Genomic DNA, 254,137 nt, shown 5'->3' on the forward strand with positions numbered 1-254,137 from the left:
TGCTTTGGGCTTTTTGTAATCATTGAAGATGGGTCCTTTCAGAGTAAGAGGGCCTAAAGGCCTTATGGAAGGTCTTTTAATGGGCCATTACGGTTTAGCTTAGGTGGCGTTTGTTTTAGGCCACATTAATTATTATTATTATTATTATTATTATTATTATTATTATTATTATTATTATTATTATTATATGTTTATATCATTGTTATTATATTTAATATTTTATTACTATTATTGCTTTAACAAAAAAAGTGTTGTTGTCGGTGCAATTAAAATCTACTTCCTCTGTTCATAAATACTCGCAGCGTTTGATATTTTTATACTATTCACATATTCCACTTTGACTATTGTTGGTGATTTATATGGCAAATAAAGCATAGTCATGTGGGATCTTGTTAGATTCGTCTTAATACGTATTTTCAAAAATCAACTTTTTATAATTTTGCTTGGAGAGAATTTAAGATATTGACGATCTAAATTGTGCATTGGCATGCGTGAAAGTGATAAATGTTGCGAGTATTTATGAACGGAGGAAGTATTATTTAAGGCATAAAAAAACATTAACAAAACATTCAAATTCATCATGTCCAAATCAGAACTGATATGTACAGATCATGAACAGATCAGAATTGATCAATACAGATCATGTCCAAGTCAGAACTAATCTGTACAGATCGAAACTGATTAGTACAGATCATGTCCAGATCAGAACTGATATGTACAGATCATGTCCAAATCAGAACTGAACTGTACAGATCATGTCCGGATCTAAACAGATCTGTACAGATCATGTCCAGATCAGAACTGATCTGTACAAATCATGTCCAAATCAGAACTGATCATGTCCAGTTCAGAACTGATCTGTACAAATCATGTCCAGATCAGAACTAATATGTACAAATCATGTCTAGATCAGAACCGTTATGTACAAATCATATACAGATCAGAACTTATATGTCTAGATTATAACCGATCTATCTAGATCATGTATAGGTCTATCTAATATAAAGAATAGTTAAATCATGAGCAAAGTCAAATAAATAATAATTACCAATATTATAAATTTGTGTGACATTTATTTTACACGTAAGTCGTTTAATATTAATAAATGTAGATTTTTGTTTAAACTTAATTTGAAGAATCAGATCAGATCAGATCAGAAAAAATAAGTTCAGATTAGATCAGATCAGAAAAAATAAGTTCAGTTCAGATCAGATCAGATCAGACCAGACCAGATCAGATCAGACCAGACCAAATCAGATCAGATCAGATCAGGAGAAATAAGGTGAACTAAACAGGGCCTTAATTTGTTACTGTCGTTAAAAGATTGTTCCATTTTTTTTCGAAAATGATAAAGGGTATAACATATGACCTTTAAGGCATGTCACAATAATGACATGACATGTTTATGTGTCATGATTTAAATTGAAAAAACTAAAATATTTAACTTATATAATCTATTATACTACTTTAGATAGGAAAATCCAACTATTTGCACAAGTTAATAGGAAAAAAAATCCAACTTAAAAACTTTTCAGAATTTGCACAAGTTAAAATTAGTAATTGAGTACTCTATGTTTTCTCTGAAAAGTTGAAGTCTATCTTTCGTTCCTTAAATTTGTTGGAGTAAAAAATATAAATATAAATATAAATGTAAATATAAAATGAGTATTAATTAAGTTTTCTTTTTAATTATTCGGAGTTATTCAAGCCCCCTCAACTATCAAGTCTGACTTCACCCCTGTATGTTGGTACCCAATATTCTTTGACTCCATATAAGCCTTTTGCATATTTATTTTCCTGTAAATTGAACTTGGAAATAACAACAGGCATTTCATGTTCGAAATCATCAGCGTTGTCAAGCTTGTAATTAAAGAGCATAAAAATCTATACACCAAACAAATATAAGTCTTGGAAAATTGACGTAAACTAACCACTAAATTTTGCAGTAATGTGTCATATGCGTAGACATGTTTTGTGAGGCATCTCAATTGTTGTTGCTTGCGCCATCCATGGATCTTGGTCGGCGATAATTGTCTTCGTGTCTTTTTCACAAGAGTAGCAAAACTCTATGGAAAAATAGTACTTCCTCCGTGCTTTATTAGATGACACAATTTTGTCACGTTTTCAATGTAATGTTTCGACCATTAATATCTTTAATTATTAGTGGGTAAAAGTTAGAAGAAAAAAAATGAATTTATAAAACTATACGATGAGACGATTATAACAAGACTACCACGTGACTATACTTTTCCTTAAGTATAGATCAAAATTGATAGTCAAAATATATTATATGAATAATGACACACTACAAGAAAACATTGAATTTCCGAACGCAAATTGTAGTCGCTAAAAGGGTAAAAATAGTCGCTAAAAGGGTAAAAATTAAAAAAATTAAAACCACTAATTGGTACCGAATATTTAAATAAAAAAGATTAATTTAATTGTCTTACATTGAAATTCTCCGTTTCAAGTTTCAATAAGAAAGATTAACATCAGATTTAACATCTATCATTTCTTTATTTGCTTTCAAACATATAATTTCATTCACAAAATACGTTGAAACAAAACTAAAAAATAATCAAATTTTTATACCCAATAACAAGTTAATACAAGTACAGATGATGAATCAAAGAATACAAAATGTCCAACAATTTAGATTTGTGTCTCTTTCAATTTCTTGATCTTATATCTTCACATCAGTTCGTGTTCTTCACCCTACACTCCACATAAGACCTAATAAAATACCGATCGTATTTTCGATATCCTCATCAGAATTCGCTCAAATTTTAACAAAAAATAACCAAATGAACCAACCGGATCTAAAAGAAACAAAAAAAAACCAATCAAATACCCGAAAAAAATAGGAACTGGATTTTTTCTCTTAGATCTTGTGTACGGAGGAGGAAATTTTCTTGACAATTGCTGTGAAATTACTCAATTCCACTCGTTGTGTGGAAGCTAACATGGGATTTCATAAACGCAAATGCCATTGCTTCCGAAGAGAAAGTCTGCTCCTCATGTAAAGAGTTTCATTTTTAGAACAAGAGATTGAATAAGAGAGAGAAGGAAGAAGGAGGTGAGAGAAGGAAGAAGGGGTTGAGAAGGAAGGAGGTGAGAGAAGAAGGGTTTGACTTTTAGAACGGCTGGGAGAAGAGAAGGGGGGTTAAGGTTTTCTCCTTATATATGGGCTAGGTTTAATGGGGAGAAAGCCAAAAGTGATTGAATTTCTTTTAATTTTCGAAAATAAAAATCCCCAAACAGTCGGTAAATGTATAAAAGTAGTCGGTAAATTACCGACTACCCTAAAAATTGTCGGTAATTTACTGACTACCCTTAAAATAGTCGGTAATTTACCAACTACTCTTAAAACAGTCGTTAAATTTATAAAAGTAGTCGGTAATTTTCCGACTACCCTAAAAATAGTCGGTAATTTACCGACTACTCTTAAACCAGTCGGTAATTACCGACTACCTTAAAAATGGTCGGTAAATAATTTTTTTACGACTATTTTTATATTAATCGGTAATTCCAGTCGGTAATTAACCGAATTCTTGTAGTGACAACAGTACAGTTATGTCATATAGAAAAGAACGGAGGAAATATGTATATACACAATTGAAATTAAATGTTTATTATACTCGAGACAAAAAAAAATCTAATTAGTAACCTTCATTAACCAACAAAATGTTGCCACAACCTCATTATATGTGAAAGAGGGCGCAATCATATAATATAGTCCTTCCATGATTGTATGTTCCTACGAAAATGCAAAAGGCATATCATAAGAATTCATCCTATATATAAGTAGGATCAAAGGCAATAGCATCTTATACTCTTGATATTAGGGGTGTGCAAAAAATAATCGATCCGTTTGATCTGATCCGAAAATTCTATGATCCATTCCGGTTTTAAGGTTTCGGATATTCGAAAAAATGGGTTTTATGATCGGATTCAGATCAACTTTTTGTCCATTATGGATAACCGAAATATCCGAAGTATTAAAATAAATAGAAAAGTCTGATATCCCGATTCGATTTCAAGGTTTCAGATCGGATATTCAAATTTCAGATCGAATCGGATCAGAACGGATATCCAAAATTGAACACCTCACGTGATACTGGTGTTGGTAATTATAATGCAATACGGACTCCTTTAACATGATAATGCTTGTGGGCCCGTTTCAGTGTTTTTCGTGGGTATTGTTTTGGAGTATTGTTACGGAGTTGCGGTTTACACCAGCACTACAACAAAACAAGCTTTTAATAGCGCTTTTTTCATTTAAACATTGCGCTTATTAAGCGCTGTGAATCACTAGCGCTGTTAAAAAAATAATAGCGCTTTTAATAAGCGCTGTTGATGTTGCCACATTTAGCAGCATTCAATATATAAGCGCTGTCAAATCCCTTGTAATGACGAAAACTTTAGTGCACTGAACGTCCAATGTAGTATGAATTAAAATTAGTAGCATTTAACTAAAAAACTATTGTATTTTTGAACCAATTCTATATTTTTTTGTCGGCTCTTTTTTCTGAAGGTTTTTTTATTTGATAAAATACCTGTAATAGAAAATAAAAGCAACCATTATGCTAATTTAACAATTGAAATAATTAATATATACAATCAAATTCCATTCCTATCATAGTAAATAAGCGTCTCACTGTCTCATAACTTAAAAAATAATATACAATAATTTATTATCCTCGAAAAAAAGAAAGAACTACAGAGTATAAATATTACATACATCTCTTAACTTCATATTAACACACTAAAATTACAAAATGGCAACGGTTTATGTTCACATATCTTCGCAACGTCGCTCTTACGTAACTTTTTAAAACTTGTAATTGTACCAGTAGCACCATTCACCAACATGCCCTTCACACTTACTTTAATGGCATCAACCTTGCACCTACATAAAGCTGAAGTTTAGTGGGTGCTATCCCACGATTCAATTGATCAATCCAAGGTTTCTCCCCTTTATCAAAGTTGTAATCCCCCGTAAATTTAGAAACATTATTTATATATTTTAACGTATAGTTAATTATATTTAAATAAAAATTTACGAATTATAGTAATAAATATATAATTAACGTATATTTATTTTTATACGTTTTAAATATTTCAACGATTTATGAAATTAAAATAATTTTAGAATTTGATGTTGAAAATAATTTGAATTACGAAAACACGATTGAATTTAGAAAACAATCCTAAGCGGTGTTGAATTCAAATACCAAACTTAATTCTAATCCTAGCCCAATTTGATATAGCCCAATTTGATAAAGCCCAAAACAAATAACCCATAAACCCAAATCCTTGTTTCAATACTCACGTGAAACTCAACTCCCCTTCTCTTCTCCCCATTCACGTGTTCACGTAAAAATCACCAAAATCTCAAACCCTCCTCCTTTCTCTCAGCCGTCGGACCTCTGCTGCGCCGCCACTCCTCCGTCGTCGGTACTCCTCCATCTCCTCCTGCTTCTTCTCTTTCGTTTTCCTTTCTCCTTTACTTTGCTTTATTGTCTTCTCTCATCCTCACTTTGTGCATCTGTTTCTAGCGACAGCCACCACTGCACGCTACCACCAGCCACCTTCGTCGTTCCTCCACGCGACACCGCCCACCTGCAGCGTCGTTGCTGCGCTGCCGGCCATCAATTCTCCCCTTCCTCTCCGTCGCAAGCTACCACCACAAGCGCACACAACATCACCACCGTTGCCCGACCACCTATAGCCACCAGCCGTGTCGCCCAGCGCCGACGACCACCCACCTGCCGCGCCGCCCTGCCGCCGGCAACACTCCCTTTATTCCCTCTCTTTTTGGTTAATTTCTTTAACCCTAAAACTATTTAATATTTTGATTTTGTTTATGAAATTTAATTAATGTTTTCATGCTTTAAATTATGGTTTAATTACGTAAATATAGAAACTAAATTATATGCTTTGCACAATGAAATTTCTAATTTTCAGATTATATATTTTGATTAAAATAGGGTTTTAATTATTAAAGCATGAATTTTTAAGGTTTAATAGTTTTGAAATTATTGTTTTTTATGATTTCAAACATGTTAATTATGTTTTGGAGTAGTTTGAAATTAGTTTATATTGCTGAAAATTAAAGTATGATGTTTGCGAAGAGTTTTCAACGAATTTCAATCATTGATTCAATAATTATTATGATAGGAAATCAAATACTCAAGTTTTGATGTTGGGGAATGTTCTAAGTATGTTTAGGATGTATTTGGAATGCTTTATTATGGTTGCGAATGATTAGAAATTGATTGGGATTATTTGTTGGTTGTTTTAGGCGGAGAATTTTCTTTAGGCGATATTTGAAAGTGTTAAAGTGGCCTATTAGTTGTTTATACAAGGTACGTACATACCTGTGTGCTTGGAATGTGTGCTAATTGTTGAAACTATGTTGATAGTATTGTTGAACTTGGTGATGTTGATATTATTGACGAACTTAGTCAGGTTGAAATTGCATGTTTAATACTGTTGCATGGACCTATTGATCCTATATTGCATAATGAGAATTATAACATGTTAGTATGGATGATTGATGCAAACATGTTTGATTGGGGACACTAGATTACTTTGTATATATTGATTCAGATCAGTTGATTGTTGTTCCCTTTTAGTTTTTCACTACTTTATGAGGGCCGAGGACCTTGTTTAGTAAGTTGAAACCTTGTACCCATATAGAGGGTTAATCAGTATTAAAGGAAAGGTTGGATTTAATTGGAATGAGTCTTGTTTGATCCCTTTATGATCACTTACTTAATTCCAAGATAAAAACAGTTGTGAATACATGTGGTTTGTATGCCTTATGTGATTGTTGAGTCATAACAGGGTCTTAATTTGTAAATCATGTAAAGTGAAACTGAGTAGCAATAGCTTTAGACTGTGCACGTCTAAAGTGACGGACAAACAGGAGTTGGGGTTCATGGTGGTAGCCCATGGCCTTTAATTCGGACCGGATTGATCACCGTGTCCTATTTTATTCAAACGTTCCTCGATATCGCAGGTCACTGAGGTTACGGAGTCGCGCCCGTACCTCGTCTTCCTTAGTGAAGCCTCTAGCTAGAAAACTCGGTCCATTGTCTATTTCAACTAAAATAATATTATTGTTATAAGTCTAGCCTAGTCTAGTCAAGTATGGTCGTCAAATTATCATGTTTTGTCTGCCCTTAATTATGTTCATTAGTATCATGTTAGGGTTGTTCGTTTAATAGAATCATGTTAGGATTATTATTGATTTAGTATGTAGTACTCAGCTTTGCTGATTACGTGCTTTTGCTTGTGCATGTTGATCATGGCTATGCCTTATTGATCCTGTGATGACCCAATCTTTGGTGAGCAGTCTCTAAGGATCAATAAGCATTGTCCATCTGCAGGTTTGAAGATGATGCATCATTGGGATCGGGATTAGAGAGCTCGTAGTTATATTTGTTTTATTAAGTGATTTGGTTTGTTAACTTAGATTTGAAAGTTGTCGTACTATTCGTATTTCCTTATTTCCGTTAATTGGTTTTGGACTTAATATTAATATGTAATCGATTATTTATGAACCTAAAAGTTAGTTTTATGTTTTCCGCTGCAAAATTCTGAATAAGCCGTTACGTTTTCACACGGGCGATAATGCCTTGATAATTCTCTATAGTTATATTTATAAAAGGGTTGTTTTAGAAAAAGGGAATTGTCGGGGTGTTACAAAAGTCTTCATAAACAATAGTTTCTTCTCCCAACCCTTTCAATCTCATATCATTCACTCGGTTAACATCTGCTATTCTTGGAAATAATATCACAACCGTCTCATCAGGCTCTTTGAAACAACGACATTGCTAAAGCAGGTCAAGACCTTCAGCATTTAACTCCCATGTTCTTATACCCTGAAGCAGTTTAATAAGTTCTGAGTCAGATTGCCTGAAGAATGTTTTCAGATCCACTTCTAACTGAAACGAACTATCCCAAGGATATGCTCAAACGCAAATTCCTTTCGATTATCAAAACTCTTACCAACACTCACTGGTGGAAGCTGCAAGATATCGCCACTAACTACAAGCTGGATACCGCCCCACAGGTCATCTAACTCTCTAATACTTCTAGAAATGTATTCAAGCTAATAAAAAAGCTCCCCTAGCTTCTACCATACCAATCTCATCAATGACCAATGATTTAACCGTCTTCCACCTTTTAATTAATAACCGTACGGTTATCCAAAACCCTAGACAACAAAGTCCCAGCATCAGCCTAAGCAAGGCCAACACCAGTAAATGAGTGCAGGGTCTGACCCCCAAGTGCACAGGCCACAACCCCTGTTGGGGCAGTCACACAAACATTTCTTTTCCTATAAATTTTCCTAAGCAACTTAACCAATTTCTGAACTAACATGGTTTTGCCAGTGCCAGCAGACTAAAAACAGGTTTGGATCTTTGTAATTTCACTTACTGCCTCAACCTTCTAAAAACGCTGAGTAAATTATGCGTCTTCCTTGAAATTAATTTCCCCATATTCACCAAATTAACTGTATACGTATCTACCTGAAAGTGGATGCAAAATGAAACAAAGCAACCTGCCCAAATGAAATTTATAAGAGATTGGCATTGTTTAATATATCCAAATATATACCTGTTTTCTCTCTTCTCTGCACCAAGGATATCATCAAGTTTAGAACTAGCAAGTTCCAAAAAAAATTGTCTGAGTTGTTCTTGCTTTGATTTTTCACGAACTACCCATGCGAAAGCAGAACCTTCGCGGGATATAATAGCCATAGCTGATGTTAGATTTTCAAAGGAATTACAGAATCTGCCTGCTCGGTATCAAACATCAGATAGTATTCTTGAATTTTTCTCTGCTGAAAAGGCTACTCAGTGTATCCCTCACCTACCATAATATGAAATCCCCAAACTGGTCAGCATAGATAGTACTGCTAGTGCTAATTTCCCTTTGATCCATAATCGTTAAGAACTTGGGTAGCAGAGAAACAAGTAGAAGTTGCGAGTTGTGACTACAAAACAATGCAAACACATCAACAACATCAACTAATAACAACAAACGCAACAACTGCAACAATAACAAAGCTGCATCAAAACTGATAAACCTAGAAGTGCAGACAGTACAATGCTTCTCTGCTCAGTTAATTCTCAAGAGTTTGTAAGCGGGTTAGCAACAATTCTAACTACTCTTCCTGGGTACATATATTGACTAGAAAAATGGTTTAGCACCTGGATGTTTCTTACAGGATGAATCTCCCTTGTATAATGTGACCAAGCACACAAGCATACATTTTCTATCTACCAATTCTGACTAAACCTTCAGGTGGAAAACACCATAAACGTACATAGAACACCAACTACATATTATAATTTTAGTCACTATACATCACAAAATCCTCAGCAATACAGGAAATTAACTATTCAAAAACCGAACCACACATATATTTAAATAAAATCATAATCTAATTCACAAAATAAATAATAACATAATTCATCAAGATTTTAATCAAAATATATCGACATTCAGGAAGTAGGAGGATATTTTGGTTTATCCTTGAGATTCTTCAAAATCTTCTTGGAATCAATCCCCTTATAACCTAAAAAATCGATAAAAGTTCACTAGATCAAGTCTTATTCAACCAAATTATCGGAAAAAACTTGTCAGAATAACTAAATTAAGGGGGAAAACATCAATTTCAATAGAAATAAACCATCATACCTTATATAAACGTCAATTCACACATGTGAACTCGCAAATTCACAATTGATAAACCTCCAGTAAAACGGAATTAAATTGAAAATTCAAAAGATATGCATACTCACGAATCAAAATTGATAATTAATAGGAGATTTCATCACAACTTAAGAGGAAGAAGTAGGCCAATCCAACAACTGAATTCCACCGTCGATAAGGGTTTGTCGAAGAAGAGGCCAACCAACAAATTGATCTAAACAAATTTCGGATTGTACGAAACCCGCTAGAAAATGTTTGGATTGATTAAAATTTTGGTTTCGGTAGAATTGGGATTGAGGGAAGTGCGAATGAAAAATTTTAGTTGATCTTTTAAGGAAATGGGAAGGAAAACTGCAGTATCGTGGGTAAGTGGGAAGATTATAAGTGTAAGGTTTTTTTTTTTGGTTGTAAAATTTGGCCGATTTACTTTGTTATCTAAAAGAATTTGGGGATCTTTGACAGCAATTTAATAATAAACGTTGTATTATCTAAATGCATTTACAACATTAACAAATAATGCACTATTATTTGATTAGAATGACAGCGGTTTTTTATAAACGCTACCAATTAGGCTTTTTTGATAATAATGACAGCGTTTTTTCATAAATGCTATCAATGAGGTGCTGTTAATTGCACCTTTTGGTGTAGTGCAGATTCCTTGTAAATACTCTTTTATTTATTCCAATAAAATAACCTAGAGACATAGAGAAACAAAAAAAACCTAAACAAACATTATCTCTGTCATGGTTGTCCCATAAGAGATCTGAGCAGTTCTTGAAGTAATTCCAACCTTCCAATCGGGGTACAGAGTTGGAAGGTAGTTGTGTTACCCTTGGGAAGCAATCGTCACTGAGAACCTTGTACCGGTGGTGGCGAAATACGCTTCTAGGGCAGGCGTAAAACCCGTCACAGCTTTTGAGATCAATTATTGAGTATTGTATTTCTTTCCTATTATTTTATTGTTAATTTTCATGGTTACAACGCATTATTTCCAACAATCTAGAAGCGTATTTGTAACTGTTGATTTTTTGAATTGTGCCGATACGCAATTTATTTCGGGGGATGAAGATATTTGTTACGTGCATGTTGATCCAATTGAATTAGGATTATTAATTAAAAATTTGGGTTGTGGCTAATTTTTTTATCGGCTACGATTGAACCCGGCCTAATAAATTGGGTAATCCTCCGCAGTGATTAATTTGTTGCATTGAGTATTTGAGTGGATGAAGTTTAATATATTTCGTTTGTCAACCGATTGCTCCCGGTTCGAGTGTTAATATTAAGTTATGCAAACAATATGATTATTGACAGTTACGGAGTACATGTGCCGAGCATGCATCATTGAAAAGGAATAAGAGGAATAATTTGATTTTCTTGGGATTGGTTAAGGTTTCCTACTAGACCAATGATAATTGTTGTGCATGACTATTTTGTTTGGAATCCTTAATATTGGAAGCAATAACTGACATAAGAGGAATTACTTTCTCCTGGAGAGTTTGATGTGCACTCAAACTAAATGAATTCAATGTCCGATATTTGGTATTGCGAGCCAGCTGACATGGTGAGAGTAGGACATAAATCCTACTGGTACAAAGCAATTATTCTTTAAGGTTTCATGCTAAAGGTTAAAAATAACCACAACCCACCAGCGGCAAAGAAGACAAGCCACACCCAGGCTGTGGAGTAGGCTTCCCCATGACACATTTGTATGACAATACAAGCAAAATCCGCTTTACAAACATGAGATAAAGTCATTAGTTGAGGAGGGTCAAGTTCGTATATCCTGCCTTTGCATTCCAACAAGTTTGTGCGGTAAAAGGGGAGTTCCTTCCTTTAATTTACCTTTGTAAAACTTTAACTTATTCGCATAATTTATTTTATGTGCCCTCTCTAATGCAAAAATGGGAAATGTGAGGATTAAATCTAAAGTTCGAAGACTAACAAGTGTGTTAGTTGTGATTTTGTGCGTTGGACACTAACAAGGTTGTGCAGGTTCATTATACTTGGACGCATAGCTAATGTGAATACATGTTTGCAAAGGTAGCAATAAAAATGAGGATGCTCGTCTAATACTTTGGAAAGCACGAGCATTAATGATAGTATATCCATCACGCGTGCTTGATGTCAGGGAAGTTTATTCTCTAAATTTTATTTTGGCAAACTCTAACTTACTTACATATTATGTAGATATGTCCCCTTTTTTGATGTGTGGTACATTGTTATCTGATACTTTTGTTGATCAATGGGGGATGTGAGTTAATGTTTGAGGCCAATGAGCTAATTTTACTAGCTAGAAATGGGGAGTATGTTGGAAAACGAACACTTATGCATTGATATGAGTAGTTTTATTAAAATAATTTCATGCTTTTGGTTTTATTATGAGCATACTTGATGCATATGCGTGTTCCTATATGTGGTTGGCTTTGATAATGTTCATATGCCTTGTGTGAATCATATGTTGTTGCATGGTACACACGTTAGTGCTTTAAATGAAGCTAAAGTTTCTTTTTACTCAATTTAAGATAAAAAGACAAACTTAGACAAATGAATCGGTAATGGTACGTCGTCCTAACTACATTTGAGTTTGTAGAGACTTTTTGGTAATTACCAATTTTTAATTGAGTGGCAATTATACTATTGTATAATCCTAGCATATTGTGGAAATTTATCTAGAAATAATTTCGCAATTATACTATTGAATATGCTAACATGCTTGAAGTTCTAATATTGTATGACTAATTCATGACTTGATGATGCTTGTGATGTAAGCATACTTTGTAGGTAATCCTGCATTGCACAGGTAGAGAGCGTGAAAGTAATCTCCATAATTCACCGAAAGGTACAATGGGAAGAGGATCAAACGAACAGGTTTGAGATGCCCATTGAGTAACAATGATGAGCCTAATATGAAGTTTATGGTCAATATCATTGGATCCTACAAGTCAAGATGCATACAATTAATTAGAAAAAGGCTATTGGATGATGGCTAATTGTGGGGGTAAGTAATTTTATCGCATTTTTTTATACTGTCATTCACTAGTTACTGTATGTGTGAGTTGCCAGACACAATGAATTAATTGGCAAAGTGAGACACATTCGCGCAATTTAGACACGGAAAAATACACTTATTTGTGAATGTGATACCTTCCTTGAGTATGTAAGATTAAAGAGAAAATATTCTTTAAGTAAGGTCTTGGCACGAGTTGGTGTCAAACTAGTTAAGGGGAAGGGTTTCTAATCTATGTTGTGTTCAATTTCTACGGAAAACACTTATTAGGATGAGCTTATGCTCTTAATGAATCTATATCCCGAATTTGGGTGGTTCTATGAGAGAACTTGATGTATTCACCATTTTGTGTGAGGTTGAGTATTTTACTCTTAATGTATCTAGCCTTATGGTCCCCTAGAATGGGTGGTACTATAAGAAGCCTTGATAGATACACTGCTTTATGATTGGGAAGGTTAATCCTTGTTGCTCTTATGAGTCCATAGTCCTATTGTGTGGATGGTTCTTAGTATTGAACTTGATGGATTTAAGATTAAAGTATCTAGCCTCATTGACTTCACTTACTAAGTGATTTCATGAGAAGACGTGATAGATACATTGTGCAATGTGCGAGGATGAACAATATGGTCTTAATATATCCATAGCTCCTTTGAGTGGTCCTAATAGAACGGACTTGATGGATATACCGATGGGTAAGGTTGGACGTTTAAAGTTCTTAATGTCTTCATATCCCTTTTAGGTGGTTTATGTGGAAAAATAGACTTGATCAGACACCTATGTGAGTAAGAGGGGATGGCATCCTTCTATGAAAAATATGTTTGTTGTTTTTCTAATAATACTCACTAGAATACAAGGGAATGTTGGCCTCGTATGACGTTTCATGCGGTCGCGGAATTTTTTAAGCTTCTAAAGGTGAAGCGTGTGGTGTTGGGTTTCTTCAATAGTCGTAGAGTTCAATCTTCGGATACTTTATTGGTTGTTGAATACCTCGCTCCACTAATGTGTTAGTTCAAGTCTTTAGACACTAACATTTATGCGCTAAACCTTTCATTTACTGCTCAGGTTTTAAGATCTCTTGTCCGTATGCATTAGTGGGGGATTGTTGGTAATTATAATGCAATACGGACTCCTTTAACATGATAATGCTTATGGGCCCGTTTCAGTGTTTGTCGTGGGTATTGTTTTGGAGTATTGTTACGGAGTTGCGGTTTACACCAGATTCCTTGTAAATACTCCTTTATTTATTCCAATAAAATAACCCAGAGACATAGAGAAACAAAAAAACCCTAAACAAATATTATCTCTGTCATGGTTGTCCCATAAGAGATCTGAGCAGTTCTTGAAGTAATTCCAGCCTTTCAATCGGGGTACAGAGTTGGAAGGTAGCTGTGTTACCCTTGGGAAGCAATCGTCACTGAGAACCTTGTACCGGTGGTGGCGAAATACGCTTCTAGGGCAGGCGTAAACCCGTCACAACTTTTGAGATCAATTATTGAGTATTGTATTTCTTCCCTATTATTTTATTGTTAATTTTCATGGTTACAACGCATTATTTCCAACAACTGGTGTACCTAATTTGTATATAGTTCTTACCCCCTCTCATTTATTATTGATTTTAGTTGCGCTTTTCGAAGCCTTCTGTTTGTAGTTTCATGTTTATTATTGTAAGAATTAGCATATAAGTGGCTGCATTTCCTACTCATTTGGACCACTACAAGATTTGAGAGCACGAGCATTGAGTTGGAAGATTTTTAAGTAAAGTGAATAGTGAAAGAAGTAGAAGATTGATTGTCTTCCACTCTTTAAATCATAAATCGTGTTCATTTTAAGATTTTTAGTGCGGCTTTTACATGTGCAGCACATGACCTGCCCGCACTTGATGTTTCTCAAGTGCTGCCAATTTGGAAAATGATCCCGCACTTGACATATTTTGTGCTGCCAATTTTAGAAAATGAGCCCGCACTTGACATATTTGGTGCTGCCAATATTGAAAATGAGCCCGCACTTGACATATTTGGTGCTGCCAAATTTGAAAATGAGCCCGCACTTGACATAGAAATGGGCAGCACAAGCATAAAAATGAGTCGCACTTGATATATAAATGAGCCGCACTTGGCTTATAAATGACCCGCACTTGGCCTATAAATGACCGCACTTGATCTAGATTTGTTATATAACCAATTTCCCTGCTACATATTACAATTGGACCACGCCACTGATTAACCTCCATACGACATATAAAAAGTATCCAATTATATAGATAATTAAATTAAATATTATATAATTGTAAATATAAAAATCGATTATATTACAGTCATGAAAAACTAGCTAGAATCCATAATTTAAGATTCGGTCCAAGAAAATATCAAAGACAATCACTGGTAAATGGTAATGAAGTTTGCCAACATTTCTCGAACTTCATCTATCTCCTCAAAGGTGAAAGGTCGCTCCCTCGGATTATTGAATACCTTAAAAAGATCGACCATCAAAAAATAAATAAACACTTTAGTTATATTATAAGTATTGAATCGTATAATAAATTAAAACTTAAATTGTTCAAAACAAAGAAATAATGAACCGTATAATAATAAAATTGATTAATTTCGGTCCCAACTTTCATCTAATGAACTTAAATTAATATTTTAAAGTCCTTCCATGTTTAATAAACTTAGTTTTATGTTTCAAAGACTCCTTCTCACCCATTTTGGTGAAGTTATGCACATTTAAGCCTCGTTAGTTCATTATCGGTCACATTTTGACTAAAATGGCTAATTTCGGTCCCAACTTTCAACTAATGAACTTAAATGAGTATTTTAAAGTCTTTCCATGTTTAATAAACTTAATTTTATGTTTCAAAGACTCATTCTCACCCATTTTGGTGAAGTTATGCACATTTAAGCCTCGTTAGTTCATTATCGGTCACATTTTGACTAAAATGGTTAATTTCGGTCCCAATTTTCAACTAATGAACTTAAATAAGTAATTAAAAGTCTTTACATGTTTAATACACTTAATTTTATATTTCAAATACTAATTCTCACCCATTTTGTTGAAGTTATGCACATTTAAGCCTCGTTAGTTCATTATCGGCCACATTTTGACTAAACTGGCTAATTTCGGTCCCAACTTTCAACTAATGAACTTATATGAGTATTTTAAAGTTTTTCCATGTTTGAAACACTTAATTTTATGTTTCAAAGACTAATTCTCACCCATTTTGGTGAAGTTATGCACATTTAAGTCTCGTAAGTTTATTATCGGTCACATTTTGACTAAAATGGCTAATTTCGGTCCCAACTTTCATCTAATGAACTTAAATGATATTTTAAAGTCTTTCCATATTTAATACACTTAGTTTTATGTTTTAAAGACTCACTCTCACCCATTTGGTGAATTTATGCACATTTAAGTCTCGTTAGTTCATTATCAGTCACATTTTGACTAAAATGACTAATTTCGGTCCCAACTTTCAACTAATGAACTTAAATGAGTATTTTAAAGTCTTTCCATATTTAATAAACTTATTTTTAGTTTCAAAGACTCATTTTCACCCATTTTGGTGAAGTTATGCACATTTAAGACTCGTTTGATCATTATCGGCCACATTTTGACTAAAATGGCTAATTTCGGTCCCAACTTTCAAATAATGAACTTAAATGAGTATTTTAAATTCTTTACATTTTGATAAACTTAGTTTTATATTTCAAATACTAATTCTCACCAATTTTGGTGAAGTTATGCCATTTAAGACCCGTTTGATCATTATCGGCCACATTTTGACTAAAATGGCTAATTTCGGTGCTAACTTTCAACTAATGAACTTATATGAGTATTGTAAAGATTTCCCATGTTTGATACACTTATTTTTATGTTTCAAAGACTTATTCTCACCCATTTTGGTGAAGTTATGCACATTTAAGTCTCGCTAGTTCATTATCGGTCACATTTTGACTAAAATGGCTAATTTTAGTCTCAACTTTCAACTAATGAACTTAAGTGAGTATTTTAAATTCTTTCCATGTTTAATACACTTAGTTTTATGTTTCAAATACTCATCTCAACCATTTGGTGAAGTTATGCACATTTAAGCCTCGTTAGTTCATTATCGGTCACATTTTGACTAAAATGGCTAATTTCGGTCCCAACTTTCAACTAATGAACTTAAATGAAAATTTTAAAGTCTTTCCATGTTTAAAAAACTTAGGTTTATGTTTCAAAGACTCATTCTCACCCATTTTGGTAAAGTTATGCACATTTAAGCCTCATTAGTTCATTATTGGTCACATTTTGATTAAAATGGCTAATTTCGGTCCCAACTTTCAACTAATGAACTTAAATAGTATTTTAAAGTCTTTACATGTTTGATACACTTAGTTTTATATTTCAAATACTAATTCTCACCCATTTTGGTGAAGTTATGCACATTTAAGACTCATTTGATCATTATCGGCCACATTTTGACTAAAATGGGTAATTTTCGTCCCAACTTTCAACTAATGAACTTATATGAGTATTTTAAAGTTTTTCCATGTTTGATACACTTAATTTATGTTTTAAAGACTCATTCTCTCCAATTTTGGTGAAGTTATGCACATTTAAGCCTCGTTAATTAATTATCGGTCCCATTTTGACTAAAATGGCTTATTTCGGTCCCAACTTTCAACTAATGAACTTCAATAAATATTTTAAACCCTTTACAAGTTTAATACACTTAGATTTATGTTTAAAAGATAATTTTCACCTACTTTGGTCAATTTATGCACATATGAGACTCGTTTGATCATTATAGATCAAATTTTGACTAAAATGGCTTATTTCGATCCCAACTTTCAACTAATGAACTTAAATGAGTATTTTTAAGTCTTTCTATGTTTAATAAACTTAGTTTTATGTTTCAAATACTCATTCTCACCATTTTGGTGATGTTATGCACATTTAAGCTTCGTTAGTTCATTATCGGTCAATTTTGAGTAAAATGGCTAATTTCGGTCCCAACTTTCAAGTAATGAACTTAAATTAGTATTTTAAAGTTTTCCATGTTTAATACACTTAGTTTTATGTTTCAAAGACTCATTCTCACCATTTTGGTGAAGTTATGCACATTTAATCTTCGTTAGTTCATTATCGGTCACGTTTTGACTAAAATGGCTAATTTCGGTCCTAAGTTTCAACTAATGAACTTAAATGAGTATTTTAAAGTCTTTTCATGTTTAATACACTTAGTTTCACGTTTCAAAGACTCATTCTCACCCATGTTATGCACATTTAAGCCTTGTTAGTTTATTATCGGTCACATTTTGACTAAAATGGCTTATTTCGGTCCCAACTTTCAACTAATGAACTTATATGAGTATTTTAAAGTTTTTCCATGTTTGATACACTTATTTTTATGTTTTTAAGAATCATTCTCACCCATTTTTGGGAAGTTATGCACATTTAAGCCTCGTTAGTTCATTATCGGTCACATTTTGCCTAAAACCTAGTAACTTGCACTCATTCTGTCGAGAAAAAGATGGGAAAAACATATAATTACTTCAAAAAAGAGAGTAGAAATACCTTATAGGTGACTCAAGAATTCAACCGTAATGAAACTCTTCCCTCTCTTTATCTTCATAGGCCTGTGTATCCAAAAGTAGGATTTGCATAGAGAAGAAAATATATTACTACCAGATTGAGCTAGGATTTCGAAAAACCATAACAACTCAACAGTAGACGAGAAAAGAAGAGGCACATATATAAACAAAAAGTTCAGTCCAAGTTGCAATACTTTAAAGCATAACACACACTAATATGAAATGTTTAGAAAACAAAATACTTGGAACAGTTAATTCCAAAGGTGCACCTCAGTAGCTTATGCGCTTCTGAATGTGCTTGCAATAACCCCACTTTGTTAGCCAGTTCCTACTAAAATGAGTAACTTAAGCAGAGAGAAAATCATGTAAATCATTAATCAATTTAACAACCACCACTATTACCTCATTAGTATGACTACTGCAAGAGGAAAAATAACATTGGAGGTTTCCAAGTTTTTCTATACCCTGCATCAAGAATAACTATGTTAAGAAACCCACCAGGTGCTTTAAAACTATAAATTACTTCATCTAATTAAATTTTTTTCTTTAAAAAAAGGCATGATTCAAGTATGAAGCAGGAATGAGATGCACTTTTACATTGAACTTTTACAAGTTCGAAACTTTAATGGCCTATAACCTGCATATATTCTGGTTTGGATTGCTTTTAATCGAAACACCTAAATCATTAACCTAACTCCAAATCAGAATATCAACAATTATTTTCCAATTATCCACATATAAAATCAGAAGTTAATCGAGAATTGAAGAACCCATGGGCGAAATCGGTCAAATTCAAAGAAAACAGTAAACAAAATTAATTAAGAAGAGTACTTAGGTTATAATTGATTAAGAAGGGTATTAAGAAGAATACAAGGTGGAGGAGGAGCAGCTGGGACGCCGTGGAGGAGCAGCTGCGATGCCGTGTAGGAGAAGCTGCGACGCGGTGGAGGAGGGGAACAACGCCGGCGATGGGTGAGGGAACAGCACCGGCGACGCGTGGGGGGGCAGCAGTGAGGTGTGTGCAGTGAGTGTTGTGGTTTCACAGTCTTGCCTAGAGAACAAGAAAGGAAGAGAAGAACCAGAGAGGGGAAGAGAGGGGAAGAGAGATGAAAATTGGTGAAGAAGAGAAGAGGCTAAGGACAGAGAAGCGGGAAACCCAAAAAAAATTAGGAATTATTTTTTGCGGGTGTGAGGGGGTCGAAAAAGCACGAGACTAATGCGTGACCTCGTCCCTCGTGGGTGTGACGCTTCTTTTTGTCAAATCAAGTGTAATTGGATTTTCTGTGAGTTTACACCCAATTGACTAGTAATATAGGAGTCGCCATTCAGTTTTTAACGACAATGAGAAAAAATGACAAAACCCTGTTATCGTGACATAAAGGGAGTGCAATTATGTTTGACCACGACGGCCGTAGGTTCCCTTGTGATCCCTGGTGTGGGGATCTCTCAACATACACCCGCAAGGTAGAGATTGAGGGTTCGGGGGACTGTAACTACCGAGAGGAGTACTCGCTCTTCGATAACTCCAGAGGCAGGATATCCTTACTAGCTCAGCATAAATAATTGAAGGGACATATGTTAACTATTAAACTAAGTTGAGTTGATTTTAACAATATGCAACATATAGTACTAGATCGAGCGCGATTATCTGATTTAGATTGTATTAAGGGACCTAGCATGATGATCCAATTTCCCAAAAATATCATATTTATTAGGCGTGATAGAACAATCAGATTTAGTTAGTTTAACAGTTCATAAAAAGGGCGAGGAAAGCAATTAAATCATAGAAAAGGGACACATTACGACGCACCCTTGAGAGGTGCGTCACGGTTCTCAGAAAACTAACCACTTTGACTTTGCTATTTCTCCTTTTATTTAACGAATCTCAAGTTATGGGACAGGATACGTTCTGTTCGATTTATGGATCGTTTGCAACAGAACGCGTGATCAGTTTTTGCAGCGTGAGGCTTAGGCTTAGGGGTTTAGAGTCAATACTCAGAATAATAATTGTGTGTTGTTGTTTTCACGTCGAACTTAGGGCCCTATTTATAGAAAAGAGTTCGTGGAAAGATAGAATTGTAGAACTCTAATCCACGAGGAATTAGGAAAGAACACGTCCCAGGTATTTTCAGCGCCCAGGCCTGGGCGCCGAAGATTTCGGCGCCCGGAACCAGGCGTTGAAAATAGGGTCTGGGCTGTTTACTTAGTCTGATTCGGATTCCTAAAATCCGGAGTGTTTGAGACTTAATTGAGTCTTTTAGTGCGTATTAACCTTATGACGGAATGCGTCTAGGCCCGTTACGAACTCTAGGCTCGTTAGGATTTTAATTAATACGTAACTCTTACTTTCGAATCATATTAGGAATAGGATTCTCTCGCAATTTCCATCTCATTTAGGATTTATGTTGGAGTGCAACACCTAATTCTGATAGGTTTTTATCTTTTATGACTTGCCACTTTTAACAACTACCAATTACGACAGTTACTATTTTAGCAGGTTTCTATAAATAGCAGGTTTCGGGTGAAATGAAAAGGGGTGATCGAGATTCGTTATTTTATAGGAGATGCGTTGTCAAGTGGAGATTTATGTTTTCATCATCGAACCTTCCCTTTCGGGAATGGGGACAAAAGTAGGTGTCTACATCGGGTCTTTTGTAAATGAGCCCTGATATATGCGTTTTATATAGAGTTTTTAACCCCGTCCCTTAGTACTTTTTGATCTCAAATGAGCTCTTCGGAGCGATTTTTAGTACTAATGTGCTCCTTGTAGTGTGTTTGTAGTTTCAGGTTCATCATTGTAGGAATTAGCATATTTTTGTGCATTTCCTACTCATTTGAATCAATACAAGAGATTATGTACTTTCGAGTGCACAAACATTAAGTTGGAAGAGTTTTGAAGCAAAACGAATAACGAAAGAAGTAGAAAAATGACTATAGTCCACTATTTTAATCATAACTCAAGTTCTACAACTTCAAATGAACTAATTCCAATTGGGTTGGATTCTAGACTTCAATAGCTTTCCAACAAGTGGTCACTCGCCTAATTCCGACGAATAACGAAGGAGATATGATGTTTTTAAGATACGAGATCGTGCAGTTTGACGAGCAGATCGCCCGATCGGGCGGCCCATTGCCCGATCGGGCGACGACAACCCCTGGGTGCGGATTTTTGCTTTGTTTCCGGTTTTTTCTTCTACTTTTGGGCAAGACTATAAATATAGCCCTTAGACATATTATTTGGGATCTTATTTTTCTAGTACCTTAGTTTATTGCTTAGTTTTTATTCTTTCTCTAAACTTTTGTTAATTACTTTTATTATTGCTTTCAAGTTTCAAACTTTAAATTTCATCCTTTGTTCTTCAATTTGGTATTTATTATTTCTTTCCTTCTTTATTCAATTTTAACTATGTTTTCATTAATCATGTTTGCTTTGTTTAAATTAAATACTTGTGAGTAGTTTATATTCTAGGGTTTTGGGAATCCATGAATTAATATGAAGGGATGATTGAATGTTGTTGATTGTTGGTATTGTGGTTAATTCCTTTTGATTGATTTCATTTACTATGCGATTAGATTTGCGCAGGTCTAATTGTATTAGTCTAGCAATATCAAGTTAAGATTCGAGAGATGCAATTTGATGTTTAGGCTTGTGTCAATAGGTAGAACTGGGATTAATACGTAGCGAGAGCCCGTTAATTCTAAGTCTATGATTAGTATCGATTCGAGAGAGCATGCTAATCTAATTAACTGTTCTATTGATTATTAATATTGTTTATCATCCCGGATTGTTGTTCATTGGTGAACTTATGCCCTAGACCTCTTAATATCTTATTTATTCCTCTTTTATTATTGTCTTAGTTTTAATATACAAATCAACCAACTTTCTTGTTTCCCAATAGTTGAGACCTTAGTTTTAATAGTAGAAAGAACGCTTGTTTCCCTGTGGATACGATCCTGATTTCCCTTGCTACCTTATTAGTGGAATTAGGTTTATTTTTGACTAGGTGATACGACTTTAGCCTGTCAAGCCCGCACTTGAGTTTAAAGCCCGCACTTGAACTCAAGTGCTGCCAATTTTCTAAAATGTGCCCGCACTTGTGAAAATGTTTTTTTTTTGTGTGCTCTCAAGTGCTGCTAATTTATTAAATGACCCGCACTTGAAGAGAAGCACATGACGATTTTTCCTCTAGTGACTCCTTTATTTATTCCAATAAAATAACCCAGAGACATAGAGAAACAAAAAAACCCTAAACAAATATTATCTCTGTCATGGTTGTCCCATAAGAGATCTGAGCAGTTCTTTAAGTAATTCCAGCCTTTCAATCGGGGTATAGAGTTGGAAGGTAGCTGTGTTACCCTTGGGAAGCAATCGTCACTGAGAACCTTGTACCGGTGGTGGCGAAATACGCTTCTAGGGCAGGCGTAAAACCCGTCACAGCTTTTGAGATCAATTATTGAGTATTGTATTTCTTCCCTATTATTTTATTTTTAATTTTCATGGTTACAACGCATTATTTCCAACAACTGGTGTACCTAATTTGTATATAGTTCTTACCCCCTCTCATTTATTATTGATTTTAGTTGCGCTTTTCGAAGCCTTCTGTTTGTAGTTTCATGTTTATTATTGCAAGAATTAGCATATAAGTGGCTGCATTTCCTACTCATTTGGACCACTACAAGATTTGAGAGCACGAGCATTGAGTTGGAAGATTTTTAAGTAAAGTGAATAGTGAAAGAAGTAGAAGATTGATTGTCTTCCACTCTTTAAATCATAAATCGTGTTCTTAAAATCCAAAATGCAGTGATTCCAAATGGTTTGATTATAGGCTTCATGAGCTTTCCAACGAGTGGTCACTTGCCTAATTTCGACGAATTGAATAACGAAGGAGTATGGAATTTTGAAGATAAAAAAATTGTCTAGCTTTGCATGCGCGGCTGATCGGGCGGTGGTGGCCCGTTAGGACGGAGTTATTTTTATCACCTATAGTGTCAACTGCCAGTGTAACACCTCGATAATTCTCTCTTTTCTAAAATACCTTTTAATATAAAATGTAGAGAATTATCAACGTATTATTGCCGTGTGAAAACGTATTGTCTTATTTAAAATTTTGCAGCGGAAAACATAAAAATTAACTTTAGGAATAAGTAGTCAACACGAAAGTCAACTACAACCAACCAACAAACCAAAAGTCAACGTAAACCAAACTAGCAAACTAAAGTCAACTTAAAACCAAATTATCAAACCAAAGTCAATTTAGAAGTATTGAAATTAAGCTACACAAGCTCTCCAGTCCTGAACCCAATGATGCATCATCTTCAAACCTCTAGATGGACAATGCGCTATTGATCCTTAGAGAATTCTCACCAAAATGGGTCATCACATGATCAATAAGACATAGCCATGATCAACATACACAAACAAAAGCACATAATCAACAAGGTTGAGTACTACATACTAAATACATAAAAACCCTAACATGCTACTAATAATTAATAAATAAGAATAAATAATAGTAACTTGCAGACAACTTTCACTAGACTAAACTTTAATAACATTCTTATTACTTTAAATGGATTAGTCAATGGATTGAGTTGTCTAACTAAAAATAGCCTTCACTTTGGAAGACGAAATATGGGCGCGACTCTGTATTCTCATGACCTACGATATTGAGGAACCTTTTAAATAAAAATAGGACGTGGTGATAAATCCAGTCCTAGAAAAAGTCACGGGCAACCACCATGTAGGGGTGTACCTACCTATACCCCATAGGGGCCCTTTGGACCCCCATTTTTTAATAGAAAAATTAAACACATTAGAACACGTGGAAGGAAGGAGAAAGAAATGCTGAAATTAGGAACCCCATTTTATTAAAATAGAAAAAGAAACAAGCAACAACATAAGAAAGAATGCACATGTTCATGTTGCAACAAACCTGCCACTCCGCAAGTTGGATGCTAGGGCCTATCCACTATGATAGATATTTCTTTTTTGTAATTTTTACGGAGTATAATGCCAATTCATACGTACAATTCACGCTTTGAATTTAAAATGCTAGGGGCCTATCCCCTATGAGTGTTCATGAATTGAAAATGAAAATGGTACAATTCACATATTGACCATACTACCCAATTTCCCCATTACTCCAAACTACAAATAATTTGAAAAAGCTAACTAACCAAATTAACATTAAAAATTTCGTATTGAAGTCATTTTTCTCTCCTCAATTTAAATAGAGGCCTCTCATATCCAATTACCTTGTAGGCACTAGGGCTGTGCAAAAAATCCGGAAAACCGAAACCGAATCCGAAAACCGGAAAAACCGAACCGAAAAAGCGGGTAACCGAACCGAAATAATAGGGTAAGGGTCAGTCTTTTTGAATTTTTAAAAAAACCGACCCGAACATGCGGGCAACCGACTCGAAAAGCGGGTAACCGAACCGCCCGAAATTACAATTTTTTTTACTTTTACCCATTTTTCCAGTAATACTTTTTAACAATATTTAATTTTTCTATTTTCTCCGAAATTTCCCTCTCAATTTTTCACTTCCCTCATTTTTCCAGTAATACTGTTGTTTTTGCTGTTTTGCTAATATTGTGATTGATGTTGGATTTTGCTCGATCTATTACTGTTGGATGATGTATTATTGTTGTTTGCTAGTGGTGTATGATTTTGTTCTTCCATTTTTTTAGTCAGACTATTTTAGTAGATATTTAGATTTTTGTACTTACTTTATTTGCAACTTTTATAGAAAATATTTCATATTAATTTGAACTATTACCCGACCGAACCGACCGAAAAAAACCCGAAACTCGAAAAAGTGGGTACCGGTAGTTATGGATACGGTTTAGGGTCGACATTCTTGTAACCCGAAACTAGCGGTTACCCAAAATAAATTCATAACGGGTAACCGAACCCGATTTTGCACACTCCTAGTAGGCACACATCACCTCTGGCCTAGAGCGTTGGTAAGTGGTAACCCAGTTAGCCTCCAAATTATTAGGCGAGACTTTATGATATTAGTTAGTTAGTTATGATATCATGAAATGATTCAAAAAAGCTACAAAATTGCCGAGGATAATTTTGTAATTTTATTTTACATTTAAATGAGTACAAAGTATTTTTTTATATTTTTACTTTATGAATGAATTGTTGTTTTAGTTTTTTCGAATGTGTATGCGACTTTTTTTTTGTGCGTAACAAAGTTCATTTAATTTTTGGACCCCCAAATTATAAATCCTGGGTCCGCCCCTGCACCATAAACTCCAACTCCTGATTGTCCGCCACTTCAAACGTGCATCAGTCTAAAGTAATTTCTATCCAGTTTCACTTTACATGGTTTACCAATTATTAATTGGTATGAGTCATCAACAACATATGTAACACAAAAAACAATCACTACCTTCTTTTATATTAGGATTTAATAAATGATCACACAACTTTTAATTTAGGATTAATTCCACCTTTAATTCAACCTTAGGTGTAAAATATCATCTTACCAAATAAGGCCCACGGTCCTAATGAAGTAGTGAAATACTAAAAAGAGAATAATGATCAATCCTGATCCATATGAATTAATAATATAAAGTTCCCCATCAACATTATTGCATCAATCTTCCATACAAACATAATATAAATCTCAATAATATGAATCTCAATAATATAAATTTCCTGCTCAACATGTTAACACCTCGGCATCAATCATGCAAAATCCAACATATATAATAGAATTCATATATACTCAACATGGTTCCTATACATGATACTACTTGCATCAATCACATGGGTATGTGTGTACCTTGTGTAAACAAACCGAGATGAATCTTAAAAGTCGCCTATAGAGAATTCTCCGCCTAAAACAACCAATATAAATTCACAATCAACTTCCATGAATTTACCACGATAATAAAGTACTTTAAATACTTCATAAACATGCTTAGAACCTTTCCCAATATTAAATTTTGAATATTTAACCCCCGAGCATAATACCTACTACACTGGTGATTAAAATTCATCATAAACTCCATAAAATACTATCTTTTAAATTTCCAGCAATATAATAATATTTAAAACTTCCTGAAAACATATTCAATATGCATAAAATCACAAAAATAAAATAAAAAATTCATAATTTATAATAACCTACTATGATTTTATAACTACCAAAACCCTAAAAATTCATGCTTTGATAATTAAAATCCTAATTTAAACAAAGTTAATGAATCTGAAAATTAATTAATTTATTATACAAATATATAATCTGAATTCTATATTTAATTTATTAAAACTACAACTTTAAATCATGAAAAAATTAATTAAATTACTAAAACATAAACAATACATAAAATAATTTAAAGGGTGAAGAAATAACCAAAGAGAGAAGAGGGAGGAGGCCGACGACCAAGGAAGGGCGGCGCGACTAGGCGATGATGGGTGGTCGACGGCGGTGACTGGTGGTCGGCGTTAGGGGGAAGCACCGAGAGGAAAGAGAAAAAAGAGATAAAGAAAAGAGAGAAGGAGAGAATGTCGTGTGTAATCCCCCGTAATTTTATAAATTTTATTAATATATTTTAACGTATAGTTAATTATATTTAAATAGAATTTTACGAATTTTAGAAATAAATATGCAATTAACGAATATTTATTTTTATAATGTTTTAAATATTTCAACGATTTATGAAATTAAAATAATTTTAGAATTTTACGTTGAAAAGAATTCGAATTACGAAAACACGTTCGTTTGGAATTGGAAAACAATCCTAGTCGGTGTCAGATTCAAATACTAAAACTAAATCCTAATCCTAGCCCAATTTGGTAAAGCCCAAAATAACAAACCCACAACTCTCCTCTCCTTTCCTCTCTTTCAATTTCACGTGAAAAAACAAAACACCCAAACCCTCCTTATTTTTGCTCCTTCACGTGAACCAACAAAACCCAAAAACCTTGCTTCTCTCTTTGCTTCAGCCACCACCGTACTCCTCCGCCCAGCGCCGCCCTAACCGTCGACCGTCCAGCGTGCCGCCGCTGCCCAACTCCTCCGTCAGTCTCGTATCTTTTCTCTTTCACGTGTTCTGTTTCTCCTTCCCTTTTGGTTGTTGTTTTCTCACGCTACCACCGTACTCCTCGGTTGTTTCGGCGCCGCCAGACCACCGTCGTTGTGCCACCAGCCCTCCTCAGTCATGTAACTACTCCATTATCTTCTCCTTCGTCCTTCTTTCCCTTCCATTTTATCACTCCTTCCCACTTATGTTTGTTGCATCATCCACCACCATAGGCGCACACAACCACCACCCAGCAAGCCACCTGTGCCACCAGCCTTGGCGCCGACCACCCGCGCCTGCTGCCGCGCCGCCATTGCCGCCGACCAGCAGTCCTTCACTTCTTCTTTTGGTTATTTCTTCCCCCTTCAATTTATTTAAATTAATATTTATGTTTTAATAATTTAATTAAGGTTTTCATAATTTAAATTATTAGTTTTGATAATTTATACTTCTATTTAGAATTCAGATTTATATGTTGATATTATAAACTAATTAGTTTCAGATTTGTTAATTATGTTTAAGTTAAGGTTTCAATTATGTTTTATTAAATTTAATTTATGTTTTCTTAAATTAAATTTATAGTTTTATGATTTAATTATGAATTCCATATTTATATGTTTTGCATAATTAAATTATTAATTTTCAGATTATATAATTTGATTGAAATAAGATTTTGAATTATTTAAAGTATGAATTTTAAGGTTTTAATGGTTTTAAATCATGGTAGGATGGTTGTGGATTATTAAAATTATTGTTTCAACATGCTAGGCATATTAATTGGCCTTGGCAAAGTTTTAAACGAGTTTATGTTGCTGGAAATTTAAAGTATGATGCTTTGAAGAGTTTTCAACGAATTTCAATAATTAATTCAATAATTATGATGCTAGGAAATCAAATATCCAAGTTTTGATATTGGGGAATGTTCTAAATATGTTTAGGATGTATTTAGAATGCTTTGTTATTGTTGTGAATGATTAGAAGTTGATTGGGAATCCTTGTTGGTTGTTTTAGGCGGAGAATTCTCTTTAGGCGACTTTTGAAAGTGTTAAAGTGGCCCATCAGTTTGTTTACACAAGGTACGTACATACCTGTTTGCTTGGGGATGTGTGCTTATGTTGAAACCATGTTGTTATGTCTCTGAACTTGGTTATGTTGAGATTTACATGTTTAATGTTGTTGGATGAACATGTTGAACATGGATTTTATTATGAGAATTATAACATGTTAGTATGGGTGATTGATGCAAAAATGTTGGTTGGGAACATTAGATTATTTTATATATATATATTGGTTTAGATCGATTGATCGTTGTTCCCTTTTAGCTTCTCACTACTTTATGAGGGTCGAGGACCTTGTTTAGTAAGTTGAAACTTTATACCCATATAGAGGGGTTGATCATTGTTAAAGGAAAGGTTGAATTAATTGGAATGAGTTCTTGATACCTTTGTGATCACTTACTTAATTGCAAGACAAAAACAGTTGTGAATAATTGTCGATTGTATGACTTATGTGATTGTTGAGTCATAATAGAGTATTAATCTGTAAATCATGTAAAGTGAAACTGAGTAGCAATAGCTTTAGATTGTGCACGTCTGAAGTGACGGACAATCAGGAGTTCGGGTCATGGGTCGCCTATGGCTTTTTCTGGGGCCGGATTGATCACCGGTTCTATTTTATTCAAAAGTTCCTCAATATCGCAGGTCATTGGGGTTACGGAGTCGCGCCCGTACCTCATCTTCTTTAGTGAAGGCTTCTAGTAGACAACTCGGTCCATTGACTATTTCAATTAAAATAATGTTAATGATACAAAGGTCTAGTTCAGTCAAATATAATCTTCAAGTTAATATGTTTTGGTTATCCTTACTTATGTTTTATTAGTATCATGTTAGGGTTGTTCGTTTAATAGAATCATGTTAGGATTATTATTGTTTTAGTATGTAGTACTCAGCTTTGCTGATTACGTGCTTTGTTTGTGTGTGTTGATCATGGCTATGCCTTATTGATCCTGTGATGAACCATTTTGGTGAGCAGTCTCTAAGGATCAATAAGCGTTTCCCACCTACAGGTTTAAAGATGATGCATCATTGGGATCGGGATTAAAGAGCTTGTATTTATTTTGATTTGCTAAGTGACTTGGGTTTGTTAAATTGGACTTTAAACTTGTCGTACTATTTACATTTTCTTATTTTCGTTGATTGGTGTTTGGGATTAATTCTGTAATTGATTATTTATAGACCTGAAGTTAGTTTTATGTTTTCCGCTGCAAAATTCTGAATAAGCCGTTACGTTTTCACACGGGTGATAATACTTTGATAATTCTCTATAGTGATATTTATAAAAAAGGGTTATTTTAGAAAAAGGAGAATTGTCGAGGTGTTACAAAGTGGTATCTAGAAGCTTATGGTTTTACTTCAATAATTTTTAGGCGCCTAAACTAGATAGTTACCTAAAACAAATTTCCTAGAATTGAGCTCCTACTCATTATATCATTAAAAAATGCGTACATTTTTTTGGGGGACCAAATTCATTTTATTTTGTTTGAAAGTATATTAATATTTCTTACTTAAGTTCGAAATTAACTTATTTATTGGAAACTTTTCGTTTATGTGCATTAAGTACGTTTTTTTTTCTTTTCGAATTTAAATATATTCGAAATTAAAATTTAAAAAAAAAATAAAAAAATCTTATTCCATTTATTCGTTCATTATTTATTCGTTTAATAAAAATTTCTTTCTTGTAAATCGTTCTTGTTTTATTCCTTAAGTGTTTCAATGTTTTACTTATTTTGATTTATTACGAGAGATGGGTAATATAGGAAATGACATATAGAATAGAATTATATGTGCATTAGTAGTTAATTGCTATCATAAGAAGTTAATTGCTATGTTCATGTGTTAAATGTTTAAGTGTTGCATTTAAATGTGCATAGAAATTGTTTGATTCCACCAAACTTATTGTTTTATTGAATTATGATTATGCTTTGGTTGGGAAATCGTTAGTAAGACCTTAAGTTGTCTCTTTCAGGAATAAAATGTTTATTTCCAAGTACACCATCATAGGATCCCTTGAGAAGATCGACGAAGAGACACCTTGCCTATTTATAAAGAAAGTTGTGTTTGGATGTGAATAGTTTGCTAGGATACAAGACCAACCCATCTTAATGAGAGAAGATACCATAGCATCCACCATTGTGCATTGCTTACCTAACAAAATGCCATACCTAGAGCTCAAGGATAGGTTTAAAGACATGCATTTTGAGGATGAACACCAAATTTGGCCTAGTATGGGACTAGGAATGGTAGGTGGAGATGCAACTCAGAGATTATGACCACCATTATTGAGGCAGTAGAAAGTGGTTTCAAGGAGGATAAAGACATAGAGAGTCATGCTTGGGACTCATTTATTGAGGAGCCTATGGGAGTGGGTGTAAATAATGATCTAGAGGGAAATGATGTAGCCGTTGAAGATGAGAATGTAGGGGTTGAGGCAGAAAACCCTAACCCAGGGGTCCATGAGCCTACCATTTAGATCTCTAGTGATTCAGATGTGGAGCTAGAGGAAGAGTTCGACGAATCTTGAAGATCTAGATTTCACTCCGCAAGTTTCCAAGGAAAGAACAGATAGGCAAGATGCCACAAATATTTGAAGATGTAATAGTTATGTAATTCTTTTATGTTTTAAAGAACAAGTAGAAAAGATACAACAGTTTAAAGTTAAAGCAATAGGAGTTTGAGTTATTCTTTATTCTTTTCAAGGATGTAATATACGTTTATAGGATTAGCAATAAAAGTTAAAGTATTCATTTCCAATTTGAGAATTCCATAATTCGCCCAATAGTAGTTTAAATTTATGTCATAGAACCTTTATTTTATTTTAGGACAAACAAGTGTTATAGGAATTGTTATCAACATTTTCTTTCGAGGAATAAAAGTTAGATTATTAATAATCCAAATGATCAAGAGTTTATTTTGGGCACGCGAATGAGAATATTATTACTTCTTTATTGTGATTGAACTTCCATCCATTGATTTTCAAATTGTATGTCTTTGATGGAGATATTTTTCATGAATGAGTGACGAGGATTACTCTAATATTGTTGTACTTTCTTGAATAAGTGTTTGTTGATGCGATCTCTATGATAAAATCAAATATTTCCTTCGTAGAGAATGACCTATAAGTTACGTAATGAACCTAAGGTAGAATCATTAATTTCAGGCCGCGTACTAGAATGGAAAACAACCACAGTGAGTTAGGTGCTACTTTTCGCCTCTTGTTGGAAAAATTGACCCGGGAAAGAACTAAGCGTCCCGATTCTACTGGGGACATGTTTGAAAGGTTAGTCAAAGTTAAGTCACCATACTTTAAGGGGCAAGCTGACCCTACCTTCCTAGAGAATTGGGTTAGAGAGTTTGAGAAATTGTTTGGGTTTGTGAACTGTCCTGAGAACATGAGAGTGGGTCAAGCTTGTGTCGTACTTGAAAGATGAAGCTGATTTATGGTGGAGAGAAAATGGGGTCTAGACTTAGCACTACTGAGGAATTCAATTGCGATTCATTTGTTACTGCCTTAAGGGGAAAGTTTGACCCTGATTTTATGAGAAAACAAAAAGCCTAGGAATTCATAAACCTTTGGATGGGGAGTATGACCATCGCTGAATACTATAGCAAATTTATAGCACTGTCGAGGTTTGCACCTGAGGTTGTAGCCATAGAGGAGTTAAAGGCTCAGAGGTTTGAGCAAGGGTTGACCGGTGAGATCCAGTTGGGATTAGGTGGAGAAACCTTTACATCTTTAGATAATGTGTATGGGAGAACCGCCCATATTTATGGTTTGCAGTCCAGAAGGGACAAGAAGAATGTTGTTGGGTAGAAAAGAAAAGAGTTTAATGCAAGGAAAAACCAAGGGAATTTCAAGAAGAATATGAATGTGAATAGGAATAGGAATGAGAGTGGAGATGGAAATTTTCAAGGAAGGAACAATCAGGGGCACAACAATAGGAACCAATATGAGAGAATGCATCATTGTAAGATGTGCAGTAACAACCATCCTGGTAGAAACTGCAAGGGAGAATTAGTGACCTGCAACTATTGTCAGAAAAGGGGACATAAGGAGTATGAGTGCTTCACTAAGCAGAAAAAGGAACAAAATAACAATGGGAGTGGTAACCAAGGGAAGTCAGGGTATAACCAATCCGAAAATCAGAGTTTGAAGCCCGTAGAGTCGCAAAACAGCCAGGGAAACCACAATAAGTCTGTCGATGAGAACAACAACCATAATAAGGCTCCGGGTAAACTGTTCGCGATGAGTCAAAATGAAGCTGAGCGATCTGTTGACGTAGTTTCTGGTACTTTTCTATAACTTCGTGCTAGTTAGAAAGTTATTTGATTCGGGGAAACTCATTATTTTGTTTCGTCATCTGTTGTTAAGAGTCTGAATTTAGTAGATTTTGAGGTGATTGATTTACCTATTAGTATACCTACCGGTGCAACCATGAGATGTACCAAGTTGCTTAAGAACTTGCCTTTGAAGATAAAAGATTGCGTGTTCCTTCTGATTTGATAGATTTTAATCTCGAAAACCTAGTTGTAATTATGGCAATGGATTGGCTAAGTTTGTACAAGGCTAAGATAGACTATGAAATTCAGAAAGTAAGTTTAAGGAACCCTATTCGAAGGTTGACCTCATGTAGATGTTTTGAGAAGTCCAAGAACCTTTAGTTATTTCTGTAATGCAAGTGAGGAAATTGATGAATAGGGAGTGTGAACTATTTTTCTATAGTGTTTTAGAGGTGAGTAAAGAAGTTGGAGTGAAAATCGAGGATGTTCCCATTGTGAATGGATTCATTGATGTGAATTTCGAGTATGTCACCTGCTAGAGCCCTTGAGTTCATTATAGAGTTAAATCCTGGAATGACACCTATATCCAAGGCACCTTATAGAATGGCACCTCCATAAATGAGTGAGTTGAAGACCCAGTTGCAAGACTTGTTCGATAAGGGGTATATTAGGCCTAGTGCATCACCGTGGGGAGCTCATGTGTTGTTTGTTAAGGAGAAAGATAAGAGAATGGAATTGTTCATCGATTTTAGGGAGCTAACCAATGTTACCATCAAGATACCAATAAGAGAATGGAATTCTGCATTGATAAAAGGGTTATTCTAGAAAAGGGAGAATTGTCGGGGTGTTACATAAACTCTGTAATCCCAAGTACTTCATTTGCTTGTTTAAATCCAAGAACAATAAAACAACAACAACCTACAACAATTAAAATCAAAATAGATGCCCATTGACACGTATCTTGATGGTAACATTGGTTAGCTCCCTAAAATCGATGCACAATTTCATACTCTTATCTTTCTCCTTAACAAACAACACAGGAGCTCCCCACGGTGATGCACCAGGCCTAATATACCCCTTAACGAAACAACTCTTGCAACTGTGTCTTAATTCAGTCATTTCAGGAGGTGCCATGCTATACGGTGCTTTAGATATAGGTGTCGTTTCAGGATTTAACTCTATAGTGAACTCAAAGGCTCTGGCTGGTGACATACTCGCAATTTCACCCGGAAACACATCAATGAATCCACTCACAATGGCAACATCCTCGATTTTCACTCTAACTTCTTTACTCACCTCTAACACACTACAGAAAAATAGTTCACAGTCCTTATTCATCAATTTCCTCACTTGCATTATAGAAATAACTAAAGGTTCTTGGACATCTCAAAACATCTACACGAGGTCAACCTTCCAATAGGGTTCCTTAAACTTACTTTATGAATTCACAATCTACCTTAGCCTTGTACAAACTTAGCTAATTCATCCCCAGAGTTACATCTAGGTCCCCAAACTAAATTCTATCAAATTAGAAGGAAATACGCAATCTTTTATCTTAAAGGCAAGTTCTTAAACAACTTGGTACACCTTACCAGTGGTATATTGACAGGTAAATCAATCACCTCAAAATCTACTAAATTTAGACTCTTAACAACAGATGACGAAACAAAAGAATGATTTACCCTGAATCAAACAACGTTTTAACTAGCACGGGGTTAATAGAAAAAGTACCATGAACTACGTCTGCAGAACGTTCAGCTTCATTCCTAGTCATCACGAACAGTTTACCCGGAGCCTTATTATGGTTGTTGTTCTCATTGGCAGACTTATTGTGGTTCCCATGGTTATTCTGCGACCCTACGGGCTTCAAACTCTGATTTTCGGATTGGTTATACCCTGACTTCCCTTGGTTACTCGACAATTCTCTCTTTTCTGAAATAACCTTTTAATATAAAACGTAGAGAATTATCAAGACATTATTGCCCGTGTGAAAACGTAACGGCTTATTCAGAATTTTGCAGCGGAAAACATAAAACTAACTTTAGGTTTATAAATAATCAATTACAGAGTAAAATCCAAAACCAATCAACGAAAATAAAGTGATGTAGCTAGTACGACAAGTTTAAAGTTCAATTTAACAAACCCAAGTCAACTAAGCGAATCAAAACTAAATACAAGCTCTCTAATCCCGATCCCAATGATGCATCATCTTCAAACCTGTAGATGGACAATGCTTATTGATCCTTAGAGACTTCTCACCAAAATGAGTCATCACAGGATCAATAAGGCATAGCCATGATCAACACACACAAACAAAGCACGTAATCAGCAAAGTTGAGTACTACATACTAAATCAATAATAATCCTAACATATTCTATTAAACGAACAATCCTAACATGATACTAATAAAACATGAGTAAGGGAAAACAAAACATATTAATTTGAAGACCACACTTGACTAGACTAGGCTAGACTGGACTAGACTTTTATAACAATAATATTATTTTAATTGAAATAGTAAATGGATCGAGTTGTCTAACTAGAAGCTTCACTAAGGAAGACGAGGTACGGGAGCTACTTCGTAACCTCAGTGACCTGCGATATCGAGGAACTTTTGAATAAAATATAACACGGTGATCAATCCGGTCCCAGAAAAGGCCATGGGCTACCACCATGAACCCCAACTCCTGTTTCTCCGTCACTTCAGACGTGCACAGTCTAAAGCTATTGCTACTCAGTTTCACTTACATGATTTACAGATTAATACTCTGTTATGACTCGACAATCACATAAGTCATACGATCGACAATTATTCACAACTGTTTTTATCTTGGAATTAAGTAGGTGATCACAAAGGTATCAATCAAGAATTCATTCCGATTAATTCAACCTTTCCTTTAACAATGATTAACCTTTATATAGGTGTAAATGATCAACTTACTAAACAAGGTCCTCGGCCCTCATAAAGTAGTGAAATGCTAAAAGGGAACAACGATCAATCGATCTAAACCAATATGTATAAAATAATATAAAGTTCCCAACTGACATGCTTGCATCCAACATCTGTGCTAACATGTTATAATTCTTATAATAAAATATATGCTCAACGCATTCATCCAACGACATTGAACATGAAATTCCAACATAAACAAGTTCATAAATACATTTCAACATGATTTCAACAATAACACACATCCATAAACACACAAGTATGTACGTACCTTGTGTAAACAAACTGCGAGACCACTTTAACAATCTAAAAGTCGCCTACGGAGAATTCTCCACCTAACAACAACCAACAAGGATTCCCAATCAACTTCTAATCATTCAAAACTATAATAAAGCATTCTAAATACATCTTAAACATATTTAGAACCTTCCCCAATATCAAAACTTGAATATTTGATTTCCTAGCATCATAATTATTGAATCTATACTAATATATTAAAAGGCGTTTATAAGAACGTATATGTGCCACGTAGATCACTCCTTATTACGCCACATCAGCACTACTCTGTATCATGACATGTAGTTGACAACCAAAAAGCATGTAGCAAGGATTGAACACTAGACCTCTTGAATTAAAAGTTACCATTCTTACCATCTTAGCTAGCCACAATGATGTTATATCTTTCTATTTAAATAATAAATACAACCTTTTTAAAATGAATAATAATGAATTAAAGGGGGAAAAAACAAAAGGGAATTAATTACTTAACTTATAAATGTACAACTCTTCTCTTCTCAACTTAAGCTTAAAAAATAGAAAACTTAGGTTAATGGAGTGTAATTATGAGTGCGGAAGAGGGAAACATTGACAAGAGTATAACAATCAACTAATCACGAAGAAGAGAATTTGACTTTGTTTTGATTTTCGGATATGAGAAGGAAGTTTGTTGATCGGCCACTGATCTTGTATGGAAATCAGATAATAGCACCACATACACATATTTAAAATAAGTAAATCCCACTAAAAGTAAAACCCGGAGCAATGCCCGGGCCACAAACTAGTTAATGATTGAAATTCGTTGAAAACTCTTCAAAAACATCATACTTTAAATTTTCAGCAACATAAACTAATTTCAAACTACTCCAAAACATAATTAACATGTTTGAAATCATAAAAACAATAACTTTAATAACTTATAATCATCCTACCATGATTTCAAAACTATTAAAACCTTAAAATTCATGCTTTAAATAATTAAAATCATTATTTCAATGCAATTACATAATCTGAAAATTAAATTTATTATTTAAACATAATATATAATCCGAAAATTCTACCTAAATCATAAAAACGTAAAATTTAAATTCAAGAACATAATTTAAATTATTAAAACTTAATTAAATTCATTAATTAGTTTAGGGTTTAAGAAATAACCAAAAAGGGGAGGGAATGAGTGCTGGCCGGCGGCAGGGCGGCGCGGTAGCGCGACGGTCGGTCGCGGAGGTTGGATGACGCTGGTGGCGCAGGGTGGTGGTTGCGCTATGGTGGTGGGTGCGACCTTGAAGCATGAAGCAAAGAAGAGGGGAGGTTGTTTGTGTGCGTGGAGGAGAAAGGAGAAGGAAGATGGCGTCGGCTGAGCAGGGGCAGCAGCGACGGCGGTGACGCAGGTGGTGGTTGCACTCGGCGGTGATGCGGTGGCAGCACGATGGCTGTGAGAAAGGAGCAAAACAAAACAGAATCACGATTAGAGAGAGCAAAACGAAAGAGAAAAAGAAAGGAAACACGAGGGGAGAGAAGAGAGGTTATCGACGTGCTGCGGTGAGGGTGGTCGCGCGGTGGGTGGTGGCAGCCATGAACAGTAACAAGCAAGGAGGCTTGAGTATTTTGCAATTCACGTGAATCTTGAGGAGAAGGAAAGGTTTTGTTTTCTTGTTTAGTTTTTTACGTGAAATTCAAAGAGAAGGGAGGAGAGAGTTTTGGGTTAATACTTTGGGCTTCACCCAATTGGGCTATAATTAGAATTTAGTTTTAGAACTTAAATCCAAATCCGATAAGGATTATTTTTCAATTTCGAACGTGTTTTCGTAATTCAAATTCTTTTCAACATAAAATTCTAAAATTATTTTAATTTCATAAATCGTTGAAATATTTAGGATTTTTTGGATAAAACCACCTTTTAAAGTTCAACTTTTTGAAATAACCACCTTATATGTTTTTTAAAAAAAATACCACCTTAAACTTCCAAAGTTTAAGAAATCACCACCTTCTGTTAACTTCCGTCAAAGGTTCCGTTAACTTCTGAATGTTTGGCCGTTGGATGTGGGCCCCACTGACGGAACATTTGACGGAAGTTAACAGAAGGTGGTGATTTCTTAAACTTTGGAAGTTTAAGGTGGGTTTTTTGAAAAAAAAACATATAAGGTGGTTATTTCAAAAAGTTGAACTTTAAAAGGTGGTTTTATCCAAAAAATCCAAATATTTATAACGTAAAAAAATAAATATTCGTTAATTACATATTTATTTCTAAATTTCATAAATTCTATTTAAATATAATTAACTATACGTTGAAATATATAAATAATGTTTCTAAATTTACGGGGGATTACACTATCTCCTACTTCAGTATTGGTTTTATCCCAATTAAATTGTCTCCTTATCGCATGTTTCTTAGATAGAGGATGAAGATGGCTAAGAATCACGGTGGTCTGGATTTTGTTCGACATGGTTTCTTCAATGGTAGAAGCTTTGTCGAGAAGGAGAGAAAAAGAGAAAGAAATTTGATGTTACTGATTGAAATCAAGTGAAAACAACTTCTTTTTAATAACGGAGTTATAGAGTGAGAGACAAAGTTGAGAGAAACATTTAGAAATGAAATAGAGGAAAGGTTTGCGATTGTACGTGTGCTAAAGAATTAACCAAACCCTAACCATTCTACCAAGAATATTTAAGCGGGCATCCACGTACCCGCATACTAAAACTAATGGCCCATGACCTGACTCGGTTAATCTAAATTCAATAATTTACTACACGGATTATTTATACGTGGTCAACGGGTTAATGGGTGGGGTATTTTTTAACACCCGTATTGTGAGGCATTAAAATCACACATAATTTTTATTAGAAGTGGTTGTTTTTTCGGCATTCACATTCACTTCATCTTCCCCATAAATTCAATAAATTTCAACTCCTCTCCTTGTATTCTTCACCAATCAATAATTATTCAGTGTTTCCAATAGTATCTCAATTCCAATAATCTTCAATCCTTCCCTATTCAAACTTTCCAAAACTCTTTTCTTCAATCTTCATCAGCTTACAACGCCATTTTTTTTTGTCATCAATATGAAAGAATTCATCGATCTGATCTTTTCACAATTATTTTTCTACCTAAAAAACTAGATTATTTAACCTTTAAATAATTTTACTCCTTCTTCTCTACTAATTCATCAAATTCATTTCAAGAAGGAAAAAAAAAAAAATCACATTGGTGATTTTTTCTCTTCAATTAAAAATTGCAATTCAAAATTTTGGTATTTACTACCTTAAAAATACACCACATTTGTATTTGCTAATTTATGAAAAATTTATTTTTAATTTACTACCTTAAAGCATGTGTTTGTTTTGAATCTACCACTTTACAATTTTCTCATTTTAAAATTAAGATATCTCTTTCATTTCTTAATTTTTAAAAGTTATTTAAGGTTCATTATAATCCTTTTTCTATAGGGATTTCATTGCGAACGACATTTAAAAATAATTCATTTGATAGTTCATAAATATTTTAAAATTTTACAAATTTTATTTAATTTGTTTTACCTTTTATAAAATTCTAAAAGCAAGATCTCTATGCAATCCTTACATGTAAATCAAAAGAATGGATTTTGAATCACTTTAAACGATTAAGAAACGAAAGAAATATCTTAATTTTAAAATGAGAAAACTATAAACTTGTAGTAATTACAAACAAAAACATACTTTTAAGGTAGTAAATTAAAATACAATTTTCATAAGTTAGTAAATACAAAAGTGGTGTATTTTTAAGGTAGTAAATACCAAAGCTCCTAATTTTTAATCGGTCATTTGTAGTGCTCTATTTTATGGGAATTGGGAGTTAAGGAGTGGAATTTGGGGATATGAAGGTTGAAGAATAATCAATCATCAAACTTGATAAGGTAATTTATTCACGAGATTACAATTTATGTTCTTATTTTCGTTTTATCAGAATGAATTATTGATGTAGTTTTGTATTTTTTATTGTTGTAATTTTGAAGCAAAGCTTTTGGATTTGGCTGGAGCAGACCTATCACTCAATTAGTATCATTGGAGGTCCGACTTCTGATTGTAATTAGTGATGCAATTTCTGGTATTTGGTTTGGTTGTAATTAGTGGTGCAATTTCGTAATGCTCTGTAAAGTAGTAGTTTTATTATCGCACATTTGTTTGTATTGGGCACCATTTTTAAGATTAGTGCTACCTCTTCTCATAAAAATCTTAACGGTTACTATTTGCAAATATTAAGACAAAAATGGAAAGTTGGTTAAATATAATAAAAAAAATGGATAAAGTAAGAGAAATGTGTAATAATGTGGGTGTGTGTAATACCTCGTATTTTTTAGAATTTATAAATATATTTTATTATATTTATAAAGTTTTTTTAGAATTTTTTAGAATTTAAATTGCATTTAAATATTATTTAAATGTATTTTTATTTACCTAAAATAATTACTATTTGAAGTCGGGATATTTGATTGGGTTTTGATTTTTAAAAAGGTTTGAATTAAGTTTTAAAGTCCAACTCGTTTAATGATTTTAAGCCCAATCAATCAAGCCAACACGCTTTTAATTTAAGCCATCTATTTTGCAAAGCCCAATATTTAATTCCTAAGTCTAGCCTATTAGGGATTGGGGAAGCCTATAAATATACCCCCTACATTCATTAATTACTCTCTGTTTCTTCCTCACACCCGACCCTCTTTCTCTCCCTTGCTCTCGTCTCTCTTTCCCGCACAACCCTGTGGACACCTACTTTTGTCCCCATTCCCGAAAGGGAAGGTTCGATGATGAGAACATAAATCTCCACTTGACAACGCATCTCCTATAAAATAACGAATCTCAATCACCCTTTTCATTTCACCCGAAACCTGCCATTTATAGAAACCTGCTATTTATGGAAACCTGCCAAAAATAGTAACTGCCGTAATGGGTAGTTGTTAAAAGTGGCAAGTCATAAAAGATAGAAACCTGTCAGAATTAGGTGTTGCACTCCAACATAAATCCTAAATGAGATAGAAATTGCGAGAGAATCATGTTCCTAATACGATTCGAAAATAAGAGTTACGTATTAATTAAAATCCTAACGAGCCTAGAGTTCGTAACGGGCCCAGATGCATTCCATCATAAAATTAATACGCACTAAAAGACTCGATTAAGTCTCATACACTCCGGATTCTAAGAGTCCGAATCTGACAAAGAAACGGCCCAGACCCTATTTTCAACGCCTGGCTCTGGGCGCCGAAATCTTCGGCGCCCAGCCCTGGGCGCTGAAATTACCTGGGACGTGTTCTTTCCTAATTCTTCGTGGATTATAGTTCTACAATTCTATCTTTCCACGAACTCTTTTCTATAAATATAGCCCCAAGTTCGACGTGAAAATAACACAACACACAATTCATATTCTGAGTATTGACTCTAAACCCCTAAGCCTAAGCCTCACGCTGCGAAATTGATCACGCGTTCTGTCGCAATCGATCCAAAAATCGAACAGAACGTATCCTGTCCCGTAATTTGAGATTCGTCAAATAAAAGGAGAAATAGCAAAGTCAAAGCGGTTAGTTTTCTGAGAACCGTGACGCACCTCTCAAGGGTGCGTCGTAATGTGTCCCTTTTCCATGGTTTAATTGCTTTCCTCGCCCTTTTTATAAACTGTTAAACTAATCAAATCTGATTGTTCTATCACGCCTAATAAAGATAATATGTTGGGAAATTGGATTATCATGCTAGGTCCCTTAATACAATCTAAATCAGATAATCGTGCTCGATCTAGTATTATATGTTGCATATTGTTAAAATCAACTCAGATTAGTTTAATAGTTAACGCATGTCCCTTCAATTATTTATGCTGAGCTAGTAAGGATATCCTGCCTCTGGAGTTATCGAAGAGCGAGTACTCCTCTCGGTAGTCACAGTTCCCCGAACCCTCAATCTCTACCTTGCGGGTGTATGTTGAGAGATCTCCACACCAGGGATCACAAGGGAACCTACGGCCGTCGTGGTCAAACATAATTGCACTCCCTTTATGTCACGATAACCGGGTTTTGTCAGTTTTTCTCATTGTCGTTAAAAACTGAATGGCAACTCCTATATTACTAGTCAATTGGGTGTAAACTCACAGGAAATCCAATTACACTTGATTTGACAAAAAGAAGCGTCACACCCACGAGGGACGAGGTCACGCATTAGCCTCGTGCTTTTTCGATCCCCTCACAGTGGCGACTCCGCTAGGGATAGTGAAGGAAATACTCGTGCTTGTAGGTAATCAAAATAGCCGAAGGGTGAAACGATCCTACCCCGCATTTATTTCCCCATCAAGTTGGGACGACCTGAAAATCAACATATTAATGTGAACGGGCAGAACCGCATAACGAATCTTGGCTCCCTCATGGAGTTAGGACTAAGGATACCCATCGCCAACCGGGGGGTGCATACGCTTCGGATGTTGTCCACTCGGCACTTTCGCTAGTAGTACACCCGTCCCAAACCCAATCGCTCGCCCATTAGGTCCCTCTCATTGGTGCATGCCCCCTTGGCTTACATCGTGATTGGCCTCTTGGGCGAAATTCGTCTGTTGAAGGCACTACCTTGACCGGGGCATGTGTTGGATCTGCGATAGAAGCGGTACCAAGCCAGGCGCAAATACTACCCATAGAAGCCTATCATAAACTACATGACATATTATTATTGCCTCATGATGTAATGTTAGTTATGTGTAGCGAAATGTATGATTGTGTGTGATAAACAATCCTAGAAAACCAACGACCTTAAAAATTGCCCAAACATTCATAAACCAATTGGCCAAAGAGTTATACCAAAGTACGTGTTCCGCAAACCCGAACGATCGCCACAAAAATAAGCGACGCTCGGGATGGCCTGTAACGAATCCCACAAACGCTGCACAATCCCATAAGGCAAGCACGCAAAATTAAAGTCGCAAAAACAAAAGTAAACGAAAATTAAAAATGAGAACCAGCCAGGGACGCATTTTCAACGCCCCTGGCTGGGCGCCATAATTTCTCACGCCCTACGCTGGGCGCTGAAGTTGCTGCCTGGCCTTTTTGTCAGGCGCAGCAACCTCGGTGCCCGCGCAAAAAATATGTAGCAAAAAAAAACCATTCGTAAAAATTGCTGCAAGGGCATATGAAAAGCACTCGATTCTTAAAGCGACTAAAAAATATATAAACAACTCTTTGTGTCGTTGTTAGGCCTCCTACGACGACAATGGTCGCACCAAAACCGAACATGCCAATAACTATGAATGTCACAATGGGCAAGTGTTTCGAAAATCCAAAGAATGACCAAAAGAAAGAGCCAAGAAGTGTACCAACAAAAGAAAGAGCGAAAAACCAATAGAGAGAGTCAAAGTCTAGACTAAGTAATGCTTGAAACATTGGGGCCTAAACTTTAGCTTATCTGATGCATAGGACTGGTCCTGCCACTTGGTGCCGATCGGGAAATCAAAGGTTAGTGCGTCTCGAAGATACATCGCCAACACCAAGTTTAGTGACTCCAAGCTCCGTCCGTCATCCCTCATTTCAAGGATCTCCGCTTCCCCAACCTCGATTCGCACCCTCAAACATGTCCATCGAAGAATTGCGAGACCAGATGGCCCAAATGACCCAACTCATGGGCCAACTGAAAATGGAAAACGAAGCCTTAGCGGCTGCACAAGCCAAAAATGACCTCGATAACGAGAAGAGAATTGAAAAAATGGTCCTACAGCAAACCATGGGGAGCAAGTACTTATCCCTCGATCCTGAACCTTTTCCTGGCAAACTACCAGAAAAGTTTAGTTTATCTGACTTACCAAAGTTTAAAGCCACGGACAATCCCCGTGATCATCTATTGAGCTTTGTGAATGCCATGAACTTGAAAGGCGTGGACAAGTCCATGTATTTACCTGCCTTTCCTTTGTCCTTGGAACCTGTGCCGCTCAAATGGTACTACCACCAGGACCCTAAGCTCTTCCCCACTTGGGAAGACTTTGTCAATGTCTTCATCAAGCAATACTCGTCGAACATGGATTTTCAAGTCACCATGCGCGAGCTGGAAGTTCTCTTCCAAAAGAAAAATGAAGGTTTCACAACCTACTTTGCTAGATGGAGGGACCAGGCGGCCCAACTAATCAATAGGCCTCCCGAAACAGAATTGGTCCAAAAATTCATTGACAACCTGGACCCGGCTTACAGACAACACCTTAGGTACCTGGGACTTGACACTTTCAAAAGAGTTTATGATGTGGGAATAAAGATCGAGGATGACCTCGCAAAAACAATACAAAGTAAACCCGCATACAAAAGCAACACCTACAACAGGGGCAACGCATCCCAAGCCCAAGAAGTCCATGCCGTAGAGGAGACACCCGGCCGAAGGAGCCCTGGAAGATGGGTCCGAGACAAAAAGTTTGCCCCACTCGGGTCGACTCTGGTACAAGCCTTTGAAAGACTAACCAATCAAGGAAAGTTGAGACCTATAGGCCCCACCCGTGACCCTCCTGTCAAGGGCAAATATTGGGTCGAAGGTACTTACTGCAAACTCCATCAAGGAAATGGGCATGACACTGAAAACTGTTGGAATCTAAAACATACGATCCAGGACATGATAGAGGATGAAGTGATACCTCTCCCTAACGTTGACAAACCCAACAACAACAAAAGCCCACTCGGCTCTTGTCACGTCTCTCTCGACCAACCAGAAAATGAGAACTTCGACCCTACGGTGTATATTAAACCTCAAGGAGCACCACTCGCTATGGTCCCTATGGATCGAATCGAGAGAGAAGTGTGCGGTGTGTGGGATGATGATGCTGAAGAAATCTACCTGTCTCAAGTCTCGGGCCAGGACCTCTTTACTGTGCTCTCATTGACACCACCCCTCAGGAACCCGAAGTCGACAATCTCACCCGATCCGGAAGGATATATCAATCGGATATTCGCCCACCTCCTATGGACGATATCCCAGTCAGACAAACTCCTGAGAATGGACGGCACACCACCATCGCGGAAGTCATTGAAAATCCTCTCTTGAAGCAGCTAAAAAGAACCAAGGCTGAGATTACCATCTGGGATCTCATGTGTACTTCAAAGGAACATCGCGAAAAGCTTATCCGCTCACTTGACCTCATCTCGGTGCCTACAGATATCACACCTGACTCATTGGTTAGCCATGTCACGAGAGATGCTGGAGAAAAGGCCATAGTTTTCACTGACAAAGACTTGCCCAAGGAGGGGGGTGTGAAGGAAATAATGCCCTTGGTCCAAGTATGCATTCAATGTTAAGTCTAATAAATGCGGTTCAGTATTAATTAACAAGTTAATAATTCAGTGAGATCAAGTGAGCTGAATGCCTAGCTAGAGGCCGCTTCAGTTCAAGTGGAATTAATGATATTAATCCACAGCTTACTCTTGACTGAACCCGTAGGGTCACACAAATAGTACGTAAACGGATCAAGTATTTAATGGCATTAAATACTCCATCTATGGATATTCGGAATCGACGGATCTTGGTTCCAGTGGGAGCTGAGATCGTCAAAGGCAAGCAAATGAATACTCCGGAAACGATGATATTGCCGGAAACGGAAATATGGATCGTATCGGAAATATAAATATTATCCAAGTCGTAGATGTTTCCGGAAACGGAAACATGGTACGTATCGGAAAATATTATCGGAAATAGAAATATTGCCGGAATCGGAAATATTGCCGGAAACGGAAATATTGTCTGAATCGGAAATATTATCGGAATCGGAAAATAATTCCGGAAACGGAAATATTAAATATTTGTTCGAAACGGAAATTAATTTCGGAATCGGAAATATTAAATATTGTTCGTATCGGAAATGAATTCCGGAATCGAGAATTTAATCGGAAGCGCATCGTACGAATTAGCATCGGACGAGGCCTGCCAGCCGAAGGCCCAGCACAAAGCCGGGGCCATCGCCCAGCAGGCCAAGCGCAACAACCACACGCCAAGCATGCGACCAGGCCCAGCGCAAAAGCCAGGCCCAGCCGAAGCTTGGGCGCGCGCGGGGGGCTGCGACGAGTGGGCTGGCGCTGTGCGTGGGCCGCAAGGCCTGCGTGCGGTGTTAGCGTATTACTCGAAGTGTGTTACTCGAATCCTAAAGCGTATAGAATTCGTTTAATGATTAAATTCCTAATCCTAAAAGATAAATTAATTAAATAAGAGTTCCACTAGGATTCTAATTTAATTAATTCGTATCCTAGTAGGATTCCAATTCTCTTTCCATACCCCTATAAATATGTGGCCTGGGTTCACAATTTATAACGAGTTTTCAAGTATTCAAAGTGAGTTTTTGAGAGAAAAATTCAGTCACATACCTTGCCTAAAAGTGCCGAAATTATTAGTACCTTAAGGGCGATTCTAGTTGGTCAATATTAAGGCGGATCCGGACGTGCTGTGGACTATCTACGGAGGGACGACACTTGGAGTCCTAAAGACTTGTTCTTGTTCGGTTCGGGCGCAGCTAGGGAAGACACGCAACAAAGAGTATGCTTCTAAACTATGCTATATGATTATGTGTAAATAATATGTATTCCTGGCTTAATGGTTGTTTCGGCATGATTTATGAATTGTCATATGTATCATAACCTAACAGTGGTATCAGAGCCTCTTATTATTTTCATAATCTAAATTGCATGAACATGGTTAAATATTACAAATTTGCAAGAATTAAAAGGGGTGATTAATTTTCGTAATTGTTAATTAATTGCAAATTGCGTTTATTTAATTATACGTACGCAGTTTTTCGGCAGTTTCTTCGTTACTCATCCAAATCGAGTGATTTTTGTGTCAATTCCGCATGTAAAAGGCATTCTAAAATTTTGACAAAAATAGTTTTTTTCTGCCGAACCCAGAATTCTCAAATTCGAAGCCTAACTATGACTTTTCGAAGGTTTTAGTTTTTCGAATGCAAAATTTCGTAAATTTAAGATGTTAAATTAAATATTTGCGATTCTTGTTGATAAATCTTGAATTTTTGATTGACCTACTGTATATGTTTAACAAGTTTGAATGCCTAGCCTTGTTAATTATGCAATCTAATTTGTAATTATGATTAATTTGTTGAAAATTAGAATAATTTAGAATTAATTTGATTTTCATAATTAATTATAATTTAATTAGATACCTATGATTAAAAACCACCATAAAAATTGTAAATTTATGATAAATTTTAAATTTTTATGACCTAGACTTGAATCCATGTGAATAATAAATTTTCGATTTTTCGCCCTAAAATTATGATATTAATATTATTTATTAATTTGTCATTAATTTTAAATATAAAATTTTAAAATTTATGCGATTCGTTCATATAACTTGCACGCACAAAGCAATGGATGCTACGTGTTACCCTTAAGGGGTGTTGTATAGTGCGGACATGTGACGACGAGCAAGGGAGCTCGTCGCCCATGCGGCACGTATGCAATGAGCAAGGGCATGGTGCACGAGCACAGGGCAGCAGCCCTGCCTTGTGTCGTGGGCTATGAGCTATGGACGAATGGGCATGGGCGAAGGCAAGGCACGGCAGTCGCGTGTGGGCAGCAAGCGAGCTGCGCAACAACGCGCACTGCCTCGCGCGCAGCGAGCGCAAGCTCGCGTGCCACGAGTGCTGCGCCCAGCGTCGATGCCGCGCGCAGCGAGCGCTGGCTCGCACGAAGCGAGCGCTAGCGAGCGCGCACAACATGCGCTGGCGAGTGCACGAAGCGAGCGCTGGCCCGCGTGCAGCGAGCGCTAGCGAGCGAACGCAGCGAGCGATGGCTCGCGTGCATCGAGCGCTGGCGCGCGCGCAGCGAGCACATGCTCGCGTGCATCGAGCGCTGGCGCGCGCGCAGCGAGCACCAGCTCGCGCGATTGCTTGCGAAGGGTAGAAGCAGCAGCTATGCGACGCAGCGCATGGGCTGCGCGCACATGGCCAGCGATGGCTGTGTGCGTGTGGCCCATGGGTGTGTGATGCGTGAGGTGTTTGCGTTGCGATTAGATCGTTTTGAAATTTTAATTTGAAATTTTCAGTTTACGTAATTTTAATTAATTTTAAAATTAATAATTTAAATTATTTTCTTGGATTTTAATTTTGAATATTATAATTATAATAAATTTTATTTATTCTAATTATTTTACTAAAATTAAAATCATGAATTAATTTAAATACGACTGAAATTAAATTAATTTTTTTTTTTTTTTTTTTTGGATTCAATTATAAATTTATATGAGCTTTAAATTTTAATTAAATTTGTATGTTTCCGGTTAGACTAGAAATACATTTTTATGTTTAAAATTAGTAAAGCATATGAATTTATTGGTTTAAGTGGGATCCCTTTTAGTCATAAACTCTTGATTAGGTCTACAAATCCTTAAGGTTAAAACAACTTGATTAGAATTAATAAGGACTGAATAATTGGTAGATTATTGGTGCCCTTGATTAATTGCTGCAAATGTTTACGTGATGCATAATGTGTTTTACTAACCAGCTATGTGGGCCATTCATGATAATGAATGGGTGAATGGTATATATTGTATATGTACTGTTTTGCAGGTTATGAAGTGACTAGTATGGCCCAAATAGGATAGAAAATATGGTCTGCGTACCATTAATTTGAATGTAATTGGTCTAAAGTACCAAAGTTGTTTTTCAATTCAAATATGGTCTGCGTACCATCAAATAGTTGTAATTAGTTTTAATTATAGCTTATCCTATTTGAAGAAAATGGTGCCTCCCACGGAGATTTTCAAGACGGACTTTGAAGTTAAAGCTTCAAGATGAAGTCGGGCCATACTAGATCACATTTATCTTATGCATGCTTTAAGTTATTTATTTCTTTTAAATATGTCTTAAAATGCATGAGATCAAAAGCTTGATTATGTTGCATGATTAAGGATTTTAGTTCACTTAAAATCTAACCAACATAGTAAGAGCCTTAAGTTCCAAACTTAAAAATTGAGTTAAAAGGTGCCATGCCAAAATATACACTTGCTTGGATATCCTTTACATCAATCTAGTAATAGTTTTCGCTCAGCGAGGTGTTACTTATTGGTCCTAAAGGGGCAAGGTACACAAATAATTGTGAGTACATGTTAGTTTTGGTGAAACTCAACGATATAAGTAAGGAGTCCTTTTATGTCGTGGCAAAATCGATAGGTTTACCTAATAAGTTCTTAGACGTACCTATCAACCAAGAGTAGTTTCTAGACTATTAGCAAAAGGCTTTTGCTTACCTAAGATGTTTTAGGATTAAGTCGACAAACTGTGCTTAGTTCTTCAATGATTTTAGGATCTTGGAATCATTTTATTCACACCTGCCGGAACAATAAATTCGAATAAAATGCCAATAACTTGTTTAAATTGCATGATTGCTTTTATTTTCAAGTTATTATTCATGATAAATGTTTAGACTTTGCATGCTTCAATGTATGTTTTAATTATCGTTTATAATTAAATATCTTGCACTGCAATAAATCCTTTTAGAAAGGTAACAGTAAATTTCCTCGATTGATAGTGAATCCAAGAACGATTCACGGAAATGAGAGAAAGTGAGCAATTTAAAATGTACGTTTCTTATAGCGACTTTTATGGTTGTTTTCGAACATCAAAGTCGAATGACAAACCAATTGGTGCTTGTGAATTCAAAATACACTGTAGTTTTGAGATCATAAAGCATTGAGTTTAATACGCTCAGCTTTACCAATGGTTAACAACCTAATATCTTTGTCCATTTAATTCTCGAATGAGTCTAGTCCCTAGACATTCGAATAGATCGATGCTTAGAGAACTTTAGAAGCTTCTGGTAAGATCATCTAGTTGAAACTTAATATTCAACATAAATTAAATGGTAAGAACCTTGTTGGGGTGACATTGGACATGTCTAACAAAGTATAAAAGTCAACACTAAAGAATTCAATTCTTAAGACTATAAGAAAGGGTACAAGAAATAGGAAAACGAGGAACAAATGAAAGGAATTTACGATTCCATTTCTACCTATAAGGTTATGTTTAAAGAGAAGTGACCTAGCAATCAAACTTCCTTGGTATCATATACCGCTTGAGGTTCTTACTTCGGTAATAACTCAAACAATGGAAGCTAGGATACACTAATGACCTACAAGTGGGAAATGAAGCATGACATTGCTACATTAATTGTAGGGTCATCTAAGTTTGTTTTAAGTCCTTTCAAAGGCTGGAACTTAATGGCTATTTTGTTCCATAATCAGCATACCTAAATTTCTGCTTCAAACACAGAAAGACTCACATTCAGAAGAACAAAAACAATGCTTGTTTGTTTTTTTATTTGAATGAAATGGTCATTTACGGGATGAGTCAATATGCTTGATTAAAACAAACAACTCTTTAAAGAGCTTTACTAGGTTCAAATCAACCCCTTGATTTGAGTTCCACTAATCTTTGGCATTATTGCTTAGACCATATCAACAAGTTAACATTCAAAAGCTCTATTTTAATGGACTTTTGAAAGTTGGTTGATTTCTAGATCAACTTAAGACAAGCTAGTCTTACTTGTTGAAAGTAACAAAAGATATGAACTATTGTTAGAACGCCTAGACGATAGAGTTCAAAGCTAAAGAAAGATTTTATGACTTTATTATTTCACATGGATTTGAGTGAATATAGGTTTATTGACTCAAATGTGATATAAGTTGAATCTGTTTGGGTAGTTCCAAGATTCAGAAGTATAAAATCCACTTGGCAAGAAATCATAAAGATCTAGGTTAGATCATGTTGATGATTACTTGAGACCAAATATGATCATCAATGATTGTGTGTTGTAATTTCACAATCTAGGTCCATAAGATATGGCATATCGTAGTTGGAATAATCGAAGTCAATTAGTACTTGATTCGATCAATGATGAATCATAAAGACTTTTCCTATAATTTCTAAAACAAAATGCTCAACTACCACCAAACTAAACCAAATTCGTCAAAGCTATTGAAAAGTAATTTCAGGATATCTTTTCAATTATATATATCTAAAGAGTTGCTAAACTCAGTGGGAGCTTAGTGTTTGTTATTCAACAAACTAAGGCCCAAGTCTAGATATATGTTTCATTGTGATTTATTCAAATGAGACACAAGGGTATTGTTTCTACCACGAATTTTTGAGAACATAATGTTTGTTTGCTCGAAATAATGTCCTTTTGGAGATTCGTTTCCAAAATGACAAGTGGGAGAAAATAGACCTCGAAAGTCTTCGAGGCGAACAACAAACATAAACGGACATTCCGGAGGCTTTTCGAAGTGCTTCAGAAAAACCGAACTTATTCTTTAAGGACTTTAGAAGTGGCTTTAAAGAATAGACATCTTTTAGAAGACTTTACAAGTGCTTCAAGGAGAACAGAATATTCAAAGGACTTTCAAGTGGCTATTGATATTCTATTGTTTGATGTTCTATACCCTAGTAGGCATAGAGTTCAAGTCACTGGAACTATGAGATTCTTCTATTAGATAGTGAAGAAACATGGAGTTCAGGTCATTGAAGCTATGCGATTCTTCCATTAGATAGTGAAGAAACCTACAACTTGCAGTCAAACTATTATCATGTAGATTAATGAGTTTGTGACTTGTAAGAAAGCTATGACGAAACCCAGATTCCCTAAAATGGTTAGAGGCCATATATAGACTCAAATGTTTTAGATGGTTAAAGGCCATAAAACATACTCAATGTTTTGATGACAAAATTGAAATTTTGTTGATTTGCAAGAATAGTTTCACACCTATTGGTTGCAAGTTTGTTTTAAGGATAAAAACCATCAAACATGGAATTGTGTTCACACACAAAGCTAGATTAGTTGCTAAAGGTTACAAGCAAATTCATGGTGTGAATTGTGTTGAAACCTCATGCATAATCGTAATGCTCAAGTCTATAATTCAAGCAATGATTGCATATTGGTACATATAGCAATTGGATGACAAAACGTATTCCTCAATCAAATGTTGGAATAAACTATGTACATGGTATGTCATAGGATTTGTGGATCCAAATAAATGCTTGAAAGAGAAAGCTAGCTTATAAAATCTAAGTACAGATTTAAGCAAGCAATTGGGAATTGGACTTATATTTTAATGAAGCTAATAAGTATTTTAGTTTCATAAAATATACATGATTCTTATAGATATATAAGAAGTTTAGTGGGAGTACTTAAAACTTAATTGGTCCTATGTGTATTACACACATATCTCTCTATTGTGAAATAACATTCAAATGCTAATGACTTAGATTTGAAATTATTCATCAATGATGGACCATGGCGAAACTTAGTACATACTGGGTATTAAGATCTATTTACAAAGATCTTATGATATTGTTTTGGATTAAGTAATGGCATTTACTAAATCAAACACGAAAGTCTCCATTGGAGATATTTGACCCATGTGAATAAATCTAAGTAAAGGATGTTTGAACTATGTATAAGCATTTACTAAGTTAAACATCAAAGAGTCTAAATGAGATTCTTAACCTATATTATATGTCAAAGAATTTAGCTGAATTTAGTATCTACTGAAACTAGATAAGCTAAAGTTACATGAATAGAATTCGATTGGGAATTATTCTGCAAAAGAATTTATCATGTATGATATAATATGAGGATCGCCAAAAACGTATCGTATGACTTTAGGCATGACGAACATATACCAATCTCTATTGATCTAAGTAAAGATCAACTAGATTGAGATCAAGAAAAACTTATGGTACTTAAAAAGGTACATAGGAATAGTTCTTGATTCAAGGAAATAAAGATATGCTAAATATTGATGCTACACGCATAAACACTGGCAAAGGATCAAGCAAGATTCCCTTGGAGTTAACCATTGATAAGGACGAGCTATAGAGCATCGTGTTTTGAAATGGCAACATGGATTGGAGACCATGAGTTGTTGCGTGGGATATTAAAATATTAATTTCTATGTTCTAAGATACAGCTGGAAAGTATTCCACATATCTGTGAACTGCTTGGATAAGTAATTCCAAACAAAGCATCACTAGCAACCTATAAAGTTGAAGTAAAAGTAATTATTGCCTACAAAGCAATAAAACAGAGTTGTTTAAAGTTCTTCACTGAACTTGGGTAGATCACCTATCTGCTGGCTTGATGGTTCTTCATTGAAAAATGCGCAGAACCACTCTTGAAGCAAGAAAAACGTCTGCTAACTTGATGGTCCTTCATTGCAAAATGCGTAGAACCACTAATGTAGCAAGAAAGACTAGATCACAAAATAAACATACTCAAAAGATCTTATCATCATATCTCGAAGAACATTCGATGAAAAAGGATATTAAGATTGGCAAATCATGATAACTAAATCTATGCAACAAGTGAGAAGCAACACTCACATTGTCGCACTGGAAATCAAGCATAGCTTTGAATTCCATGAATTGTTTTAGAAGATGGGTTTGAGGCCCATGGTTATAAAACATTGGGGTTGAACATTTATCATATATGAAATGTATTTTCATATTCCATTTAATCTTGGTTTAGTATTAAATGATGAGTCCCTTCAAATTTGACGATATATTCAAGATAGACTGTCAGGACCAGTCCTGTGACTAAGAAATGTCTATCAAGTGAACTTGAATGTCAAAGGTTGAAAATGGTCCCTAGTCGGAGTTTTCTATAAAATTGGACGCATAGAAAACGTTAGACGATTAGAATGCAAGATGACTAGTAGTTCTGTTTCTTGAACTATGTGGACATGGCAATGTCATAATCATTTGCATAGATACTTACTTTGGGAAGACTAGTATCGGACAAGACCTATGAAACTTTACTGTAAGAGATGAAAATCTGTCATAAGTAAATTTCATTAAAATTATTAGACACTAAATCCTCAATACCTGAGTGATTTGAGATTACTTGTTTGAGAACTGGTTGCTTTGACGTTGACCAACCGTCGCACCGTAAAAGGAGGCCATAAAGGCAACGCTCAGGTTATCACCTATCAAACGAAGTCTAATCTCAAGATCGCAAGATTGGGATTGTCCTCCCATAAATCGGGATGAGATGCTTAAAAGTTGTACAAGGCCACTCGGAGAGCTAGAAACTGTGAAATGCATGGCCGTGCTCGGATGAATCATAGGCTATGATTATCTGTTTATTTGATCAGTTGAACTCTGAAACCGAGGAACACCTCTGGACATAATAAGGATGACAACTCTTACCTTATGTTCAAGAGCAAGCTTCGAGCGACAAAGGAATTAGGAAATGCACACTTGTCCCTAAGGACAAGTGGGAGACTGAAGGAAATAATGCCCTTGGTCCAAGTATGCATTCAATGTTAAGTCTAATAAATGCGGTTCAGTATTAATTAACAAGTTAATAATTCAGTGAGATCAAGTGAGCTGAATGCCTAGCTAGAGGCCGCTTCAGTTCAAGTGGAATTAATGATATTAATCCACAGCTTACTCTTGACTGAACCCGTAGGGTCACACAAATAGTACGTAAACGGATCAAGTATTTAATGGCATTAAATACTCCATCTATGGATATTCGGAATCGACGGATCTTGGTTCCAGTGGGAGCTGAGATCGTCAAAGGCAAGCAAATGAATACTCCGGAAACGATGATATTGCCGGAAACGGAAATATGGATCGTATCGGAAATATAAATATTATCCAAGTCGTAGATGTTGCCGGAAACGGAAACATGGTACGTATCGGAAACTATTATCGGAAATAGAAATATTGCCGGAATCGGAAATATTGCCGGAAACGCAAATATTGTCTGAATCGGAAATATTATCGGAATCGGAAAATAATTCCGGAAACGGAAATATTAAATATTTGTTCGAAACGGAAATTAATTTCGGAATCGGAAATATTAAATATTGTTCGTATCGGAAATGAATTCCGGAATCGAGAATTTAATCGGAAGCGCATCGTACGAATTAGCATCGGACGAGACCTGCCAGACGAAGGCCCAGCACAAAGCCGGGGCCATCGCCCAGCAAGCCAAGCGCAACAACCACACGCCAAGCATGCGACCAGGCCCAACGCAAAAGCCAGGCCCAGCCGAAGCTTGGGCGCGCGCGCGGGGCTGCGACGAGTGGGCTGGCGCTGTGCGTGGGCCGCAAGGCCTGCGTGCGGTGCTAGCGTATTACTCGAAGTGTGTTACTCGAATCCTAAAGCGTATAGAATTCGTTTAATGATTAAATTCCTAATCCTAAAAGATAAATTAATTAAATAAGAGTTCCACTAGGATTCTAATTTAATTAATTCGTATCCTAGTAGGATTCCAATTCTCTTTCCATACCCCTATAAATATGTGGCCTGGGTTCACAATTTATAACGAGTTTTCAAGTATTCAAAGTGAGTTTTTGAGAGAAAAATTCAGTCACATACCTTGCCTAAAAGTGCCGAAATTATTAGTACCTTAAGGGCGATTCTAGTTGGTCAATCTTAAGGCGGATCCGGACGTGCTGTGGATTATCTACGGAGGGACGACACTTGGAGTCCTAAAGACTTGTTCTTGTTCGGTTCGGGCGCAGCTAGGGAAGGCACGCAACAAAGAGTATGCTTCTAAACTATGCTATATGATTATGTGTAAATAATATGTATTCCTGGCTTAATGGTTGTTTCGGCATGATTTATGAATTGTCATATGTATCATAACCTAACATGATGCTCATAATAAAGCCCTCTATCTAGTGGTTGGATGCAAAGGACAAGACATCCCCCTAGCGCTCGTAGATAACGGTTCAGCGGTTAACGTTTACCCATTGCGAACCGCCCATTGCTTGGGGCTAGGAAACGATGACTTCCAAACCTCCACGCAAGGGGTACGAGCCTATGATAACTCTCGAAGGCCTGTGTTGGGAAAAATCAACCTTACCATACAAACCGGGCCTGTGGCACGCACCACGGAGTTTCAAATAATCGACATCAAGCCCACTTTCAACCTCCTCTTAGGGAGACCTTGGCTCCATGACTTAGGAGGTGTGGCTTCTACCTTGCACCAAATGGTCAAACTTAACCATAATGGGGTAATACTAGAAATCCGCGCCCCTCCTCTCGACGTCAGTTGTACTATGGTTGGAACGGCCGAAACTGCAGACGACCTTTATGGGTTTCAAAAGGATGAAGCAATCCAGTTCATCGAAGATTATGATCCAGCATTCCTAGACCCGCGCGCATCCCGAGTCGTCCCTAGAATGCTGTTAGCTCAAGGTTATTTCCCAGGAACCCCATTGGGCATAAGGAAGAAGGAATGCACATTCCATCCTTTACCCAACAAATCTACTCCCTTTGGCTTAGGCTATGAACCAACGGAGGAAAATATTGCTGACCGCTTATCTGGGCTACGCCTCAACAAGGCCAAACAAACCACCCTCCTTCCCCCGTATCAAATAACCCTTAACGGGATGTTCGTTCGGGAAGGAGAAGAACACCCATGCTGTGATTTCCCTAAACCCTTCGTTCAGGATGGCTTGCTAAAACCCCGATTTGAAATTTTCCATGACTGCCACACCTTGGATGAGGCACCCCACCTCACCAAGACCAAAACAGCTGAAATATTGGACAACCAGGCTCTATGGACATTGTTTAACGAATCGAGGCCTATGGAGGACGAGACTGTGATGACTACCCTAGCTTTACAAGATGAAGGTTTCGATCCAACCCGGTTAATATCTCCTGCATCAACACTAGAAGAGATTGAGAACGGATGGGTGAAGACATATAAGTGGGTCAACGCAAAAGGAATAGAATTCAAGATGAGTACCGGTGAAGGACCAAAGTTTTACGAGACTAAACCCAAGGCTGGAGCCATATAGAGCACCATAGTAAAAAGTGTAGGGGAATACAGTTAAACATAATAACATGTGCGGAACAATCCCCAAAGCCAGGAAACATGTATAAAGCACAGATTAAGCAAATTTACATTCGAAGCGTGTTTTCCACAATAATATGTCAACGAACACGAACAAAGAACTCCACTTGTCGTTCCTCTACTTGGTTCACCGACACGATCAGATCCGTCTTGATTATCGTAGCTTAGACAATCGATCAAGAGATTTGCTTTTTGGGATGAACACACTATGGAGGCACAGAGAGAATTAGGGTTCTCTGTTTTCTCCTAGGGTTGTGTGTAATCTGAATTGTGATTGCCATAGTTGGAAAATAGGTCATAAGGTTATTTACATAACCTTACTAACTGACCAAGCCATAAGGCAAGGCCGGCTAGCAAGCCCGCGCAGCATCACACGGACACGCGCAGCGAGCTGGGCCGTGGGCCGCGCTGCTGCTGCTGTGTCGTGGTCTTGGCCCGCGCGCGCACACAGCTGCTCGGCCATGGGCCAGCGCTGTTGTGTCGCCTTGCTTGCTTGCCTAGCGCGCGCGCCCATGGGCCTTGAGTGCTTCGTGCACTCGGCTCGTGGGCCGCTCCTCGTATCCGCGTTTAATATATTTCCGATATATTATTTATCGTTTCGTATACGACGAATCACCGTCGTACGATACGATTTATTCGTTTCGCCTAGGTTACGAATATTCGCGATACGATATACGATTCCGATGCAAGGTCGTATCGTATAATGCGTTTCCAACTTAAATCCCGAAAAGCTATTAAATGAATTTCCGATTCATTTAATCCGGTGATCTGTTACGTGTCATTGGTGTGACCTTGTAGGTTCAGTCAAGAGTAAGTTGTGATTTCAATATCCATTAGAACTCACTGATCGGAAGCATTGCTCCAGCTAGCTGTTCCGATCACTTGATCTCACTGAATTAATTGTTCGCAATTAATCTGAACCTTGGTATTAGACTTAATGCACCTTGGGTGAAGGACATATTTCCTTCAATCTCCCACTTGTCATTCAGACAAGTGTGCATCCACATTCCTTTGTCGCTTAGTGTTACTTACTGAACATAAGGTAAGATCCAAGCCATCCTTATTAGGTCCAGAAGTGTTTCTCGGATTACAGAGTTCAACTATCAAACTTTTGCAGAAGGTTAAGCCTAACCATTCTGAGCACAGCCATGCATTTTACAGTATCTAACTCTCCGAGAGGCCTTGTTACACAACAACACCATATCCTATCAAAGATAGGAGGACAATCCATTCTTGCAATCTATGAATACTCACTTTGATTCATAGTACGCCCAATAACTGCTTTTATAGCCTCCTTTTAATGTGCGACGTTTAGCTAGTATCAAAGCGAACTAATTCTCAAACGAGCAGACATAATCGCTCATGTTCTGAGGAACGGTTTCTAATCACCATTAATGAGAACTACTTATGACATGACTTTAATCTCTTAAAGCGTTCTCATGGTCAATCCGATACAAGATCCAATAAGTATCTATGCAAAAGATTCTGACATCCAGTCACTCTAGTTCAAGAAACAGAACTAAGTAATCTACTTGCAATCTAATCTTCATTAGTCATTGGTCGTCCACCTTTCAATGACCTAGATTAGGGATCCTTTGTGACTTCAATATTCAAGTTCACTTATGGGTGTTTCTTTGCCAAAGAATCCATCTTGACATCCCATTTGAATGATTTGAATCACATGGACTTATCATTTAATTCTAAACCACAATTAAATGAATATGAAATAATAAATTTCATAAATGTGAAATGGTTAAACCAATTGTTTTAAACATAGATCTAACAAATGTTCTAAAACAATACTTAGAAAATCAAAGCCATTCTCCAACATGCTTGATTCCCATGGTTGCTACATGTGCGTTGTGTTTCACTTGTGGCAACGGTTTAGTCAATGGATCCGCGACGTTATCGTCAGTTCCAACCTTGCAAATCTCGATTTCCTTTCTTTCAATGATCTCTCGAAGTATATGAAATCGCCGCAGTACGTGCTTGGACTTCTGGTGGCTCCTAGGCTCCTTTGCCTGGGCAATGGCTCCGCTATTGTCACAATACAAAGCCACTGGTCCTTTAATGGAGGGGACAACACCAAGTTCTTCGATGAACTTCCGAATCCAAACAGCGTCCTTTGCTGCTTCTGAGGCAGCAATGTACTCGGCTTCAGTTGTAGAATCCGCAATAGTGCTTTGCTTAGCACTTTTCCAGCTTACTGCTCCGCCGTTGAGGCAGAACACAAACCCAGACTGTGATCTGAAATCATCTCTGTCGGTTTGAAAGCTTGCGTCCGTATAGCCCTTAACAATCAACTCATCTGTACCACCATAAACCAGAAACTGATCCTTAGTCCTTTTCAGGTACTTTAGGATGTTCTTGGCAGCAGTCCAATGCGCCTCACCTGGTTCTGACTGGTACCTGCTCGTTGCACTGAGTGCGAACGAAACATCCGGCCTTGTACAAATTATAGCATACATGATGGATCCAATAGCCGAAGCATATGGAATTCCACTCATCTTTCTACGCTCATCAGATGTTTTGGGACACTGATTCTTGCTTAGATATACGCCATGTGACATGGGTAGATGGCCTCTCTTGGCTTCCATCATATTGAACCTAGCTAGCACTTTGTCAATGTAAGTGCTTTGGCTTAGTCCAATCATCCTTTTAGATCTATCCCTATAGATCTTGATGCCCAATATGTACTGTGCCTCTCCTAAGTCCTCATTGAGAAACACTTCCCGAGCCAAGTCTTTACAGACTCCAACATAGGAATGTCGTTTCCAATAAGCAGTATGTCGTCAACATACAAGACTAGGAATGAAATTTTACTCCCACTGACCTTCTTGTATACACAAGATTCGTCCTGATTCTTGATGAAGCCAAACTTATTGACTGCTTCATCAAATCGTTTATTCCAACTCCTTGATGCCTGCTTTAGTCCGTAGATGGACTTCTTAAGCTTGCATACCTTTTCTTGGTTCTTTTGATCGACAAAACCCTCCAGCTGTGTCATGAACACAGTCTCTTCAAGAACACCGTTCAAGAAGGCAGTTTTGACATCCATTTGCCATATTTCATAGTCATGAAAAGCGGCAATCGCAAGGATTATCCGAATAGACTTAAGCATCGCGACTGGAGAAAAGGTTTCATCGTAGTCAACGCCGTGAACTTGCCTGTAACCTTTTGCTACCAATCTAGCCTTATATATGTATACAATTCCATCTTTGTCTTTCTTCAACTTGAAGACCCATTTGCATCCGATAGGTGTGAACCCATCCGGTAAATCAACCAAATCCCAGACTTGATTTTCTGACATGGAGTCTATTTCAGATTGCATGGCCTCTAACCATTTAATGGAGCTTGGGCTCGTCATAGCTTGCTTGTAAGTCAAAGGTTCATCACTATCCAATATGAGAACATCTAAGTTTTCAGTCAAGAGGACGCCTGTCCATCTGTCCGGCTGAAAAATAGTTCTATTTGACCTACGAGGGGCAACAACGTTTTGAGGAACTACTCCCACTGGCTCTTCTAAAGACCTTGGAGGTTCATCAACTTGAACTGCTTCTAAAGAGTTCTGAGTTTGTTGTTCGTCTCGAATCTCTTCGAGGTCTATTATTCTCCCACTTGTCAATTTGGAAATATGATTTCTTTCCAAAAAGACACCGTCACGAGCAACGAATACCTTGTTGTCTGACTTGTTGTAGAAGTAATACCCCATAGTTTCCTTTGGATACCCAACGAAGAAACATTTGTCAAATTTAGGTTGTAGCTTGTCCGAAATTAATCGCTTGACATATACTTCACAACCCCAAATCTTCAGAAAAGACAACTTTAGAAGTTTCCCAGTCCATAATTCGTATGGAGTCTTTTCAACAGCTTTTGACGGAGCACGATTCAGTGTGAGTGCTGCAGTTTGCAACGCATGTCCCCAGAACTGTAAAGGAAGTTCAGCTTGACCCATCATTGACCTGACCATATCGAGTAAGGTCCTGTTTCTCCGTTCCGACACTCCATTCCATTGAGGTGTCCCCGGAGCAGTCAATTCAGAAAGAATACCGCATTCTTTTAGATGGTCATCAAACTCGTGGCTAAGATATTCACCTCCTCGATCCGATCTTAGATCTTTGATTTTCTTGCCATGTTGATTCTCTACTTCATTTTGAAATTCTCGGAATTTCTCAAACGATTCAGACTTATGCTTCATTAAGTAAATATAGCCATATCTACTGAAGTCGTCCGTAAACGTTATGAAATAGCTGAACTCACCTCTAGCTTTCGTACTCATAGGCCCACATACGTCCGTATGTATTAGCCCTAGTAGTTCGCTTGCTCTTTCTCCCACCTTTGAGAAAGGTTGCTTTGTCATTTTGCCAAGTAAACAAGATTCGCATTGATCAATCTTCTCTAAGTCGAATGATTCTAGAATTCCTTTCCGTTGAAGTAATTCCATGCGCTTTATGTTTATATGGCCTAATCGACAATGCCACAGAAATGTGAGATTCGAATCACCAGTTTTAGCCTTTTTGGTATTTATGTTATAAATGTGTTTGCTCGTATCTAGCACGTAAAGACCGTTTTCTTGTTGTGCTGAACCATAAAACATTCCATTCAAAGCAAAAGAACAACTATTGTCTTTAAATTGAAAACTAAAACCTTTAGAATCCAAACTTGAAACGGAAATGATGTTTCTGGTGATACTAGGAACATAGTAACAGTTTTCTAGTTCCAAAACAAACCCACTAGGCAAAGAAATAAAATAAGATCCTACGGCTAATGCAGCAATCCGTGCTCCATTTCCCACGCGTAGATCCATCTCGCCTTTATCCAGCTTTCTACTTCTCCTTAGTCCCTGTGGATTGGAACATAAGTGTGAGCCACAACCAGTATCTAATACCCAAGAAGTAGAATTAGCTAGATTACAATGTATAACATACATACCTGAAGGAGAAGCAACGTTTCCGTCCTTCTTCTCTTCCTTTGGTTTGGGGCAATCTCGCTTGTAATGACCAATTTCATTACAATTGAAGCATTGCGATGTAGATGGAGAACGATCCTTCTTCATCTTCTTCTTGGATGACGCCACTTGCCTTCCTGAAGTAGATGGAGATGCACCCTTGCTTTGGATCTTCCCCGTAACCTTTTTCTTGATTTTCTTACTCTTTACTTTTAGTGATGTTTGCTTATCACTTACAAAGTCCAATTCGTACTGATGAAGCAAGTAAATTAGTTCACTAAGAGTGTTCTCCCTTTTCTTGGGAAAATAGAGTAGTTTGAATTTCTTATAACCAGGGTGAAGAGAATTCAAAAGTATTCCCGCAGCTGCAGAATCTGGGAATGGATCACCAAGTAACTCAAGCCGGTTGAGAAGTCCAACCATTTTCTTTGTATGAGTTCTGATTGGTGTCCGTTCTGTCATTTCAAGATCAATGACCCTTTCCCTTGCCTTTTGTCTTTCGACGTCAAAGCAACAACCCAGTGGTGCGTTAAGCTTTAGATCCTCAAATGAATTTACCAATTCAAAAACATTTTGGTCGACATGTTGACCACTATGTTGGAATCTACCACGACATATATCCCTAAGATGCCTTAGGAGTTCCCATGGCTCGTATGCAACGAACCTTGCACTCCAATCATTGGGGATAGAGCCAAGAACAAGATCCATCACTAGCGATACGTGGCTTGCCCACGTATAGTGCTTTTCCGGAGTCATATCCTTTGAGTAATAGCTGGGGATGGGATGGTCAACTACATATTCAATGTTGTTCCACCTGAGGACTTGCCGAAGCTTCCTCTCCCAATCAAGAAAGTTTGATAGGTTCAATTTTACATCCAGAATTTCAGTTACTTTGAGTTGTGTTTTGATTGCGGCCATTTTGATTACTACAATCGAAAAGAATTTGCAATAAATAACCATTCATACAATTCAATAACTTTGAAATAAAAGCAAAAACATGCAATCATTAAAGCTATTAAAACATTTCATTCATGCAAAAAGCAAAAACATGGTCCGAAATGAATGAAACGATTCCAAGACCCCAAAAGTCCTAAATTCTTAAGCAGCTTTAGCATGTCTTAAGTATTTTAAGATTTTAGGTAAGCAAAACCTATTCCTAGTAATCTCCAAATTACTCTTGGTTAATAAATTAATGCCATAATTTATCCCATTGCCACAACTTAATCCCATTGTTGTTTGAGTTATAACCACAATCAACGTGCTCCTTTAGGATGCCTTACCATCTAAGTCAACTAAAATAGCACCTCGCTTTAGCGTAAACCTACTATCTTAGATCCCTAGATTTTTGTAAGTGTTGATTTGGAAGGCAATTTTTAAAACTCAATATTACTTGGACCTAGTTGTTTCTATGTTGGTTCGATTATTTAGTGAACTTAAAACTAATTGATTCATAGGAAACAACCTGTTCATGCAAAGCATACATACATTCATACATTCACGCATAATATATATTAAATTGCATAAATAATTGGTGATCTAGTATGGCCCAAAACTTCTTGTCTTGAAGAATCCAATCTTCATCACCTCCTTGTTAGCTTGGCATCGTCTTGAATCTTCGTTCAAATGCTAACTTAAAGTTCTAAACTTAGAAATATTTGAAAATAATAAATTACATCAAAATTTCCATGGTACGCAGACCATATTTAAAACTTTACATTCAAAGATAGAACGGTGCGCAGACCGTATTTAACTATCCTAAATTTGGCCATACTAGTCACTTGGAGTACCTGCATTGCATAAAATATATATTCTACGCATTCACCCATTCGTATGCTAAAACGAATGGCCCATGTTAATATGCAAGTATTTACGTGAATTAATTAAAATTCACGTTCACATAAACGCGTCCTAAAAGATTAATCAATTTCCAAATTATTAATCCTTAGACTTTATTCTAATTAAAATTGAATTTAATTAAAATAATGCGACCTACGAAATAATTAAAATAATTATTTCATTTTAATTTCATTTAGTGGCTCCCACGCAAACCAATAATTATTCCGGATAATTAATTATAAAATATTAAATTAAAACTCGCGGCCCGGCCCAAGAAAATAAAATATAAAATTAAATATCTCGTTAGCCCAAATTACGGCAAATACATGAAGCACAACTAATTAAACGATTAAAAAAAAGTTCAATCAAACGGCCTAGGCTTGCGCCCAGCCCGTCGTGCGAGAGGCCCAAGAGCACACGAGCATAGCCCGCGCGCGCCCAGCCCATCGCATCGCATAGCATGCCATCGCTCGCCCATCGCTCGCGCGCCATGCCTCGCCCACACGCGTCGCGCACCATGCCTTGCGCATGCGCATCGCGTACCCGCAGCATAGCTGCCCTGCGTTGCGTGTGTGTTGTGCATCGTGGGCGCTCGACGTCGCAAGCATCGCGCTTTGCTTCGTCGCAGCCCCGCAGGCATCGCCCGCCCTTGCCTTGCCTAGCGCGCACGAGGCACGCAGCTCCTGCTGCTTCCCGTGTCGCATGACACGGCTCGCATAACGGCTTCGTATGGCTCGACGAGCCATACTTCCATCATGCCCATGTTCATGTTTTTGGTTCGTAAAACGGACCAACCTATTAAAATTAAATTTTAATTCACGAACTTGCATTAATTTTATTTTTCAAAAAAGTTACGATTTAATTTTTCGAAAAACAACGATTTTTAACGATTTAATAAACTTTAACGACAATCCAATTTCGTAAAATTAATAAATCAAGGGCTAACAATATTCAAACTTTTGAGAACGATCGAATCAACTTTAAAATTTGAACCTTTAATTAATAAAATCCGAAATTTTACATCGTTCATAAACAATTAAATTTCAGATTATTAATAAATTGGTTTAAGAGTGATTAAAATTAACGAAACCATTCAAAATTTTAATCCAATAATTTTTAAAATTAGCCACTGACCCATGAAATTATACCCCCTTTCCCAATTAACCGAATTATTAATCCATAATTAATTAAAAATCAATTAGGGTTGTAAATTTTACGAATTGGGGAAAGGAAAAATTAGGGTTTATACTTATCGGAAAAATCTGAAATTTTTATCATAGATCAAGCATGTATCCAGAAACATTGTGTCAAAATTTCAAGCAATTCCGAGTAGATTAGGTCGACCTTTTAATTGAATTACTGTCCGACACATTTAATTTTTAATGAAAAATTAACAAAAACGCCCAAAAACTGATGCTTCGAGGCTTGTTTTCGCAATTCTATTCGCATGAGTTGATCTTAGAAAATCGTTTTCCATCAGATTAGGGTTTTAAAAATCGAAAAAGTGAATATTTTTGATTTCGGAACTGCCAATTTCGCAATTAATCCCATAATTCGAAAAAATTCCGAAAAATCAACAAAAATTCCTAAAATTTCGACAATGCAAAAACAATAATAATCATGCTAATTCATGCTTTGAATACATAAGGCTCATGATACCACTGTAGGGGAATACAGTTAAACATAATAACATGTGCGGAACAATCCCCAAAGCCAGGAAACATGTATAAAGCACAGATTAAGCAAACTTACATTCGAAGCGTGTTTTCCACAATAATCTGTCAACGAACAAGAACAAAGAACTCCACTTGTCGTTCCTCTACTTGGTTCACCGACACGATCAGATCCGTCTTGATTATCGTAGCTTAGACAATCGATCAAGAGATTTGCTTTTTGGGATGAACACACTATGGAGGCACAGAGAGAATTAGGGTTCTCTGTTTTCTCCTAGGGTTGTGTGTAATCTGAATTGTGATTGCCATAGTTGGAAAATAGGTCATAAGGTTATTTACATAACCTTACTAACTGACCAAGCCATAAGGCAAGGGCGGCTAGCAAGCCCGCGCAGCATCACACGGACACGCGCAGCGAGCTGGGCCGTGGGCCGCGCTGCTGCTGTTGTGTCGTGGTCCTGGCCCGCGCGCGCACACAGCTGCTCGGCCATGGGCCAGCGTTGTTGTGTCGCCTTGCTTGCTTGCCTAGCGCGCGCGCCCATGGGCCTTGAGTGCTTCGTGCACTCGGCTCGTGGGCCGCTCCTCGTATCCGCGTTTAATATATTTCCGATATATTATTTATCGTTTCGTATACGACGAATCACCGTCGTACGATGCGATTTATTCGTTTCCCCTAGCTTACCAATATTCGCGATACGATATACGATTCCGATGCAAGGTCGTATCGTATAATGCGTTTCCAACTTAAATCCCGAAAAGCTATTAAATGAATTTCCGATTCATTTAATCCGGTGATCTGTTACGTGTCATTGGTGTGACCTTGTAGGTTCAGTCAAGAGTAAGTTGTGAGTTCAATATCCATTAGAACTCACTGATCGGAAGCATTGCTCCAGCTAGCTGTTCCGATCACTTGATCTCACTGAATTAATTGTTCGCAATTAATCTGAACCTTGGTATTAGACTTAATGCACCTTGGGTGAAGGACATATTTCCTTCAAAAAGCGCCTAGTAGTTCTTTAGATTGGTAGAAAAAATAAAGGCTTTAGATGGTCCTAAGACCCCTTAGAATATAGGTTAATTTTATTTCAGTGTGTTTTCCTTACTTTCCAAATTAATAAAGGCTTAATATTCCTCCTAAAAACTTTATTTCTAACGCTAAATGAGCACCAAACGTACTTGCAAAGAGGCGGCCCACTCTAGGCCCAATAAACAAGGCCCACTCGGTCTTGAATCGTAACATCGAAATTCATCAAACCCCAAAAGAGAACCACATTATCATATTACCAAAACATAAGGGTCTAACCCATGCAACCCAAAGAAAGCAAAAGAAACCATGCAAATGTTGCTCAAAAAAAAACTCATAAAAATAAACGTCGCCCCCGGCATCAACACGCACCTCAGCCCACTCAAAATCCTACGCAAAGATCTGCATATCTTCCACACACTAACCCAATTCTCAAAACCGTTTCGAGTCACGAATAGGAAAAATTAATCCGGTCAAAAATGCGTCTCACATTAACAGTCAAAAAGTCCCCGAAATAGCCTCAAAAATGATTTTAATACGAGTAAAAAAGCAAAGCACAAAACAAAGAGAAAAGAAATAAGTGCAAGAACATGTGAAGCAAAGCGTCAAAAAAAACGACCGCCCAGAAATCACTTTCAGCGCCCAGGGCTGGGCGCCGAAATCTTTGACGCCCCAGCCTGGGCGTTGAAACTCTCTGCTGCCTAACTTTTTTGCAGAAAGTGCTCGTCATTTTATCCTCACATAACGGAAAATAACGAATACTTGGGGGGTACAGCACGTATCCAGATATGCGTACCAAAAAAATAGCCGTACAAAAAACACATGGAATTTCATTTTTACACACGGCTTACGGCAAAAAAAACAGCAGACGAAAATAATGATGATACTTCACTCATTTGACCGATTAAATAATATGTTTCCACCTCAGGGCATATCTATTAAAATCCGGCATCCTAGAATTTATTCTAGCTAGAACTACGCGCGACCTGATTCTAACAAAGATACGTAGGCAATCCTATTTATGGATTCGGTCCAATTAAATAGCAAATTATATATACATTGTGCAAAAGTGTTAGACATATATAAAATATAAAAAAAAGGGAGAAGCAAAAACGAAAGTAAAAAAAAAATATACGCCTTTATTAAAAAATAATAAGAAGGAAAACAAAAGTGCTAAGAAGGAAAAACAAACACAACTGGAATAAACAAAGGGCACCTACACCCTAGCAGGAACTACACTACTCTAGTTCTTCCAGATCATCAAATAAAGTCTTGTAGAGGGCAATGTTCACAGGATCCACCCCCACAGTCTTCTGCGCTGCCCCCATATCAATCTCCATAAGAACCGGCTCCTGGACACTAACTTCCAAAGATGACAAGACTTCAGAAACATTCTCAGTTATAGCCTGCTCAGCCTCAAGGGCACAGACAATGGTGGAAGAAGGATTATCAACATCAACTAGATTAGTCACTGTTTCTACAGGCGGCTGAGCCTTCCTAACCCATACATTGTTCCGGCGACGATCTCCGCGAGAGCCTGCATTTCTTTTAGCATGGCAGGCCCCTTCATGTTAGGCATCTTCTTAGGCCTAGAACCGGAACGGGGAGGAACTTCCTTTCGCTTTCGATCAGGACGAGCTTTCACAGTCTTAATACCATGGGTGCGAGGATTGGCAGAATCACGGCCCTCATATCTAACTCGAATACGAGGTATCAAAAGCTCAGCCGGCTCCCCATTTCGAGCCTCGGTCCACATAGCTTTATCATCGGAGCTCATCCACAACTTATAGTTTTCAGAAAGACCCACAAAGCCATTTGTAGTTACGGCCCAACGCGGGAGACCATCATAATACTTAGCCCATGCTTGAACCCGTGCTGGTGAAAAGGCCGCTACTTTAGGTGGTACCGTATCAGAAAAGGGGATGGTCTGCCTTAAGCCGTATTGACGCATGACTCGGTAAGGAAAGATATAAATGGGCCGGGATAGCCCCAACAAAGAAACATAAACCGATACATCAGAACCCCCCCCCCCCCCGTCATAGTAGTCAAACCCCACCACGGTACCACCCACTTAATAGAACAGATACCATGAGTAAAAAAGAAGGCCCACTCGGCCTCGTCCTGGCCTCGGTGCAAACACTTCCGGTTACACAAGGCTATAGGGCGATAGTGTTTAGGATCGGCAGGAATTTCTAAGAGCCTAAGTCGTTCCATGAGCCAAATCTGCAAAAAACGGGTACGATCAGATCAAAAAATAATAAATAAACAAACGAAGCCTGGGGCGCAGTTTCATCGTCCAGGACCAGGCGCCGAAAATTCTAACGCCCAGCCCTGGGCGCTGAAACTCAGCTCCAGGCAGGACGAGTAAAAAAGAATGCGAAAAAAAAACATGCGGAAGGAAAAGATCGATTACCTGCAGCAATAGGGGGCTCCCCTTAAAATATTCATATTTGGCATCCTTCTTCAGTTCATCCGCACTCAGCAAAGTCTCGGCAACAACCAACGGCATAATAGAATAGCAGCTTTCCATCTGGCTAATCAAGGGGATCAATCTTATGTCACCGAACTCACCATTGTTATTCGACAGCAAATAATGATTCAACAAGCAAAATACAAGGGCTCGAATGTTCAATTTTTGTTCGGTCATATTTTTACTAGGTCTAAAGTGATGTTTTACAAGCTTCGCCAAATTAACCTCATCACCTACAACAATCTCAACAAGCATGTTAGCATCTAGTCCTAGGAAAGCCCCTATGGTTGTTTTACCCTCTTCAATAGTGCCAGGGGTGGCAGGAGTAGCATTAGTAGGATAACCAAGGATCGCAGCGAATTCATCTGGCAAAGGACATATTTCGTTGCCCCGAAAGACAAAAACATGATGATCGGAATCCCAAAAGCTTAGGGCTGCATGCAGAAAGTTATAATCAATATTAATTTGTTGTAAGCCTAAAAGTGCATCTAAGTGGTATTCTTTCAACAAAGCCTTTTCTGTAGGAGTAAGGGCTCGTAGCCAACGCCTAACAGCTCGTTGGAGTGAGAAGGGAGGAATCGACATGACAAAAGCAAGGAGGAATTAAAGCTAAGCAACTACAAGAGAGAAGAAAATTGAGAGTGATAGAAAATAGGGACGTATCTAGCCCCTATATATAGCTGAAGACATCAAGTGACATCCTGATCCCATTCGGAAACGCGTTAAGAAATCTGAAAACCAAAAATCGCCAGGAGAGGACTTTCAGCGCCCACGGCTGGGCGCCGAAATAATTAACGCCCTGCCTTGGGCGCTGAATATGCAGCCCAAGGCCCAGATTTCACAAAACGCGGAACAGGAAAGGACGTAAAACCGTATCGCTAGACACGAGACCCTATTGCAATTAAGATCAAGCCCAAAAGCACCTTTAGCACCCAAATGTCAAAAATGAATGTTAAAACTTGGTCAAAACTTAGACTCGTCTCAAGGAATATATGTGTGCACTTTTCAAAACAAATATGAGCGAAATAAATATCAAGGTCATTCTTCGAAACACCAAAAAAATATTGTTAAGTCGTTGGTTTCTCAAAATAAAAAATATTTGTTTGTCAAAAGATTAAATCCGGGCCAAGCTAAACCGGATATTATTGGAAAATAAACTTTGTCGCCCGGAAACTGAAGTCGCACTCCACGACCTCACCAAAATAGCACACCACTATAAAGTCCGCTCGCACATACGAGCACGACCCCAAACATGATTAAAAGACGTTATTAAATACGTACCTCTCTTGGCAAAAAATGACCGATGAGCCCAAGTGCTTGGGGGCTCGCGAAAAAATATATACTCCAACAAAGAGTGTGCGGAGTCAAAATCATATTCCCGGGCTACACAACACGCAGTCCCGTGTTTGGATAAACTCAAAAGAACCGGTTTCGACCTCAGAGAAAGGTCGCCGTTGACACTTGTACATGGTCCTCCGATCAAAGACCAAGTAGTGGCGAAAACCGAGCCGTAAAGACTAGCTCGAAACCATGAAAAAAGATGACCACAAGACAAAGGTCCGTCTAAACCCGTTGTCAACCCACATTCAGGTTACAACTAAGTCCGAGCATCCCTCGAAAGAATTCGCTCTTGCAAGAATGAATAAAAGAAATTCTCAAAAGAAATCACGATGAACAAAAAAGGGAACTTGCCCATTTTCAGTTGGCAAGATCGAGTCACGAACCACGCGAGTTCCCAAATTGAAAAAAAAAAACGAATTCAGGGACGTCCACCCTCAGCGGACAGGGCTCGCCCACCCTCAGCGGGCAGGCACTAGTGGAAAAAGGGTCATTTGCATCGCACTTTTAAGCACATTTGCGTCGCACATCGTGCGTGGCAAAAGCTCTCGACGCAAATGACTAAAAGTCATTTGCGTCGCACATTTGTGCGACGCAAATGAACCTTATTTGCGTCGCACATTTAGGGTCTGCGTCACTAACCGCGCAGGTCCTCAGTTTTCGAAAAATAAAGTCTTCAAATTTAAAATGGCTCGCCATCTTCAGCCGGCGGGTTCTACGTCACAAACCACGTAGGTCCTTATTTTCAAAAGCACAAACAAATTTCAAAATAGATTCGTCCACTTCTATCGGAGGGGGTGTCCACCCTTAGCGGACAGGTTCGCCATCTTTAGCCGGCGGGGTCTACGTCACAAACCGCGTAGGTCCTTATTTTCAAATTTCAAAAACAGATTCGTCCATTTCTATCGGACGGGGTGTCCACCCTTAGCGGACAAGCTCGCCATCTTTAGCCGGCGGGGTCTGCGTCACTAACCGCGCAGGTCTTTAGTCGCTGCATCGATAACTTTTTTCGGTTTTCCCTTTTTCCAAAAATTAAAAGGTTTGGTTTTCCGTTTTTCCAAAAAAGAACGATGTGCTGGATTTTCCTTCGTTTTACGTCCCATAAAAACAAGGGGGTTTTCTCGTTTAGCTAGCCCTGAAAATGAGAATCTTTAAAAACATTTTTACCTCGTGATTGGGCTTGGCCAGGCCCAATTACACTTTATAGCTTTGATTTCTAAAACATCTGTAGCTACTCCCAATGACAAAGTGAGGGAGTTTCTACGCCTCTTTAGATACTTCCAATGACAAAGTGAGGGAGTTTCTATACTATCCGTTGACAAATCCCAATGACACGTGAGGGATATGTCGACACTTCAAGTGATGACCCTTAAGTCAAATGTTATCACTCGGGGGCTCGTGAGACCCTCGCAAAAGCAGGTCACCATGGCTTGTGTGACGCACTCCGTCTAATACTTTGACCATCGTCTTACTCCAAGACTCAGTCAAAGTGGGGGCTAACTGTAGACACCTACTTTTGTCCCCATTCTCGAAAGGGAAGGTTCGATGATGAGAACATAAATCTCCACTTGACAACGCATCTCCTATAAGATAACGAATCTCAATCACCCTTTTCATTTCACCCGAAACCTGCCATTTATAGAAACCTGCTATTTATGGAAACCTGCCAAAAATAGTAGCTGCCGTAATGGGTAGTTGTTAAAAGTGGAAAGTCATAAAAGATAGAAACCTGTCAGAATTAGGTGTTGCACTCCAACATAAATCCTAAATGAGATAGAAATTGCGAGAGAATCATGTTCCTAATACGATTCGAAAATAAGAGTTACGTATTAATTAAAATCCTAACGAGCCTAGAGTTCGTAACGGGCCCAGATGCATTCCATCATAAAATTAATACGCACTAAAAGACTCGATTAAGTCTCATACACTCCGGATTCTAAGAGTCCGAATCTGACAAAGAAACGGCCCAGACCCTATTTTCAACGCATGGCTCTGGGCGCTAAAATTACCTGGGACGTGTTCTTTCCTAATTCTTCGTGGATTAGAGTTCTACGATTTTATCTTTCCACGAACTCTTTTCTATAAATATAGCCCCAAGTTAGACGTGACAAGAACACAACACACAATTCATATTCTGAGTATTGACTCTAAACCCCTAAGCCTAAGCCTCACGCTGCGAAATTGATCACGCGTTCTGTCGCAATCGATCCAAAAATCGAACAGAACGTATCCTGTCCCGTAATTTGAGATTCGTTAAATAAAAGGAGAAATAGCAAAGTCAAAGCGGTTAGTTTTCTGAGAACCGTGACGCACCTCTCAAGGGTGCGTCGTAATGTGTCCCTTTTCCATGGTTTAATTGCTTTCCTCGCCCTTTTTATAAACTGTTAAACTAATCAAATCTGATTGTTCTATCACGCCTAATAAAGATAATATGTTGGGAAATTGGATTATCATGCTAGGTCCCTTAATACAATCTAAATCAGATAATCGCGCTCGATCTAGTATTATATGTTGCATATTGTTAAAATCAACTCAGATTAGTTTAATAGTTAACGCATGTCCCTTCATTTATTTATGCTGAGCTAGTAAGGGTATCATGCCTCTGGAGTTATCGAAGAGCGAGTACTCCTCTCGGTAGTCACAGTCCCCGAACCCTCAATCTCTACCTTGCGGGTGTATGTTGAGAGATCCCCACACCAGGGATCACAAGGGAACCTACGGCCGTCGTGGTCAAACATAATTGCACTCCCTTTATGTCACGATAACCGGGTTTTGTCAGTTTTTCTCATTGTCGTTAAAAACTGAATGGCGACTCCTATATTACTAGTCAATTGGGTGTAAACTCACAGGAAATCCAATTACACTTGATTTGACAAAAAGAAGCGTCACACCCACGAGGGACGAGGTCACGCATTAGCCTCGTGCTTTTTCAACCCCCTCACAAGCCCCAACACCCACGAGCACCCTTGGTCGTGCCCTCGCCTGCCCAGTCGAGCACCTTACTTGTTTACTCTCTCCTCTCGTCGCTTGCTCCTGCACACTCGTTCACCCTCACTCTCTCGCTCACTCGGTCGACGCACCGCACACCCTTGCTGAGTGCTGCTGTCCCTGTTGTTCGTTGCTCCTTCGAGCCTTGATTCGTCGCTGCACTCGACGCCCAACCACACGCGATCCTCGCTCGCTGTGACTCTCTCGCACACTCTCGTGCTCCCACTTGCTCACGCCCCTGCCGAGCCCCAGCCCCTGCCCCTGTTGGTGTTGCTCGCGCCGCACCCGCCATACACAAGCATTGTGTGTTTTTCCGTGTGGTATACTCTGTATTCTTTCGATTTTTTTGCTCCCAATCACATCCAATTCGTGATTGTACCGTGCTATAGGCCGGTTTGGTATAATTGTCTTCTTCCTTACCTATTCTATTTCAATTTCGTATTTTAAATTATATTATTATTATTGGTTTTGGTTAATTAAAATGCTGGGATCGGTTATGAACACCGAATTTTAAGGATTTATGTGTTTAAATGATTGAGGAATATTCTAATATGAAGTACTATACTTTTCAGATTCGTTTATTTAATAAAGTGTAGATTTTTAAAAGTTTAAAGTGATTTTTATGTTGAATTAGGGTTAGGGTTTTAATCCCAACTTAATGGTTTATTTATTTGCATAATTTAATGTTAATTTCAATTATGGAAATCAATTATATTTTTCAGAATTATTTCAAGGCTTAAAGTGTCAATTTTTTATGATTTTAAGGGTGAAAAATTAATGTTTTCATAATAGGGTTTTAGTTTTTCAATTGAGACTATTAATTTATTAATGGGAAATTAATTTCTAACTAATTCAAAGGTTTTAGAATTTATAAAAGTTGCTGAAAATTTAGTGAACACGAAAAGTAATTAAGTTTCATCATTTTTAATATAGGAGGAGATTTCTAGTAAAGAGCTTAATTCACAAAGTGACCCCTATTCTTAGATATTCAAGGTACGTACATGTCTAGGGTGACCACCTTTTACATGAGAATACTTGTGATACTTTATTATTGTCAGTGGCGGATCTTCAACAATTTTCTTTCGGGGGCCAATAAAGTTCAAATATGTAAACGATCTAATATAAATACTAGTATTTAACTAGAATAAAAATAAAATTTCGTTAATATCATAAGAACATTATTTCTTTCATTATATGTACATTGTAATTATAAAATACCAGCAATTTGAAAAAAAATATAGTGTCATAATATTACAGTTAAGAAAAACTAGTAACAACACTAACAACAATACCGCATAAAACAATTTTAAAAGTAAAAAATTATTAAAATATAAGAAGAAAAACAAGAATTTCGTCAATCGCAGTGGCATATCCCAAGTAAATAAGAAAAGATATTGGATTAGAAGTGGGACCGCTTGAATTCAGATTTGTCAGCTTTAATTCACAACTCACGGTTAGAAACGGAAAGTAGAAGGGCAGTAAAAAGTAAAAACTGTACTTTTATATTATAAATTTTTGGGCAGATTTGGGCTTTTATTAACTTAACTTTTTGGGCTTATGGGGGGCCAGGCCCCATATGGCCCCCCTGGAAAATCCGCCTCTGATTATTGTGAATCATGTGATTTTGGATTATTATGGATTCATGTTTGATGTTGTGAACAAACATGTTATGAATTATTATTGAATTTATGAATTCTATGTGAACAAGCATGTTGTGATTATTTATAATCGTTGAATTTAATATCAAGCATGTTGTTCAAGTATTTTTATGCATGTATGGTTGTTTCACATGCAAGGAGCATTATTATGCTATTGTACTTAATGTCTAGCATATTTTGAGCCAAGTATTCATGCCTCATTGCACTATTTATTTTACCCCGTCTATAGGGTATGTTTGGGAAGTCTATGTGAATTGAACTAAGGATTTTTCGTGTTTTGTACACATACCGCTTGTTAATGGGCATGTCGGGTTATCTCTTGCACACATCACTTGAGTCCTGCATGTTTGATCACAAGTCCTAATGAATTAAAAAGGAGTGTTGTTTAGTTGCTTTTATTGTATGCCTTGTGTTGTGTCTTGAGTCCACTGGGCTAGAAAATATTAATTAACGTAAAGTGCAACCAAAACAAGCTTCAAAACTCTTGGAACGTATATACCTTGAGTATGAACAATGGAGGGAGTCTTGCCGGAAAACTTGTACTCCTACGAATGATACAAGACGTTGTTTCATTCTTTTTTTTTTTTTGCGCTGAAATTCCGTCGATATGGTCCGACAAGTGGTTAATTTTATTATATTTTTAGTGTTTGGTGGGCTCCCAACACCCTTCCTTTTATGGATATTTCTTTTGGCCTGTTCGAAGCTTATTCTTAATTAATCTATGAGTCAAGAGTCGTGTCAAATGTCGAGTCTTGTCTCCATGATTAATTGTTTATTAAATGGCTTTTGCATGTGGATTATTTATATCGTTGAGTGAAGCATGTTAGACTAGGATTTCATTCTAGCTTGTTTCGTACTCAGCTTCCGCTAACTTCATGCTTCATGTTTCTTTTGGTCATGGCCTTTGCCTTAATGACACTATGATGATCCACCATTGCATTTGCTGCAATCCCCGTAAGTTTTTAAAATTTATTAATATATTCTAACGTATAGTTATTTATATTTAAATAGAATTTACAAATTTTAGTAATAAATATATATAAGAAATGTATATTTATTTTATTTAATTACATTCTAAATATTTTAATGATTTATGCAATCAAACATAATTTTTAGAATCACACTTTAAAAAGAATTTGAATTACGAAAACGTACACGTTTAAATTTGGAAAGCACTTCAAATCGGTTTTGGATTCAAACACTAAAATAAATTCTAATCCTAGCCCAATTAGTAAAGCCCACAAGGAAATAAACCCAAACCCCAAAAGTTACTCACAATTATTCTCTTTCCTCTCAACTCACAAACCCATAAACAAATCACGTAACTCTCTTCCTCTCTTTGACGTGAAACACTGTTGACCCACAGGGTTTTGATGATGACAGGCAAACTTAACTAATAAATGTTTAAGTTTCTATGCTAAGAAAACCAGGAGTTCCAGAGCAGGAACAAGAGAAGGCCAAAGCATGTAGACTTGGACAATCAGAGAAACTGATCAAGCAGGCATAAATAAGTTCCTGATGGGAACATGGTTCGAGAAGTTCCAGAGGTGGAACAACCAACATGCGGAGCAGCATGGAACATGAAGACAGGAAATAAGAGTTTATTTTCTAGGATTCATGTAAGTATGTAGTAGCGTGAAAGGTAATGGAACAAGGTGTCAAAAGGAACTCGTGGAACTTAGAGTCAAAAGCATCTAAGAGTCAGTGAATATGTTGCATATTATTATCGTAATCTGTAGGGATTTATTTAGAGTTTTGTTTCTTAATAAATCTCTACTTGGTTAAGAGTTTTAGATAATATGCACTAGTTATTTTAGGATAAGATTTAGTTTTAAATAAAAGATAAGTTTTAAATTAAATCAACTTTAATTAGGATTCTGATTTTAATTTCATCTTTTATTTATTTTTATCTTACCTGCTTTTGGAAAATAAAGAGTCAAAATTTAAAATACGTATAATGAGTTTGTGAGTGTTGGAACTTGTAATGCAAGTTCCTGCACGAACGAAATCTCATGTATTTATTTCACGTTTATGAAAAGGTTTTCAGTAAAATATTTTTGCATAAGAAAATAAATAAAAAGTAAGTTTTGGAAAAATATCTCCTGGATTATGTTTTGATAAAACGTTGCTTTTTCTCCAAGTATTTATTTTCTTTTTATTTCCTATTTTTACTCTAACTGTTTTACTGTAAACGTGGTATAAGTTGTGCCCAAGACTTTGACTGCTTTCTCCCCAAGTTTCTCCCCAACTAACTGATCATGGGTAAGTGCCTAGAAGTTAGGAAACTTACTGTTAGTGGAGGAATTAGTGGGATTATGGTTAAGTCTTGTACACGCTATAAATAGAGGCTTATATCTTCATTCCAAAGAGTCTGACTTATGTCATTCCATAAGGGTTGGCTGTGGAATAATGTTATAGAAGAATATGTTTTTCATTCCACATTTTTGAGTCAGTTCCTACGAGTTCCAAGTTCCTACGAGTGACATGTTCCCCATTGGTTTTTCACGTGCTACATTCTAGAGGGATACTAATCAATTATCAATCATCAATATTTTGAGAGTTGGTCAAGGGTTGAGTGAACTCTTGTAATGGGGAATTGGTCAAGGGTTTGAGTGAATTCTTGTATCAAGTTTTGGGCTGGAACTTGAGTGAGTTCCTGATGTGTATGGGGCAGGAACGTGAGTGAGTTCCTGATATGTATTTGGGTAGGCTTTGAGTGAAGTCTATGAGAGAGAAGCAGAGAGGCTTTGAGTGAAGTCTAAGAGTCAAGAGAGACTTCTAGGGAAGTCAGTGAGAGCGTAGTTGTTTGAGGGAACAACTATTGGGAACTTGAGTTCGTAGAGGAACTCAAGTAATGGCCAAGTTTCTTATAGGATTGTAACTGAGTTGTTGCCCTATAGTGAAAAGAGTTTGAGTTGAAATCCCTAGTGGGTCGAGGTTTTCTTTCCAGTTGGGCCCTGGAAAGTTTCCTCGTAAAATCTCTCTTGCATTGTTTCTCTACTTGCTTATGTTCTTTATAATTCCGCAAAAATTGGCTAGCAAGTTCCATATTACAATTCACCCCCCCTCTTGAAGTGTTCCATCCAAATAACAATTGGTATCAGAGCCGGAACTCGCTGATAAGCAGGCAACCCTGCCGAGTTAAGTTCCTGGAAGGAGGAACAATTACAAGAAACTTGATGAAAGGAACTCGATCCTACCCATTCAAAGGAACAAGGCAGATCTGACTTTTATTGTTGAATAAAAGTCAGTCAAGGTGTAACAGGCGATCTTCTAAGGTAAATATCTATTCCTTTAGACCTTCTTTGTGTGCATGCATTAATTTATTGTGTGTTCCTTGCATTGTTTCTAATGGAACTTCTGTTTTGTTTTGATTTAAAATTAAATTTGAAAAATCTAAAATCTATATTTAATAAATGATTTTTCAATTTATTTTTTCAAACTTCAGTACATTAAAATTATGTCAAGGAAACGTATTTTGAAAAATGCATATATGTGGAACTCGGAGTTTTTAATTTTTAGGCAACAAAATATTCTTCTTATTTTTTCTCTGCCTAAGAACTATTATTTTATATGCTTCATGAATATATTGAATATCATTTATATGAAGGCTTATTGTATCTTGGTAGTAGTTGTTGTGTTGATTATTTTCTTAACAGTTACTACTAACAAGAAGGGACCCAAATCTGTTGGGTTCCCTTGACAAAGAAATTGGTACAGGAACAAACAAAGATGCACATTAATATGTCAGAGTTCCTATGAATATAAGTTCCACATTGAGGAACTCACTGGATCACTGTTGACCCACGAGTTACACTTAGTAACTCATGAGGGTGTGACATTATTAAAGATACATTACATCAGCACCCCACTTCGGAACAAGGATCAAAATCCGAAGAGGAACTTCTAGATAAAGGAACTCATTCCAGCACCATTCCAAGGAACAGATAAAGGCTGCAACTAAAAGATCCTTAATGATATATTTAAGGTAAACATCTAATGTTTGAGATCTTTATATGCATACGCTATTTATTTAACTCAAGTTCCTGACAACGTTTTATGAAAATTATTCAAATGTATTTTGAATTTGTTTAATCGATTTTGGATCTTCTCAAATATGTTTTTGTGAGACAAATTTCAGATTCTAAAATTGATTTTACATTTATGCATTATTTGTTTAATAAGAATGGTTCAATGAACAAGACAAAGGAACAATGCATATAGCCACTCTTGGAACTTGGTTTCCCTGCGAAGGGAACTTTATTCTTTGGGCTACATAATCTAATGTTATATCATTTATTGTCCAAAGAACGATTTTTCCATGTATTATGAGTATATTGAATATTTATTACATGTATGCATGTTGAATCTTAGATCCAGCAGTTTAAAATAATCATTTTCTAAGATGCTAATGCTAAAAACAAAGGAACTGAAATCATGTCAAGTTCCCAAGACCATTAATTGTTTACAGGTCTGTTAGTTTACAATTTTTGTATACTTTAATCTTCTAAATTATGCTACTTAAATATATTTACTACTAATGCATGATTATGGAACGTAGTAGAAGAGAAATGATTTTTACAGGTTTATAACTCATGATTGAGTGTGTGTATGAAGTAAAGGAACAACATCAGAATTACACCAAGGAAAAATGAGTTGGAAATCCATTAGATTCGTTGGAATAGTGAAGAGGAACTCAGGCTCGGAACTTGGAACTTCAGATGTAAACTAGTTCCAGTTCCACCAGCATGTAAGTTCCTTCCAAATATGATGGGTCATATCAACGAATCAACTCACATGCACTATATAATTGGAAGTCACTTTGAACATCTCAAAGGAACTCAATCATGTGAAATGCTAGTAAGGTTGTTCCCTCATTTTACTTGTGTTAATTAATGTTGAATTTTTTATAAACCTGTTTCTCTTAAATTATTGTGCAAACTAACCTTATTTGTGTTATAGGTTTTGTTTTGGAATTTAATATGTATAAAATGCATAATAATAAGTTTCATTGATCAAAGGAACTCTTTCTAAGTTCTGGTGAAACAATCAGCGAACTCAAGGTTACAGTAACTTGATAAATGGTGCATAAACTATTTGATAGCAAATTTTTAGTGTCAAAGTTTTTCATGTACAAGTTCTTGGTTCTTGTTAACCTAAGTTCCATGGAATATATGTTTCATGTTTCTTTCGTGAAGTAACTTTTCAGGAACATCATATTTTGTTATTATGTTTGAGTATATATATATATTTATTTTAGACTAACCTGCTAATCATAACTTTGCACAAAAGTACTACACTTGAGTGTTATTTTTTCCCAGATTACTCATATTAAAATAACTCAAGATGGAGAATGGTCATGAAGACCATAGGAACATGTTCTAGCTTACTTGTAACATGAAAAATGAGGTGGCTACAACTAAGGGGGAACAACTCGTTATATCTCGACAATGATTGTTCTATGAAAGAAAATTCACTATTATCGTTTGGTTGCTACCTACAGTGGAAACTTATAACTTTTGACAGTTAAGGTAAGATTGGTTCCAAATGAAAAGTTGGTAAGTCAAGTTCCTGTTCCATTGTGAATTTTTATTGTCGAGTAATTAATGCACATTTGTTTAGAGTTTCCAAAATTATGTTTTCTCTGGTAATTTTAAAAACAAATTACATCATCAGTAATAAATGTCATAGTTGAAGGGAATCAAAGAGGGAACACATACTTTGTGGATCACAATTTGGTTCCTAACAATAATTTGATATTTCTAGGGGTTATTGAAGATGATCCAGAGTTTACAACAAATATAAAAATGTGCGTTGAAATAAGTGAATATATTACTTGTGATTGAAACTAACATGACTATTCCCAGCAACAGGTTAAAGTTTATTTCAATATTGAACTCGCAAGTTCCTGTAGAACTAATCGAGTTTCTAATGATAAAATATGTCACTATTAAAAGCAACAGTAGCCAGCTACATAAGCTCATGTCGAGGAACCTCAAACTAAGGTTCAAGTTCCAGTTCATGAAGCTGAAGATCAACTCGATCAATCAATATCATGCAACAAGTTCCACGACTGCTCTAGTAGTAGAGGAATTGCCAGATTCATTTATCGAGTTCCTGTGTGCACTACAACATTCATTCAATCAATTTATCAATGACATCGACAAAGGAACTCAGAGAAGGTTGGTTCTTGAAAGGAACAACCAGTCAGAAAGCATGTCAAGGAACTTCTGAAGAATGATTGACAATATTCGATTACACATGAATGTTTCCATAAGATGTGAGGGCATCAAGATGGTGGAACTAGCACTCTAGGAACTCGAACATAAAGTCATCAAAATCAGTCCAGCACTTCAAAGAAATCATATACATGGTGAAAATTTATATAAGGTAAATTTTTCTTATTCATATCATAGCATGTTTTAATGCGTTATATTGTTAACTTATTAATACAAGTGTACAAGTTTTGCAATGCATTATGTGAATATGCTTTCTTTATGATTTCATCTACTCATGGACTGTTTGGAGGATCAAGACTTAGTGAAGCATGACATGAGCATAACATAGTCTTTAACAAGAGTTTTGTTGATTTGGAACGCATACACATATTTAAATAAGGCACTTATGTATGCTTAAAGTAAATGTGTCACACTTATATTTTGTGCTGTAAAAGGAAAACGCATTATAGCTTATTTTTCCAAAGAATTATTCTTCATGCATCATGAATTTTCTTTAAAAATCCTTCATATGAATGCATGTTATAATTTGGTTGTTGTACGTATTTATCACTGATTATATATTCTTTGGTACAACTAACAAATCTTTGTGTAAGTACTTTACTAAACTCATAAAGTAACATGAGCGTAAGAATGCAGAGACGCATCACACTCCCACAGGAACACGAGCAAGACTAGATGAAGGTTCCTAAGGGATGATTGTGAGCCATACACAAAGCTTCAGAGGTATGATTGTTAAATTGTCCAATATTTAACCGCTAATAGACCAAATATTGCCATATCCATAGGTCTAAGCGAGAGGTTCCAATCAAATCTCCGAAAGTCGCATTTTACCATCCTATAACTCTTGATCAGAAGCACGAGAAAATGTGACTGGAACTCAGTATATTCAAGCTGGATATATTTTCCTTGAAGTTCCCCAAATATGGCAAAACTGTAAGTATTTAGCTTTTGGTAAAATTAATCCCACGCAATTCTTGTGTGTGAACATAGATCAGAATTGTACATTGTGAAGGACTCTCCTAATTTCTCGTTTTTTGGTTCATAATTACTTGTGCTAACTGATGAAAAGGTAAAAAGAAGAGTCATAAGCCATGTTGTTTTGTGTGTTCCTATTACTAGTACGACAAGCAATTTTTTATATTTTTTCTTTTGATTCAATCTTCGTTTATTCTTTTTCCTTTACAATTTTTCGTATTTGCTTAATGAAAGGACTCCTTGCCGATCTCAATTTTCCTCAAGGATGTTCCATCTTCTGTTAAGTTACACCCAATAAAATAAAATTTTATCTTTTAAATGTTTCAATCTATCATAAACACCTAAAACACTTAAAATCTCTTTCACCTATATCCTAAAAGACTTATGCACCAATTAAGTTTTGTTCCTCACAAAAATGTTTCCCAATATTCTCTTACCATATCAACCTATTAGAAACCACAAAAGTCAAATCAATACCACACGTTGATTTATTTGTTCTCTTCAAAAACATTCTCAAAAATTCATCACTATACAAAACCCTCTACAAAATATTCCTCCTTTGTCACTAAATCGATGCAGCAACAACTGAGGGGGAACTAATGAGGAAGGTGATTAATAGAGCGTTAATGTACATTTTGAAAAAAAAAAAAGGGAGATGAAAAAAAAAAAAAAAAAAAGGAGACAAAAGAAATCGAAAAAAAAGGGGAATAAAAGGAGAGATATGTGAAAATAGAAAGAGAAGGGATCATAAGTTCCTACAAGCATTTCAAGTTTCCAAGTTGAAATGCAAATGAAGCTGTCTATACCTTAAAGAATTATCTCAAAAATTATGTAGTTCCTTCAAGATTCACATGGGAACTTACACCATAAATGTAAGTTCCTACAAAAATTGAATCAAGGAACTATCAAAAAGCTTCAAAGAATTTATACGTACTGCTAAAGAAGAATAGAAGAAAGAAAGGAACAACGGTGTATTTTATGGCGAGGATCTTCAGTTGAAAATCCGTAAAGAAGGAGACATGCAGAGAAACAAGTGACAAAGGAATACATTCATTAAAATCATGAGCCATGCCTAACCTTTACCTCATAAATTGCCTATCCCTGCAAAATACAAATTGATGGTGTTTATGTATTTTGAAATAATTTTTCATTATTTTTATTTTGCTTTTCTGTTTTTTTTTTTGGGTGAACTTATTTCTTTCTTTTCTGCTTGTTGCTAAGGAACATTGGCTTATGATAATTTCTTTTCACTTTGAATTCTATTCGCTTGAGTATGATTGTCTAAACAGTACAACATTGAGGGAGATATTTTGCTTTGTCTCTGATTCTGACTAACCATTCTCGTTAGTATGGTGCTGTGATGGGATTAAATTAATACAATTAGCTAAACCTTTTTGATGATGCCAAAAGGGGGAAAAGAAAGGCAAACATTGAAGGCAAAATATTTTGAGTTCCTAGTCTCAAATATCTGCTTTTCTCAAGTATGTTACAACTATGTATATTCTTTTAACTCTTGTAAATATTTTGTTTTAAGATTTCTATGCATGTTGGATTTATTTTCTCTATTAAGTTTGCTTGGTTTGTCATCACCAAAAAGGGGGAATTTGTTGACCCACAGGGTTTTGATGATGACAGGCAAACTTAACTAATAAATGTTTAAGTTTCTATGCTAAGAAAACCAGGAGTTCCAGAGCAGGAACAAGAGAAGGCCAAAGCATGTAGACTTGGACAATCAGAGAAACTGATCAAGCAGGCATAAATAAGTTCCTGATGGGAACATGGTTCGAGAAGTTCCAGAGGTGGAACAACCAACATGCGGAGCAGCATGGAACATGAAGACAGGAAATAAGAGTTTATTTTCTAGGATTCATGTAAGTATGTAGTAGCGTGAAAGGTAATGGAACAAGGTGTCAAAAGGAACTCGTGGAACTTAGAGTCAAAAGCATCTAAGAGTCAGTGAATATGTTGCATATTATTATCGTAATCTGTAGGGATTTATTTAGAGTTTTGTTTCTTAATAAATCTCTACTTGGTTAAGAGTTTTAGATAATATGCACTAGTTATTTTAGGATAAGATTTAGTTTTAAATAAAAGATAAGTTTTAAATTAAATCAACTTTAATTAGGATTCTGATTTTAATTTCATCTTTTATTTATTTTTATCTTACCTGCTTTTGGAAAATAAAGAGTCAAAATTTAAAATACGTATAATGAGTTTGTGAGTGTTGGAACTTGTAATGCAAGTTCCTGCACGAACGAAATCTCATGTATTTATTTCACGTTTATGAAAAGGTTTTCAGTAAAATATTTTTGCATAAGAAAATAAATAAAAAGTAAGTTTTGGAAAAATATCTCCTGGATTATGTTTTGATAAAACGTTGCTTTTTCTCCAAGTATTTATTTTCTTTTTATTTCCTATTTTTACTCTAACTGTTTTACTGTAAACGTGGTATAAGTTGTGCCCAAGACTTTGACTGCTTTCTCCCCAAGTTTCTCCCCAACTAACTGATCATGGGTAAGTGCCTAGAAGTTAGGAAACTTACTGTTAGTGGAGGAATTAGTGGGATTATGGTTAAGTCTTGTACACGCTATAAATAGAGGCTTATATCTTCATTCCAAAGAGTCTGACTTGTGTCATTCCATAAGGGTTGGCTGTGGAATAATGTTATAGAAGAATATGTTTTTCATTCCACATTTTTGAGTCAGTTCCTACGAGTTCCAAGTTCCTACGAGTGACATGTTCCCCATTGGTTTTTCACGTGCTACATTCTAGAGGGATACTAATCAATTATCAATCATCAATATTTTGAGAGTTGGTCAAGGGTTGAGTGAACTCTTGTAATGGGGAATTGGTCAAGGGTTTGAGTGAATTCTTGTATCAAGTTTTGGGCTGGAACTTGAGTGAGTTCCTGATGTGTATGGGGCAGGAACGTGAGTGAGTTCCTGATATGTATTTGGGTAGGCTTTGAGTGAAGTCTATGAGAGAGAAGCAGAGAGGCTTTGAGTGAAGTCTAAGAGTCAAGAGAGACTTCTAGGGAAGTCAGTGAGAGCGTAGTTGTTTGAGGGAACAACTATTGGGAACTTGAGTTCGTAGAGGAACTCAAGTAATGGCCAAGTTTCTTATAGGATTGTAACTGAGTTGTTGCCCTATAGTGAAAAGAGTTTGAGTTGAAATCCCTAGTGGGTCGAGGTTTTCTTTCCAGTTGGGCCCTGGAAAGTTTCCTCGTAAAATCTCTCTTGCATTGTTTCTCTACTTGCTTATGTTCTTTATAATTCCGCAAAAATTGGCTAGCAAGTTCCATATTACAATTCACCCCCCCTCTTGTAGTGTTCCATCCAAATAACAAACACATTGAGCCTCCCTCTTCACTGCCTGCACAAGTCAGCAGCCACCACCGTACTCCTTGCTTTAGCGCCGCCGTCGACCACCGTCGTCGTGCTCCACCCCCTCCGCCGGTACTCGCTTTCTTCCTTCTTCTTCTCTTTCGTTTTTCTTTTTCTTTCTTTATTTTTCGCTCCTCCTCACCTTGTTTCTGCTTGGCCGTCGAACCAACACTACCGTGCGCGACCCCTCGCTGCACGCCTGCACCACCTGCACAACCGTTGTTGCCCTGCCCAGTCGGCCTCCCTCCTTTCTCCTCCACGCACGCAAGCAGCCTTCCCATCTCTTATTTGCTTCTTGCTCCAACACACAACCACCAATGCCGACCACCTGCGACCACCAGCCGCGTTGCCCGACGCACCGACCTCCCGTGCTTGCTGCCGGCCAGTGTAACACCCCGATAATTCTCCCTTTTCTAGAATAACCTTTTTAATAAATATAACTATAGATAATTATAAAAGTATTATCACAGTGGAAAACGTAACGGCTTATTCAGAATTTTGCAGCGGAAAACATAAAACTAACTTTAAATTTATAAATAGCCAACTATGGTTTTTTTGTCTTGATAGTTAATCTTCTCATTTATTACTTGGGAATGAGATTACAATTGTATTTCCCCTAGCTAAACCATACCATTCAAGTTATTGGCGGCATAGGAGGTTGAGGATGGGAAATAAATTACAACCAGACTATAAACTTTGAATTACGATGGATGCCTTGTTTTTGCTAAAGAGTCTGCCATTGTATTTGACGATCTTCCTTTGTGTATGATTAAGAGGAATTAATTCCAAAACCAACCAACGAAAGTAAAGTCAACGTAACTAATTCAACAAGTTTAAGGTCCAATTAAACAAACCAAAGTTACTTAACAAATCAAAACTAAACTACAAACTCTCCAATCCGAACCCAATGATGCATCATCTTCAAACCTGTAGATGGACAATGCTTATTGATCCTTAGAGATTGCTCACCAAAATGGGTCATCACAGGATAAATAAGGCATAGCCATGATCAACACACACAAACAAAGCACGTAATCAGCAAAGCTGAGTACTACATACTAAATCAATGAATAAATATTCCTAACATGATGCTAATAAACATAAGTAAGGACAACCAAAACATATTAACTTGAAGACCACACTTGACTAGACTAGACTAGACTTTTAAATCATTAATATTATTTTAATTCGAATAGTCAATGGACCGAGTTGTCTAACTAGAAGCCTTCACTAAGGAAGACGGGGTACGGGTGCGACTCCGTAACCCCAATGACTTGGGATATCGAAGAACCTTTTAAATAAAATAGATAACGGTGATCAATCCGGTCCCAGAAAAAGTCATGGGCTACCACCATGAACCCCAACTCCTGATTGTCTGTCATTTCAGACGTACACAGTCTAAAGCTATTGCTATTCAATTTCAATTTACATGATTTACCAATTAATACCTTGTTATGACTCGTCAATCACATAAATCATATAATCAACAAGTATTCACAACTGTTTTTATCTTGGAATTAAGTAAGCGGTCACAAAGTTATCAATCAAGAGTTCATTCCAATTAATTCAACCTTTCCTTTAACAATGGTTAACCACCTTTATATAGGTATAAAGTATCAACTTACTAAACAAGGTCCTCAGCCCTCATAAAGTAGTGAAATGCTAAAAGGGAACAACGATCAATCGATCTAAACCAATATATATATATATAAAATAACATAAAGTTCCAAACTGACATGCTTACACCAATCATCCATGCTAACATGTTATAATAAAGTTCTATGCTCAACGCATTCATTCAACAACATGGAACATGAAATTTCAACATAAACCATTTCATAAATACATTCAACATAGTTTCAACAATAGCACACATCCACAAACACACAAGTATGTACGTACCTTGTGTAGACAAATTGATAGGCCACTTAATTTGAAGATTTCAAAATTCGCCTACAGAGAATTCTCCGCCTAAAACAACCAATAAAGATTCCCAATCAACTTCCAATAATTCACAGCAATAATAAAGTATTCTAAATACATCCTAAACAATGTTACAACCTTCCCCAATATCAAAACTTGGATAATTAATCTCCTAGCATGACAATTATTGAATTAATGATTGAAATTCATTAAAAACTCTTCAAAAACATCATCCTTTAAATTTCCAGCAATATAAACTTGTTTAAAACTAATACCAAATTAACATTCTTAATTAGAACATCGAAACAATAATTTTAATAATTCACAATCATCCTACATGATTTAAAACCATTAAAACCTTAAAATTAATGCTTTAAATAATTAAAAATTCTTATTTCAATGCAATTACATAATCTGAAAATTAAATTATTATCTAAGCATAATATATATTCTGAAAATTCTAACTTAATCATAAAACGTATAATTTAAATTCAAGAAACATAATTTAAATTATTAAAACGTAATTAAAACATTAATTAGTTTTAAGGATTTAAGAAATAACCAAATAAAGAAGAAAGAAGAGCTGGATGGCGGACAAGGGGTGGCGGCAGCAGGCAGGGAGGCACGACAGCGGAGGCTGGACACCGCAACTGGTGGTGCAGGTGGGTGGTGGTTGCGCTGGTTGCTTGCGAAAGGAGAAAGGCAAGCAGCAAGAAAAGGGAGAAAAGATAAGGGAAGAACGAGAGGGAGAAAGAAGGGTGAGGCTCGCCGACGGCAGGGAAGCGCGGCGGAGGAACCGGGCGGCAGTGCTGCAGTGGCTATGCGAGAAAACAGAACCAATTATTAAGGAGGAGAGAAAAACGAAAGGGAGAAAGAAAGAACAAGAGAAGGAGGAGGGAGGAGTTACCGGACGACGGAGGGCGGCAGAAACGTCAGCGGTCGTGTGGGGGTCGCTCGACGGAGGTGGCGGTTGAAGCAAGCAAGGAGAGAAAGCCCAACAATGTTTTGACGTGAAGGAGGAGAGTAGTTTGGAGTACGTGAATTCTGAGTTTGAGAGGAGAGAGAAATTATGTGGGTAACCTTTTGGGTTTGTGGTTTATTTGGGCTTAGGTATTTTAATTAGGCTAGGATTAGGATTCCTTTTCTAATTTTAATCTCATGGTGGTTCAATAATCTCATAGCAATCATGAACCGCCCAAATAGTGGTCCAAAAATACGGAGCATAAGTTTAGAAATCCCCAAATAAAACCCACCTATCTTTTCTCTCTCCTCCATATTTCACCCAAATAAAACCTCACTTATTCTTTATCTCTCTTCCATTTTCTATCAAGCTAACATTGAAGAAAAAGCATCGTAATTACAAAATTGAAGTTTATACCATGAGAACACTTAATTAATTGGTGTTTGAAGTTTGTGGAGAGATAAAGGAAATAATTAATCTATCATGTTGGTTTGTTTTCGATTCATTCTCCAATTTTTTTTATTAATCAATATTAAGTTTAATTAGTTTGTCAAAGCAAAGCATTTAGAGCAAATTCATTTTCGTAAGTTACTGTATACTTACCTCCATTAATGGCGCATTATTGTTTTTCAGTTTTTTTTATTTGCAAACCTTTGTTTCACATTATGCATTCTCTCCCCTCTTTTTCTTTGTGTTATTTTGCTGGAAGATGTTACTAGATTCGACGCTAACACAGAGTGCTCTAATTGAATCTTAATGAAGGATATAATCGATGAACAAATCTGGAAATTTTGTTAGTTTTGTAAATGAGAAAACCAATTTGCTCATTTTGTGTAAATGAGCAGAACAATTTGCTCATTTTGTGTAAATGAGTAGAACAATTTGCTCATTTTGTTCAAATGAGCAAAAAAATAATTAAATGAGCAAATTTTCCGTCGATTTGGATGAATGTTTCCGTCTCCACCATGTTTCACTTCCAATCGGATCTTTCACTTCATATAAGCAAATTATGTGTTCAATTGAATTAAGCTTCTTAATTCAATTAATTTTGTAGGAAGTTTGACAATTTGATGAGTGACATTTATGTCACTCTTAGGTAGTAATTTGGACATCATTTGAGTCGGTTTTGTTATATTTTAACATTTTTAACCTTTATTTTACTTGATTTCTAATTTAATTATTTATAGCTTAGTTTAGCGTTTTTAGCTATTTTTTGTTAGTTTTTAAATCTTAATTTCGTAATTTATTTATTTTATAATTTTATAGTTTAATTATGTTAGTTTTTGTTATTCTTTTTCTATTTTATTTTAGTTATTATTATTTATTTATTTATTTATTTATTTCTTTATTACTATTATTATTATTATTATTATTATTATTATTATTATTATATTTTTCTTTTTCTCGTTTCTTCACTCGTACTTTTTATTTTTGTGTGTAGGTGGTGTACGGAGTGTCGTGGTACGAGTTTCAAAGGCCGATTAATTGCAATCCTTGGTTAAGGTCAAGCCTTATCCTACACCACATAACTACTCTAACCTTCACCACATCACAAGCCAGCCCAAGTGCCCAACACCATCTTCTCCCTCCTGCTCCAACTCTTTTCCTCACCACTGCAACACCACACCACGCAGCAACCACCAGGCCAGCCTCCCTCACAGCCACCACCAACACCTTCCCCCGCCTTCAACCACCGTCAACCACCAGCCACGCCCATCTCAACACTACCGCATCAACAATCGTCAACTCCAATCCACGCTGCAAGTCAACAACACCATAACAAGACCAAAATCGCAGCCAAAACAGAGCAAAAAAACAGAGTAATTGGGTTCGACCGAACCCGTAAATTGGTTCGGCCGAACCGAAAATTTAGAGTTCCTGATTGTATGAGGTTCGGTCGAACCTGAATGAAGTTTGCCCAAACCGACAAAAGTTCGCCCGAACATCACAAGTGTTCGTCCGAACCTATTTAGCACTCAAATTGGTACGGAATTAATGTAAGTCACGTGCCGGCTTGCTTTGGTGTTTGTTGGTGGCCTTGATTTACCGCCGTACTGCTCGAATTTGACGGCTGCGATTAATTATGTTGAGCGCTGATGATGACGATTAACCGTTGATGGTGGACGACGGTGACGATGAAAGTTGATGGAGGGCTGAGATTGTCGCTTGATGAGGATTGACGATGATGATGGACGATGAAGGGGGCTTGGAACGGAGGATGCAGCGAAGAGGAAAACGAAGGAATGGAGAGGGGTCTGATTGTTTAGAAAATTGGGGGCTGAATTTTGGTTGGAAATCACGTGGGATTATTGGGTAGACAGGGGATTTAGTTTTGTTTTGTTTTTATCTTCCTTTTTTCTTTTTCTTCTTTCTTTTTCTTTTTCCTTTTCTTTTCTTCTTTTCATTTCCTGATTTCTTTTGAATTGTTTTCAGATTTTCGTTTTTATTTTTTTTATTTTCCTTTTTTATTTAGTTTTATTTTAGGCTTTAGTATAAATATCAAATTTTGGGTCAAGACTCAGAACCATGTACATATTTTAGTTTTGTTTTCTTATTTTAGGGTTTGTTCCTAGTTTTTGAAGAGAGAAAAAGTGAGAAAAATTAATGGAAAGCTTGGATTTTGGATGATTAAAGGAGCAATCTAGAGATTTGAACAACTCTTTAGCTTCACTCAATGAAAATTTCTTACTCTCTCTTCTCTTTTATTTCCTTATTTATTGTTTTATTTATCTTTTTAATTAGTCTAATTATTTTTGTTTAGTTTAATGATTCATGTTTAGATTAGTTGTTATTAATGTTTAGAACCGTGTTTTTAGTTGTTAATTTCTATAAATTTTGTGTTTTTATGTTGATTAAGTAGTTTATTGATTAGGGTTTGGTGAAAACTCAACATTGATTGGTTTGGTTGTTTGTGATTGGAAATTAGGGATTTTTGTGATTAAATTATTACATGTTTAGGCATTTCCAATACATGTTGCATTTAACTTAATCAATTAAGTGTTTCATGATTGCTTGGAGTAGTCTAGTTGGGTTGGAAAGGGATTAAAGACCTAAACTTGACTATTTGGTTGAATTGGGACTTTGATTTACCTCGGGTATGATAGGGTAGAACGGGAGTTCATCCTTGATACTTAGGGAAATTGCTCGCATGTCGGGAGATAGTTGGAGATATTTGTGAATTCAACGCTTATTCATGTAGTGCTTGTGAATATTCCCCATTTTCAATTCTTTTATGTCCATTACATGATTTGTTGTTGTTTGACCCATTCCCTAATCTCGTTTACTTTTGATTTCTTAGTTTAGTTGATTTAGTTTTAGTTGGTTAGTTGACTTTCCAACTCGTTTCGACCTAGCTTATCGATTAATTAGCATAAATTAACGCACCTTAGTCCTTGTGGATTCCGACCCTTGCTTACCGTTTTACTTGTGTTTAGTGGTTAGGTTAGGTAATTTGTTTGATTAGGAGAGACTAGTAACGACCTAGTTTTTCCCTAGATCAAAATGGCGCCGTTGCCGGGGACTATGGTTTGCATTAGTTTGTGTTAGTTAGATGAGTCTAGGTCTTTGTGTATAATTTTTGTTTTGGTTTGTTCCTTTTCTTTTGAAAATTTCTTAAAATCATGGCAACTATTCATATCTCTCAAAATGATGAACCGAGTACACTTGATGATTTCACGTCTCTCCATCATGAGCTTCTTCATAATGAGTTCATAAATGCTTTGCAATCCGAGTCGGTCATTTCATTGTCCGAGTTTCGCCTTTTTATAACTCATTTGGATTCTCAAGAAGATCTTAAAAGGGATTCGTTTATTAAGGAATTTGAGATTGCTTCCCAAACTTTTGCAAAAGGCATGGGAGATGTTTCTAGCCTTCTAAATGAATCCATTCGAGATGCTTCATGGAGAAGAGATGAATTTGAGGCTAAATTACCACCTATGATGCATGACATTGAGGAATTGAGTATTGGGGATTATATTCCTAATTATTCCTCCTTGAATGAGTGCCTCGATGATGGTGGTGATGAGCTCTTTGCTCCATTTTGTTTTCAATTGCTCAACTCGATTCTAATTGAGGGTGAAAGTAATTTTGCCAACCAAAAAGAGTTTCTTGAGGAGAGGTTGCCTATTTCTTTTTCACTTCCTTATTTTGATTCTTCTTTTTCTTATTTTCTTGTTTTTTCTTTTGATCCTTCTTCTTTTAGGCATCCTTCTCCTCATTGGCATAGAGTTCTAATGCACTTTATGCACACATTGCATCTTGTCATTGCATATGTTTTATCTAATGAAGTGTGTGCTAGTGCATATGATAAACTCTTGAGATCAATGACATGGTATTTACTAGAAAGGTCATGCTTGAGACCTTAAACAAGACTTTCTCGAGAAGTAACCCGTGTTTTATTGCTTTCATTTTCTTATTTCTTTTGAATTTTACTTATTTTTCTTTTCAATTCTTGATTTTGTTTTAGGTTCTTAAGCGGAATAAACGTTCATTCTCGATAGCATATGGAAACAAAGCACGATTTTGGAGAAAGTTGATTACAAATAGAGAAATTGGGTCATTTGTGAGTATTTACACCCACCCACTATCCGGTAGTGTCCTTCCTCTCCCTCTTTTCATTATTCCATGGGTTGATTGGCATATGACTTGTTGGGGCATGGGGTTGGATGGTTGAAAATATTGATTTGGTTTCCTCCACTTCTCTTTCTCTAATGTGTTGTGATTTGCGGAACTATGTATATTGGATGAATGCGTGGTTTGTTTCCCCCCCTCCCTTCCCTTGAGTATTTGTTTCAAGCATTGAGGACAATGCTTAATTCTAGTTTGGGGGGATAGCTTTTCGCTAGCTTGGGGGAAGCTTCATTCTTTTCATTTCTTTTTTGTTCTTTTCTTTAACAAAATTCAAAATCCAAAAATATTTTCTTTATTTATTTATTTGTTTTTATTTATCTTTTCTTTCAAACTTTTGAAAAAAAAATTGAAAAAAGTTTAGAAAATCCAAAAAAAGTCCCAAGTGATTGAATAAAAGCACTAAAAATGGTTTGCTTGTCCAAAGAAATAATCTCGATGATTTTTAAATTGGATTCCCTTGCTTGTCATTTGGATAATTGAGTAGATGTATTTCCGTTGGATATTTGCATGTGTGAGTCAAGGCGATTTGGGATAGCTTAATCTTTGTTGCTTGTGTCTCTACTTGAAAAAGTTTTTGATAATTCTAAATGGTGAGCTTTGGGTTGAAAAGAGTTTATTTTGTTCTCTTTTGGATGTTCTTTGCGACCTTAATTCCCTTTGGTGCACTTCATTCCCTTGAATAAGCTATGCTAAGAGTTAATTGGGTTGTAGAACAAAAAAATATTGTGATTAATGTTTCGAGCCCAATAAGTGGAGCCAATGAGTCCACAAGGCGAAAGCCTAAGTGTCAAGTCCGAGTCAATAAGTGGTGCCAATGAGCCCGCGAGACATAATAAGCCTATTAGAGTTTGCAAAAAGAAAAAAAGAGTCAATAAGTGGTAAATGGTAAATACCACAAGTCCTTGAGAAAGTGGGTTAGTTTAGATGATTGAGTGGGAGCTTGAAGATTTATTAAGTAATGTTTTCCCTAGTGATGATGAATGTCATTGCGGCTCAAGAATTGAGACTCTAGACACATTACTCAAGTTCCTTAATCTTACAATCCAAGATTCTCTTAGCAAAAGTCAAGTTTGGGGGAGTGAATGTGCATTTTAGGTGGTCGTGATCATATTTATCCATTTGAGAACAATTTTTGACTTTTGGATGCCTTAGTGAGCCTAATTGATGATTCGATGCTTTGATTGTGATTCTATTGCACCTTAGATTAGTCTATCCCTTATATTCCTAACTTGTGGATGCATATTGATGATGGTCATGCTTTGAAAGTTTGTTCGAATCGACTATGTTTGGTGAACCATGCTTGATGAGATGACTTTGGGCGGATTGTCTTAATTGTGCTTAATAAGAGTTATGGGTTAATCTTGTTGAAAACCCTTGCGAGATCTCACTCGCCCTCTAGAGCGATTTAGGGGTTTAAAGAGCTTATTGTATGTGCTTAAATGCAATCGTGATTCCTACGACAGTGAGTTAGTGTATATTCTTCCTTGATTTCTATTTTCTATGTTTCTTTAGATTAGTTTCTCAACAACTCATTTTGCTCAAAATTCCTATCCCATTTCCCTTTGTGTTTCATTGTTTTGCTCGTGGACGAGCAAAAGCTCAAGTTTGGGGGCATCTGATGAGTGACATTTATGTCACTCTTAGGTAGTAATTTGGACATCATTTGAGTCGGTTTTGTTATATTTTAACATTTTTAGCCTTTATTTTACTTGATTTCTAATTTAATTATTTATAGCTTAGTTTAGCGTTTTTAGCTATTTTTTGTTAGTTTTTAAATCTTAATTTCGTAATTTATTTATTTTATAATTTTAAAGTTTAATTATGTTAGTTTTTGTTATTCTTTTTCTATTTTATTTTAGTTATTATTATTTATTTATTTATTTATTTATTTATTACTATTATTATTATTATTATTATACTTTTCTTTTTCTCGTTTCTTCACTCGTGCTTTTTATTTTTGTGTGTAGGTGGTGTACGGAGTGTCGTGGTACAAGTTTCAAAGGCCGATTAATTGCAATCCTTGGTCAAGGCCAAGCCTTATCCTACACCACATAACTACTCTAACCTTCACCACATCACAAGCCAGCCCAAGTGCCCAACACCATCTTCTACCTCCTGCTCCAACTCTCTTCCTCACCACTGCAACACCACACCACGCAGCAACCACCAGGCCAGCCTCCCTCACAGCCACCACCAACACCTTCCCCCGCCTTCAACCATCGTCAACCACCAGCCACGCCCATCTCAACACTACCGCATCAACAATCGTCAACTCCAATCCACGCTGCAAGTCAACAACACCATAACAAGACCAAAATCGCAGCAAAAACAGAGCAAAAAAACAGAGTAATTGGGTTCGACCGAACCCGTAAATTGGTTCGGCCGAACCGAAAATTTAGAGTTCCTGATTGTATGAGGTTCGGTCGAACCTGAATGAAGTTCGCCCAAACCGACAAAAGTTCGCCCGAACATCACAAGTGTTCGTCCGAACCTATTTAGCACTCAAATTGGTACGGAATTAATGAAAGTCACGTGCCGGCTTGCTTTGGTGTTTGTTGGTGGCCTTGATTTACCGCCGTACTGCTCAAATTTGACGGCTGCGATTAATTATGTTGAGCGCTGATGATGACGATTAACCGTTGATGGTGGACGACGGTGACGATGAAAGTTGATGGAGGGCTGAGATTGTCGCTTGATGAGGATTGACGATGATGATGGACGATGAAGGGGGCTTGGAACGGAGGATGCAGCGAAGAGGAAGAGGAAGGAATGGAGAGGGGTCTGATTGTTTTGAAAATTGGGGGCTGAATTTTGGTTGGAAATCACGTGGGATTATTGGATAGAAAGGGGATTTAGTTTTGTTTTGTTTTTATCTTCCTTTTTTCTTTTTCTTCTTTCTTTTTCTTTTTCCTTTTCTTTTCTTCTTTTCATTTCCTGATTTCTTTTGAATTGTTTTCAGATTTTCGTTTTTATTTTTTTTATTTTCCTTTTTTATTTAGTTTTATTTTAGGCTTTAGTATAAATATCAAATTTTGGGTCAAGACTCAGAACCATGTACATATTTTAGTTTAGTTTTCTTATTTTAGGGTTTAGTCCTAGTTTTTGAAGAGAGAAAAAGTGAGAAAAATTAATGGAAAGCTTGAATTTTGGATGATTAAAGGAGCAATCTAGAGATTTGAACAACTCTTTAGCTTCACTCAATGAGAATTTCTTACTTTCTCTTCTCTTTTATTTCCTTATTTATTGTTTTATTTATCTTTTTAATTAGTCTAATTATTTTTGTTTAGTTTAATGATTCATGTTTAGATTAGCTGTTATTAATGTTTAGAACCGTGTTTTTAGTTATTAGTTTCTATAAATTTTGTGTTTTTATGTTGATTGAGTAGTTTATTGATTAGGGTTTGGTGAAAACTCAACATTGATTGGTTTGGTTGTTTGTGATTGGAAATTAGGGATTTTCGTGATTAAATTTTTACATGTTTAGGCATTTCCAATACATGTTGCATTTAACTTGATCAATTAAGTGTTTCATGATTGCTTGGAGTAGTCTAGTTGGGTTGGAAAGGGATTAAAGACCTAAACTTGACTATTTGGTTGAATTGGGACTTTGATTTACCTCGGGTATGATAGGGTAGAACGGGAGTTCATCCTTGATACTTAGGGAAATTGCTCGCATGTCGGGAGATAGTTGGAGCTATTTGTGAATTCAACGCTTATTCATGTAGTGCTTGTGAATATTCCCCATTTTCAATTCTTTTATGTCCATTACATGATTTTTTTTTTGTTTGACCCATTCCCTAATCTCGTTTACTTTTGATTTCTTAGTTTAGTTGATTTAGTTTTAGTTGGTTAGTTGACTTTCCAACTCGTTTCGACCTAGCTTATCGATTGATTAGCATAAATTAACGCACCTTAGTCCTTGTGGATTCCGACCCTTGCTTACCGATTTACTTGTGTTTAGTGGTTAGTTTAGGTAATTTGTTTGATTAGGAGAGACTAGTAACGACCTAGTTTTTCCCTAGATCACAATTTCATATTTTTGATGTTGAATTTTATTAAATTCAAATAAATTTGCTCATTTACCAAAATGAGTAATTCTTTTTTTTTTTTGCTCATTTATTGTAAATGAACAAATTTGTTTAAATCTCGATTCTATGAAGAACAAAACCTAGATATCCATGGCAACTTCAAACTTCAAGCTCTTTGGAACCATCAAGCTGGCCTTAAAACCACTAGTCTTTAATTCCAGAAATGTAATCATTGATTACCGATCAATTAATTTACCGCCGATTTAATTACCCATAGTTTTGCAAATAATGCTTTTAATTTTTAATTTGGTGGAGGAGCAGTGTCTGGTTGGGAGGACAAGAGGATAGACAAAAATGTGGAGGGTGGGGTAATTGCAAAGGCTTCCATGGTTTAATGCTTGAGCAGGAGGAGAAGCAGCTCAACCATGGAATTTTAGAAGTCAAAGGAAGAAGATCAAATATGGAGAAACATTTAAAATAACCACAAATGTTGGAATTCAATTTGGACCGCTGATTTGGATGCATGAGATTCCTTCTCTTTCTTCCCATTATAAGGTGTTTTCTCATTTGTGAATTCATGTTGGAATTCACAAATGTTGGAGTGTGTATATATATATATATATATATATATATATATGGTTGGGATCCGGTGATAAGGGGTATTATGGTGAGAAGCGTGAGAAGGGATCTCAACCGAACGATCAACAAGATCAATGGCGCAAATTACCTCCGTGTTACTAATGGTACTTTGGTAATTTCAAAAAACAAAATGCAACCTCAGCTTTAATTCTTCTACATGGACGCATTTGGTCAACTACTCAACTGAGATTTCTTTCTCTCCCCCCTCTGTTCAATGAAAGTGTAGCTTGCAATTTCATTTTGTCTCTGCCATTACTCTCGCTTCACATATAATATTCCTTCTGATTTCTTTCGTTTAGTGAATTAGTGTTGGAATATTAGGCTTTAACTACAATAGAGAAATACAGATACATCAATAGAGAAGTAGAGATACATCAATTATAAACTACAACTACATCAGATTTAAACTATAGATACATCAAAATCATATCAATTTCGCATACGAAGTATTACTTTTGTTCCTCCATTTTTCTATAAGATTGCATTGTTTACTTTGTCAGAAGATGAATAAACCATGGATACATCATATACGGAATGCAAGTACATCGAACATACATCAATGGAGTACTTAATTCTTGGGCATGGCTGGGCTGCTCAGGACCATTTTCGAATTTCGATAGCGACATGGCATGAAGTTTCAGGGGAAAAGGAGAGAGAAGGAAGGAGGAGCGAAGGAAGGAGGAGGTAGAGAAGTTAGTCACGTGGGAGTAGGGTAAAGGACGGACGAGAATTAGGCTATACTCTGTATTTTTCTCACTAGTACGTACAAGTGTACAACGCAGCCATTATTTTAATGATAGACGTATTTTCATCCGTTAGATTAGTGGATCAGACGGTTACATTTATTTCTCACGCTTCTCACGTAAGATGTATTTCTCAGGATCTGGTGAGAACCACCCCTTAAGATGAGAACTGAGAACTAATCTCAGACGTTGATCAATTGAATCTAATGGTTGTAAAGCTACCCGAAATTTCGAAATTAGTAAGGGTAAAATGGTAATTTACCAACATTGAATGACCTCCCCCAACTCCTCAATTTTTATAATTTCTTTCTCTCTCTTCCTCCCTCCTCCCTCCTCCCCTGCGAATTCTCTCACTCTCTCTCTCTTTCAATATCTTCCTCCTTCTTTCTCATATTTTCTTCTTCTAAATTCATATTCTAGGATTTGTTTTTCGTTTCTTCCGTTGCCCAGGTAATCCCCTTTTCAATTTTTATTTACGAACAAGTGAAATTAGGGTTTTTAGTTCTTATTCGTTTGTTGATGTTGTGTTTGCTTTATCTGATGTTGTGTTTACTTTTTGTCGATGTTGTGTTTACTTTTCATTAATTTTTGTTTACTTTTATCCGATATTGTGTTTACTTTTTCTAATCTTGTGTTTACTTTTTCTGATCTTGTGTTTACTTTATGTCTATATTGTGTTTACTTTTGATTATATTGTGTTTACTTCTACTCGATGTTGTGTTTACTTTTTTGATCTTGTGTTTACTTTCTGTCGATGTTGCGTTTACTTTTGATTATATTGTGTTTACTTTTACTCGATGTTGTGTTTACTTTTTCCGATCTTGTGTTTACTTTCTGTCGAAATTGTGTTTACTTTTCTTGATCTTATGTTTTTCTCATTATAAGGGAGGTTCTCACTAGAATATATATATATATATATATATACTTATTACTAAAATTCACAAATTTCATTTTAATATAATTAATTATACGTTAAAATATATTAATAATTTTATAAATTTACGGGGGATTACAGTCAGCCTTCCTCCTCTCTTCTTTTTGGTTAATTCTTAAACCCTTAAACTAATTTATGTTTTATTAATTTAAATTATGTTTTCTTGAATTAAATTTATAGTTTTTATGATTTAATTATGAATTTCAGATTATATGTTTTGCATAATTAAATTATTAATTTTTAGATTATATAATTGAATTGAAATAAGGGTTTAATTAGTAAATCATGAATTTTTAAGGTTTTAATAGTTTTAAAATCATAGTATAATGATTATAGATTATTAAAGTTATTGTTTTTATGATTCTAAGCATGTTAATTACGTTTTGGTGAAGTTTTAAATTATTTCATATTGTTGGAATTTTAAAAAGGAATGTTGTTAAAGTTTATGATAATTTGCGGTCATTAGTGAAGTAATCATTATGATAGGAGATTAAATAGTCAAGTTTTGATATTGGGGACGGTTCTAATTATGTTTAGGAAGGGTTTGAAGCACCCTAATGTTGCTGAAAATTCAATGTGAATTGATATGAATCTATATTGGTCGTTTTTAGGTGGAGAATTATCTATAGGTGACTTTTGAGATTGTTAAAGTGGGCTATCAATTTGTTTACACAAGGTACGTACATACCCGTGTGTTTTTGGACAGCGGCGGATCCAGGAACGTATTATAGGGTGGGTCGTATAATAATACTGAGAGATTCAAATAAAAATATAACAAAAAAAAATATGAAAATAGTTTATTTCCTTATTGCATCTAAAATTTTCAATTAAACTTGGCGAATAAAAAATACAATTGCACTAGTACTGTACGGAGTATAAACAATCACATAAACGAAAATATGGAATACATAGAAATTAGGAAATAGAGATCGAAAGTGTTTCTTATAGTATGTTTACACAAAAGAATATCAATATATAAACATACAAGTTTTTAAATAATGCTAAATATTTCAGTACATTATTATAATACAAATTACTTCTTAACAAGATACTTTGTACTTCTTCCGTTCAGTTTTACTCGCAACGTTTGTCTCTTTCACGCATGCCAATGCACAACTTTAATCATTAATATCTTTAATTCTATTTAAGCAAAAATTATAAAAGGTTTATATTTTGAAAATACATATTAAGACGAATCTAACAAGATCCCGCATGACTATGTTTTAACTTACGTATAAATCACCAACAATAGTCAAAGTATAATATGTGAATAGTGGAGAAATCACAAATGTTGCGAGTATTAAAAATCGGAGGAAGTATATGAAAAGTAGTCAAAATTTAGCTATACCACTCCTAAACATACAAGTGTTTGAGTAACAATGGTTATTTTTTTTAATATTGAATTAAGAAAAAAACCAAAATTTTACAATGTCTGTATGAGTATTATATCGCATACCAGTTTCAAATTTTTAATGATGTGTTGTATCTATAAAGGGAAGAAAAGATAAGTCAACACGTACAAATAAAACAAAAAAACTAGTTGGCAAAAAATAAAGGATCGAACCTTGCACCAATATGTTCCACTGTGTTTTTCCACGTGCGCTACCAACTCTGCTATACTGATTTTACATCACATATTGGCAAAACATTTATATATCTTTGTATCCATGGGGCGGGCCAAGGCCCAGGTAGGCCCCCCCTTGGATCCGTCGGTGTTTGTGGATGTGGTGCTATTATTGAAACCATGTTGAATATGTTTGTGAACTTGTTTGTGTTAAAATTTCATGTTCAATGTCGTTGGATGAATGCGTTGAGCATAGAGTTTTTTTATGAGAATTATAACATGTTAGCATGGATGATTGGTGCAAGCATGTCAGTTTGGGAACTTTATATTTTTTTTATATATTGGCATGGATCACGATTGATCGTTGTTTCCTTTTTAGTATTTCACTACTTTATGAGGACCGTGGGCCTTGTTTAGTATGTTGATATTGTACACCTATGAAAGGTTGTTGACCATTGGTAAAGGAAGGATTGTATTAATTGGATTTAATTCTAGATTGAAAGTGTGTGATCACTTATTTAAATCCAAGATAAAAAGGAGTTGTGATTTTGTGTTGATTATATTATTTATGTTGTTGATGAGTCATAACAACATAAGTTGATAAGTCATGTAAAGTGAAACTGAATAGCAATAGCTTTAGACTGTGCACCTCTGAAGTGATGGACAATCAGGAGTTGGGGTTCATGGTGGTAGCCCATGTCTTTTTCTGGGACCGGATTGATCAACATGTTCTATTTTATTTAAAAGGTTCCTCAATATCGCAGGTCATTGGGGTTACGGAGTCGCGCCCGTACCTCGTCTTCCTTAGTGAAGGCTTCTAGTTAGGCAACTCGGTCCATTGACTATTTCAATTAAAATAATATTAATGCTATAAAAGTCTAGTCTAGTCAAATGTAGTTTTCAAGTTAATATTTTTTGGTTGACCTTACTTATGTTTAATAGAATCATGTTATAATTGTTCGTTTAATAGAATCATGTTAGGATTGTTCGTCTAATAGAATCATGTTAGGATTGTTCATTTAATATAATCATATTAGGATTATTATTGATTTAGTATGTAGTACTCAGCTTTGCTGATTACGTGCTTTGTTTGTGTATGTTGATCATGGCTATGCCTTATTGATCATGTGATGACCCATTTTGGTGAGTAGTCTATAAGGATCAATAAGCATTGTCCATCTACAAATTTGAAGATGATGCATCATTGGGTTCAGGAATGGAGAGCTTGTAGTTTAATTTAATTTTCTAAGTTGGATATGGTTTGTTTAAGTGGACTTAAAACTTGTTGTATTAGTTTCGTTGACTTTGTTTCGTGGTTTGGTTTTGGGAGTTAATTCCGTAGTTGACCAATTATAAACTTAAAGTTATTTATTATGTTTTCCAATGCAAAATTCTGAATAAGCCGTTACGTTTTCACACGGGCGTTAATTCCTTTATAATTCTCTACGTTTTATATTAAAAGGTTATTTTAGAAAAGAGAGAATTGTCGGGTTGTTACGTTTGCGTTGTTGGGGAGTAGATTTTCAATAACAAGTTTGTAGAGATAACTTGCGGGAGAAGTTATCTATCTAGCATTGGATTGTGTTGAGCGATGTTTTTCTCCTGCATTCTATACTCTATATTTTTTACTAGTTTAGACTACTTAAACTATTTAATTTGTTAGATAATGAATTTTGGATTATTAAATGTTTTGGTTTTGGGCCGTTATGGTTCCGATTTGTATGAAGGCCAATAACTATTAATTATGTTTTAAAAGTTAGTTACTTCCGCTGCGTAATTCTGGTAATAGCCTTAACCGTTATCACGGTGGCAGTAATATCTTTGTAATTCCTTTATTTTAAGTTGGAAAATGGTTTTGTAAAGGCAACAAATTATCAGGGTGTTGTAGTGAGTGTAAGAAAAGAAAAATAAAGTAAGAAAAAATGGGTGGAAAATTGTAAATATTATGGGGTAAGAACTAGTAAATTTTCATGTCAAAAAATAGAATAAAACAAAGTGTAAAGAACATTATGAAACGAACTAAAACAGAAAGTGTAAAGACCATTTTGAAACGGAGGCAGTACAAGATTAGAAAATGGCCTTCGATATGTTTAAGACGACCCTGTATTTGGTATGATGGAGCCTTCGGCTGCCCCTCCGACTCATTTAGAGGGGGAATTCAGGCCGAATCAGCTATCTTGAAGCTTTAGAAATTAAAGATGGCGCGAATTCCTTTTTTTTTCCTTTTAGAAGGAATTCGACTATCACAAACATTTGCTGACAGAGGGCAACCAACACCATTCTAAAAAAAAATCACTGTCAACCTTCACTTGACAGGACCATCCTGTCAACAATGCAGTTGCTCTGAGCAATTTTTTTTTATTTTGTTTTTTTTATAAAAAAAATTTCAAAAAATCTAAACGATACACACACTCACACCAATTAGTGAGATTAAAATTTATTTCTCACAAAACTATTATATTTTCAATTCATCTAAACATTTTAATATTTCATTGCTTATACGGAGTATCAGTTTACAATTGTTAATAATATCACATTACCTGCAAGGACTTGGGCATCACCCGCGCCAATACATAGTTCTTCTTAAAATAGTCACTACTTTCTTATTTATCATTTAAAATGAGCTTGTGATTAGATATTGTAAATTTATTGAGAGAATCTTTCATTTCCAACTTGAATTACCTCAAAATCATTTGTAAATTGAGAGATATGTCCATTTGCAGTCATCTCTTTGCCATTTTTCGTATATCTCAAGGCACAATGGACATAAATACACAGTTTCTAAACGCAACATGATTTTACTTGACGCAACCTTTTTACTTTCATGTTTTTCATTCTAAAAAGAAAAATTCTAACCTTCCTGTTTTTTTCCCCCTCAACCTTTTTGATATTATTTTGGTTCAAACAAATTTGAATTTTATTAGCGTCACCTATCTAATCAAATTAGAATACATATTTTGATGGCAATTGACAATTTTTTTTTTTGCTTGGAAGACTTTGAGATTGAGGTAATTTTTGTTTTTTATTTCCTGTTTTTTCGAGCCTTTTCATGCAATTTGTATGAAATAAATACTTATATTTTAGACAGATTGAACAAAATATGATTAGCTACTTCTTATAGATTGAACAAAATATAATTAATCGGACTCAAAGTTGACATTGAATGAGTTTCAAATCAAATACTTCCTCCGTTCCCGAAATATTGCACCATTTGTTTTTTACATTATTCACAACTACGACTTTGGCCATTTTTTTTATTCGTACGTAAGTAAATTTTAGTCACGTGGGGTCATGTTAGATTCGCATCGATATATATTTTTTAAATATTAAGTTTTTATAATTTTTACATGAGTAAAAGTCAACCATGGTGCGATATTTCCGAAACGGATGAAGTATATTTTTTTTAATTATACATAGTACGAGTAACTGTTTACCCTTTCACATTTTCAGATGACCAAATCAAATATTAACTCAAAACATAGATTTACTTGTTACTTATTCTAAATTAAATGGACATGAACTCATGATGATTCACCCGAATAAAATTTGAACTTAAAATAATTTAAGCATTAGTTTTATAGGTTGATACGAAAATTATTAGTGACCAACTTGCTCTGCCTAGCATGAGCTTGACCCATGCCCAAGAATGACCCGACTTGTAGTTTATTCGACCCAAACAAACTAGTATCCGAAATTATCCGCCACAACCCCATCTTGAACCCGACTCTACAAAATCCGAAACTAAAATTAAACCCGACTGGAATGCAACTCTAGCTGAACCCATCTTCTACTGAAATTTTGAAAGGGATGGATCAACCAAAACCCGACCCAAAATCGGATGACGGACCCAAATCTAACCGAGCTGACCGCTCCATTTGTCTATTGGTTCTCTTGCCAATTTGCCAGAAATCGGGAAATCACGATTCACGATCACCTTCCCAGAATCCCAGCGCAGCATCATTTCTCTCGGCAATAATCCTTAAAAAATTCCCTACTACTTTGGTTGCTTCACTGCAAAACATAATCGAGCGACGACTCGAATGAGAATTTGAGGCAACTTTCTTTTTCTCCCTCTTTCTCTCTCATCAATTTCTACATTCATATTGTTTATTGTTGGTTAATTCTCGTTTATTCCCATCATTTCTCTGCTTTAATCGATTAGTTTTCCGTCTCTGATTGGAATTTGTAAGTACAGCTAGTTATTTTTGTTGAAATTGGGGAATTAACAATGGTTTGTACCGATTTTTTTAATTATTTTTGCTGGTCGAAACTTAATCAGATTTGAATGTGGAAATTAATTCAATTTTGATTTCATTTTGATTGTAAATTAAGTGATCACATGGAATTGGGAATTTAGAATGGTGTAATTATGTCAAATTGGGTATCATTATTGATATGCCTAGTATGATTTTACTGTTTCAGGACAAAATGAAGCGCTATGTTTACATCAATGATGATGAATCCGTGCATGACCTTTATTCTGACAATCGTATATCAAACCGGAAATATACTTTGCTCAATTTCATTCCAAAGAATTTATGGGAACAGTTCAGGTGATGTTTAGTTTTATGTACTAATTCTTAAGCTGGTAATTCTTGTGTTCTCTATGATGTGCTAAGTAGATATGAATGTTGTCTTTATTATCAAATATTTTTTTGGTTGTAGTTTGTTGCCTAATTTGTACTCCGTAGTTCTTTAAGTGCTGAGATTTCTGTCATTATGATTTTTATTAGATGTCTTACTTCCGTTGTCTCTTTCGTCATTGGTTAGTTTGAGCTTTGTGTTTGAATAAGATTCTTGATGCCACTTATCTACTATTACGAAGAACTATTTTCTTAAGAAACGAACAAGGTTATAACAAACTCCGTCCACATGTTAGCAACAGTAGAATAAGTGTATCACTTTGTCCAGAACTCCTCTCAAACTGGGGGGGTATGGCATTTAACATCCCAAGCTTGCAGATTAAGTCTAGGAAAGACACTACCTTGGTTAATATCCTGTAGGCAAATAAGTCAACTGTTTTATATTTTCCATAATAACTTTGTTCTTTTCGAAGAGGCAAAATTCCTCGCAGAACACTATATATACTATATTCTCTATACTATAGAATTTTCAATAAGGAATTTGATTATTTAAAAAATTTAAGACTCTAGGCATTATGTTGATTTAGTCTGTGGAACAAATTTTAATGCCCGATTAGGTTCATAAGAACAAGACCCTGTTTGTTCCAGTAATTGCTAATGTTTTCTCTCTATTACTCCATCATGTTAATTTGTTGTGGGGTAACTGTGCAGTTCCTTTCATCCTTTGCATCATTAGACTGTCAGACCCACACATTTAACATCAAAATTCATTGTTTTTCCATCTATGCCAAAAAGTTCCTTAGGCCGAGTAAAAGCACTACTTTTATTATCCACCAAAAATTCCCGGCTACTTCTTTAGATATCATCTACGGCTGTGATAAAGTATCTATATGCATGACGATTGACATACTGACTTGTCTGTTTGTCCGTATGATCCCAAACATCATCTACCGCAAGTATCTAGAACCGTCATTAGCGGCATGTTTGTATTGCCTCTAAACATTAATAATATGAAATTTAGAAAACAAGAAGAGATATAGGCTCCGGTTGTTTTAACGGAAAACATTTTCAATAGAAAATGATTTTCCATGGACAACAATGTTAAAGGGAAAACATAATTGTAAAATAGTTTTCCTTTGTTTGATTCCTTACAAGAGAAAGTATAGAGAAAAAGGTAATATATATAGAAAGGAGATGATGGATGGTAGGACAGGAAAAGGGATGAAAGGGAGTTGAGGGGAAAAGTGGTATTCCTTCTTTACTAAAGGAAAATGTTATCCACTTTTGAGAAAATCATTTTCAACCTTTGCCAAAACAAACATTCCTTGAAAATGTTTTTTGTAAAACCGAATGGAGCTCTAGTGGAATGAATTCAGACAGTCGGGTCAATGGGCCTTTCTGTCCAAGAAGGCTGAAAAGTGTAGGACCACTAATATATCTAAGTGAGGTTCCACCGTTCCATCCGAAATTAGTTGGCTATGGGAGGATTAACTCCTTAGCTTATTAGATGGCTGTTTTTCTAATATGGGGTAAATCATATCCGCTCACGATTTACTGACCTACATTGGGAGGTTTCATCCATAAGTTTTAACTTCCAGAAAAATCTTTTGGCTTTGAAACTGTCAACCTTCACCGCTGATTCTTTCAGCTCGAGTATTGAATATTTGTTGATGAATAAAATGTTATTGAGTCATTTGTCAGCTATGTAGAAACTGTACAAGCAGAAGAATATACATGCTAATATTACAGAGAACTATCTTACTCCATGAAACTAATAAACTTCTAACAAACTCATCTCAATAAACCATACCTATTCTTAAATACGTCAGTAAAACAAACTCTGACTTTTTCTAGCTCTTTGAATTGTGCTTTAAATCATGGAATTTGGTTGATACCTCAGTTGCTTGAGTTGTTGCACATCCATTTAGCACCTATAGTAATGATATATGGCTTGTCCCACTGGGACCTTTTATTTAGCAGATATTTTAATGATAAAATCTCAAAAATCTTCTGCCGGTGGGCAGTGAACTTGTCACTTGTTGTGACTGATATGGTCTTGCATTAAACTTTCTCCAAAAGGCCCTTTCTTTTTCTTGCCTACTATGGTTATTTCTTTTTTATGGAAGATTCATATGGTTTATTTATTTGATGTTGTGAACATAATGTTATTTAATACGTTTCTTATAAATTGAGTACTCTTTTTGTTATTCTTAATATCTTGGGAAATAGAAATCATCCTGAATATGTTTTCTTTGTGGCAATTTCTTTTGGTTGGCTTATTACCTACTACGTATTTGTTTTTTTTTTTCTTTTCTTGATTTCCTTGTCAACATTGCAGTAAATCCATTTTCAATTTAAGAAGGGGTTATTTCGTACTTTAAGATGCTTCCTTTCCTGGCCATCTTAGGTTCTTTCTGGCTGATTGCTGACATACTTGTTTCTTCTGTTTTGTTACAGCCGATTTATGAACCAGTACTTTCTGTTGATTGCTTGTCTTCAGTTATGGCCACTCATCACCCCTGTTAATCCTGCCAGTACCTGGGGTCCGCTTATATTCATATTTGCAATATCAGCAACAAAAGAAGCATGGGATGATTACAATCGTTTTCTTTCTGACAAGAATGCAAATGAGAAAGAAGTGTGGGTTGTTAGGAATGGCATTAGAAAACATGTATGTTTCTTCTCTTCAGTTTTTGCATGGCTATTCGTCTCCCCATAGCTTCTCCAGTATATTATGTTAAGCACACAGAAGTTGGACAACTAAAAGTTTACATGGGAATGAAAGTAGGTTGGTGGCATTAAGAAATATAAAGCTGAAGTTGACAGTTGGGGTTTATATCCAGACTTCTTTGGCCTAGAAAAATATATTAAATAAACTATAAGCTTTAGAGGAATTACTGTGCTGTTGTTGCAAAGAAAAAAGGACAATTGGGCTGACGACTGGGTACACCATTGAAGGAAAAATTATTGCTCCATGCTTGAAATATGGTAGGAGTCTAGTTCCCCTGGATTCTAAAGCTATTTGTAGAAACTAAGAAACAGTTTAGAGCTTTTGACATTGGGTATCTTCTAGTAATCTATAACTATAACTAAAACAGACCAATGCTTACATCGTCTTTGTACACACGTCAATTTAAGGGTGTAATATTTTGTGGCAGATTGCTGTACTTGCTATTATGTAGGTAGTTTGGTTGGAGAGGAATGATATGATTTTTTGTGTCCAGGAGTCTTTTTTTTGTTATTTTATGGGAACAACTGGTGTATTTAGCTTTTCTTTGGGCTAATGCAGTCACGCTCGTGGAGCATTCATGTCAGTTTAGCTAACTACCAATATCTTCTAACTTACTGACTTCAGTTATGAGTTATCTTTGGCAAACATATCATCTGACATACTTTTCAACTTGAACTCTTTTGGTAAGCACTTCTGCTAGATTCCCATTTCAGCTAACTTAAAATTTCAGGTAATTTCAAGCCAGCTCACATCTTTTTAGCTAGTTATCATTCCATTTAGTGCGAATGACCTCTTAAAATCAGTTACCTTTCACCTAATATATGCTTTTAGCTACTGTTTCAAATAAACGTTCAGCTTTTAGATTTTTTTTTTCCCGTAAGGCACCCAAGTATTTGAGCTTCCATCTTTCAACTTTCAGCTATCTTTTGAATCAGCTACCAATTTCAGCAGCTTATCAATTTCACAATTTCAGCTTGTTCTGCTAACAAACTCTTTCAACAGAATAAATCTTCTTCCCGGCAACCAGTAGAGATGGGATTTATAGGAAAGATTGTCTTACAACCTTTAATATAGGTCATCCTTTTCACAAATCAATTGTAATTTCCAACCTTGTAGAACAATGTAGTTCTTGGCCTAGTGGTAAGGGACATCATTAGGTCACGGGAACAAACCCCACTAGGTGTTCTTTGGGGGATGGGAATACCCTTTTTCTTATTCCCCCACGTCCAATGTAGCTCTTGGCCTAGTGGTAAGGGCTGGTTGAGTTACTTGGAGAGGTGTCCGTCTAGCAGGGTCTTTACCAGTAAAAAAATGTACCCGAAGTTATGTATTTTTATAATAATACTCCCTCCATTTCGAAAAGAGTACAACACTTTCCTATTTGGGTTTTTCCAGTTTTATTCCTATAAATACGAGGTCCAAACTACCACACATGCGGTACTTACACTTTTCTTAATTCTCGTGCAAATATAAATTCGAGGGAGAAATCTATGTTTTAAATATAATTCCGTAGTTTCCAAACTTATTAAAGATTTGCATTTCTTTGTTTTGTCAATTCCATTTTCTGTTTCAGTTTTCTTACAATACAGCAGCTATCCTATGCCCAAATTTTATTTGTTGACATTTCTTCATATATAGAGACCTCTAACCTTTTCTTGATCATTCAATGCATCTACTCTTAAGACATAACTACACAAGTCTCTTACTGAGTTTCATGCAACCTACCATAGATGATGAATAAATTACTGGGGTCTGGGGATGCAGAAATGCAATTTATGATCAATAGTCAACAACAAATTAATAGACGAGTCATTGTGGATTGGTGACTTAGTCCACGAACAAGTTGAGATTTCAATTTACAGATAGTTTGATCAATTGTGTACGATATCTGATGTATTTTTTGGTGCTGCAATGTCTTCTTTCAGATTCAAGCTCAAGATATTCATGTGGGCAATCTCGTGTGGCTTCGTGAAAATGATGAAGTTCCATGTGATCTTGTTCTGCTTGGATCTTCTGACCCACAAGGGACATGTTACGTGGAGGTAATTTGCTTAGCTGTACACACTCAGTCTGTTTGTTTGAATTAAATTGTTACTAGTACTGTTATGATTTTGTTTAATGGAAATTAAGAAATCAGAGTGTGTTACTGATTACGTAATTTGAACTAAGTCGAAAAATTAAGAAAAGCCAAATAGTGATCAACCTCACAGCATCTACTCTGAATGATTGTTTTTTCGACAGTGCCTGACAAAATATGAATCCACTTGGTTTCAGACTAGGTACAATCCGAAGTTATTACTGTCTTTGACAACAAAAACTATCTGAAGGTCTACAAGAAATTTTAAAGGGAAGAGATTCAGTAAAAATATGTCAAAACACAAAAAAACATGCTTGGTTGTCGAAGGGGTTGCATGTAATTTGTATAGAAGAATTGATCTGATACAGGTGATAGGATTCCCAAATTATTAATCTAAAGTAGACCACAAGACAGTAAGACTTAAAACTGAGCTGCTTCATGAGTTATTGTACTTGCTGATAATTAGATAATTGTCAGCCAGCTCATTTTATATTCGAAAAGTTGATTCTATTGGTCCCAACCATGACACATCTTCTTTAAACAGACCCAACTTCTGATTGTTTCGGAGAAGTCCCAACTTTATGGGGGTGTCTTCTAGTGTTGGTCTTTAACTCTGAATGAACCCATTCAGCAGGTAAATGTATCCACTTGGTATAATTTCATTGGTCCTTTATTTTTGTCATTTAAAATAATGGGTTGATTCCTCTCCTTTATGTTCCCCTCACCACCTCACGCCCACCCTCCACTACTTCCCAGGCTCACTATCTCCAACAGGCACCAAACAAACTGCATCACCCACCCATCTGAACTGTTGCCCTTTATGGCTTGGTAGCCTCTCACAGATTCCCTACCTTCAAACCATTGAAGTACCCACTTCGATTCCCTCACAGCCTCCAACTGCTTAAAAACCATAGCAACATATCACCACCATCACCTGATCACCAAGCATCATAATGATAACCACTAGACCCATCGCCATAGTCACAAATAAAATGCAGAACTTATTATCTATGAAGCACGGGTACGTTGCCCGGGTGCCGAATCCCGTACCGGGTACGGGTACGGGTACGGGTACGGGACGGGTACGCCTCAAATACGTCCCCGGGCCGAATCTAAATAGTGGGTACGCGGGTGGGAAATGGGTACGTTGGATTCGTTTTTGGGGACGGGTGGGTACGTATTCGGGCTTGAAATTACGTACCCAGAGTAATATGTTAGCCCAAATTCATAAATTAGGGTTTATTTTTCAAAGTCCCCATCAAATTCTCTCTCACCTGGACGGCTGGACCTGGCGACTTGGGGTAGCTGGTGTTCGTTGCCGCCGGCCGTTTCTCCTTGCCGGTTTTCTTCTTCAGTTCTTGGATCCTTCGAGGCTTCGACTCGCCGGTTCTTCGCTTCTTCTTCTACAAATCTTGAGATCCTTCGGCCTTCGAGCTTCGAATCTTTGAGGAAGCAATCGCCGTGGTCGGTGGATCGAAGGAGGAGAGAGAGAAAAGAAGAAAAGAAGGTGGTCGCTGGTCGGTGGATTGAAGGAGGAGAGAGAGAAAAGAAGAAAATAAGGTGGTCGTTGCCGGTGGATTGAAGGAGGAGAGAGAGAAAAGAAAGTGGGTCAAAGTCCACTTTTCTTATTTATTATTATTATTTAAATTAATTTTAAATACTTTGTAGCTTCTAATTGTTTATTTATTGGGGGCCATCACAATTTTTATCATTACTACTACTTAATTACAGTACGCAAATTTTCATCTAGGGCTTCATATATATGTATTTATCTTATTTTATTTTTATTTTTATTTTTGCCGAATCCATGCCGTACCCGTTTTAGAAATTTTGGTTTTGCCGTTTTCCGTCCCCGTACCCGTATCCGTTCCCGTATCCGTATCGGTGCTACCTAGCTTATTATTACCTTTGTGAATAGGGAGACAATGAGATTAAGAAACTATGGGAATTTGATTATTGGGAGTTATTCTGTACAGTCCATGGCGGAAGAAATGTACTTCAGTTCCTACTCTTGTCATTTACCTTGTAGTAAATGATGGTGTGAATAGATTCTTATCACATAAGTAAACTCTAGATCAACTTGAACTTGCCACCTTCACAAGCCTATGTTAAATTTGTGGTTTTCTTGATTTCAATAGGGATTAGCTTACAATATCTCTTCTGTCTTGGTGAAAACTACTATGTGATTAGTTCTCATCTAGTTAACGTTGGAAGACTTTGAGCTTTGATATTATCACTACATTGTCTTTTCCCTGACTTATGAAACTACAGACTGCTGCAATGGATGGTGAAACGGATCTGAAGACGAGAGTCATTCCCTCAGCATGCATGGGCATAGACTTTGAACTACTACAAAAAATAAAGGCATGATCTCTTATTTAGTGTAGCTACAGTTTTTTTAAGTTCTGGAAGGGAAATCATACCACGATTAATGTATTTCATATTCTATCATTGGCAGGGGGTAATCGAGTGCCCTAATCCGGATAAGGATATCATGAGATTTGATGCAAATCTCAGATTATTTCCTCCGTTCATTGACAATGATATATGTCCTTTAACAATTGATAACACAATTCTTCAGTCATGCTATCTGAGAAATACAGAATGGGCTTGTGGAGTGGCAGTCTATACTGGTCAGTCTTACTATGTTATCTCAACACTTGAAGATCAGCTGCTTATTTATACTATCTTGCTGTGATAAACTTGTGGTGTACATTTTAACGACAAGCAGTTATGTCTATGTTAACAGTTAACCATATACCACATGATGGATTATTGCTCAGAACATAGGAAATTTATGTGATCTGTGAAGTTCTCCTTCGTCTTATCATTACCTCACTTACCCTTCTATTTAAGTGGCGTGGATGGGAGGAAAGGAGGCAGGGGCCAGGGGGGGTGGGATGGAGGACGATGTTTGGAATTTGTCAACTTATGAGAGAAACATGTAAATATTTTATTTTCAAAAAGGACAGAGACAGGCCATTTGATAAGTATTCTTCCTTTTATAATAGGTGGCGTAATATTATGTGTTTTGAGCAGAGAATATAAAGTAAATAATATTCCTCTGTCCCATGAGTGCAATATTTTCTTTATGCACGGGTTGTCAAGGGAAGTGAAAAGGTAGAAAGAAAAAAGTATTTGGATGGATGTGGTGCACAATTTTGAAGAAAAAGTAGAGAAAAAGCTTATCGCAAAACATACGTTAACACTAATTGGGACATCCAAAAGAAAATTGTAGCATCAATGTCGGGACAGAACGAACATACGAAGTATAAACAATTTTGAAAATATTTAATTTGAGTGTCTTATGTGTGCAGTTGTGCACCTTCACTTTTTGTTTTCATGAAAGTTCCATGCATGAGTATCTCATCTTGGAAAGGCTTGTGCGACGCGCTACTGATGGATTTTTCATGAAAAGAGATAGCTCAACAACAAGAATTAAATTTAAACGAGGATACAGAATTTGAAATTAATGAGATTTGGAAATCTTGTAAAGTTCCTCTCTTTAAGAGGGGCTGATAATTATTCAAAAATTAACCTTGATATTGCTGCAGAAGTTTTGGTTCATACAATGTTTACTTAAGAAATAGGTTAACTTAGACCAAAATCATGCATTAGGCCATTAGGTGATGTTGGTTACTTGTATTCTTGACCATGAAATAGCATCTTGAGTTAAAGCAGGAAGCTTGTTAGTGGCTTTCAAGCATCTGATGCGAAGTTTGCATTCTTTTAAAATGACTTTTTCCCATTTTCTATTTTCAGGTAACGAAACCAAGCTTGGAATGAGCCGAGGGATCCCTGAGCCCAAGTTAACTGCTGTTGATGCCATGATTGACAAGTTGACTGGGGCAATATTTATTTTCCAGATAGTGGTTGTGACTGTTCTTGGTGTAGCTGGAAATGTCTGGAAGGATACTGAAGCCAGAAAGGTCTTCTTCTTCTTGAAGATTTTGTGTGTTATCCTTAACTTGACAGTTGTCTATTTATTACTAAACTGTCGGTCGTGACTCTGTCTGTTTTGTTTCATTTCCAGTTTAATACCTTGTTAATACTTCTCTTTTCTGTTCCTTTTTCTGGCAGCAATGGTATGTTTTATATCCTAAGGAAGGCCCATGGTATGAATTGTTGATTATACCTTTACGGTTTGAGCTGCTATGTTCCATCATGATTCCCATTTCAATAAAGGTTAGCAGCACTTGCTTTTACATCCTATGGAATTCTGGAATGCACTTTCTTTCTTGAGCTAACATGTTCCTTTATAATAATACCTTTTTTCAAATTTGTGTAGTTTCCTGTGAGCGTCATTTTTTGTTTCATTTTTCCTTTTTGGCTTTTCCCTCTCCCCTCTTTTCCTTATTAGTCTCCCTCCCTCCCTTTGGCTCTTTTTTATATCTCCCTCCTTTTATAGATCATACTGGCATGCTTTGTTCAGGGAATGCAAGTAGCTTTCAGCTCCTAAATTGATCTCGCCTTGTCCGTTTTCTGCTTCTCTCGTGAGCTTTTTGTTTTTTTCCTGTAATTTTATTTCCTTAGGCTGCTCCTCATAGTGATATGATAAATCCTTTTTGTTCTTATTGCTTTTTTTTGTTTCCTGTTGCATTGTCCATCTCACGGTTATGTCAATTTCTGATCAATAGTTTGAACAGATCTTGAAGACGTACTTAGCCTAGGTGCGCGTTGTATTGCTTTATTGAGTTATCCTAAGAAAGGAAGAAATCAATAGAAAATTGAGGGCTGAGATGACCCTTGTTATCCGTACTTTCGTTCCTTGAGGTTTTTTATATGGCTGGATTCAATTAGGTTATTAGGTTTTTGTATGGCTGGAGTTAGTTAGGTTCTGAAAGACACTTGGCATTTCTTGATCCTGTAGATAAATTGCTTAACAACAGCTTGAGAGCATTAGTACTTTTGTTAGTCTTTCCTTTTCTACATTTCTGACATCCTCTTGGTATCTGTCAAATATATTTCTGAATACTTACTAGGAAAGTCTTTGCACACATGCACTCAACTCTCAAGTTGCCATTATCAGTGGCTGTATTGATGCCTGGCTCACATAGTCATGTTTTAATAACCATCCACCTTTTAGTATTTTTTCAAGGCTACTGGGTTCTTGATTATGGCAAAGTCCTAGACTATACTAGAAATAACTATTTGTTTATAGATTTGTGTTTTTTCTTTCTATTTGAAATTTCTTCAAATAATTGAGCATCAAAGGACCACTATGCCACATAGGATGACTATCTGGACATCTGGTATTAAGAACTGTGTCTTTGAGTTGGTTTTGAAGACTTTTAATTCTAACTTTGTACTGTATGTCAGAGTAAGTGATGATTAGGACAGTTTGGTGAGACTATAACTTGGTTTATTATGTGAACAGTATGATATACCTGTTTATTATAGATATAATTATTGAGAATGACAACCGATTACAAAATTTTCGGACATGTCCAATGTCTGTCTGATATTGTATAAAACTTCGTTAACCTGCTCTTGTTTGAGTTAGATGATGATACTGTGGCTATGTCTAACTTGGTGCAGTGTGTTTTACGTGTGAAGTGTGTACGCTTTGATTATGGCAGGTAACACTTGATCTTGTAAAGAGTTTATATGCAAAGTTTATTGACTGGGATCTTGAAATGCTTGACCAAGAAACAGGTGTTCCTTCTCATGCAGCAAAGTAAGATATGATTAATTTCTTCTTAAAGTCAAACATTAATAACTTGGGAGGATGTAATTTTATTTTGTCTTTTGCAGTACAGCAATTAGTGAAGACTTGGGACAAGTTGAATATATCTTGACTGATAAAACTGGCACATTAACCGAGAACAAAATGGTCTTCAAGAAGTGTTGTGTTGGTAGAACTTTCTACGGGAGTGAGAGTGGGGATGCCTTGAAAGGTTTGTTTTTTGTCAAGGAATTTGTGCTGCTATCTGCAATGTGCTGTTACAGTTTGATTTGTTATCCAGTTTTTTTGTTTTTGCTGAAGGTGTTCAAATTTTATAGTGAGGTACATTCATATGGATTTTATGGGTTTAGTTAGAACATTTTCCTTTTTAGTATTCCTTCTCAGGGCATGTTTGGATGGAGGGTAATGTATTAAGGGGTAATAAAAGTGAGACTTAGAAAAATAAATGTAAATGAAGATGATGTTAAAGAGGATGAGGTGGTGATAAAGGAAATAAGCTAGTGGTGTACGAGGAATAGATGAACAGGGGAATTATTACCTTCATAAGAGGGTAAGGGGCCGTTTGGTTGGAGAAGGGGAAAGGGAAAGAGAATGAGAACCCTTTGTTTAAGAATGGTGTTTGGTTTTCCATTCTTCCCCCCCCTCTCTCCCAAGTAATTTAAATAATAAATGATGAATGGTGAATGGTGAATAATAAATAATTTATTTATTATTTGTAAATTATTTTTTATTATTATTATTATTAATTATTGATTATTGATTATTGATTATTGATTATTGATTATTAATTTTAATTATTATTTATTTTAATTATTATTTATTTATTATTTATTTATTTATTATTTATTATGTATTTGTTATTTATTATTTATTATTTATTATGAAAAGAGGATGGTCAAGGGAAAGGGAATGGAAAACCTTGGGGGGGGTAGGGTATTATTGTAGAGGGATTTGGGGGTAAGTGATAAATAAAAGAGGGTAAAGGGAATGACAAAACCATCAAACAAACAACAACAAATGGAATGAAAACCCATCATTCCCTTTCCCTTTCCTGAAGACCCCCAACCAAACGCCTCCTAATAGTTACCTACCCCCACATTAGGGTAACTATTACCCTCAAAATGAGGGTAGTTATCCCCTCTCTCCCTTCTCATCACTTCATCGCTGCCTCATTCTTCCTTATAATTACATCATCATTACCTCATCTCTGTCTACAATTTATTTATTTTCTTTTCTTTTTCTCAAGTTTGGCTTTTGTTATCTATTTGATACATTAATCCATTCCAAGCATATCCTTAGTGGTGAAATTTTGAGGATGGCTTTCCTATGGTATTCTTTAGGTGATATATGGTGTGTTTAACATGATATACCTCCGTTTCACAATGCATGCATCATTTCTCATTTGGGCACTATTCAACAATCAATTTCGACAATCTTTTTTTCACCATTATGTAAGAAAAAACATAGTCAATTGAGATCTTGTTAAATTCGTATCAATGCGAGGATTCCAAATATCAACTTTTTGTACTCCCTCTGTATTTATTTAAGGGATACACTTGCCTTTTCCGGCCGTATTTATTTAAGAGATATACTTGCCATTTTTAGTAACTTATCAACCCCACCATCTAATTAAATAATATATCTATACCCTACCCCCACCCCCACTCCCTAAAATGACATGGTCCCCACTTGTTTTTCTTATTAAAATATCTACTCAACCCCACTTGTTTTATTACTTTATTTCATTCAATTCTTTTTCTTAATACCCGTGCCCGGCCAAGTGTATCTATTAAATAAATACGGAGGGAGTAATTTTTACTTATACACATTTTGAGATATTAATGTCCCAAAAAGCATGGTGGAATACGTGCAAAAAGAAATTTTGCATGTATTGTGAAGCGGAAGTAGTATAATTTAGGAAAATTTGTCAATTACTACAGTAGTTTACTACCTTTAATTTAGACACTTGGCACATACTAGCGTTTCAAATATATTAGGAAATTCATTCCTTAAGAAAATATTTACATTTATAATGCTCCTTCTGCCACATTCCCGTGGTTTTGAAGTATCAAACTTGTTAGATTCGTCTCAAATGTATATTTTTCATAGTATTGATTCTTAAATTTTCTTCGGTGAAAACTTTTTCACCAGGAAGTGTCGTTCCCGACATCTCTTTTAGTTTAAGAAAATAGACAGATTTTTGCCTTGTGCAAGCAAGTAAGCAACAGACGAGGACTCGGGTCTAAAGAGCAGTGTTGAAGTAGCAGAACAGTTGCTACTTTTCCGCTCAAGGGTTGATATGAAATACATTTGTTGCTTTTTGGGAAAAGGATTTCCCATCTACCCTCAATACTGGAATAAAGTTGTGGCTTGTGAGCAACAAATGACATGATCATAGAAGTATAGAACACAATAGATTGGCTGCTTTATCTTTGAAAGTTGGAATAGTGAACCTTTTTTTATATAAAAATGTCCTCATTTTAACTGTGTTGATGATGTGATTACACATTTACACTAGTTTTCTCCATTGCAAATGATTCTTTGATTTATAATTCCTTTTTTCCCGAGGGACTACATGGGATCAACGGGAAGCCTCATTTGAACACGTTTAAATTTGTTCGGGATTTCATGCTGGCTCTTGAAAATACTTTTCATATATTGGTTGGCAGATACTGCACTTCTCGACGCTGTTGCCAGTGGTTCTTCTGATATTATCAGATTTCTTACTGTTATGGCTATATGTAATACAGCTATACCGACAAAGAGGTGACCTTTATATTGAACTTTATATCACTTGAACTTGGTTCCTTTCTGTTTTATTATTTGTACTGCCGAAGTTTGAGTTAGTTTCAGCTGATGTAATGTTTTGTGCATATTTTTTACTCAACTCCAGTAAGAAGGGAGATATTGTATACAAGTCACAATCTCAGGACGAAGAAGCCTTAGTTCAAGCTGCTGCTCGCCTGCGTATGGTTCTAGTCAATAAGTCTGCAAATACTCTTGGTATCAATTTGTTTCTCTGTCTTATCTCTGAAGTACCTGTCAGGTGTTCATATATCCACTAGACTAACGGACTGTTATAATTTGAATTTTTTTTCCAGAGATCAATTGCAATGGTTCTTTGATACAATATGAACTGTTGCATGTACTGGAGTTCACTTCTGATCGGAAGAGAATGTCAGTAGTCGTGAGAGATTACCAAAACGGAAAGATTATCCTATTGTCAAAAGGCGCTGATGAAGCAATTTTCCCTTGTGCAAATACTGGTGAAGAGCCTTCCTTTGGTTTTCTATTTTAATTATGCTGGCGCCCTTTCTTTATAGTTTATTTTTTTATTTTATACTTTAGGGGTAAGGCTGCTTCAATTTGGACCATCCATGATCCTGCCTTACCGGACTTAATACTCGGGTCTTCTTTTTTGTTTGAAGAGGCAAAATCGTGAGGGAGATACTAGGTCTTATTCTTCTATTGGAAACCATTGCTGATATTGTAGTTGCAGTATTCAGTTGAGGGATGTTTAGTGCTATAATGAAGTCAGAAAGGAATTTTTATCGAGATGTTTGTCACGGAGAATTTTGTGGAGAATAGAGCGGTATATTCGACTGTATACCTTTACAACATTGAATTGATTATGAAATGTTTTGACCTGATACATCATTTTTTTTTGGATAAGCTCAATTTAGTTGCCAGAATAAGAAGAGAATTCATGTCTGTACATTATGAAAAGGCTTGTACAAGGATTCTCTTCTCAGACTTTAGTATTTGTCATTCTTGTACACCACTCCGAGGATGCCCTTCAATTATCACTCAACTTATATGCAATATGTTTCTCGACCTGTGTGTGGTACGATTTGAAAATTTAAGTCAAAAGCCTTACTTGCAGAATATATGCAGTGCCAGTGGTTTTTTCGCCAATAGTAGGGCATAGAGAAATATTGCTCATCTTACAGTAGTGCTTTACGCTGCCTGAGATAGAAATCTTGCTTTTTGTCAGAGGCGCCGTTTGTAGCTTTGCCGATTGGATCAGTACTTTAGATATCGACATTTCGTTGCCTTTTTCTTTTTTCTTTTCTCTTTTTTACTGTGTGTGTTATAGAAGACCTGATTAACTACCATTAGGAAAAAGCAGGACTGTCAAGCCACCGTCCTGTGGTATATGCAGGTTGCTTGCCTTTGATATGTGTGAGGAGCATCAGATCTTGTGACAATCATCTTTATTTTTTACTGGTTTGTGGGTTTTTTAGCTAGAAAGATTGTATAATCTTGCATGATTTGATTCATAGTCAAGGTTCATTGCGGCGGAGAGTAGCAAAACTAGATTCACTATGATGTGGTGTAGGGCCTGTTATTTTTTTCCCATGCTCATGATACTTTCCCTGCCACATATAATTCAGATGCAATACATGATTCAAACTCAATATTACTTCTTGTCCATCTTTGTAACTTGGCTACATCATTAATGATATATTCTTTCTTGGTAAAAAAAAGCATTTCTTTCCTTGCTATCAACTTTATCAAGTTGGAAATTCTCTCTCCTATTGTTCCAAATAGTAAGGTTAGGTTTAACTGTGATTATGTATCTCGACCTCCTCAGATGTGCATCCATAGGATCCACGGATTCCACACGGGACTTCTTGCTGTTATTATTGTAGACTTGACATCCTTTTTGCTACTCTTATTGATTGCAAGCTTAATGAAACCAGGTCAATATATAAGGACATTTACTGAGGCTGTTGAACATTATGCTCAACTGGGATTACGAACATTATGTTTGGCGTGGCGCGAGCTTAAGGAGGATGAATATCGTGAATGGTCTTTGATGTTTAAGGAGGCTAGTAGCACTTTGGTTGATAGGGAGGTAACTCAACATCTTACCATTATTTTAGCTACTTGTTTTGATTAAAATACTTTTGGTTTCCTCAAATGTTGTATACATTGATTTGCAGTGGCGGATAGCTGAAGTTTGCCAATTAATAGAACGTGACCTTGAAATCCTTGGAGTGACTGCGATAGAAGACCGTTTACAAGTAAGTTCCCTATAACGGAGACATTTTAAATTTTCTAATTTGAGAGAAGATGATTCTAAGACTCTGTTTATTGCTTTTCTTTGGGTTTACAAGTAAGCTTATGGTGTGTTAATTGCTCTTCTTTGTTTTTACTTTCATTTAGACGTTTGTCATATTTCTGTGGGCTTTCTGAAAAATATTCATATACTAGTTCAGGTATTAGAATATTAGATAACATTTATGGTACCGGAAAGAAGATACTGACAATCAGAGAGAAGTGTATTGTCCTCATTTGCAAATATATTGTAACCCTTGTAAAAGTAGTGATGTTTTATTGGGGACAGCTACTCAGCTACTGTTCAAAATGGACACTGCAATACAGGGTTCCTTCTTTTTCCCACCTGCTTGAGGTGTTGCCATCAGTCATGAGCAGGTGGAAGTTCAGTGACATTCATTAAGTTTCAAGTTGGTGAAGAGGATCACTTTGAAGCTTCTTATGTGAGAGCTGCTTTTTGAAAAAGTTTCCTTCAGTTTGAACTGGCTCGCTATATTTGGAGAAGGCTCTTTCCGGTGTATAAAGAGAAGACTTTGGTTTTCTCTTCGAACATTCAGATGTTACAGATTCGATTTGTGGGTTTTGGTAGGGCTAAGTAGAGAAGTTTCTTTGGTGAAAGGAATTGAACTTGTCCGTTATCACTTATCAGTAAATATGTTAGAGTATATTTGTGAGGACACTGTGTCCTCCTTTTTTATTACTCCTTAGTTTTAATAGAAAAAAGTTTCTTATAAGAAGGAAAATATGTTGTGTGTAGGGTATTACTTCAGTTGCTGCTTAAAAGTACTACCTTGCACTTTTTCTTCATCCGTTCTTTTGCTTCCTCAACATATTTTTCATTTTTTTTTTTATTGTCTCCTACTCCACCTTTTGGGACCTATTATTTTAATGAATCCCTTACTCTCTATCCATCTCCTCCTAAAAGTGAAAGTACCCACATGGGTGGTCCCTCTCTTGAGCTCTCTTTGACTTCCGTTGCCATAGAGTACAACTCCGGGAAACAAAGGTAATAAATCCCTGGGTATTTGCTAACATTTTATGCATCATCAATGATCCAAATCAAGTTTCTGAGTGATTAGGATGGTTTTTGAATGTGGTAAATAAGGAATCCGAGGGTCGTATAATATTTTCCAACTTATTTAGTGTATTCATATGAGTAGATAAAATGAAAAACATGGTCTTTATTTCAAAAAAGTTTAATACTTCAGCCGATTAGAAATAGTTGCACAACTTCTAAATGCCACACTTTTTAAGAAAGCAAAGGGAGATTTTGCAGCAATCTGAATCTTCAAGTCTTGGTTAGGTTTACTGTGAAAATGTTGTTCTTTTAGTAGTGTTCATTATTCAACTAGTTTTTGATATTTTATCTTGGAAAACAAGGCATTACCTATGAGCGCCTAGCACCTTAGCTTGTCTTTAATTCCAAGCTGTTGAAGAATGAAATGAAAAGTAGCTTCGATGCATTTGCTTTAACCAACTAGTTCTTGTATCCTTAGTTTAGATTTAATGAAAGGAGCCTTCAGAGAGGTGTCAAGGGTTTAGAAGATTTTGAATCGATGCTGGTTTTGGATTGTCTTGTTCATTTTTTTTTGTTTTTTTTTTTGCTTTCTTGAGGAGATCTAGGCCTCTTTGTGTGCATCTTTCATCTTTTTTGTGGCTTTGTATGTTTTGGGAGGAACACAGATAACATATGCAAAAACCTGCGTTCGTACTTCTTCTTATTGGTATCATCTGTGTTTTGCAGAATGGGGTGCCAGAAACCATTGAGACTCTTAGAAAAGCTGGAATAAACTTTTGGATGTTAACCGGAGACAAGCAGGGAACTGCTATTCAAATTGCTCTTTCGTGCAATTTCATATCCCCAGGTAATGTAGTTTGTGGTTTGTGCTCTTTGCTACTTTCCATCTGCGAGTACGGGAAAAGAACATTATCATATTTCAGAAGTCCCACACATACATGTCTATCAAGGTCTAATAAGTAGGAGTCATCTCCACCGTAGGGATCTATTTGTGTATGTACTAGAAGATCAGCTATTGTTTCTCATTTATCTAACATACAATAATACCGAAAATACATTGCAGGATAGAGGGTTAACTGTTTTCGCATTTCTCTCTATATTCACAATTTCCTACTCTGGGAACAGTAACTTTTATAAATGATGCTTTTTGCTCAAAGGGCTTCATGCTTATATGAATCTCACCCATGTTCTGGATCCTCTATCCAAACTTATAAGAGAGGGTTTGGTGAGTCATGTTTTCTTGGTGTTGGGCTCCCGTGTCGACCTCCTATTTTCCCAGAATGCTTATATTAATTCTAGACAACTGTTTCAAGCCAAGAACCGGACTTCTTTGCTGAGGAATTCAGGACAACGTACCCGTGTCCTTTATTTCGAGCCTTGGCGAGTAGGACACCCGGATATGTATTAACGTTGGTTAAGATCTAGCTTTTTCATAGCACCAGAAGGTGGCTGGCCAACTTGAATTATTATAGGGCAAAGTTAAGTTGTTAGCGTCTTTATGGACCGAGGCAGCTCGGACTTTCAAAGATTATTCAACTGGGGGACATGCAGAAGGATTAGGCTATTTTGTAAATTCATTTATTTTTACTTTGTGAGGAAACCTTGTCCTCATTCTGAACTAAAATCTTACAATAAATGGTAAAAATATGCTATGAAGAATGACCACTGTTAGGGCCGTCAAGAATGGGTAATAGGTTAGTAAGTCACTCTCGACGATCTCTCCTAAATTGAGTATACAACTCCCACTATCTTCTAATTTTTTACATTATCTTAATCCCTGTTTCCTAATTCCTTTCATCAGAAGGATTGGTCACTTCAATCAGGGTACTCATTGTATAGTATGGATACCTAACGTCATGTTCATATTACATAATTAGAATTTCCTTGCTTCACAGTTTTTTTATCTGCAGTATCTGAGATAAATATATCATGTCTATCATCTCAATAAAAAGGGTTGTCATTTCCTAAACTTTGGACAGAACCAAAAGGTCAGCTCCTGTTGATTGATGGAAAAACTGTAGATGAAATTCGCAGAATCTTGGAAAGGGTCTTGCTTACTATGAGAATTACAACTGCAGAGCCTAAGGTACTGTTACATCGTTTTGTGGTTGCTCTGAAAAAATAACCTTATTTTTAAGTTGCGAAGACATTCATTACCTACTTTAAAAAGAATGAAGAAGATAGTGTTCATTTTTCTATAATTATTTCCTTTTTTCTATTAATGTAGGATGTGGCCTTTGTGATTGATGGTTGGGCACTTGAAATTGCACTTAAGCATTGCAAAAAGGAATTCACTGAGTTAGCCATACTGTCAAGGACAGCCATATGTTGCCGTGTGACTCCATCACAGAAGGCACAGGTGCAGTTTATTTTTTCTCTGTGGCATCTGCATGAGTTATGTCATCATATTCTTACCGTATGCGCTTTCTTCCATTGAATATTTCTTGAGATAACTTGAGTATAGTTGTAAAAGAAGTGGATTGGATTTTCTTGTCTAAGTTCTACTGCATTTAAACAGTGAATGAAACTACAATATGCAACTTTTGCAAAAATTAGATAGTATCTCCAAATCTGACGGAGATGTAAAAGAATCATTACGAGGTGTATATTTTATTGAAGTGTAAGACCAATTCTTTTGCATTAATGCTAGAACAACTGGGGAAAAGGTTGCTCTCTCCTATCAGGTGTTAGAGAAGGCAGCTTCAATCCATTTTCCGAACAACTCGATGATAGTAGTTTAGAGAATGAGGTAGTTAGGGTGGTTTTGACATTGTGGGTTAATACGATCTCTCCTGATGGTTAGGTAGCTTTAGAATCGTCTTGCTGAGTATTGTGGTGTAGATGTGGAGTGTGCATGGCTGTGTAAGTGGTGCGAAAGGAGACATGTCAAACGGTGTGTCAAGTGGCGCATGAAGTGGCATGTTCAGTTGTGAATAGGTGCATGTAATGACATGTGCGCTCTCAAATTTTGATTGCTTCTTAGTGCTTACTCGGTGTGTAGGTTAGATGATTACGTCCACAAAAAGTGAACAGTGTTACTCAGAGGCCATCAAAGGACTTCCTGTTCATATTTTGGATCTCTGGTTCTCGAGGGTGTTGAGGGGAATTTGGTATAACTCTGGTACAATGTTTGGGTGAGATTTAAATCCGAGTACTGGGATGACTGGATGAGTATGCCTATAAACGCTACATATTAGAAACCTAACATTTTGTTTGTAAAATGAATGACTCAAACCTTTCCCCTATTTTATAATTTATTTTTTGAGAAAAACATAAGATATTCACAGCCAAAAAGGATACCAAGAAAGAGGACGAGTTCATCCAGCTGTCCTTCAAACATAAAATCATAATTACAACTTAGCCCATTTTCTTTAAACTCGCTAATCGGGTGTATCTTGAATTTTTCATAGCGATGGTAGGTAAGTGAATTTTTCTCATAACCAATCTGCAGATATAAAAGCTCCTAAAAAGATATGGGAGTTTTGGTCCAACTGCACCCATGACTTAATTGCCGTGAAAGCATTGCACCATAACTTGGAGTTGTGGTTTTTGTTTTGTAATTTGATACGAGGTCCGCAGCAACTTTTTGCATTATGTTTCATGAAACCCCCCCCCCCCCCCCCCTCCCTCCTCCTAAGGATATGGAAACCTAGTTCCGTAAGGGTTTAATTTTTATATATTATGAACCAAACATCAAGTATTGGTTTGGTTGATACCAAGTTAGCAAACCATCAGATTGCAAAAGTTGTTGAACTGAACACCCCCCTTAATGTATTCCCCAGGCCTCAGCTTAGGAGGTTGTAGAAAGTACCTCTCAGTTCTACTAATTACTGCAGGCCAGTATTGGATATTAACTTATAGCTTATATGCATAATTTGAACCTGAATAATATGGATTCAATGAGGCTTACCTCTTTGTCAAAAAGAAAATTAAACAAAAAAAAGGCTTACCTCTTATAGCATTTTCCATTGTCCTATACCTATTCTAAAGGCAGCCTGTTCTCATTTTGTACGTCCTTTCCATCTGTTTATACTCCTTATAGAATAAGTAACTCAGTTTGCCAGCACACTTGCCAATCCATAAGTTTGACCATTAACGTTTGTAACTTTATGTTAGAAAAAATGATTAAAAGTCGATAAAGTAAAATACTTCCTCCATTTTCTAGATCTTGGCTTATTTGGCAACCAATTTAAGGAAAGACTGAAAGATCGAGAAAGGTAAATGGACAAATTGATAAAGGGAAGGTTAAGGTTACTATGGTTTAAGCTATTTTAATTAATATGACATTTACTTTATCTAATCACTTCCTTAAACTTGACAAAGAGGTATGTTGCAAGATTAAAAAACAGAAGTATACTAACACTAATTTGACAACATTTTACATGATAACATTTGTTTTTAATATATTAGTCAAAGTTAGTATATGAATAATGCAAAAAGCCAAACCGTGTCGGTTATTTTGAAATGAAGGGAATATTTTTAGTTGTACTGCGAATGTCAATGCTTTAAGCATGGGTTCTAGGAACCCTGACTATCTAGTTTACATTGGGCATCTAAATCAAGTAACAAACCAAGTTTTCTTATACGAATGGTCGGAGTGGATTCCATTTAAGTAATTTCAATATATATGCTGGAAGTCGCTCTTATGATGAGCTAAAATATCTGAGCGCCATCACTACGTTCACAAAAGTGTACTATGTTCTGCTTTATTCAAGTCAAGCTTCTTCTGATCCTGTTTCCCCAGGGCCCATAAACCGACTCCTGTGGGCTTTTTCCCCTTGTGCTGGAAGATCAATTTTTATTTCTAAAAACATTGCTTTCTCGTAACTTATACATGAACATCTGAGTGTTCTTGGATGTATTGTAACTTTCCTTTCCCCCCTTGATATGCAGCTAGTACAGCTCTTAAAGTCATGTGATTATAGAACATTGGCTATTGGTGATGGTGGCAATGATGTGAGGATGATACAGCAGGCTGATATTGGTGTTGGAATCAGTGGGAGGGAAGGATTACAGGCAGCAAGGGCAGCCGATTATAGTATTGGGAGTAAGTATTCTCAGGACTTTGTTAGTTATTTTTATTCCTTAATCCGTAATTATGAGGGTAAGTACTTGATCTGCTTTCTTGGTGCTGTGTCCGGTTACTTTTCGTTTAATAACAAATATTGAGTTCTTATTAAAAATATTATTCTATGAACATTGATTAGAGAAAGTAGAATCCTCTAACCCCCCCCCCCCCCCCCCCATTTTTTCCCATTAGTGTTTGTTTTGTGAGTCTCGTGAAAACAATAAAAACAATCAGATAAAAACTGCTTGTATAATATGAAAATTAATATCTGTTTGCACGAAAGGGAAGTTCAGATACCACTAGTATAATTCTGTTACGATTCCTTGAATTCCATCTTATGTCAAAATTGGAAAGCTTATCTTTTTCTTTAGGAAATTATTTGTTGATGTTGTAGGAAAGACGCTGGTGAACTTAGTTTCCTATCTTTCCTCCCTCTTCAATCAAAGCAATCTTTCTTTGGACTCTTTAGCCCAACCTATGTAGGCGTACATCTTGCTGCATCAGGTGCACAAGGTATCCTTATATAGTTCTATTGCACACAACAGAAAGAGGTTCTAATGTCTGTGGTTCTGTGCAAAAGGTTTTTATCAACCGCGGTGCAAGAATCATCATGTAGTTTTTGACATCAGGTTATATTTTGCCTTGATAGTGCAAAAGGTTGTCCAGTTAGTTCCACATGGACGAAAAATGGTAAGATGAGTTCAAATTACGAGGTACCCGGGGCTGTAAGCTAGCGATGTGCTTTGTTAAAGGCCGCCACCAATTAGTAATTTCCAATAAACATGCTTGTGTGATTTTGAATTGTAGTTTTCGTTTTCGTGAAACTTTAAGAGTTATACTATTCAAACTCGTCTTAGTCAATTGTTTGTTTCATATAAACATGGGAGTCGTATTGCTTTGTTTTTTCTTTTGGTGGAAGGTTGTGTCCAGGCTTTTCATTTTGTCCACAAACAAGTTGCTTAGACGCATATTTATCCAAAGGGCCCCACCTATATCATTGTTTTTCGATATATTTTGTGAGCTGTTAGTCTGTCAGTAACCATGTTCAGGTCCTGAAAATGACCACACTGCCACATTTCTGCCGTTTTCAAAAAAGAACCTGGTTACTGAGTGGTATTGTAGATTGCAGAATCACCTCTTTAGTTGAAGATAAACTGATAAATGAACATCTTGTGACATTGTGAAAATATCTGTTAAAACTTTCTTTTTTGATACTATCTGTTCAACTTCTTTGTATGTAAAGTTTATACTCCGTATGTATTACAGAAGTACATTGAAAAAATTGGTAAATTATAATAGCATGACGTAAATGAACTATCCTTATTGGAATCGTCATAAAAAGCAAGATTCCTATCACATACTAAAATTATGAGTTTGTCTTCAAGGAGACTCCTCAACTTTGAGAAGAACAGGTCTAGCTCTTCTTACCACAACTATCCTTCAATAATTAAAATCCCGAAACTCGGAAACTTGCATGAATTTTGGAAAAATTCAGCAACATAATCATGTTTTACGGTAAGCTAGCTCACTAATCACAGTCCACAGGGTGTACTGTTTTAAAGTTAGGTCCTTATGGAAAGAGATGCATCAGCATAAACATTATCTTGATATGGGTTGTAACTATAAAAGAGAGTGTCCTCTTCAGCAATATTATCAGAAGCCCTCGTGTCTTCGATCCCTGAATTTGCAGCAAAAGCTCTAAAATAATTGCCTTTTCTGTGCTGTAGATCCCGTTTCAATGGTAGAAAGGGAAATGTTTTGGTGTAAAAAGGTCTTTTGTGATTCTTCTAATTGATCTTTGTGTAGTGTTTGAAAAATCTTCACCAACAAAGATATGCTTACCTTGGCTTTCTTTATTTATGCCATTATCCTTTGGTCTGTAACTGGGACTCTGGAGGAAGAATGTATTCTATCACACCATGGCGCTTGGTCTTCTTATAGGATTAGCACCTGAGGAGGGTGAATTTGTTTTTTTTGTGACCATGGCGCTTGGTCTTCTTATAGGATTTAGAGAATCAAAGGATTACTGTTCCGTTCATGCTTGTCAAATATTTTTCGGGCCGCAGAAACCCCACACAGGAGGATAATCTTTATCACAAACAAGTTCAACCGTGATATCATCCTAAACCAATAGACAATATCTGGAAATCTAAAATATCCCGTTACAGGAATATGTTAATCATTCTCTCTTCTTTTTCCTTGTGGGGGAAACTCGCATGAGGGTTCTCCTCTTAATACTGTATCCAAGTTAAGTGTCTGTTTATCAGCTTCACATTACAACTTCTGTTGCTCTTAACTTCCAATATTCTACTATTCAAATTTAATCATGGTAAAATAACAATATATATTGGTTAAGCGTTTAGATTTTTTTTTACCAAAGAGCACGTACATTGGAATTTTGTTTTTATTTTTCGATTGGAATAGTTTTGTTGTGTCACGGTCGGAGTGTTTTGACACCAGATCGTGTGGTGCGTCTTGCCTGGCGGCAAAGGCGCAGGCCTTGTACGGAAAAGGGGGTCTCGGGGCTCGCAGGGGCACAAGCGAGTGTTTGATTCAGAAAGGACACTCTTGCCTAGGTGAAGAGTAAGAATTCCATTCATTTATACGGTCATATGGTCATACCCCTCATCAAGGAACATTTTGGAATTTCACGACAGAAGCATAATAATTCTATCAAAAGTCTAAAAACTTATTAGAAAACTAGAAAGCATTAGATAAGCAAAATGCAAGTAAAGGAAGGTAGGATTCAACACATTGTCATTATTATTTTTTTTTTTTTTTTGATGCTAGTAGTTAGTAGTTAGATACTTTGCCTTGAGTAAGGTATCTTATATTTATATGTCTCACAAGAATTCTTTCAATTGCAGAATTCCGATTCTTGACGAGATTAATTCTTGTGCATGGACGTTATTCATACAACCGCACAGCATTTCTCTCCCAATACTCCTTTTACAAGTCCTTAATTATCTGCTTCATACAAATTTTGTAAGTCGCTCATTTGCACTTGGTTTGAAGTTTGTAGTCTTCATGCATTTCTTTACTTGTCTTGATTTAATATCCAATACCTAACTTTTCAGGGACATTCAGTTTCTCTTTTGTTTCAGGCATCTCTGGAACTAGCCTTTTCAATTCTGTCAGTTTAATGGCTTATAATGTCTTCTACACAAGTGTCCCTGTTCTTGTTAGTGTTCTTAACAAAGATCTAAGTGAAACGACAGTTATGCAGCATCCTCAGATCTTATATTACTGTCAAGCTGGAAGGTGTGTTTTTTGGGTTGATCTTGAAATGTGGTTCATTAAAAAATTATTTACGGTTTTATTCCTTTGATGAATGTATGTTTAGTTTGATTATCGGGGAAAATAGATGTAAATAATACTAAGATTTAAGTAGAACAGGCAAAATCCATTATGCAATATCTGCAGAACAATGCGTGAAAGACCGATTAAGCCACGCTGATGACAAACTTGTATTAAAGTAGAATTTTTTTCTTGGAAGCTCAGTTATCAAATTATTCAACAATAATTCCATAAATTTGCACCGGTCACTAAAACATCCTCTAAATATTTTTACCTTGGAGAAATACCTTTCCATTTAAAATCAACCAATAATTCAATTTTTTTTTTCTGTTATAAATGTAAATGAAGAAACACATTTCAATCAGTAGAAAGGCTTTCATACAAATCAAACTTAGCCTATAATTTTATTGGTCTGACGCGGGCCTTGCTCAGCAGTCTGGCTGACGAGAGGACTGGGCAGCGTTAGCTGTTTGTTTATGGATGGAAAGCTTAGCAATTAAGCTGGCATTAAATAAAATAATGAGTTAAGTGTGTGTCTAACAGATGCTTTATTGTAACAGGGTTCTGAACCCAAGCACCTTTGCGGGGTGGTTCGGACGGTCTCTTTTCCATGTATGTCTAATACCCTCTCATTCTCCTTTATTCGTCCATTTTGTAGCGATGTGTTCTATTGTGAATTGAGACTGAAATAAAACGCCCTTACTGCACGTTTGGTAGCCGACTAGGCGGTCATAAATGTGTCAATGGAATGCTTATCTTTTTTTTTTCCTTCATAATGTTTCATTACCATCCATTACCATTTGGGGAGTGGTATTGGGTGAGAATTCAAATTTATGAAGAAAACGCCAAGTTTGAGATATGGTTTCACTACCATGGACATTATTATGTTATTTTTCTTGCCAAATAAGACTTAAGTGTTATTCCATTTCCACCAGTTATTACCGGCTACCAAACGAGCGTTAGTGTACAATTAAAGCTATAAACCGTGCAATGATTTCTTCAGTCATTTGTACCCCCTAAACGATACCGCTGGCCTGCTCATCAGTGTGAGCCATCTATGACAGTAAATCCTCATCAGTTATCACAAACTTCAAATTCCCAATTACATGGTGTAAGCAATAATTTCTTCAGTCATTTGTACCCCCTGAAACGATACTGCTGGCCTATTCCTCAGTGTGAGCCATCTATGATAGTACATTCTCATCACAAACTTCAAATTCCCAATTACATGGTGTAAGCAGTTGAAGCTGCTTTGATTCATCGAGTCACTTACTTAAATATTCTTCTTCTTGCTTTTCTTTAACTGATCAAGATGATGCAATATGCAGGCTATTGTTGTATTTATTATCAGTATAAACGCATGTGCTGGCGAAAAAAGTGAAACGGAGCAGGTAGCTATGGTTGCACTGTCTGGATGCATATGGCTGCAAGCTTTTGTTGTAGCACTGGAAACGAAGTAAGCCTTAAACAATGCTTATCTCTGAGTGCTAGATTTAGAATATACTGCTTCAGGAAAGTATTCCCCCCCACCCAACAGGTTAAAAAAGAAGCCGAAAGAAAAGAGGAAAAAAACAAGGGGGGATTTTGTAAAAAGGGACGTGCAATAATACTTAAGTTCTTGATATCCCCTCTCCCCAAACTTTGGGAATACATTGCCCATTTGGCCCCAATGCCCCATAAAGTATCTCAAGTTAACTCTACTTGTTTGATCTAGTGTTTAATTTTGTTAGACCTTCGTCCCTGTAAGTATACATATTCTGTCACCTTACATTCTTGTTTCTCCCTGGTTTTAGTTCTTTCACGATAGTACAACACCTTGCAATATGGGGGAATTTGCTTGCCTTCTACGTCATCAATCTTATTGTCAGTGCAATTCCGTCATCAGGAATGCACACAATCATGTTTCGGTTGTGTAAGCAACCGTCATACTGGATTACTATGTTTGTAAGTTGCTGCTCTGTTAAACCATCCCGTACTTGCCTTTCCTTGTCTGCTGCCTTTTCCTTTACTGATAAAAACTTGTGTGTTTGTTTCAGCTTATTGTCGTGGCAGGCATGGGTCCAATAGTAGCTATAAAATATTTCCGCTTCACATATACACCAAGTAAAATCAACCTACTGCAGCAGGCTGAGCGCTTGGGTGGTCCCATCCTATCTCTAGGTAACATTGAACCTCAGCTTAGGTCAAATGAAAAAGAAATTACACCCTTGTGTATAGCTCACACGAAGAGTAGGACACCGGTGTATGAGCCTCTGTTGTCTGACTCACCAAATTCCACTAGAAGGTCGATTGGGCAAGGGTCACCATTTGAGTTTTTCCAGACACAAGGCAGGTTGTCTTCTAACTACTCGAGAAATTGTAAGAGCAATTGATTCAGCAAATGATGAGAGTGTATAGCTTTATCAGGCGTAGGGGTTATTTCATTTGTAATATCATCTTGTAGGCTAAATATAGAATGTACGTGCGTATTAATTTGTACAGATAAAAAAACACCAGATAGGATGATTTCAGGCATTCTGATTTCTAATTTGATAACCATTTACTTTACATGAGTTTAAAGCAACAATTTTGAGTATGACCGACCTTGTAATAAACATTCTATTTTTTTCAGAATAATAGTGACATTCAGATGTTTATCTGTACTACAGTATTTATTACGTGGTTTTGACTTAATGCATGTTTAATTTTTTACAGAGATGGCAAAAGCTGGTTGGACTAATATTTCTTATGTACAATAAAACAAGAGTAGGCTATTACCAAAAAGGTTCCACAGAAAAATTTATACGCCTAGAAATCACGGAGTGGGCGCAAGGCTTTATAGAATGGGTGTGCAAACTTCACAAAGAAGTGGGAGATTTTAATGATGGCAAGTTTGGAAGTCTCATAATAAACCCATACCACGTATGCTAGAACAAATTAGAGGTTGGCTAGGCCGCTGGTTATCAGAGACAAATTTATCCATACCCACCCCAAAAGTACCAACCTACTTGCTTTTTTTTTACCTTCTATCTTAATAAAGTGAAAAATGTGAATAGACACTATTCGGAACGGAGGGAGTAATAAGTTTTGTTTAGGTTGTACTCCCTCCGTATTTAAAAAGAGATACACTTTACGTTTTTGACATGTTTTGATCCCCACTTCCAACATATTAATATTTTTCTATTTTTTGTGGTCCCTACACTTAATCACATCATCTTTTAACTATAATAAATAATTTACCATTACCTCACTTTCATCTTATTTTAATAAATTCAACTCACTCTCCTAAAACTATGTACTGATTAAAGTATATCTCTTTTTAAAATATTGAGGGAATACTCCGTAATAGGCAATTGATACGGGCTTTCGGGAAGGATGGTGGAGACTGATTGTCAAGGTCTGGTGACTCTACTACAGTAAAGAGCCAAGGCAAACTCGGTAAAGCATATTGTTGTTAATCATATTTGCACTTTTATTTTTGGGTGCATTAGATGGGCCAAGCCCATAAGGGAAAGGAAACAAAACTACGAAAACTACTACGAAGTACAGAGTAGAAAATAAACAAACAGTAAATCAGAAACAAACTAAACTAGGAACCATCTAGCTCCAACTCCAGTCTCCATAGTTAGCGATTTCCCAATCCCATTGGTGATCAACTGTGGTTAACTGACTTCCCATTTCGATCGTGTGGCAGCGCTGGAATCAGGTATAGAAGAAATAACTTCCCAATTTGCTCTCTTCAGTCTTTACTGTGTTCTCTCTCTCATCGGAAAATCCCAAGTTCTCTCAGTTGCACGGAGCCAATTCCAATCATCATCTTGGTCCTGGATATACATGCACTCAGGTAATCATTTTTCAAATCTACATAAATTAATGTTTTAAGGTAATTACTTCCCTTCCCCTAAGAAATACTGTGGATAAATTGATTGTGTTGAATAGGTCGAATAATTAGTTACAAACAAATAAGGGAAGGAGGAGTATAATTTTCCAATCTACTCACTCTGTATTTTATTTTAAAAAGAGATATATTTTGACTGACACATAGTTTGGAGTGTGAGTTGAATGTTTTAAAATACGGATTTTTCATGAAATGCCCCTGAGGTTTGTGTTAATGCACCAAATACCCCTAAACTTTCCAAAATGCACCAAATACCCCTAAGGTTTAATATAAATATACAAAATGCCCAAAATGACTATTTTCCGTTAACTCTGTTAACTTATCCGTTAACTTTAACTTTAACTTTAATTTAATTTAATTTTTCTCTTTTCCTTTTAATTTCTTCTTTTTTCATTTGTTTTTCTCTCTCCCCCCTTCCTTCTTCCCTGTTAAAAATGGCAGCCAATTTTTCTGGGTTGGAAGCACCATGACAGCTTTTCTCTTCCTCACCACCACCACACACCGCCATGCTAACCCCTTCTCTTCCTCACCACCACCACCCCACACCGCCACCGCCACCGCCACCGCCACCGCCAGACAAACACATACATCGATTTTCCTCTCTCAAAATCCAGATCCCAAAAAATTGATCCCCAAATCAGTAATGGGGGATTTTAATCAACCATTGTTGCTAGTTGCCTTGACCGTAACGTAGGGGGAAGTGAGGGGAAGGGAAACGACGCCGGCGAGGAAGGCGAAGTGGAGTTTGGTGGCGGCGGCAGTGGGGAATGAGGAAGGTGGGGGAAGTGAGGGGGAGGGAAACGCGGGTTTGGTGGTGGCGACAGCAGTGGGTAAGGTGGGGGAGGGGAGGGAAACGCCGCCGGTGAGGAAGGGGGAGTGGGGTTTGATGGTGGTGGCATGGCGGTGGTGGGGTTTGGTGGTGGCGGCATGGCTGCATTCTCTCTCCTCTAATTCGTTGATTCTGTGAGGATGGAGGTGGTTGCAAGGATGGAGCTATGGTTGGTGTTGATAATGGAGAGAGAGGAATTAGGGGTTTGACTTGAGGAGACAGAACAAAGGCAACAACAAGGTTGGAATGGAGAATCCAAATTTTTTTGGGGTAATTGATTTTTTCAGACAATAGTTAATTAATTTAATTAAAGATTAATTAATTTAATTAAGGATTAGTTAATGTAATTAAGGTTAATTAATATAATTAAAGGTTAATTAATGTAATTAAGGGTTAATTAATATAATTAAGGGTTAATGTTAGGATAAATAAAGAAAACAGTTTATTAAGGGCAAAAATGTAAACATACGCTAACGGGGACTTAACGTCCGTTAGCCTTGTGGGCATTTTGTGTATTTATACTAAATCTCGGGGGTATTTGGTGCATTTTGGAAAGTTTAAGGGTATTTGGTGCATTAACACAAACCTCAGGGGCATTTCATGAAAAATCCGTTTAAAATAAGATGAAAGTGGAGTAGTGGTTGAATTATTTGTTATATTAAAAAGATGATGTGAGTAAGTGTAGTAGGATTACAAGAAAGAGAGAAATATTAATATAATTGGAAGTGGAGACCAAAACATGTCAACAAAGGAAAGTGTTTCTCTTTTTAAATACACTCGTTTAAGGAAAAGTGCATGAGAAAGCGATAAAGTGTATGGAAAAGTGGACTTAATGTATGAGAAAGTGTAAAAAGTGGAATATAATGTATGGAAAAGTGGGAAAAGTAATATCCAATAAGGAAACAGGAATATAAATTGGAACGCCCGAAATAGAAAATAGGACTATAATTTTAGGACGGTGGAGTAGATCGTTGGGTTTTGATTACCAAGGAATATGCCCGAAGATTGGCAATTTGGTATTCCATTGTTGTTATTTTATATGTATATGGTTATAATTATTTGCGTTTTCAATGTGCTTTCGACGTAGCACCGGGCATAGGATGTTAAAAGTAGATTGAAGTTTGTGGAAAGGGAAAGAAACATATGTTGAGTATAAATCGGAATAAACTATCCGAAACATTTTCGTCAATTAATGGTGTTTGTTTATGAGTTGGTAACTTGATTAAGTTGGTAGTGAATTAACCAGATCGAAAAATTGAATTGCATGTTTGTATTATATTACAAAAAAAATTATACTATCATTAAGTTTTAGCAAATGCAAATAACTGAAGTGTAGTTAAAAATGTAATTTGATTGGCACGCTGGAAAATGAGTAGACACAATAAATTTAATTGCATTTTTGAATTACACATGAAAGTTATTCTATAGTTAAAATATTAGTTGAATGTGCAGGAAAATGAGTAGACCACGAAAACGTTTTGATTTGAATGTTAGTGGAGGTGATAAAAGTGAAGTCAATAGTAGTGAACAAGATGATAGTCAAGATGAGGATTTTAATGAAGTTTTAGAATGCGATAAAGGTGATGACGATCTTGTGCAGACAGTGCAGCCGCAGATGAGTACAACTACAAAACGGAAGAGGGGACGACCGAAGGTGAGTTCTCTGTTTTGAATCAAATTTGTAAAAATAAAAATTGTTACATGTATTAATGACAGTACTTGGCAGGGTGCGAAGAACAAAGATAGACCACGAAAATATTTTAATTTGAATGTTAGTGGAGGTGTTGAAAGTGAAGTAAATAGTAGTGAACAAGATAACAGTCAAGATGAGGATTTTAATGAAGTGTTAGAATGCAACAAAGGTGATGACGATCTTGTGTAGCCGCAGATGAGTACAACTACAAAACGAAAGAGAGGACGACCGAAGGTGAGTTCTCTGTTTTGAATCAAATTTGTAAAATTAAAAATTGTTACATGCATTAATGGCAGTACTTGGCAGGGTGCGAAGAACAAAGATAAGACGAATGCTACAACTATAAGTGGGAAAGTGATCCTACAGGCGCGAGTATTCAAGGTTGTGTGTAAATGTAGAACAACGATTATACCGTACTAAACATGTATTTTATATGTGTTGTAGGATAATACTTTCACCAAGGGTGGTGAAGTCAAAGAAGCTCGTGCGGTGTTGAAAATGCAGCACGAGAAATACAATGGACGGGGTATGATTTTAAAAGTATTAAGGGTTTTATTGTTGCCTAACTTGGTTTGGTATTTAAGCGATTTTTATGACTTGTTAATGTTACAGTTTTAGATAAAGTGTAGATAAGATTGGTTAAAGTAATGGATGGAAAATATATAAAGTTTGAATATAACGTTTAGACTTCAATGTTTATTTGTAAGGTTGTAGTATAAATTAGAAAATATATAAAGTTTGAATATAATGTTTAGACTTCAATGTTTATTTGTAAGATTGTAGTATAAATTAGAAAATATATAAAATTTGAATATAATGTTAAGACTAAAATGTTTATTTGTAAGATTGTAGTATAAAGTAGGAAATCTAAAAAATTTGAATATAATGTTTAGACAACATTGTTTATTTGTATGATTGTAGTATAATTAGAAATATATATAATGAATATTATTCTAAGATCGTACTGAATATGTGTAATATTCTAATATATAATAAATATTAAAGATGCAATTATTGTAACTAAATATAAAATGTTACGCTATATGGTTTATGTACCAACGTGCAGCCGGCTACAATCAATTGTAAGGTAGAAGCATATGGAAGGATGCTATACAAGTTTGATAATCGGAGGAGATAGTGGGTTCAAGAAATGGGTTTTGGTGGGCTATATAACTTGGTGGGCCTCCAATTGCCCAGGAGCTTTGTTTATTGGCTTATGACTAGGGTAGACCCCTTAAGCGAGGTATTCTCAGCCCCGGATGGATTAGAAATACCCATGTCCAAAACACAAGTTCGTTGGATTTTTGGAATTCCGCATGGTAAGAAGGTTATCCCAACGTCTGGATCTTCGGCTGATGAAGACATGAAAACCCTCGTGGAGGATTTACTATCTAAATACGGGCAGATATGGGAGAGTAATCACCCTAATAGTGCTCGTCCTGCTATTATCACTGACGGTATTCCAGTTAATCCAAGGTTCCTTAAAAGACTTGAGGGTTATTGGGAAGAGAACGAGGAGGAGGAATTTAAGACGATGTTTCTGATTGCTACATTACAAATGGTCTTATGTCCAACACAATGTGCAAGGTTAAGTTCGGGGTTATTATATGTGTGCACACTTGGCAAGAAGGCTCGGGAATATGACTGGTGCAAGCTTGTGTATGATTTTTTTATGGAAAAGGTGAAAGTTTTCTGTAGGGATTTCTATACATTTGGTTGGGTCAAAGGAATAGGGGGATGCAGCCTGTATTTAGTGGTGAGATTAACAACATTGCAACAAAATTGTAGTTGATTTGTGTGTTATATATAAGTTTAATTTGATCTATGTTTGCAGATATTTTATCTCGGTCGACTAAAAAGAAGACCAGTGCAATGGGGTTTGTGCCCAAGGTCAAAGGCATGGAATATGGAGGAGATAAAAAAAGCCAAGTCTGCAGACCGATTTCCTGGAGCAACAGGAGACTACGGATACATTGGGGTAAGTGTAGAAATTGTATTAAGTCTAATAAGTACTCCCTCCGTTCCTTTAAGTTGTATCCGTTTTCTTTTTAAGCGTTTCTTTTTGTTGTATCGTTTCTATTTTTGGACATACATTTTATCCTAAAATACCCTTACATTTCTATCTAATTACCAAAATACCTAAAGATTCTACCATATTCCCACCTAAATTTCCCCACCCCTATTATTTAATTATTTTCCCTTCCCCATATACCCACTCTCTCACCTCCTTTATCACCCATCATTATCACTCATCTCTCTTACCTTATTTCTTTATTATTTTTTCTCAATTCTTTTTTATTATAATCTCTTACATACAATCATTTTTCTTACACCCAATCATTACACTTATACCAATACAAACTAAGATTCCAATTTTCTTAAAAACCCCCCACTTTCCGAAATGGATACAACTTAAAGGAACGGAGGGAGTAATAGGTAATAGTTATGTTTTTTTGTCAATTATGTGGCTATATAATAGAGATACGTACAAAATGGGTAACTACTTTATTGCATTAATTATAAGTTATATTTAAAAGGTACGGAGTACGTCCTAACCAATTGCATAGTATGTACAATACACGGTACTGCCACAATAATACTTCGTAGTATGTACAACATAAAATGTAAATATGTATATTATATATATTGTGTAGTCTATTATATATTTCCTGTAATCCGAGTAATGTGTTGTACAAAATCTTACATTTCTAATGTGTAGTGAGTTTAGATCATTTTATATGTAATGTAGTAATGTAATGTAGTTCTTTTGTATGTAGTGTATTGATGTTGCGTATGGTGATAACCAACATCCAAAGGCTCCTAGAGTCCTAGGGACATCGACCCTCTTAGTGATGAAGAGGTAAATACAAGTTATCATTCTAATGTCTAGTTGTAATTGACCTTTTATTGAGTAGTATTTGATTGACGATTGTCTTTACAGATGACACATGTTCCTAAAAAGGGTAAGGACAGAGTCAAAGTAAAACCGAGGAAGGAAGCAGCATTGTGGAAGGGAAACAAACTGAGGAATGAATCAAGGGCCTTTGCCTTTGGAGGCTTCTTCCGACCTTGCCTCTGTTTAGTTAAAATAGTTAATAACTTAATACTACCTCCGTTTCATAACACTTGCATCATTTATGTTTTCATGTATTACAACATGTTTCTTAGACATTAATATATCTTGCATATAAGTAAAAATTATGAAAAACTTGATATTTGGAATCCTCGAATTGGTATGAATTTAACAATATTTCACTTGACTATATTTTTTTTTCTTACATAATGGTGAAAAAAGATAATCAAAGTTTGTTTTTTTGGTAATTAAGCTGTAGCAAATATATTCAAAACCTAAACAGTATTTTTACCCCCTAAGTTCAAGTTATGTTTCCAAACCTTATAAGAAGGACCAGAAACTAACAACCATAAAATAAAACATCTCGGATAGGAACCTGTATAAACAATTACAACAACTAATTACGAAAAAGAGACTCAAACCAAGCTCTATACTTGTCTTCTGGGTCATAACTCATAAGACTAAGAATCCTATACTTAATGTCCTCTTTAATGTGCTTTATAAGTATATCTTGTATCAAAATTTTGTGGTTTCACATAATGTCATTTCTGGCATTTCACACATGGTAAATAATAACTTGCACTCCAGGTAGGCAGACCCCGTTCACGAACTTATTCCCACTCTATTTCCTTCTGGCCTATTTAATTACTTACTTCTAACTTTTGAATAATGCCCAAATGACGACCGATGTAATATTACGAAATGGAGGTAGTATAAATCTTTATGAAACTTGTACTCCGTATTTGATCGAGTTTGTAACATAAAAGTGTGATAATATTTGGTTCGAATCGATTTGTGAGCGGTCGATGTTCAAATACTTGTGCTCTCAGCCGCTTATTTGAGAATACACTTACCCCCCTCTTCTCCCCCCCTCTTCTCTCTCTCCACCACTTCACACAGTTGTCACCGCCCTCATCGGCTCCAGAAGAATCAACCACCAGATCTAAAACCCTTTTTGTGGTGGTTGCAGCCCGTAAACCCCGACTCACCACCTTCTCCTCCGTCGTTGGTAACTGAAAACATCAAGGCCCCAATTACCAGCCACCATGGATGGTGGATTTGTTGCTTCTTGAAAAGTCAAAATCGGTGGTGATTCAATTGGCAGACTATGGAAGGGAATCTAGGTAAGTATGGAAGGAAAAACTGGAAGTTTGAAGTTTAAATTAGGCATTTACAAATTCTAGTTTTATTAATTTTGATTCATTTTTGTAGATTTTTTTTCGATACTTGTTAATAGTCTTGATAACTTTGATATGCTCTTTTTCTCTTTTGTTGGATTCTTTGATTCGTTTAATTTTTCTGCAAATTTATCATCTGCAAATTAATTCATTATTGTGCAATATGCTGCTTTAAGTTTCTTTTAATTGTATAGAAGAGACATGGGAGCGTTTTACTATATTAAGAAAGTTAACTATTCTGGGTACGCTGTGACCTGAACGGAGATAACCCGGTATCTGGATCGGTTAGTTGATTAGGAGTTTTAAACTGGCTATTCATGTTTTTATGATGCAGGTGATGGATTATTTGATGCATCTCAATATGAATTTTTCGGCAATAATATTGTGGAAGAAGTGGAGTTGGGAGGGCTTGATGATGAGGAAATTATACCTGTAGGTGGAATTGAAGACGATTATCAACTCGACCAAGAAGAGGTGTATATCTTTAATTGCATATGGGAATTTGATTGAAATTGGTGTTTTTTTTTGCTTGTATATGTATAACCTCTTGTTTAGGTTCTATTGTTTCTATTCTCCTGTAGAATGCATGCTAGCCAATTTAATTATTCGCATTTTTTGTCAAAATGGTTGAACTTCCAATTTCGGATATCCTAAAGTACTTGTCAAATTTGTTTCCTTAGTTTTATCAAGACCCGTCTCTTAAAAAAGGAACATCATACTATATTTTATTGATGATTGGCTATTCTAGAAGTGAATTACGTCGATATTGTCAAAGATAAATTGGGCTGAAAAATGATGACATCCCCTTTCTGGATAAGTCTTCAAATTTATATATGTGTCCAAGGTTCAAGGGATCTAGAAAGTCATTCGAGTGGAGATCAAAGGTCAATTTTTCTGTAGCAAATGCTTTGGTCTTTTTGGATGTTTACTGGAAAACATAGGTGATAAATATAATGTAGTTAAAATATGAGTTCAGTTTCTTTTTAGATAAAGAAGATGCAACCTCTATTGTGTATTTTGGGCAAAGCGATCTATCTGTATCTTTATTTCATATGCTGAGTTTGCCTTTAGTGGTTTATGGGATAGTGGATTTTCCAGCCATGCTGGTAGTCATGTATCTTTGGTATTTCCAAGGGAATGTTTCAAGTGATGAACAACCAACTGAATTGATGTAGTATATTAGTTACTTTACTTTGTGAATGAGTGATTAGTAATGCATTTTTACCAATTTTTTTCTATTTGTAGTATACTAACTGATACTCAAACCGTTAATTATAAAACTTACAATGTGATAAGTGCATGGATATTATCGCTGGGAAGAAGTAGAATGTTTACAGATTTTCTAGGCAGGTCGTAACCATTTTGTTTGCTTTAGTATTTGATGCAACATTAGAATTCTTGATGTCACTTTATTACCAATTTAAGATTATAGGCTATTATGATGAGATGTTAAATGTCCATATGCAGTATTACTGCAATTTGAACTAAATTTAATGGAACTTGTAACGTGTTAAATATGGTAACCAGGCAAAGCCTTATATTTGAATAAGAGGGAGTAATATCTTTTAAATCTTGAAAGATTTCGAGAGACGAATTTGGCATGATATACTATAGTATTTGGAGTATTCTCTATGTAAAACTAGATAAACTCTATGGATGGAACTCTTTTCCCTCCAAAATTGTTTAAGTTCCTTCCATTTTCCGATGGTAAGTTCATTAGTGCTTTCTCTGCTCGATAGGAGATGGTAGGTTGTGAATATCAGGTTCTTCAAGGAAGCACAAAGCATACAGTCTTATGCTATAAACCCCAAATGTAATAGAACAATATATAGCTTAATGGCATTTATTTTAAACCATTAATGCAATTAAAAAAAGAAAGGCCTTTTGTTTTTCAATTTGTAATTGATAGAGTTTCTGGCTTTGAATTGAACTGTGGATGATGTGCTCCTTTAGAGCTAGACAAGCTAGTGGCTGTGTTTTTTGACAGATGTTTTCTTAAAATATTATTAAGTATAGTGATTTTCCTAAAGGATAGGTTTAATAGATTAGTATTGGAGAATATTCGGTCACAAATTTTTTTGAAGATGTGGAAATGTTCAGTGTTTTATTTCTTTTGGGTAAATTGTATTGAAGATAGTAACCCCCCTCAAAGTTTCAAACCTTGATCCATCTTCAAAGTTTCAAATTGTATTGATCTCTCAGTTTTGATCAATCTACTCGACTACTCTATTGTGCTTAATAGCCATCATAGTTATTTATGGTATTCAATTTAGTAGAAGTTTTTATTATGGCCTTGAAAAATTGAAAGGACAGTGAATTTTCCTATTATGAATACCACGAAAAAAGACCAAATGATGTTCTTCGATGCATTACTGAAATATTAAGCACACCTTTGATCCTGCGTTGACCCCTTATGGAATCCTTGACTTGAATAGCATCTAAAAATCTAAAATCTGTTGCCAAACTTAGTGTTTAAAGGCCAATATTGGCTCATAATTGAATGGTCTTCCATTTGGACTTCTTGTCATATTTTATTGAACTCAGCATCATAGGTTTGCTTAAATCATGGTGGTGGTTATCTTCATAATTCTGGGTCGGGGTCCATTCACTTGATACCCTCTTACTCAACTTGGCACAATGATTTCTATTGACTTTTTGCACTATTCACTCACCTTCATTTGACCCTATTCTTTTACTATTAAATGAAATCAAATTTTGTAATGTAAAGTGTATTAGATTTGTCTCAAAAGTATATTTTCGTAATTTCAAATTTTTTATAGATAATTAAATATTTTAGTGGTCTAAGTTGTGCGTTAGCAAACGTGCCAGTCAAAATGGAACAACTTTTTTTAAAAAAGAATCTGAAATTCTCGTTCACGAGGAAAACACTAGAAAGAGAAACGGATTTGGTGTTGTAATTGTTCTAGGAGCGCCTAAATTGAATCATAACATAATTGTCATTTTGAATTTTTTTTGCAGGTTGATGTCATAGGATCTTTTTCTGATATTGATGATCTTGGTGGCGCTTTTTCAAAGGTTAGTTAGTCGGTTACCCATTTTACCTAATGATTTTTATTATATTATTGAGTATATGTAAAAGTGTCAATCCAGTTTGTTTGTGGCCTTCTTTTCCCTTTGCTTCTCTTAGTTTCCAGTGCATAGACTACCAAAGTAGTTACTTTCTGAAAGAGCAATGTTTTACAGTTAACATAGACTTCTATCTTAAAATGGGGTTGAGAGTTCCTGAAAGAATCGATCTCACATGGCAAGTGAATCCTGTAAATTAAAGAAAGACTTCAACAAAGCTGATGCATTGCAGCAAATGGCCGTGCTTCTAGTTTCTGTTGAGTTTGAAGAGTTGTTTTTGTGTCTGAAAAACAGCTGATTGCTTATCTTTTTTTTTGAAAGATACTACAAGCATTAGTATTGGTTTGTTTCTTATTCTTAATTGTAGTTCTTGTTTTCTTAAGGCTCACATGATCACTTGAGTGCAAATCCAATATTGAGTTTTCAGGAGCTGAGCTTTGTTCTATAGAAGTCTTTGTGGTGTCCCCCTTTCTTTTTTGTTTTCTAATCTTTAGGTTTTCTGGAGCTCTTGTGCTTGTGAATTATTTTCAATGCAACTTGTTAAAATCAAATTGCTTTAGGTCATTTTGGTGAGTAGTAAAAATGGCGGTAACATTATGTATCTATATGTTAATTTTGTAGGAAAATCTCTTGCCAGTCTCCATGGTGATGATGGTGCTCCTAAGAGTCCAAACTGTCTCTTTTTCTTGACAAATTTTCATTACTATCAGTGGTTGAGGGTGTTAATGGAAATTTGTGAAGAAAACCATTTGTTTGAGAATGGTCTTGCATTACCCATGGGCATTGCAACGGGACTTCCCGTTGCAAAACTCCATTCAATTTCATTCTCATTACCGCTACTTATTACCACTTACCAAACGGGCCTGAGTAGTTTAGGTTCTCAATTAACATTTCCATTGCTGCAAAATGGTTGATGAGTATATGTATGTTTTCGTCTACTAACTGAATGTTAATTATTTAATGAAATTCAGACGTTCTTAACCTTTCTGATGGACCACATGGAAGTCAAGTATGCTATTAAAATTCCTTGATAATTTAAATCTTGCTTTGGTTTCATCACATAATTATCAAACATTATTGTTTTATTGGTGAAAGTAGTCTATCCCACTTTTGAAAAGTATATAGAAACTGTGCCTTTTGTTAATCACTGTCCCTTCCGAAGATAATTTTTTCCCATATGTTCATCAAGTTTTCTCTATTTATGTGCTCTTTTCTTTTCCTAGTGTTTCTGATTTAGTAAATAGGAAGGGAAGACACACTAATACTGCCATGAATTTTTTTGAGTGAAACTAGAGTCCCAGTGCTAGTCTCACCTAAATACGTTGCTGCTTCGAATGCCATTGAAGATTCTTTTCTGCATTTATTGTTTTCAAAAGTTGATCTTGGTTGCTCTGTTTGTTCACATTTTCATTTTTATGCAGCTGAACAGGACAATCAGTGAACCCAGAGCTGGATTTATTAGTGATAGGGGGTCCAGAGAAAGTGAGTACAAGCATATATCTCATAACTTTGTTACACTGATTTTGTTAGGTTTTGGACCCTTGCTGTGTTCCTTGCTAGCCCATAGTCCATTGCCTTTTTATAATGTAAAATCAAGCTTCTGTAACCCTAAGCTAATCTACTATAGTTGTTGAGTTGAATTATTCAAAATATTGACTGTTTTCAGAGTTTTTGAATCTTTCCAAATGACTGAGCCATTTTGTTTATCTTAAATGACCTTGACGTTCAGTATATATGTACTAGTATTATGTAATTATTTGTACTTGAGTGGAGTTACATTTGTTGCTTTGCTTCTGTGTACAGAATTTAATCTGTATTCCAGTATGATCTTATCGGACTGTAATAAAAGCAAGGACAAAATATACACCATTGAAGGTCCTGAAACTGTACATGAGCATGATAATTGTTTATGGTGCTTGGAAGAAAGTGTAAGAGGAAACAAGAAAATAACGTTAGAAATGCCTATATATTTGGATCTTATCCAACAAGCACCACCTCTACGTTTATTTCTATTTGTACTTCTTTTAGATTTTTTGCATACAATATTTTATTTAGCATAGAGGAGATAGTGTTGTGCAATTGTGGTCTATAGTACGTTGAATTTTGACCGTTGGTAACATCATTTATAATGCTTTCACACTAGCTTGTTACATTTAAAAGATTTAAATGCTAAAAGCAGTAAATGTGCTCGATCACTATTTCTCTATTCTATAACAAGAATTCACTGTGGTATGATTTGCTATCATAGATCCCTTTTATATTTACAGTTCATCGATTTCTCTCAAGTCTCAACCACCTTTTAATTGTTTCAGGTTCTTCTGCAGCTGAGTGGACACAGGATATTGATTATTCAACCTGGTATGATCAGCAAGTATATCATCCAGAAGATGGGCCTGAAAGCAAAAAATGGTCTTCACAGCCATATGGTTCCTCAGTTCGTGCTGCCGAGTCAAACCCATTGCACAGAACATCATCATATCCTGAGCCCCCACCTCAGCTTCTTCCTCAACGTCATCAAAATTTCTCCACTGAACCGATCCCCATGCCCAGGTCTTCCTTCCCCTCCTATCCTTCTTCTGGGAGCAGGCCACAAATACTTTCACCAAATCAGCACTCACATGCAAACAGTCCATACTTGTCTGGTGGACCACAAATGACGCTGCATTCACAAACATCTTATCCTAGTCCTATGACTGGCTTACCTCATGGTTCTCATCTTGCTGCAAATCTACCTCACTTCTCCCCTCCTGGCCATTCGATGGATTCTCGCCCTCCTGGCCAATGGTTGAATCGGGCCAACCTCATGAACAACATGTTGCAGCACCAATTACCTCATCAAAATGGATTGCCGCCTCAGATGATATCTCAACAGCAGCAGCAGCAGCAGCAAAATCGATTGCACCATCCAGGTCCTCCACCTTATGGTAATCTAACTGGGGTACATTCTCAACTTATTGGTCCCCATATGTCTCCATCACCGCCCATGTTGAACAAATTTGATGCAATGATGGGGCTCCCTGATTTCAGAGATCAAAGACCTAAATCTTCGCAGAGAAATAGACAAAATTTACGGTACCCCCAACAGGGTTTCAATACCATTGGTCAGAGGAATGATGGTGGGTGGCCAGTATATAGGTCAAGGTATATGACTGCAGACGAACTTGAAAATATTCTTAGGATGCAGTTGGCTGCGACACACAGCAATGACCCATATGTAGATGATTTCTACCACCAAGCTTGTCTTTTCAAAAAATCTGCTAGTGCAAGGTTGAAACATCATTTTTGCCCCACTCAACTCAGAGATCTTCCTTCAAGAGCTCGTCCTACTGATGAACCCCATCCGTTTCTCCAAGTTGAGGCATTGGGAAGGATTCCTTTCTCATCTATCCGCAGGCCAAAACCTCTTCTCGAAGTTGATCCCCTGAATTCAACTAGCTCTAGCAGCGGTGAAAAGAAAGTAATTGATAAACCCCTTGAACAAGAACCTATGCTGGCAGCAAGAGTGACTATCGAGGATTGTCTTTGTCTTCTTCTTGATATTGATGATATAGACCGTTTCCTTAGATTTAATCAATTCCCAGATGGTGGTAATGAACTGAGACAAAGGCGGCAAAGCCAGCTAGAAGGATTAGCAGCCTCACTACAGCTGGTAGATCCACTTGTTAAAGAAGATAGTCAAGCTCCAAAGGATGATCTTGTATTCCTACGAATAGTTTCTCTCCCCAAAGGACGGAAACTTCTTGCAAAGTTCCTAGGTATTGTTTCCTCTGGAAGCGAGCTCCACCGGATTGTTTGCATGGCCATTTTTCGTCATTTGAGATTCTTGTTTGGTGTGTATCCATCTGATCAAGCAGCTGCTGAGGTGACTGCTTACCTTGTGAAAGTTGTATCGTCTTGTGTAAACGAGATGGATCTTAATGGGCTCGGTGCTTGTCTCGCTGCAGTTGTTTGTTCGTCAGAGCAGCCTCCACTGCGGCCTATTGGGAGTTCTGCTGGAGATGGTGCCTCTGTTGTTGTGAAATCGGTTCTTGACAGAGCTGCTGAGTTACTTAGAGACACTCATACTCATGCTGGTAGCAGCTATAATTTGGCCAATCCAGCCTTTTGGCAGGCATCATTCAATGAATTTTTCAATCTACTCCTCAAATATTGCTTGAGCAAGTATGATAGTATAGTGCAGCCAATGCAAATGCTGGCAATGCCAAACTTGGCCACTGACTTGGCTAAGGCTATTAAGAAGGAAATGCCAGTTGAGCTGTTACGAGCAAGTCTTCCTCATACTAGTGAGCACCAACGGAAACTCTTACTGGATTTTGCACATCGTTCTGTGCCTTTAGGTGGTTGAGAATTTTGTCTGATGAACTGTTGAAGCCGTCAATAAACCGCAGAGGAGAAATTCTTCAACAGTGTTGCATGTGTATAATTGACAAAGGTATAACATCATCATTTGTAGCATTTTTGTTCCTCATGTTATTGCTTGAGTGGTTGTAATCTGTTCGAAGCACCCCGCCCTCTGAAATTCGAAGCTGTAAGAGGCAAGTTAGAGTTGTTTTTTGAGTTTTGTTGGGTTGAGCTTATTTTTGATGTTGCTCTCTAGTTAGAGTAGGATGATGTACAGGAGGGTTCATAAGCGGGTCCCATGTTCCTGTGTTATTTGGTTTGAAGGAGCTTGGAGAATTTTGCAAATCCACATTGAAGCTCGATTATGGCCTTCCATTTTAGGTATTCATGCATTTGGTTTCAAGTTGTAGATCTTTCCATTTTTTTTAGCTATTCCTGCATTTGGTTTCAAGTTGTAGATCTTTCCATTTTAGCTGTTGATGCAGCATTTGGTTTCAAGTTGTAGAGCTTTTGTAGTTTGGGAACGGCTACCATATACTAAGAGATGATTGCCTTGTAAGCCGGGTAATTTTACAGACGGCGACTCGAGTATTATAATTTATAATTGCCTTTGTCTTTGCCTATTTGTTACAATAATAAACTAATGGTTAAGTTTAATGTGGTTTTGATTTTGGCCTCATTTCTTAAAAGGCCACACTAGAAGAAAAACATTTGTTTGGCTTCTATTATATTGTAGTGTTTTTTTTTTCAGGTACGTCTATAATAATTTTGTGAAATTGAATAGCAACGGTTTGTTCGAAAAAGATGTTAACAGTAGTTTTTTCTCCCATAATAACCAGTTTTTTCCCGTAGCGGAACACCAAACTTCATTAATGCCGGTTGGCCTTCGTGCTCGTGCTCGTCCCTTGGTTGAGCAATAGTTGCTTAGGCTTTGTTCTATTGACTTGTTTTGACTGAACTTTTATTCTCTAAACTTAATTTATCTGAAAAAACTTATTTTGTCTGAAATAAACTTATTTGTGTGTTAAATGTCTGAAAAATACGTATTTTTGCTGAACTTATATTATCTGAACTTATCTGAATTTATTTTGTTTGAAATAAGTCAAAACAAGTCGAATAGAACATACCCGCTTCCCCATCTCTTGGATTCAGGAGTTCTAGCAAGGCATCATTATTTTATTCTTCAATGAACTTTTCTTTAATTTCTATCTTTCAATCTCTTAATATTAATATTAAGGGTCTGTTTGGTAAACACTTTCAGTCACCTTAAATCATTAGGTGCTAATATGATAAGTCACCTTTGTTGGATATTAACAACCATTATTATTTTTAGTTAAAATAATAAATCAATGTAATCCTTAGAATGCATGCATGCAATGTCTTAAAATTGATATGAAAGAAAAGTTTGCTAATTTAAACAACCTATATTAAGCAAACTAAAAACTATATAAACGTAGGTTATATTGTTTGTAAAAATCATCCCAAAAACAAAAGAAATAGAGAGAGAGAGAGAAAATCTTTAAAAGAATTTTTAGAGAAAAATTCTTGGGTGTAATTGGGGTGCGTTTAGGTTGTGAGTTACAATAAGTGTTGTGAACACTTGTGTATTATTTATCTTTTCAGTAAAAGTTTTGCACGGTATTTAGAGATTATAACACTTATCGGATAATCAATTTGTTTGTGTGTGTTATTTTAAATATTATTGTTATTCCTACTAATCTAATTCATCAAGAAAGTTGCATAATTTCCTAACAACTGGTATCAGAGCCGAGTTGGTAAATTCTGTTCGTATCCATAGACGAATTGTCAAATACGATCCAACGAAGTTAGATTTAAGTGGGAGCAATGGCTGCAGATGAAGGAAAGATAAAACTCAAGAAATTCGATGGTGCAGATTTCGGATTTTGGAAGATGCAGATTGAAGATTACCTGTACCAGAAAAAGCTTTATGAACCTCTCTCGGAAACTAAGCCAGAGGGAATGAAAGATGAAGATTGGAATCTTCTTGACAGACAAGCCCTCGGAGTTATCCGATTAACGTTATCGCGCAATGTTGCTTTTAATATAGCAAAGGAAAAGACTACGGCAGGTCTTTTGAAAGCTCTCTCAAATATGTATGAGAAGCCATCAGCCTCTAATAAAGTTCATTTAATGAGGCGGTTATTCAATTTGCGGATGACGGAAGGTGCATCGGTAGCTCAACATCTCAACGAACTTAATTCAGTCACAACTCAATTAAGTTCAGTCGAAATAGATTTTGAAGATGAAGTTCGAGCATTGATACTTTTGTCTTCATTACCAGATAGCTGGAGTGCTACAGTCACAGCTGTGAGTAGCTCGTCAGGAAGCAATAAGTTGAAATTTGACGACGTTCGTGATCTGGTTCTCAGTGAAGAGATCCGACGGAGAGAGTCGGGTGAATCATCAACCTCTTCAGTATTGCATACAGAGTCAAGAGGAAGAAATTCAACCAGAAGGAATGAACGTGGAATATCAAGCTATCAAGGTAAATCTAGAAATTGGAGATCGAAATCAAGGACTCCCATTAATTCAACAAGCTCGAAAACTATCGAGTGTTGGAATTGTGGTAAGATTGGGCACTACAAAAATCAGTGCAAGAGTGAACCGAAAAATCAAGAAGCGAAGGCAGAAGCAAATATCACTTCTACCTTGGAAGGAGATGATGCGTTGATATGCTCTCTGGAGAGCAAGGAAGAGTCTTGGGTGTTAGACTCTGGAGCATCATTCCACGCTACTTCGAAGAAAGATTTCTTCGAGAGGTATGTCCCTGGAAACCTTGGGAAAGTATATCTTGGTGATGATCAACCTTGTGATATTGTTGGTAAAGGTGTAGTGAAGATTAAGTTAAATGGGTCAGTTTGGGAGCTGAAAGATGTCAGGCATATTCCCGACCTAAGAAAAAACTTGATCTCAGTCGGGCAGTTGGCTAGCGAAGGCCACACTACAAACTTCCAAGGTGATAATTGGAAGATTTCAAAAGGTGCAATGACAATTGCGCATGGTAAAAAGAGTGGTACTCTTTATATGACAGCAGGGGCGTGTTGTTCAGTTGCAATTGCAGCGGGAAATGAAAATTCCAAATTGTGGCACCAAAGACTTGGCCACATGAGTGAGAAAGGGATGAAGCTTATGCATTCGAAAGGAAAAATTCCAGAGTTACAGTCTGTTGAAGTAGACATGTGTGAGGAATGCATACTTGGAAAGCAGAAGAGGGTAAGCTTTCAGACTAGTGGTAGAACCCCAAAGAAGGAAAAGTTGGAGCTTGTTCACTCCGATGTTTGGGGACCAACAACTACTTCATCCATCGGAGGAAAGCACTACTTTGTCTCTTTTATTGATGATCATTCTCGAAAGGTATGGGTTTACTTTCTAAAACATAAATCTGAAGTGTTTGAAGTTTTCAAGAGATGGAAAGCTATGGTTGAAAATGAGACAGGTCTGAAAATCAAAAAGTTCAAAACTGACAATGGTGGTGAATATGAAGACACCACGTTCAAGAAGTTTTGCTATGATCATGGAATAAGGATGGAGAGAACCGTACCTGGTACACCTCAACACAATGGTGTAGCTGAGCGTATGAACCGAACATTGACAGAAAGAGCCAGAAGCATTCGTATACAGTCTGGTTTACCGAAGCAGTTCTGGGCAGAAGCAGTCAACACATCATCTTACTTGATCAACCGAGGACCATCAACTCCGTTAGAATACAAAATACCAGACGAGGTATGGAGTGGAGAAGAGATAAGTTTATCTCACTTAAAGGTATTCGGTTGTGTAGCATATGTGCATATTAGTGATCAAGGCAGGAATAAGCTTGATCCTAAATCTAAGAAATGTACTTTCATTGGATATGGTGGGGATGAGTTTGGATACCGCATCTGGGATGATGAAAACAAAAAGGTGATCCGTACTAGAGATGTGATTTTCAATGAAAGAGTTATGTACAAGGATAGACACAAAATTGATGCCAGCGACTCAGTACAGAGTGGGCCGATGTTTGTTGATGAAGATTATGTCCCGGATAGTACAATGACAAAGTCAATTGTAAGGGAACCTCAACAAAATGAATCCATTGGACAAATCACTATGCCACAGTCCAACATGCCACAATCTTCTAGTCCGGTACCAGTATTGAGGAGGACTACTCGTCCACATGTGCCAAACAGAAAATATATGAATTATCTGTTATTGACTGATGAGGGAGAGCCTGAATGTTATAATGAAGCATGTCAGACCAGTGATGCTAGCAAGTGGGAGCTTGCAATGAAAGATGAGATGCAATCTTTGATCTCAAACCAGACATGGGAACTAATTGAGTTACCCATAGGTAAGAAAGCCCTTCACAATAAATGGGTATATCGAGTGAAAAAGGAACATGATGGTTGCAAGAGATACAAAGCTCGATTAATAGTCAAAGGATTCCAACAGAAAGAAGGAATTGACTACAATGAGATTTTTGCACCTGTTGTGAAACTCAATACCATCAGAACAGTGTTGAGTATTGTTGCCATTGAAGATCTTCATCTTGAGCAATTAGATGTGAAGACTGCATTCATGGGGATCTGGATGAAGAGATATATATGCATCAACCAGAAGGCTTCTTAAAAAGTAAGAAAGAAAATATGGTGTGCAAACTTAAGAAAAGTTTGTATGGCCTAAAACAAGCCCCGAGACAGTGGTATAAAAAGTTTGATAGCTTTATGCACAAGGAAGATTTCCAGAAGTGCAACGCAGACCACTGTTGCTACATTAAAAGATATCAGTCCAGTTATATCATCTTACTACTTTATGTCGATGATATGTTAGTAGCAGGTCCAAATATGGATGATATTGAAAGGTTGAAGCAGCAACTGCCTAAGGAGTTTGACATGAAGGACTTAGGTCCAGCAAAGAAGATTCTTGGAATGCAAATTACAAGAGATAAACATAAAGGTACTTTGCAATTATCTCAATCAGAGTACATCAAACGTGTTTTACAGAAATTCAATATGAGTGAATCTAAGCCAGTTAGTACACCCTTGGCAAGTCACTTTCGGTTATCCAAGGATCAGTGCCCTCAGACGGAGGAAGATAAAGATTATATGGCTAAGGTTCCTTATGCATCAGCCATTGGGAGTTTGATGTATGCAATGGTTTGTACAAGACCAGATATTGGACATGCAGTGGGAGTTGTTAGCAGGTTTATGTCAAATCCAGGAAAAGTTCATTGGGAAGCAGTGAAATGGATTTTGAGGTATCTACGAGGTACCACAGAGAAGTGTTTGTACTTTGGTAAAGGTGAATTAAAAGTACAAGGTTATGTAGATGCAGACTTTGGAGGTGAAGTCGACCATAGAAAGAGCACCACCGGCTATATATTCACAGTTGGAAATACAACGGTTAGTTGGATGTCGCAGTTACAGAAGATTGTTGCTTTATCCACTACAGAGGCTGAATATGTAGCAGTAACTGAAGCCAGTAAAGAGATGATATGGCTTCAAGGTTTGTTAACTGAGTTGGGATTCAAGCAGGAGAATAATGTTCTATATAGTGATAGTCAGAGTGCGATACACTTGGCAAAGAATTCAGCATTCCATTCTCGAACAAAGCATATTGGGCTTCGATATCATTTTATCCGATCTTTACTAGAGGATGAAGTGTTAAAATTGGAAAAAGTTCAAGGAACTAAGAATCCGGCAGATATGTTAACAAAGGCGGTGACTATTGACAAACTAAAGTTATGTTCCACTTTAGTTGGCATGCATGAGTAACATACGAGAAAGTTGTACTCCATGGAGTAAGGTGTGAAGACAGATTAAAATCAGTCTTCAAGTGGGAGATTGTTGGATATTAACAACCATTATTATTTTTAGTTAAAATAATAAATCAATGTAATCCTTAGAATGCATGCATGCAATGTCTTAAAATTGATAGGAAAGAAAAGTTTGCTAATTTAAACAACCTATATTAAGCAAACTAAAAACTATATAAACGTAGGTTATATTGTTTGTAAAAATCATCCCAAAAACAAAAGAAATAGAGAGAGAGATAAATCATCCCAAAAACAAAAGAAATAGAGAGAGAGAGAGAGAGAGAGAGAAAATCTTTAAAAGAATTTTTAGAGAAAAATTCTTGGGTGTAATTGGGGTGCGTTTAGGTTGTGAGTTACAATAAGTGTTGTGAACACTTGTGTATTATTTATCTTTTCAGTAAAAGTTTTGCACGGTATTTAGAGATTATAACACTTATCGGATAATCAATTTGTTTGTGTGTGTTATTTTAAATATTATTGTTATTCCTACTAATCTAATTCATCAAGAAAGTTGCATAATTTCCTAACAACCTTAAACAATTAGGAGTGTTTGGCAGGTAGCTGAAATAAAATATAAGTTGGATAAGGTGACTGATATTGAAACGTTAATCTGATTAACGTTTGAGTTTCAGCTCTTGAAATTATTATTTTTCTTTATAAAGAAAATTGATAATAGAATCTAAATAATGAAAAGAACCCCTATTTAAACTTCATATTTCACAATTCACCCCTGTCAATGGAGCACTCGACACTCTGAAACTCGACAATCGTATTCGGTATATGACGCTTCTTTCTACTTCTCTCTATTTTTCTTAATGATTCTCTTTGAATTTGATTGTAAATTATGATATTAGCTTGGATGAGAGAGGATAAAAAGAAAGAATATGAAAAAATTTGGAAGACTATTCATCTTAGGAACACTGTACGGTATTTGTGGTGGATTTAGTATTGTAAATTCGACTTCTCGCTTTTCTTAAGAACAAATAGGCACACAATGTATAGGGAATAGGGATACATTGCACGTATACGGAAGCTTCCACAAAATAAAACATAAATTTCAGTTTTAAGCGACTAACCTTGTTCTTAGTTATACAATTAGTATACTGCAGTCAGGAGTAGGACTCAGGAGGGTCGAATCAAACAAGCTTGAATATTTTTACCTTCAAAAATTGTCAGTCTAGATTTAGGGATAACCTAAGATGCCTCGGGTTCGGCTTTAGGTTTAATGGGTTGGGTTATTGTGTGCTCCAACTCGACAACGTCATGAACGGCTATTAGTCTCCGGGTACAGAGATGGCCTTTTATCTTAGAGTGGACAACCCTGAACTTGACCCGAGTAACTTGACCTGAACTTGGTCTCCCTAATACTGCTTCATACATTGACAACATTGCTAGTTTAATATGGGGCACAAAGTAATTTTTATTCTTTTAAAAGTTATCAAGATATTGGTTTTTGTATTAAAAATATTTTTAGATTCATAACATGACATATTATAGATACTACTCCGTACTAACTTTAATGGAGTAATACATCAATTAAAATAATTATAGATGTTAAAATATATAAAATGTCAATTAAACTACTAAAAATTTCAGTTTCCTACAAAACTAGTTCTACCAAACAGACAACATAATCAGCTACCTTATCAGTTCAGCACCTTATCAGTTTCAAGTACTACCTTATCAGTTTCAGCTAGCTTATCAGTTTCAGCTCAATTTCAGCTAGTGTTGCCAAACAGACCTAAGTACTTCTATATCTTAATATTTGAATTCATTTTTCCTTGTAATTTTCTGATTCAATTTATGGGGTTTGGGAATGCCGTTCTTAGGTTGGTGTTTGGACGAAGTTGTGGTAATTTGCAGAAGTAATTAGCTTTATACCAACAAGTCGTTTTTCTTGATTTCTTTATTATTCACTAACCTTATTATTTCGTGCTTTTTGGGATGATTACATGACTTACCTTTCTTACCGCTTACAAACTTTTTTTTTTTGATAAAACCCGCTTACAAACTTTGTTTAGTGTAAGATGAAAATAATTCATAGTGTATAATTATTGTAAGGAATTAATCTCTAGTGCACCAGTAAAGAAATAAAGTTTATGGTACTCAGAGGAAGTTGCTAAAAATTAAAGTGATGTACTTAAATAAACATGGACATTTTAGGCAAGTGATGCACTTAAACAGAAATAGAGGGAGTATAAAAGTTGGGGTCAATTCCCCCCTAACCTATGCTCGTATGACACGTGTGGTCGTGTTATTGGCTCAATGCATCAGGGTTTATAGTAACTTAAACAAATGAGTCAACGAATGAAAAAGAAAAGAGTCGTCAGTGAGTTTTCAAGGAAAAAATCATAAAACCTTTGTATGGATTTCGATTGCGGACAACTATGGGACGAATCAAATGACTTGTTGCATGCAAATATTCCTTTCAACTTTTATTCCGCTTTGCACATCACCTACGAATTTAGCCCTAAGCAATTAAAACAACTATGTTGGTTAATCTATACTAATCTTTTAAAACGCAAAAACTTAAATGCTAGCTACTTTTCATCTCTTAAAAACTCTTTATTTTATTTCATTTTTATCTATTTAAAATAAAGGTAATAATTGTCTCTTCTTAAATTTTAATTTAAAAACTCTTCGTATTCATAACCTCCCTTTTTCACTTTCAACTTTTCATCGACATTTTTGTTGCTCTTTCAGATTTTTTTTGAGGGAAATATAGAGCGGGCGTTTTATATATTATCTATACTAATATATTAAAAGGCGTTGATAAACAAGCCTATGTGCCACGTGGCACTCGCACGAATCTCATTTCAATGTTCCATGTCATACACAATTATTTAAAAATGGTAAATATGTGTGGTAGAAGTCTTGAACCCGTGACCCTCTAATTGTAAACCAAACAATTAACCACTACTCCAAATCAAATTATATGTCATTTTTTCATTACAAAATATAATAAATGACAATTTAATAATACAGAGTATTGAATTTATTTAAAAATTTTATACGTGTATCAACCCGGGGCATCGCCCGGGCCCAAATACTAGTTATTCTTTCATAAAGTGTTGAATGAATTGGTTTTCGAACACCGAATCCATATGAACATAATAGTAAAAGCACGTAACATGTGTGTCGCACGGGCTAAAAACTATTTAATCACATAAGACTTATTAGTCATGATTAACATTTAATTAGCTCTTATTTAAGTAAGTAACTAGTTTTTGGGACCGGACGATGTCTCGGGATACTATTAATAACCTTAACATTTAGTTAGATTTTTCAAGAACACAAGATCTAACATAATAAAAGAAACATACACGATTCAATAAAAAAAAAAAAAAGTAATAAACGTTCCTAATCGAAAACATAAGATATTATTAGATCATTTAGCACATGTTATTATCAACCTGGATGAAAAGTATCAAGAGCATGCTTAGATCGAAGATTTTGAATAATCTGACGAACGTCTTGAAAATCAAAATGAGGCTGAAAAAACATAGTATGAATACCCCCTAAGCGGCTTGAAATCCTATGAAGCTCCCCACCTTCCTCGCACTCATTACCCTTCATTTCAGTCCAAGACTCCCAAACAGACTTGTTTATCTTCTTCGTGTTACCATTCTTAACAAAATAAGGATATAGACTAACTTTGATGACATTTTTGGAATACTTTTTCCATCCTTTTTCAGTATCATCGAGTATCACCACCATTTCTGGGTTCGACAAAAAAGCTTTGACACGATCCGTTTTCCAGATTTCCTCCGCTGAGATTAAGTCTAAATTGTTTGTTCCGTCGGGATCGATCATTGGGCGAATCAGATCAAGAAACGCAGGTGAGTGTCTGGAGTAAAGGATAACGTCGTACAACGACTGCAGATGTTCGAGTAAGCTTAGAATGTAGGGCCTTAACTTGACTCTGATCTTAAGATCGAATAAATTGATCATTCTGCCTTGTTTGTAAAATCGTTGAACCCCAGAAAAACAAAAATAATCATTATCGTACCTGGTAAAATCACACCAATCAATTGTGTCCAGGAGAGTGTTGTCCAGATTAACCACAAGGCATAGCTTCTTCCGTTGCATCAAACTATCCTTCAATTTTAGATTTGGGCTAATTACTTCCGCCACCACCGCCTTGAGAGGAGGCGGTGGGGGTGGATGATAGCCAGCGGCAGCCTCCGCCTTGTTCTTTGACCGCAGGGAGGAAAACAGAGAATTCATCATCGTCCATCTTAGTTTCATCTTGCGTTTCAACAAATTTCTGACGCCTGTTTGTTACTTTTTTTTTCTTTTTTTACAGCACCTGTTTGTTACTTTATGTGCCTACTTGTGTAAAAAAATAAAATAAAAAAGAAAAGAAAGGATACGGGTATTAAGAAGAAGAATTGAATGAAATAAAGTAATAAAACAAGTGGGGTTGGGTATATATTTTAATAAGTAAAACAAGGGGTGACCATGTCATTTTAGAGAGTTGGAGGTGGGGTGTAGTTCTGAAATTATATACTTCATCCGTTCCGAAAATATCGCAACATGGTTGACTTTTATTCTTCTAACCATTACTTTGACTCTTAATATCTCAAATCGTGTGCAAGTAAAAATTATAAAAGATTACTCCCACCGTCCCTTAATACTCGCACCGGTTTACCGGTGCGGAGTTTAAGACATTTGAATTGACTTATTAATTTAATGGGTGTTAGTTGATAGTGGAGTATTTTTTTTAATATAGTTAGTGGAAAATGTGTAAGTGGTGGGGAGTTGTGACTTACCTACTACCCCACCTATACCCCTACTCCGTACAAAAAATCATTTAAAAATCCACACCCCTCTCTCACCATGGGGTGTGGATTTTTAAATGATTTTTTTGTAGGGAGTAGGAGTGTAGGTGGGGTAGTAGGTAAGTGTGAGAAATAATATGATATTAGTAAATATTTCCATTTATAGAAGCGGTGCAAGTATTAAAGGACGGCCCGAAAAGGAAAGCGGTGTGAGTATTAAGGGACGGAGAGAGTAATATTTAGAAAATATATATCGATACGAATCTAAGATGACCCAACATGACTAAAATTTTCTTACGTATGAATCACAAAAAATGACCGATAATGCGATGGTTTTTAAATGAGGAAATTTGATAATGCTTTACTAACTCATAATGTGATACTTTTTATGTTATCTAGATTAGGTTCATACATTAAATGAGGCAATTTGATAGTGCTTTATTAACTAAGGAGTACCAGTACTTATTTATTAGCCTTTCTTGCTGCTTTTCTTATGTTTGGTTATGTGGGGGAAATGATTGATACTGCTGAAGTTGCCAATTAAGCTGCCTTTGTCTATGTTTCTTATTTGATCTACATAATCACTATTTGATCCTTTTATGTCAGTTTTCTCAATCGATTCAAGCTGATGACGTTTTCACATTTTTCTCCAAAATTAGACGAACTTGGGACCAATGGATGGAGCTCATTGATGGATTCGAAATGGTGAGAGATATAGATTGCTAATAGAAGAGGAGAAGTTCATTGTACAGAAATAACTGAGCATTTTCTTACAATATAACTGGATCAATTGAGAAAAGCAGGAAGAAGATCACTTATACTGCATATAATATTACAGCCTTGGAATTGAGGAGATGGGAAGCAACTCAGTCTAAAGTTGTAGAATTCAAGAGATGGTCAGCAACTCGGTCGTTTTATACTGTCATTGTAGCTTAATTAGGTTGTTACTTAGTGTAATCTATACTAATATATTAAAAGGCGTTGAGAAAAATGTCTATGTGCACGTAGTACTCTTACAAATGATATGTCATATCATGGACAACCAAAAATCAATACGTACAATGAGGTTCGAACTCCAGACCTCAATTGTGGAGAATAACTCTCATTACCATCTTAACCAACAACCATTTGTGATTTATCTCTTCACATTAATTTATAAATGAATGTTAACATGAAATTCACAACAACTAAACTTTTATGTGACTTTTTATTTTCTATTGACTATTTTGAAAAAATATAATAATTAAAGAATTAGGACAACCATGAATTAACATGATGTCATAAGTCTCATAAGCATCAACTACAGAAATGTCTTGCATGACTGCATATGTCTAATTTGGTGTTTGTTAATTTTGAATCACTTATTTCCACTAGAAAACAAATTATACAAATTGTAAGATGATGCAATTGAAAAATTATAGTGTGTTTGTATAGTTGACGAACTTGATGAATGCTTTCACTTAATAGCTTAATGCTATACATGTATCTTATCAAATATTTTGCTCAAGAAAAATCTAAAATTTTAACTATTCAATGTAGCAATCGGGGCATCGCCCGAGCCACACACTAGTTAATCGATTAAATATATGCTTTATTATTTGGCTGGAAATCTGGCAGTAACAAATGGCATTTTTTTTTTTTTTTTGAAGGGAATAGAAAAATCATCATTAATAAATCGCCATACGGCATCTACAACAATAATTAGCCATAAATAACATATAATCTAAAACATCAATATGAAATTCTTCATCCAATTTACTAGTATGCACGCTTCGGAACCGCTTCTTTGATATGGTAGTATTCCAACCATAATCGACTTTCGATAACTCAATATCTTTAATGCCTGATGTTAGCAATTGAAATCTAACCTTCATCTTGACGTTCTTGATCTTCAACCAGTAATATTCTTCCCTAATACACATAGATCTACGAAATAACCTAAGAAACAAATTTTCTTGAAGGAAAAGAAAAGCTCTATTTTTCAAGGGAGAAAAGGTCCTCGCACAAGGAGGAAGCATTATTATAACCTAAAGACAAACACAATTAAAGGAATAAATTAACTAACAAAATAATAAAGATTGGGGCTTTCCACCGATAAAATCAATGGAAGCCCCTTCAAAATTCACTAATAGAGGCTAGGGTTTGAGAGGGAGAGAGAGGAAGGAGGAGCGGCTGAGTGTGAATGGTTTTTATGTTGTTAATTATTCTTGTAACAATGGCATTTAATCATGTGTATATATTTATCAGCGGATGAATGAATGAAGAGAATATAAATTTTGTGGTAAATTTGTCAGAATTATTGCATTGATCAGGGAAGCCTTCTGATCGAAGGATAATTTCCAAGCAAATTAGCATTGTATACCAATCTAAAAAGAGTCTAAACTGATAATATACTGTTTGGGCTCCCAATTGATATTCAATTGGGACACTAAGTCCAAAGTCCAATGGCTCTAAACAACAGCATCAAACCTACCACAATGGCTATTCAGCCATCCATTAAGGCCCAAGGCCCAATAGCAATAAATGACCTATGGGCATTTATTATGCAAACACTATAAATAGGCCGCCAAGGCTCACACCTCAAGGTACGTCCAATTTATTGCCTCAAGACTACTCTTCTTCTCTCTAGAATCCGAGCATCGTTCTTACTTAGGCATCGGAGGGGCTTTCCTCGGAAACACCCCCGAGGCTAGTGACTTTACTCTTGTGCAGGTGAATTCGGACTCGACTCATTCAAGAAAGATCTTCAACACACACGAAAGGGCTTTCATTCGAAGCCCATTGTTTACACCTTTACAACACCGGAACAATTTGGCGCCGTCTGTGGGGAAGAACACTTCAAAGCCTTTGAAAGACATTAACCACCTCTTTCTGCAAAATGGTTAATCATGCTGTCAACAACAATGATGACGATATGATAGTGCGGTCAGATTCAGAATTTGACGAAGAAGGGCACCCTCAATCAGTGGCGAGGTCACAGCCAAGCAGAGCTACGACCGCCACAAACGCAGGACCTCCGATTCCAACTAGGGAAGAACTCACTGCGGCCATGACCATCATGCAAAACTTCCTCGATCTTCAATGAGAAGCAGCAAGGATTGGCAAAAGACCGCATAGAGGAGAGGAGGACCAGGCGACGGCTGAACGAGCCGCCCAGTGTAGAGGTGTCCAAACCCGAACGAGAGCTCCCTCCCTTGACAGGAACACACCTGACATCGAGATGGATGGAAAGCACGTGGGACACCCAAAAAAGAGCACAACAACAACCAGATTGGTTTGCAAGACCAACGCCTACTCTAACAGCTCTCCAAAGCGAATCGACTACTCGTAACACTCGGATCCGAAGCTCGGTACTCAGCAGGTTGAGGCCCTCGGTCCATTCAAGGTTAAGACCTTCGATCCATTCGAGACTCGGGGTAGGCGAATCAAGTAGATCCGGCGAACGGCCCGAGGTCAGTAGCCGAGAAAGAAGAAGAGACAGGAGGCATGATCGAACCCCTAGCCCCAATCGTACGCCCGAGCGTTCTAATCACAGAACCTCGGCAAACGAAGGTATCAGGGCTAGACTCGGGAAAAGAATCATGACTCCCACGTCATCCCCTTTCTCGGACGAGCTGATCATGGAAGAAATCCCTAAGGTGAGGCTGCCAGCACACCTGACATATAGCGGAACCACAGATCCGAGGGATCACATCATCTCCTATGAGCAGCAAATGTTCTTGAGCCCCTACTCCGAAGCATGTTGGTGTAAATATTTCCCAACCACGCTAACCGGAGTGGCGGGAGAGTGGTTTAGATCGCTGCCGAAGGGATCGATCAAAAGCTGGAAGAAGTTGAAAAAGAGATTCTGCACGCAGTTCGTGAGCAACAATCGCCCCGAACGAACCACCGCAGAACTAACCTCAATCCAACAAGAAAGAGACGAAAGTCTAAGAGAATTCATGGCCAGATTCATGAAGGAATCAACAAACATACCAAACTTGCAGCCAGACGTGGCCATTTTCGCTTTGAAGCACGCGCTCCAGGAAGGGAAATTCCGTGACAAACTCTCAATGAAAAACCCTTCCAAAATAGCCGACGTGCTCCAAATGGCTGATGCATTCATCAGAACCGAAGAGTTCAACAAAGCTGCTGCAAGGTTGAAAGGATCGTCGGATCCGAGAGACACAAAAAATGTCCAGAGCAAGCCCGAGGGCAGCTCAAGGAAAGGGAATGAGAAAGTAGGAGTTAGGGATATGAGCCCGAAGAAAGACGGGAGAAGGGGTGAACTTCAACCCAAATACGCTAACTACACTCCACTAACTCTGCCCCGAAAGGAAATCTTTAGCCTCAACAGAAATGATGAGAAATGGAAGCTACCAGGGAAGCTCAAGTCTAACCCAGCTCGGAGAAACAAGAACAAATGGTGCGAGTTTCATGATGACTTCGGTCATCACACTGAAGAATACAACTCGCTGAAAGACAACATTGAGGACCTCGTTCGCCGAGGTTACCTGAAACAATACTTGTTAGACCGAAGGGAGGAAAAAGAAAAGGCCGCAAGCGGCAAACAACATGAGCAACCCCAGAAAAGGGTTTACGAAGCAACAGGGCACAAGAAGAATGACATCCTAGTGGTGTTCGGGGGACAGAGGTCTGGCCAGGCCAGCAAGAAACACCTAAGAGCTCTCTCCCATCGAGTCAACTTCAGCGCAGTGGGAGATAACCAACCACACCCCCCAAACATAACCTTCACTGCCGAAGATTGCTTCGGGGTCCAGTACAAACATGACGATCCTTTGGTCATTTCCATGGACCTCAATAACCACAACGTACATCGAGTGTTGGTCGACGGAGGAAGTGCCGTCAACATCATCTTCAGAAATTGCTTCGAGAAACTGATCCTCGAGGAGTCAGAGGAAGCATTGACGAAAGTCAGCTACCCCCTGATCGGATTCAACGGATCCGCAGCTATCCCTCGCGGAAAGATCACCCTACCAGTCACAGTGGGCGAAGGTCAAGCAGCAAAAACCCTTCGAGACGAATTCTTAGTGATGGATTGCGACTCAGTATACAACGTAATCATGGGAAGAACCATGATTCACAAGATGCAAGCAGTCCCATCCACGTACCATCAGCTGATGATATACGTCTCGGACGCAGGATTCGCCGAACGAATTAGAGGTGATCAAGAGGTTGCAAGAAGAACCTGCCACACCGTCATCCGAAAGCTGAAATTAGGAGACGGTTCCGAGGTTGAGGGAGAAAAGAAAGATGCTCCAGGAGAGGAGAACGAGGCAAAGAGGAGAAAAGCAGGCACGAGCAGCTTATCTCCCGCGGAGGTTGATGCCCGCCCCGAAACCCTATCTCCCGAACCAGACCAAGAAATGGAGGATATCTTCCTCGAAGAGGATTCAGACAGGAGCGTCCGAATAGGCAAGGGCCTAAGCTCGGGGCTCCGAATCGATTTGATCCAACTGCTCAGGGATCACAAAGACATTTTTGCATGGTCAGCAGCAGATATGCCAGGGATAAATCCGAAGCTGATTTGTCACAAGCTGGACGTCAACGCTGAAGCTCGACCAATCAAACAGAAGAAGAGGAATTACTCCTCGGAGAAAAACAAAGCCATCGCCGAAGAGGTGAAAAAGTTGCAGGAAGCTGGATTCATCGAGCCATGCATGTACCCAAAATGGTTGGCCAACGTGGTGATGGTCAAGAAAGCAAACGGCTCTTGGCGAATGTGCGTGGATTTCACAGATCTGAACCGAGCCTGCCCCAAAGACTGCTATCCCCTGCCGAGGATAGACCAATTGGTCGACTCTACCAGCGGTCATGCACTGCTCAGCTTCATGGATGCCTTCTCAGGTTAACATCAAGTGTTCATGCACCCCGACGACAGGGCGAAGACAGCATTCATCACGAGTGCAGGAGTGTTCAACTACAAAATGATGCCCTTCGGCTTGAAAAATGCCGGCGCTACCTACCAGAGGCTAGTTGATCACGTCTTCGCCGACCAGAAAGGGAGAAACGTCGAGGTCTATGTGGATGACTCCATCGTAAAAAGCATCAAGGAGGAAGACCATGTCAAGGACTTGGCCGAGACCTTCGGAAATCTGAGAAAATACAGCATGAAGATGAACCCGAAAAAATGTGTCTTCGGAGTGAAGTTAGGGAAGTTCCTCGGATTCATGGTGAGCGAAAGAGGAATCGATGCGAACCCGGACAAAGTCCAAGAAGCATTGGATCTACCCGAGCCGAGGACCAAGAGAGACGTGCAGAGGCTAACCGGCAGGTTAACCGCACTAACAAGGTTCATATCAAAAGCCTCGGACAAGGGAGCCCCTTTCTTCAAAGCGCTAAAACCAAAGAGCCTCCCCGGGGGAGAAACAGAACCAATCAAGAAAAAGGGGGTCCCGAGGAAAGTGGACCCCGAGCTGATATGGGAGCAAGAGCAAAAAGAGGCTTTTCAACAACTCAGAGCCCATCTAGCCCAACTGCCGACACTGGCCAGACCAAAGGAAGGGGAAACCCTATATCTATATGTCGCAGTCAGCCCTGGAACCGTTAGTGCAGTGCTTCTTCGGGAAGAAGAGAAGAAGCAACAACCAATCTACTTCACCAGCTGAACACTCACAGGGGCCGAAACTCGGTACCCGCTCATCGAGAAAGTGGCATATGCAGTGGTGGTAGCTGCACGAAAGCTGAGGTCATACTTCGACTCCCATCAGATCACAGTACTGACCGACCAACCACTCGAGAAAGTACTCGACAAAATAGAGAGGTCAGGAAGATTGGCTGCCTGGGCCTTCGAGCTATCAGAGTTCGGCATCAAATATCAGCCGAGGACAGCCATCAAGGCACAGGCACTGGAAGACTTCTTGGCCGAGTGCTCATACCAAGAAATGTTGGATGATACGAAAAGCACTTGGGAGGTCTTCACTGACGGATCTTCCACAGTAAACGGCTCAAGAGCAGGAGTTGTATTAATCCCCCCAACAGGGAAAAGCATAGAGTATGCGTTGAAGTTCGGATTCAAAGCAACTAACAACGAGGCCGAATATGAGGCCGCAATCGCAGGGATAGAGCTTTGCTTATCCCTGGAGGCCGAGCATGTTTATCTCAAAACTGATTCCCAGCTTGTAGCCAACCAGATCCGAGGGGAGTATGAGGCCAAGTGGCCCAGCATGACAGCTTACTTAGCGAAAATTAAATCCTTAACGTCAAAGTTAAGATCCTTTGAAGTCATCCTCATTCCCCCGAGGACAAAACACGCAAGCTGACGCACTGTCAAAACTCGCAAGCTCAACACTCATCGACCTAAACAGGTCGGTCCACGTGGAGGTTCACCAAGAGAGAAGCATTGACTTGCCACCCCCCACAGTATGCAGTTTACGTACCGAACCTAGCTGGATGGACGCAGTAATTGCATACAAAGAAATGGGAGAACTTCCCGAAGATAAGCTACAGGCGAGAAAGCGGAAGAGATTCAACAAGTGGTTCATCATCGACTCCGAAGGAGAGCTCATGAGGAAATCATTCTCCGCTCCACTGCTAAAATGTGTGGGTCCAACCGACGCTGACTATATCCTAAGGGAAATCCACCTCGGAATATGCGGAAACCACATCGGAGGCAGGACATTGGCACACAAAGCCCTTCGGGCCGGATGCTGGTGGCCCACTATGGTTTCCGAAGCAAAGCAGATGGCAAGGAAATGCGAGAAATGCCAAAAGTTCGCACCAGCTATCCATCAACCAGCTCAAACTCTACAATCAACACTATATCCCTTACCATTCGCACAGTGGGGGTTAGACATCATTGGTCCCTTCCCCTCAGCTACGAACCAGAAGAAGTGGCTGATTGTAGGAGTCGACTATTTTAGCAAATGGATCGAAGCCGAAGCTGTCTCCTCCATCACCGAACCTCAGGTCTGCAAGTTCATATGGCAGAACATCATCACAAGGTTCGGTATACCAAGACTAATGGTCTTCAACCACGGGAAACAGTTCGACAACACCCCGCTGCAAAAATGGTGCAAACAATTCGGCATACACCTAGCTTACTCGGCAGTTTGCCACCCACAAAGCAACGGGCAAGCTGAAGCTGCAAAAAAAATCATCCTCAACGCACTCAAGAAAAGAGTCGAGGATGACAAAAACAAGTGGTTAGAAGAGCTACCCGGAACGCTATGGTCCCTTCGGACCACCGAGAAAGAAGCTACGGGACAAACACCGTTCCATCTAGTATACGGATCCGAGGCTGTCATCCCTGTGGAAATCGGAACAGAAAGCTTGAGGATCCAGGCATACAACAAATATGATGGACTCCAAGGAGAAAGCAACGATCAACTTCTGTCCGAAGCTCTCGACCTACTAGATGAAGCTCGGAACGATGCAAGAACACTTAACGCAGCTTACTTGCAGAGGGTCAACAAACATTACAATCGAAGAGTCAACGCCAGACCCCTGAAGGTCGGCGATCTGGTACTCAGAAACGCCGCCTCGGTTCAGAAAGGACGGATCCATGGCAAACTCTCAGCCACCTGGGAAGGACCATACATCATCCATTCTGAAAAAAGGCCAGGCACTTTTATGCTGAAACAGTTAGATGGAACAATCTTGAAGAACCATTGGAATACCGATGTTCTCAAGAAATATTTTGTATGACCTCTCTGTAAGCCAAGTAAGTTGTTTAATGAGAAGAGGAAAGCCTTTTGTGGCACCATGCGTTTCATTAAACCTATCTCTATATTTTAAAATTCATTGTCCTTTTATATGCATGCTGCCTCGGATCTGATCAATCCGAGACTAAAAACAGGTTGACTTTGCCCATTCCTTGATAAAATGCAAGAAATGACCAAATCACGCACCTCGGAGAATCGTCCAGAATCCTCGGATTCGCGATACCTCGATAAAACTTGTTCTCAACAAACAGTCGCTCAAATCAAGTTATAAAACTTCGGCTCAGATCCACGGATCGCCAAAGTCATAACTAAGAGGCAGACTAGCGATCTCTTGCCCAGGTTTCCGAACCACAAGAGATCGGAAGAACAATCCAGACCTCTTAGCAGATCGACGGATCTGAAGAGTCTGAAAATTAAAGAGTCTCTTAACAGGTCTACGGATTTGAAGAACTCGCAGAATTAAAGAGTCTCTTAGCAGATCTACGGATTTGAAGATCTCGCAAAAATTAAAGAGTCTCTTAGCAGATCTACGGATTTGAAGAACTCACAGAAATCAAAGGATTTCTCAACAAGTCCACAAAGAAAAGAAAAGCTCGAGAATTACAGATTCAAAGGCAGACTTAAAACTTCGGAAAGCGCAAAAAGTTGAAAAGAAGCAGCCAAGTAACAAACATTCATTTTTTATTCAATATTCGGGGGAAGTACAAATACATCAAACAACTCGGGACACACCCGAGGACCCTCAAAAATTGAAAACAAAATGAAACAGTTAAAATCGGCAGCCATCAACAGACAATACCGGCCTACCGAAGTACTAAAAAACAAAAAGAAACAAGTACAACGCAGCGCCGAGGCAAAAGGGGGAAAGGCAAGCACACATTCGGAAGTCCTCAACTGGAACAAACCGACTCTGAAGAAGAAGACTGCCCGAATCCCTAACTCTTGGGAGTCTCAGGAAAAACCCCTAGGGGAGCATCATTCGAAGAACCCCCAGCAGTAGTGTCACCTTCGGAAATCGCCTTCTGGGCCCGAGCCTCTGCAAGAGCAGCTTGGCGTTCAGCTTCAGCTTCGTCTCGATCAGCCTGGCATTCCACCAAGTGATCCTGGGCCCGCATCCAGAGAGGAACTTTCTCATTCCAAGGGAAATGAGGCATGTGCTTCGCAAACATGCGCCGAGCTCCCAGGATACCATTCCAATACTGCTCTCTACACTGATCAGCAGTATAGAGGTCAGCTCGGTCTTGCTCCAGCTTCCGAATGGTCTCATCCTTCTCTCGGATCTTCAGCTGAAGAACAGGCACTTTGTCAGCTTGGTTCTGAATCATCTCCCGATTCTTGACAAACTGTTGGAGCCTCGCCTCCGCATCCTTGCTCTCCTTATCAGCCGCCTCAAATTTAGACGTCATCTCCTTGAGAAGTCTGTTTTTTTCTTCAAGTTCACTCGAAAACTTGGCGGCCATATCTTTCTTCTCCTTGTCGAAGGAAGCTATTTTTTCAGCATCCTCTTCGACTCGGAAGGTGAGCTTACCAACTTCGGTCCCGATCTCCTCAACAATAGCTCTAGCCTCGCGACTGTACTTAAGATACAGTTGCTTGACTTCCACATGCTCGGAGAAGAGCTGCCCAGCCTTCTGGTCCAAGATAGGAATATCACGAGCATAAGCCTCCTGATATTTCTTCAGTTGTCTCTCCTCAACCGAGCTACACTCGGAGGCGAACGAGGACCAGAAGACAGCCTGGGAGCGAAGAAAAGATAAGCAAAAATAAGAAAAGCATAAAACAGAGAGATAAATCAAAAAGAAATCCAACACTTACCTCATTCAGGTAATACTGGGCCATCATAGTCGGATTCCTCTCTTCAGCTCCAGGGACCCTCCACTGCGGATTGGCCCGAAATAGGTTCTCCCGAGCAGCTTTGGGACCCACTAAAGAACCCACGTGAGCCATGGGATTCTCCCCCAAAACCGGAGCCCTAGCATACAGAGCCATCGCCTCCCTTACTTCCTCGGGGATTCGTTTCAGCGGAACATCCGAGCAAGGGTCAACATGGATCAACCTATCCAGGGCCGAGGTCGAAGTAGAACCCAAAGTTGAGTGGCGCCTCTTCCTCGTCAGACCCTGTTCGGGCTGCTCTTCCTCAGCAGAAGGAACATCCTTCTCAGCCTCGGGAATCTCAACATCAGGGCCCGTAAGATCCACCATCTCCTTATCTGGACTTCTCTCTCTTTCGAGAGGAACGTCAGCAGATTCCTCTTTTTCCTCGGCCACGATGGGGACATCCGAGCCAAGAACAGAGTCGGTCTCGATCGCCTCCACCACCTTGGTGATATCCTGGATCTCGACCCCTAAAGCAGTAGACGGCTTCAGCGGAGAAGGGATGGTATCTTCCTCAGCCAACGGTTGATCCACGGGCGGCGGTTCCGCAACCACCACACTCTTTAACTTCTGCCCTGGCAAGGGCATGAAGTGAAGAAGGTTCTTAGGAGGAGGCATGTCTTCCAAAGCCGTTTCCTACAAAACAAGCATTCAAAGATCAGCTTCGGAAAAGAAAAAGACGGACTACAAGAAAGCTCCTAGGTCAGAGCAAATACCTTTTCCGAGGACTGAGAAACCTTCGCCTTCTTCGGACGCGCAGAAGACTTCAGAAGAGTGCTACCCTTCCTTTTCCTTTGATCCTAAGAAAAGGAGACCAAGGATCAATAAATTCAGAGGAAGACTAAAGAGGAAATAAAAGAAAAAGGCGAAGTACCCGGTTCCTAGATAAAGAGATATCTATCCGAGCCGGGGATGAAACCGAAGGAACGGCGCGCGGCACAGCGTCAGTCCCAGGACCCTAAAAAGATGGTCCAGGACCAAGACGTTAGCCGACGGCCAACCAAAGAAGAAGTAAAGAAAAATAAAAAACCGAGCCGAAAGAAGCACTCACTGGATCCGAAGTTGTCCTTAAAAGAGGAAGCACGACCTTCACTGGAACAGCTTCGGGAGAAGAGGCAGAATCCCACGGATCGGCTCGAACTTCAGATATCCGAGCAACACCCGAAGGAGACAACACGTAATCCTTCAGACGAGGATTACGAGGATTCTCTTTTCCGAACTTGTAATCAGGAGCCGAGTCGTGAATAGTTCGCAGATCCAGAGAAATACCCAGAATCTCAGGATCAAGACAACTAAAGCCGTCTCTGAAAAAACAAATTACAAAACGAATCAATAAAACGAAGAAAAAAAAGAGGAGGACAAACTCACTAAAACACGGTCCCAGCCGAAAGACACCTACCCCTGTCAAAAATCCTGCTGAGACCGGCGACAGCAAGAATGTCCTCCCGCAAGATGTAGTTAAGGTTCGGGAGCCAGCTAGACGGCAGTCTATAGTTATCCTCCCGAGCCAAAAACCACTGGAGGAGATCCACGTAGTGCTGATGATTCCGATCCGGAGCAGCCACCCCCACCATATCAGGATCAGGTCTCACGAACCACTTGGGAGGGCGATAGAAATTGGGGTGCTTCGGATCCCTCGGCACGCGAACAAGCAACCACTCCGTCTTCCACTTATGATCGGAACTGAGATAAGGGTATGCCGTAATGTAGTTCGGCTCCCCCCTCCTTCGGGATTTTTTATTAATGATGGTCCACCAACCATACCCATCACCCTTGGAAGCATGATTGAAAGACAGATCGTGGAGGTCCCTAAAAACGGAGACGGAGCAGGGAAAGTTAACGAAGTCGCACACCCATCTAAATCCGACGATGTGCCTCATAGACTTGGGAGTGAGTTGGGCCAAACTGATGTTGTACGACACCAAGAGCTCGGAAATGAACGGATCCAAGGGAAAACGGAGGCCATTCTCCAAGTGGTGAGTGTACACAAAGATGAACCCCTTCGGCGGATGAGTCACCCGAGGACGCTCCTGATCGGGAAGTTCACACCAGTACCCCAAGGCATGCTGGATTCCGTATAACTCCTCGGCCTTCCGATGATAGTTCCCCAGCTTCGCCTCCACTAACCAGTCACCACTGACTGATTTCTCCAACGGACCATCAATCTTGGTGGTCTCATGCAAAATCGGAGCATACTTACCCTTCGGATCAGCTTCAGTCCAATGAACTGGAAACTCAGGGTAAGAACGTCGAACACCCGAAGAACCAGCCTTCTAACCAGAAGCAGCGCGTTCAGACACACTAGACCCTCCAACAGCGCCATCTTTGGAGGCGTCCCAACCAGTCGGGCGTTTCTCCACCGGCTTCTCCGAAGGCCAGCCCTTCGAAGTTTTCTGTACCCTTCCCGAAGGCACATCCTCCCTCTCACTAGAGGAGCCAACGATGAACCTACTTTTGCCTTTGTTCTTCGCCATGGTTGCAAATTCTCGATCTAGAGTTTAGATTGAGGAGTAGAGGAAAGAACGAAAAAGTAAGGAAAATTCATAAACAAGTTACCTTTTTCCGAAGCGGAATTCGCCGACAAAACGAACGGCACAAGTTCCCGAAGTTAAAAGCTGACTGAACCCCGTAGATCTGAAGAAACTCGAAAGCTACGATCGCCGGAAAAAGAGAGGAAGTTTGTGTAAAAGAGAGAGAAAGTAAAGGTTGGAAGGAAGCCTTGCGCCCAGTATTTATAGGGAAAAAGGGCGCACCAACTTCTTTCAAACCCACGATCTCCACGACACAAAACAAGTCCCAACACTTGTCATCAATGCAAATCATCCATTTTCAAAAAAGAGAGGGAACTTTTGGACTTCTGGCAGCTGGAAACCCACCCATTTAATTCTAAATGGACCGGGTCTGGGGGGCATGTTGTTTGGGCTCCCAATTGATATTCAATTGGGCCACTAAGTCCAAAGCCCAATGGCTCTAAACAACAGCATCAAACCTACCACAATGGCTATTCAGCCATCCATTAAGGCCCAAGGCCCAATAGCAATAAATGACCTATGGGCATTTATTATGCAAACACTATAAATAGGCCGCCAAGGCTCACACCTCAAGGTACGTCCAATTTATTGCCTCAAGACTACTCTTCTTCTCTCTAGAATCCGAGCATCGTTCTTACTTAGGCATCGGAGGGGCTTTCCTCGGAAACACCCCCGAGGCTAGTGACTTTACTCTTGTGCAGGTGAATTCGGACTCGACTCATTCAAGCAAGATCTTCAACACACACGAAAGGGCTTTCATTCGAAGCCCATTGTTTCCACCTTTACAACACCGGAACATATACTATGTAACTAAAGTATTTACTACTGCACAATCAGAACTCTACAAACATTAACAAATGAAAGAATGCACTGTTCGCCAATGTAACACAAAGAATTCTACTACAGGAAGGAAAACAGGAAAAAATTGCAGAGGACTTCCCCGACGTTTTATGGAGTTTTTGATTTGGGAATAGGTTTTTTTTTTCTACGGGGGTTTGGGGAATTATTAAGGATATTAATTATCATAACTTCTAAATGCAGAAAATATTTACTTTGTGCAGAAATTAAAAATTACCATAATGTCCCTAATTAGTAAAATAAAATATAATTAAATAAAAAATGAAATAGTTTAGATTAGATTAATACGGAATATGAGGGAGGCTACATCGCTGGTAACCAGCGATATAATTACCCCATGCCCACTTTAAAAAAAAAAAATTGGAAATATGGCCCACCTTTAAATAAATGTGTAAAAGTGTTGCTAACTTGGTATATACTGTCATTGGTAATATAAGTATTGTCATTGTTGTATATATACTGTCATTGTTGTATGAAAATACTGTCACAATCACCCAAAAAAAGAAAATTATGTATACAACTGTAATGAAATATAAAAAGTAAAGAGACAACTTAAATGAATGTATAAAAGTGTTGCATATTAAATGAATGAGCAAAAGTATGTATACATGTGTTATATAAGTATTGTCATCGTTTGCATAAATACTGTCATTGTTGTATTAATATACTGTCATTGTTGTACTAATTACTGTCATTGTTGCCCATACGTAATACTATGTTTGACTTTTCAACTCTTGAGCGGAAATTACAATTTTACCCCGGGTATGGGGTAATTGTGTCGCTGGTTACCAGCGATGTAGCATCCCTCTACGTAATATGCTGATGCTCTCAACGCATTGTTCGGGAGTGGTCTCACAAGTCACGACCATATTTTAGTGGGGCCGGCATCCTGTAACTATACGGAGTACTCTATTATATAATCCCACCCCAAATTGTCAACAAAAAAAATAATCCCACCCAACGTACCATATTTTAGATAATTAGTTTACTCTATATTTTTTTTTTTCCGTTGAAGGATACTCTATTATATTACTTACCCCTGACTTACATATTTGTGGTTTTAATTTTTCTATGTATTTCAAGTACGTTATGTCGTTAATATCGAGTACATTAGTATTTTATGGGTATTGATAAATTGAATATTATCGAGTACGTTATGTCGTCAAAATACTTGGCTCGAATTCAGTAGGCGTTAGTAAGTGATATATGTGTTATTATTTCCACATATTACAACTATGAATTAAATGATGAAAATAATGTTACTAATCGTTAATATTACTAGAATTCTTAAATACGGAGTACGTTGGGTGGTCCATCTGACCCAACTAAAATATCATCAACCGACTTATAAAAATTGCATCCCTGACAGAAATTCCTTGATGGCACAATTCTTTGATCCTCTTGGTTGGTCCTCTTTTCCCTTTAATGTCATCAGAGTTATAGAGAATTGATGACATCATTACTTTGCTTCACCAAAGCTGTCAAAAGCAAAGCTAAATTTACGCCTCAATATCACCGGTTGTCGGATTTACGTATTTAATAATCAATAATTTTTCTTTTAATAACTTTTTAATAATTAATTAGGGATCTTTTGGTAATTTTGTTTTCTGCATAAAGAAAATCTTTTCTGCATTAAGTAACTTATAGGGTTATTTAGTAATTTTATTGATTTTAACAATAATCAGTATTATATTAGTAGTTAATTAGGTTAAAATTAATAAAATAATGCTATTTTAGAGAGATTATATATTACTAATGCTATTTTAAAGAAAATGGCAATAATTTTGTGATCAATGAGAATTTGCAAAAGTATTCCTACCATAAAGAATTAAAAAAAAAAAAAGGAGCGATTTCCGTCAATATTGCACAAAGATAAGTTAATTCCCAAAATACGTTACTTTTCTTGTTAATTCCCACCATACCGTCCACGTCAGCACAGTGAACCGGCCTTTTTTTTAAAAAATAAGCAGAGCAAAACCGCTATCTCAGATAGCGGTTCATGGGGGTTAACCGCTATCTGAGATAGCGGTTAATGTTTAATGAACCGCTATCTGAGATAGCGGTTTACCCCTTGCTCTCCCATACCTCCCAGTAAGCAAATTCAAAAAATCAAAAAAAAAAAAAAAAACCCCGCTCTCTGTTTCTCTCTCCGTCGTCCCGCTCACTGATCTCTCTCCACCGCCCGGGTCGCCGGTGGTGACCTTCGTCTTCGCCCTCCCTCAGGCCTCCTCACCCGCCGTCGAGCCTCCTCACCCACAACGAATTCTCACCCTTCGTGATCATTTTTCTCACCGTTCTCCGTCGCTCCTCCGTTTCGAGGATTGCTCCTAAGCCCTAGGTCGACCGTCGGACCTCTTCCTCAACACCACCGGACGTCGAGGTTCCTCATCAGCCACCAACGCCGTCGAGCTTCTTTCTCACCCACCACCGGCCGTCGGTGGTTCTACATCAGGTAAACCCTAATATTTTATTTTGAATTAATATATTCGAATTTAATTATTAATTCAGTAATATTTGTTGCTATGTTTAGGTTTGTTTGATGATGTTATTAGGAATATCATGCTTAGGTTTGTTTGATGGGTTTATGATCATGATTACCATGAATTGTAATTTTTTTTATTGTTAATGTATTTCTAACCGCTAACTGAGATAGCGATGTTATGAATCATATTATGTTAAAATGATTATCCTGTGGTTTTTATGTTTTTGAATTGTTTATCGCTTAAAAGTACTCTTAAAAGTCCTATCTTTGATTCGTTTTAAGCTCTTGAGTTTTTCAATTTGAAATTTTAGTCTTTTGACGTGTGATTTTACGATTTCTAATAAACTTCTTTTTCAGGTCTCATGGAGCCGACGATCCATCCCGGCCCACGTGATACTTCGGTTTTGACGTTGCAGGCGGAGCATAGGAGTGAGGATGTTTGGGGAGGGGGTATGGACAGGATTTTGACGTGTCGGGAGCACGTGCTTGGTTTAGGAGAGTGGGTGATACATGATCGAGTCTTGGAGTTTGTTAGATTAGCAGGGTTCTATGGTGTACATAGATTGGTTGGTGGTGGATTAGCCTTAGATAGGTCTTTGATCACAGCATTGATTGAGAGATGGAGATAGGAGACGCACACTTTTCATTTGGCTGTTGGTGAGGCTACTATTACTCTGCAGGATGTCGCTGTTTTGTTGGGGCTCAGAGTTCATGGGGCTCCTGTCACAGGGGATGGTACTGGGGTGTGGTCAGCTTTAGTCGAGGAGTTGTTAGGGATACGACCAGAGCCTGGTGATGATGGAAAACCTGTTCTCCAGGGTTAATCATTGAGGATGACTTGGTTGAGGCGACACTTCAGTCAGGGCCCCCCTGATGACGCTGCTGATATTGTTTATGAGAGGTTTAGCCGAGCATATATTCTTGCACTTATGGGGTCCATTTTGTTGGCTGATAAGAGCGGTGATGTCGTGCAGCTCGTCTACTTGCCATTGATTCGCGACTTGCGTAGAGCTGGGACATACAGCTGGGGGAGTGCGACCCTTGCTTATTTGTATCGACAGATGTGTCGAGCCGCTCGTAGACGATCCCGTGACATTGGTGGTCCACTTATACTTCTGCAGTTATGGTCATGGGAGCATATTCACATTGGTCGTCCGAGGATTTGGAGAGTTCGCGATGCTCCACCTCCTGACCCAGAGCATCCTATTGAGGTCGACGATCCATCTATTCTTGGTACTCAGCATCAGCGTGGAGTGGACCCCTTAGCATGCAGGTAACTAATTTGTTTAACTACTCATTACTACTTCGATAAATCAAGTAATTTGTTAACACTTTACTTTACTTGTTTTGTTAGTTGGCTTAGGGTTCACTTTTCATGTGGCCATACAGCTAGTGGACTCTCTTTCTTTAGGGATGCACTTGACCATCAAAAGGAGACACAGGTATTTAATATCTCACCTTACTAATTACTCAAATGCTTCTTTTGTTTCAAGTTAGGTCAACTTTGGTCAATTTTTGTCAATGTAGGTGCATTAAAGTCAACTAGGTCAACTTTGGTCTAAATTGTCAATTTAAGTCAACTTTGGTCTAAATTGTCAATTTAAGTCAACTTTGGTCTAAATTGTGATTAATTCAAGTTAAAAGCATAAAATGACCTAAATTCAACTAAAATAGCATAAATTGACCTAAATTCAACTAAAATTGCCTAAATTCAATTAGTTAGGTCAACTTTGGTCAATTTAAGTCAACTTTGATAAACTTTGGTCTAAATTGTGATTAATTCAACTAAAAAAGCATAAAATGACCTAAATTCAACTAAAATAGCATAAATTGACCTAAATTCAACTAAAATTGCCTAAATTCAACTAGTTAGGTCAACTTCGGTCAATTTAAGTCAACATTGGTCAACTTTGGTCTAAATTGTGATTACTTCAACTAGTTAGGTCAACTTAGGTCAATTAAGTCAACGAACGTCAATTTGAGCTCCCTCGATTCTACTTAGATAAAGTTATGTTAATTTAGGTTAATTTAGGTAAATTTGTGCTATTTTTGTCGTAAATAGCCTACATTCACCAAAAATTGTCTAAAAATTCCCTTAATTCACCAAAAATTGCCTAAAAAGGCTAAAATCGCATAAAATAGCTTCAATTCACCTTAATTAGCCTAAATCCACCAAACATAGCCTAAAAAGGCCTAAACTAGCTTAAATTCACCTAACATAGTCTAGAATAGCTTGGATTCACCTAAAATAGGCTAAATTAGCTTAAATTCACCTAAAATGGCATATAATAGCTTAAATTCACCAAAGATTGCCTAAAATGGCCTAAAATCGCCTTAAATAGCTTCAATTTACCTTAATTAGCCTAAATCCACCAAATATAGCCTAAATACACCTAAACACGCTTAAGTTCACCTAACATAGTCTATAATAGCTTAAAATCACATAATGTAGTTTAAAAAGGCTTAAATTCACCTAGAATTGTCCAAAATAGCCTAAAATTGCTTAATTTCACCTAAAATTGCCTAAATACTCACTTTTTACTTATTGTAGATGACTTGGCAGCCATATTCAGAGACGGTACTTGGTTTACTACCCGAGATTTGTAGATGTGATAGAGATATATGGCGCTCAGTTGTACCGTTGATTTGCTTTGACATTGTTGAGTACCACTACCCAAATCGAGTGATGCGTCAGTTTGGATTGGAACAGTCAGTTCCCGTTGCGTGTGACACGAGTGTTGATCTTCATAATGTGGATCGACGGCATAAAAACAAGAAGTTTGAAGAGATGCATCGCAAATATGTGGAGGAGTGGCGTGATCGTGAGAGTCGGATTGTTCAAGGCACTCCTTTTGCCGGTCATCGTGAGAGGATGAAGGAGTATATGGATTGGTATTGTAGCATCACGAGACTCCTCATTACTCCTGTTACACGATCACCCCCCACCACTCATTATCAGCCGTCTTCCTCTGATATTTTTTTGGTAAATTAATCCTTGTTCCATTTTCATGTATAATGTTTATATTCATAACTAATGTTGAATTCTAATTATTGTTTCACATTCTTTTTTGTAGTCACATGCATTGGCTGATCTTGCCTCAAGATGCACTCGAGCTGTGGATTCTGCGTTAGAGTTACCTCCCAGTTTGGCCCTTCCTCTCACTCTTGATACGTTACGCAATTTGAGTTCCTCTTGCATTGAGACCTTATCAAGAGTGGGGCAAGAACATATCCTCCAACAATATGATTTAGCCTCGTCTCAGTGTACACCCGACACCTCCACCTCACATGTTTCTCGAGGGCGTGGTTTTCGACCACCACGTGCACGCCCTCCACCACTTACTCCTCCTCTACGCCTTCCAGCACTTATTTCTCCACGCCCTCCACCACCACCTTCTCCACGCCCTCCACCACCACCTTCTCCACGCCCTCCACCTCTTACTCCTCCTGCATCTCCGCCAGCATCACAAGTTATTTCATCTCCTCCTTTGCAGCTTCTCACTTACCGGCGACAAAAGGGTTGCTCTCCTAGTCAACGTCCCGAGCCAATTGTCGAGGAGGATGAGTCCTCATTTTCATCGTCCGAGCATTCAAAGAAACAACGTAGAACTTAGATTTGAGCTACATTAGAAATTTTGTGTAATCTTTTGTTCTTTTTGCTAGTATTGGAACTTTTAAAACTTTTAGAAACTCATGTGTCATTATTGGAACGATTGAACTTTTGGAAATTTTTTGTTTGCACTCTTCTATTTTGTTGCATAAGTGTTATGGTTTGGTTGGTTGGTATGATTTGTGGAGGTTGTTGGAGTTGGATTATAGACGTTGGAGTTGGATTATAGACGTTGTTGGAGATCTTGGATTTGTTTACAGGTTGTTGGAGTTGGACTATTTGGCAGAAGATCTCAGCCCATTTTCTGGCTGAACACTGGAAACTGCAAGCTTTGATGCAGGGGGCATTATGAACCGCTATCTGAGATAGCGATTTGGTTTTGAACTAAACCGCTATCTCAGAATGCGGTTAAGTAGTATAAACCGCATTCTGAGATAGCGGTTTAGTTCTAAACCAAACCGCTATCTCAGATAGCGGTTTAGTGTTGAACCGGAAAAAAAAAATTAGTTTTCTCTCTCCCTTGCTGACGTGGACGGTATGGTGGGAATTAACAAGAAAAGTAACGTGTTTTGGGAATTAACTTATCTTTGTGCAATATTGACGGAAATCGCTCAAAAAAAAGCTTGGCTATAAAAAAAAAAACAAAAAACCGCCTTTGGAGAGATAAATCGTTTCGAGTTTCGACCCCCCACAGTCCCACCAATCTCCCTTTCTACTGACCATTTCAATTGAGAACACAAGTGTTTCAGTGCGTGTGAACGCAAACCTTAAAGATTAGGCAGCAATGGCGAGAATAGCTAGAACTCATCAATGGCGCCCTGCCCTATCTGGTCTACATACGCCATTCAAATCCTCATTTCTCAGCACTGACCCGTCTCTCAGTCGTTGTTGCTTTACCAACTATGTAATCCTCGGTAGAAGGAGCTTATCTTCTTCAGCACTCAAAGTTTCTATGAGCTTGAGAGCTGGCATTGTTGGTCTCCCTAATGTTGGAAAATCCACTCTTTTCAATGCTGTGGTAAGCCAGTTTTTCTCTTTCATTTACTCTCAATTCTGTTTTTTGGTTCTGTCTGTAAGGTGTTTGATCAAATGACAACATTGAGAAATGCCTCAAAATTTGTTTGTTTTTTGAATCTCTGAGATAAATTTTTTGTTCATTACCTTAATGATTGTGGGTAGCTGTTGCTTGTTATTATTTGGTCCATGGAAGCTCATTTGATCGAGTTGTTGAGTGTTATGTTTGTACAGTGTTGTATATTGTTATTGATAAATGCTATATGACCCAATAAAGTTGGGGTTGATGTTTATTGGCTATGGAAGCTTCAGGCTGTTTCGCCTGCCTTGAGTTTAGACTTGGACTATGTTGGTCCATTTGAAATCTTTCTATTTTGTAAGGGAAGTGTACAATTAAAGTGGAATGACTTGAAATAGAAAGCAAGGCAGTAAGCTGCGAATAAGCTAGCAATGTACATGGTATGAATAGTTTGTAGTGGTTAGAACTTAGAAGGCTTCTACTATAGAGGCGGAAGTGAATATTGTTTCTGTTATGAGCCCTTTGAAGTTTGATATGCTGGTAATACTAGGCCTCTGGTCAAGTTCTTTAATCAAACTACTTTAATGAGAGCTAGGGAATGCATTACCAAGCACATTGATGAAGGTTATCTTACCATTTCATTGTTAAATCCTTTTCTATAACCTTACTCTCACTCAAGACCGTAGGGCATAGGCCTTACAACAACAAACAAGAACAAAAATACAACTAATTACAAGCTTTCGCCCCATTCTCTATCAATCAGAGACACTTTCCTGCCCAAAATATAACTTGTTCTTCCCTTCACTGCAGACTTGATCTCTGAAACAACTGCTCCCTCTGCCGAAACCCGAATTCGAAAGAGCTTAATTTCTTACATGACACAACTTGTAAAAGTTGTTATTACAGCAGAAATAGCAACATTTCTCCAAAAAGAAGATATCTTTTAGTTTTTCTACAATCCATCTTAGTACAAGATAGAAGTTATTAGTCACAACTCCAATACCCAGCCAGTTCTTGATGTTCCGGACGTACAACTACTGTATTCACAGCTAAAGAACTTATGTGTTTCCTATTACTGTTACAAGTAGCACAAATTTCTTTACCACTTCGTTCGTGTCCTGCTCTTTTTGTTAACATGTGGCTATCATTATTTTAGTTGCTATCTGGAATGTCATACAAGGTTAAGATGGTTTCTTTCTGTGGCGTCAACTTATGTCTATTTGTCTTACCATTTGCAGGTTCTTAAAAATGAACCACTTAGCCTTAGATTGTAGTTTTTAGTTTAGAACTAACGGAAGTGGAAATTCGATTAGTTATAGTAGGTGATTAGTCTTAGTTCTCCAAAAACAGATGGCTTTTGTATTCTTAATTGTTCTATCTCAAATTTCACGCTGGGCGCTCACATTTGTTTTTTAGCTTCCCCAAAAGCCCTGTTTGCGATCACGGTCCTTCTTTAAGTATACGGAATCTTCAATTCTTTAGTTTGTTTGATGAATTCTTTGATTAACAGTAAGGAGACTAAGGTTCAATGCCAAAGTAGTGTTACACTTCAACTATGACGTTGATGCTGCAAATGTTGTAAAATTTGAACTTTCTTTGTTGGTTTTGTTTCTTCTCAACTGTCTTATTAAGTAAAGTACATCTTTGCAGGTTGAAAATGGGAAGGCGCAAGCTGCTAATTTTCCTTTTTGCACAATAGAGCCAAACGTAGGAACTGTTGCTGTTCCAGACCCAAGATTGCAGGTGCTTTCCGATTTAAGCAAATCTCAGAAAATGGTTCCAGCATCTGTAGAATTTGTGGATATTGCTGGACTTGTGAAGGGGGCCAGTCAGGGAGAGGTTTGACCATTTAATTTCTTTCAAAGTGTATATTTTCTTTTATTTCCTTCTTTTCCATTTTTCCTGTTAGGTTGCAAGAATACTAATGTTTCTGTATTCTGATAACGTTCTAACTGCAGGGATTAGGTAATAAGTTCTTATCTCATATTCGCGAAGTCGACTCCCTACTTCAGGTGCTTATTATTTATATTACTGAAGTTCAATTATATCATGAATCTAAATGGATGCATAGAAAATTAGTGATCGTTTCATGCCACCTTCCAAAACTCCCAACTTACATCACTGATTTAGAGAAATGTGTAGTCATTTTTTCAGTGTCTAATGTCCATGTATGTGTGTGTGATGTGTATTCTTCTAATCTTTTATGTTCATGCTTTCGAGATTGTGATCAACATGTACATCTGTTATGTTTCATAATGCTTAGTGTATATAGCATTTTGATGAAAGTTAGGGTCTATGGCTGGAGAGTAGCAGCTTCTTTTGTTTTCCATAGTGGATGGCACTTCATGTAAGGACCAAGGAGAGTGGCTATAATGCCAAATTCTTCTCTTAGTCTATGTAGCGTTGATTACTTGATTGCAATCAACAGCTGTAATACTTTAAATTTGAGAAAAACCGTTCTTGCTTTTTAAAATATCAGAGGAAGAAAAAAGGACGAAATTGTGGGTCAAGTAAAAAGTGCTTCTCATATGAACTGACTGGCTAGGTTATTGGAGTTGTTTGTTGGGATAGTTAAACAGAATGTAAGTTATAGGATGACCTATGACTAAGTGACAAAAGAAGCTGATTTCATGTCATTCTTGCCTCCCATTCTTTTCAATAAAAAGCAAATGTTAGGTGTCCATCACACATGACGTAGCCCATTTATGTTCTTAGTAGTCTTTCACCAAAACCTTATTAAACTTTCTTGCAGTTTCATCCTCTCTATTTATTGTAAGTTCTATGTTGACTATGCATTCGGATCACAGCTTACCCCCTCTCCCTATCCAATTCTGCAATATTGAATCTGTGTATGTTACTTCAAAATTAGATCATACACAGTACTACGTCTTTTGAGGTTGTCAGGTTTAGTTAAATTTTTGTGTTTCACTATAAAAAAGAAATAATAAAGTTGTCGTCTAGGATTTCCTGTTGACCCAGTTCTACATTAGAAAAAAAAAATTGGTTGTAGGGATGTTATAAAGTCAAGACGTGGGGATGTAGTAGTGGAGTAGAGAAGTCAAGAGTGTATGGTAAAGTATCAAATAAATAAAATTTAATGTAGGTGTTAGTACATGGGCAGTTTTTCTTAAATTGCATTGAAAATTCTGAGCTTAGACAATTAAGATTAGTAGTGTGAATTGCCGTCCATTATATATTTTTCAACAAATCTAAGTTTAAGTATCTGGAACCGTCTGAAACTTTTTCAAAGAATTTCCCATCTTTTATGTTTATTGATGGAAGTTCTTCAAGTGCACCTAGCATAGCAAGTTAGGAATTGTCTTTGAAAATGATCATTCAGTTTTTAGGTTATGAAACTTATGACAGGCAGCCAGTTCTCAAGATTCCTGCTGACTGGGTTCAAGAATGGCTTATATGTGCACAACTTTGTCCTAATTCAACATCTCTGCAACTTGAATTAATCACTGGGCAGTTTCTTAAAATGTACTTGAGATGAAATGAAAAGTTGCATTTACTTAGCGTGTCATGTCAGTGCATTGTTGAGAGTAATGCTACAATTAGTCATGGGTTAGTCGCCCATAATTTAAAAGACATGATTAGGTTATGCATTTTTTAATGTGTATTAGTGGGTCTTAAGCTTCCTTTTATGTTGACTTACTGGTTAGTGGATTATTCCACTTTCTAGTATGGTTCTAAGTTTTAGTGATATAGTGTGTTTTATGAGCCTATTAAGGCTTTGATGTAGTATTTGATTATCTGAGAATGAATAATAATGTTGTTATTTTTGTTGCAAATGTTCTTCTTTCTTACTTACTATATCTTTGTTAATACAGTTATTGAAATGAATATACCATCTAGGTCGCTGATAGTTTCCTCCATTACTCCACACTTGTGCTAATATTTAATACAGCATCTACATTGTTTCTTATGAAACTGTGAAGAGTTTGCATCTAGGGTATAGTATGTTTTTACTAAGTGTCTGGAACTCTTGACCGACATGAAACTATGCCTACTCTTTGGCACAAGCGTACAACTATAAAGATGATAGTGGGGCATAATAGCTGATGGTTCTCATATTCTATCATATAAATCCACTGCAACATATTTCAAAGGTCTCTTTATATATTGGGTTAAGGAACAGTCTCATGATGCTTGGATTATATGCAGATTTAAAAGAAGTGTAGCTACAACGGCAAATAATTTTAATAGCATCTCTATAAACTTTTCAAATTTTATCATACTTTTCAAATCTTATCATGCAACGGCTTGGATTACATGCTTGGAACAGTCTCTATAAACTACATGTGTTGTATATGTAAAAAATCATAATGTGGGGTTGGTTGAGTATTGTAGGCTTTGGAGTTGGGTTTCTACAAACCCTTTTCTCCTTTTCTAGCTGGAAAAAATGTACTTCTGTAGTTACAGGCCTTTTAATGTAATAAAGAAATGATCTGTTGTTGAAGGGATAATCCTGCTCATAATAAAGGTTTTTATCCTTGCATTTTGCAATTCCCATTAGGTCTACATAAAAAGCTAAACCTGTTTGAAGTTAAGAATTTATGTTGGTCGTAGGAATCATAATATAACTTCATTGCAACTCTGGAACCTCTTGTACAGCTGTACCAATTAATTTATCGGTTGCATCACTTGCATGGTTGACTGTTTCAGTCTTTTTCTTGTGAAGTGTTAGTCATTGCAAAGTTTTATGCTATAACTCCTCTGAGCTGTAAGTTTCAAATTATGGTACTCATCTAATTGTTGCCAAACTTAAACTTCATGTTTTCATAATTACTGACAACAAAGGGATTCTTTACTCTTTTCTATTAATCATAGTTCTGCATTTCTGATTGATTCAGGTTGTACGATGTTTTGATGATAATGATATAATTCACGTAAATGGAAAAGTTGATCCTAAGTCTGACATCGATGTCATCAATCTAGAGTTAATCTTCTCAGATCTGGATCAGGTACCTTGTTGATGCTGGTATATTTCGTCTAGACCTTTAAAGCAAATTTATGTCATTTACTAGATACTACTTTTAGGGCTACATACTGTTTTTGTTTGTAAGGAGGAAAAGTGGAAAAGTGATTTCCCTACCTTTCAAATGGAAAATGTTTTCCACCCTTAAGAGAGTTATTGAAAATTTGTTTTACCCCCTTGCCATAACAAACAATGTAGAATTACTGAAAATTGGAAAATCATTTTCCGCGAAAACATTTTACACCAAACCAAACACTCCCTAACATCAGAAATTTTGTTCTATTTTTATGTTGTCTTATCAACAACATACATCCTCTACTTTTTTAGTTGTACTATTTCTCTTTTGACATTCCATATCGACGTGCACTTTTGAACTTAAAAATCTTTAGTTTTATATTTAAAAAAAAAAATAGGAGTTGATATTTGAATAAACTACACCGTGGCGAATCTCCCAATATCACACATGATAATATGTATTTTTATATATTAAGTAGTAAAACGTGGTCAAAGTTCTGAAAGTTTGACCATGAAAAGGGAAACGGTGCAACAACAAAAAAACAGAGGAAGTGTCCTTTTATTCTTACGGTCAATTAGCCTATACAATCCTAAATATGCATAAAATGATAGTGGGATTTTCCCGGGTTAAGTCTTAAAATCCAAAAAAATATTGGAAATGGAACTGAAGTTTTTTAAAATTTTGGAACCTTAGCTGGAAAAGACAGGGTAGGTTTCAAGCTTAAAAAACGAAATCCATGCTGGTTGATGCTGGTTACCTAGACTTTTTGCTCCCCACTAACCATGCACCTCACTGTAGCTCCATTAGCTCTAATAAGGTTTTTTCCTAGAGGGGGCAAATGGGTTGCAGGTCAATTTTTATGAGGTCATTTAGGTGATGATACATTCAATTAGGTTTGCTTTGGATATTCCAGTCTACTGTCACTTAACTTATTATCATTATTCAATCAATAGGCTTGGGGTTGAGTTTTTTCATGTCAGTTCTTTGCGTTTGAATCGTGTAATACACAGATTAGTGTTTTAGGTCTACTCTTGATTAGGTCTTGTAGGTGTTTGAGGGAGAGAGGGGTGGTTGTAAGGGAATTAAGACTTTAGCTTACACAATCTCGCTCACACATTTTGATGAGGCTCTTTAGCTTAATTTCTACTAATGCAAAAAGGTTGATCCATGAAGACTCTTGATCTGATGGGATTTTCAGTTGTTGCTTTTGGTGTTTATGTTGAATCCGACCTCTTCAACTTGCTTTTTATTGTTTAACTAATTTACAAATTGTGGATATAACATAAGATGACCCAGACCTGTAACTAGGTAAAAAGTGCAAAAATATGTTGGATCTAACTGGTGTCTCTGGATGTTGAATCATATTGTGAATGCAGATGGAAAAAAGGTTGGATAAACTTAAAAAAAGCAAGGCAAAGGATTCACAAACTAAAGCAAAGGTAACAAAAGTTGGTATTACATCAGTACATTATGAAAATGAGAAAATGCTTTTAGTTTGATCATAATTGCTCTACTTTTTGGCACCTTCAGGAGGAAGCAGAAAGATCTGCTCTGGAAAGGATCCAACAGGTGCTTATGGATGGAAAACCAGCACGATCAGTTGCCTTATCAGATGTTGAGAAGGAAGCTGTTAAGCATCTTTGTTTGCTTACAATGAAACCAGTAATTTATGTTGCAAATGTAGCAGAGTCTGAAGTAGCTGATCCTGGAAATAATCCATATGTCCAACAAGTAACAGAACTTGCATCAGAGTTGCAATCAGAAGTGGTGACTGTCTCAGCACAGGTTCAATAAACCATTGCACAAGCACCTCTAATTTGATCATATTTTCCATGCTCATAGAGATTTTAGTTTGATGACAGATCTTTAACGTTCTTAGGCCTTAGTTGGAACTGGTACTTTATGTTTATTTATTCCCTCAAGTAAAAAATTCATATAGTTTAAAACTTTGTTTCATTATTTTCTCTCTCCCACCGTCATAATCAAACCACTTCCTCCATCTTTGTAACTGCGGCATGTCCTCTTGGCACGCATTTTATGTAAGATATAGAAAAGGTAAACAGACAAATAAATCTAAATAACTAAACACCAATATTCAGTGGTGTTGACGAGCTAAACTACGACTAAAGCTTGAAGCTTGTCGAGCATGAAAAATTGTGCTCCACTTGAGCTCAAGACTCTTACGAAGTTACAAGCGAGCTTGACTCGGTCAGAGGCTTCTAAATTTTACCCGTTTTAAAATGTTCCCCCTTATTTCTTGCCTTTCATAGACTAAAATTTAATAAAATCTTCAAAATACATGTTAAGAAAAAATTTATTTACATAAATTCCCTTCGAATTCTCTATTAACTTTTTCTTGCTTGCTTATCTGAACTTTGCTACTTAGATTATGGGTTTAGCACATTCACAATCATTGAAACTTTGCGATTCTGGTATTAACTAGCATGGAAGGTATTTGCAGGTTGAGGCAGAACTTACAGAGCTTCCGTCTGAGGATAGAGTAGAGTATATGAAGTCTCTTGGAGTCAGTGAAAGTGGTCTGGGAAACCTTATTAGAGCAACATATAGAATTTTGGGGTTGCAGACATATTTTACTTCCGGAGAGAAGGTGATGCAGATTATTATGGTTTTTCAAATAACGTTTAGGTTCAGCATTTGTCACTAAATTCGATAATCCTTTTCATGCAGGAAACAAAAGCTTGGACAATACTCGCAGGTTAGATTTTTGGTTCTTACTTGATCTTTCTACTTATGGAAATAAATTTAAAAGGTTAATGTTTTCCAAATAAATGTAACAAATGGATGTATTTGTTTTTATTTGGAAGTGTGTGTGTGTGTGTGGGGGGGGGGGGGGGGGGGGGGTTGAAGGGGGTAGAGGGGTGGGTGGGGGAGTGGGTTGGTAGGTTGACGGTAAGGTGGTTCCAATAGGCGGTAACATTGTATTTGGCTTCTGTTAAGATCCTAAGATGTCCTGTAAAATGGGTTGTCCCATGGGACATACAGTTAAACTTCATCAAAAGAATCTTATGAACAGCGCATTTTAAGAGAAAGGAAGTAAAGATGAATATGAGTGTTGTCAGAAAAGAAAACAAAAGCAGCTGCCTTTGCATCTGATCTTACCCCAATACCAACCGAAGACCTGTAAAAGCAAAGGGAAGATGGGATACTATAGAGATGAATTTGAAAGGACTCACTAAACAACATCAGCTCTGACTATATCTCCCCAGACATTATGTTGAATTCATGATTGCTAAAATACTTAATGCCAAAGAGAAGATGGTCTCTTCACCCGAAAACCTCGATCTTAGCTGATCTGATCTTATGATTCTCTTTTAAATTTATTGGTCTTTTTGAGAAATTATTGACCCTAATCATTCATTCATTATCATTACCCCATTGCCTCAAAGAGGCTCCCGCAAGAAGTAGGGTAAGGGGGGTCGGACGTACGCAACCTTACCCTTGCAATTGCAGAGAAGTTGTTTCCAATTGACCCAAAAGCGATAACGGGACGACAACGGGACGACCATCTTCTACTTCATGGAAAGGAAGCGAAAAGATTTTAAGAGCCATTTTGATTTAGTCCATTACATCCCACAGCCAAAAGAACAAATGAATCTTTGGCTCCATCGGAAATGGACAAAATTATTGACCCTAATCTGAACTTATTTTAGTTGTGAGTTGAACACAATAGTCCTTATATGAATTTATTGGCCCTTATCAGAATATGTTCCTGAAGCTTATTTTTCAAGGTGAAAAGAACATAGCCTTATTCTACCCTCTTAAGTCAACAGAGGGTCTTCTGTCCTTCTAAATGGGTCACTTATCTTTGGAGGTCTTTCCAATGACATGATTTCAGAATGAGGACAACCTAGGGTCTAGGGATGCATCCTGTGGATTACGGTCCTTAAAGGATGGAATGCCCGGGTAAGGAAGCTCAATGCTCTATCTTATTGGTGTCAAGAAGTTATTCCGCCTATCAATTTGTTTCCTCGACTGTTAGGCTAGAATCCCTCTCAAGGCCTGATGCATGCTAAGACTATTCATCAAAAATCTCTATTATAATTTATAAACAAGTAACGGAGTGTCATATTTAAATTCCAGATTAAAAGTACCTAAAAGTATGTTGGTATCCTTACAGGCAAATAGTCCTTGCATCATCTTTTGTGAGAGAAACAGAAAGGACAAGGGAAGACAACCATTCTGCATTTTTACTAGTATTCTATCGAGTGTTTGTTGTGACTTGTGAGCATCAGACACAACACCAGATTTCACAACCAGAAGAAAGAAAATTTAACAGAAAAGAGATGGGAACAAGTAAAATTACGAATAAAGGAATAAAAGAAATAGGAACTAAGAGTTTTTCATCTGTCTTCTAAGTTGATGTACTGACGTTTATGCATTAGGAATCAGAATCAGTTAACAAGTTATGAGCCTTCAAAAGGTTATGGTAACATTTTAACAATGGCTCTTTGCTAGAGATATTCCTGGGTGAAATTTATAGCTATTATTGTTTTCATCTTTGTGATTGCATAGTGTTCGCATATGAAATTATCAAGTTGTTGCGTCGTATACCAGGCCAATTTTTCCATTTTGGTTTATAACTAATTTGTTCTCTGAGCAATGGCCGTCTTATTTTCTAGGGATGACTGCCCCTCAAGCTGCAGGAGTTATCCATTCTGACTTTGAGAAAGGTTTTATCCGTGCTGAGACGGTAAGCACTTATAACAGATTTTTTATCTCAAGGGAAGTTTGCTTTGCATATGAAACTATGTTCAGAAATAATTAAAGGTTAGATCCCTCTCTAAAGAAACTAATTTGGGGAAGATGGTAGTACAATGCAGTGAACCTGGATTTATATTCAGCTAAGCACGGAATCCTGTGGTAATAGCCATTGACTGTAGTTTTTTATTGCAGGGGTGATTTCCTTTTCTTGTTAATATTCTACTGTATATGACTTAGTCATGGTTTTTTTTTTCTTTTTTCTCCACTAATTTCTGAAATTATAAAGTTAAAGCAAGTGTCAGTCCAGCTGAATTTTCTTCCCGGTGAATGTATTGATTAAAGACCACTTTTGGAAAACAAAAGTGTTTTCTCAGTGAGCATTTTAGAGAGTTCGTGTTTGTCTCTTTCATTAGTGTATAAGAAGGGACTTAAACCGCTCCAGTGGAATTAGCTAATTTGGTGTCTTTGGTTTCACCTATGTCAAAAGTTGTTGATTCATTTTTCCTTACATGCCTAGTCAAATCATTCAAATGCAATGTTTGCCCCTAAATAAAGTTTTTTTATTTTTATTTTGATTGGGTTCACATGATAAAAACTGTCACAACTGAAAATTGTACTTTACATCGTGCTTTGAGTTTTATGGTACTACCTATCTTCCGTGTCAAGGTCTATCACATATCTTGTATTCTCATCTTATTATTCTTCTTCAGGTAGCTTATGACGATTTTGTTGCTGCTGGTTCACTTGCAGCTGCACGGGAGAGAGGAGTGGTAAGTACATGTCTTTGAACAAAGAAATTTGATATCTGGCTTTCTGGATTTTACCACTCGTTTTTAATGCTTCTTTTCATGCAACAAGTTCCATAAACTAGGTCAGAAAGAGCACTTGTGTTCTAAAACTCTCCGACACTTGGAAATACAGAATATTTTAAAAACTTGGTGGAAACTGGAAACATACTGCTCTTCGTTAATGTTGCCTCGTTTCACTCTCACTCGTAGTGCCAGTGTAAATGCACGTACATATGAATAACACTCTTTGGGAAAACACACATATATGCTTGTCTTTTACCAATGCACATAGCATCAGGAACAGAGAGAACTTCAAGCCAGCTTGCATCTAATGAAGATTTAAACTATGGCTTCCATCTTTAGCAACATGTATAAGTGGTCAACTTTGTCCTATAGCTTTTGAGGTCCAGTCCAGGTAAACTGAAATATCCCATATTGATCTTAATTTTAAAGGAATTATAATATTATTTTTTTCAAAATATATTGAGTTTCACACATAAAATCCGTACTTGAATGTATACCGATATTTTATCAGGAAAAAAAACATGTAAATGTATACCTATAGATGTTGTAGCTTGTGAATCTGTTGCTGATGTTTCGCATCAAACTGTCTCAACTACAGTGATCTGTTACACCATCTTGCCTTAGTAGCAATTCCCAACTGCTTAGATCTTAATCGAGTGTTTGAATACTTTCTCCATCAATAATGGTTGATTGGGCGGGGTTTTCTTTCAAATTCTTGATGGTGAGTGATGATTCTAATTGGTTTTTATTGGTTCTATATATTGCAGTTGAAGTCTGAAGGGAAGGAATATGTTGTACAAGAAGGAGATGTCATGTTGTTTCGCTTTAATGTTTGACGACTTTGATTCAACTCATTCAAGTACTGCCAGAGTAAAAGGGTTTGCTACCTTCCAGTTACAGCAGCAATAGTAGCCTACAGTATACTATATACGAAGTATTTCAATCAGGACATTCTTCAACTATGGGAGCCTGGCCTCAAAAGAGAGGTAGATTCATGTTAAGGATATCACCAAATTTTGTCAAAGATGCAAATACTCCTGTCATTCGTTATGCACTTGTTTCGTTATTCAATGTGTAAAGTTAGAGATCAATGAAAAACTGATAAAACAAAGCGAGTACCATCGCTTTGTTGCATGCTGTAAGATGAACAATAATAGTCTATAAATAATGGAACTAGTATCATTCTTTTACATTCTTCTTTTCTCTTGCTTTTAGCAATATAACATGTATTCGATATATTCTGATGCGGATCACATGGAAACAGAAAGAGGGATTACATAAAATAAACAACAAAGAACATATCCACCACCACCAGTGGCGGAGCCAAGATTTTTTTTTCGGGGTGTCGGCAGTTGCGTTCCCAGGACTTTTAGTGTGTTGTGTCTGGTTATTTTCCACTACACACAATATATTACTTAAAAAAAGGTAGCGTCCTAAAAACTCTAAGAGACCAGTTATTTCTAAAGACTGGTCTCTTAGGATTATCCCTCGTAATAGAATATTTTGAGTATACCCTAAGAGATCGGTTCTATACAATAACAGGTCTGTTTTCTCTCACTAAGTTATTTTTTTCCCTTTTTGTTTGGGGGGTCGGTGGACCCCCTTGCGCCGACTTGGCTCCGTACTGACTACCACACAAAAAAAACAAAAAAAAACAATCGATGAGTTAACTTCTTAGAGAAACATCAGTAGTTTGATAAGAGGTCTACCTTACAATTTCTAAATAATTAGAAGGAGAACCAATGCTGAAAATGTAAGCTTATAACTTGGGGAAAACTTGTAGCTTTGTAGAACTACTTTATTATTTTTCACAAATTGCATGCAACAATTAGTTTAAGGTGATTGGTGTTGTAGTTCAAATGCAATGGAATTGAGAACCTTTTGGAGTTTGGTGCCCCTTTGTTTCCGGACTTCTCTCCTTTGGTAAAATTTCCCACACCAATAGGGGAGCAACAAAGTTTCTTTTCACTTGTTATTATCTTACGGATATTTTGACATTTACCATCTTTTAAGTTTCAAGTTTTTGTAACTATTACTTTATCTTATTCCCGTGTTTGATCTCTTCCATCCCTGCCCTGCTCGTTGTCATCAAGTGTAATTTCGTATTTATCACCTTAATTATATGAACTTTTTTATATTCACTATTTCACCACTTCTTAACAGATTTCATCAAACTTTCCGTCCATATGGGCCCAACTTAACTAACTCTTTAATTGGAAACCTAATGAAAAGGAAGAAAATTGAATGAGTTGGTTAAGTGCAGCCTACATAGACGAAAAATTAGACTAAATAAGTTAAAAAGTGGTAAATAAGAAACTTTCATAAAATTTAAGCGGTAAATATGAAATTACATTTTATAAGGTGGTCAAAACAAAAACCTGAAACTTAAAAGGTGGTAAATATGAAAATCAGAAATAAAAAAATCATTTTCTTGATGTAACAATTTTATTTAAACTAAAATAAAATAAGATATTCTGAAGGATATCACTAAAAATTATTATGTGCATTCAGGTGCACCGTAGACCCGTCAGTATTTTTACATTCATTGGTGATCGCTCTTACATTTGCACCATACTTCTTTTCTTCCGCATCTGATAACTCGAAACTCTCAGCATCTCCTTGCGTGTTGGTTTCCACTTTTCTGTAGGCTCACCATTCCAAAAAATCTGCAAAAAAGGTTGGTGATATTCGACCAAGACAAGGCCTATATCTGAGAGCTTGAACTGGGCTTGGATGAAAGAGTAGCAGAGTCAATGACTTGGCTTTGGGGTGGTTTCTCCGTGGACAATGCCACCTTAAATCGTTTTTTTATTCTTCATCACACGAAAACCATTCCTTTAGCTATTACATTTCAAAAGCTCCATAAGCTTCGGGGAAAGGAAATGTGTTCAAGCAAGAGGTATGATTGGTGGTGCATGTACAGATGTACTCAATTTTAATCTAAAATCGTAGTCATTGCAATAGAATTGAGTGAGAAATATGAAGACATGTTTAAATATGCGAAAATTATATTATTTTTACATTTATGATAGTTTGGGATGTCCTAGATTTAATGATTTTAGTTATAGAAAAAGCTAATCTCATCTTTGGGCAAATGTTAAAGCATCGGTTATTTAGGAACAAATGGAGTAAAATTGTTCCTAAATAATTTTTAAAAATGATATATAATTAATTATTATAAAAAAAAACAGAAATATGCATTTAAATAAAATCCATTTATCATATTGTTGAATGTAATTGAACTTTCCTAAAAGTTTGTATTGAACTTTTTACAATTATACAAAACACCTTGTATCCCCGGGTAAAGATATTCATATACATAAATCACTCTTTTAGAATTCACTTCCTATCAATTAGCTAACAACCGAAATGTACTCTAGTACTCCTAGTAATTAACAAGATAATACGGAGTAATATCAAGAATATTAGCAAAAATGACCGTTTTCCATTTTTTGTGTGTCAGATTTGGCGGAACCAATCAAATCTTTTTTGTAGAAGAATTCTAAACCTAGCACTAATAATTTGCTTGGGGTCCAAGGAAATTACCCCCATAAATAATAGGAAAAATAACCTCAAAATCAATCACCCCATAAAATTATGCAATTAGTAGGTCCACCAATTCTCCGAGGATGTCTTTTATCACTATCCCTTCCTGCCGGAAAACCACCAATTCCTCCCACAAAACCGCCTTTAACAATCCCTCAAAACCCTTGTGCCCAATTCTTCTTTGCTGTAAACCCGGAAACACCACCGGAAACCCTGATAAGTTTGCTAAAAAAGTCTTGGGAGTATGATCATTTAACCACATTAAAACTCATATGTTACCTAAAAGTGTCCTATACTGAAGGGTTTTATGTAGCAGCCATTTGGCTTCACAAAAACCACCCATTAACCCTTGCTTGTAATCTGAGGGAATTCGCTAGTATCGGGTCATTGAGGGATTTTCCTGAGATCTTGCATAGGCTTGTCAATGAAGATGGGAATGCAGAGAATGAGAAGATGAAGATAGCAAAGAGAGCGGTGTGTAAATATGTACAGGATCCAACTTACCGCTTCCTCCATGAACGCGTATCTGATCTCTTTGCAGATCTCTTACGATCAGATATCGTAACACATCAGTCTGGCGGTGCCGGTGCCGGTGCCGATACACTGAGCTTTGCAGCAAGAGATTGCCCGTCGCTTGGTTCCTCACGTGACAGGCACACGCTATTGTGCGAGAGCATTGCCAAGAAGGTTTTTCCTCGGGAATCAGACCTGAATTATCATGGCATTGAAGATGTTCATTATGCTTATCGGGTTCGGGATAGACTAAGGAAAGAGGTTCTAGGACCGCTAAGAAGGGTATTAGAAAAAGAAATGCAAGAAAAAAAGCAAGTTCAAGTCCAAGATTGTACCTTGATGTTTATGAAGAAGGCGTACTTGAAGATGTTGAAGATGTTGAAGATGAAAGACACTGCAAATGCAAGCAAGCTGCAGGAATATTACCAGATAATACTGTCAATGATTCTTAAGGCTAATGGTAAAAAACTGAGGTGTTTCCCTTCAACTCCGTTTAGTGTAATAGCTTCTTTACAAGAAAGAACATTGGAGTGAAAGAGGTAGAATGGAAGAATATGGTGGAATTGTTTTCCACTGCAGGGAAACTGAGGAATTCCCTTGCTGTTTGTGACATCTCTGACAAGATGAAACAGACTACTGAAAAGGTCTGCATCTCAATGGGGCTATTGATTTCTGAACTAAGCAACGAATCGTGGAAGGGAACTGTTTATGGGTTCCACGAATCGCCGAAACTTTGCAAGATTGAAGGGGAAGATCTTCAATCTAAGGTAAATTTCATGAAACAGCTTAAGTGCACTGACAAGGTGAATATTGAAACTATACTTAATCAAGTATTGCAGGTAGCTGTTGCAAAAAAGCTTAATAAGCAAGATATGGTTGAAAGAGTTTTTGTTTTCACTAATAAGGAATTCAGGAAGGCAGTTAACAACAGTTGGGGATGGAATTACAGAGCTGTTTGGGAAAATTACCAGAAGTTTGGGTATGATCAGGTACCTGAGGTTGTGTTCTGGAACATTGAAGGCTGCAATGATAGTCCACCCACAACCAGGGCTGCTTTCTATAACAGATTGCTGACAATTAATGGTTTCTCAAGAAGATTGTTTGCCTTCTTCCTGGATGATATCGCTGTCAGGAGATCTGCGGAAATCAAGTCAGTCACAACAGCAGAGGATGTAATGAGAATAACCCTTTCAGGAAAGGAATACCAAAACCTTGCTGTACTTGACTGATGTAAAATGCATATTATATATGAATAACAAAACTGTTTCAGAATTCACAAAACTGTAGCAGATATACAGTATTTATGCCTAAAGACAACTTTCAAAAAAATATCACAAAATGGTGTAGGTTGAAGGAATTAAAATCAATCAACACAGCCTCCATAGTTAGCATCTGTAGGCTTTTTGCCTTGAACTCCAAAACTTCCTTGAAATATATTAGACCATTGATAACTCACAAAAATGAAAGCCATTCAAGTCTTGAACTCCAAAACTGCCAGATAAAAGCTTGAATCATCAACATATTCCTTCAACACAAATGAATAATTAGATGCAACGTTCTCCAAAGTCATCTTCTCGGGTAAGTTAGAGACAATGACATTAGGGTATTGTTGTCGTTGCTGCTCTAATGCCTGCTTTCCTTGGAGATGACTGATCACCACTCTTGCACCTGCAAATGCAATGACATCATAAGGAGCATTTTAGGACTTGTTCTGTGATTAAAAATAGGTCTGTTTAGCTTGTGCCAAGTTTCACTGAGAATTTTGCATTAAAATTTTAAAAAAACGAATCAGCATAAGAGATTAGATGACTGAAATTTACCTGGTGAACAGCGACCGGCAAGTGTTTTGAAGATCTCATCAAGTTGAAAGGGTAAACCAGGCAAGAAATAAAGGAAAACAACATCCAAGGGGTCCCACTTTTCAGGTACAAAAATGAATTCTCCTTGCCAACACTTAACTTTGTCATGCTTCTCTTTGATGCATGCAAGTGATAGGAGGGACTCATGAACAATGAGCAGAATTTGGCATGGAGAAGACTCAACCAACCGATCAACAAATTCTTCTGAACCTATAGAAACCAGGACCTTTGAGGTCTTCACCACATTTCCAGCAGAGATAATTCGGTCAGTCTTGTTGTCATGTTCTTCCCTGGAACTTGTGCTACTGTATTCAAGGAACGACCAATCTTTCTCAACTAAATCATCAAAATTCATAACAGCAACAACCCCTTCTTCTGATGGAGTTGTAGCACGAACTAATGAGTGGCGAATGGATGAAAGTCCAACAGAGTGACGAGGGTAACTGCATTGGCTATGAGAATACTGGTGGAGGCAATTAGAACGGAGTCTTAATCTATTAGAAAGTGGAGGTTGTTGGTGAGCTGATGAGCACAAGAAAGATGACAGAGAATTCATGATGACAACGTTACTACAAATCTTTTTTCAAATGGGATATGGACAGGTTAATTAATGATAAAAGACAAACATCTATCAGCTTCATCCCAGCATATCCACTGTATTTCCATCTTCTCGATTTATCACCCCTACAACCACAGAAATATTCTTGTTAACATTCTTGTATTGACAAGTATCCCAATTCCTGTGTTTTTTCAATATCCCTCAATGAAAATTCTGGTTTAAGATTGTACATTTAAGTAATCCGCAAGATGATAAGAGATAATCAGAGCATGATATCAACTGAGAGCATGATTCATATGAAAGGTGTAATATTCTGTCAATTTTCTCGTTTAGGTTCTAAGATAGTAAGATTAGAGTGGGCAAGGACACCGGTGAAAGAATTAGAGGAAATTATATCCAACAGTTCCTTGTTGACACTCGGAATACGTAGTTCTTTGAAGTTTGAATAGTAGTATAAGTTAAGAGGCTAATCAGACATGGTTTGCCGAAAAACAACCAGAATCAAGAATAATTCTTCTTCCAGGAGGAGAAATTAACCATGGACTCGCAAGATCAAGAAACAGTCTACTAATTCTTTTTCTGTGACCAAAAATGTAAAAGATACCGCTACTAACATACGGAAACTGATTTCCCTCTTCTTCTTACACAAGTAACTGCTCATAATGACCATTTCCAAGGTACCCAAAAGCTGAAAAGCAGAAGAATGAGGTATGATTTCTCTACATAAACAATTAATTGGGGAAAAAAAGACCAAAACCCGGTCTGGGTATCTTTGGGTTTTGGACGACCAGAAACAAAAATATAATTTCACAACATATACTGATCCGTAGTTATTTTCAGGCCGGGATCAGCTTGTGACACAGTCAGATCCAGGTGCAAAATTTTTTTTTTTTGTGTAGAATAAAGCTTTTTACTAATAACTAAAGCATTAAAGTACAATTCCCAAAAATACAACATCACAAACCAACCAGGCCAACGAAAAACAAAGCTCGAGCAGAGCTGGTTCACCACAATAGAACATAATTTAGTATCTTTTTTGTTCTGATTACTGACTTCCCAATTAGGGGGATAGAAAAATTAAATCAATAAAAGATTGAGCAACAGTAAATGATAGTAATGCAATATTGATGCAGGTGCCCTGCAGCAAGGGATTGAGTTACTGGGAAAAAAAATTGTGACGAAATAACTGAGCTCAAATAAATGCTAGCAAAAGCGTGACCTACTTGGAGATGTGTCAGGGACAATCAGAGAAACACCCTCACTGGAAGCAGCAAGTTGAGCTCCAGACTTAGCAACCAGTAAAGCACCTGTAGAGAGATCAAGTCAATATCAGTTATTGCTTCTAAGAACAAAAGGTGCAGGAGTACAAATGCAATAATGGTGCTCGTGTTGACATACTAGCCTAATTTGTTGTATCTTATCAGAGTTGATTAACATAGACCATAACAAAATAGCTAAATAGCATGGCTGTTCCATGAAAATGGAGCGCTTTCATACAAAGAAGCGCAGCCGCACATTTCTCTGGCTCCCATCATGTAAGGAGGTTTCACAATTGTAGCTCAAGATTTTTGTAATTCTTTTTCCAAGAGGAGAAATTAACCATGGACTCACAAGACCAAGAAACAGTCTATTAATTCCCTTTCTGTGACCAAAAATGTAAAAGGTACCGCTAGAAACATACGAAAATGATTTTGGCACACCTCTACGTGAGTAATGAGTAGAGCGAAAAAAAAATGTGCTCTTATAGTTGGTTTTCCAAGATCACTTCCCATAACATAATGTTAGGAAATTAACGAAATTTATGTCAAATAACGAGAACACGAGTTGGAGTGTTGGAGTCAAAATTAGATAGTTTATTACTTGCCAAAACAAATCATAAGAGATTGATGTCAATAAATTCTACATGGTGACCTTGTGGTATTGAAAATTTCACTAGGTACAACTCTATTCTGGGATTTTCTGTAGTGACCTCATAGTATTGAATATATCATTAAGGTCATAAGGTGCCCTTATTAGTGTTTTATACAACAAACCCGACCATTTAACAATTGATTTTCAACTTTCTCTCCATTCCTTCAATATCGCACCATGGTATTGCATATATCATTAAGGTCATAAGGTTCCCTTATTAGTGTTTTATACAACAAACCCGACCATTTAACAATTAATTTTCAACTTTCTCTCCTTTCCTTCCATATCGCACCATGGTTGACTTTTACTTCTCCATTCTTTAATAAGTATGAATCACAAAAAACTACCAAAATCATAGTGCAAATAGTGTAAAAAACTAAATGGTGCGATATTTAAAAAACGGAAGTACTTAAATTACTAATCTACCCATAATTAACAACTAACTTTGGTTATGCATCAACATCAACTCTAATAGTAAGTCCAGTAGTCAGGACTTTTTCAGACGACTACCGCAAGCTATGAGAACCATCGGCGACTGCCAACGACTAACCTGCACAACCTTTGCACAGCTTTGCCCCACCCGTGCGCAACCTGTCTCTCCAACCCGAAATCAGTCGCGCAGCTTTGTCCAAATCTGCACCCATAAAAATGGTATCAATTGCAGTACCCAATTCCAAAAACGCCATATTCTTTAATGAATGGGAATGCAACAAAAAAAACTTGCGAAATTAACATAAACAAATAGTACTTAAGATTTCCTTTCAAATTTTCCGATTAAGTGTGTAGCAGAGGTCAATATTCCCTACTAATGGTGTACCCAATTTAGATAAACCAAATCAAATTTACCCCACAACCCAAAAAAATAACATTAATTTCTCGTTTTGAAGGAGATAGAATTGGATTATTGGAGTCAAAATGAAGTAGTACAAACCTTGAAAAATGAATTAGAGCCGAGAGTTCGAAGAGAAACTGAAGAAGATGAAGAAGACTGAAGAATTAAAGATGGAGATGGATTGTACGGTGACTATGGTTCTAGCATGGTAGAGGAGATGGGTTTAGATTAAGTATGAGGGTAGGTTAGTAAATCATTTATTGAAACATTAGTCAGTTCCATTCTATTCGACTTATTTTGTCTGAACTCATATTATCTAAACATATGAAATATAATTTAAATTTATATTATCTGAAGTTAACTATATTTATCTAAACTTATTTAAACTTAACTGGACTTATTTGAACTTGTTTTACATGGAGAAAAAAACTTGCTTTGCGTCAAATAAACTTATCTATGTGTGAAAAATGAAAATGTCTAAAAAAAGGCAAATTTGGAAAAATAAAAAATTATAATCCAAATTTTACGAGAAAAGAACTTATATAATTTATTTGTGAAATCACAGCTTAATGTATATCTTTTTTGCGAAAGACAACCTAAGGGAAGTTTCTGGCATTGATTGAGCTTTTCCGGCCATTCACTTGCACGTGAGCAACACGTGTGGCATTATTTTGCTACATTTTCAACGAAACGCATTGTTAAAGTGATGTTTATTTCGGTAGTGTTCAATTTTGATATATTATGTCTTGTTTAATAGAAGTTGTTTCGTTTCCACTAAACATGCTCGTTTTCACAAGTTAACATGTAAAATGAAGCCACACGTGCTGCTCATGTGCAAGCCAATGGCCGGAAAAGCTCAGTCAATGCCTGAAACTTCCCTTTGTTTGTCATTCGCAAAAAAAATTACACTAAGGTGTGATTTTACAAAAAAAAAAAAAAAAACTATAAGGTCCTTTCTCCCAAATTTTGAGCTATAAAATGTCCTTTTTGGGAAATTTGCCCAAAAAAACTTATTTTTTTTGAACTACGAAGTATATTATCTGAACTTATTTTGTCAGAAATCAGTCAAAATAAGTCGAACTAATAGTCATAACTCAGATAATAAGGGCATTTTAATTAATTACTACCATGAGGTAACTTAAGAAGGGAAAAAAAGCTTCCATCCAGTAGAATTTTCAATACCATAAGACCAATTTTTTTTAGGGAGATGTTAATTATAACGCTTTTGTAAGAATTATACAATGCCACGTGGCATCCTCCTCTCTCAATTCGACAAGCGTCATTATCTGTCATCCACGTATTATTAAAAAATGGACAAGTTTCGAACCAATGACTTGATGATTAGAACATTAAGACTTATCCATTTGACTATTCAATATTACGTGTTTTCGATCTTTTGCAAAGGAAAAACAAAATATAATAAAGTGATGATAAAATAAAGAAGAATCATTTTAATAAAAATAGGAGTTAATTATGATTGTTTTTATTTTTTGCAGAAAGACATAGTAACAATTATCCAAGTAATGACTCAACCACTCAGGCAATCGTCCAAGACCGAAATCTATTTATTTCTATGAATGAAAAAAGAGATATTCGATTTATTTTAGAACTAAATAACTGAATTTCCAAGTGAATAAAATAACGAATGAGATTAACCATAATAATTAAACTAATTAAAAATTTAGGAAAAATTGATTCTAAAAATACAACATTTAAGCGATCTGCTTAAAAATGGCCGACTTTATGTTTATCTAAGAATAACACAACCTTTTGGACCTATTTTCTTTTAAAAGGCTTCCCTCTGTAATAACTTACTAAAATAGGTAATATGCTACAACATTTTTAATCTTCTTGTTAATTATATAAAGAAAAAATGTTTAATTTGTGAGGTTAGTTTTCATATTACCTATCGTAACAAGTCAATTATGAAGGGAGCCCTTTAAAAGAAGACAGGTCAATAAGGTTGTGTTATTCTTAGTTAAACGAACAGTCAGCCTTTTTTAAGCAGATCGCTTAAAGGTTGTATTTTTAGAATAAATTTTTCCAAAAATTTAATTGATTCTATTGATCCTTTTAACACAATTAGCTAGACTTTTTTTTAATATTAAGAATCATCTAAACTAATTTAATCTACCTATTGTCAAATATTTAAAAAGAAAACTAAAAATAATCCTCTGAAGGAAATATGTCCTTCACCCAAGGTGCATTAAGTCTAATACCAAGGTTCAGATTAATTGCGAACAATTAATTCAGTGAGATCAAGTGATCAGAACAGCTAGCTGGAGCAATGCTTCCGATCAATGAGTTCTAATGGATATTGAACTCACAACTTACTCTTGACTGAACCTACAAGGTCACACCAATGACACGTAATAGATCACCGGATTAAATGAATCGGAAATTCATTTAATAGCTTTTCGGGATTTAAGTTGGAAACGTATTATACGATACGACCTTGCATCGGAATCGTATATCGTATCGCGAATATTCGTAAGCTAGGCGAGACGAATAAATCGTATCGTACGACGGTGATTCGTCGTATACGAAACGAGAAATAAATATATCGGAAATATATTTAATCACGAATACGAGGAGCGGCCCACGAGCCGAGTGCACGAAGCACTCGAGGCCCATGGGCGCGCGCATAGGCGAGCAAGCAAAGCGCGGCAGCAGCGAGGCCCAAGAGGCGAGGGATGTGCGCGTGCGAGCGGGCCGAGACCACGACACAAGCAGCAGCGCGGCCCACGGCCCTTCGCTGTGCGTGTCCGTGTGACTTGGCGTGCAAGCTTGCTAGCCGGCCTTGCCTCTTGGCTTGGTCGGTTAGTAAGGTTATGTAAATAACCTTATTTTCCAACTTAGCACAATCATAACACAATACACACAACCCTAGGAGAAAACAGAGAACCCTAATTCTCTCTGTGCCTCCATAGTGTGTTCATCCCAAAAGGCAAAGTATCTTGATCAATTGTCTAAGCTACGATAATAAAGACGGATCTGATCGTGTCGGTGAACCAAGTAGAGGAACGACAAGTGGAGTTCTTTGTTCGTGTTCGTTGACAGATTATTGTGGAAAACACGCTTCGAATGTAAGTTTGCTTAATCTGTGCTTTATACATGTTTCCTGGCTTTGGGGATTGTTCCGCACATGTTATTATGTTTAACTGTATTCCCCTACAGTGGTATCATGAGCCTTATGTATTCAAAGCATGAATTAGCATGATTATTATTGTTTTTGCATCTGTCGAAATATTTGGAATTTTTGTTGATTTTTCGGATTTTTTTTTTCGAATTATTGGATTATTTGCGAAATTAGGCTTTCCGAAATAAAAAATATTCGCTTTTTCGATTTTTAAAACCCTAATCTGATGGAAATCGATTTTCTAAGATCAAGTCATGAGAATAGAATTGCGAAAACAGGCCTCGAAGTATAGTTTTTTGGGCGTTTTTGTTAATTTTTTATTAAAAATTAAAAGTGTCGGACAGTAATTCAATTAAAAGGTCGACCTAAACTACTCGTAATTGCTTGAAATTTTGACACAGTGTTTCTGGGTACATGCTTGATCTATGGTAAAAATTTCAGATTTTTCCGATAAGTATAAACCCTAATTTTGCCTTTCCCCAATTCGTAAAATTTGAAACACTAATTGAATTTTAATTAATTTTGGTTTAATAATTCGGTTAATTGGGAAAGGGGATATAATTTCATGGGTTAGTGGCTAATTTTAAAAATTATTGGATTAAAATTTTGAATGGTTTCGTTAATTTTAATCGCACTTAAACCAAATTATTAAAAATCTGAAATTTAATTGTTTATGAACGATTTAAAGCTTCGGATTTTATTAATTAAAAGTTCAAACTTTAATGTTGATTCATTCTTTCATAAAAGTTTGGATATTGTTAGCCCTTGATATATTAATTTTACGAAATTGGATTGTCGTTAAAGTTTATTAAATCGTTAAAAATCGTTGTTTTTCGAAAATAAAAATCGTAACTTTTTGAAAAATAAAATTAATGCAAGTTCGTGAATTAAATTTAATTTTAATTAAGTTGGTCCGTATTACGAACCAAAAGCACGAACATGAGCATGGTGGACGTATGGCTCGTCGAGCCATACGAGGCTATTGTGCTTAGGACCGAGCCGCATGCGACACGGGCAGTAGCAGCTACGCTGCGTGCCTCGTGCGCGCTGGGCGAGGAAGGGGCAGGCGGGTATGCTTGCGGGGCTGCGACGAAGCAAGGCGCGAGCCGTGCGACGTCCAGCGCACACACGACGCACAACACGCACGCAGGGGCAACATAGCTGCGGGGACGCGGTGCGCGCGCGCGATGGGGCCTGGGTGTGCGAGCCTTGCTCGTGCGCTCTTGGGCCTCACGCAAGGCATGGGGCTGGGCACAAGCCTAGCCCGACTAAGTAATTGGACCTTTTTGTTAAAAATCGTTTAATTCGTTGGGCTTCGTATATTTGCATTAATTTGGGCTAACGGGATATTTAATTTAATATTTTATTTGCTAGGGCCGGGCTGCGAGTCTTAATTTAATATTTCATAATTAATTATCCGGAATGATTATTGGTTTGAGTGGGAGCCACTAAATGAAATTAAAATGAAACAATTATTTTTAATTATTTTCGTAGGTCGCATTATTTTAATTAAATTCAATTTTAAGTAGAATAAAGTTTAAGGATTAATAATTTGGAAATTGATTAATCTTTTAGGACGCGTTTATGTGAACGTGAATTTTAATTAATTCACGTAAATACTTGCATATTAATATGGGCCATTCGTTTTAGCATACGAATGGGTGAATGCATAGAATATATATTTTATGCAATGCAGGTACTCCAAGTGACTAGTATGGCCAATTTAGGATAGTTAAATACGGTCTGCGCACCGTTCTATCTTTGAATGTAAAGTTTTAAATATGGTCTGCGTACCATGGAAATTTTGATGTAATTTATTATTTTCAAGTATTTCTAAGTTTAGAACTTTAAGTTAGCATTTGAACGAAGATTCAAGACGATGCCAAGCTAACAAGGAGGTGATGAAGATTGGATGCTTCAAGACAAGATGTTTTGGGCCATACTAGATCACCATTTATTTATGCACTTCAATATATATATATATATATATATATATATATATATATATATATATATATATATATATATATATATATATATATATATATATATATATATATATATATATATATATATATATATATATATATATATATATATATATATATATATATATATTATGCGTGAATGTATGAATGTATGTATGCTTTGCATGAACAGGTTGTTTCCTATGAATCGATTAGTTTTAAGTTCACTTAATAATCGAACCAACATAGAAACAACTAGGTCCAAGTAATATTGAGTTTAAAAATTGCCTTCCAAATCAACATGCACTTACAAAAATCTAGGGATCTAAGATAGTAGGTTTACGCTAAAGCGAGGTGCTATTTTAGTTGACTTAGGTGTTAAGGCGTCCTAAAGGAGCACGTTGATTGTGGTTGCAACTCAAACAACAATGGCATTAAGTTGTGGCAATGGGATAAAATATGGCATTAATTTATTAACCAAGAGTAATTTGGAGATTACTAGCAATAGGTTTTGCTTACCTAAAGTCTTAAACTACTTAAGACATGCTAAAGCTGCTTAAGGATTTAGGACTTTTAGGGTCTTGGAATGGTTTCATTCATTTTGGACCATGTTTTTTTCTTTTGCATGAATGAAATGTTTTAATAGCTTTAATGATTGCATATTTTGCTTTTATTTCAAAGTTATTGAATTGTATGAATGGTTATTTATTGCAAATTCTTTTCGATTGTAGTAATCAAAATGGCCGCAAACAATAACACTTTCAACCTGCGTTCAATTCTCGACAAAGAGAAGTTGAATGGCAACAATTTCCTCGACTGGCAAAGGAACTTACAAATAGTTCTTATGCATGAGGAAAAAGAATATGTCCTTGAGGAAGAGTTACCGGAAGAGGCTGGGCCGGAGGTAACTCAAGCTGCCCTTAATCGTTGGATTCAGGCCAACAGGGATGTCAAATGTGTGATGCTTGCATCCATGAGTCCTAAACTTCAGAAAACGTTCATTAACTCGGATGCTTACCAAATCATCTTGGAGTTGAAGAACATGTTTCAGGACCAAGCCAGAATCGAAATATTCGAGACTCAGAGGTTGATCCTTGAGACTAAGCTCAAGAAAGGAGAACCAGTGAGCCCACATGTTCTTAAAATTATTGGACTCTTTGAGAACATGAGAGCTCTAGATTCTGACGTCTCAAATGAAATGGCTATTGACATCATTCTCCATTCGCTTCATAATGGCTATGATCAGTTCAAGTTGAATTATAACATGAACTGTTAGGTTATAATACATATGACAAAACATAAATCATGCGGAAAAACCTTAATGCCAGGAAACATATTATTTACACATAATCATTTAGCATAATTTAGGAGCATACACTTTGTAGCGTGCTCTCCCTAGCTGCGCCCGAACCGAACAAGAACCAGTCTTTAGGACTCCAAATGTCGTCCCTCCGTAGATAGTCCACAGTACGTCCGGATCCGCCTCAAGTTAGACCAACTAGAATCCCCCTTAAGGTTACTAGGAAATTCGGTTAAGTGTTTGCAAGTGTTTGGCTTATTTTTCTTTCAAAACTTACCCTTAGAATACTTCAATCCCTTGTGCATAAATTATGACCCTAGGCCTTTATTTATAGAGGTTTGGAAAGGGAATTGGAATCCTAGTAGGACACGATTTAATTAAACTTAGAATCCTACAAGGACTCTAATTAATTAAATAATCCTAATAGGAATAGGAATTTAATCACACACCAAAACCTAATAGATTTAGGAATTGTGCATGGACACAAACACACACACGCACGGAGCCACTAGGGCGCCCGCACGCGTGCGCTCGGCCCACGCAGCCCACGCTGGGCAGCCTTGCCTTGGCGCGCTGGGCCTGCCTTGCGGTGGGCCTGGCGCTGCCTTGGGCTGGGCGTTGGCGCGCGTCCTTGCTTGCTGGGCGATGGCCTGGCTTCGTGTTGGGCCTTCGTCCGGCAGGCCTCGTTCGATGCTTATTTGTACGATACGCTTCCGATTAAGTTCCCGGTTCCGGAATTCATTTCCGATATGAACAATATTTAATATTTCCGATTCCGGAATTAATTTCCGTTTCGAACAAATATTTAATATTTCCGTTTCCGGAATTATTTTCCGATTCCGATAATATTTCCGATTCTGACAATATTTCCGTTTCCGGCAATATTTCCGATTCCGGCAATATTTCCATTTCCGTTAATATTTTCCGATACGTACCATGTTTCCGTTTCCGGCAACATCTACGACTTGGATAATATTTATTTTTCCGATACGATCCATATTTCCGTTTCCGGCAATATCATCGTTTCCGGAGTATTCACTTGCTTGTGACGATCTCAGCTCCCACTGAAACCAAGATCCGTCGATTCCGAATATCCATAGATAGAGTATTTAATGCCATTAAATACTTGATCCGTTTACGTACTATTTTTGTGACCCTACGGGTTCAGTCAAGAGTAAGCTGTGGATTAATATCATTAATTCCACTTGAACTGAAGCGGCCTCTAGCTAGGCATTCAGCTCACTTGATCTCACTGAATTATTAACTTGTTAATTAATACTGAACCGCATTTATTAGACTTAACATTGAATGCATACTTGGACCAAGGGCATTATTTCCTTCAGTCTCCCACTTGTCCTTAGGGACAAGTGTGCATTTCCTAATTCCTTTGTCGCTCGATGCTTGCTCTTGAACATAAGGTAAGATCTGTCATCCTTATTATGTCCAGAGGTGTTTCTCGGTTTTAGAGTTCAACTGATCAAATAAGTAGATAATCATAGCCTATGATTCATCTGAGCACGACCATGCATTTCACAGTTTCTAGCTCTCCGAGTGGCCTTGTACAAATTTTAAGCATCTCATCCCGATTTATGGGAGGAAAATCCCAATCTTGCGATCTTGAGATTAGACTTCGTTTGATAGGTGATTACCTGAGCGTTGCCTTTATAGCCTCCTTTTACGGTGCGACGGTTGGTCAACGTCAAAGCAACCAGTTCTCAAACAAGTAATCTCAAATCACTCAGGTATTGAGGATTTAGTGTCTAATAATTTTAATGAAATTTACTTATGACAGATTTTCATCTCTTACAGTAAAGTTTCATAGGTCTGTCCGATACTAGTCTTCCCAAAGTAAGTATCTATGCAAATGATTATGACATTGCCATGTCCACATAGTTCAAGAAACATAACTACTAGTCATCTTGCATTCTAGTCGTCTAACGTTTTCTATGCGTCCAATTTTATAGAAAACTCCGACCAGGGACCATTTTCAACTTTTGACATTCAAGTTCACTTGATAGACATTTCTTAGTCACAGGACTGGTCCTGGCAGTCTATCTTGAATATATCGTCAAATTGAAGGGACTCATCATTTAATACTAAACCAAGATTAAATGGAATATGAAAAATACATTTCATATATGATAAATGTTCAACCCCAACGTTTTACAACCATGGGCCTCTAACCCATCTTTAAAACATTTCATGGAATTCAAAGCTATGCTTGATTTCCAGTGCTACAATGTGAGTGTTGCTTCTCACTTGTTGCATAGGTTTAGTTATCATGCTTTGCTAATCTTAATATCCCTTTCATCGAATGTTTTTCGAGATAGGATGATAAGATCTTTTGAGTTTGTTTATTATGTGATCTAGTCTTTCTTACTTAAATAGTGGTTCTACGCATTTTGCAATGAAGAACCATCAAGTCAGCAGACATGTGATCCATCCAAGTTCAGTGAAGAACTTTTTAATGTAAACAACTCAATTTTATTGCTTCTTAGGCAATAAGTACTTCTACTTCAACTGTATAGGTTGCTAGTGATGCTTTGGTTTGGATTTACTTATCCAAGCAGTTCATGGATATGTGGAAGACTTTCCAACTGTATTTTAGAACATAGAAATTAATATTTAATTTCCCACGCAACAACTCATGGTCTCCAATCCATGTTGCCATTTCAAAACACGATGCTCTATAGCTCGTCCTTATCAATGGTTAACTCCAAAGGGTCTTGCTTGATCCTTTGCCAGTGTTTATGCGTGTAGCATCAATTATTTAGCATATCTTTATTTCCTTGAATCAAGAACTATTCCTATGTACCTTTTCAAGTACCATAAGTATTCTTGATCTCAATCTAGTTGATCTTCACTTAGATCAATAGAGATTGGTATATGTTCGTCATGCCTAAAGTCATACGATACGTTTTTGGCGATCCTCATATTATATCATACATGATAAATTCTTTTGCAGAATAATTCCCAATTGAATTCTATTCATGTAACTTTAGCTTGTCTAGTTTCAGTAGATACTAAATACAGCTAAATTCTTTGACATATAATATAGGTTAAGAATCTCACTTAGATCCTTTGATGTTTAACTTAGTAAATGCTTATACATAGTTCAAACATTCATTACTTAGATTTATTCACATGGGTCGAATATCTCCAATGGAGTATTTCGTGTTTGATTTAGTAAATTCCATTACTTAATCCAAAACAATATTATAAGATCTTTGTAAATAGATCTTAATACCCAGTATGTACTAAGTTTCGCCATGGTCCATCATTGATGAATAATTTCAAATCTAAGTCATTAGCATTTGAATGTTATTTCACAATAGAGAGATATGTGTGTGATACACATAGGACCAATTAAGTTTTATGTACTCCCACTAAACTTCTTATACATCTATAAGATTTATGTACATTTTATGAAACTAAAATACTTATTAGCTTCACTAAAATACAGTTCTAATTCCCAATTGCTTGCTTAAATCTGGACTTAGATTTCATAAGCTAGCTTTCCTTTTCAAGTATTTATTTGGATCCACAAATCCTATGACATACCATGTACATAGTTTCTTCCAACATTTGATTGAGGAATTCGTTTTTGTCATCCAATTGCCATATGTACCAATATGCAATCATTGCTTGATTTATAGACTTGAGCATTACGATTATGCATGAGGTTTCAACACAATCAACGCCGTGAATTTGCTTGTAACCTTTAGCAACTAATCTAGCTTTGTGTGTGAACACAATTTCATGTTTGATGGTTTTTATTCCTTAAAACAAACTTGCAACCAATAGGTGTGAAACTATTCTTGCAAATCAACAAATTTCAATTTTGTCATCAAAACATTGAGTATGTTTTATGGCCTCTAACCATTTAAAACATTTGAGTCTATATATGGCCTCTAACCATTTTAGGGAATCTAGGTTTCGTCATAGCTTTCTTACAAGTCACAAACTCATTAATCTACATGATAATAGTTTGACTGCAAGTTGTAGGTTTCTTCACTATCTAATAGAAGAATCGCATAGCTTCAGTGACCTGAACTCCATGATTCTTCACTATCTAATAGAAGAATCTCATAGTTTCATTGACTTGAACTCTATGCCTACTTGGGTATAGAACATCAATCAAACAATAGAATATCAACTGCCACTTGAAAGTCCTTTGAATATTCTGTTCTCCTTGAAGCACTTGTAAAGTCTTCTAAGAGATGTCTATTCTTTAAAAGCCACTTCTAAAGTCCTTAAAGAATACGTGTTCGGATTTTCTAAAGAACTTCGAAAAGCCTCCGGAATGTCCGTTTATGTTTGTTGTTCACCTCGAAGACTTTCGAGGTCTATTTTCTCCCACTTGTCATTTTGGAAACGAATCTCCAAAAGGACATTATTTCGAGCAAACAAACATTATGTTCTCAAAAATTCGTGGTAGAAACAATACCCGTGTGTCTCATTTGAATAAATCACAATGAAACATATATCTATACTTGGGCCTTAGTTTGTTGAATAACAAACACTAAGCTCCCACTGAGTTTAGGAACTCTTTAGATATATTATGAAAAGATATTCTGAAATTACTTTTCAATAGCCTTGACGAATTTGGTTTAGTTTGGTGGTAGTTGAGCATTTTGTTTAGAAATTATAGGAAAATTCTTTATGATCCATCATTGATCGAATCAAGTACTAATCGACTTCGATCATTCCAACTTAGATATGTCATATCTCATGGAGCTAGATTGTGAATTTTACTACACACAATCATTGATGATCATTCTTGACTTAAGTAATCATCAACCTGATCTAACCTAGATCTTTATGATTTCTTGTTAAGTGGGATTTATACTTCTGAATCTTTGAACTAGCCAAACAGATTCAAACTTATATCACATTGAGTAAATAAACCTATATTCACTCAAATCTATGTGAAATAATAAAGTCATAAAACCTTTCTTTAGTTTTGAACTCTATCGTCTAGGCGTTCTAACAATAGTTCATATCTTTTGTTACTTTCAACAAGTAAGACTTGCTTGTTTTGATTTGATCTAGAAATCAATCAATTCAACTTTCAAAATTCCATTAAAATAGAGCTTTTGAATGTTTAACTTGTTGATATGGTCTAAACAACAATGCCAAAGATTAGTGGAACTCAAATCAAGGGGTTGATTTGAACCTAGTAAAGTTTTTATTTTTAAAGAGTTGTTTGTTTTAATCAAGCATATCGACTCAACCCGTAAATGACCATTTTATTCAAATAAACAAACAACATTGTTTTTGCTCTTCTGAATGTGAGTCTTTCTGTGATTGAAAACAGAAATTTAGGTATGCTGATTATGGAACAAAATAGCCATTAAGTTCCAGCCTTCGAAAGGACTTAAAACAAACCAGATGACCCTACAACTAATGTAGCATTGCCATGCTTCATTTCCCACTTGTAGGTCATTAGTGTAGCCTAGCTTCTATTGTTTGAGTTATTACCGAAGTAAGAACCTCAAGCGGTATATGATACCAAGGAAGTTTGATTGCTAGGTCACTTTTCTTTAAACATAAACTTTAAGGTAGAAACGGAATCGTAAATTCCTTTCATTTGTTCCTTGTTTTCCTATTTCTTGTACCCTTTCTTATAGTCTTAAGAATTGAATTCTATAGTGTTGACTTTTATACTTTGTTAGACATGTCTGATGTCATTCCAACAGAGTTCTTACCATTTTATTTATGTTGAATATTCTGTTTCAACTAGATGATCTTACCAGAAGCTTCTAAAGTTCTCTAAGCATCAATCTATTCGAATGTCTAGGGACTAGACTCATTCGAGAAATAAATGGACAAAGATATTAGGTTGTTAACCATTGGTAAGGCTGAGCGTTTAAACTCAATGCTTTATGATCTCAAAACTACATTGTATTTTGAATATAATTCACAAGCACCAATTGGTTTGCCATTCGATTTTGATATTCGAAAACAACCATAAAAGTCGCTATAAGAAACGTACATTTTAAATTGCTCATTTTCTCTCATTTCCATGAATCGTTCTTGGATTCACTACCAATCGAGGAAATATACTGTTACCTTTCTAAAAGGATTTATTGCAGTGCAAGATATTTAATTATAAACAATAATTAAAACATTCATTGAAGCATGCAAAGTCTAAACATTTATCATGAATAATAACTTGAAAATGAAAGCAATCATGCAATTTAAACAAGTCATTAGCATTTTATTCGAATTATGTGTTCCGGCAGGTGTGAATAAAATGATTCCAAGATCCTAAAACCATTGAAGAATTAAGCACAGTTTGTCGACTCAATTCTAAAACTTTTAGGTAAGCAAAAGCCTTTTGCTAATAGTCTAGAAACTACTCTTGGTTGATAGGTACGTCTAAGAACTTATTAGGTAAACCTATCGATTTTGCCACGACATAAAAGGACTCCTTACTTATATCGTTGAGTTTCACCAAAACTAACATGTACTCACAATTATTTGTGTACCTTGCCCCTTTAGGACCAATAAGTAACACCTCGCTGAGCGAAAACTATTACTAGATTGATGTAAAGGATATCCAAGCAAGTGTATATTTTGGCATGGCACATTTTAACTCAATTTTTAAGTTTGGAACTTAAGGCTTTTACTATGTTGGTTAGATTTTAAGTGAACTAAAATCCTTAATCATGCAACATAATCAAGCCACAATCTCATGCATAATTAAGACATATTTAAAGCAATAAATAACTTAAAGCATGCATAAGATAAATGTGATCTAGTATGGCCGACTTCATCTTGAAGCTTCAACTTCAAAGTCCGTCTCGAAAATCTCCGTGGGAGGCACCATTTTCTTCAAATAGGATAAGCTATAATTAAACTAATTACAACTATTTGATGGTACGCAGACCATATTTGAGTTGAAAAACAATTTTGGTACTTTAGACCAATTACATTCAAATTAATGGTACGCATACCATATTTTCTATCCTATTTGGGCCATACTAGTCACTTCATAACCTGCAAAACAGTACATATACAATATATACCATTCACCCATTCATTATCATGAATGGCCCACATAGCTGGTTAGTAAAACACATTATGCATCATATAAATATTTGCAGCAATTAATCAAGGGCACCAATAATCTACAAATTATTCAGTCCTTATTAATTCTAATCAAGTTGTTTTAACCTTAAGGATTTGTAGACCTAATCAAGAGTTTTATGACTAAAAGGGCTCCCACTTAAACCAATAAATTCATATGCTTTACTAATTTTAAACATAAAAATGTATTTCTAGTCTAACCGGAAACATACAAATTTAATTAAAATTTAAAGCTCATATAAATTTATAATTGAATCCACATATTTAATTTATTTTCAGTCATATTTAAATTAATTCATGATTTTAATTTTAGTAAAATAATTAGAATAAATGAAATTTATTATAATTATAATATTCAAAATTAAAATCCAAGAAAATAATTTAAATTATTAACTTTAAAATTAATTAAAATTACGTAAACTGAAAATTTCAAATTAAAATTTTAAAACGATCTAATCGTAACTCAAGGCACGCAACATCACCACGCAACGCACAGCCATAGGCCACACGCACGCAGCCATCGATGGCCATGTGCGCGCAGCCTATGTGTTGCGTCGCATCCATCGCTGCATACCATCGCAAGGCATCATCGAAGCACGCTAGCATGCTCGCTGCGCGCGCCAGCGCTCGACGCACGCGAGCTTGCGCTCGCTGCGCGCGAGCGTTCGTCGCTGGGCGTAGCGCTCGTCGCACGCGAGCTTGCGCTCGCTGCGCGCGAGGCATCGCTCGCTTGCGCGAGGCAGTGCGCGTTGCACGCGACTGCTCGCTGCCTTGCTCTCGCCCTTGCCCACTCGCCAATCGCTCACAGCACACGACACAAGGCAGGGCTGCTGCCTTGTGCTCGTGCACCATAGCCTTGCTCATTGCATTCGTACCGCATGGGCGACGAGCTCCCTTGCTCGTCGTCGCATGCCCGCACTATACAACACCCCTTAAGGGTAACACGTAGCGTCCATTGCCTTGTGCGTGCAAGTTATATGAACGAATCGCATAAAAATTAAAAATTTTATTTTCAAAATTAATGACAAATTAATAAATCATATTAATTTCATAATTTTAGGGCGAAAAATCGAAAATTTATTAATTAATTGATTTCGGATTAACATGGATTCAAGTCTAGGTCATAAAAATTTAAAATTTAACACAAATTTACAATTTTCATGGTGGTTTTTAATCATAGGTATCTAATTAAATTATTAACTAATTATGAAAATCAAATTAATTCTAAATTATTCCAATTTTCAACAAATTAATCATAATTACAAATTAGATTGCATAATTAACAAGGCTAGGCATTCAAACTTGTTAAACATATACAGTAGGTCAATCAAAAATTCAAGATTTATCAACAAGAATCACAAATATTTAATTTAACATCTTAAATTTACGAAATTTTGCGTTCGAAAAAATAAAACCTCCGAAAAGTCATAGTTAGGCTTCGAATTTGAGAATTCTGGGTTCGGCCGAAAAGTACTTTTTTTGTCAAAATTTTAGAATGCCTTTTACATGCGGAATTGACACAAAAATCACTCGATTTGGATGAGTAACGAAGAAACTTCTGAAAAACTGCGTACATATAATTAAATAAACGCAATTTGCAATTAATTAACAATTACGAAAATTAATCACCCCTTTTAATTCTTGCAAATTTGTAATATTTAACCATGTTTATGCAATTTAGATTATGAAAATAATAAGAGGCTCGTGATACCACTGTTAGGTTATGATACATATGACAAAACATAAATCATGCGGAAAAACCTTAATGCCAGGAAACATATTATTTACACATAATCATTTAGCATAATTTAGGAGCATACACTTTGTAGCGTGCCCTCCCTAGCTGCGCCCGAACCGAACAAGAACAAGTCTTTAGGACTCCAAATGTCGTCCCTCCGTAGATAGTCCACAGTACGTCCGGATCCGCCTCAAGTTAGACCAACTAGAATCCCCCTTAAGGTTACTAGGAAATTCGGTTAAGTGTTTGCAAGTGTTTGGCTTATTTTTCTTTCAAAACTTACCCTTAGAGTACTTCAATCCCTTGTGCATAAATTATGACCCTAGGCCTTTATTTATAGAGGTTTGGAAAGGGAATTGGAATCCTAGTAGGACACGATTTAATTAAACTTAGAATCCTACAAGGAATCTAATTAATTAAATAATCCTAATAGGAATAGGAATTTAATCACACACCAAAACCTAATAGATTTAGGAATTGTGCATGGACACAAACACACACACGCACGGAGCCACTAGGGCGCCCGCACGCGTGCGCTCGGCCCACGCAGCCCACGCTAAGCAGCCTTGCCTTGGCGCGCTGGGCCTGCCTTGCGGTGGGCCTGGCGCTGCCTTGGGCTGGGCGTTGGCGCGCGTCCTTGCTTGCTGGGCGATGGCCTGGCTTCGTGTTGGGCCTTCGTCCGGCAGGCCTCGTCCGATGCTTATTCGTACGATACGCTTCCGATTAAGTTCCCGGTTCCGGAATTCATTTCCGATATGAACAATATTTAATATTTCCGATTCCGGAATTAATTTCCGTTTCGAACAAATATTTAATATTTCCGTTTCCGGAATTATTTTCCGATTCCGAAAATATTTCCGATTCTGACAATATTTCCGTTTCCGGCAATATTTCTGATTCCGGCAATATTTCCATTTCCGATAATATTTTCCGATACGTACCATGTTTCCGTTTCCGGCAACATCTACGACTTGGATAATATTTATTTTTCCGATACGATCCATATTTCCGTTTCCGGCAATATCATCGTTTCCGGAGTATTCACTTGCTTGTGACGATCTCAGCTCCCACTGAAACCAAGATCCGTCGATTCCGAATATCCATAGATAGAGTATTTAATGCCATTAAATACTTGATCTGTTTACGTACTATTTGTGTGACCCTACGGGTTCAGTCAAGAGTAAGCTGTGGATTAATATCATTAATTCCACTTGAACTGAAGCGGCCTCTAGCTAGGCATTCAGCTCACTTGATCTCACTGAATTATTAACTTGTTAATTAATACTGAACCGCATTTATTAGACTTAACATTGGCATACTTGGACCAAGGGCATTATTTCCTTCATGAACAGCATGGAGAAATCTCTTACTGAGCTTCACGGTATGCTGAAAACCGCTGAAAAGACGCTCAAGCAAGAGAAAAAGCACGATATTCTTATGGTGCGTAAGGGAAAGAACTTCAAGAAATCAGGCAAGAATAAGGGCAAGAAGGGTAAGGGCAAGGCTTCGCCCTCATCCATGTCCAACGGCGCCAGTTCTGGTAAACAGAAAAGGGCGACTCGTTCTCATGCCGACTCTGAATGCTTCTACTGCAAGAAGAAGGGGCATTGGAAGAGGGATTGCTTGAAGAAGAAGAAGGAAGATGAGAAGAACGGGAACGTTGCTTCTACTTCAGGTATATATGTTATACATTGTAATCTTGCTAATTCTACTTCTTGGGTATTAGATACTGGTTGTGGCTCACACTTATGTTCCAATTCACAGGGAATAAGGAGAAGTAGAAGGCTTGATAAAGGCGAGATGGATCTACGCGTGGGAAATGAAGCACGGATTGCTGCATTAGCCGTAGGATCTTATTTTATTTCTTTGCCTAGTGGGTTTGTTTTGGAACTAGAAAACTGTTACTATGTTCCTAGTATCACCAGAAACATCATTTCCGTTTCAAGTTTGGATTCTAAAGGTTTTAGTTTTTAATTTAAAGACAATAGTTGTTCTTTTTCTTTGAATGGAATGTTTTATGGTTCAGCACAACAAGAAAACGGTCTTTATGTGCTAGATACGAGCAAACACATTTATAACATAAATACCAAAAAGGAAAAAACTGGTGATTCGGATCTCACATTTCTGTGGCATTGTCGATTAGGCCATATAAACATAAAGCGCATGGAATTACTTCAACGGAAAGGAATTCTAGAATCATTCGACTTAGAGAAGATTGATCAATGCGAATCTTGTTTACTTGGCAAAATGACAAAGCAACCTTTCTCAAAGGTAGGAGAAAGAGCAAGCGGACTACTAGGGCTAATACATACGGACGTATGTGGGCCTATGAGTACGAAAGATAGAGGTGAGTTCAGCTATTTCATAACGTTTACGGACGACTTTAGTAGATATGGCTATATTTACTTAATGAAGCACAAGTCTGAATCGTTTGAGAAATTCAGAGAATTTCAAAATGAAGTAGAGAATCAACATGGCAAGAAAATCAAAGCTCTAAGATCGGATCGAGGAGGTGAATATCTTATCCACGAGTTTGATGACCATCTAAAATAATGCGGTATTCTTTCTGAATTGACTGCTCCGGGGACACCTCAATGGAATGGAGTGTCGGAACGGAGAAATAGGACCTTACTCGATATGGTCAGGTCAATGATGGGTCAGGCCGAACTTCCTTTACAGTTCTGGGGACATGCGTTGCAAAGTGCAGCACTCACACTGAATCGTGCTCCGTCAAAAGCTGTTGAAAAGACTCCATACAAATTATGGACTGGGAAACTTCCAAAGTTGTATTTTCTGAAGATTTGGGGTTGCGAAGCATATGTCAAGCGATTAATTTCGGACAAGCTACAACCTAAACCTGACAAATGTTTCTTCGTTGGGTATCCAAAAGAAACTATGGGGTATTATTCCTACAACAAGTCAGACAACAAGGTATTCGTTGCTCGTGACGGTGTCTTTTTGGAAAGAAATCATATTTCCAAATTGACAAGTGGGAGAATAATAGACCTCGAAGAGATTTGAGACGAAAAACAAACTCAGAACTCCAAGGTCTTTAGAAGAGCCAGTGGGAGTAGTTCCTCAAAACGTTGTTGCCCCTCGTAGGTCAAATAGAACTATTTTTCAGCCGGACAGATGGACAGGCGTCCTCTTGACTGAAAACTTAGACGTTCTCATATTGGATAGTGATGAACCTTTGACTTACAAGCAAGCTATGACGAGCCCAAGCTCCATTAAATGGTTAGAGGCCATGCAATCTGAAATAGACTCCATGTCTGAAAATCAAGTCTGGGATTTGGTTGATTTGCCGGATGGGTTCACACCTATCGGATGCAAATGGATCTTCAAATTGAAGAAAGACAAAGATGGAATTGTATACATATACAAGGCTAGATTGGTAGCAAAAGGTTACATGCAAGTTCACGGCGTTGACTACGATGAAACCTTTTCTCCAGTCGCGATGCTTAAGTCTATTCGGATAATCCTTGCGATTGCCGCTTTTCATGACTATGAAATATGGCAAATGGATGTCAAAATTGCCTTCTTGAACGGCGTTCTTGAAGAGACTGTGTTCATGACACAGTCGGAGGGTTTTGTCGATCAAAAGAACCAAGGAAATGTATGCAAGCTTAAGAAGTCCATCTACGGACTAAAGCAGGCATCAAGGAGTTGGAATAAACGATTTGATGAAGCAGTCAATAAGTTTGGCTTCATCAAGAATCAGGACGAATCTTGTGTATACAAGAAGGTCAGTGGGAGTAAAATTGCATTCCTAGTCTTGTATGTTGACGACATACTGCTTATTGGAAACGACATTCCTATGTTGGAGTCTGTAAAGAATTGGCTCGGGAAGTGTTTCTCAATGAAGGACGTAGGAGAGGCACAGTACATATTGGGCATCAAGATCTATAGGGATAGATTTAAGAGGATGATTGGACTAAGCCAAAGCACTTACATTGACAAAGTGCTAGCTAGGTTCAATATGATGGAAGCCAAGAGAGGCCATCTACCCATGTCACATGGCATATATCTAAGCAAGAATCAGTGTCCCAAAACATCTGATGAGCGTAGAAAGATGAGTGGAATTCCATACGCTTCGGCTATTGGATCCATCATGTATGCTATGATTTGTACAAGGCCGGATGTTTCGTTCGCACTCAGTGCAACGAGCAGGTACCAGTCAGAACCAGGTGAGGCGCATTGGACTGCTGCCAAGAACATCCTAAAGTACCTGAAACGGACTAAGGATCAGTTTCTGGTTTATGGTGGTACAGATGAGTTGATTGTTAAGGGCTATACGGACGCAAGCTTTCAAACCGACAGAGATGATTTCAGATCACAGTCTGGGTTTGTGTTCTGCCTCAACGGCGGAGCAGTAAGCTGGAAAAGTGCTAAGCAAAGCACTATTGCGGATTCTACAACTGAAGCCGAGTACATTGCTGCCTCAGAAGCAGCAAAGGAAGCTGTTTGGATTCGGAAGTTCATCGAAGAACTTGGTGTTTTCCCCTCCATTAAAGGACCAGTGGCTTTGTATTGCAACAATAGCGGAGCCATTGCCCAGGCAAAGGATCCTAGGAGCCACCAGAAGTCTAAGCACGTACTGCGGCGATTTCATATACTTCGAGAGATCTTTGAAAGAAAGGAAATCGAGATTTGCAAAGTTGGAACTGACGATAACGTCGCGGATCCATTGACTAAATCGTTGCCACAAGTGAAACACAACGCACATGTAGCAACCATGGGAATCAAGCATGTTGGAGAATGGCTTTGATTTTCTAAGTATTGTTTTAGAACATCTGTTAGATCTATGTTTAAAACAATTGGTTTAACCATTTCATATTTATGAAATTTATTTATTTCATATTCATTTAATTGTGGTTTAGAATTAAATGATAAGTCCATGTGATTCAAATCATTCAAATGGGATGTCAAGATGGATTCTCTGACAAAGAAACACCCATAAGTGAACTTGAATATTGAAGTCACAAAGGATCCCTAATCCAGGTCATTGAAAGGTGGACGACTAATGACTAATGAAGATTAGATTGCAAGTAGATTACTTAGTTCTGTTTCTTGAACTAGAGTGACTGGATGTCAGAATCTTTTGCATAAATACTTATTGGATCTTGTCTCGGATTGACCATGAGAACACTTTAAGAGATTAAAGTCATGTCATAGGTAGTTTTCATTAATGGTGATTAGAAACGGTTCCTCAGAACATGAGTGATTATGTCTGCTCGTTTGAGAATTAGTTCGCTTTGATACTAGCTAAACGTCGCACCGTAAAAGGAGGCTATAAAAGCAGTTATTGGGCGTACTATGAATCAAAGTGATTGTTCATAGATTGCAAGAATGGATTGTCCTCCTATCTTTGATAGGATATGGTGTTGTTGTGTAACAAGGCCTCTCGGAGAGTTAGATACTGTAAAATGCATGGTCGTGCTCAGAATGGTTAGGCTTAACCTTCTGCAAAAGTTTGACAGTTGAACTCTGTAATCCGAGAAACACTTCTGGACCTAATAAGGATGGCTTGGATCTTACCTTATGTTCAGTAAGTAACACTAAGTGACAAAGGAATGTGGATGCACACTTGTCTGAATGACAAGTGGGAGATTGAAGGAAATATGTCCTTCACCCAAGGTGCATTAAGTCTAATACCAAGGTTCAGATTAATTGCGAACAATTAATTCAGTGAGATCAAGTGATCGGAACAGCTAGCTGGAGCAATGCTTCCGATCAGTGAGTTCAAATGGATATTGAACTCACAACTTACTCTTGACTGAACCTACAAGGTCACACCAATGACACGTAACAGATCACCGGATTAAATGAATCGGAAATTCATTTAATAGCTTTTCGGGATTTAAGTTGGAAACGTATTATACGATACAACCTTGCATCGGAATCGTATATCGTATCGCGAATATTCGTAAGCTAGGCGAGACGAATAAATCGTATTGTACGACGGTGATTCGTCGTATACGAAACAATAAATAAATATATCGGAAATATATTTAATCACGAATACGAGGAGCGGCCCACGAGCCGAGTGCACGAAGCACTCGAGGCCCATGGGTGCACACATAGGCGAGAAAGCAAAGCGCGACAGAAGCGAGGCCCAAGAGGCGAGGGCTGTGCGCGTGCGAGCGGGCCTAGACCACGACACAAGCAGCAGCGCGGCCCACGGCCCTTCGCTGTGCGTGTCCGTGTGACTTGGCGTGCAAGCTTGCTAGCCGGCCTTGCCTCTTGGCTTGGTCGGTTAGTAAGGTTATGTAAATAACCTTATTTTCCAACTTAGCACAATCATAACACAATACACACAACCCTAGGAGAAAACCGAGAACGCTAATTCTCTCTGTGCCTCCATAGTGTGTTCATCCCAAAAGGCAAAGTATCTTGATCAATTGTCTAAGCTACGATAATCAAGACGGATCTGATCGTGTCGGTGAACCAAGTAGAGGAACGACAAGTGGAGTTCTTTGTTCGTGTTCGTTGACAGATTATTGTGGAAAACACGCTTCGAATGTAAGTTTTCTTAATCTGTGCTTTATACATGTTTCCTGGCTTTGGGGATTGTTCCGCACATGTTATTATGTTTAACTGTATTCTCCTACATCCTCCTCATTATCTCATACTACTATACGTCTACACGTATGATTTAATAAGTAAAATTAAATCTCGTTATCTTTTTAGGAAAGATAGAGCGGATTAATCCTAATATATCTAACTATTCACAAACATTTTAAAAAAAAATATAGTCTTATTCAATACAGAGTACTACTATGTACACATGTGGTTATTATTGGGTTTAATAAGTTTATTTTAATTTTCATTGATATGTGTCTTTTGCTGAATATGCAAATTATAGTTGTAGGGAAATTGTGATGTAGATTGATAATATTAAAAATTGAATAGTCACCCGTACATCACACGAGTTTAGATAAAAGTATGCAAAGTTATGTTGGAATTCAAAGACTAGTAAACATGTAAAATGCTATATTATTTTCTAAGATAATAATCGAATATAGACTAAAACATTAAATCTTAACTCATTTGTCCGAGATCTCAAAAAAAAAAAAAAACTAAATCACGTGCCCTAACCCTATAATTAAATATATGTATACAAAGTACTCATTATATTCGTTCAAAAATTCATATTATCTGGTCATTATTAATAATGGTAATGAGTTTTTTTTATGTTTGTGGACGAGAAAAGTGAGTGCAATGTTCACGGGATGAGATTTGTCAATTTTATTTTATTTTAATTTAGTGTGGTTATTGAAATTTTTATTTTTCATATGTTTATCTTTCGCCTACAATTATCATATTATAAACTTTTCTATAAGGCGGTCTTACACAAAAGACCACCTTGGTGTCATATAAGTTAAGCAATGAAATCAATTAGTTAAGCACTGAAACCAATTAGTTAAGCAAATGAATTAATTAGTTAAGAAATTGAATCAATTAATTAAGCAATGTAACCAATTAGTTAAGAAATGGAACCAATTAGTTAAACAACCAGAGTGGTCTTTCCGGTAAGGCGGTCTTACACAAAAGTTGTCGTTATCATATTTATCTAACACAAGATTAATAAGAAAATCGTGTATCACATAGATTTAAATATACTCCGTAGTATCTACATAAAAAGTGATCTTTTTAAGAGCGTAGAGAGCGACACATAAGCAAATAAATATTTTTTAAAATTTTCATAATGGACTACGGAGTACTAGACTTTTTTTTAATGTAGAAGCAGAATGTTACTATAATTCTTATTTAATACAAATAATACATGACGGATAATAATAATGTACTAGTTTTACAAAATCAATTCAAAATTATTTAACACAAAATTATCAAGTATGATTTTGAGTGGAACCGTATTACAAAAATTTTATGGTACTCATGGCCAGAGGAAGTTTTGGCCTCAGGTGGCTTGTGTGCAGTGTGCATACACTACAACAAAAACATTAATTAACAGCGCCTAATTAATAGCGCTTATCAAAAAGCGCTATCAATTATATCAAATAACAGAATTTTATTTTATATTGCTGTTAAAATAAGCTATCTCAAATTCCATCTTAATACGGAGTATTATACAACGCTTTTCTTTAAAAGCTGTGATTAATTAATTACTAGTAAGTCTTAATTCCTAAAATCAGTAAACATATTTTCTCATAACAAATCTTATCTCCCTTTTCCCTAAAAGAAAAAACAAAACAAATCTTTTCTCCCTTCAAAGGCAGTTTAGCGTGCCAAACAGTAGGAGATGAGAGAGAAAAAGAGGGATAACTTAGGGTTTCATTTTTTGCCCGATTGTAAATTGCAATTCATGGAATCGAAGCCCAAGTCTAATAATCTCGTCATGGATTACTCCATTACAAACCAAATCGAAATCTTAGATATCCATCAATGGTTGCGGTAATTTCAATTTCAATTTCATATTCAATTTTATACGATTAATGAACTTTTTCTGGATTATTTTACATTGTTCTATATCGAATTAATTGTTGCTAGTTGTTGATTTTCTTGATGATTAATCTATTTAATCATTGATTAATTTTTTTTACCATTTCTGTGATTTGAATTTCTTGAGATGGTTAATTTTGCTTTATGTTGATTCGATACCTTGCTCTATTCTCATAATTTGGTTTGATTTCATGATTCCGATTTGTTTGCTTATCTTGGGTGAAATGTAGGGTGAAATGGTCTATGTCTATCTCTTTTGTCATTTGCAATTCTCTGGCATTGCTAGGTTCTGATAATATGATTTTAGAAATATTCTTTTAGGAATTAGGCATGAATTTGATCAGTTGTGAACATCAGTTGTATTTTCTGTTAAGCAATTAATATATACCTTTTGCATTAATCCACCCAAAAGAATGTTTCACTAATTTCAGTAGTTCTGATATCATTTTCTCAGCTTACCTACTTACTCAACATTTTGAACCGTAATTAAAATAAGAACAAGCCGATGAAAGAATGGCTTTCTAACCATAACAGTATCTTTCAGCTCAATAATACAATGGGTTATTTCTAAGTTGTTGTTTGTTATCATCCTGATGAGCTAATTTATATGTGTGGAAGATCAGACTATACTGTAACTTGGATACCCAACTCAGACACGGCTCTAGTCTAAGTATTAAGTTCGGCTATTTGATGACAAGTTTCCCATGTTTTTGGTCCAAATTGAAATGTTCACTGTCCATATCCATGTCGGAAGTCAAGGTTGTTGTGGTCCTTGTAGCTTTCTTGAATAGCCAGTTCTACTTGTTAATTTTGTGATCTGGAACTTATATCGTTGACTGCAAATGTTATATTAAGTTATTAACTTGCGTTCCAAATTGATGGTTGTTGAAAATTATGTTGGCTCGCAATGTTGTTGCCATAGAGTAATACATACATGTAATCCTCTAATACTTGTTAGTGATTTTTTGTTTCATAGGGGGAAGTGACAAAACATGACACAGATACATGCACCTAGCATGCAATGTCAGATGAAATTCTCAAAAGGCTTGACAAGTTCAATGACACCAAGCCCTTGGACTTCGATATTTCTGAAACAAGGCTAAAAGGGATCAATTAAGTGCTCAACTAAGTTTAGAGTATGCGCTTCTCTTCAGTCTGACCATGGCACAGTGAACAGGGTGGAGCAGCTACTGAATTTGGATGTCACTCTATACAGATTGTTGCCGAATACATTTGGTATATGGTTTTTCATTTTCTTAATTTTGAAACTGTCACAACTTTAGGCCAGATGAAACACTGGTAGAATCAAATGATTATATTCATAGTTAAACGGTTGTACTAGATTTTTTTTTCATCCGTACAGAAGGCATATCTGGCGGTTCATACATATAAGTGCATTATGGAACTAATTGAACTAAGATTGTGCCTTGTTACAGGATTTGAGGAATTGAGATTGATCTTCGTAGCAAATCAAGGGTATAGTAACATTGAGGATGTAAATTAATTATGAACCACCTTTTAGATACTGAGGCTACTTCATTTTTGTTTTTTATGTTTTTTTATCTAACCAATGTTTCTTGATATACCAGACACTCTCAAAACCTGTTGGGCATCCATATCTGAGCTTCCCAAGTGGAACTATGATGGTTCAAGCACGGTACAAACACCAGGACAAGACAGTGAAGTAATCTTATAGTAAGATTCTGGGACATCTATAATTTATTTTACGTTCCACATGTTTTCTCTTCATGTAATATTTCAGTGGATATCTTCTGAGCCGGAGCTAAGAGTGATCATTAAAGCATTGTTGTGTCACATTTCTTATGGTACAGCCCTCAAGCAATATTTAGGGATCCATTTCGTGGTGGTAACAATATCTTGGTGAGTTTATTTATAGACAACTATCTATTCAAACCTCATAATGTTACCTGAAGTTCTGCTCTTTTAAGATTCAAATATTAATTTCCCTATGCACCGTATTTCTAGGTAATCTGTGACGCTTACACACCTGCTAAAGAACCAATCCCAGCTAATAAACGACACAAAGCTGCCGAAATTTTCAACAACCAATTTCCCAGCACTGATGATTTATTTCCTAATTACATCTGCAAGAAGAGTTTCTCTTTAAAGACGACCCCTTTCCTATTGCATATTCAGGGCGCCTCTTTTATAGAACCACAAATTATTTGACAATTTTTTATGTTCCCTCTGTTATGAAAGGCCTCTCAGACCTATTCATATTTATTTTGCTGAGCTGTAGAATCTGCTAATTGAAATAATATAGGATGCCCAAGTACATAAATCTTCTAAGATCGAAATGTTCTGCTGTTTTTATCAAAGTGAAGGTCTAATGTCATGCATTTATTTTGTGTTCCGAGGATGGGTATGGATGATTTCAAGTCTTTCCAGCAAGCAGTGATATTGCTGACAAGTGTGGTGGACGTGCTGACACTTGCTACCGGACTTACGCAGTGGTCCTAAGATACAAAGGACGAGTATTGACAATGTCATGTTCTTTCCGTGTGATCATTGTGGTGGATTAATTATGTTGACTCTATAAGTTTGTAAATTTAGCGTGTTTTTCAGCTAAGAGAAGTATAAAACATTTATAGTTCTTTCTTTTTTTTCGAATAGATTGTTGTATATTATTTTAAAGTTATGAGACAATGACACACTTATTTGATATGATAGAGATGAAATGGACTTGTATTATTTCAATTGTTAAATTAGCATAAGCTTTAAAATGGTTCCTTTTATTTCTATTACAGGTATTTTATTAACTAAAATAAGCTATAAAAAAAAAGAGCTCGATGAAAAATATAGAATCCTCTCACAAATACCATCGTTTTTTAGTTAAATCCTACTAATTTTAATTTATATTAAATTGGTTGTTTACTGCACTAAAGTTTTCGTCATTACAGGAGATTTGATAGCGCTTATATATTGAATGCTATTAAATGTGGTAACATCAACAGCGCTTATTAAAAGCGCTATTATTTTTTTAACAGTGCTAGTAATTCACAGCGCTTCATAAGTGTTGTGTTTAAATGAAAAAAGCGCTGTTAAAAGCTTAATTTGTTGTAGTGATATGGACACAAGTGAGTACCAATACATCAAATTTAGTAACAATACATACTCCGTAATATTTTAGTCCCAATAACACAAAATGACTTGTATTGGTAATTCTGAGCAATTTTAGTTGTTGGTACTAAAATATTAGTATTAGTACTATATTTTCTATATTGATACTCACTTAAATCCATATGAACACAAGCCACTTGAAATTTAGAAATCCTCGGCCACGGCCATACAATAAGTTAAAATAAGATTATAAAAAAGGCAAATTTGCCAAAAGGACCTTTTATAGTCCAAAATTTGCGAGAAGACACCTTTTATATTTATTTTTGTCAAAACACACCTAAACCTTAAATTAATTTGTGAGAGACAAAAAAAAAGGAATTTCCGGCATTGACTCCAAAATTCCGGTGGTTGACCTCACGTGATGGTGACATGCTCTACCATTTCCCTACTTGCACCCTTTTCCCTCCAAAAATTGAGGCCTTATAAAACAGACTTTGAAAACCTAAAAAAAAAATCTGGAAATTCTCTTCATCTTCCCTGCAGCGCATTCAATGAACCCTCATCAATGAAGCGTCATCATTGAAACCGAGAAATTCAGCCAATTAACAGAGTATGTTATCATCAATGCTTCTAGTACTTAAGTTCATCAATTTTTACTGTTTTTGGCCCAAAATTCTGACTTCCCCCCCCCCCCCTCTTTTTGGCGTTTTTGCTTCTTCTGCTTGCTTCTGCTTGGTTGTACTTCCATGGCTAAAAAAGGAAAGGGGAAGGCGTCAACTTCAAGAAAAAGGAAGAGGAAGGAGACAAGAGTAGACAACTACTTGAATTACAGAGTAATTCACAAACAAAGGTACATTGCCATTTTTGAACCTTGATTTTACTGTTAAATTTAGGGCTTAGTTTAGTAGTTAATTGTGATTAGTGAAAGGCATGTGTTTTTGGTAATGACTGTTAATATTAGAACTAGGTTCCTTAAAATTCGATTATTAAACTGATTAGGGTTTAATGTTGATGTGCTAATTGAAAGATGCTTATTGTGGTTGTCTGTATTGGCTTAATCTGGTTGAATAATTACGAATTGATTTGTAAAGGTTGAAAATTTTGGGTTTAATCTGGTTGCTTAATTAGTAAATTTTGGCTTTGATGAATTGTTGGCATTTCTGTTGTTGGCATTTGTGTTGTTGATTTTTTGTTGTTGGCATATTTGTGATTATAAGAAGGAAATTGAATTTTGTGTTTCGTTGGATGTGCATCAGGTTTAACGGTAGGATTAATGTAGAACAAAGTTGGTTTAAATTGATGGAGGGTGTTACAATTAGGTTGTTTCACGGGGGTAAGTTTGTATCTAGGAAGTTGCTTAATTAGTAAATTTTGGCTTTGATGAATTGTTGGCATTTCTGTTGTTGGCATTTGTGTTGTTGATTTTTTGTTGTTGGCATATTTGTGATTATAAGAAGGAAATTGAATTTCGTGTTTCGTTGGATGTGCATCAGGTTTAACGGTAGGATTAATGTAGAACAAAGTTGGTTTAAATTGATGGAGGGTGTTACAATTAGGTTCTTTCACGGAGGTAAGTTTGTATCTAGGAATAATAAAACTACGTATGAGAGGGGTGATAATCCTAAGGCTGGTATGTCGTTGAATACAAATGTGGAGGAGATATGTTACTTTGAGTTTGCAGATTGGATTAGGAAATTGGGATACGAAGAAGTAGGGCAGATATGGTTTAGGAGGCGAGGGTGTAGTTTACATGGGAATGGAAGGAAAGAGATTAAGAGTGATGTTGAGATTCCCGAGTTTTTGAGTGCACCCGAAAAGGATGGGTCGTACCAATTGTATGTGGACATGTTGAAAAGGAGTATAATGATCGTAGTCGTTTTCCCGCACATGTGAAGTGGTATAGTGATAGTGGAACTGAATCAAGTGGGGGAGGGAGCAACTCTTTGAGTGGTGACACAACATAGGGGGCCCACAGTTGCATCTAGTCAGCGGTACAGTCAGCAGCTCTAGTCAAAACCCTAATTCTAGTCAACACTCTACACATTCTCAAAGCTTAAACAAATTGCCTCCATCCACAAATCAGTCCACAGGACTCCCACCTTCCATTTTGTCCAGAGAAAACCCACCCCCTTCCACTATCCAAACTCCATCCACAACACTCCTTCATTCCACACCCAAATTTCCCCCACTGTCAGTTACTACAGTGAGACAAAAAATTCCCACATTCTCCCTTTTTAAGAAAACAGTTGCTGAAAAGGAGGCATTATTGAAACAAAAATTACCTGTTGTGACTGAGGATAGAGCTGTGAGTGAGAGTCAGAAGTCAGCTGGATCAGGTGAGCATAGATCTAGGTCAGTTGGGGTTAAGGGAACATTTGCAGGAGCTGAGGAGAGAGCTGTTGAGGGTCAGGAAATAGCAGAAACAGGTGAGCAAATATCAAATTCAGCTGGGGGTGAGGGTGAGGAGGTAGTTGTGAAGGAGGGTAGAGTTGTGTCTGAGTTGGATAATGACAGTGATGTATTGTTGAGTGAGGGTGACTATGAAGATGACAGTGATGATGATTTTTTCCACAAGTTTGTGGAACAAGATATAACAGAGAGTGTTGCAAGGACTGTAGGAGGAGTGCAAGAAGGAGAAGGGGAACAAGAAGAAGATGAAGATGAGGTTGGGTTTGACATTGGTGATGATGTAGAGCTTAATGATAGTGATAATGAAGTTGTTAGCATAATTGGGTCAGATGATGAAGGACCAAATTATCTTTGTTTCAATCCAAGTGTAGATTTTAAAAGCCATTTGAGTTGTTTAAGGGATTAAAGTTTCCATCAAACACTGTTTTGAGGAAGGCAATTAGGTACAATGCTATAGACAAAGGGTATAATTACTACTACTTGCATAACAATAGGAGTAGAGTTTCTGTGTATTGTGCAAATAGGTGTGGCTGTCCAGTGAGGGGAGGTAGGAGTGTGAAGTGTGTTTGCAAACAGAAGAGAAAGTGCAGATTTAAGATTCATGCAAGAAAATTGAAAGGAGAGGACAATTGGCAAATAAAGAGTATAAGGCCAGAGCATATATGTGGGTGGCAGTTTAACAACCCTAAGGTTACCTCAAAGTACCTAGCTGAGAGATACTTAGAGGATTGGAGGGATGAACCAAACACAAAAGTGAAAGCATTTATTAGGAGAGCAATGAGGGAGGTGAAGTCAGAAATAGGGTATTACAAGGCATATTACAGCAAGTCTTTAGCTTTGAAAATGATATTTGGGGATGCTAGCTTAGAGTACAAAAGGGTATGGGACTATGCAGCAGCTATTATGAAGTATAACCCGGGAAGCACAGCTGTAGTGAAGGTACAAGGCATAGAAAACCCACCTCCATTGTTTCAGAGATTATATGTGTGTTTGCAAGCTTGCAAAGAGGGTTTTTAGGCTGGGTGCAGGCCAATAATAGGTGTTGATGGGGCACATTTGAGGGGACCATATCCTGGTATATTGTTGACTGCAGTAGGGAAGGATGGGAACAATAACATCTTCCCTGTAGCATGGGCAGTGGTGGAGACTGAAAATGCTGAAACTTGGTGCTGGTTTTTGGAGCTACTGAGGGCAGACATCATTTCCGTGGCTGACTCTGTGACTTGGGTTCATGAGAAGGAAGAACTCACCTACATGTCTGACAGACAGAAGGTACAATCCATTTAACTCACCTACATATGTTGTTTTATGCTGTTGTGTAGTTAGTTTGACCATATTAACTTGATCGTGTCCGATTTCAAACCCGAGTCTTAAAAATTTAAAGTTGACCATGTTTGACAATATTAACTTGACCGTGTCCGATTTCAAACCCGAGTCTTAAAAATTTAAAGTTGACCATGTTTGACTACATTTAACTTGTTCGTGTCCGATTTCAAACCCGAGTCTTAAATATTTCAAACTTGACCATGTTTGACTACATTTAACTTGTTCGTGTCCGATTTCAAACCCGAGTCTTAAATATTTCAAACTTGACCATGTTTGACTACATTTAACTTGTTCGTGTCCGATTTCAATCCCGAGTCTTAAATATTTCAAACTTGACCATGTTTGACCATATTTAACTTGTCCGTGTCCGATTTCAAACCCGAGTCTTAAATATTTCAAACTTGGCCAACTTTGACCTTTCCATTTAATTCAAAATGAAACAAAACTTCTGATCTCCATATCCCCCTTTTTCAATGCATTCATGGTTTCTTGGTGTTGCAGGGTTTGCTTGATGCTTTCAGAATAGTCATGCCAAATGCAGAAACCAGATACTGTTGTAGGCATATCTGGACTAACTTCAAAAGCAAGTTTCCTGGTGTAATATACAAAGAACATTTCTGGAAGGCAGCTAGATCATCCACTAAGGTATACATATACATATTCTTCTCTCTGCTTGCTTTCTCTGATTCTGCATAATGTGGTAGGTCTGCATCAGGCTTGAACTAACTCCATACATATGTTGTTTCCAGCACCATTTCAACACTCACATGGCAGCTATAAAGGAATTGAATGTTGAAGCATTTAAGTACTTGGATGAGATCAACACAGCTCACTGGTCTAGACATGGGTTCAACACTGCTTCCAAGTCAGGAATGCTCCTAAACAACTGTTGTGAGAGCTTTAATAATGTGTTGAGGGAGGCAAGGGAAAAACCAATCCTACAGCTAATGGAATGGGTTAGGAGGTATGTCATGGAAAGATTCACCTCAAAAAGGGAAGGATTGAAGAACTTCAAAGGAGTTATTATGCCTTCTGTTGTTAAGATGGTGCAGCAGGGTCTTCAACAAGTGCATAACATGAGAATAAGACAAGATGACTTACTTGAGTTTGAGGTGGACCATGACCAGGACACATTTGTTGTCAACTTGAAAACTAAAGTGTGTTGATGCTACAGATGGAGTCTAATGGGAATACCTTGCTGGCATGCATTGGCCTGTATCCAAACAAAGAGGCTAAACTACGAAGACTTCATCCACCCTGCCTATCATATTCAAACCTATGCTAAGTCTTATGCCCCACCATTCAAAGGTATGCCTGGTCAGAACCAGTGGGATCAAACACCCTACCCAGGTCCATTGCCTCCTCCTTACAGAAAAATGCCTGGGAGGCCAAGCAAGCACAAGAGGAAAAAGGGAGCTGGAGAGAATGAAGACAAGCAGCCTGTCAAGACAGCAAAGAGACAGAATAAGTGCAGCAGATGTGGTGGCCTTGGACACTACAAACCAAAGTGTCCTATGCCTGCACCACCTACTGAAACAGTGGCTACTTCAACCTCTGCAACAGTTCAAAATGTAGATGGTCAGGCTGCAACTCAGGAACCCATGGTGGTTCAATCTTCCCCAAATGCTCCTGCAGTTAACCCAAGTCAGCAGCAAGATTAGGGTGTTAGTTTGTTAGCAAGTCAGCAGCAAGATTAAGGAGTTAGTTTGTTGTCTGCAGCAAGTCAGCAAGTTTAGTGTAGTGAATCACTAGTAGAAAAATCGACATGTGCTTCTCTTCAAGTGCGGCTCATTTAGTAAATTGGCAGCACTTGAGAGCAAAAAAAAAAAAAAATTAAAAAATAATTTCACAAGTGCGGGCTCATTTTAAAAAATTGGCAGCACTTGAGTTCAAGTGCGGGCTTATTTCACAAATGACCCGCACAAAATATTTTCCAATTTTATTTCATTTCACGCTTCCCCACTTCCCCACTTCCTCTTCTCAGGTTACTGCTTTTCCCTTTTCTCTCCTCCTTCCCTCTTCTCTGGTTTCTCTGTTCCTCCCCCTCTCTGGTTCTCTGGGCGCAAAACTCAACAACATCACTCAGCATACACCGGCACGACTAGTCGCGTCGCCAACGATGTTCCCCAACCGGCGAATTCTTCCTCTTCTCGCCGCGGCCGCAGCACACAGGCATCGCTCATCCTTATCTCTTTTAGGTTTGTAATTTAAAATTAATTTTTTTTCCTATAATCTTGTTACTGTAATGACGAATGCCTAATTTTTCAAGGTTTTTCGATTGCGTGCTCGATTTTGCTTCTACCTACTTCCGGATCGATTTAACTCACGTTTGTTCTTCAATTTGTTTTCCATTTTTTTGGCGATTCGTGTTTCTGATATGATGCTTTGCATTGAAAAGTTCGATTCTAGTGTTTATTTTTTTAGTTATTGTTGATTTCTCTTAACTTTTGATTTTTTAGGGTTTTGTTTTGATTTTTAAAACTTTTTTTTTATTGTTCGAATTGCAATTGTGTTCACTGGTGATGTATGCTGGGGTTCAGATTGTTTGATTTTGGCATTTGTTGGTGGTTTTGGATTTGAATAGGATTTTGTTAGCTGTACATGAACTTTAGCTGGATTTGAATTGGCCAGAGTTGTTCCAAGATATAGGATTTGGTGTATGTTATACAGACTTGCATTGAATTGGTTAGCTTAGATACAGTTGAGGTGTATTTGTCATATAGTATTAATCGTTTATAATCTATGATCTTGCCTTGAACTGGTTAGCTTAATTACAGTCAAATTACAGTCATTGATCTAAGATATTACTCATATATGCTTTCATTGGTTGTAAACTTGTTAGCTCTCAACTGCTTGCATTTCTTTCCTCTGCAAGGGGCCAAGGGCATGTGTCGTCACACTTTGATGTTGTATTCAGCTGACGACTAATTTTATTTTCTTGTTTTATCATCCCCTCCTTGCAGCTGTGTACTGCTCTAGATACTGCGAAGAACTTGATATATGTATGGTGTAATATTTTTCATTTTCTATGGACTCACACTCACACACATGTATATATAATGGCATAATGCACACACCGACTCACAAAAAACACGATCACGGGCACAATATGTATGGTGTGATATTGCTATTATGTGATTAAACACGTACAAGGAGTAATTGAGGAAATGGTTACTTTAAGTACTGACGAGCAAGAAACACCTCTACACACACATGTATAGGCTTAGTTCATTTTCTGTGGTCTTCTAGGTCATAACATTGCAGATCGTGATTTTTCAGACTAAAGCCTCGCCTTGATTGCCATTAATAATTATGGAGAACTATTATTGGAGGAACCATGACCAAGGGACTAATTCCGGGGTATTTTTTTCAAAGATGTGGGTTTAGTATGTCAAGAATTATTACTGGAGTAATTGTGTTTGTGTTGTGAGTTTTGACATGAAAGTAAATTTTTAAGCAACTAAAATCTAGAAAAGGTAGATGAAAGATAAATATACTTTTATTTCTGATGTTTAGACTGTAATTAAGCAGTTAGTTCATTGAGGAAATATTTGAGAATGCTATAAATGGTTCAACCTAGATTTTCTCTCATTTCATTATGTGCTCCAAGAGCTGTAATACAAGCTTAAATACTAAAGCTCCCGGCCCCGCTAGGTTGAGCTGCCCTTATTACTTTGCCAGAAATTTGTATGCTTTGTTGAGTTACAGTGTTTTCTCAGAGGAGTTAGAATATTTTCTGTTAGATTACAAATATTTTCCTCTAGTGAAGCTAGAATATTTTCTGTTAGATTACAAATATTACAATGTGTATGATTTGCATTTGTAGGATTTAAATATGAGATCATGGGTTTTGCTGGATGAGATCAACTTGGCTCAGCAATCTGTTTTGTAGTATTATACCCTGTTATGTTGATATATGTAATAAACTCCAGCACCTTGTTGGGTTTGCGAAGTTAGTGTGGCCAAGGAAACACTTGTGGCAGCAGTGTATGCTTTCTTTCCCAATTATATGTTCTTTTCGTAAGAGATAAGTACTTTACTGAAGATAATTGTGTTGCAGTGGATGATCGCCTTGTTGAGATTGTTGTATCAACAAATCAAGAACTTCGTTTTCTTTCTATGCAAGGTAGATGTTTCCAACCAGTTATCATATTTCGTAAAGCGCAAAGCATGCATGTTCAATAAATTGAAAAAGTTCCAACTTGACACTTCTGTTTTTTTTAATGTACTTTGCTTTTGGTTGGTAACATCTTACTCTTTTTTCTCACGGGTTCTATAGGTGTTTGCATGACATCTTCGCTATTTGGTAAATATGAAGATGGGGACATCGTGAATAAGTTACAAGAGATTTATGAGGTATATGGAATTTTTCTTTATCAATTTAGGTAAAAGGTTTAGAATATCTATTTAGATTCATTCGTTAAGAGTTAAGAGCGAAAACGACAATTTTAGTCAAAATAATGACATATAACAATCAAACGACCCTTAAATGTGCATAACTTGACCAGATTAGGTAATAATGAGAATTATAAACATAAACCTAAGTATATTAAGCATGTAAAAGGTTTAGAATATCTATTTAAATTCATTAGTTAAGAGCTAGGAGCAAAAACGACAATTTTAGTCAAAATATGACATATAACGATTAAACGACCCTTACATGTGTATAACTTGACAAAACTAAGTAAGAATGAGACTTAGAAACATAAAACCAAGTATGTTAAACATGTATATGGTTTCAAATACCTTTTTAGGTTCATTAGTTAAGAGTTAGGAAAGAAAACGACAATTTTAGTCAAAATATGACATATAACGATCAAACGACCCTTAAATGTGCATAACTTGACCAAACTAGGTAAGAGTTAGACTTAGAAACTTAAAACCATATATGTTAAACATTTATATGGTTTGGAATACCTTTTTAGGTTCATTAGTTAGGAGTTAGGAGCGAAAACGACAATTTTAGTCAAAATATGACATATAACGATCAAACGACCCTTAAATGTGCATAACTTGACCAAAATAGGTAAGAATGGGACTTATAAACATAAAAACAAGTATGTTAAACATGTATATGGTTTCAAATACTTTTTTAGGTTCATTAGTTAAGAGTTAGGAGCGAAAACGACAATTTTAGTCAAAATATGACATATAAGGATCAAACGACCCTTAAATGTGCATTACTTGACCAAAATAGGTAAGAATCAGACTTAGAAACATAAAACCAAGTATGTTAAACATGTATATGGTTTCAAATACCTTTTTAGATTCATTAGTTAAGAGTTAGGAGCGAAAACTACAATTTTAGTCAAAATATGACATATAACAATCAAACGACCCTTAAATGTGCATAACTTGACCAAAATAGGTAAGAATCAGACTTAGAAACATAAAACCAAGTATGTTAAACATGTATATGGTTTCAAATACTTTTTTAGGTTCATTAGTTAAGAGTTAGGAGCGAAAACGACAATTTTAGTCAAAATATGACATATAAGGATCAAACGACCCTTAAATGTGCATTACTTGACCAAAATAGGTAAGAATCAGACTTAGAAACATAAAACCAAGTATTTTAAACATGTATATGGTTTCAAATACCTTTTTAGATTCATTAGTTAAGAGTTAGGAGCGAAAACTACAATTTTAGTCAAAATATGACATATAACAATCAAACGACCCTTAAATGTGCATAACTTGACCAAAATAGGTATGAATGAGACTTAGAAACATAAAACAAGTATGTTAAACATGTATATGGTTTCAAATACCTTTTTAGGTCCATTAGTTAAGAATTAGGAGCGAAAACGACAATTTTAGTCAAAATATGACATATAAGGATCAAACGACCCTTAAATGTGCATTACTTGACCAAAATAGGTAAGAATGAGACTTAGAAACATAAAACCAATCATGTTAAACATGTATATGGTTTAAAATACCTTTTTAGGTCCATTAGTTAAGAATTAGGAGCGAAAACGAAAATTTTAGTCAAAATATGACATATAAGGATCAAAAGACCCTTAAATGTGCATAACTTGACCAAAATAGGTAAGAATGAGACTTAGAAACATAAAAACAAGTATGTTAACCATGTATATGGCTTAAAATACCTTTTTAGGTTCATTAGTTAAGAGTTAGGAGCGAAAACGACAATTTTAGTCAAAATATGACATATAACGATCAAACGACCCTTAAATATGCATTACTTGACCAAACTAGGTAAGAATGAGACTTAGAAACATTAAAACAAGTATGTTAACCATGTATATGGCTTCAAATACCTTTTTAGGTTCATTAGTTAAGAGTTAGGAGCGAAAACGACAATTTTAGTCAAAATATGACATATAACGATCAAACGACCCTTAAATATGCATTACTTGACCAAACTAGGTAAGAATGAGACTTAGAAACATAAAACCAAGTATGTTAAACAATTATATGGTTTGGAATACCTTTTTAGGTTCATTAGTTAAAAGTTAGGAGCAAAAACGACAATGTTAGTAAAATTATTACATATAACTAGACCTGTCAAAAATCGACCCGACCCGAAAACCGATCCGAACCCGACCCGAAAATACTGGGTCCTGAACAAGATTTTGCGACCCGTAACCCGATTTTATCCGAACCCGAGCAACCCGAAAAGTAATGGGTCAAAACCCGACCGAACCCGTTTTGGACCCGACCGAATGAAAATCGTTGTATTTATAGTAATAAATGCGATTATGAGAAAATTTAAGCATAATAAACACGCTGTTTTTTACTATTATTGTGTGTAATATGATTTTAATTTGAATTATACGCCATTTTACAGTTGAATTTGACTAAATATAAACTTATGTAGGAAAATTTGTTAATTTGTGCCCATATTTTGTATATTTATCACCTAATTTAATGAAAATATAATGCGCGTTTTAAAATCTCTCAACCCGTTGGGTCGACCCGAACCCGAAAGTTCTGGGTCTTGAACAAGCATTTGTAAACCCGAACCCGAAAGTGACCGACCCGATCTAACCCGAACCCGAAAATAATTTTTTACAACCCGACCCGACCGACCCGTTTGACAGGTCTACATATAACGATTAAACGACCCTTAATTGTGCATAACTTGACCAAATTGGGTAATAATGAGACTTATAAACATAAAACAATATGTTAAACATTTAAAAGGTTTAGAATATCTATATAGGTTCATTAGTTAAGAGTTTGGATCGAAAACGACAATTTTATTCTTTATTTCATTGGTATGAGCAAATTAAGTCTTACTTTATTTTACGATACAATATTTATAATATAACTAACTAAAGTATACATATGTTTTTTTATTGTCGATCTTTGTAAGGTACTCAAAAATTCGAGGGAGGAGCCTTTCACGATTGAAGAGATAAATGAAATTCGAGAAAAGTTGGCAAACATCATTTCTAGTGATTGTCTTTGATATTTTCTTGTAGTGAATTTTAGTATTGTTTTTGATATTTCTTTGTAATGAATTTTAGGTTACGGATGCTAGTTTTTTATGACTGTTATGTAATAGAGTTTTCAACTGTACAATTTAATTATCTATATAATTGGGTACTTTTTTATATGATGTATGGAGGTTAACTAGTGGCGTGGTCCAATTATATAAAATATGTGGCAGGAAAATAGGATATATAACAAATACGGCTCGTTTATAGGCTCGTATATATATCACAAGTGCGGGCTCATTCCCAAAATTGGCAACACAAAAGTTGTCAAGTGCGGGCTCATTTACAAAATTGCCAGCACAAAGTTTGTCAAGTGCGGGCTCATTTTAAAAATTGGCAGCACAAAAGTTGTCAAGTGCGGGCATATTTAAAAAATTGGCAGCACAAAGTTTGTCAAGTGCGGGCACGTATTCGAAAATTGGCAGCACAAAGTTGTCAAGTGCGGGCACATTTCCTAAATTGGCAGCACAAAAATAGTTTTGTGCGGGCTCATATATTGGCAGCACTTGAGAAATGCCAAGTGCGGGCAGGCCATGTGCTGCACATGTAAAAGCCCGCACTAAACCCCTTAAAATGAGCCCGCACTTGAGGTTTTTTCCTCTAGTGAATGCAGTGGTTGCTTTTATTTTGGGTGGTAGTTTAGTGTAACATTGCTTTTATTTTGCTGATGAAACTCGAGTCAACTTTGGTACTTGTAAGTCAACATTTGTTATTTGACAACTTAGATTTCTTTTGGCTGCAACTTTGGTATTTGACAACTTGCAAAAACTCTATTTTCTTGACATCTTATATAAGTCAACTTTGGTATTTGAAAGTCAACATTAGCCATTTTGACAACTTTGATTTCTTTTGGAAAATTACTCTACGATATCTTATTACGAGCATGTTTTGGTAACGAAATAAATTCCCTTAAATACGAATAATATATTTTATTCGAGCACTACCAAAATTATAACGAGGCAAACTTTCCGAAAAATACGAGTCCGATTCATTTTGGAAATTAAATCGAGGCAAATTTTCCATTCATTCATAACCAAATTGGTTTGATTACAACGTACCAAGCCATTAAACTACGAAGGCATTACAATGAAGAATGTAACCCAATCTAGCTTCTTAATTGCCTAACATACCGATTAAGTTCATCCTATCATCTACCTGAATAGCTTGATTGTAGTGAAACTAAAAAAGACAGACACAATTGCACACACACAAATCACCCCCATTAGCTTATTCTGACTCAAGCCAGCCTTCTCAGACCCCCAAGCATCCATCAACATGCCCTTGTTCTTCTTCAATCTGTCAACCTCTTCGATTAGCCTAAGCTTCTCTTGTTCAATGCAAGCTAATCTGTTCCTCATAATGGCAAGATCAGTGGACAACCTATGTTTTTCTGCTACAAGCACATTGGTAACATCCCTTTGCCAATCAACAATACCTTCATCAAGCCAATCGATTTTTTCGCACCCCCTTTGCCTAGTTTCAGGATTGTAGAATTTACGAGCAATGAACTTTCTTCCCGGGTTTTCATGGGTCCAAGCAGTCCTCTTGGCAACAGGAAACCCACATTCACATTTCACGTCATTCATTCGACCCATAGTTACTGCAATTAAAGAAAAAAAAAACCCTAATTGAATTACAGATTTGGAGAAAAAAAACCCTAATTTTTCGACTAGGAAATTCCACAAACTTAAAGCAAATTCTTACCTAATACTTCGCAAGGAGAATCAAATTATGTTGGAGATGATTGAAGTCACTCACTGTTCAATAAAATTTGCAGAGGGGAATCCCAATTTTTTGGATCGTTGAGTCTGGGAGGAAGAAGAACAGAGAGGAAGTTTTTTTTTTTTTTTTTTTTTTTTTTTTTTTTTTTTTTTTCTGATTTACAGAGGACCTCAATTTTTTGTGGGAAAAGGGTGCAAGTAGTAAAGTGGTAGAGCATGTGACCATCACGTGAGGTCAACCACCGGAATTTTGGAGTCAATGCCAGAAATTCTTTTTTTTTTTGTCTCTCACAAATTAATTTAAGGTTTAGGTGTGTTTTGACAAAAATAAATATAAAAGGTGTCTTCTCGCAAATTTTGGACTATAAAAGGTCCTTTTTGGCAAATTTGCCTATAGAAAAAGTTCTCAGTTAAGTGACATAGATTACCACCACCAAAAGCCGCAATTTGGATTATACATCCGGGTGCACAGTGCTCATTGTGCACCCTGTTGAACATTTATTGAAAATCTAATGAACATTGAGAACGATTTCAATGTACATGTACTAGCGAAAGATTTGAACTATATGTTCTATGGATTTGAACTATGTGTTCATTGACTATATGTTCTATGGATTTGAACTATATGTTTTTTGTAACTATATGTTTTTTGTAAAACAGGGTGCACAGTGAGCATTGTGAACTATAAGTGCAACCATATTTTGACCAAAAGCAGCCAAAATACTTCGTAATTTTCTTTCCTCAAACTCCAACTCGCACAGTCGTAGGAGAGCTACTCTTCTCTTCGTCTCCTTCCTCATATTCCTCTTAGAATCCTCGAAAAATAGTCTTGCAGACAAGTGTATAGCTGCATCACCACCTCTGGTCGGCGGCGCCGCTGCCAAGTGCCAACCACCTCTCGTTTCCTGCTGCTGCTATTCTCGGTGTTGACGACAGTGTATAGCTTTTTTTTCTCTTCTATTTTCTTTCACATTCTATTTTATATCGATTTTTTTGCAATTATCTGGTGATTTTTTTTTTGTATTTATAGATCTAATAAGTGTCCAAATACATTCTATTTGTTCTGTTAGGTTTTTGTTTGGGTTTGTATTGGTGTGGTTTTATGTCTAATTAGTCTATACCCACTTCATTTTTATTTTTTTGAGGGAAGTCTATACCCACTTCATAATTGTACTTGAAAATCATGTTATCCTTTTTTTTCCCGCTTGTTTGTTACTCCGTATTATATACTATATCTGGATGTTGATTTGGGTTCTTTTTAAGGAGGGAACAGAGTAGAAAAGGAGCACTAATTTAAGGGCATAATGAAGTGTAGTTTTATTGAATTAGTTTTTTACTGATTGAAATAAGAGTTTGGGCAACTTTTTTTAATCTGAATTCTGTAGCTTGAGGAAATGTAGGTGGTACCCGTGGTAGTGGTGGTTTTGTTCATTTGAAGATAGTGTGTTAGGTTAGATTTAAACCCCTTATGCGTTAAGAGGTTTGATTATTAACAAGCCCTCTATACCATTGAACCACTTCAACCATTCAGCCTAATTTTGCAGGCTTTTGTTTATAACCTTTTTATGTCATGATGGAAAACTATGGAAATATACCTTTTATTCCCTGGCCCAGGGAGGGCGCCCCTCCTGCTCTGGATCAGGGACGTGCCTGCGTGTCAGGTTGCTGCTAGGGTGAGGTGATGTGTTTGCAGCAGCAAGTGTTGTTGCGTGTCGAGATGATGAGGCTGCTGGGTGGTGTCAAGCGAAGTTGTTGGGGTGTTTGTATCTTTGTGAGCAGAACTTAAAACTACAAGTGTTCTTTTCTGCACTCTTCTTTCCTCGTGTTTTGGTGTTTAGCAATTACCAGCAGCATGTCTGTAGATTTTATCGCATGGTTTGAGGAGCATTGGACTTGTTTTCATGAGTGGTAGATTAAATGCATTTGTAGTATACTATGTTAATATTTTAGTGGTAGATTAAATGATTTTATTGGCATTTTTACATCCAAAAAGTGTTTATTCTCATGTGGGGATGATGGATTTTGCCTGATATGATGTCAACTGATGAAATCTTGTAAACAGACTCTGTTGGGTTTGTTGTTGGCCTTGTTTTGGTTTTGTTTTATGTCTTAGTAGTCTCAGCCTGTACCCAGTTCATAATTGTACCTGGAACTCATATTATCCTGTTCTCCTTGGTCCAGGCAGGCAACCCTCCTTCCCTGGCTCAGAGATGGGCCTGTGAATAACCCACTTTTACTTCTGTCAGTTATCATTAGTGAAGGGACAATGTCGGTTATGGTGGAAACCAGTTTAGGCGAATTTGTCATTGACTTGTTCAGTGATCGCTGTCCGTTAACTTGCAAGAACTTTTTGAAGCTTTGCAAGTAAGTTTCTCCTCCCCCTTCCCTTGTTCTTTGTTATGATTTTCCCATAATTTAATTATTGAGTGATTTTATTGTATAATTGTTGAGCGGTTTGTGTAATGCTGGAAGAGTGAAAGCAATGGGCGTAAAGTAATAGTATGTTTATGTTTATTTCTGCAGGATCAAATACTACAATGGCTGTTTGTTTCACACTGTGCAGAAGGATTTTACCGCTCAAACTGGTGATCCAACTGGAACAGGCAGTGGTGGCGACTCCATCTATAGGTATGTATTGTCAAATAATGTAATTATATGAAGGTTGAGGTTCTTTTTGTTCCTCTAGGAATTGAATTCACCAAGTTAAAGAAAATGTTCACTGATGGGGCTTTAATCGGCATAATGAATTCAACTGAATTCTGGTTCAGTAAGAGATCTGATCCACTTTACGCATGCATTTCCCCTTGTAGTATGATAAAAGAGTTATTGCTGATACATTGATCACCCTTATCAAACAAAACAAAAAAGGCTCATTCTCTGAAAATGATAGCTAGGATCTAGCTCTTGGAAGTTTGAAAAATATGAAATTGATTGTAGGACATGGACTTCTCCAAATTAAGGCTTCCATCTCTCTCTCTTTTCCTTCTCTCGGTTGGGATGGGGTTTACGTATTCCAAACCCAGCTGGTTTTGATTTGGGTAGTCTTAAATTACAAGCAATCATGAACCTTTCACAAAAATAAGTATCTTGATATTTTAACCAAACGGAAAATAGAAAAGGAAATTATTGTAGGCGATTTGAAACTTTTTAGTCGTTTCATCTTGTTTCAGTTATTTTTGACACACGCAAAGGTTTAAACAACGGGTATTAATAACTGCAGATTTTATCTTCTTTGTGCAAATACTAATTACAAAACTGCCCTTTAGTAAAATAAAGGTAGGAGCTCTCACTTTCCGCCTTGAATTTTCTCCCTCACTTTTTTGTGCTCCAAATTATTATGTTTTGTGTATCATTTAACCATCTTAATATTTTATTGATTTTTGTTATTTGTAGACAAAGTATAGATATATCTTGGCCCTTTTGCTATTACATCTTGGCCATTTAGGTGTAAGTTTTTTTGCAATAAAAACTGAAAAGCCAAGGTTTCCAATCTGAAACTCTTCTTTGAAAGTATTAAAACTGGTTCGTTGAGGATTTCGGTTGCCATGAACATGGCGTGTTTCAGGTAGAAGAAGGGAAGTTAATGGTTGATTGTGGAAAGGATTAAAGGTTGAGCGGTGGTTTCATACCCTCAGGCAGAAAGAAGTAGGAAGAAATAAAATAAAGAGATTGTTAAGGGTAGTTGTACCATACCAGTTTAGCTCAAAGAAAGCTATTTACTGTGTAAACAATGGGATGATCAATGTTTGTAAAAATAGATCATAGGGCTTTGTCTATGATATATGTGGATATGGTAATACTTGGGTGAAAAAATGATGAAAGAGAGACATAAAATAAAGGGCAGGAAAGGATTAAACAACATTGTAAACTTTATACTTTATTCTGATTAAGTAAGATTAAGAAAGATTAAATAAAAAAATAAAGTTGAAACTGTGCGCTGATCAAATTTCTCTCCATTTATACTCCTTAGTCTATGGTGTGGACTGTTGAAGGCCTAAAGCTACCTTTTTTCTAGTGCTTGCTTTATAGACCTGGCAAATATCTAACACAAATAACAAAACAAAAAGTTGGATTTTAAATATGAAATCATGACCCAGAACCCGAAAATGACTGAACTTAAACATCCAAAACAAGGGTAAAACCTTACCTGACCTTACCTGACTTGACATGTAGAAAAGCCTCCCTTCCCCCGATTGAAAGCCAACAAGTGAACCTTTGAAGCATTTTGGTTTCAAATTCGCCAATTCGGTTAAAGACAAGCTGTATAGTGCTTTTGTGCGTTTGTGTTTTATTAGAATGGATTATAATGTTTATTTTCGGTATGTCACCATTACTGTTAGCTCCGATTTAGAAAATTGAGTAGTTTGGTAATTGCGAACACTATTATTTAAGTTTAAATCATATATGCATATGTACTGCATTGTCCGTTTTTTTACACTGCCTTTTTCCATGAATGGAAAGTAGAAAAAATGCCTTTGACCATTGGATCAGCCTACAACCAAACTTTGTTGCTCATGGTCAAGGGGTTGTCCACCTAACACTGAAAATGACCCGACCTAGAAATGACCCAAACCCAAAACCACTCACTTTATTATTTGTACATGAGGTGACATTAATCTTTCTTGTAGGTTTCTATATGGTGACCAAGCCCGTTTCTTCAATGATGAAATTTACCCAGGCGTGAAGCACACAAAAATGGGTACTGTCGCCATGGCTAGTGCTGGGGAGAACCTGAATGCATCCCAGGTAAAGAAAATAGCATAGTCTACTTAACTCTAACACGTCTTTGATAAGATATTGTGCATAGAACACTACTTTTTTCATTCAGAATTTCTTCTTACAATACGGCTCTGGTTGCAGTTCTATATAACATTACGGGATGACCTTGACTACCTTGATGAGAAGCATACTGTAAGTGGGTTAATCTTGTGATTTGTTTCCTCATTCGTGCCATTTTCCCTTTCCTTCAGTTCCTTATTAGAATTGATGGTGATGCATGTGCGCAACGATTCAGTGAATACTTCCATTAATTTTAGTTATTTCATCTACTTGAGCTTCGGGTAATGCATATTATTATATTAACATCTGTATGTTTGTTGTTCAAGCACAAGTTTATGTGTCATCTCTTTGTATCTTTGCTTCTCTCTTGTCCATCCCCTCTTCCTCTCCCAGTCTTTCTTTCTTTCTTTTGATCTATGCCTTATCCCCTTCACTCTGACTGGTGATAACTGATAAGGATGCATGAATCAAACATCGGGTTAGTTTTTTGTATCCTTTCTAGACTGATGCATGTGATCAAGAAAACAACAGTGTAACAGTTTTTAATTGCTTCTTTTTTGTTAGAAAAAGAACTATCTTTTTGTGTTCTATTGATAAAAAAATTTGAAATTTTACTGCTACGTGCATCATGTATGGTAGGTGATGTACAAGTAACATAGTATGTTGTAGTCTGCTAGTCGTATTGGGCTGTGTCATTTCATTAATTGATTTCTAGTCTTTCTAGCTGTTAGAGTGTCTGTTAGGAGACATTGTAATTGTTCATTGTTGTAATACTTCTAACTAGGAAGTTACATTACAAGGCAATATTGAAGCTTATTTTTTCTAGAGAGAGAAAAAAACTAATTTTTTTCAGACATCATTATGGAATTTAAGAACTTTGAGGTATTAATTATTACTCCGATTTCCTCAAATTTTTAGTTTCTCTGGGAATGAAATTTAAGAAAGAAACAAAACGAGGGAAGTGCTTGGTTTCATATTCCATGACTTTGCTTTAAGGGAGGAAAACTAATTTCCTATTAGCAAAGCTTTCTCATATAATGGGAAGATCAAGTTCCTTGAGTTTGTGCAGTATATGGAGTGTCGGAGGTGAGAAGTTTTGTTTTTATCCTCTACTGCGTTGGATTTATTACACGTACAATTTGTGCGGTTCTGAGGAACCAAATAGAAGTTGTTGCGTAATGCTTTAATGGCAATGTTTTGATGTCTAGTTTTAGCATAGACGACATGCATCTTTTTTAGGAGACACCTTATCAAATAGTTTGTTGTGGGATAGGCTAAGAAACCTTATTTAAGCTCCTTGTTGGCTAAGGCGGTTGGGCCTTTCAAAAGCTACGCGATTGGGGAGACCTAAAGAAACTAGTCCAGTCGAGATCTCTGTTTTCTGTTTCAGCCTTTCAGGGCAGAGGCAGCTTGTCTTCCTACTATGTTCGGTCTGGTTGCTGTTGACTCTCTTATATTTTGGTTCTGGAAAGTGGAAGTAGTTTCATTTAGAACAAAATTTCTTTACATGCAATGATGCTTAAAACCTCCGGTCTATTTAAGTTGTGTTCAAAAGCATCATCAAGAACTTGTGATTTGTGAAGAGGTGGAATTTTTGTTGCTTGAAGGTGAAAATGAGCATTGATGCTACCTACTCTGGACCTTTGACCATGTATTATTCCCTTGTTGATTTGGAATCAACTATTGCTGCATTGCGCTCGAACAATTGAGTGGTGAAACTGTGAAAAAAAGTATTAGATTCACATGGCAAGCATGTCGATTGTATTTTAATATTAGACATATTCCAGAAATTTGAACCAACTATCTACGTTGCTCCTATTGTCCATGTCTCAATTGTAGAAGAAGGGTTTGTTTAGGTATTTGGCTATTTGAGATGACCTTAAAACCTTAGTTGAAAGCACAACCCCCAACATGGAATTCTTTCACTATTTAAAGGCGAGTTCTCTGTAATTTTTGTTCTGCGTTTTTCTTACCGGTTTCCTTTTTATGTTTATTAAACCAACTATTGGGCATCCGCTCTTGGAAGGGAAGGGATTGAACGATGATGGTAGTTGCTTGTCTGTGATGGTTTATTGCCTAACTCCATGTTTAATTCCTTTTAATGGGTCCCTAAATGATTTTGGTGGTTGTTGTTGTTGATACAAGACCATCTTAAGTGACAAGAGTTTAATTGTTGATTAGGTATTTGGGGAGGTTGCAGAAGGTCTTGAGACGCTGACGAGAATAAATGAAGCTTATTTGGATGAGAAAGGGAGACCATATAAGAATATAAGGTAATCATCTTCACATTTGATGTTCTTGATTCAAATTGAGTTCACTCTGCTAATGACCATAATGAATTAGTAACTAAACCTCTACACGTGTAATGTTATTTCTATTTTATTTCAACAGAATAAAGCACACTTATGTACTTGACGATCCTTTTGAAGACCCTCCACTGCTGACTGATTTAATACCCGATGCTTCCCCTGAAGGCATACCAAGAGAAGAGGTAGTAGTTCTTTCGCTTTCTCCGATCTCTGTCTCTCACTCTCTCTAACTGTCTCTCTCTCTTTCATTCTTGTTTTTCTCTTCTATCTGGAGGCCCACTTTATTTTTGGGGGGTCCCTTCCAGTCTTCTTCTTCAATGTACTGCTAGTGCTAACATACCATACAGAAGTTCTGCTTGTTTGTTCCACTCCATTTTTATTTCTTTTATGATGAGTTCGGAAGGTCAAATTAAAGGTGTCTCCACCGCTAGCTCTAAAGAGAGAAGTCAAGTACTCATGTCATCATGTGTCTTCTCTTTGAATTTTTTTTGTCTATTTTCTTAAAGGCTTTTAGTTTGCGGTATCCCGTTTTTTTCTTTTTTGAAGGATATTACTTAGATATTCACAGGGATCTTTTTTTTTTAAAAAAATTAAAAAGTACAATAAAACATAAAAGTATGCCTCGCTTACAAAAAACGTGTGCCCTGCTGATCTCTACCTGATTGTTGGGAGTTCAGATTTCTTAATTTCCTCTGCTGACGATAAACTCTTCCATGTTATGGTGAACTGAGAATTGGTTTAGCTTCTTGCATCACTGTTTTTCGAATTCTAGAGCTTTTTTGTTTATGACCCGCTTTAATTTCTCCCACTTTCAAAACTCTTTTGACATTTTTCTCCATCTTTCTTTCTTGCATTTCTTGTACATAGGTTGTAGATGATGTGAGACTTGAAGATGATTGGGAACCCATGGATGAACAATTAGCTCCAGAAGATCTGGTGGAAGCTATACGTACAAAGGAAGCACATTCCAGGGCTGTGGTTCTTGAAAGTGTAAGTATATTTTCACATATCTATTATTTTATCGATTAATCCGTTCTAAAAGAAAGATAACACATCAAGCATGATGTACATATCTATTTTGTAACAGATTGGTGACATCCCAGATGCTGATGTAAAGCCTCCTGATAATGTGTTGTTTGTGTGCAAACTTAATCCGGTTACGGAGGTGAGTTTTCAGTCTCTCCAGAAAATTCTGCCTTTAAACCGCCATCATTTTTGTTTTTTTGGATTCGATAATTGTCAGGCCTGTAGGACCAACCCCTGTAAGGCTAGGGGAGTAGAGGACTAAAGGGAAACCCAGTCGACAAGAATTTTAGCCAATAATTGAAGCTACACATGCAAACCAGTGTGACTAAAAAAACCATAGAAAAATAGTAATTGATGTTGAACTTTGGTCACGAGGTTTCACAAGCAGCATATCTTGCCGCTCATCATGCTGTTGCTGTTAATTGACATATTGGATAATACTCTATCTTTCTAACACAAGTGGCTAAGTGCTTTTAAAAATCCAAAATCCCCTTGTTAGATTATACTTCCAAATATTTTTTGGTGATTTGTGAGCTTTGAGCATTTGCATTGACTATTATACGAGATTTCAAGTGTGAAACTTTGAATTTCATTAATATCATGTGATTAATCTACCTAAATCTCTTGTACATTTTACCTATCTAAGGTGCAACCGTGCAACAGTCAGAAGGGTACATTAAACAGCGCAGTGCAGTATGGATAGGCAAACACAAGTGGCGTTGGAAAGGTTGTTAGAGCATCTCCAATAGTAAGCTAATTTGACAATTAGCTTGTTATGCCACATAAGATTTCAAGCTATTTCATTGTCTAGCTAATTTGTGCTCCAATGGCTAGCAACTAGCTTGTTATTTAAATTAGTCCCACTTGTCAATTGATTACTTGACAACTTTGGGAGCTAGTTGTTAAGTAAATAAGCTTAAACAAGCTAATTTGCTTGGCCAAGCCAATTTATTATTTTCACTCCAATGGTCTAGCTATTAGCTTGAAACTTTTTTAAATTTCAAGCTAGTCCCTAGCTACAACCATTGGAGATGCTCTTAGATGAGAGAAAAGGGAATCTAGGAATTGTAATACACAGAGGCTAGGCGTGAGAGAGGAATTCATTCAAAAATTATGTGATTCGATGATGTTTTCTTTTGTATTGTAGAGTCCCAGCTATTGGTGTTCATTGTTTTGTGAAAAACCAGCCAGCACCTGAGATAACTGATATGATACCCGAAATTGTCAAATTTGTGTGGTTGAAAAACTCTTCCAAACTTAACTCCCTACCAAACTTTAAATACAAGAATACTACTCTTAATGCCGTAAGTCAAGTGCAATTGCTTCATAGTTGTATCTTAAGTTGGTTACTAAAATATATCTTTTTCTAAAAAAACGTAGGTAGATATTTGCAGTTGTTGCTACAGTGTGATTTTGTAAACTTAGATAAATTATTTGTATGAATGTAGAATGGGAGAGGAATGAATTTGGAAAGAGAACCTTATGTTGCTAAGTAAAACTGACAAAAATAAAGGACTTAAATTTCCAAATAATATTATTAAAACAGAACTTGTGCATGTTTTGGGTACCTTCTTGACCCAACAACCGGTCTGTGACCAGAACTGGATACCTGACACAGTTTTGATCCAAAAAACGGGTAATTTCAAAATAAATATATTTACTAACCTTTTTGTAGCGGGTCACCGTGTCGGGTATTTTTTGACAATCCCTTATCCCAGTCTCTCAAAAGCTGTGGAAGCTTGCTACTTTTGAACTCAATTAATTCAATCACCATAGTCGACCGTACTATATCTTCATGTTCTTCTCTCTCTCCTCTTTTCTACTCTCATTTCTGCAATCTGTCTGAATTAATTACATATCATATGCTTAGTGGTTTTAATACTGAATGGAATGACTAATGTGTTAATATAAGTATATAACAGCCTGTAAGAGAAGTTGTAGTGTGATGTTAAAAAGCAATGTATAATGGATTTTCTCGGATTGGCATGTTGGTAATTCCTATAGAATGGTCGTTGAACATACTTTTCTTAGTTTCATGCACCGACTTTCAATCCAACCTTGAAGTTGGAGAGATGAAATCAGAACCCCCTTGTCCCAGATACTGGGAGGTGGGAGCCGAATGGCCATTTAACTCCACATGATTATTGACATTTTAAATATATTTGCTTTTGTAAGTTAATATTTGTGTGTACTGTTGATGTAGGATGAAGACTTGCATACAATATTCTCACGCTTTGGAACTGTTACATCGTGAGTGAATATACCAATTACTTTAGCAATGATGATCTATTAATTTGGGTTTGTTTCTGAACCTAATGGTTTGCTTGCAGGGCTGAGGTTATCCGTGATTTCAAGACTGGAGATAGCCTGTGTTATGCTTTCATTGGTTAGTAGAATATTCTTTGATTACAGGTGTACATATTTATTATTAGGCAGTGGAAGACAGGGAGACAGTATTTAATGGTAAACAAGCACAAAAATAAGAACTATAAATTGGTCTGAGCCATATGGCTGAGACTAAAGGGCTCAATAATGAGATTTTCATGCAAGATTGCAAGGCGCTGTGTGGTTAGGGTCTTAGAGGTATCAAGAAAAGCAAAGGGAATTTATGCTTTGTTTCTACTTGTGTGTCTGATTTAGTAAACCCGTTTTCTCTCTGCTTAATGGAGTCACTCGGAACTCATCTATTCTGATCTTCTCCCTGTCCAAGGGTTTCTATCTCCACTTTTCGGAATTTGGTCTCATCCATTCATCCCTTTTGCTCACTTGCAAATGTATACCTTACCCTCATTGAACCTTCAGTACTTAGGTTCCCATAACATAACGTAACTCATCTAACTTTTTATGTTATCCTCTCTTTTTCTTTCCTTTTTTAGTTACATTTATGGGACATATAAACACGATTGTATTCCTCACCATGTTTCGAAATGCTTTGTGTGTGTCTTTTATGTCGTATTTGTGTTTCTTGGTGTCTTAAAAGTTATAACATTTCAAATTTAAAAGATGTCGAAACACATTCCGCTGGAAATGTCAATGCCTCACAACCAACTGTCCCTATCCCAAGTGAGCTTCACCTATTCATGACTCGAATTGAAAATTATCCAACTTGAACCAAACCTGCCCAAAAGTAATGTAAGTAATATTGATTAATTTAGCATAATAAACTACTCCCTCCGTTCCTGAATACTCGAATTGTGTTCGCGCCTAGTTTTAGGTACCTTGGTGGGTAGTACATGGAATAGAGTAAACTAATGTGCAAGTGGGGTTAATAGGGATAGTTTAATTGTTTGTGGGGGAGAAGAATGATAAATAACTGATACAAGGGGGTTTAGTAGGAGAGAGAAACAATAAAGAATTAGTGGTCCCATGCTTTAATACGAAGTGTTGCGAGTATTCAGGAACGAAGGGAGTAAATGACAATAAACCGGAATAGTTTATGGGCAGACTAAATATACCCGACTCCCATGAAAAAATTTACCTGCTCTACTCGACTACTCGTATCAGAATTCCTACCCAAGGAGCCAAATACCGTTCTTGTCTGTACTTCCATTCAGAAGTAGTTATATAAAGCTGCTAGAGTTAATCCACATTAATCATGCCGCCTTACCAAGTTGATAAAAAAAATCGTTTCAGATCGTGTCTCCAGTAACAATGGCCACCATCATTAATAATAGGGAATCCATCAAATCCCATCACAAACTCCACCTATCCAACAGCCTAAATTCCCATTGAAATATTGTCTTCAAAGGCTCGAAGTACCTGTTTTGGACATTTGTTAAATGACAATTTGCCTTCCACCTCCATCCCTACCAAATTGGGGTCCCAGCCAGCTAAGTTTCACCTGCTCTTTCTACCTTTGTTAAACATGAATTCTCTCGTCTCCTTCACCATCCACTCCTTCTCTTGCAAACCGAATAGCAAAGGAGATATTCCATGTTATCTGAACTCCGAAACCTACCTATCATACAATGAACTAGAGGACCTTCTTATTTTACTCATGTTCTCAGAAAAGAGTGATGTTGACATGTTCTCAGAAAAGTATTAGCCCGAATTATTTTACTCTATCTTTATGAAGGAATATGTATCTAATAACGATTGTCTTTCTGCCATCAATTTACATCACCTTTGAGTGAGTTGAAAAACTTAAGCTTAGTATTTAAGTGGAAGAAATCAATTGGCTCACTCAACTACCCTTCTCGTTTTCTTTTATTTTGTTTATTTTTATTTTGTAATTGCATATTACATCAGACTTACTAAAATATTTTCTTACATATTACCGCTACATTGATAATGTGATGACTGACTACTAATGTTTGATGCAACAGAGTTTGAGAGTAATGAAGCTTGTGAGCAAGCTTACTTTAAGGTTTGTTATGCTCAAGAATATACATGACCTTTCCCCGGTCAACATTTTGTTTCCCTGTGCTGTTCCAGCTTTTCTGACTAGTTTTTTCTTCTACTATGAGCCCTAGTCAAAAGAAGCTATACTGCCTGGTGACATAAACTTGTGAAACATAAATCTTTTTTTATGTTGATTGTTCATAGATTGCTTTTGGTGATAAATCTCAGTTGTCTCTTAGAATGTTGTTGCATTTTTAATGTGTGAAAAGTAGACGTGGACGTCTTGTGGGGATATCATAAGAAGAAAAGTTGATTGATACATTTTAGGGTGAGGGATCCTATAAGTAAAATGGATTGTATCGTAAGTGTGTGATATTGAATAAGTATAAGAGGCCTTGAACAGAAGGGATAACATAAACATTTTTGAGCAATCATTTTGTTAAATGGATTTTGTATGGACCATAAAACCATGTTCAAGAAGTTGTATCTCTCAGTCTTGGAAAGTCATCCTAATTTGATGTCAATTTGCATTTTATTATCTTCAAGTTATTAGCTCATTTTTTCTTTAGTTTGTCTTTCCCGCCACCAAATAAGGGGAATTTAGTAAAAGAAAGAAATGAATAACATGGACTTATGGGTCAATTGAACTTGGTAGACCTTATTTAGCTTGTACTTTTCGTTGACGCAGATGGACAATGCATTGATAGATGACAGAAGGATAAAAGTTGATTTTAGTCAGAGTGTTTCAAAGCTTTGGAATCAGTTCAGAAGGAAGGGAACTCAAGGTAAAATCACTCTGTTATTTATTTTACTTTTTCATTTCTTTATCTTTACTTACTTTTCTTTTTGATGCTGGAGAGGAGGTAGCATCACTAGTCATAATTTTTTATAATTAGATGTGTTGCAGGTCTATAAGAGTCCATTCTTTTCTCTATAGTGCCATTGCCATAGGATAAAGCAACAGCCTGGAGCCCTGGTATATGGAATGAAAATAAAGGCCTTTTTTTAGATTGCCACATCATACCTTACAGGACTTTAAAGTTTAAATTTACCGTGTCACGTATTAAAGTACATTGATTAAAGCCATCATGCATACAATTTACATACAAGATACCTTAGGAGCTAAGATTCATACTTGAGTCATTATAAGTGCTTAGAACACTTCAGTTGTTCGTAAAACAATGAGATAAACATGTTTTTGAGTATAATATAAAAGGCATAGTTGTAAACACTTGAATTACAATGTTGAAGTGGTATCTTTCCACTTCTCCAGGTTGTGCGAAAACATGTTTTCAAGTATAATCTAAAAGGTATAGTTGTAAATACTTGAATTGCAATGTTGAAATAGTACTTTCCACTTTTCCAGTTCATGGCAGTGATGGCACGGTATGAGACTTTGCAAGGCTGAGATGCCACTTCTGCAACTCTTCAACCGTTATTGATATTGCATTTTTTATGCCTTGTAATGAAGTGTTATCCATTTCTTTCTTGGAAAAATTGATTCTAAAAATACAACCTTTAAGCGATCTGCTTAAAAAGGGCTGACTTTCCGTTTAACTAAGAATAACACAACCTTTTAGACCTGTCTTCTTTTAAAGGGCTCCCTACATAAATGACTTGCTAGAATAGGTAATATGTAAACCAACCTCACAAAGTAAACATTTTTTCTTTATATAATTAACAAGAAGATTAAAAAATATTGTAGCATATTACCTATTTTAGCAAATTATTATAGAGGGGAGCCTTTTAAAAGAAGATAGGTCCAAAAGGTTGTGTTATTCTTAGATAAACATAAAGTCAACCCTTTTTAAGTAGATTTCTTAAAGGTTGTATTTTTAGAATCAATTTTTCCTTCTTTCTTTTTTTCCCAAAATGCCTGATTTTGCTGTGTTTATTATTGGAGCATTTATCGCATTATCGGGGATGTGATTGAAACAGATAATGATAAATGACCGGGGGTTAAGAGAATACGGTATTCAGAATTTGCGTCTTCTTTGTTGAATGTTCATTTTTCGATTCTGATGCTAAGTTATGTAAACAGAATCTCTTAGAATTTGGATTTTTTAGTTTGGGAGAGAACCCTCATGATATGTAAGAGCTGGACATTTTTAATATTTTCTCGATGAGAGAGGTCGGAAAAGACATTATCTTGTAATTAATGTTGCTATACCATCCCTGTCATGATCCTAGTCTAACTCTTAGGGCAGTTCATAATACAGCCACATGGAATGGTGCATCTTGCCATTGATGGGATCTAGGGATATATTATTATGG

The 254,137-nt window shown here is 36.7% G+C and overlaps 9 protein-coding genes and 2 long non-coding RNA genes across 21 annotated transcripts in view; 8 read left to right on the forward strand and 3 right to left on the reverse strand.

Moving 5' to 3' along the window:
• Window positions 1-14,969: 14,969 nt before the first annotated feature.
• Window positions 14,970-19,469, reverse strand: LOC110805474 (uncharacterized). The gene is made up of 4 exons (XR_002538021.2): window positions 19,181-19,469; window positions 18,712-18,774; window positions 18,293-18,354; window positions 14,970-15,204 (listed from the first exon to the last, which is right to left on the reverse strand). It is a non-coding gene; the product is annotated as an uncharacterized lncRNA (long non-coding RNA).
• Window positions 19,470-104,605: 85,136 nt separating this feature from the next.
• LOC110805470 (phospholipid-transporting ATPase 2) lies at window positions 104,606-132,882 on the forward strand. Of its 4 annotated transcripts, none has more exons than XM_022011079.2 (25): window positions 104,606-104,764; window positions 105,134-105,264; window positions 107,752-107,965; window positions 109,951-110,067; window positions 112,374-112,466; window positions 112,561-112,735; window positions 113,865-114,031; window positions 114,183-114,287; window positions 115,682-115,779; window positions 115,857-115,999; window positions 118,458-118,554; window positions 118,682-118,791; window positions 118,890-119,054; window positions 120,492-120,646; window positions 120,735-120,815; window positions 122,594-122,714; window positions 123,847-123,953; window positions 124,095-124,226; window positions 126,761-126,914; window positions 129,803-129,920; window positions 130,023-130,196; window positions 130,793-130,844; window positions 131,561-131,688; window positions 132,026-132,176; window positions 132,269-132,882. In XM_022011079.2, the coding sequence occupies exons 2-25, from the start codon at window positions 105,140-105,142 to the stop codon at window positions 132,602-132,604; spliced, it is 3,318 nt and encodes a 1,105-aa protein (XP_021866771.1). In that variant the 5' UTR covers window positions 104,606-104,764; window positions 105,134-105,139; the 3' UTR covers window positions 132,605-132,882. The 4 variants fall into 4 exon arrangements, with proteins under 4 accessions (XP_021866771.1, XP_056693449.1, XP_021866772.1 ...); XM_022011080.2 differs by having other exon boundaries at window positions 104,639-104,896; XM_056837469.1 differs by lacking the exons at window positions 104,606-104,764; window positions 105,134-105,264; window positions 107,752-107,965 and adding an exon at window positions 110,647-110,736.
• Window positions 132,883-133,765: 883 nt separating this feature from the next.
• LOC110805475 (uncharacterized) lies at window positions 133,766-139,861 on the forward strand. 7 transcript variants are annotated; one of them, XM_056837482.1, is made up of 9 exons: window positions 133,766-133,917; window positions 134,002-134,055; window positions 136,391-136,592; window positions 136,665-136,865; window positions 136,938-137,157; window positions 137,698-138,387; window positions 138,466-138,609; window positions 139,409-139,491; window positions 139,573-139,861. In XM_056837482.1, exons 6-9 carry the CDS (start codon window positions 137,782-137,784, stop codon window positions 139,574-139,576), a joined length of 837 nt encoding a protein of 278 aa, XP_056693460.1. In that variant the 5' UTR covers window positions 133,766-133,917; window positions 134,002-134,055; window positions 136,391-136,592; window positions 136,665-136,865; window positions 136,938-137,157; window positions 137,698-137,781; the 3' UTR covers window positions 139,577-139,861. The 7 variants fall into 7 exon arrangements, with proteins under 7 accessions (XP_056693460.1, XP_056693456.1, XP_056693469.1 ...); XM_056837491.1 differs by having other exon boundaries at window positions 133,773-134,055; window positions 137,698-137,813; window positions 137,972-138,387; XM_056837492.1 differs by having other exon boundaries at window positions 133,773-134,055; window positions 137,076-137,157; window positions 137,698-137,813; window positions 137,972-138,387.
• A 637-nt stretch (window positions 139,862-140,498) lies between these two features.
• On the forward strand, window positions 140,499-148,927 carry LOC110805478 (protein PAT1 homolog). Its single transcript, XM_056837475.1, has 5 exons — window positions 140,499-140,828; window positions 141,217-141,356; window positions 143,862-143,918; window positions 145,391-145,451; window positions 146,282-148,927. The coding sequence occupies exons 1-5, from the start codon at window positions 140,813-140,815 to the stop codon at window positions 148,312-148,314; spliced, it is 2,307 nt and encodes a 768-aa protein (XP_056693453.1). The 5' UTR covers window positions 140,499-140,812; the 3' UTR covers window positions 148,315-148,927.
• An 8,603-nt stretch (window positions 148,928-157,530) lies between these two features.
• On the reverse strand, window positions 157,531-158,349 carry LOC110805472 (RNA polymerase II C-terminal domain phosphatase-like 4). The gene has a single exon (XM_022011082.2). The coding sequence runs from the start codon at window positions 158,347-158,349 to the stop codon at window positions 157,531-157,533; it is 819 nt and encodes a 272-aa protein (XP_021866774.2).
• A 21,243-nt stretch (window positions 158,350-179,592) lies between these two features.
• Window positions 179,593-191,676, forward strand: LOC110805469 (uncharacterized). Its single transcript, XM_022011078.2, has 11 exons — window positions 179,593-179,940; window positions 181,606-181,794; window positions 181,914-181,967; window positions 184,812-184,922; window positions 186,329-186,391; window positions 186,483-186,737; window positions 187,414-187,560; window positions 187,641-187,668; window positions 189,593-189,663; window positions 190,385-190,444; window positions 191,254-191,676. Exons 1-11 carry the CDS (start codon window positions 179,707-179,709, stop codon window positions 191,320-191,322), a joined length of 1,281 nt encoding a protein of 426 aa, XP_021866770.2. The 5' UTR covers window positions 179,593-179,706; the 3' UTR covers window positions 191,323-191,676.
• A 2,407-nt stretch (window positions 191,677-194,083) lies between these two features.
• LOC110805471 (uncharacterized) lies at window positions 194,084-195,079 on the forward strand. The gene has a single exon (XM_022011081.2). The coding sequence runs from the start codon at window positions 194,084-194,086 to the stop codon at window positions 195,077-195,079; it is 996 nt and encodes a 331-aa protein (XP_021866773.2).
• Window positions 195,080-195,771: 692 nt separating this feature from the next.
• LOC110805473 (uncharacterized) lies at window positions 195,772-199,945 on the reverse strand. The gene is made up of 5 exons (XM_022011084.2): window positions 199,806-199,945; window positions 199,425-199,508; window positions 198,187-198,270; window positions 196,366-197,088; window positions 195,772-196,213 (listed from the first exon to the last, which is right to left on the reverse strand). Exons 4-5 carry the CDS (start codon window positions 196,958-196,960, stop codon window positions 196,017-196,019), a joined length of 792 nt encoding a protein of 263 aa, XP_021866776.2. The 5' UTR covers window positions 196,961-197,088; window positions 198,187-198,270; window positions 199,425-199,508; window positions 199,806-199,945; the 3' UTR covers window positions 195,772-196,016.
• A 25,077-nt stretch (window positions 199,946-225,022) lies between these two features.
• LOC130466064 (uncharacterized) lies at window positions 225,023-225,596 on the forward strand. The gene is made up of 3 exons (XR_008926085.1): window positions 225,023-225,100; window positions 225,238-225,286; window positions 225,392-225,596. It is a non-coding gene; the product is annotated as an uncharacterized lncRNA (long non-coding RNA).
• An 8,455-nt stretch (window positions 225,597-234,051) lies between these two features.
• LOC130465555 (uncharacterized) lies at window positions 234,052-237,659 on the forward strand. The gene is made up of 4 exons (XM_056834362.1): window positions 234,052-234,208; window positions 234,282-234,347; window positions 234,501-234,577; window positions 237,564-237,659. Exons 1-4 carry the CDS (start codon window positions 234,079-234,081, stop codon window positions 237,657-237,659), a joined length of 369 nt encoding a protein of 122 aa, XP_056690340.1. The 5' UTR covers window positions 234,052-234,078.
• A 2,466-nt stretch (window positions 237,660-240,125) lies between these two features.
• The window catches only part of LOC110777455 (peptidyl-prolyl cis-trans isomerase CYP59), a 16,360-nt gene continuing 2,348 nt past the window's right edge, over window positions 240,126-254,137 (forward strand). The window contains exons 1-13 of one of the 2 annotated variants that reach the window (XM_021982059.2): window positions 240,126-240,345; window positions 241,590-241,772; window positions 241,932-242,036; window positions 244,037-244,154; window positions 244,269-244,319; window positions 246,369-246,460; window positions 246,579-246,678; window positions 247,364-247,486; window positions 247,584-247,661; window positions 249,726-249,772; window positions 249,853-249,908; window positions 251,848-251,888; window positions 252,552-252,648. In XM_021982059.2, coding sequence (XP_021837751.2) covers window positions 241,675-241,772; window positions 241,932-242,036; window positions 244,037-244,154; window positions 244,269-244,319; window positions 246,369-246,460; window positions 246,579-246,678; window positions 247,364-247,486; window positions 247,584-247,661; window positions 249,726-249,772; window positions 249,853-249,908; window positions 251,848-251,888; window positions 252,552-252,648 — 1,006 coding nt within the window. In that variant the 5' untranslated portion in view covers window positions 240,126-240,345; window positions 241,590-241,674. The remainder of the gene's footprint in view (window positions 240,346-241,589; window positions 241,773-241,931; window positions 242,037-244,036; window positions 244,155-244,268; window positions 244,320-246,368; window positions 246,461-246,578; window positions 246,679-247,363; window positions 247,487-247,583; window positions 247,662-249,725; window positions 249,773-249,852; window positions 249,909-251,847; window positions 251,889-252,551; window positions 252,649-254,137) is intronic. The other variant, XM_021982060.2, reaches the window with a different exon arrangement.

Source organism: Spinacia oleracea, chromosome 1 (assembly GCF_020520425.1).
Source record: "Spinacia oleracea cultivar Varoflay chromosome 1, BTI_SOV_V1, whole genome shotgun sequence".
NCBI classification, from domain to species: Eukaryota; Viridiplantae; Streptophyta; class Magnoliopsida; order Caryophyllales; family Amaranthaceae; genus Spinacia; species Spinacia oleracea.

What these genes read in the sequence shown, in the direction of transcription:
- LOC110805470 (XM_022011079.2), top strand. Translation starts at nt 105,140, where the DNA reads ATGAAGCGCTATGTTTACATCAATGATGATGAATCCGTGCATGACCTT. An exon ending in AATTTATGGGAACAGTTCAG is followed by an intron (nt 105,265 to 107,751) that starts GTGATGTTTAGT and finishes GTTTTGTTACAG; the next exon opens with CCGATTTATGAACCAGTACT. An exon ending in TGATTCCCATTTCAATAAAG is followed by an intron (nt 114,288 to 115,681) that starts GTTAGCAGCACT and finishes TGATTATGGCAG; the next exon opens with GTAACACTTGATCTTGTAAA.
- LOC110805475 (XM_056837478.1), top strand. Translation starts at nt 137,782, where the DNA reads ATGGGTTTTGGTGGGCTATATAACTTGGTGGGCCTCCAATTGCCCAGG. An exon ending in GATGCAGCCTGTATTTAGTG is followed by an intron (nt 138,388 to 138,465) that starts GTGAGATTAACA and finishes CTATGTTTGCAG; the next exon opens with ATATTTTATCTCGGTCGACT. An exon ending in GAGACTACGGATACATTGGG is followed by an intron (nt 138,610 to 139,408) that starts GTAAGTGTAGAA and finishes TTTTGTATGTAG; the next exon opens with TGTATTGATGTTGCGTATGG.
- LOC110805469 (XM_022011078.2), top strand. Translation starts at nt 179,707, where the DNA reads ATGGCGAGAATAGCTAGAACTCATCAATGGCGCCCTGCCCTATCTGGT. An exon ending in AGGGGGCCAGTCAGGGAGAG is followed by an intron (nt 181,795 to 181,913) that starts GTTTGACCATTT and finishes TTCTAACTGCAG; the next exon opens with GGATTAGGTAATAAGTTCTT. An exon ending in ATTCACAAACTAAAGCAAAG is followed by an intron (nt 186,392 to 186,482) that starts GTAACAAAAGTT and finishes TGGCACCTTCAG; the next exon opens with GAGGAAGCAGAAAGATCTGC.
- LOC110805478 (XM_056837475.1), top strand. An exon ending in TTGGTGGCGCTTTTTCAAAG is followed by an intron (nt 143,919 to 145,390) that starts GTTAGTTAGTCG and finishes ATTTTTATGCAG; the next exon opens with CTGAACAGGACAATCAGTGA. An exon ending in TGATAGGGGGTCCAGAGAAA is followed by an intron (nt 145,452 to 146,281) that starts GTGAGTACAAGC and finishes TAATTGTTTCAG; the next exon opens with GTTCTTCTGCAGCTGAGTGG.
- LOC130465555 (XM_056834362.1), top strand. Translation starts at nt 234,079, where the DNA reads ATGAGATCAACTTGGCTCAGCAATCTGTTTTGTAGTATTATACCCTGT. An exon ending in TCGTTTTCTTTCTATGCAAG is followed by an intron (nt 234,348 to 234,500) that starts GTAGATGTTTCC and finishes CGGGTTCTATAG; the next exon opens with GTGTTTGCATGACATCTTCG. An exon ending in AGTTACAAGAGATTTATGAG is followed by an intron (nt 234,578 to 237,563) that starts GTATATGGAATT and finishes GATCTTTGTAAG; the next exon opens with GTACTCAAAAATTCGAGGGA.
- LOC110805473 (XM_022011084.2), bottom strand. Translation starts at nt 196,960, where the DNA reads ATGAATTCTCTGTCATCTTTCTTGTGCTCATCAGCTCACCAACAACCT. An exon ending in TGCCGGTCGCTGTTCACCAG is followed by an intron (nt 196,214 to 196,365) that starts GTAAATTTCAGT and finishes TTGCATTTGCAG; the next exon opens with GTGCAAGAGTGGTGATCAGT.
- LOC110805471 (XM_022011081.2), top strand. Translation starts at nt 194,084, where the DNA reads ATGCAATTAGTAGGTCCACCAATTCTCCGAGGATGTCTTTTATCACTA.
- LOC110805472 (XM_022011082.2), bottom strand. Translation starts at nt 158,349, where the DNA reads ATGAATTCTCTGTTTTCCTCCCTGCGGTCAAAGAACAAGGCGGAGGCT.